General features: G+C 41.7%; 3 protein-coding genes and 1 pseudogene across 10 annotated transcripts; 2 read left to right on the forward strand and 2 right to left on the reverse strand.

Moving 5' to 3' along the window:
- Positions 1-8,719: 8,719 nt before the first annotated feature.
- FARSB (phenylalanyl-tRNA synthetase subunit beta) lies at positions 8,720-87,391 on the reverse strand. Of its 3 annotated transcripts, XM_064587141.1 has the most exons (18): positions 87,164-87,322; positions 79,424-79,479; positions 72,258-72,412; positions 70,200-70,269; positions 69,506-69,621; positions 64,858-65,008; positions 63,970-64,078; positions 62,959-63,029; positions 61,244-61,305; positions 60,015-60,066; positions 56,179-56,240; positions 55,493-55,700; positions 54,922-55,002; positions 51,375-51,467; positions 47,194-47,311; positions 34,660-34,815; positions 28,193-28,343; positions 8,877-9,012 (listed from the first exon to the last, which is right to left on the reverse strand). In XM_064587141.1, the coding sequence occupies exons 1-17, from the start codon at positions 87,219-87,221 to the stop codon at positions 28,228-28,230; spliced, it is 1,734 nt and encodes a 577-aa protein (XP_064443211.1). In that variant the 5' UTR covers positions 87,222-87,322; the 3' UTR covers positions 8,877-9,012; positions 28,193-28,227. The 3 variants fall into 3 exon arrangements, with proteins under 3 accessions (XP_045723845.1, XP_045723846.1, XP_064443211.1); XM_045867889.3 differs by lacking the exon at positions 28,193-28,343 and having other exon boundaries at positions 8,720-9,012; positions 87,164-87,391; XM_045867890.3 differs by lacking the exons at positions 28,193-28,343; positions 79,424-79,479 and having other exon boundaries at positions 8,720-9,012; positions 87,164-87,315.
- A 14,981-nt stretch (positions 87,392-102,372) lies between these two features.
- On the forward strand, positions 102,373-203,593 carry MOGAT1 (monoacylglycerol O-acyltransferase 1). Of its 6 annotated transcripts, none has more exons than XM_045867882.3 (8): positions 102,373-102,812; positions 118,495-118,673; positions 119,220-119,424; positions 123,450-123,624; positions 124,987-125,186; positions 137,323-137,437; positions 203,160-203,330; positions 203,456-203,593. In XM_045867882.3, the coding sequence occupies exons 1-7, from the start codon at positions 102,719-102,721 to the stop codon at positions 203,323-203,325; spliced, it is 1,134 nt and encodes a 377-aa protein (XP_045723838.1). In that variant the 5' UTR covers positions 102,373-102,718; the 3' UTR covers positions 203,326-203,330; positions 203,456-203,593. The 6 variants fall into 6 exon arrangements, with proteins under 6 accessions (XP_045723838.1, XP_054361969.1, XP_045723843.1 ...); XM_054505994.2 differs by having other exon boundaries at positions 102,374-102,812; positions 118,500-118,673; XM_045867888.3 differs by having other exon boundaries at positions 102,801-102,940.
- Positions 203,594-204,170: 577 nt separating this feature from the next.
- LOC123838304 (large ribosomal subunit protein eL39-like) lies at positions 204,171-208,074 on the forward strand. The gene has a single exon (XM_045867332.3). It carries the CDS (start codon positions 207,562-207,564, stop codon positions 207,712-207,714), a length of 153 nt encoding a protein of 50 aa, XP_045723288.1. The 5' UTR covers positions 204,171-207,561; the 3' UTR covers positions 207,715-208,074.
- A 9,350-nt stretch (positions 208,075-217,424) lies between these two features.
- On the reverse strand, positions 217,425-219,097 carry LOC123838303 (tRNA-splicing endonuclease subunit Sen15-like; annotated as a pseudogene).
- Between the last annotated feature and the right edge of the window lie 37,265 nt (positions 219,098-256,362).

Genomic DNA, 256,362 nt, shown 5'->3' on the forward strand with positions numbered 1-256,362 from the left:
GGAAACACAGAAGGGACCCTGAACTAAAAGCCCTTAAATGGCGGTGGCCGAAATCACTCTACAACATGCCTGGAGGTTGCACGGTAACATGGGATTTTTCTCCCCCCAAGTAGGCAACTCGTGCTTCCCGGGTGTAATCAAAGCATGTGCTGTTTCAGGGCCATATGCTCTGGGTTTCTATTTTGGAAGCTTTCAGCTGTCTTGCTTATGTACTGTATGTAAATTTATTCTTTTTAAAATAAAATCATTTTGTGTTTGATTATGACTCCTTTTTAAATGTTTCAAAGGCCAGTGTTGTGCTCCTTTGGATAACCACCCCCTCCCGAGACCTTTCAGGGTTCATTGGACCTGAGTTGAAAAGAGGTGGCAAGGGCGCCTGGGTGGCTCAGTTGGTTAAGCGACTGCCTTCGGCTCAGGTCATGATCCTGGAGTCCCGGGATCCAGTCCCGCATCGGGCTCCCTGCTCGGCAGGGAGCCTGCTTCTCCCTCTGACCCTCCCCCCTCTCATGCTCTCTCTATCTCATTCTCTCTCTCAAATAAATAAATAAAATCTTTAAAAAAATAAAAAAAGATTCCTCTCTTACTGATCCATTCACTGCAATATTCTTTTAAGAAGTGACTTATCCTTGGACGCCTGGGTGGCTCAGTTGGTTAAGCGACTGCCTTCGGCTCAGGTCATGATCCTGGAGTCCCTGGATCGAGTCCCGCATCGGGCTCCCTGCTCGGCGGGGAGTCTGCTTCTCCCTCTGACCCTCCTCCCTCTCGTGCTCTCTCTATCTCATTCTCTCTCTCAAATAAATAAATAAAATCTTAAAAAAAAAAAAAGAGGTGGCAAAAAGAAAGGACAGGCTATCGAATTCTCTGTTGCTGTCCCTACTTCAGTTGCGTACGGGTGTTGGTGACTGTCGTGGCCGCCATAGATGTGCTGAACAGGAAGTGGTACGTGTGCCTCCCCTAACTCCTTGATACTAAAAAGAATCATCTCACCCTAGTCAGAGACAAATGGTACTGTGTCGGAAAGTAAATGTTACTGGTGTTGCTGGTTAAGGTAACTAAAAGGTTTTCGTGAATGAGTCCACTGCTGAGCCAAATGAACATGACCCTATTTCATATTCACATGGTTACAATGCTATGCTCTATATTTAAGCATTCCAAATTTGCTATTTGAAATGGTACAGAGAGCTGACACTCATTGGCAAGGTCATAGCTAGGACCCTATTTGTATTTTTAATACCTGCTATGCTGGGTACCATGGACATGTGACGTTGGATGGGATCTAATCTGCCCTGTGGAGTTCTCCCGGGAGAGAGGAGACTCTGGCTTAGAGAAATGGAGAAGAGGAGAGGAAGGGGAGATTAATTCCTGCTTGAGGCCCACAGCAACTCAAGGCTCCGGGGAGAAGCAGTCCATGAGCCAGGCTTACAGAACAGATGGGGTTTGCACAGGGATGTGATGGGAAGTAGGAGATGATCCTCCAAGGTGAGGCACAGCTTGCCAGAGATACTTCCCCCAAACACCTGCAGCTCTTAGGAGAATCCAAACCAAACCCAGGTTGGCGACTGTGTGTAGGAAAACAGTGCTGGGACAAAGGATGAGCAAGGGGCTTTGACCCTGCAGAACCCAATCACAAGAACAGGAAGGAAGGGTGAGAAAGCCCCTTAGTCCATTTTGTTACGTCCACGTGGGACCATTCCAGAGGAGGTGACACGCAGAGGGGATTTCCTAGTCTCCTCCATCATCTATCATTCCCTATTCAAATATTAAGCAGTCCGCAGTGGGCACCTTCCCCTTCCACCATTTGGGACCTGGCCCCTCATGCACAGCTTCATTCCCGGGGCCACTTGTTCAGTGTTCAGCAGAGGTGACAGCTGCTAGGACCTCTGTCTGTGTCCTTGGTGCCCATTTCCCCTCTTCTCTTGGTTCAGTTCCCTGAACTTCTCCAGTGGAACTTGATTTTTTTTTTTTAAAGATTTTATTTATTTATTTATTTAACAGAGAGATACAGCAAGAGAGGGAACACAAGCAGGGGGAGTGGGAGAGGGAGAAGCAGGCTTCCCGCCAAGCAGGGAGCCCGATGAGGGGCTCGATCCCAGGACCCTGGGAACATGACCTGTGCCGAAGGCAGACGCTTAACCGACTGAGCCACCCAGGCGCCCTCCAGTGGAACTTGATTTAAAAGTATTTGACCTTGATCCTGGCTCTTTGAGAGACCTGTACCTGTGCTCACTCCCCCTCCCTCTACTATTGCAGAATGAAGCCCCTGTTCTCTAATAAGAGGCTAACCAGAACCAAGTGGTGTAGATGTATCTAGTTTTAGAGGATAGATGTTTTCCTAAAAGCTGCCTGTTTTGATTTTTCTTTTTAACTTGAATTTTAAGTGCACCCAGGGGTTTGCTGTTCATAAATAGCATTTTTAATCATATGGCAATTCTTCATTTCTGTAAACATAAGGCTCTTCAATGGATTCCTTGGGATACGCCATGTGTCCATTGTTTTCTTAAAGTGGGGCACACCTGTAGTACAGACTTGACTATTTACAGGATGCATATGAAGAAGAATGAGAGTTGAATGTGGACCATGAATAGAATGTTAAATTCTTAAAACTGTAGCCACATGAGACAGGGAGCTCTATGAAGCCAAAAATCCTTTTTCCTTTTCCACGCCTGTCTATATGGCATGCAAAAACAAACAAGAAAAGCAAGGATGCAGCTAGGAGTTCCGGCTGTGACGCTCCTTTCATGCCCACACTCAACACATCTGCTGGCCTTGCTCTTCCCTGCTATGACAGCGGGGTCCCCTTGCTGGGATCACGAGCCAGACTCTTCCCCAGTGGAGGTGTTCAAAGACTGTCCGTGCCTCTTGACAAAGCTAGCCTCAAATGGCTGAGGCCAGGACAGGGGGCCGGCGGCGGCTGCCTTCGGGCCCTGGGCCTGCATCTGCGATCCGAAGGGGCTGAGGCCTCCTGGGATTCGGGTCTGCAGTGTCTCTCGGTCACTTGGCTGGAAAGCTATTTTTGTGGTGGGGGGGAAAACCATAGCTTAATGTCAATTTTTCATGAAGTCAATTCTGCTGTTACTACATAGGCGTTGGTACTATTTTTTCACTTTATTCCTTTATCTCCTAGGTTTTGTCTCTAGAAGGTGAAAATCTGTATCTTCTATCAACGTGTTCATCTGTCCTCTAGCATTTTGGACAAATGGACTACAGTTACAGTAATATCCTCCCTAGTAATTTTATCATCTCTGCCCTGTCAGTTTCTGATTCATTGTTTTTTTTCCCTTCCACAATATTGGTTGTATTTCCCAGCTTCTTGGCTTGCCTGGTCATTTTTGATTGGATGCCAAATACTGTGAATTTTACATTGTTGGGTGGTGGATATTCAGTAATACTATATTCTTAAGCTTTGTTCTGGGATGCAGTTCATTCCTTGCAAATAGTTTCTTCGGGTCTTTAAGCTTTATGAGGCAGAACTAGAGCGGTGCTTAGTCTAGAGTTGGTTTTCTCCACTACTGAGGCAAAATCTTTCCGGGGCTTCTCCCCATTGCCTTATGATTTCTGAGGTTTTCTAGCTCTGGCTGGCCTCAGTGAGCTCCAGGCATGGTTCCTTCAGTTCCTTCCGTTCTCTGTGGATGGTTAGAGGCGGTCTCCTCTGTCACAGACGGTGCCCTCACGTGCACAAGCTGACCGGTACTCACCTCAAGCCTCGGGGGTCTTTGCAGACAGGGGTTATGTCCAGTGACTTCCTGAAGGCATCTCTCCTACGGGGACCCTCTTTTCCCTACCGTGCAATGTGTTCATAGGGTACCTTTCCATCTGGCTGATCGTGTTTCATCCGCCTTGGGGGCCCGCCCAAACTCTGTTTAGATGTTCTGCCTACCACAGCTGAGAAATGCCTACTCCCATCCATCTCTGGTTGGTCTTCTTTTTTTTTTTTTTAAGATTTTATTTATTTATTTGAGACAGAGAATGAGATAGAGCATGAAAGGGTCAGAGGGAGAAGCAGACTCCCCGCCGAGCAGGGAGCCCGATGCGGGACTCGATCCAGGGACTCCAGGATCATGACGTGAGCCGAAGGCAGTCGCTCAACCGACTGAGCCACCCAGGTGCCCCTCTGGTTGGTCTTCTACTCTGTATGTATCCAGCATCCATGTGGGTGTTTATCACATTTGCACCCTTTACAACTGCTTTCCAGCCCTAAGCAGGTTTGTTTTTTTTAGACATATTTTCATGCCTCATGACCAGAAGTTGTGACTTGTGGAATGCAGGAAATTTCTTTTGATAACAGGTTTGGTATCAAACAAGTGCCTTTCCTCAACATCTTCACTTTTCTGTCTTAAGGACAGATTTGCTCTGTGTGGCTGGTAAGTCCTATAATTTGAACGTTGTAGCAGTTATCTCTTGCAAGTGCCTCCTACCACAGGGGCTGGGGGGGGGGGGGGGGTTCAAAATACTTTCTAATGTAGAATCACATCCTGTTCCTTAAACAGAGACGATCGAGGCCAGACCTTATGGATGAGTGTAAAACTTGAATGGAGAACTTGAGCATATTCTTACCACGCTGCATCAGTCACACGGGGGGTGGGGGGAGAGTTCATACCGGGCTTTGGCATAATTCCATTGAACCCATTGCTGGAGATACTTGTTCCACCCACAGTGGAGCTACAATGTCTCCAGTCATCCCTTCTGTTTACTAGTGGTGGAAACTAAAATCACTCTGGGTCTGCTTTGCCCTTCTTGTGGCCCCACTTATTTGTCAAGGATTGGCTGTCTGGTTCCTCCACCTTTATCCAAGGAGGCCGATTTCCTAGAGCTGACTTTGCTCGGGGGCCTTAGGGAGCTGCTCGCAGCTTGTCCCAGAGGTGCAGGGCTGCAGCGAATTTCATTATGTGTACCAGCCTCTACCTTTTTTTTTTTTAAGTAATGTTATTCAAGCTCCTTTTAATAAGCCACAACCTGGAAAATAGCAGATGTGTCCAATGCTTCTGTTGTGTAGAGGCATATTTCACTGACGGCACTTGTGTCCCTTTAAGGCCACCTGTCTGCCAATTTTGATAAAATGGACCAAAGAGCCAACTCAGGACCCAAGCATTGGGGTTTGTGATATTTACAGAAAACATCAAGCACAAATAGAAGCTAAGACTGAGACACAAGATCGTAAGCAGTGCTCTTCTACCAACCTGATAAGCTCCTTAACTGCTGAGGGCAAGAGGGGCAGCTGGGCTACCTGGTTCCTAGTTTAAACTCAGCTAATAGTAAATGAGCATCCTCTACACCCAGGACTCTAACCTACTGGGATAAGACACTGCTCGAGTGCAGAAGTCCCATCTAAGAACTATCCAGGTAGCCCCATGCCTCTCAGAATGTGTCTGTCAAACACCAAATGTGGAGGTTTACACAGCCAGTGGGACTGGGTTTTCATGGACTCCATGCTAGTGCTATTTTAGGGGGAGGCATATGGAAGTGCATTGGTCACTGTAATTGCAGAGTTGGAAACAACAGAATGTCAACAGAGGAAAAGCTGACAGCCATAAGCAGGTTTGTTTTTTTTAGCCCCGTGTTGGGTTCCGTGCTGGGCATGGAGCCTGCTTAAGATTCTCCTCTGCCCCCCCCGCCCCTGAAAAAAAAAGGCGGGGTTGTTCAAAAACAAACCTGCTTACAGCCACACAGTATTGCATTCATTTTAAAAGAGGAGCTAGGTCTATAGGTACTGACCTAGAAAAATAGGACACGTTAAGTGAAATATCATGAGATGTACTATGTAAAATAGAAATCAAAACGTGTTGCAAATCAGTGAGTATGACCCAAAAACTGTGAGCCTGTGTGTGTGTGTGTGGCTGATAGTCTAAACTAAGAAAAATGCCAGAGCACATGCTAAATTATTAACAGGGGTTAGTCACTTTAGTAGGAGATTAGGCGAAGAAGGGGAGATTAGCGTGGGAAGGTTTTACTTTGTACAATTTCCTAAAGTAGGTAAGATTTTTAACCTTTTATGTTTTTCAGTATTTTATATTACATAAGAAAACTCAAACTTCAACATTTTGGAAAAGTAGGTAAATGACACAAAACACTGAGTAATCTATGGAATCCTTGTCACTCATTGTCACAAACCCATTTATTACCCATGGGACTTTTGGGCACATAATTAATCTCTGAGGGCTGAATGTTCTTATAAATCAGCGAGAATTCCTATTTCTACCTCCTATGATTGTTAAAAAAAATTTAAATGTTGAAACAAGATCACATGTGAAAATACTTTGTAAACCGGAGAGCAATGCAGGAGTATCAGGCTTCAGTAGAAGTTATCTGTAAGCTAGAACAAGAAATCAATTATATCTAATTTCCCTTTTAATACTAGGGCTCCCAGTTTTCCCTATGAACCTATGTGTCTTCTCCAACAAAGGTTTTGGCAGTGCCCACGGACTGCCCTGTCTCCCGTTCAGATGCCTCAGTCGGGACAAGGGTAACCTGATCTGCCTGTGGAGCCTCAAGTCCTGAACTGGAGGTTCATTTCTTCTCATGTACCCGATGTTGTTTTTCTTCCTACGCTTTCCTGTTTCAGAGGGCAGAAACTTCCCCATGATGGATGGAGTTGATCTTTCCCCTTTCATGCTGGGATCTGCAATCAGGTATCAGTGGGTTTTTTATTACAAGCAGTTTCTGACCAACCAAAAAACACCCAGGTGGCTGGCTGCTAACAGAGCAAATGGCTCCACTCACTCCAACAACGGCGATCATGTGGCCCACGAACCAGGACTTGAACCACAGCGAACCTGAAACTGGGGAGAGTATCTGCTTAGTAGAGGTGGACCAGTAAGCCACTTGGAGCAGACATACCAATTCTAAAATTCATGCTTTTACCCTATGCATAGATCCGTCGTGTAAAATTATTAGGGAATAGATTGTTTCCGTCATCCCCAAGAGCTTCCTCTTTACCCTTTGCAGTCCCTTCCCTTCCATGAGCTCTAGCCAACTAAACTGCGTCTGACTTTTCTAGAATTTCATATATGTGGAATCACAGGTAGTCTTGGGTCCGGTTTCTTTTGCTGCGCATGCTTTGGGATTCATTCATATTCTTCAGTAATTCATTCGTCCCCGCCTTTTTTTTTCAGGGGCGGGGGGGAGGGCAGGAGAATCTTAAGCAGGCTCCAGGCCCAGCACGGAACCCAACACGGGGCTCAATCTCACCACCCTAAGATCATGACCTGAGCCAAAATCAAGAGTCAGCCACTTAACTGACGGCCACCCAGGCGCCCAGTAGCTCATTCCTTTTTATTGCTGAGAAATACTCGTCATATAGATGTACTAGAATTTATCCACTCAGCTGCTGACGAACATTTTTGGGTGGTAGTTACTATAAATAATACTGTTTCTTCTGTTCCCACCAGCAGAGCAGAGGTCCCACAGTTCTGGTCTCACCAATACTTGGTATGAACCAGTCTCTCAAATTGTAGCCATTTCAATTTGTATTGTGGTTTCTATGTGCATGTCCCTGATGACTAATGACTTGAGCGTCTTTTCAAATGCTTATTTCTTGTATCTTCTTTGGGGAAATATCTTTAAGTATGCTGAATACAAACCTTTTGATATCTTTTTGTGAGCATATCTCACTTCATTTAAATGCTATTAGGATCTGCCTACAACAGAATTGGGAAGGAACAGGACAGTCTGAATGTTCAAAGATCTTGCTAGGTTGGACCTTGCTGCCCTGATTCAAGGCAGTAACAGGGTGGGGTTTCTTCATAGCAGGCTCAGCAAAGCTCCATAAACAAACATAATTCTCACTTTGTTAGCTATTTCTACTAGCACTTAAAGTTTTACATTTTGTGTTTCATGTCATCTTAACAGTAACTGAGAACTTATCTCAAACATTAGACCTAGCTTTTTTCACTCTCGATATCTATTGGAGGAGTCTAGATCAAAGTAGAAAAGTAAATTAGGAGGCAAGACAAGGCAAATTGACAGAAACTTAGCTTCAGAGGAGATCCAATACTTCCCTATAAAGTAAGACAGAACCTAGTTGCTCAATTAAATATTTAAAACCATGATTTTATAATATTGATTACATAAAATGTACGGCCTAGGGCAAAAATAATTTTTTCACAGTTTCCCAATGTTCACGCTGTACTGCTATCATCATGTTTAACTTGGCTGGCAGAACACGGCTGTGTTGCATGTAGTCTTAGGATATCATGGAATGCAAACACCTCCGCACCTTCAAATATTTCAAATACTTGTGACAGATTTTTCTTCCATTTTAAAATGACTTCAGGGGCGCCTAGGTGGCTCAGTCGGTTAAGCGGCTGCCTTCGGCTCAGGTCATGATCCCGGGGTCCTGGGATCAAGTCCCACATCCGGCTCCTTGCTCAGCAGGGAGCCTGCTTCTCCCTCTCCCTCTGCCTGCTGATCCCTCTGCTTGTGCTCTGTCAAATAAATAAAATCTTTAAAAAAAAAATGACTTCAAAGGCTGTAACTGCTAGACCGTCATTGCTTTCTAATGGTCTCCTAAAAATACCTTTTCCCAATGCTGAATGCATGTCTAATGTGAGCACTAACTAACTGGAAATCTTCCATCCTCTCGTACTCGTGTGCCCGGCCTCTGAATCCACTCCCCTGTTTCATCAGCAGGCTCCGATCCTGCGCTCCTCTGGGCTTTTCCTAACCATGCAGCTTCACGGACACCATGTTCCACAAGCTGGCCTGATGCAGGGAGCAGGCAGCATTGACCCACGGAGCCAGCCATCGCTTTCTACTTTATTAAACATTAAAGCGCAAACGGGCGGTCCCTGTGGAGATGTCTACAGGACTCCAGGGAAGGAGAAGGGGACACTCGGGGAGAGAGTCACACAGCAGAGACCCATCTTCACAAAAAGGGCTCGATATTGATTTCCAGGGAGGAGCAGGGCATAGTCAGCTCAAATTTGGTGATGACATCAGGATGAAGGACCCCAAGCTTCCCGATGCTCTGACCCCTGGCAAAGATCTCTGCGCATCTCCCAGGGAAGAAAGCAGGGCCTGAAAAAGAGGAGAGAAATCAACGTTTCTTCTGGCAAAAGTGTCAACAGACATTTAACACCTAAGGCTCACTAGGATGCTGGAAAAATAATGTCTTTAAACCATTGGCTAGGAAATGAGAGTGCTGTCCTCATACTTTCTAACCTTAAAACGAAATATTTGATATTACAGCAAGGAACTCTTACAAGGAAAAGGTTAAGCGCAAATATGAAAATCAGGGCCCTGCATGGGTTTTTGTTTTTGTGGGTTTTTTTCCGTTTGTTTGTTTTAATCCCAGGGCTTCAGGCAGGCAGGATCAAGAAAAGGAGGCTTGGAGGAGCACAGCTGGAGAAGTCCTCGGTGAGCTCCACAGGGAGGAAGGACAAAGGGGAGAAATGAAATGTAAAACTGATGACGTTGCAAGAGAAGAACCTGTTTGAAACAGGTTTTTCCATAGTCCTACCTGCTGGATAAAAAGTCCACCCTTGAATTCATTTACTATTCAAAACTCACTTTTCTACCTTATTACACAGAGAAGCAGAAGCTGCACGGTCACCGGCAGGCTCAGGCCTTGCTACCAGAACGCAACCCGCATTCCTTTTGGAGAAAGAACTTTCTCAGCAGTTTTAGAGCATCTTCTGTAAAAGGCCAGCACAAACCAGCCTGGGATGACCCCTGAGTTACTTCAAGACAGGCAGAAAGTGCTCTCTTCATTTGGGTATCAATACACAGAGCTAGGGCTCACCAAACCAGGAACTGTTGTGGAGGATCAAACAGCTAAAAACAAGCAACGACCAGGCCCACTCCATATTCACTATGACGAGAGCCACAAGAGTTCATCAGTGCTCATTCCCCCACTAAGTTTAAAACAAACAAACAAACAAAAAGCTGACTCATTTCACTTGCCACCAACTTGAAAAGGGATCAGGCCCACAGCTCCTGCCTGATTCAACCAAAATGGTTACTGGCATGAACTATAAACACCCAGCAGGGCTGGGCCACAAGCCTGCAGCCTGCCACTTCAGAGTGCATTATTTATGAAAGAATAAACTGCTGAGTCTACTAATGGCTCCAAGGTCAGCATGATGAAGAAATACAGCCCTGGGGGGAGGGGCTGCTAACAAGTCAGTACCAGCTACACCATAAAGACACAGGACAATTCCACGTACTTCCCAGTCAGTCTGGGAGGATGGGTGTTTACATTCCTGAAAAACATTTTTAACTGTCCTTCTTAACCCCCAAAGCACCCTGGGCTGGAACAGAAGGTGGCCTGTTCCTCACATCCCCCCAAACTAAACTGTCTTATTAAAGCAAGACTTTCACTGAACTGCATTTGAAGTGTTGGGCTATGCATATTAATCCACACTTGGGGACAGGGGCAGAGAAGAGACTCAAAAAACACAGAAACCATACCAGATTGATAATGTAGAGCCTTAGTGAGATATGAATAGCACTAAATCTAATAAGGATGGTGTATTTTAACACTATCAAAACAAAAACCCAATTTACAAAACTATCCCCCTCCCCCCACTGCCCAAATCTTCAAATGACAAAAAGTGAAGCTTGTATAAAGTGCTGATGCTAAGCAGTGTAACCAAGAATCGGGGAACCTTCATTCCACTATGCGTCACCCCTTTTTACAGAATTATAGCTGGACACCCTATGCTAACTCGGGGGAAAAAAAAAAAAAAAACAAAAAACCACCAGCCTATTTTTAAAGGCCATCCAGAAAGGAAGCTTAAGACCTTCACTGGTAACTTTGCCATGTTTAAGAATCCTCACTGTGTATCAAAATCCTTCCTTTTTATCTACAAATTCCAATTTGACTGGATTCATTTTAACTGAAGCATAAAACCAGACTATTTTATTTTTATTTTTTTATTTTTTTAAAGATTTTATTTATTTATTTGACAGAAAGAGAGAGTGAGAGCAGGAACACAAGCAGGGGGAGTGGGAGAGGGAGAAGCAGGCTTCCCGCGGAGCAGGGACCCCGATGTGGGAACTCGATCCCAGGACCCTGGGATCATGACCTGAGCTGAAGGCAGACGCTTAACTGACTGAGCCACCCAGGTGCCCAAAACCAGAATATTTTAGAATCTAAGCCAGATGTGCTAGTTCTAACAATGTTAGCAAAATAAAGCTCAGGAGATAAGAACTTAGGATTTTTACTTCGTAAAACAACTTTTTGAATCAGCACTTTTTAGCAAAATTCAGTTACATTCTTCTTCAATGAGCAAGCACGATAATGCCATCCTGTCCTTTTCCCCAGAAGTCTGGACCATACTTGGCTTTAGCTCATTAACCAGTCAGGTACTCAAACAAAAACGTTCCTTTCACTAAATACAATTTTTCCTCTTTCCAAAGAAAAGCAAAGAAAACAAATTCATATTATATGTTATTTAAAACGTAAGTATGAGAGTATTCTAACAAACGTAAGTATCAAAAGCTCTCAGCCCAGCACACAGATCCATATGAGGCGCGACCACACACCCTACATCACCCCTGGCCACAGGGCCTTCGCTGCCGAGGAGGAGCTGCTTCCGAAGGGAGCGGGCACCAAAGGGGTCCTCTGGCCTCTCATCCACAGTGCTAACCCTCTCCTCCCGACCTACATGTAACAATGACGTTCACGAACGGATTTCCGTATAAACCTTGCTGAAAACCGCACACGTTAGCCTGTGACAGCCATGATCAATTTCTTGCCACTTTTCATTTCTCACAAGGTCAGATTATGATCGGAAGCACTTAGGATTTGCTTCCTCTTCTGTTCAGTTAGAGCAAGGCTACAAGTTTGTTCTTCACATACACAAGTTGAGAGGCACACAAAAGGGACTTCAATGGGTACAGAGAGAACCTAAAGAATGGACCTCTTGATTGATGGGTATGGACTAGAAATCCTGAAAGAAAATATAAAGACTGTGTGGTTGTAAGCAAACTTCGCAGCAGAAACAAACCGCTCCAAAGAAGGCAGCCAGGAGCGCATTGCTTCGCCACCGAAACAATGGGCATGCACCCAGCTAAGGCAGCAATTCCGCCCGAGTTCAAAGATAAGGGCATCTCCCATCAGCAGCAGGGTGGTTGAGCTCAGTGACTCAGGCGGATGAATGGATCCTAACACTCTAGTTGGGACTGGATGCAACTTAAACCAGAGGAAGTCACAGCCAAACAGAGCCGCAATCTGGGTCTGGGCTTGTGAAAAACCAGCCCCGGATGGCAGTCAGAGGCCACTCTAACCTCCTCAACAGAAACCAAACAGGTGCCTCTGGAGAAAGAGCAGCCTGCTGGCCTAGAGACAAAGTTGCCAATTCAAAGAAAATCCTACTGCCCTATTAATAACGGGAATTCTAAAATTCAAATTCTAAAAAATACAGCCGCCTATTCTTCAGGTCTCTAAGCCCAGAGTTCCTGGTTTGCTGTAAACACTCCAATTTTCAACCTGTGCCCCAAATGCTCCCTGGCACAAAGCCCCTCAGCCCCCTTTTTCACCTGGCTCCTGACACGGATTAAGCGCCCCGCTTTGCTGGTATCCATCACAGCGAAACGGCCTCCAACATGAAACAGACCCGGGGGGAAAATAGTGCTCTCTTGCTGAAATCCATGTGGAAGCCCAGACAAAAGAAACATCAGTTAAGCACAAGCAAGAATTTAATTTCCAAAACTTAGTGGGGTGTAAGTAAGTCCCTTAATTAAAGCTTTTGTAGCATCTCCTCCAGGTCTGTAATTGTCTCTGCGCTCAAGCGGCAGGACCACTTTGAGGACCTTGGGGGTAATTCTCGGCCATAACGCAGCACAGCACCCAGTCTTTAGCACATTTTCTGGCTAATTGACCTTCAAAGAGTTTGTGAGCTCCCGCGCTTGCTCGTTGCCAAACACCTTTCACAGTTTCTTTTTGCCCCTGTCTTTCTTTTAGAGTCATATTATAGGCCCAAAATCTGGTAAGCTTTCCACATCGAGTCATTCCCATAATTTTATGAAGAATCGGAAATAGAGGTTTAAGGCGGTAACTGAGCAGGCCCCTAATCCGAACGCAGGACAATGTTATCAAGCATGAGGCCCTTAATGCCTTAATCTTCAACCCCCTGCCACTGGCCATGTTCAACTAATTCATCTGGTGCTGATGTTTACCATCTCTAATAACCATCTACTCATAATTTTATTTTTCCCTCTCTTCACATCACTAAGACATGCTGCAGGGTTCAAATCTACATACTGTTTGTTAACTGCCTGCAATCTGGTACTTCATCACCCCAATTTTCTCCAATAAAAAGGTAAGAACAAAATAAAAAGGGGCAAGGAACTCTGAGAAAGGCCTGAGTGTATATCTCATGTGTCATAGCAAATAACAGAACCCATCACTGTCAGCTTAAACACAAATAACCCATATACACTCTCCTAAATTCAGGGACAAAATACAAACTGCATAATCATAGATACAGTAGACCACTGGGCCAACTGAGTGTGCTTTAAATCTGTTCTAAATGGCCGATTATGTAATATGGGTAACAGAATAGGAATAATCATTTAACAGTCTGATCCTAGGGCTGGCACTACCAAACCCTACCCCTTCCTCTTCTAAGTCCCTAGTTCCAAATACCATTAGATATATATAAAATAATCCATTCCATGGTGCAACAGTCCATCCTAGGAAAAACACAAAGGACAAAAAAGTCCCCAGCGTTCCATTCTGAAGCGAAACGGGCAGAGTGGGGCGCAGGGCAGAGTGGAAGGGCTGAAACCCTGTCTCCCTATGCAGGACTCCTCTCCTGCTTTCCCACCAGCTCTCCGATCATGGAGTAACCATGATGGTCTAACTCTGGCTGCCAGCACCTCAACCTCCCTTTCCTTTTCTGAGTTGTGTCAGTTTAAAGGAAGAGGAAGGACAAAATAAAGGGCCTCTTTTCAAAAACTGGGCACACACTTAAACCGAACATGGGAGCATGGTAGTTGTTCTCCAAGTTTTCAAGGCAGGAGTTTTTGAGCGTACCAGCAGTTATACAAAGTGGGGAGAACCGAAGGGGCAGGGGGAGGCATGATGTAGGCAACACATTTCGAAAAAAGGAAGAAAAAGGTATAAGAATAGAAGGGAAAACAATCAGTATAAGTCTGAGATAGACACCCACACATTTTCTTCCGATCTCAGTCCACTACAGGCTGGGAGAAAATATCTCTACAAAGATCACTTAATTTGTAAGAAGAGACTGAATAATTTCCAACTGGTAATATAAAACACCCATTTTCCCCCAGATGTATACAATTCTTCACCTTACATCTGAAGTGAAATATTTATGGTACCTAAAGTCTTTAAAGAGAGGGGACCTAATCCCTTGAGTTTAATGGCTATCTTTCATCCCTTTCGGGAGATCAAAAGAAAGAAAAAGCCCTTACACAACTTTACAGTGCTAATCCCAACACACCTGCAGACATCATTAACTCTTAAAGCGAAGGCAACCGGACGTGAGGAGACCGGGTACGTACTTAACCCCAAAGCACGGGACTGGGGAGGACTCCAGTGCTCACGGCAACATCCTATCGAGACATGGCAGACAAAACCCCTACTGCAAATAAGGACTGGATCCTGGAGACTTTATCCTTAAAAAGTAATCAGCAGAGCCCAGACTTTCTAGTCTTCTAATAAAAAGGAGAAATGTCTTCAGTAAAGAACCTTTTAAAAATAAATCGCCACTGGGGCACCTGGGTGGGTCAGACGGTTAAGCGTCTGCCTTCAGCTCAGGTCATGATCCCAGGGTCCTGGGATCGAGCCCCGCATCGGGCTCCCTGCTCGGTGGGGGGCCTGCTTCTCCCCCTCCCTCTGCTTCTCCCCCTACTCATGTTCTGTCTCTCTCTGTATCTCTGTGTCTGGAATGAATAAATTAAAAAATCTTAAAAAAATAAATAAATAAATAAAAAATTAAAAAAAATCACCACAATCAACCTTATGGTAAGTTTTTAGAATCAGAACCCCAAAGTTTCCCAGTTTTACTTTGTATAGACGAATTTGTAATTTATTTCCATGGATATCACTTAACATTTCTAAAGATCTACTTCAAAGTCTAATCTTATGTGCCTCTCATACACACTCATATTTAAAACCTGAAGGTCAGCAATGTTAGAAGAATTTAAGTGCAAACCATCCAATTCCAATTTTATTTTATTTTAAAGATTTTATTTATTTATTTGACAGAGAGAGACATAGCAAGAGAGGGAACACAAGCAGGGGGAGTGGGAGAGGGAGAAGCAGGCTTCCCGCCAAGCAGGGAGCCCCATGCAGGGCTCCATCCCAGGACCCTGGGATCATGACCTGAGCCGAAGGCAGATGCTTAACGACTGAGCCACCCAGGTGCCCCTAATTCCAATTTTAAATCAGTCTCAACATTTACTTGTATAAGACCAAAGTATTTTTAACTCTAGTTTAAAAAGTGCCCTCACTGTCTCTACTGGCTTTGAAAATTCCTATTCTATAATAATGCCATTGTCTTGATTTGTCTGACATGTAAATCATTTCCCCCAAATTGTCACATTTCTTAAACATTCATAGGACGGTTTTAGAATAACAACTTCAGAAATAAAAGGTACGGATCACCTGCCTTCCTGGGCCAATAGTTTTCACCTATAAAATCCTTTAAGGAGACAATTTCTCAAACCAAATATGAACAACTTTATTACTTTCTCCACAATTATAATGAAATAATAATAATAATAATAATAATAAAGAGACTACTGTAGGGCTAATTGGGGAAAGAATAGGAATACGGAGTAAATAAGATTGTATCTATAATTTCACAATTAGTTAACTTACTATTCAAATTCAGACCTTTGGCCAATGTGGAGTAAAAAGAACTTCCAATGTGTAATTATGATGGGTGGGCTTTAGTTGCAGAATTTGATTACTGCTGACAAGTAGGGGATGCAGGAGAAAAAGGAAAGAACACGGAGACTGTTCGTTTTTTTTTTATTTTTATTATGTGATGTTACATCATTAATTTTTGATGTAGTGTTCCTGTTAAAGCCAGAGTCCTCTGCCTTCTACTCCTCTCCTTCCATCCCCCGGAGAGGCAGTGCCTCAGTCCCAGCACAGCCCTGTCCGAGCCCCTGAGGACAGGCAAGTTACAGATGGGAAAAAGTGAAGCACAAGGAGATTAGGGGACTTGCCCAAGGCAAGCAATACTATAGGCCACAGAGCGCGCTGAAGGTGCCGGCGGCCACTGACATGGGCGGCCCTTTGTGTGTGGCCCAGAGGCGCAGATGGCCTACAGGATAATGATTTTAAACTTTTGGTCAAGCTGTCCATTCATGTTTGCAAACTTCTGGTTTAAAATAAAATAAATAAACGAAACTTGAGAGGAAAAAAAAACAAAACACCAAACCTGACAACCTCTAACCTTAGGACATACCCAGGTATGCTCTGTAAAACTGTGAATACAACATAATACTGACAAAATGGTACAAAACCTAGAGCCTTCCAGGGAAAACAGAACTATGTTTTTTTGATCTCACACAACACAGGCACACTTAAAAAAATAAATTCCAGAGGAAAGTCGGAAAGAACTCAAATACATGGAAGCTGAAGAGCATCCTACTAGGGGTGCCTGGGTGGCTCAGACGGTCAAGCGTCTGCCTTCAGCTCAGGTCATGATCTCAGGGTCCTGGGATCGAGCCCCGCATCGGGCTCCCTGTTTCAGCAGGGAGTCTGCTTCTCCCTCTCTCTCTGCTGTTCCCCCTGCTTGTGCTCTCTCTCTCTCTGTCAAAAATAAATAAAATCTTTAAAAAAAAAAAAAAAAAGAGCATCCTACTAAAGAACGAATGGGTCAACCAGGAAATTAAAGAAGAATTTAAAAAATTCATGGAAACCAATGAAAATGAAAACACAACTGTTCAAAATCTTTGGGATACAGCAAAGGCAGTCCTAAGAGGAAACTATATAGCAATACAAGTCTTTCTCAAGAAACAAGAAGGGTCTCAAATATACAACCTAACTCTACGCCTAAAGGAGCTGGAGAAAGAACAGCAAATAAAGCCTAAACCCAGCAGGAGAAGAGAAATAATAAAGATCAGAGCAGAAATCAATGAAATAGGAACCCAAAGAACAGTAGAACAAATCAATGAAACTAGGAGCTGGTTCTTTGAAAGAATTAACAAGATTGATAAACCCCTGGCCAGACTTATCCAAAAGAAAAGAGAAATAACCCAAATCAACAAAATCATGAATGAAAGAGGAGAGATCACAACCAACACCAAAGAAATACAAACAATTATAAGAATATATTATGAGCAACTATATGCCAGCAAATTAGATAACCTGGAAGAAATGGATGCATTCCTAGAAATGTATCAACTACCAAAACTGAACCAGGAAGAAATAGAAAACCTGAACAGACCTATAACCACTAAGGAAAGTGAAGCAGTCATCAAAAATCTCCCAACAAACAAAAGCCAAGGGCCAGATGGCTTCCCAGGGGAATTCTACCAAACATTTAAGGAAAAATTAATACCTATTCTTCTGAAACTGTTCCAAAAAATAGAAATGGAAGAAAAACTTCCAAACTCGTTTTATGAGGCCACCATGACCTTGATCCCCAAACCAGACAAAGACCCCATCAAAAAGTTCTCAGAATTACAGACCAATATCCTTGATGAACATGGATGCAAAAATTCTCACCAAAATACTAGCCAATAGGATACAACAGTACATTAAAAGGATTACTCACCACGACCAAGTGGGATTTATCCCTGGGCTGCAAGGTTGGTTCAACATCCGCAAATCAATCAACGTGATACAATACATTAACAAAAGAAAGAACAAGAATCATATAATCCTCTCAATAGATGCAGAAAAAGCATTTGACAAGTACAGCATCCTTTCTTGATCATAACTCTTCAGATATAGGGATAGAGGGTACGTACCTCAATATCATAAAAGCCATCTATGAAAAACCCACAGCGAATATCATTCTCAATGGGGAAAAACTGAGAGCTTTCCCACTAAGGTCAGGAACGCGGCAGGGATGTCCACTATCACCACTGCTATTCAACATAGTATGAGAAGTCCTAGCCACAGCAATCAGACAACAAAAAGAAATAAAAGGCATCCAAACTGGCAAAGAAGAAGTCAAACTCTCACTCTTTGCAGATGATACTTTATGTGGAAAACCCAAAAGACTCCATCCCAAAACTGCTAGAACTCATACAGGAATTCAGTAAAGTGGCAGGATATAAAATCAATGAACAGAAATCAGGGCGCCTGGGTGGCTCAGTTGGTTGAGCGACTGCCTTCGGCTCAGGTCATGATCCTGGAGTCCCTAGATCGAGTCCCGCATCGGGCTCCCTGCTCTGCAGGGAGTCTGCTTCTCCCTCCGACCCTCCCCTTCTCATGTGCTCTCTCTCATTCTCTCTCTCTCAAATAAATAAATAAAATCTTTAAAAAAAAAAAAAATCAATGAACAGAAATCAGTAGCATTCCTATACACCAACAACAAGACAGAAGAAAGAGAAATTAAGGAGTCGATCCCATTTACAACTGCACCCAAAACCATCAGATACCTAGGAATAAATCTAACCAAAGAGACAAAGGATCTGTACTCAGAAAACTATAAAATACTCATGAAAGAAATTGAGGAAGACACAAAGAAATGGAAAAACGTTCCATGCTCATGGATTGGAAGAACAAATATTGTGAAGATGTCAATGCTACCTAGAGCAATCTACACATTCAGTGCAATCCCCATCAAAATACCATCCACTTTTTTCAAAGAAATGGAACAAATAATCCTAAAATTTGTATGGAACCAGAAAAGACCCCGAATAGCCAGAGGAATGTTAAAAAAGAAAAGCAAAGCTGGCAGCATCACAATTCTGGACTTCCAGCTCTATTACAAAGCTGCCATCATCAAGACAGTATGGTACTGGCACAAAAACAGACACATTGATCAATGAACAGAATAGAGAGCCCAGAAATGGACCCTCAACTCTATGGTCAACTAATCTTCGACAAAGCGGGACAGAATGTCCAATGGAAAAAAGACAGTCTCTTCAACAAATGGTGTTGGGAAAATTGGACAGCCACATGCAGAAGAATCAAACTGGACCATTTCCTTACACCACACACAAAAATAGACTCCAAATGGTTGAAAGACCTCAATGTAGACAGGAGTCCATCGAAATCCTAAAGGAGATCACAGCCAGCAACCTCTTCGACCTCAGCCACAGCAACATCCTAGAAACATCGCCAAAGGCAAGGGAAGCAAGGGCAAAATGAACTACTGGGACTTCATCAAGATAAAAAGCTTTTGCACAGCAAAAGAAACAGTCAACAAAACCAAAAGACAACCAACAGATTGGAAGAAGATATTTGCAAATGACATATCAGATAAAGGGCTAGTATCCAAAATCTATGAAGAACTTCTTAAACTCAACACCCAAAGAACAAATGATCCAATCAAGAAATGGGCAGAAGACATGAACAGACATTTTTCCAAAGAAGACATCCAAATGGCCAACAGACACATGAAAAAGTGCTCAACATCGCTTGGCATCAGGGAAATCCAATTCAAAACCTCAATGAGATATCACCTCGCACCAGTCAGAATGGCTAAAATTAACAAGTCAGGAAACGACAGATGTTGGCGGGGATGCGGAGAAAGGGGAACCCTCCTACACTGTTGGTGGGAATGCAAGCTGGTGCAGCCACTCTGGAAAACAGTATGGAGGGTCCTCAAAAAGTTGAAAATAGAGCTACCACACGATCCAGCAATTGCACTACTGGGTATTTACCCCAAAGATACAAATATAGGGATCCGAAGGGGTACGTGCACCCCGATGTTTATAGCAGCAATGTCCACAATAGCCAAACTGTGGAAAGAGCCAAGATGTCCATCGACAGATGAATGGAAGAAGAAGAAGTGGTGTGTACACACACACACACACACACACACACACACACACACACACACACGGAATATTATGCAGCCATCAAAAGGAATGAGATCTTGCCATTTGCCACGACGTGGATGGACCTGGAGGGTGTTATGCTGAGCAAAATAAGTCAATCAGAGAAAGACATGTATCATATGACCTCACTGATATGAGGAATTCTTAATCTCAGGAAACAAACTGAGGGTTGCTGGAGTGGTGGGGAGTGGGAGGGATGGGGTGGCTGGGTGATAGACATTGGGGAGGGTATGTGCTATGGTGAGTGCTGTGAATTGTGTAAGACTGTTGAATCACAGATCTGTACCTCTGAAAGAAATAATATATGTTAAAAAAAAAAAAAAAGGAAGTAGACAGCAGGAGGGGAAGAATGAAGGGGGGGAAATCAGAGGAGGAGATGAACCATGAGAGACGATGGACTCTGAAAAACAAACTGAGGGTTCTAGTGGGGAGGGGGGTGGGAGAAGGGGTTAGCCTGGTGATGGGTATTAAAGAGGGCAGGTATTGCATGGAGCACTGGGTGTTATACACAAACAATGAATCATGGAACACTACATCAAAAACTAATGATGTCATGTATGGTGATTAACATAACATAATAAAATTAAAAAAAAATAAATTCCAGATTGAGACAAAGCTAGAATAACATGAGCAGATAAATCAGCACCACAGTGACACCATCTATAAAGGCGAGGTAAAAAAGCACGTATGTTAGAACTTGTGGCAGAGCCTGCTTCTGAAGCACTGAAACTCCTGCAGAATCTGACACTGGAAATGACTCTGGAGAAGATCCTGTCTGTGCCTTTGTTTTAGAGATGAGAAAATGGATACCAAAGAGGTTAAGAAAACCAGAGAGCCAGGTAACAGCAGAGCGGAGACTTTTTTATCCAGTGCCAATTTTCTGAAGGGTAGAGTTGAAAGAGACTATCCCAAAATGCTTTCCCAAACTTACCTGCCTCTCAACAACTCTGTGGTACAGATGGACAGATCCCACCATTCCCACGTGAGAGATGAAGAAGTTGGCATGAAGGGAGGAAGTCCTAAATCACTGGAAGCAACATCCAGTATTGTTTTTACTGCACCACAGCTGACCACGCAACCCAGGGTCTAACAAAATGAACTCTTTCCTATCATTTTAAATGGTTTCTATACCATCTTGGGATCTGCACTTCAACTTAGTTTATATTCATATGTCTAAAGACATTTTTAACATTTCTATTATATGCGTCATCGTTTGCCAAACTGTTCTTAAAGTATTTTATGTTGGAGTTGTTTCCAATTATCCACTGTTATACAGAGGGCTTCTATAATATATATTGCTTTTTGCTCTTTCCTGGTTTCTTTCCCTTTGCCAAAAGTAATGCCACGCAAGTAAAAAATTACGAATCCTTGTCTACCTCATTATATATCAAAGTGTTAAACAACAGACTTCTAGCAATGGTAGTAGCAACAAGCCACACTTACACTAATAAGGATTATGCTGATCCCATCTTGTATGACAGCAATTAAGAAATACTTTCCCTTGCATGGTACCAACTACTACCTTTTTTAGTTCTACTGGTGGGTGAAAAAAAAATGCTTCAAAGCAGCCAAGGAAAATAATTCCAAGAGAAAGTCTCTGTCCAGAGAATATAATTCAAACAAGCTAGGAGCCTTTAGGAATTAAGAGAATAATCAGAAACTTTTCTCTTCTGGAAGGTGAGTGCCAAAGTACAGTGGCTGAGGTAATAGCATTGATAAAATACCTACCAGCTACTGATGAATATTAGACAATTCAAAACAGGTCTTACCATAGAAACAGGAAGTTCTGGAGCCGTTTAGAGCAAAGCATTTTATCTATTTTTCCTCCAGTGCTTACTCTTTATGGTCTTCAGTATCAACTCAGAAGAAATAAAAATCCTGTAACTGCAGTCACACGGTTTTCGCTTACCGTAAGGCAGTAAATAACAGCCTGTATTTGCTATTATACTGGGCAGTGTTGCTATTCCCCACATTTCTCCTCCCACCTCTTCCTGAATATGCGTTTTTCACGTAACAGCATGGCTGTCACCATGGCATGGTTTCAGAGAGCGGGGAGATTTTTCTATTCCACTGAATTAGCCCCCATTCTTTGTGTTAATACCTGAAATTGTTATAAAGGGACCACATTTCTCTTCCTTCATAATTAGAAAGGCAGCTAAAAATCAAAGCATCTCTTAAGTTCACACTGATATGCATCAACTGAACTGAAGTCAGATCCTTTCCTGAGAAGAAAATGTTTTTCAGGGAACAGAAGGAGACAAGAGCAGGAGGCTGGGTGGGAAGAACACCTGAGACACAGAAGGGCTGCAGGGGCTGCAGCATGGCAAGGGCCAGGGGTCCCGAACACAAGCTGCCCACCTCACCTCTGGCCCGTCGTGCCTAGAGTAACCCCCAGCAGGGAGATTCTGTTCCTGACCCCCAACCCACCTGAGCCTGCAGTTCTCAGAGGTGTTTCCAGGAGGGAGGAGAGGATACCTATGTCACCCTCGTGACCGTTAGCATTGCTTTCTCAAACAGGGCAAGATTAGACCAGAGCTTTTCAACACCAGTGTAAAGCAAAATAACTCCTCAAGATCCAAGCTCTCAACTGGGACCTCGATGAAGTTAATCTATCCTTCCATCGTTTATATAAGCATTGGGAACACGCTGAATGTCGATCTGTGGGGTTCCTGCCACGATGTAATAAAGACTAAAGCTAAATGGCAGAAAGGAGTCTCTCTAAACAAAATATGGGAAGGAGAGAGAAAAGGTGCTGGCAGATAACAGCTATCTAATGAACATATGATTATGGTTCTGCTTCCCCACTGCCCCAAAGTGACAGTCAAATATGCATTTCTCATCTTTAATCAAAGGAGATTATGGATTAATATTTTTTTAAAAATCAGCAAGCATGGGGCGCCTGGGTGGCTCAGTTGGTTAAGCGACTGCCTTCGGCTCAGGTCATGATCCTGGAGTCCCTGGATCGAGTCCCGCATCGGGCTCCCTGCACAGCAGGGAGTCTGCTTCTCCCTCTGACCCTCCCCCCTCTCATGTGCTCTCTCTCAAATAAATAAATAAGATCTTTAAAAAAAAAAAAATCAGCAAGCATTAGTTATTAAGGATCCCAGAGGCTTGCTTGCTTAAAAAAAAAAAAAAGGAAAGAAAGAAAAGGAAGATGTTGGTGATTTTTAACAACCTTCTAATTTCCTAAACCATAATAGATGGTAAGCTATTAGCTACCAAGCAGTGGGAGTTACTACATCAAACTATACCTTTGGTTCAACTAAGCAAGAAGGGAGCAAAACCAAGATCGCGAAAAAGGTATTGGCATCCAGTGGAATGACTTTGTTATTCTAAAAGAACAGAAGCAAAAAACCCAAACCAAACCAAACCAAAAACCAACAACCCCACAAATACATCACTCTAAATAAAATCCTTGGATGGGAAACCTGGTTAAGTTGCAAAGTGCTCTGAAAGGATGATGGATATCAACATATGCTCCAGCTCCTAGGTAAATGGGACCATATACAGAGTCCTCAACTTTGATACATAATGTATTCTTTTTTTTTTTTTTTTTTTAAATATTTTATTTATTTATTTGACAGAGATAGAGAGTACAGGTAGGCCGAGAGGCAGGCAGAGGGAGAAGGAGAAACAGGCTCTCCGCCGAGCAGGGAGCCCGATGCGGGGCTCGATCCCAGGACCCCGGGATCATGACCTGAGCCGAAGGCAGACGCTTAACCGACTGAGCCACCCAGGCGCCCCGATACATAATGTATTCTTGAAACAGTTACAAAATAAACCCAACTTATAAATACACAATCAGCTAAAGGTTTGATAAACTCCCCAGTTATGGCATAGATGTTTCCTTTTGGAATCTCTCTGAATCTTATCAATATTACATGATTAAGGTCTCACCTCAATTTCTAATTACCTACCTTTACATATAAATAAGACATTTATTTTAATGTTGGGAAAGACTGCTAATGGACTAAGGGGGCTGGGCTGATTAAGGAGACTATCATGCCAACTCTGATTGCACTTGCAAATTTCCTGAAATAGTTCCCAAGAGTTGAACAATAGAAGTTTTCTTTTCTTCAAAGAGTCTGACCCATTCAGATATCCTGTTTTCTTCCGCACCTGTTCAATCTAACTAAAGGATTTCCAAAAATCATTCCATCTTTTAAAGATAGCAAAGATAAAAGTTTAGATCTCTTCTATTCCTTTATGGATTCCAAAAAGCATTTACCTTAAATTTAGGAAGTTAAACAGTACCATTATATATATTTAAAAAAAGAGGGGGGGTGCGCCTGGGTGGCTCAGTTGGTTAAGCGACTGCCTTCGGCTCAGGTCATGATCCTGGAGTCCCTGGATCGAGTCCCACATCGGGCTCCCTGCTCAGCAGGGAGTCTGCTTTGCCCTCTGACCCTATCCCCTCTCATGTGTTCTCTCTCTCTCATTCTCTCTCTCTAAAATAAATAAAATCTTTAAAAAAAAAAAAAAAAGGAAGTAACTGGAAAATAGCATGTTATCAGAATCTCCAAAGCATAGGGAAAAAGAAAAAAACTGGATCTATTCCTCAAATGTACTCAGGATAAATTACAAACAGGTAAGAGGTGTAAATGTAAAATAATGAAACACTTAAGCACTAGAGGAAGCACGGGGAATTCCTCCCTCATCATGGAGTGGAAGAAACTTTAGGACTCAAAATCCAGAAGTAATAAGGAAAAAGATTAGCAAGTTTTACTATATAAAAGTCTACATGGCAAAAACCAAAAGAAAAAAAAAGATAATTTAAAAACTTATAAAGAATGGTGGATGTACATCACAAAGGGTTAATATCCCTAAATGCATAAAAAATTTTTAAAAAGAAGAAAACGACCAACATACCTGAAGAAAAATAAGCAAGACACATGAACAGGCAATTCACAGAAAAGGAAATAAAAATGTCCTAAAACATGAAACTATGTTTACCTGCTCATAAGAGAGCGCCAATTAAAACTACAGTAGACACCATTTTCCTCCTGAAAGACTGCCCCCCACTTAGAGAAGTCTGACAAGTCTGTGAACAAGGTTCAGAAAAAAAAAGGTCCTCTCATCTGGTGCTGCTGGGTTTGTACAATGTTAGAACACAAGTCCTCTAGAGGGGTGTTTGGCAGTATCGAACAAACATATGAATTTACCCTTTGTCCCAACAATCCCATTCTTCTAGGAATCTGTCCCAAAGAAACACTAGCAAAAATACCAGATCACATATGCGCAGGTCTGGTCATTGTGACATTATTTGCAGCAGCAACAACTGGAAAGAGCCTAATTATGTCCATCGCTAGGGAATTAGTTGAATCAACTGTGGCACTCCAGAGCAGTGCTCTGCAAAAAGAAAGCGGCAGATCTCCCTATGGGGCTGCAGTGAGCTCCAATGTAGATTAAGTGAAAAAAACAAGGTAGAGAACAGTATGCAAAGTATCAACTCCCCAGCTAAGAAGGTGGAAAATACACACACACATTAAAAAAAAACTATATAAGGATAACTGAAAACTAATAAAAATCATAACCTATCCAAACAGTGAGGGAACAGTGTGATCGGAATAGAAATGGAAGCTGGAATTCTTAAAATACACTTCATTTTGTAAGCTGTATCTTAAGTACAAACAGAACTGCAGATAACACTTAAATTGTTGTAATAATCACACTGATGTCATTTTGAAAAACACATAGAGAACACCCAAAAAACAAATAATCAAGTCAAAAAATGGGCAGAAGACATGAACAGACACTTCTCCAAACAAGACATATGAGTGGTGGGGCACCTGGGTGGCTCAGTCAGTTAAGCGTCTGCCTTCGGCTCAGGTCACGATCCCAGGGTCCTGGGATCGAGCCCCACATCGGGCTCCCTGCTCGGCAGTAAGCCTGCTTCTCCCTCTCCTGCTCCCCCTGCTTGTATTCCTTCTCTTGCTGTGTCTCTTTCCGTCAAATAAATAAATAAAATCTTTAAAAAAAAAAAAAAGACATATGAGTGGCTAACAGACACATGAAAAAATGTTCAACATCATTAGCCATCAGGGAAACTCAAATCAAAACCACACTGAGATACCACCTTACACCAGTTAGAATGGCAAAAATTAACAGGAAACAAATGTTGGAGAGGATGTGGAGAAAGGGGAACCCTCTTACACTGTTGGTGGGAATGCAAGTTGGTACAGCCACTTTGGAAAACAGTATGGAGGTTCCTCAAAAAGTTGAAAATAGAGCTACCCTATGACCCAGCAATTGCACCACTGGGTATTTACCCCAAAGATACAGATGTAGTGAAAAGAAGGGGCACATGCACCCCAATGTTCATAGCAGCAATGTCCACAATAGCCAAACTGTGGAAGGAGCCGAGATGCCCTTCAATAGACAAATGGATAAAGAAGATGTGGTCCATATATACAATGGACTATTACCCAGCCATCAGAAAGGATGAATACCCACCATGTGCATCAACATGGATGGAACTGGAGGGGATTATGCTAAGTGAAATAAGTGAAGCAGAGAAAGACAATTATCATATGGTTTCACTTGTATGTGGAACATAAGGAATAGCATGGAGGATATTAGGAGAAGGGAAAAATGGGGGGGGGAATTGGGGGAGATGAACCATGAGAAACTATGGACTCTGGGAAACAAACTGAGGGTTTAAGAGGGGAGGGGGGTGGGGGGCTGGGTTAGCCTGGTGATGGGTATTAAGGAGGGCACGAGTTATAATGAGCACTGGGTGTTACACGCAAACAATGAATCATGGAACACTACATCAAAAATTAGTGAAGTACTGTATGGTGACTAACATAATAAAAAAAAGAAAAAAAGAAAAACATGTAGAGTGAGCAAATAACGTAAGCTCATTAGGAACCAAGATTTTCAATGTAAAGAAAAGAGCTATAAATATATAGCCAAGCATATTAAGTAAATATCCTCTAATCCTAAATATAAATTAGAAATATCCATATGAACTCAATGTTTTCTCGTTTAAAAGAGAAAACAAAACAAAACAATTTCCCCAGCTCTATACACAAAAGTCCTACAAACAACTTCTTCAGTAGCAGTGAGCAATCTCAACACCCAGACTGCAATCTAAATTAGATTTCTCACTAAAAGGAACCAGGGCCACTTGGAGATACACTTGCTTCCAGGTGTGCCACAGAAAATATATATGAAGTCTTTTCCCTTATCTTCCAGAACTCTTCAGCCCTCAAGAGGCCGAGGAAGGCAGAAATCCCCACCCCAGAGATGTGTGCCCCCCAGATCAAGAAAGAGAAAGTTCAGCAAGGAGGTCAGAGCCTAAGAGGGTGGGAAGGGCATCCACAGGTGAGCAGGGGACAACCTCAGGGAGGCAGAGTGATGAGCAGAGCAAACATGCAGAGGAAAGACGGAGTCAGGTTACAAACAGGGGCACTGATCAAGTAAATAAAGAAGCTAGGAATAATGGGAGCCAGGTTTTTCTCTGTTGAAGAGAAACATTGTATGTTCCACATACAAATATGGAACAAGAGAAAACTGAAATGGAAGCACTGTCATGGACTTACAGTCTTCACGATATACATATAGGGAAGAAAATATGTGTGTGCGCACACATACACATGCAAATAAATCCTACCCCCAATAGCAATAAACACACCCTAAATCTTGGCTTTTACTCACCATTCCCTAACAAATAGAACCAGGATGGAGAAATGGGGCACTGGAAAGTTCCAGATAAGACTGAGAATATCTTCTTGTGCCCAAAGCAAGGGAAGGGTAATAAGAAATAGGAACATGTTAAAAGGACACAGAAGCCAGCCTGAAGCAACAGCCACTTGCCAAACTGGGGACAATGTGAGCATCACAAGAAATGGTTATAATGGATTAAAATATTGAATAAGAAATAATGAGTCCATACTGATATAAGTTAGGAAGACACATTCAGAACAGGACTTAAATAATTTCAAAGTTCTTCCCACAAAATGTGTATAATAATGGAGGAAGGAGTAACTTTGCAGGAAAGCTTAGTACACACCACCTTTTTTTTTTTTTTTTTTTTTAAAGATTTTATTTAGGGCGCCTGGATGGCTCAGTTGGTTAAGCGACTGCCTTCGGCTCAGGTCATGATCCTGGAGTCCCGGGATCGAGTCCCGCATCGGGCTCCCTGCTCAGCGGGAGGCCTGCTTCTCCCTCTCCCACTCCCCCTGCTTGTGTTCCTGCTCTCGCTATCTGTCAAATAAATAAAATCTTAAAAAAAAAAGGAAACAACTTGGGGCACCTGGATGGTTCAGTCGTTAAGCATCTGCCTTCGGCTCAGGTCAGGGTCCCAGGGGCCTGGGATCGAGTCCCACATCGGGCTCCCTGCTCCATGGGAAGCCGCTTCTCCCTCTCCCACTCCCTCTGCTTGTGTTCCCTCTCTCGCTGTGTCTCTGTCAAATAAATAAATAAAATCTTAAAAAAAAAAAAAAAGAAGGAAACAACCTATCTAAATACATGCATACATGGGGTACCTGGGTGGCTCTGTCGGTTAAGTGTCTGCCTTCGGCTCAGGTCATGATCCCAGGGTCCTGGGATCGAGCCCCGCATTGGGCTCCCTGCTCAGCAAGGAGTCTGCTTCTCCCTCTCCCTCTGCCCCTCCCCTGCTTGTGCACTCTCTGTCAGATAAATAAAATCTTAAAAAAAAAAAAAAAAAAACGCACACTGGAAAGAAATGCCAGTGGTGAGCAACAACAGCCTTCAAGGCAACAAGACACAAGTGTGTCCACAAGACGAATATCCAGGAAGGTGGCGGAAATGAAACCACTCCATATGTGGACAGGAGAGTGAGTCATCAAAATTGTGCTCAAAAGTCTAAAGTAAAGGGATACAACAACTGAGAGAAAGAAAAAATGATCTTACTAGGAGTTAATTTTAAAATGACTTAGAAGTTAGCTTGAAACTTGGTTCCATAATCTTAAAGCTGGACAGCACTCAATTCTGCCGAGGAGTTCAGGCAGGTAGAAATTAAAATATAACTTGTAAGTTAGGATTGGTTTTATCTTTGAGAAAAGAAAACTCCAAATACCAATGGCTTAAAGAACACAGAAGTTTGTATCAAAGGCAGAGTTAAGTGCTCCAGGGAAATAGGCCTTTATTCTGAATGGCCATGTGTTCAGCTAACTACTCCACATTAGCCCCACCTAGGGATTTATTCATTATGTTCACCTCTTTTCTATGCACCTACCCCCACCTATCCATCCATCCATTGTTTTAATCTTCTGGATTGGCCACTGAGAGGGCTGAAATTTAGTTTACCAGAATACATCATTCCCTAGGAATTTACCGGACAGTGTTCTTAACCAACACGCCACAGCACACCCATGTGCCAAAACCAGGTGCCACCCAAGTTTGACCAATGTGTAAACGTGCTACTACCCGAGGAAAGCAGAACCGTCTTATATATAAGATGAAAATGGAATAGTAAAAGTCACCCTAAAAATCCTCTAAATTTTCGGCATCTGGGCACTTGAAAGCTAAAAATGAATTTCTTTGTATTTGGGCCATGACCTTTTCTATAGAAGCCAGGTTCTAGTTGGGAAGCAGGAAGGAGAGGAGTACAGGGTGACAAAGTCTTTTTGCCCACTATAAATAGCTGAATTTAAGTAACTCCAAAGACTGCAGGCATTTACAGCCTCCATGCTCAATACCAGTTCTTGGGGGCAGAAAAGGTGTGAAAAAAACCTTGTAAATTACAATTGTTTGTGGCCCTCCAAAGCCGAGCCCAATGTGACCATCTCGCTCCTCGGTACTCAGTTCCCCTCACTAGGCTGTCTTGGGCGTCACAGGGGCAGCACGGACATGGAGGAGAAAGCAAGTGTACGCAAGGCCAGCGAGTACAAAACCACGGCAACGGACGGCTGGGACTCTGACTGAAGACGCTACAGCTCACGAAGCCGTGCGGACGGCTGGCCCGCACATGTGCAGAGGCTGCTGTCCGCTGCCCCGGGGATGCCGTTCACGTTGGACTCCAAGAGCTTCTGTGATGGCTCAGGCTTTGAGAAAAAGAAAGTTTCTAATTCGAAAAGTTATTCAGCACACCATTAATTACATCATGTGCCAAAAAGAAGAAACCATGACAATATCTGACTACCAGCTATTTTCTCTCAAGAAAAAGGTAAATTCACTAATGATTAAGAAATTTATTTCAGTTGTTTTACTTTTGCTGAAAAAAGGTTTTAAATGACAAAATGTGATTAATTGGCATATATAATTTGACACACTATAATTTGTATAAGTAAATAAACATGAAAAGTTATTCAGTAGATACGATTTAACTTTTAAGTTAGAACTTTATTTTTTTAAATTTGTTTTTAAAGATTTTATTTATTTATTTGACAGAGACAGAGACAGCGAGAGCAGGAACACAAGCAGCAGGAGTGGGAGACGGAGAGCAGGCTTCCCGCCGAGGAGGGAGCCCAATGTGGGACTCGATCCCAGGACCCGGGGATCATGACCTGAGCCGAAGGCAGATGCTTAACGACTGAGCCACCCAGGCGCCCTAGAACTTTATTTTTAACCTTCAATTTTAAGAAGGTTCATACTTACTCTTTTTATGTATGAAGCACAGCTATACATAAAGTACATAATATGTAGGGGCAATCAGAAAAAGTCTAAAAAGGTTCCCCAGAGGAGAGACAATAAAAGCAAGTTGAGAAACAGTTACTACAACATGTATCAGATGGGAAATGGAGCGGAGTCATCCACGTGGAGGGTCACTGCAATCTGCTGAGTACTGGAACATCAAGTAAGTACCCCCCCCGCCCCCCCCCCCCCACACACAAAGTGAAACGCACAGGAGTCAGAAGAGAAGGAGGCAAAAACAAACAAAACCACAGGGCTAAGTGAACCGCATATTAGCGGCTCGAGCGTCAAACACCGTGGCGCCCGGTACAGGGCTGCTCCCTGCGTGGGGATCACGGCTGCTGCAAAACTGGTTTGAGTTGTTTAATCCCTTCCAAGAAGGTAACAAAAACTGTATCTGAAGGCTTGCCTGAAACACGAAAAAGCAGAGAAGCAGAGGAATAAGTACTGTTTTTACGCAGGGTAGTAAAGTCTGGAAGCTTAAAAACATGTAAACCTTTTTTCTTTTAAACTCGATGCCTTAGGAGAGTGATGCCTTTGTTGGTGGTAACTAAGTGTGGACACATCATATGGATCTCCCCCGCCTCTATTCGAGTCCAGAACATTTGTGTAAGTCAAACCATAAATGGAACACCTTTACTTCAACAAGTTGTTCAACAGATCTTCTCATATATTTCCAAGCTCAAGTTACACTAAAAACCAGTGTGAAGACTAGGAAAACCCTCACAGTTTCACCCGTATTTTTTTAGCATCTGAAAGCCTTCACAGGTGTCCTAAAAGAGGAAAAGGTCATGACCTACAGGTCAAGTCAATGATCATTAGGTGTTGCTGTAACAGAAGGTATCTAAATAACCACTAGGGGTACATATGGTGCAGGATAAAATGTGCATATTACTTACATGGTTATTGTTCATTTCACAAGATGAATTCTGAGCAGCATGAAAACTAGAATGGTCAAAACTAAAAGCTGTAAAACCTGTCTCTCTCTCAGGGATCTTGTCTCAAGTTAAACTGAAGTTTTCTGGAGAATTGTAAATAAAACAAAACTGAACTCGGTAAAAAAAATTTAAAAAGGGGAAAAATTACAAACTAAAGTCAATGCAGCCAACTGCACACAAAGCCTACCACCTCCTACAAGAAATTATTTTTGCCACTGATATGCCCAGCAACCACATAACTGTCCTAAACACAAAAACGTTGAGATTTTTTTCTTGCCCAAAAGTGGTTTCTGAAAAGGATAAATGCATTCTGACATACATAATTTAGTTTGCAACAAACCACAAAAGGGAGAAGCTTGGGGGAGGGGGGAAGGCATATATATGCTGCAATAATCTGACCAAATGCCATTAAAACACTGAGCTGAACCCTTCTGAAACCCTCAAAGGCTCTACAGTCTGCTAAAACGTTAAAGGTTTTTTTCCTCCCTCCCACTTAACTGCCCTTATTCGATCATCAACTCCATGTTCTAGCTCACGCTACGTTAAATGCAAAGGTGCTCAGCGAGTGAAAACTCTAAGACTAAGCGACTGTGGCTTCTAAGTCTGGCCGCAATTGTGAGCCAAGCATGCTCCAGCACAGACTCCTCAAGGCTGCAGAGAGCTGCTGCCTTCATCTAAACAAGGTTACATCCAATGTCAATAGAACGCCTTGGGATCGATGCAATGATGGATCAAATGAGCTTCCAGATTTCTCTCACAATGGACAGAGCCACATTTCTCAAAGGGGAATCAAATTCTGTTCCACTCATCACTACCACCAAACAGCACAGCACAAAAGGAAGTCGGTGGTGTTCATTAGAAAAGACAGAAGAAATTAGGTATAACTGCCAATGAACTGACATTAGCAGGAATCTCTGGTGAACAGACTTAGCTCAATTATAAATGCAAAGCCACCAGGGATTTTTAATTATTAAAAAGTAAACCATATGCCAGAGTAACAGAAGACAACTCAGTAATCAAGAATGGTAGGAAATGGTAGCTCTTAATCTGCTTCTATTCTTTTTGATACTCTCAAGACCTTCTCTTTGCAGAAAAAGCTATATGCAGAATAACAGTAAATCGGTAGAAATGATGTAGCTAAACACGCTCCAACTACCAAATCCTGTGTTTACACATATTTACCTAGGAGATATCTATGTATACCTATATGATCTATGTAATATATATGTGAAATTTTAGATGAATACCAGCTTTGCTACTGACTTACTTTGACAAACCACTTACTTTAAGTGTTGATTTCTTTAACCATAAAAGAAGACCATGTTTGTCATTAATCAAAATAGACTTAGACATGCCTACGAGAAATGAGGAACTATTATTTAAAATGACAGTAATTCTCTTTGGCTTGATGGCTCTTATAGAAAGCACTTAAAAAAAAAAAAGATGTGGCTCATGCTGGTGATAGGGACACTAGAAGTAAATACCCTGTTTTATTTTCCCAAAATAGCCAGTTTAGATATACTGAAATATGTACTGGTCCAGGCCACCCATATACATAAAGAGGTTGTATCAAAGCCTTTCAAATTCATAAATCTAGGATATTTCATAGGCGTCAAAACTTTAAAACATTAGAATATTTTACTATGAAAGCCTAAATAAATTCAAAAGGGAACAGAATATTGACTCTGTCCTCATACTAAATCAAAATATAGTAACAACTTGGTCTAAAACACTGAACATAAAGATTTACAACCACATGAGAAGGTTACAATTTATGAATGCATTTTCTAATTAAAAAAAAAAAACAACTCCAAACCAAAACAGATACCTACATATCAGAGAAATTAAGTACGAAGCACTACATATTTTAGCACCAAAATAATAAAGGATTTAAATACTGCCACAGGTTTAGAATTATAAAAATCTGACTTTTAAAAAGATCAACACATACTAGCTGTTATTATAAAAGTTCCAAGCGGCACATACCATGAAATGTTCCAAATGCTAAGTGCTGTAGCTCCTACCTTTCAGAAGTTTCTTAAATCAGTCTTCTTGGAATAGCTACGCCCAACACTGAAGTTCAAGTTTCAAGTCCACAACCTCACTACTATAGTTTAGTGTATACTCTATCACAGTGTACACACCCCAATACCTTCCAATCATCCTCTTTACCTCTACTCTCTATGCTACCCAACCTCCATACTGCTGCCAGATTAATCCCTTGAACTCACAGATCTAAGTTATTTCACTTACTTGCTTTAAAAAAAAAAAAAAAAAACCCACTTCAGTATTTTTCTATTAGCTAAAATCCCTTATTCTAGCATCCAGGATGCTAAATATAGTCCTAAGCTTCCTCCTCACCATATAGTCAAACCAAACTGCACTAGGCCACATATGCCGTCATATTCGTCTTTGCTCATGTGGCCTGCCTTGCTTCCTTCCACTATATGTAACTGCCAAATAACACTTTTTAAAAAAATGAATGTTCTGTTAGAAATTTAAGAGGCCAAATAATGATAAAAAATTGTCAGGCAAGCAGTAGGAACAAGTGGTCAAATATTTCAAGTTCCTTCTCGATCTCTAGTCTAATAAAACAAACTCAGATTCAAACTACAGGGATACTCCAGAATGCCTCCCATCAGGAGAACCCAGGCGCATCAGTAGTATATAGACTCCATCTGGTTAGCCTAACTGAAACTCCCCAACGCATTTTACTGCCCTTGGGCTTTCATACAGGAGGAATCTCACTCTTCCTCAGTCAACCTTAGGACTTGATTAACATGTGAAGTCTCTCAGGATAACTTGTCAGGTTTTTCTTTTGCCGTAAAGGCTTCAGACGGGCAGCTTCTGAGTGCACATCATCAGGTTAGATTCTCCCAGCTTCCAGTTTGGACTCCTGAGTTCAGAAGTCTCACCATGGGGCTAGGGGCTTGATGGTGCCAATAACTAGGGGCTACCACACTCAGCTGAAACAGAAGTATTTTGTGTAAAACTAGAAGACTCTACAAGCATTTTCCTAAGATGCTGCAGGGAAAAGGAATGTTTTCTGGAAAATACTAACAATTAAATGAAATGAAGTTCTATTTCCCACCTCCCCACCCCAATCAAACCGAAAAAACTATCAAAAATAGGGCCTGGACTCTTCATGACATTATCACTAACTCTGGATTTGGCTGATCAGTCTTACCTTCTGATGCTTTGATCACATATCCGCCCTTCTTTTCACCAGGAGGCACATTAAGCAACTGCATGATTCTGTCCAGTAGCCCATGGATTATCTCGAACCCAGGATTCTTGTTGTAATAAACAGCACAGAGATGCCTGTAGTTTCTTGCACCTACATCTGAAAAAATAAAAGAATTGGCCACAAGACCACGGTGACCATTACTTAAGAAAGTACTATGGGCCTAAAATGCATCTTTATGAAACTTAAGAGCTAGAGCAAATACTTATAGTAAATTGGAAAAAAAGAGAGAGAGAGACCATTAAGTTCAAAAAAAGTCAAAATTAAATTATATCGTTTAAAGAACACACACAGGTTGGGAAACCATGAAGTGAAGAAGGGAATAACTATCACAAAAGTTAGGACAGTGATTACTCTAAGAGAAGTGATATGATGGGGAAGAGCCTTACAAGAAGTTTAAGATACTGGCAATATTCTATTAGTTTGGATGGCCGCAGTAGTATTTGCTTTACAATCTTCTTAAACCATATACACAGATACTCCTTGCAATTACAATACAATTACAATAGGAAGGTAAGAATCACACCAATGTAAAAATAAGCTAAAAAAAACCCCAAAAAACAAAAAAAACCCTCTACAAACAGGAAAAAGACTGAAGAGAAATATACCTAAATGTCAACAGAGGTTATATTTGAGCAGAGATCATTTTTTTCTAAGTCTCATCTATTTTCCAATTGTTCCTTGATTATTATGTATTATTCTACTTTGAAAATCAGAACTTACAAAATGTACTTTTTTTTTTTTTTAAAGATTTTATTTATTTATCTGAGAGAGAGAGTGAGAGAGAGAAAGAGCACAAGAGGGGGGAGCGGGAGAGGGAGAAGCAGACTCCCCGCCGAGCAGGGAGCCCGTTGCAGGACTCGATCCCGGGACTCCAGGATCATGACCCAAGCCAAAGGCAGTCGCTCAACCAACTGAGACACCCAGGCACCCCAAAATGTACTATTTTAAGACAGACATGCAGCAATCCAAAAGAACCCTGCCGGTGATTGGATAAACAAACTGTGGTTCATCCACACAGTGGAATGAATACTACTCAGCAACAAAAAGGAACAAACTATTAACAGACTTGACATCTTGAATGAATCTCAAGGGCATTCTACTGAATGAAAGAAGCCAGTCTCAAAAGATTACATATAAGTGCATTTTTTGGACATTCTGGAAAAAGCAAAACAATAGCAACAGAGAACAGACGGTGGTTGCCTGGGGTTAGATGTGGGGGAAAAATGTGACAGGAGGGTTTTGGTCATGACAGAGCTATTTTGTATTTTGTAGTTATGGTTACAAAGATCTGAAACTTTATTAAAACTCCTTTTCAAAAAAAAGTGTAGGGCGCCTGGGTGGCTCAGTTGGTTAAGCGACTGCCTTCGGCTCAGGTCATGATCCTGGAGTCCCGGGATCTAGTCCCGCATCAGGCTCCCTGCTGGGCAGGGAGTCTGCTTCTCCCTCTGACCTTCCTCCCTCTCATGCTCTCTGTCTCTCATTCTCTCTCTCAAATAAATAAAATCTTTAGAAAAAAAAAAAAGTGACCTGCCTCCTTAGCGCAGTAGGCAGCGCGTGAGTCTCATAAAAAAAAAAAAAAGTGTATAGCGTATAAAGGTAAACTTAAACTCAACAGTGAGCATTTAATCTTAACAGATATATACACTTGTGACCCTTTAATTCCAAAGGAGACAACTGCTCTGACACAAATACTGAATGAATATGGACTTCATTTTGCTGTTCAAATTACAGAAAGAATTACAAAATAATATCTGGGGGGAACTAAAAATAATCTACTTTATATTAGCATGTGCTGAGCAAAAGTTCTCCCTCAGATTTATTCCCATAGCCATTTCCATTGACAAAATATAAAATGTCTTTTACCTTCCAGATATCCAAATAAAACACGGGTATTTTAAGACACCATACTACTAAAGTAATATAAAAGGGAGCACATAAATGGGGCAAAAAGTGAAACTAACAACTGATTATCTACTATGTGCTAGGTACTTAGCACCTATCATTCTATCTATAATCTTATTTAATTTTCAAGACAATCATGTAAAGTGAGTTTTATCATCCCTATAAAATAGGATAGGAAAAGTAAGATGGAGAAACAAAGGCTCAGAAAGATTTTGCCCAGGGTCAAGCCAACTAGCTAGAGCTAACTGTAATTAATTACATAGCTAATAAGTTATAAAAGCAGAAATGGACCAGTATCATCTGGCTCTAGAACACATGTTCTTTTACTAAACACTGGAAATCCCTAAGTCTCTAAAGGATTTTTTTTTTTTTTAAGATTTTATTTATTCATTTGAGACACAGAGATAGAGATAGAGAGAGAGAGAGAGAGAGAGAGCATGAGCAGGGGGAGAGGGAGAAGCAAGCTCCCCGCTGAGCCAGGAGCCCGATGTGGGGCTCGATCCCAGGGACCCTGGGATCATGACCTGAGCTGAAGGCAGACGCTCAACCATCCGAGCCACCCAGGTGCCCCTCTCTAAAGGATTTAGAGGAGAAAATCCCTGAAGGACTTAGATGAAAACAAATAAGAGCAAACTTATGGATAGATATACACCTACTTAATATAGTCAAAGATGTACATTCTTGAAATGGTTTTGATAGGACACATATTTTAGTATTCTCAAGTGTTTTATTTTTGAAGTCCTTAAACTAAAGTTTCTAGCATTCAACAATATTGTAATTCGTGGAAAGTGTGTTCGGAGTGAAACTTCTGACTGAACACATGTAGAGAAATAAGCCTTGTAACATTTCTTAGTGCCTTCTACATTCAAGGCCCTTGGCTCTAGGTATTCCTGGAGGGGTACGGTCAAAGCCAGCTCCGGGCCTGCACAGACTAAGCCCTCAACAATTAATTTCTGAATAAATGAACAAAGCCTGGAGAGGGAGGTAAACACACACATAAAGCTATTACACAAGACCAGGCCCAGCCAGTGGGCCACATTCTAAGTCAGCACAAGAGCCCGCTGATGTAGGAAAGGGAGTTCTGTACCACTGTCACTCTCTCTCTCGTTTCCACTTGCAAGAATAAGGAAATCTGGTGTCTAAATGCTCTAATGGAAGGTGTAAGAATAAAGATTAATATTAAAACCAGGCAGGCATAAAACCTCACTAAACCAACCACATGCATAAACTCAAATGAGGGGCTTGATTTCTCCGCAGGAACACACACACATGCTCTCATATACACGCACACTCCCTGAAGGGAAAAAATGAAATGAAACAGAACTAAATTATCCCTTTCATATTACTGACTTGCTCCTGGGTATCTTTGCCATATGGTACCCATTTGTTGGGGTCACATGCTTCCACTTTAATATACAAACATGTATTCAAACTACTTTGTTGTTCCATTTTTGCTGGGAGAGAAGAGACCAACAGTAATGCCAACATTCAGACAGCTTAGCAACATAAACTGGAAGCTTTATTTTGGTAACCTTTGTGCCTTGGAATACTTCTTTCCTGATCTCCAAACTACATAAAACTTACCTTTCTGATAAGAGGAGCAACATCTGGTTTAAAGACTTAGAATTTAGAACAAGTTGAGTGATTCTGATAATTACAATGATGAACTTACAATAAAAAATACAGGACTTAAATTGTACTCTATTCAAGAAAGGTTTCAGGATGTTTGCATAACACACATACACAAATGAGCTATGTATTCCTGGATTCGATTCCGCAATATTTTTAAGAAAAGCCGCAGATTTGTAGGGCCTTGTACTAAACCCACGTAAGAATTAAGCTATTTAGGCAGCCCCTCCAACTCCCATCACTGATTGGCCATTTTTTTCCACATTTCCCAAGCGTTACCACTCCCTCTAGACTTGCTTCCTCCCATCTCGCTAAGATATTCCCTTTGCTGTACCCGAACTGAATTAAAGGAGGAAATAACCACATATGCAGTTCCACCCATTCGTCCTTGGAGAAACTGCTAGATATAGTAAAATTCTCATTTCCTCATATTTTGCACTGAGGGACCACATTACATCACAGGAAGTTCACTCACTGCATGCCACAAAGTAAGAACTATTTAAATTTCATGCCAAAAACAAGGGTTTGTTGGAAATGCCTTAGTTCTTTATAACTCAGTTAACAGACCTCTTGTGTCATGCCATCAAACAATTCTGCTTTTTAAATGGGCCTGCCAAGTATGTCAGCCTAAATTACCAGTGTATTTCGCAGACTTCAAAGTACTGCCCGGAGAGGCTGATCTAAACCACCCAAGGGGGGCGGGGGGGTGGGGTGGCTACAATTCCATAAGCTGAAAAAAAAATGCAAAATGATTTTTTTTTTAAAGAGGAGGGAAAAAAAGAATGGTACATGATGTCCCTCAGTAAAGTAAAACTACTGCCTACAACTCAAATTTTTCAAACAGGCTCCTGCTTGGTGTAGGGCCTCTTTCACCAAAGCACCAATGATAAGAAGCAAATTACGGTGTTAGGTTATGTTATTATATATGGGCCGCCTGGAAGAGGGCAGAGTCTTCGAGAAAATGACTCCATCTCTATTCTCATATTCACCTGAAGGCCCAAATATAGATGCTAGGAGAAAGCCTACTGAAAAACCAAGAAGGCTTCCAAAGTAATCAGTGGCTGATATGGAGCATGAGATTAGTAGTCTGGCCAAGACTGAGAAAATAAAATGAATCACCCTAATTTTTAATCCATTCCATCCAATACATTTCTTTAATATTAGTACTCAAGAGACTATATAGCTAATGTGGCAAATTTTAAGTATCTCCTGAAGAATTTCAATGTAGTATTAAATGATTCACAAAAGCTACAAGAATCCTGTGAAGACCTATACCTTAAAAACTATCTAATGTGTGAAACAGGAACCTTTACACACTGGTGGTAGGGCTGCAAGTTTGTTAAAAAAAAAAAAAAATCCTTTTTGGAAGAGAATTTAAGACAGCAAGCATTTAATATGCTTACCTATGGACTGACCAATTCTATTTCTACAAATACAAATTAGTGTAAGTGTACAAGGATATTCATTACAACAGACATATTAGCAAAAACCTGGTAGCAATCTAAATATTCATCATAATAGTCTGAATTATAATGCAGCCATACGATGGAATATTACACAGCCACTAAAAAGAATGAGATGGACAGACTGTGTTCACAGGGAAAAGATAAAGCATAGGACAGCTAAAGCATAATCCCATTTGTGTAAACACTAGAAAGTATTTTTTGTAAAGATTTTATTTATTAGAGAGAGCAAGTACAGAAGTGGGGGGAGGGGCAGAGGGTGAGGTAGAAGCAGGGAGCACGACACAGGGCTTGATCCCAGGATCCTGGGATCATGACCTGAGCCGAAGGCAGATGCTTAACCAACTGAGCCACTCAGACACCCCAACATTAGAAAGTATTTTTCTGGGGCGCCTGGGTGGCTCAGTTGGTTAAGCGACTGCCTTCGGCTCAGGTCATGATCCTGGAGTCCCGGGATCGAGTCCCCCATCAGACTCCCTGCTTAGCAGGGAGTCTGCTTCTCCCTCTGACCCTCCTCCCTCTCATGCTCTCTCTCATTGTCTCTCTCGCAAATAAATAAAATCTTAAAAAAAAAAAAAAAATTTAGAAAGTATTTTTCTGTATCTACGGCTATACAGAGAAATGTAAAACATATGGTTGCATATGCATAGAAAATATCTGGCAACTAACTGTAAGAGTAGGATTAGGGAGAAATTGGATATGTGATTCTTTTAATGTGAAAAGAATAGAACTGCTCTTAATATATATCTATAAAGTCCTTAAAGGTAGTACAAATAAATTTTATGAACATGAAACTTAAGAAAAATTTTCCTTAAAATTTCTGTACTGTAACACCAAAGTACAGATTTTTTTTTTTTTAAGGTAATGCTGAAAGCCAAGAAATTAATGTGAGGGGGGAAAAAAAAATCTATGACCTTCTCAATGCATGAAGGAAAAAGTTATAACCTTATGGGTTGGCTTTTAGTTAACATAAACCTGGAATAGATTTTTATCTATTAAAAAAATACGGTATGCAATGCATGACAGAGCATATTATACTCACATTTGCAGATTTTAACTGTGTGAAACCAAATGTACTAAAATAACTTTCCATATTAAAAATGATGTTATTTACAGTTAAGATGCCATTATATAGGAGAATGATGATACTTCAAATATTGTTAATGTCAATGTTCCTTACACCCATATTTTTTGAATTATTAATTGGAAATTCTACATGCCAAAAATATGAAGTAGTAAAATTAAATTAATCCAGACTGATGACATAAGCTCTCTTCAGAAAACTGCATTCCACATGTGGATGCTAGATAATCTCCCATTATTTGATGGCTACAGAATTAATGGACAATTTCTCAGAGCTTAAGTATTTCACAAGCTCATAATGAAAACACTATTACTGAGCTCTTTATCAAGCAAAGAATTATAGAAAAAACTATAAAGATCTGGCCCCTAAATTCAGTAGTTTACAAAACAAGACAGATCCATGAATGGTACAGAGAGCAAATTGGAAGAACAAATCAAATCATAGAGCAGTGACTTATTTATGTTCTACACAGCTATGGTGGCTGCCCAAGGAAGAAAAAGGAACAAGAATCTTACATATTGTGATTAACATTAAAAGAGGTTCTGAATTTCCGCATTTAAATAAGTCAGGGTAAAAAGTAGATCCTTCTGATTTAGAAAAGCTACAGGAAGGGGAGCCCGGGTGACTCAGTCGGTTAAGCATCTGACTCTTGATTTAGGCTCAGGTCATGATCTCAGGCTTGTGGGATCAGCCCCACACTGGGCTCTGGGCTTAGTGGGGAGTCTGCTAGATATTCTCTCCCTCTCCTTCTGCCCTTCCCCTTGCTCATATTTGTGGGCCCTCTCTCTCTCTCTCAAATAAATAAATCTTTAAAAAAAGAAAAACTTCAGGAAGTATGTGAAATTTTAGAAACTAGTAGAACTCTTTGGGGGTGGGGGGCAGAGAAAATGCAGCTTGTACCAGGCCTGTAGCAATGCTCTGGAGAAAGTAGGAATGGTCTGAGCAAGAAGTGAAGGCTTGAAGTGAGCTACGGCAAGTGAGGTAGCTGGAGCCCTCCAAGTGGTCAAGGGCCTGTAACCTACTCCATCTACTATAGTATTAAAACCCAAAAGTCTCTAAGTGCCTAGTTCAAACTAAAGTGCATGATGATTTGATTTTTCAAGATTCTCTACAGATATATGTCAAACTGACAACTGGATGACTGCATCATGCTAAATCTAAGTACCCTTTACAAAGCCAAACTAAGTCATCTTCCTTAAGCTCTGGTTCCTTTTAAACTTTTAAGACTCAACCCGGTGATGTGTTTTCTCCTGCCATCTCAGTGAGCTTCTAGGCATGCTGGCAGCCTCAGGGACCATCATGGAATAAACTGTGATGGCAGAATTCAATGTGCTTTTAATAAAAAGCCCGAATGTTGGCCTTTGCAAAATACAGTTGCTTTTCTGGGCACAAAGATTAGCAATTTACAAGTACGGTCCTTTGCTCCTCTACAGTAATTTACTATTTTGTTTACAGTTTAGTTATTCTTGACATTGAACAAAAGTAGGAACAACTGAAACCAATCAAGAACTCACACAGCAGCCTGATTTGATAGCTCCAGGGCCGCTTCTACTGACTTCCGCCATAAAGCTGAAAATGTGCCCCACAGCAGAGTCTGCATTTAACTTCTCGTTCCAAAGACACATGCCACTCTGCCCAAAAGGGACAAATCAGCTTAGATGCTGGACTCATGACTAATTTGTAACAGTGCGGCAGCAACTTTGGATCTTACAGCTCAATAAATGCAGTGATTGGCTCAGCCTTAAAGAACCGGAATGTGCTGGACTCCGAGTGGAAGTCTTACTATCTGAGAAGTGTGCCTGACTTAGTCACTAAACAGGCAGTGGGCCTGACGGTCTCACAACATGGACAGCCAGTCAAAAGGTCCACAAGAGCATAAAAACTGTCCAATGAGGTCAAGCATAAAAACAGGGGCTAGTAGGCTTTCATTTACTCTTACAGGAATGTAAGTCAAACAAAATTTGTGGGAGGCATACTGAAATCCAGCAGAGATTCCTTTTTCATTTCCATTGTGGAAGATACGCTTGCCTACACAAAACTGACAGGAGGCCGAGTCGAGGTGTTCCTTAATGTTAGAAAACAAGTCAGTGGCAATTGTCACTCCTTCTCTGTGCTATCAGGGCCCCTTGCGCGCTCCCTTGGAGTATTACCTATAAAAATCTGCTCACCAGTGAGTCTCCCTCAAGACTGGAAACTGTCTCTCTCATATTACAAGCAGACCCTAGCAAAGGAAAGGAACTCAAAAAGACTTTTCTACCAATGCAATGAATGAGACTGTCTTGCTCACTCTTGCACACATCTCTGCCCCTTCTGAACCAGTACTTTGGGTATGGCCCCCACTAATGAAAATCTAGGATGCTACACATGACTGGAAAACTCCTCTACCATTTCACTTTTAATGGTCTAGATTTTTCTTTTTCAAAAACAGTTTGAATATTTAGGAGGAAATGGCTAATATAAATCCAATAGAAAAATGCTTACTGGCTTAAAAGGCAGTAAAACCATTTGTGCTCAATTCATTGAAGAAAAGGGGGTGATGAATTACTGAAAACACAACATTCCTGAAAAACAAAATAAAACAACAACAACAAAAACCACATTCCTGTTTTTCAGTGTATTTCCCCATCAGTACTTTTTGGTTTTCATACCCTAAAAGAGATAGTGCACAACAAAAGAAAAGCCAATTAAATCAAGTTAGGATAAAAATGAGCCCCAAGTGCCTCATCTTTAGTGTCAGCAAGGTGACATTAACCCTTTAATAGCCAAAAGTTTCCAAGTCATTCTCACAGAAAATTACCATAGACTGGGATGTTACACATCTGGCCTTAGGAACTACTAATACTCTAACGGTAAGAGCAGACACCAAACAGTGATTACGTGGCTCGAACTTTTCAAAATGCAATTTCATTTAATCCTTACCAAAAATCTAGTAAGTGCTATGGTCATCCCCATTGCAACAGATGAGAAAACAGGCACAGAGAGATTACATAAATTGCCCAAAGTTCAGCAGCTCATAAGTGGCAGAACCATGACTCAAAACTACTCTGGCTATACAGTCTTGAATCCACGGTGCTACACTGCCTTTCCCATAGAACCCTCTATGTATACAAAACGCCAAGTAGGGAGTCCGCTTGAACATATGTAGAATAATCCATCAGAAAAGCTACTTGTTAGGACATAAAATCCAGGCCTAACTAAAGAGAAAACCCACTCCGAAGCAAACTTAGATTTTCAAGATGGTAAACTTATTGAGCACACTCACCTCTTCTCATTCCTCAAATCCCATTGATGGGACAGAAAATTTGGAAGAAAATAAACCATAAGTGCAAGACAACAGGCAAAAGTAGGGTCAGATAAAAATGTTCCCATAGGGAAAACAGCAAAATAATCACAACTAAACACCCAAATAAGAGAGGTCTGCTACTGCTACAGAGATGAAAACTATTCTTTCTGATGAAACAAAGTGCAGCAGAAATCCATATGTGAATTAAAAAGTATAGGACTGGCTTTCTGGGGTTATCACCAGGGTGACTTATTAAATGATGGTCTATAGCCTAGTACTGCACAAGAGCTTGCTCTCAACAGGCAAGGCTATCTCCAAGTATGGGCCTTGGGGCAGAGTGGAGTCTATGTCTGGGCCTTTTCAAAAGACACATGAAAGAAAAAATAGTGGAAGATATCCCTAACAAGGACTGCAATACAGTCAAGTGCTCCGTGCTTACAGTGAAAATTTCCTGTGGCAATTGTGGGGAACCCCACAGCTCCTCACCCATTGTGAAGATATCCCTAACAAGGACTGCAATACAGTCAAGTGCTCCGTGCTTACAGTGAAAATTTCCTGTGGCAATTGTGGGGAACCCCACAGCTCCTCACCCTCCAGACTCTGAGCTGCTTGCTTGCAAGCATGCCCAGCCCTACAGAGCCCTGCAGGGAGTCCTTACCATTAGGGAGGAGGCCTACTGCTGAAATAGTATTATAAAACTTTTGAGGAAACTTAGCCTCATTTTATACCTAAAAAAACAGATTCAAAGTGAGGGGATGAAGAACGATTTAACATGCTAATGGACATCACAAAAGCAAGCCGGAGTAGCCACACTTACTTACACCAAACTGGATTTTATTTTATTTTTTTAATTTTTTTAATTTTTTTTTTAAGATTTTATTTATTTGCAAGAGAGACAATGAGAGACAGAGAGCATGAGAGGGGATAGGGTCAGAGGGAGAAGCAGACTCCCCGCCGAGCAAGGAGTCCGATGGTGGGACTCGATACCAGGACTCCGGGATCATGACCTGAGCCGACGGCAGACACTTAACGACTGAGCCACCCAGGCGCCCCAACACCAAACTAGATTTTAAGCCACAGAGTGTAAACAAGAGCTGAAGAAGGTGCCATATCATAGTATAGGTGTTTATCCAACAAGAAGATCTAAAAATTGTAAATCTTTATGCCCCCAACTCAGGAACACCCAAATATATAAAACTTTTGAGGAAACTTGGTATAATTAACCTAATCCTGTATTTGTAAATGTTTGGATCACCAAGGATCAAAACCTACAATTCAAAGAGCTAAGATGAAAGGAAAGGAGTCAAAGTTAACAGCAAAAATCTGACATTGGGTGCCTGGGTGGCTCAGTCGTTAAGCGTCTGCCTTCGGCTCAGGTCATGATCCCAGGGTCCTGGGATCGAGACCCACATCGGGCTCCCTGCTCTGCGGGAAGCCTGCTTCTCCCACTCCCACTCCCCCTGCTTGTGTTCCTGCTCTCGCTATGTCTCTCTCTGTCAAAAAAATAAATAAAATCTTTAAAAAAAAAAAAAAAAATCTGACATTAAAATCGTAACAAATTCTTAGGTATCTGTACCAATGGAGGATTTGAGGCACAAGAACCCTCAGAACTACTTATAGCTGGCAGTGAAAATGCTTTCTGATTCCTACCACAGATTGACCACCCAAAGAAAATTCTACATAGACTGGTATTAAACTAAACTTTTATTCTCTAAGGATGTATGCACAGAGACCAAATTCTGGCCCTAGTTCTAAGTCCAAAATTTATGCAGCCTTGGGCAAATTACTACTTTTCTGTCTTAGTTTTCCTACATATTAAGTGGGGACAATATTTTTGGTCCCATCTGCCTCAAAGTCATAGATTAACAATCACAAAAGAAAAGGTATATTTTTTTAAAAATTTCAAAAGTATAAAGTACTATACAAATGCAAGCTGATGCTGTTAATTGAACACAAGGCTGCACAGTGGAGAGCAGATGGAATCCAGCTTTGGCTGCAAAGCTTGCTATGGAAGTCCATATACAGTCAAGTGGACATGCCTCTATAATATCTATTTCCTAAGACAGGTTGACTTACAGTCAATAGTTCTTGACTACTCTGGATAGTCAGAATAATGCCATATTATCCTCTTCAGGAGTAACTGAGGAAAAGGCCTTTGCTGTTGTCAAGTGATTCAGAAGAACACACTCTGAGTTTCACAGTCTGGAGTAAAACTCCTGAATAAACATCGTTAGGACTGGAATTGTCAAATTCAGAGAACCAGAGAAATACCACCAGGAATTCAGTCATTTGATGGCCCTGCTACCGAGAAGTGACCTCATATGCAGCTCCAAACAGACTTGTTGTCTAAGTCTGAAGACAGAAGTTTGAATAAGACAGACATCCTTGGCAATCAGGTTTAAGTACTATCTAAATATATGTTTATTAAATAACCTCTGAGTTCCAAATGGTGGACCAGGCAACTTACTATACTAACAAGTCCAGCCTATTCTCGAGGCAAAAACTGGTCAAACACATTTATAATGACTAATACAAGAGTGATGAATAGCTAAATGCTAAACTAGAATGACAAGACATCAAAGTACCTTAAAATGATATGCACATATATCACAAGATTTAAAAAAAAATGTTCCACAGTACTTTTCAAGCTGAGGTTTTAACAGGGTTCTTCATAAATGTTAAGTTCTTTACGATTTGCCTTCTACTAAAAGAAATAAGAGAGAGCAACCAAATATCTGAATATATTGCTTGGATGGATTCATATCAATCAATCATGAAAACTAAATTTATAAAACAATTAGGAAAATGTAAACACTAGCTGGATGTTTGATGATAAAATAGTGTTAGGTTATTTTTACAAAAACAAAAGTGGTATCTTTTATCTTTTAGATATATATATATCTTTTAGAAATACATACTAAAGTGTTTGCTGGTCAAATGGTAGGATGTCTCAGAATTACATCAAACTAACAAGGGGGAGTGCCATGTGCTGATAACTGCTGAAGGCAGGTGCTGGATACACAGGGGTGGTCATAGTGTCCACTTTTATACAGAGCTGAGATTCTCATAATAAAATGCTGTAAGTGTACAAATCAAAGATGACTTGTTCTTACCTCTGCTAGAATCTTTTACTACGATGTCAGAGATTTCAAACAGTTTCAGAGGAAGGGGCATCTTCCGATTTGCAGCTATGGTCTTTAGGAGGCCAGGAAGAAGGGTAGTGCGTGCCACCTACAGGAGAAAACATGAAATTGCACTGACCAAATAAGAACCCAAACAGACTTGGTTATAAGACAAGGCCAAAAGAACTCAACAGCTTCACAGTAGTAAGACTCTTCTGGAAAATGCAAAATGTCCAAATCATCTTTAATTATCAATTCCAAAACAAAAAACTGAAAATATTCTGGCTCCCAAACTTAGAAAGTGAAAAATCATAAAATCTGATCAAAAATTGAGAAACAAATATAAATACAATGCCTGTATCTAGGATTAGTTATTCTATTATTTTTAAAATTAAAATTAGCTTCTAAGATTGCAAATATGTAAATTTTAATATCCTGTTTTATTTTATAAAGTAAATGAAGGAGATTACAAGAAATGCAAATATTTAAATAGATTAAATATGAACTAATCGAATTCTTAAAAACCAAGACTAGGGAAAATGTAAATGCAATTAAAATATCACAACAATGAGAAAACAGAACACAAATATGTAAGCACTAAAAAAATTATGAAGCTGCTACGGGCAAGCTGTGACTATAGTTTTCAGCTTAGTGGCCAAAGAAATACAAACATACATCCTAGTTCTAAAAACAAACAACAGGGGCGCCTGGGTGGCTCAGTCGTTAAGCGTCTGCCTTCGGCTCGGGTCCTGATCCCAGGGTGTTGGGATCGAGCCCCGCGTTGGGCTCCCTGCTCAACGGGGAGCTTGCTTCTCCCTCTCCCATCCCCCTGCTTGTGTTCCCTCTCTCACTGTATGTCTCTCTCTGTCAAATAAATAAATAAAATCTTTAGGAAAAGAAAAAAATAAATAAAAATAAAAACAACTAAAAACAACTTCCCTACGTCTGTCTCAAATCTCTCATTCCAAGCTGTATGAGATAGGTTAGGTTTCAACACAGCATGTTTCCAGAAGAGTTTTATGAGCAGTGGTAGGGCATCATCGTTAAGATCCAGGGCTCGCAGCAGATACCAGCACCACTACCTTTGACCCAGACTACTTAAGCTGGTTTCTCTGCTTCCTCTCCTGCTGCCTACAGCCTGTTCTCCACACAATGTGATGATTTAAGGCCTACATCATGAAATTCCTCTGCTCAAAAATCTAACAGGTTTCCATCAAATTTTGAATAAACTCCATGACTTGCATGGGGTCCTATCTGAATCTGGCCCTGGCCTCCTCTCTACCCTCCATGCCTGCTGCTCCCCAGGCTTCCTGGGTTTCAGGACACCCCCCAGCAGCATTCTGGCTCAGGCCTCTGAGCCACCTCTCTTCCTCTACCGCATATATTCTTCCTCTGGATTCACATGTGGCTGTCTTACTTTCTTCAGCTCTATGCTCTGGCCCACAGAGGCCTGCGCTGACCATCCTGGCTAAAATGGCAGCCCCTCCAAGATCCTACGGGCATTAACAGGAAGCCCCTATGAAGACTTGCTGGTAGAATGTGTGTTGAGGGAAAGAGAAAACCTTTCCAGTCACGTTCACTCTGCCACCTGCTGCTAGTAGCCTTCAATTCCGTGCTTTTGTAAATATCGCTCATTTCACACTGGAGAGAAAGTGCCCAATCCATTCATAGAAATGAAAGTACAATGTTAAAAGAAAGCTTAACTTACCAGAATATAAACAACCTACCTTTGTAAATAGCTTTTCCCAGTGGGTTTTTTTTCTTCCCCATTTTATAGATCAGCCTTATTTGCTTAATAATTCACAGCAATACAAAAAATTAAACCTGACTCCAAATCAAGCTTCTAGATCTACCTACCAATTTACTAGAAATATAGGGGACTACTGGAATGTATTTAACAAAATCCTAACTGTGAGAACTCTATAGAACAAAGGACACAGTTTCTTCAATGAAAAAAGCGAAGGAAGAGAGACAGAGATGGACAGAGGGGCAATCTGTAGATTAAAAGAGACGTAAGAAGCACATCGACTTTGACATGAAGTTCATACAAACTATTAAAAAAATTGAGACAAATGAGAAAATTTCAACAATGACTGGACATTTAAAAATATTAAGGAATGCTATTGCTAATCTGGGGAAATGTGGTAGTATTCTGTAATTTTGTTTATAATTATAAAATTTACATGTTTTAACTAACATTTTTCTTCTTTTATCCATTCTCTAACACATCTACAGTTAGAAAATAGTCCAAAATTAAGAATTATCCAAGAAAAAGAATGGGCTTAAACAATAAACTGAGTTACAAGACCATAAATAACTTTACATTTAACCATAAATAAACAAAAACCTGTTAGCCACGTTAGTGTTGGTAGGACATTTCTACTGGTAAAGCAGGAGTAAAATATAGAATCTGTCCTGTCTAAAAGATGGACTCATCTAATGTATTTCATGCAGAAATATTGATTCTGAAAGTGTGCTAAACCACAGCTATATACAGTGATATTTAATGTGTTTCTGATTTTCCTCCCACTTAGATAGAATAGAGAAAACAGGATGCAAACCCTACAGAACATTACCACATCTTAAGAAATCTATCAAGCTTGATAAATGAAACTGGGAGAAAAAGGAAAATTTAGAATAAACTCAAATAAAAGTCCAGTAAGATTTACTGAAAAATCCCTCTACCCAAATGAATTTGAGTGTCTCTCATTGAAAAGAACACCATGGGCATCTTTTAAGAACAGCAGAAAAGCTAGTGGAACTTATCACAATCCTTCCAATTGGCATAAGAATTCTTCAAAGTTCTGACACTGAATAGAGAGAAACAATTTATGTACTTGATGAATATTATTACCAGTTAGTTCTTTAAATAGCAGTCTGGCCCTAATCTACCACATTAGTGGTACAGATTAAATCTAACTTTAAAAAAATCCAAAATTTTTTAACATTTTTAGAACTTCAAAAATTTTTAGAATTTAAGACTCCCTCCCATAGTTTTACAGATAATGAAAATCAAGATTCACAGAAACAATCTCAAGTCACAGAGTTCACATATTATAATAGCATTAATTTTCTTGAAAGCATTTCCTCCCAATTCTAAGATTCCAGGGTTGATTCTAAGCCAGGGTTGAAGAAAATCATAAAGAATTGCATGTGCAAGAAAAACAGAATGAGAATGAGAACTGACCAGTAAGAAAGAGAGGAGATGGTCTGAAGTCATTAATAAACGAAGATAACATTTACTAAGATAGTATTCTCACTGAAATATTCCTGAACTCTATGTGAAACTGCCATTGAACTAGAGGATTACCATGAAAAAAATGAAGGCAGCATAGTCAAGAACTGATGTAACAACTACTTTCAGAGTCAGTGACTTAATGGAGGTACTGGGAACAGTTGCTGACTCATTTATTACAAAATGGGTAGAAAAGATGAAATCTGAAAATAGTATTAAAGTCAACTGATTTGAAGTGAATGAAACGGAAAGTTCAGACAAGCCTGGGAAAGCAAAGCAAGCAAAACACAACTGTAGGCCAATCAAGAAAAGACTAAAAAGTGTTAAGAATTCGTCAACAAGGGGCACCTGGGTGGCGCAGTCAGTTAAACATCCAACTCTTGGTTTCAGCTCAGGTCATGATCCGGGGTCCTGGGATCAAGCCCTAGTCAGGCTCCCTGTTCAGCATGGACTCTGCTTGTCCTTCTCCCTCTGCCCCGCCCCAATTCTTGCTCTTTCTCGCTTGCGCACGCGTGCTCTGTAATAAAATTTCTGCCCCTTCCCCTGCACGGTCTAATGAATCTTATATCTAATAAAAAAAATTCATCAACAAAGTTATGTAAGAACCAACTATAATCTTTTTTTTTTTAAGTTTTTTTGGTGTTTTTTTTAAGTTTTTTGAGAGAGTACAAGCAGGGAGAGCAGCAGGCAGCGGGAGAAGCAGGCTCCCTGCTGATCAGGGAGCCTGATGCTGGACTCGGATCCCAGGACCCCTGGATCATGACCTGAGCCGAAGGCAAACCCTTAACTGACTGAGCCACCCAGGCATCCCAGAACCAACTATAATCTTATCCAAGAAGAGATTTTTTAAAAAGTGCTAAGATTTTGTCATCTTAAGTATAACTTATGTACTGCCTCTCAGTATTTATCTAAATTCTAACCTACTTAAAAATCTCACCTGAAATTCAGCTGTTTTAGGATTACTTATGTGGACTGCTTCTGTTGCAGAGATGTCCAAACCAAGTTTATCAGCAATATCTTCTTGGGAGCACTAAGAAGTACATGCAAAATAAAGAAAGAAAAACAATGACTAAACTTAATATACAAAGTATTTAATGTTGTAAGTCAACTTATGGTCTCATAGCAATGTAGGTTCTCTATATAAATAAGTTAAAAATAATAAATATATCAACTAACTCAGGGCCAAAGCAGATACAGTTTAACGTTAACAATTCTCTTACAAGGAATTCTATCCATGATACAGAGGCAAAGTAAGTTTTTCACATGTTGATGGTGGTACTGTATTTGGGCCCTTCCTAAGCTAGTCTCCCATTTACCTTACCAGTCTAGTCTCTTACAATTAGCTGCCCATTCCCTGAATCTTACACTCTTCCTTTCTTTTACGAAATGCCTTCCCCACCCTACCTGCTCCCATCCCTCAAGGCTCTACTTTAATGACAGTTCTACCGCTTCCTTAAAAATATTCCTAATGACTCCTGTCAAATTTGCTCTCCCCGCTAAGTGTGCCTATGGCTTTGATTACCGTTATAATCCCTGCTAAATCCATACTGACTTGTGGTAGAATGGTAAGACTAAGAGCAGAATTCAAGTGGCCTGAATTCTGCCCAATGTTATTTCTACTTGATCATTTAACTTCTGTGCATAGGTGCTTGATAAAGCTCCGAGCAATAAACTTCTAAGCACTCACCCTCCAAAGAGAGAAAGATACCTGTCATACTCAAAAACCAGGATGACCAACAGAAGTTATGATAATAAAACTATTAGATGCACCACATCTAATAAATGAGTTAACAAGATAATGCAAATAAAGTACCTGCCACAAACTAAGTGCTCAAAAAAATATTAACAATGATGATTAATAAGTACTAAAACTTATCATGTATATTAATGCTAACTGTTGCAAAGGAGTTTAAAACTTAACATGAAAACTGATGGGCCAGCAGGTTACTGAACGATTTTCCAACATTAGGTGACGCTGCTTACTACACTATTTTACAAAGTGGTCTTCAAGGACTAGTCTGTATTTCTTAGAGTAACACACACACACACGCACACACAAATGGGTTTAGGTTTTATGTCAATGCCAGCTCTAATGATTCTTGCCATGCTCTCCTGGGAAGGATACCAAAGCCACATTCAAGCAGAGCACAAAAGAGCTCCCTGATCTGTGATGTCTGCAGAGGCAGAGAATGGTGGCAGGCACACTGGAAATAACCAGAATTTCTTCTCAGCACGAGAAGTTTTTATAACAAGATATAATGTGATTAATTAGGAAATACAATTTAAATAATGCAATCAACTGTCAAACAGAACTAGTACTGTGTGTGTGTGTATGTGTAAGAAAGGTTGTTCCACAAACACACGGCAGCGGAGGTATCTAAGTGGCCTTGTACTTCATCATGACAATGGAGGATACGGGACAGAAATTAGAAGCAGTTTTAAATCAAGGCAACCTGAAGTGGCAGTAGCTAAAATTTTTTTAAATATCTTTTTCAATGTTAATGTGTTTAAAGTGTTAGAAAAATATAAGTAAATGAAGCTCATGATTTTTATGAATATTCTTGTAATATTTTAAATTAACTCACTTTTAAAACTATCTACTTTAACCTTAGTACAACTAGTATGCAGACATAGTAAAAATCATAATGATGAGATAACAATTACTTGTATTCGGAAAAACAAGAGCTAGGTTTTAGAAAAGGCTCTGTTTCTCTCATGCAAAACTAGATATAAGGCACAGAGATACTTAGGTTTGCTAATTATGTCACATAAATACCTCTGACGCTGAAATTCCTATTAGAAAACTGTCATTACATATTTGAAACTCTAGCACCTCACTCCTTCCCCTCCCCCAGTGATAATGTGTTGAAGTGACTTGGGACAGCTGAACAGACTGTTTCTGGCACTCCTGGTGGACAGTTCCGTCACAGGCCTGGGCTGGAATCCCTGGCCGACAGCCGACCGGCTGTATGGAATGGGACAAGTTACTGCCACGTAAGACTGGAACACCTACTTCAGAGCGTGGCACGGAGCGGGAATCACAGGCAGAAAGGCCTAGACCAACAGGATAAACTCTCCCTGCAGAGCAGCCCTGGTCGGGCAGAGTATGTGCTCCCCTGAGACACATGGGGCTACACAGTTACAAGAGCAAAACTCATTACTTCTATAAAAGGGCAGGGAAATTCACAGGCCAAAGTCTGAACCTCGGTTAATTCTGGGGAGGAAAATAGGGTTGAAATCTGAAGGGAAACAGGGGAACGGTTTACTCTACATGGTTCTGTACAGGTTGAATCGTTTCAGATCAATCCCATGCCACTTAATTTTTAAAAATGAAATACGTTTCTCAATGCTACTTTTTGCATTTCGTTAATGTTCACAACTGTGTAAGTGTATATGCATATATGAATGACCTGTACTACAAACCGAGCATACACGGGCCGAGACAACAGAAAAGCACTGCTCTAAAAGCCAAAAGGCTAGGATTCTGGTCCTGGTTCTCCTGTCTGTATACACTTCGTTAGGTACTTGTCCTGTTGACCTCAGGCCTCTTCATTCTTACAGTGCCTGGCATACAACAGATGTTCTGTAAATGCGGAATAAAGGACTCCTGAATCAGAAACAGTGACAATGCTGAACTAGAAAATCTGTAAAGTCCCTTCCCAGGTTAGCATCCTATGAATGACAAATGCTCAATAAAGGGAGAGGGGCTGCATCTCCTTTCCGACCACCCTCTCCCCACAAACTGGTAGTAATGTAACCCCACTACTGCACTCTCTGTAAACATAAGATGGAGAAGTCTGTCTGGAGTTGAGTTGGGGGGAGAAAATGAAGTCGTTTGTTTTTGTTTGGTTTTGGTTTTTGCCCTCCATCATTAAGCTGATATCTACGTGAAGACTCCAGAACTACACACTGTAGGCATCACACAAATGCTCAACAAGAGAAGAGGAAACTATGAACGGCATAGATGTTTTATTCTTTTCAATCTGGTGGGGGAAGGGCATTTCCTTCTATTTTGTAATAAAATTCATTTCCTGATTCAGGCCTTTTATGTCAGCTTTCCAACTCAAAGCAAATGTTGTGAACATGTTCAAAGACAACAAAGTTTAATGTGGAACAGTCCACAAATCCTTAACTAGGGCGGCATCTAGTGGGCACAGACATAACCAAATTAAGACTAAAAATTCTAACTTAATCAATTTGGTTATGAAATACGTTGTGAATTCAACCCTCAACACTTCCATAAAAGTACAAAATACATTGTTATCTGTCATTTAAGACTTTTGTCCTTCATGATTTTCTGTGACAAAAAAGAAACATTTTTTTACTAGAAATTATACAATCTCAAGTAAAAAAAGTTATTCTTCTAGAACCTGGAAATTTTAGCAGCCTAGATTTTATAAATTCATGTAAGGAATTGGAGTACAAAACTTCAGAGATTCAGTGTCAACCATCAGCTGCACAGAAAGCACAGGAGAGAGACATACCAGAGCAAAGGTAAGCACTTCCGTGAATCCAGCGGCTGCCATGTCATGTCTTAGGAGTTCTGTGAGCTTATTAAGAGGAAACTGAAAAAAAGATACTTAACTTTAGTCCACCTCAATAAAATTTCCTACAACAAAAGTTTTACACAGGTCATGAAAAGGCAAACCCCCTTCCATCCTTACTAATACTGCCATACCACCACTTCACTCCCTGCCCCCTCCCCACTGCCTCACTACCCCAATACTCCTACACAGATGAACAAACCTCCCACTTCACCTCTCCCACACTGAACTTCTTCTGCCTTCAGGCCAGGCTGAAAAAATGAATCTCCCAGTTCAAGATTCAAAAGGGCTCCAAACTCAAAACCTGTCTTTCTTCAACTACTAGTCATCACAGGTTTTGAACTTACTCTAATCCACTGGGCATCTGTTTTGCATCCTCTCCATAGCGAATGCCTCCCATAGCACAGCATGTCCAAATACTACTTAACTCCTATGTGCTGTTTTTCTCGAATGCCTTCCTGGCATTCAATAATCAGTTTCTAACAACAAGTATTTAAGGGTGCAATCTTACTTGATTAGCTATGGTGTAGGTTTTCGGGAGAGTCATCTGAATGTTGTTATATCCATAGGCAATAGCTGCATCTTCTACAATATCACATGCATGGATAATGTCAGCTCTGGTCGGTGGGATTTCAATCTCAATCTGATTCCCATCACCTATTACTTCTGACTTTAAACACATCCTCGTTAGAAGCTTGGCAATATTTTCTGGAGTTTCTCTGAAACAGGAGTGTACAATCCATAAACTTCACTGGAGTACTTAAAACATGCTTATATTTTAAGATATCCTATCTGAAATATCACCTTCCTTTCTGAGTTCCATGAGACACCAGACATCATAACAGATGATTTACAATCACTTACTTACTCTGAAAGATATCAAAACCCTCTCTAAGCATAAGCATTCTTTCAGGAAAAATTAAAGTCTTGTGGGTACTTCATTCTTTTTTTTTTTTTAAAGATTTTATTTATTTGACAGAGAGAGACACAGCGAGAGAGGGAACACAGGCAGGGGGAGTGGGAAAGGGAGACGCAGGCTTCCCACCGAGCAGGGAGTCCAATGTGGGGTTCGATCCCAGGACCCTGGGATCATGACCTGAGCCCAAGGCAGACGCTTAACAACTGAGCCACCCAGGCGCCCCTGGGTATTTCATTCTTGAATTCTCTCCAACAGCAAAAAATGTTTTCAAAGCATACCTGATTCCAACTTTTTTGTTAATTAGATCAGCTCTCACTATCTCCTTTCTGTAAGCCAGTTCCTTTAAAGAGAAAAAGTTTGAGAAGCTGGAGTGAGTGCCTGTCAGCTATAGCGTTAGACTCTAACTTTACCTCGTCTTGTTCGGTAGTTTCACTGCCCTCCCAAAAAAACTATGGTTAGAGCGAGACCCTCAAAATAAACGTACTGTTTCAAAACATTACGGAGGAATAAATCTGCTACACAGGTTCATAACTGAACATTCTACTTGCTAGACAACTGGACCTGCTCAGAGATAGAAAATGCCAAACTCTTTTCTCTCAGATGGCCAATCACCATTCTCTGCAGTAAAAAACCCTGATGCATTACATCATTTCTAAGATGCTTATAAATGCTAAGGATTTTCAGTCTCCTCGCAAGCCAGCAGGTGTTTATGACCAAGAAAGAATAATTCAAATATCACCATGTACTATCAAATATCACTATTATACTAAGTGCAGGTGTTTCGAAGAAATTCCTTTCTTATCATTTATCCAGGTGGGGGAATGCAACCAGGCCCCCAGGCAGTCCTAGCTATCATCAATCTGCTCCAAAAAGACGGTAAAACTGGGAGCATCTCATAAATTGGTCCTCTCCTTCAAAGAATATATAACTTTACCATGTTAGGTAGGAACAAACATGTATAAAACCCAGGCTTTTGCTAAAAAACCTCTGCAGACATAATCTATGAATATTTATCATTAAATTACTGTCAAAAGTATAACTACCACTGGCAAAAAGGCTATAAACCTAAAACTCTGGCTGGACTCAAGTAAGTACAATGGACCAGAGCCTTGCCATTTAAAATGCAATTCTCAGGCAGGAGTATCATCATCACACAAGTGCCTCTTAGAAATGCAGGCTCTAGGGCCTTTATAGCTGGTAGCAGTGACATTGGACCTACTGAATCCAGATCTGCAGGTTATCAAGATCCTGAGGTGATGTGACTGCACATAGGGTTTAAGAAGCACAAAACTAGAAAGCTAATGACTGCAACAGAAACAAACCTTTACTGAGTAGTTAATATGAACTAAACAGTACAGACACATTCAGGATAATCTTAACCCTCACTACAGATAACTATTAGATTCCTTATCAGTGAAATGAGAACAGTTAAGTTGTAGATAAATAACTCTTCCCGGATCACAACAATAGTTAGCTGCTGGGCCCTGGTGCTGCTACATTCCCAGTGCTTACAACAATGTTTGTCAGATCCTAAGCACTTGGTATGTAGTTAATGAGTAAATGCGTAAAGTAACAAATGAACAAATTAATGAATTAACAAGTTCAGGCAGCCTAATTCCAGAGCTCACACCATTAACCATTGGTCTGACTACCTTCCACTTCTCTCCTCTGGTCCTCTTATTCCAAATGCCATTCTTTTATATGAAAAAACAGACTAGGAAAGAACTATCAAAGTACTTAGAAAAATAAGCTATTTCATGTGAGGAAGAATCAGTTCCTCAGAGGATCATTCTCCTTTGGGAGGACAACCTGAGGAGAGCTGTTCTATGTTCAGCAGGAAACAGATTAACAAATGACAACACAGATACAGTACTCCTTTTCAGAAATCCCACCATTTCAAATTTATGAAAGTTCCTTATAAGGCAAGTGATTTCAAGGATTTATCTACATGAGAAAAGTGAACCAAATTTTAAGATATCTTTTTCCTCCCCAAAGTACATATTTCACTTTTGTTAATATTTGACAATTCTTCATACTAAAAAGAAAAAGAAATTTCCTCAAATCAGACATCACTTTAAAACAGACTAAAAAGCGATCTCTGGCTAATCCCAATTACTACTGTGGTAAATCATATAGATGGCTACATTCTTGCCTTCTCTGCTGCATCCATGGCCTCACAATGGGGCACTTCAGGCCCTCGCACTGGGAAATGGGAGTCTATTTTACCCTTCCTTGAATCTAGCAAAATGACTGGCCAAGGCCAACAGGACACCATGCTTAAAAATACTTAAGCACTGGACTTGCTCTCGTGCTGTTGGGAATCCTGCAACCACCACCATGTAACGAAGACCAAGCTAGCCTGCTGGATGATGATAGACACTTGACCTGGTGACTCTAAGACTTGTGAGTGCAGCTATCCCAGGTCATCTAGATGCTAGTCTACCAACTGGCTGATTACAGAGGAGCAAGCCCAGGAGAGGTCAGCCAAGCCAGACCAGACCAGAACTACCCAGCTGATGAACAGAATCATGATAAACAATCACTGTTGTTTCAAGTCACTAAGTTTTGTGATATCAGTTTGTTACATAACAAAGCTAACAGGCACTAGAAATTTTTTTAAAACTGAGACTGCCCATAATTTCAATTAAGTTTTCTACAGCTATACGTTTATTTTGAATTATAATCAATATTCTAAAGTATGATGCTAAATGCTCATGTTTTCAGGAAGGGGAAGGTTTTGATCTTGGCAGGTTTTATCTACTTTAAAAACTAAATAGTAGAAACTATTCCAGGCTATGATTCACTTAAGTGACAGAAGAATAGTATAAAGAAGAAGTGCTTAAAAATGGCCTCACTGAATCATAACCACAACTAAATGACTAATACAGTAATGTGTTGGAACAGCCATATTTATATTAATAAAATCATCTTAGGGGAAGAAAGAAACCCGACTAAGAATAATGCTGGGTTTTTTTCTTGTTTTTTTTTTTTTACCAAGATTTTATGTTTTGACAATACTTGTGCTTACTACTTAGTCCTATTAATACATCTGGAATTATTAGTACAGTGATGGCTCTTCAGTGACTGTTAATTCAAGTGTGAACAGACTAATCAGGTTTGGAGGGCTGAGTAATCTTAAAATGGGTGAGACTATAAATCACCCAGTAAACTAGTTAATAAGAATAAATAAGAACTTGCACCCCAATGTTTATAGCAGCAATGTCCACAATAGCCAAACTATGGAAAGAGTCCAGATGTCCATCGACAGATGAATGGATTAAGAAGATGTGGTGTGTGTGTATATATACGTGTGTGTGTGTGTGTGTATATATATAGTAATATATACAAACCATATATAGTATACATATACAGTATACATATACAGTATACATTTTTTTAACCAAAAAAATGAAATCTTGCCATATGTAACAACGTGGATGGAACTAGAGGGTATTATGCTAAGCAAAATAAGTCAACCAGAGAAAGACAATTATTGTATGATCTCACTCATGTGGAACTGAAGAAACAAAACAGAGGATCATAGGGGAAGGGAGGGGAAAAATAAAACAAGACAAAATCAGAGAGGGAGACAAACCATAAGGGACTCTTAATCACAGGAAACTGAGGGTTGCTGGAGGGGAGGTGTATGGAGGGATGGGGTAACTAGGTGATGGACATTAAGGAGGGCATGTGATAGAATGAACACTGGGTGTTATAGAAGACTGATGAATCACTGAACTCTACCTCTGAAACTAATAATACACTATATGTTAATTGAATTTAAATAAAAAATAAAATAAAAAGAACAAATCAGAGGAATTCTGGCCATCTAATGCAGTGGTATAATGGAACATGTTGGGAGCTGAAGCCAGACTATCACCTAGCTCCACCACTTAATAGTAACAGGCAAGCTATTTAACATCGCAAGATCTCTCCATCTGGGAAAGGGCCGAACAGCACCCACCCTCATAGGGTTACTGTGAGGATTAAATCCATGTAATGCACATAGTATAATGCCTGGCATGTGGGTGGATGATGGACAGACATACAACGAGCACTCTGTAACCATTATTATTACTAGTATTATCATCAAATCCATTTCTTAAATACTTACTGGAAAGGTATAGGATTTTCCATTAGGAAAAACTACCTCAGCTGCTTCAACCCTTAAAAGAAAACAAAAAGCCAGAAATATTAAAAACAAAAAGGGCCATAAATTCTAAAAATGTGTATGGTTAACAAGTCTCTCACTTGTTCTACAACAGTAACCTCAACACATTCAATCTGTTCACGTTCCAACACTGCTGTCTGGATTAATGCTCCTAAACACAACACCACCCTACTGTTCCATCCCCTGTGGCTCCCACATCTCTTCAGGCAGCACACATTTGATGTTTACTTCTCAGTGCTGCAAAGCATGCATCCTCTATTACTCCTTGCCAACATGGATATACACATTCCAAGCTTTACCAGGGTGCTATGTTACACCATGAAAGCTTGACTATGCAATCACTAATAGGCAAATCAATTTAAAAAACAGACCCTGCCATACAATTTCAGTCCTGTGCCCTGCAGTGATACGGCTATTGTGAATTACAATTAACATTCTAGAATAAACTATGATGCCAATACATGGCAAAGACCATTTAGTTAAATCTTTTTAATTAAAAAATAAGCTTCAGAAAAAAATACAGTAATCCTATTGATACATAAGGGATATATGGGAATATATCCTATTGATACATATCAATATCCTATTGATACATAAGGGAAGCATATATCCCTTCCCTACTTGCTGGTCCTTGTCTGTCCTTCCATGTTTACATCCTCAAATCCAAATATCTTTAAACACAGCTTAAATTTCATTGCCTCCACAATGTCTGCGCAACTGCAATAACTAATGCAGCTAGCAATAACTTGCCCTTACAGCCCAAACATTACTGAAACTTTTTAAAAGTAATTCTCACTTTTTATTTTATCTATTTTATTTTTATTATTTTTTTAAAGATTTTATTTATTTATTTGACAGAGAGAGACACAGCAAGAGAGGGAACACAAGCAGGGGGAGTGGGAGAGGGAGAAGCAGGCTTCCCGCTGAGCAGGGAGCCCGATGTGGGACAGGGAGCCCGATCCCAGGACCCTGGGATCATGACCTGAGCCAAAGGCAGACACTTAACGACTGAGCCACCCAGGCGCCCCTCACATTTTATTTTAAACAGTTATGCATAGGTCTTAGCCCCCCAAAGAAAGGATATGCTCTAGTCACAGAAGCCACATTTTTCAAGGCCCTAGAGCTTTGCCTTCAGAGCAACAGGCTTCAATAAAGTTGTCAAATAAACTCACATAAATTGATTCTCACAATATTCACTGAACATGGTGACAATAACATCAAGAACTATTTTTGCCTGCAAAAAAGAAAAAAGACAAATATTGTAGTCTAAAAATATATTCTCTTCACTCAGATGGAAGTGAAAACTTTAGTCTTCAAACATCTAAAAATGAAACTGTATATATACCTTCTAAAAAAAGGGAGTGTGGAATAAAAACTTGTGAGCTAAAGTAGGCCTAGCCTTATCTTCAGGTGGTCTGCATTTATTCGATTCTCTGAGAGTTAACAATCCATGACTGAAACAAATCATTTGCTTCCCCTGGCCCTCTCCCTTGAGTTCACGAAGTTTTAAGAGAGACAAATGGCTAACTATGGGAGTAAACTTTATCAATCTCCTAGATCTCTGCAGCCAGTTGCCGGACTCCTGGCTCAACCACTTACTAGTAATCTGACTTTGGGCAAGTTACTTACCATCTTTGTACTTTAGCATCTTCATCTGTTAAGTAGAGGTTATAAATATTTCTATATCTCATTTGGTTATTATAAGGATAAAATGTATTAATATATGAGCAATGCCTCGCACATTGTAAGGACCATACAGATTTGTTCAAGTTTTTAATTGAAAAAAATATTCTTAGGAAAAAATACAGTAACCTTATTGGGATATATATAGGCTTTGCTTTTATATATACTTCACTGTTTAAATATAAGCTTCAGCAAAGATATCTAAGGCCTGTTAACATATGAATTTTTTAAAAATTTGTAAATATTGTAAGCTATATTACTCTAGTATTTCTGAAGGCAAATATAGCCCATAAAAGTTATAAATGAAATACCTTACAGTGGTGTCCAATCCTGTAAGATGTACTGAATGCCATTTATGGCCCTATTCCTATTTTTTTTTTTTAAGATTTTATTTATTTATTTGAGAGAGAGAATGAGATAGAGACAGAGAGAGCATGAGATGGGGGAGCGTCAGAGGGAGAAGCAGACTTCCTGCTGAGCAGGGAGCCTGATGCGGGACTCGATCCCGGGACTCCAGGATCATGACCTGAGCTGAAGGCAGTCGCTTAACCAACTGAGCCACTCAGGCACCCTATGGCCCTATTTCTATAGGCCAGCCTTCTCCTGCCATTCAAGCTTATCTTATTAATTTGCTTAATTGCCACATTACCATATGCCTTAACACGTATAAAGAAATTTATGCTGTAAAAAAAAAGTTTCATAGCAATCCAATCCAATACACGCAGTTACTAAAAGTGAATGAACTAGTATTCTACATATTCTAGATATCGTGTGCACAAACCCTTTATCAATTTGCTAAATAACACCTCTTTATAAGCCACTTCATTTTCAAACACTTATTACCAAGTACACACAGGTACCAAATTACTCAGCATTTAAATTAAGCCAACTAAGATAAACAATTTATACAGCATTTACTCCATTCAGGTATATGGCTAATTCTCCCACTAGAATGAGTTCCTTCAAGTCAAGAAACATGAAACTCATTAAATGCACAGCACTGGAAAGACAGGAGGTGCTCGTTAAAGATTTGTTGATTAAATGAACACACCATAACTGAAGTACAGAATATCTGTATCGTTCTAATTTTCTAAGTTTCTGAAATATGTTCCCACCTACAAAATAAGTACTTTAAAGTTCAGCCATCTAGTCTTGGCCCAGAACTAAAATGTCCTGTCTGACCATACAAAAATGGAAATATTACCTTAGTGAAGTCAGTTCCTGTGCATTCAATAAATACATTTTTAGTATTTACGGTTATTTTGGAATGATTTCCTACAAAAAACACAAAATAATAGAACAATCAGTTTCAGAAACATAGGTGCATTAAAAAGTTCTCTAAAATCTGTTTCTACATTTCACTTAAAGTACAATATAAACAGACATCTCAGTGGTAAGATGATAATGCAACATTTATTTTAAGCCCCCACTACAAGCAGGAGAACAGAGATAAAATAATAACAAGTCTTTACTGCATTCAGTGTGTCAGAGCTGCAGTGCCCAGCACTAAACAGAGGTTGTCTCTTCTCCTCTCCACCACAACCCTATGACAGAGCTGCAGGCAGATCGAAGATTCAGAGCTTCCGCTCGCTGACCCTGATCACAGTCTATTAAGCAGCAAGGCTACAACCTGGGTCTGGATCTGGCTACTCTGAAGCTCAGGTTCTGAACCACTGTAACAGCTACAGTTCAACACCTCAAGGAGGAAGAGACTCTTCCCATCGTGAATCAACTAAACCCCCTCCTCACCTCCAGAAGGGTCAACATGTATGGCTATGACATCATTAAATTTTGTAAATACATCCAAGCTGCCTCTTCAAAAGAGTCTTCAGAAATGAAATTCAGTTTAAAAGTTTTAACTATAAAACAGCAGGCAAGGCAGAATTTGAGCTTCACCAAGTTGAGCCACGGGCTAAAACCAAAATATCAATGCTCTTCAGAGGAAAATAAAAGAATCCAGAGACTGGCACCAGTAAATATCTATGTACTTATAAATATCTATACATTTAAAAGTTATATAAAAATCACCAGTAAAAAAAAAAAAAATCACCAGTAAAATGTTAATAAAAAGAACTATTACAATAAAATCTACAAAAACCGGAGATTCCTGATTAAGATTTATTTTATTTGATTGCACCAAGTCTAGAGTTCAATTCTTACAGAAATGTTGAAGGATAAGAGAAAAAAAAAATCTGATGCTTAAGAAATAACTCACCATTGATAATCGGAGGCATTGAAAGGATGACACCATTGCTATCATAGATAACTGGGTACAGGGGTTTATTTTCAACGATATGTAAATAATGTTTAAGGTGGTTGTCAGTCTGAAAAAATTAAAATTTATTTTGTATTTCTAATGCTAATTAGTTTATATACCTATCTAGTATAAAAAAAGGGGAAAAGTTAGAAAAACAATAAAACAGCCCCGTATTACAGAAAGTCCTACATTTGTCAGATTTTCTAAATATCTTAATATCCTTATATACCTCATCTCCTACTGGAGAGAGATGAGAACACAGCCAAGTCATTTTCCAAGAGTGAAAACAGATTTGCACTGGTAAGCCTAACTTGTCTCAAGCAAAACACAAACCATCACAAAACTGTTTACATAAATAGGAAGAAAACACTGGCAAATCAGGCCAAGGATAAAAGCTTTATTTTTTCTGAATGATACTACTTTTTTTTTAAGCACCATTAAGTGACTATAGAATCATTTTAACTGCTGGAATCTAAAATGCTAAACAGTAGGAGATACGACACATTGTAATACTATTTCCCACAAAAAAAAACCCTACCTAAATCTTATTCTTTATAAGGTGCATGAGTTATAATTATACCCAAATATGAATATTATAATGTGCTTATGTTCTACTTCAGTGGTTCTCAATTCTAGCTGTACATTAAAAGCATCCAAAAGGTTAAAAAAAAGTAATAAAACTATGCCCAGGCCCCACTCTACATCAAATGCATCAGTAGCTCTTGATTAGAGCATAGACAGTTTTTAAAAAGTACTCACTTACATCTCCCTAATTTCAAGACTTGACTCTGAAGAAATTTTCTTGATTTATGGAGAACTATTTGCATAATATAAAAAAAAATTTACCTTGTATATATTCATCAGTTCACAGGCTGTATACTCCTTGGTCTTATTTAGAGGCTTGAATTTGATATCTGAAGGTCGCTTTGCTGTATATGTAAAAGGGCCTGACAAAGTGTCCAAATCATGAGTACCAATAGCAACCAAGGCTCTTTTCCTAAATGTTGAGGGAGAGAGAAAAAGAGACCAAAAAAAAAAAAAAGTTTTGAATATTCCAAAGCAGAAATTCTAGAACTAACAGACCTTATGTTTAAAAAAAAAAAAAGATTTTTGACAATTCCCTAAAATAGCCTGTTACTATAAGGCAACTTCAGAAGAGATTAATGAACAACTTCTCACAGCACTGAAAGTAATGAGAAATTCTAAAGCTACTCAAAACACATTATTTCAGTAGCTACAGTTAAATTCCTTGCCACTATGCTCTCCCAAGTACTGTGTTAACTAGGACATTTTCCAAGTGAACATTCCCCGCCCCCCTGCTTTTTTTAACCCATTTCCTCTCAGAGTCCTCAAGTAAACAGATGTTTTATTAGAATAAACTACCAAATTGTTGTGGCTTTTGTATATTTTCCTAAATTTTCTGTCACAAAGCTGTATTACTTTAATCATGGAAAAAAATTAAGAACAGTGAATTACACTTAAAATTTAATGTGTAAGGGAAGTTCAAAAGCTATTAATTTCATTTGTTCTACAGTTTCTGTGCAAAGGATTTAAGGTAATTTTAGGAACTTACAGCAAGTTAAGATTAGGAGAGAAAGAAAAAGTAGGGATATAATACAGAACCAGGAACAATGTTAATACTAAATTAGAATCTAAAGGCCTACAGTCTTAGCACAGTGGGTCACAAATTTGGCTCTAAGCTTTCTAAAAGACAATTCAAAAAGAAACTTGGTCAGAATTTATGGCATTCTTAAGATTTCTTAGAATAGGGGAAGAATGAAGCGGGGGAAATCGGAGGGGTAGACAAACCATGAGAGACGATGGACTCTGAAAAACAAACTGAGGGTTCTAGAGGGGAGGAGGGTGGGAGGATGGGTTAGCCTGGTGGTGGGTATTGAGGAGGGCACATTCTGCATGGAGCACTGGGTGTTATGCACAAACAATGAATCATGGAACACTTCATCTAAAACTAATGATGTAATGTATGGGGATTAATATAAGAATTAAAAAAAAGAAAAAAAAAGATTTCTTAGAATTAGTTTTAAATGTATGTACAAATATATTTGAGTATTTATGCTTAAGTGCATATATACACCAAACAGATAAAATGCATTAGTAATCAAGGATTTTATTGAAGTCCATGTTACATGAATTATGAAATATTTTCAAAATTTGTAAGAAATAATTCTTAGTCATCCCTCAAGACTGATAACAAGAACTTTAAGAAATAGGATTAACTCAAAAGAACTGTTAACAAGCACAAAAGAAGTGTTACATTACTCAATGATTTATGTGCTTACAGAAGATAACTCCAGAAATACCAGAGGTTGAAATATACAGTTGTGTAGATAAATTAACAATCGACAAATCCACAAGTAAGAAGGTCCATGTTTTGTTTTGTTTTAAGATAGTAATGGTCCCTTAATCCTAAAACAGTACTCCCACAAAAGGTCACTGAATTTCAACTTCAAACCAATCACAAAAATAAATTCCAGATGAATTAAAGAGCTATGCATTTTGAAAAATAAGACACAAATGTACACATACTCACAGAAGAAACCACAAAAATTATTCAAAGAAAATATAGGACAACAATGTGTAAAACTGGAGGACACCTCTTGACACAAAATAAAAGAGTCCTAGGAAGACTGATAAATGGGACTATCCAAATCTGAAACTTTATACATCCAAAGACCCCGAAAGTCAAGACAAACTGAGAAAAGGCTTATAATTTACATACAGAAAAGGACTAATATCCCAGACATATGAAGATACACAAACTAAAAATTAGAAATCAAGATTTAAGCTATCGTACTGGCAAAAAATTTTAAAGTCTTGCTGTGAAAAAGCAGGAGAAAGCTGAAAGAACTGAGAACACTCTGCTATTGCCAACTGCAGAGATCTTGCCTAGCCTAGTGTTTCAAGTTTGAGTCTAGCTAAGTATTCAAGAGTCTTTGCCTTAAGACAAAACCAGTCCTCAGAAAATAAAGAGCCTTATCCATAACGTAACATTCTATGTGCAATCAAAAAGCAGTGGGCATGAGGGGCACCCAGCTGGCTCAGTCAGGAGAGTATGCAACTTTTGGTCTCAGAGTCCTAAGTTCGAGCCCCGTAGAAATTGCTTAAAAAAGCTTTTTTTTTTTTTTTAAAAAAAAGCACTGGACATGAGAACAGGGAAATGTGATTTCTACTCCAGACAAAACCAGTCCCTAAAATCCAATGCTAAGATGACCCAGATTTTCAAATCATCACACAAATTTTAAAGTTCCTACCATAAAAAATAATCAAAACTTATGGGGAAAATATGCACATAATGAACAGATGAGGAAATAACAGCAAAAAAAGAAACTTGTAAAAAGAAACCAAATGGATTCTAAGATGCAAAGCAAAATAACTGAAGTAAAAAATTCATTGGACACTTCTAGCCAAGATGGAGTAAGAGACTAGATTTACACTCTTGCCCGAAACCACCACAAAGGGACAAAATACAGGAAAGTTTCATGGGTGGCACTAGACATCAGGCAATGAAAGGTAGCAATCCCTGACAGGAAATAAATGAAGTGAGCCCCACGTCTGCTCCAGCTTACTGCCTGGAGGGGTTTCCACATTTTAAGTTAGGAAAGAGGGACAAGGTTGGAGATCGGCAGACTCCCTGAGTTGAGAGAAGTAACTGAGAGTCTAGGGAGACCAAGACAGCTGGGGTTCACTGGAAACGATACTGAAGTGCAGAGAGCTATGAGAATTCTGGAGATCTGCAGAGGGTACCCCTCAAGTGTTTGGCTGAGTACTGATCAGTGCATGCATGTGAGGAAATTACCTGCGGCCAGGGAAAGACTCAACAGAGGAACGATGTTCACACAGACTGAAAACCTCACTACTTCATGTGGGAATGGATCAAGTAGGCAGAAGGGTCTTGCCTCAATACTAGCAATTAGCCCTACACAGAATAGTGCTCAGAACAGTGCTTAATCAATGGAGGGAAAAAAAAGTCAATAAAACCAAAAGTTGGTTCTTTGAAAAGATCAATATACTGATAAAACTCCAGCCACCCTCCCTTGATCAAGGGGAAAAAAGTGAAAAAAGTGGTATCACTACTAATACTAGATATTAAAAGGATTAATAAGAGAACATCGTGAACAACTTTATGCCAATACATTTGCTAATGTAGACAAAATGAATATATTCCTTGAAAAACACAAGTTTCCAAAGCTCATGCAAGAGATTAATTAGGATTTACTGGCAGGTAAGGACTCTGGCACACCACAGTGTTAGGCAGGGATTTATTTCTCCCCTTTCAAAAAGCTCATGATTTCCACAAATACCATATAAACAGACCTTAAAGCTGAATTAAGTGAGGAAATGCCTTCCAATTTAGATAAAAATAGATTCTTCAAATTAACAAAGTCCAGAACAGATAATCGGCCTCAACCACTTATTAGCTTGTCAGAAATCTATTTTGTTCATTTGAGGTATTTAAATTCTTATTGTTTTGCTTATTAGCAAGCTAACAAATAGACTATTTTTATAAAAGAACAGGAATAAATATTATTTAGATTCTGAAAAAGTTTCTTTTACCACATAAAGATGTTTCTGGAAATGGAGGCCTACTGATGTTTTATTTTTAAAACATTCCACCCCAGAAGAAAACGTCCAGGGTCCCCTCCAACCCTGTCCCTAGGCCATCACTTACATAGAAGCCTCTTCAATCTCCAGTATACCAAACTGCAATTACTACAATAAAAACTCTATTTTTATTCAAGATACTGATAAAAGTTAATCATACTTCTTGATCAGCATGAGATATGCTGATGTATTTCAGGACCAATACAAAAAAAACTTGATATGTTAGCTAAAAGCTTAATGTTTATCAGTAAATCTATAATTTCCTTCAGGATTTCTTAAATAATGAGGTTAGTTCAAAGACTCCCATTGTTACCTTCCTTGACCTTTAGGAGTTCAGGAATTATATGTTTGAAGATCAGTGCATCAAAGGAGCCCATGGGAAACGATGGATAGTAATGTTGAATAGGAGTAAGAAAACTGAGTTATTTAAAAATCTCAAGTTTCATCTGTAAATTTATATTTACTCAAAAAGTGACAACAAGCCAAAAATTTTTCCATTTTAAAATGACAGGTCATACTTCAAACTACCATCATTTAACATTTAGTAGTATAATCCACTACTAATAATTTGAACCAAACAACAAAAGCACAAACATAAAAACCAAGAAAATCTCTAGGAATAGCTATTTCTTGTCTATGCAGTATTCCAAATAGAGCTCTTATTTCTCCATGCATTCACTGTTAGTAATAGTAACAAATAGCTATCTGGTAAAATGTAAACTTATTTAAATTTAGTTAAGCAAATTAAACTCTTGTTACATATTAATTTAGAAATGCTCTGAAAAAATCTGCAGAGAAAGAAAGGAAGAAGGGAGGGAAAAAAGAGGGGAAGGGACAGAGGAAGGCAAGGAGGAAAAATGCAACCACAAACCTGCAAATGTTCTGATGTAATTTCTCCTGGAGTTCCATGAAGCTGTCATATCGATCTTTAGTGAACTTTATATTTCGGAGAACTGCTGCCACAGCATAAGGACGTATTTTAGCTGTCTGAAGTTCATTGTATCATTAGAGATTGTCCACACCTGGGCTTTTCTCATAACATCTTGTGAAAGAAAGTTAGCTGCACTCTTGATACTATTGCAAATTTGCAAAAAAGCATATATATTTCATTTAATCAGATAGTGGTGACAAGAGACAAAGTCACCCTTCTCATGGAATGTACATTTCAGTAAAATTTCTGAAAATTTACTAACCAGAAAAAATTAACCTGTAAGTAGTTTGCTCATAGTTGATATTTTACCAAAATAATGTTCCCCCAAAGTTTCTTTAAACTTTATTAATATACCACCACTTAATTCTATCTCAAAGTTTTTTAAATAAACACCTGGTGTTATTTTCCAAAATTATCCAGGAAAACAAATGCTTTGCTTTCACCAATAAATGAAAGGGAACAAATTGACAGTTTTTAAGAGCTAGAGGCTAAATATATGTCCATTTTTCGCAAATGGTCAAAGAAAATTGTATTTGGCAGAAGGATCAGGTTTGTACCTGTTCCCTACCCACCTTACAAATATATACACAAAGGAAACTTTCTAAAAAGGAAAATAAGAATTTAGTCTTATTACCTCTTCAGTGATGATCAATTTCTGGATTTCTCCATTAGGCATTACCCGTTTATACACTGGAGCCTTTATCCTAAAAGGAAATTAAACTTGATTTTTAACCAAAACATTTAATAAGCTCCATTCTGTGTAAAAGTACAAAAAATGAATAGAGCTAAGACAATAAATAGGCTGAAGTTACAGCAAATCAGATTTAGGCTGAATATTAAAACAAAATGCAAACTTTCTAACACTTAAGGTAGTCCAAAAATGGTATAGGATGCCTCATGGTAAGAAGTGTCCGGTCACTTGAGGATCAGCAGAGGCTAGAAAACCACTAAGCAACCATATAGGGGGTATTTAATTCAGCTGAGGGGCTGGATTTGTTAACTTTTTTTTTTTTAGATTCGATCACCTTTAAAGCTTTATTCCAACCATGAGATTCTGAGCTTCTAAGAAAAATAGGGTTTATTAAAAATACAGATTGCCTGGTCCCATCTGGACCTACTGAATCAGGATGTTCAAATGAAAGGCCAAGGAAAGGTACATTTTGAAGGCATAGTCCAGGTAATTCTTATCAGGAGAGATTGGGAACTACTGTTTCAATTCAGTGCTTCTCAAAAACCTTAATGTGCTCACAGTCAAGTGGGGAATTTGTTAAACCATAGACTCATTCAATAGGTCTTGAGTAGAGGCTGAGATTCTGCATTTCTAACAAGCTCTCAGGTGATAAAGAGGATGCTGATCCACAGACCATACTTTGAGTAGCAAAAGGGTTAAGTCACTTTCCTAATCCTGTCTGATCATTTTTAAAAATGAGGAGTAGAAAACTCTAATGAAGCAGGTTTGGAACATGCACTCTAAGGGATCATCCCTGGCCCTAAAATATGAGGATCTGATTGTCACAGAACCAACTGAGTCACCTTCCAATTTTTTTTTTTTTTAATTTTATTTATTTGACAGAGAGAGACACAGCGAGAGAGGGGAACACAAGCAGGGGGAGTGGGAGAGGGAGAAGCAGGCTCCCAGCCGAGCAGGGAGCCCGATGTGGGGCTCGATCCCAGGATCCTGGAATCATGACCCGAGCTGAAGGCAGGTGCTTAACGATGAGCCACCCAGGCGCCCCCTTCCAAATTTTAACCACCTCAACCAAATGCCTAATTATCACCCTTTCACCCATACCCATCAGTCACCTGCAACCTCACAGGTTCAGTCTAGCCCATTGGCCAGAGGCTCTCATTCTTTTGCAACTGACCAGATGATGTGTCATCGAAAGCAAAAATAATTATTTTTGATAGGTGTTATGTTTCACCTCTTTTCACTTCATATATTCATTACTTTCTGTATTCATGAATAGCTGGAAGGGGACTTAAAAATATTCATTATAAATTAGGAGACTGAGGGATGCCTGGGTACCTCAGTCGGCTAAGCATCTGACTCTTGATTTGGGCTCAGGTCATGATCTCAGAGTTGTGAGACTGAGCCCCATGTCGGGTTCCACACAGGGTCATGGAGTCTCCTTAAGATTCTCTCTCTCCCTCTGCCCTCCTCTACCCCTACCCAGCACTAGCAGGTGCATGCTCTCTCTCAAAAAAAAAAAAATTAGAAGATTGAAACTAGAGGCCAATTAACTTCTCCAAGATCAGAGAGCCATCATAAGATTTTCAGTTTTCCAGCTAGGAAGCTCCATTCCTGAGCTTCCTTAGAGTTCTTAAGCAAACAGCATACAAAGTTTTGCCACCTCTACTTTCCTCCCAACCTTTAACAAATCCAACTAGTCATCTATTTCTATTGGATTACTGAGGATGTTCACATGAACGCACTAAAAAATTTTATAAGCCATAAAATCCTTAACCACTCCTGTTTTAAAAAGTTCCCCAGATGGAAGGCTAGGACTCAGTATGCAAATTTTTAAATGGCTAAAATATGCATGAATCTTACTCTCCAACCCTCCCTCTAAGCAAAGCTAAAGCTGTGTACCTGCCCAACAAGTTCTTTTCTAAGGACTTAAAGAGGACTGCTGATAATAAAAGGCAAAAGAAATCTAACTGAGCAAAGTATTTAATAAACATATTCTCTTACCTTTCTTTGAAGACTTGAAATCCTCGAACCAATCCTTCCAAACACAGGAGATCATATCTATTGGCAGGGACGTCAATTTTGTAAAGAACAACATCAGAGGCTCCCTCTGCCTTTTCATTACCTTGTTCCTTACTTATGATTTCTTTCTCAGAAGTCTAAAACAAGTCCAAAAAAATAAAGCGAAATAAATCTAAATTCTTTGGAAAAAGTTGTTGACAGGGCTATAAAGTAGTAACTACAGGGGCTCCTGGGTGGCCCAGTTGGTTGAGCATCAGGGTCTTGGTTTCAGCTAAGGTCAGGATTGATCTTTTTCTGTCTCAAGTAAAATAAATAGATCTTTTTTAAAGAAAGGAGTAACTACATTATACATGTTCTTTTCTGCAATAAAACATGTTTATTATATCTGCAACAAAAACATTAAATGTTATAATCACAGCAACAAAAAATACTCAATGTTCTGCTGAGTTCAGACATCTAGCATACTCAGTCATTTCAGAACAGCACTAACTCCTCTAAAGCAAGGGTCAGCAAACTATGGTCCACTGGCCAAAATCATACCTGCCACCTATTTTTGTTAAGTTTTAATGGAACATCACCAGGCCCATTTGTTTACATGTTATCTACTGTGACTTACATACTATAACAGCTGAGTTGTGATAGAGAGTACACCACCTACAAGGCTTACGATCTGGACCTCTACAAAGAGTTTACCCATCCCAGATTTAAAAGAAAATACCACCACCAAGTACAAAGAGCAACAAGGAAAAGTGTCAAAGAGGCAAAGTAAAGATGATTCACCAAATAAATATGACTTCTTATAATGACTCTAAAACTTAAATCCAGTAGGCACCCAAGCCTAGAAGCAACATGAGAATGAGAGGAACACTAAATAAAAAAGAAGAGAAAAAAAAAAAACTGAAGAGATCAGAACTGTGGTGTAAATTGGGAGAGATTATAGGCACAATGGGAAGCGACCTAATGACAGTAAAGGTATAGAGAGCAGTAAGAATAAAGGCAACCAAAAAGAGAGAAGAAACACTAGAATAATTTTAATGCAGTAGCCAAAAGCTTAGAATATCTCAATCACCACGTTATAGCAGAGAATAAGATTTTTTTTATATTTTTACTTTTTGTCTTTTTTTAATTTTATTTTATTATGTTATGTTAATCACCATACATCATTAGTTTTTGATGTAGTGTTCCATGATTCATTGTTTGCGTAGAACACCCAGTGCTCCATGCAGAGCGTGCCCTCCTTAATACCCGCACCAGGCTAACCCATCCTCCCACCCCCTCCCCTCTAGAACCCTCAGTTTGTTTCTCAGAGTCCATAGTCTCTCATGGTTCGTCTCCCCCTCTGATTCTCCCTCTTCATTCTTCCCCTCCTGCTATCTTTTTTTTTTTTTTAACATGATGTATTATCTGTTTCAGAGGTACAGGTCTGTGATTCATCAGTCTTACACAATTCACAGCGCTCACCATAGCACATACCCTCCCCAATGTCTATCACCCAGCCACCCCATCCCCCACTCCCCACCACTCCAACAACCCTGTTTGTTTCCTGAGATTAAGAATTTCTCGTATCAGTGAGATTATATGATACATGTCTTCCTCTGATTGACTTATTTCGCTTAGCATAATACCCTCTAGTTCCATCCACATCGCTGCAAATGGCAAGATTTCGTGGGTTTTTTTGATGGCTGCATAATATTCCATTGTGTGTGTGTGTGTACATATATATATATATATATATATATATATACCACATCTTCTTTATCCAGTCATCTATTGATGGACATCTTGGCTCTTTCCACAGTTTGGCGATTGTGGACATTGCTGCTATAAACACTAGGGTACACATACCCCTTTGGATCACATTTGTATCTTTGGGGTGAACACCCAGTAGTGCAATTGCTGGGTCATAGGGTAGCTCTACTTTCAACTTTCTGAGAAACCTCCATACTGTTTTCCAGAGTGGCTGCACCAGCTTGCATTCCCACCAACAGTGTAGGAGGGTTCCCCTTTCTCCGCATCCCTGCCAACATCTGTCATTTCCGGACTTGTTAATTTTAGCCATTCTGACTGGTGTGAGGTTGTATCTCATTGAGGTTTTGAATTGGATTTCCCTGATGCCGAGCAATGTTGAGCACTTTTTCATGTGTCTGTTGGCCATTTGGATGTCTTCTTTGGAAAAATGTTCATGTCTTCTGCCCATTTCTTCATTGGATCATTTGTTCTTTGGGTGTTGAGTTCGATAAGTTCTTTATAGATTTTGAATACTAGCCCTTTATCTGATATGTCATTTGCAAATATCTTCTCCCATTCTGTCGGTTGTCTTTTGGTTTTGTTGACTGTTTCCTTTGCTGTGCAAAAGCTTTTTATCTTGATGAAGTCCCCATAGTTCATTTTTGCCCTTGCTTCCCTTGCCTTTGGCAATGTTTCTAGGAAGAAGTTGCTGCGGCTGAGGTCGAAGAGGTTGCTGCCCATGTTCTCCTCTAGGATTTTGATGGACTCCTGTCTCACATTTAGGTCTTTCCACCATTTGGAGTCTATTTTTGTGTGTGGTGTAAGGAAATGGTCCAGTTTCATTCTTCCGCATGTGGCTGTCCAATTTCCCCAACACCATTTGTTGAAGAGACTATCTTTTTTCCATTGGACATTCTTTCCTGCTTTGTCGAAGATGAGTTGACCATAGAGTTGAGGGTCCATTTCTGGGCTCTCTATTCTGTTCCATTGATCTATGTGTCTGTTTTTGTGCCAGTACCATACTGTCTTGATGATTACGGCTTTGTAATAGAGCTTGAAGTCCAGAATTGTGATGCCGCCAGCTTTGCTTTTCTTTTTCAACATTCCTCTGGCTATTCGGGGTCTTTTCTGGTTCCATACAAATTTTAGGATTATTTGTTCCATTTCTTTGAAAAAAGTGGATGGTATTTTGATAGGGATTGCATTAAATGTGTAGATTGCTCTAGGTAGCATTGACATCTTCACAATATTTGTTCTTCCAATCTATGAGCATGGAACGTTTCTCCATTTCTTTGGAAATGGAAGTACTCCTTCATGAGTACTTTATAGTTTTCTCAGTACAGATTCTTTGCCTCTTTGGTTAGATTTAGTCCTAGGTATGTTATGGTTTTGGGTGTAATTTTAAGTGGATCGACTCCTTAATTTCTCTTTCTTCTCTCTTGTTGTTGGTGTATAGAAATGCCACTGATTTCTGTGCACTGATTTTATATCCTGCCACTTTATGAATTCCTGTATGAGTTTTGGGGTGGGGTCTTTTGGGTTTTCCACATAAAGTATCATATCATCTGCAAAGAGTGAGAGTTTGGCTTCTTTGCCGATTTGGATGCCTTTTATTTATTTTTGTTGTCTGATTGCTGGGGCTAGGACTTCTAGTACTATGTTGAATAGCAGTGGTGATAGTGGACATCCTGCTGTTTTCCTGACCTTAGGGGGAAAGCTCTCAGTTTTTCCCCATTGAGAATGATATTCACTGTTGGTTTTTCATAGATGGCTTTTATGATATTGAGGTATGTACCCTCTATGCCTATACTCTGAAGAGTTTTGATCAAGAAAGGATGCTGTACTTTGTCAAATGCTTTTTCTGCATCTATTGAGAGGATCATATGATTCTTGTTCTTTTATTAATGTATTGTATCACACTGATTTGCAGATGTTGAACCAACCTTGCAGCCCAGGAATAAATCCCACTTGGTCGTGGTGAATAATCCTTTTAATGTACTGTTGGATCCTACTGGCTAGTATTTTGGTGAGAATTTTTGCATCCATGTTCATCAGGGATATTGGTCTGTAATTCTCCTTTTTGATGGTTTCTTTGTCTGGTTTGGGGATCAAGGTAATGGTGGCCTCATAAAACGAGTTTGGAAGTTTTCCTTCTATTTCTATTTTTTGGAACAGTTTCAGAAGAATAGGTATTCTTCTTCTTTAAGTGTTTGGTAGAATTCCCCTGGGAAGCCATCTGGCCCTGGGCTCCTGTTTGTTGGGAGATTTTTTGATTACTGCTTCACTTTCCTTAGTGGTTATAGGTTCAGGTTTTCTATTTCTTCCTGGTTCAGTTTTGGTAGTTGATACATTTCTAGGAATGCATCCATTTCTTCCAGATTATCTAATTTGCTGGCATATACTTGCTCATAATATGTTCTTATAACTGTATTTCTTTGGTGTTGGTTGTGATCTCTCCTCTTTCATTCATGATTTTATGTATTTGGGTCATTTCTCTTTTCTTTTGGGTAAATCTGGCCAGGGGTTTATCAATCTTGTTAATTCTTTCAAAGAACCAGCTCCTAGTTTCGTTGATCTGTTCTACTGTTCTTTGGGTTTCGATTTCATTGATTTCTGCTCTGATCTTTATTATTTCTCTTCTCCTGCCGGGTTTAGGCTTTATTTGCTATTCTTTCTCCAGCTCCTTTAGGTGTAGGGTTAGGCTGTGTATTTGAGACCTTTCTTGTTTCTTGAGAAAGACTTGTATTGCTATATACTTTCCTCTTAGGACTGCCTTTGCTGCATCCCAAAGATTTTGAACAGTTGTGTTTTCATTTTCATTTGTTTCCATGAATTTTTTTAATTCGTCTTTAATTTCCTGGTTGACCCATTCATTCTTTAGTAGGATGTTCTTTAGCCTCCATGTATTTGAGTTCTTTCCGACTTTCCTCTTGTGATTGAGTTCTAGTTTCAAAGCACTGTGGTCCGAAAATATGCAGGGAATGATCCCAATCTTTTCGTACCGGTTGAGACCTCATTTGTGACCCAGGATGTGATCTATTCTGGAGAATGTTCCATGGGCACTAGAGAAGAATGTGTATTCTGTTGCTTTGGGATGGAATGTTCTGAATATATCTGTGAAGTCCATTTGGTCCAGTGTGTCATTTAAAGTCTTTATTTCCTTGCTGATCTTTTGCTTAGATGATCTGTCCATTTCATTGGGGGGGGGGGGTGTTGTTAAAGTCCCCTACTATTATTGTATTGTTGTAGATGTGTTTCTTTGATTTTGTTATTAATTGGCTGCTCCCATGTTAGGGGCACAGATATTTACAATTGTTAGATCTTCTTGTTGGATAGCCCCTTTAGGTATGATATAGTGTCCTTCCTCATCTCTTATTATAGTCTTTGGTTTAAAATCTAATTTGTCTGATATAAGGATTGCCACCCCAGCTTTCTTTTGGTTCCATTAGCATGGTAAATGGTTTTCCACCCCCTCACTTTCAATCAGAGTAACAGATTTTCTTAAAGATAACCATTTGGCAAGAAAGAATCACTATGATATACACCTGAGATAAGATACTGTAGGTCACTTATACTTCAACTTAAAAAAGCAGCAATTCTATTGACCTCTTTGATTGAGCTCTATTTAAATTCTAATTTTTCCTCCTCCTCCTGCCTCCTTTCATGTCATGCTTTCATCTCCCCCATCATAGAGGGACCCATATGAAGAAGGGGAGAAAATGTGGTAAGTAGAGAAATTAAGACATCTGAATTTAAAAAAGAAAAAATGCCTACTCCCTTTGCAAAAAGACACACCAGCTTAAATCTTTCAGTATCTCAATTCATAAAAAGACTGTATCTGAAGGCTGGGTTTGTGAGGGCTAACAAAATCCTTATAGAAATAAAAGCTAACAGAAATTTCAGAGCTGGAAGGGATCTACAGGGATCATTTAATCCACAGCCCCCATTTCATAGATGAAAAGGAGGCCCAGAGAAGCGATGTAGTTGTCCATGGTTACACAGCTAGTGAATGTGGGAGCTTGAACTATTACTCAGATTTTCTGATACCCAGTCCAAGGTTCTTAGATATCATACAGCCTCATACATTATTGAAGTCTAATTATTAATAGCAACTTGGAGAAATCTTAGCCAATTTCAAGCATAAAGATGCTCATTAACAACAACAAAAAAAACTGCCTGTAACATCAGTAAAACGGCAGGAAAAACAAGGCAAGTCAATGTACATTTTTGTCAGCCTAAACCTCCTAGTGTTGTAATACCGAATAGATCAAGGAAAAAGACTTAAAAAAAAAAAATAACACTAATTACAAGAAAAATGTGAAATCATCATTTTAGTGATAAATACAAGGTCTTAAGTGATCATTAGTAATATATTTTGCAAATGAACTTTTTAAAGGTATTTTAATTATACAATTAAAAGACTAGGAAGATGCTCCATAACAATTTTTGTAAGCAACTCTTCAAAAACTAGATCATCGGTGCGCCTGGGTGGCTCATGTGGTTAAGCAACTGTCTTCGGCTCAGGTCATGATCCCAGGGTCCTGGGATCAGCCCCGCATGGGGCTCCCTGCTCGGTGGGGGGCCTGCTTCTCCCTCTCCCTCTGCTGTTCCCATTGCTTGTGCTCTCCTGCTCTGTCAAATGGATAAATAAAATCTTAAAAAAAAAAAACAAAAACACCAAAACTAGATCATCGCTTCTCGGTCTTTTGGCTAAGATCAAATGCAAAAACTAAAAGATCATTTTACAAGGTCAATGTAAACAGTAATGATTAGGAATGAATTAACACTGGTGAAATAGGAATAGTGGAAACAGGAAGTGAAGGAGGAGAAGCCACAGGCCACATGAACTCTGGCTAAAGTAACATTTCCATTGCTCCCCAGGCCCCTTTCCATAATTGATTTGTAAAAAGGCACCTCACTGCCAGGGAGCACACACTCATTCTGGGTTACTCAAGATGGTCTATCCATCTCCACAGCATTAGCCCGGTAACTTGAGGTGACTGCATACAACTTAACACATGAACCCTTTGAGATTTTTTTTTTTTTTTTAAAGATTTTATTTATTTATTTGACAGAGACACAGTGAGAGAAGGAACACAAGCAGGGGGAGAGGGAGGGGGAGAAGCAGGCTTCCCGCGGAGCAGGGAGCCCGATGTAGGGCTCGATCCCAGGACCCTGGGATCATGACCTGAGCCAAAGGCAGACGCTTAACGACTGAGCCACCCAGGCGCCCCGCCCTTTGAGATTTTAAAGAAAGCAACAGATACTCTTAGAACTGGAGCTTAGCCCCTTAACACCAAGAACACAGAAATCACCAGAGCCCACAAATGTTCCATCTTAGTCTAACTATAAGGTAACAAAATATAGTAAACCTCTGAAAAATGCGCTTATACATGATTTAAAAAATATTCAATACATACAATTTCATCAAGTTCCAGACCAAATTCAAAACATAGTTCATCAAATTCTTCGTCAGCTGGAAAAAAAAAAAAAAAGGAGATTGCTAATTTTAATCTGCTCAGCTTAAATGATGGTATGTAAACTGCATTTTTTTTTAAAGATTTTATTTATTTATTTGAGAGAGAGAGAATGAGAGAGAGCACATGAGAGGGGGGAGGGTCAGAGGGAGAAGCAGACTCCCTGCCGAGCAGGGAGCCCGATGCGGGACTCAATCCAGGGATTCCAGGATCATGACCTGAGCCGAAGGCAGTCGCTTAACCAACTGAGCCACCCAGGCGCCCCTGTAAACTGCATTTTCTTAATAACTGCCCTACACCAAGCTAGTATCAGGCAACAGATTGCACCATTTTAAAACCAACAAAAGGGACCAAAAAAAAAAAAAAAAAGCCCTCAAAAGAAACAACTATCTAAGGGCTGATTCATTTTATATCAACTACAGAATTAGGTTACCTGCAGTGGGAAGCTCACATTTACTTAGAAAAACAACCTATTAGGTAAGAATCAAATGTAAAGTAGGCTCCAAAACACAGATCCTGCACAATGGGAGAATGTCATGTAAGTCCTATCATTTAAAATTCTGAGGCCTGATAGCGGGCTTTGGAGGCAGGCCAAACAGAGTTTGAACTCTTGACTATTCCATTTACTAGTTCTGAGAGCTTGGCACCTTATGTAAACTTCCTGATACCTAGGTCTCATCCATTAAGTAGCATTTTACAGCTATTTATTTTTAGCATGGAACTCTGGGAAAGATTCCAATGATATTATGCAGGTAATGGACTTGGCATAGCACCCCAAAACACAGTAGGTCTCCAATAATTAACAATTCTCTTCCTTGAAGTTATATTCTAATTTGCTACCTCATACAGCATTTGGGGGATTCTGTCATTATCAAAAATTGAACACAAACCATCACTACTGGTATATTCTAGTGAAAAGCTGGTCTTAAGATTCTGACCCTGACAATGAACTTCAACTCAACACTTAAGAGTTATCTACTATATGCCAGGTGCTATACTAGGTGCCAAGGCTACAAAAATAATTCCTACTCTAATAAGGAAATCAGATGTGTAAATATAGTTATGTTAAGTGCAAGGTACAGAGGTGGCACAAAGAAAGTAATTAGCTTCACTTAGAGTCAGCTAAGGCTTCACACAAAGGCCAAGTTCTTTAGGCAGAGACTGTGGGGAATGGGACAACAGCATGGGAAATTTGCAAAGGTCAATACGGATGAAGCATAAGGATAAAGTCAGGAAGAGATACAATGCAGCAAGCAGAAAAAACCCACATGCCAAGGGCCTTGCTCTGTCCTGCCTGCAGGCAGTGGGGGTTACACTGAAGGATTTTCTGCTGGGCAAAAGCGGGATTAGCTCTGCACTTTAAAGAATGGTGGCAGAGGGGGCGCCTGGGTGGCTCAGATGGTTAAGCGTCTGCCTTCGGCTCAGGTCATGATCCCAGGGTCCTGGGATCGAGTCCCACATCAGGCTCCCAGCTCAGTGGGGGGCCTGCTTCTCCCTCTGACCCTCTCCCCTTTCATGCTGTTTCTCACTCGCTCGCTCTCTAAAAAATAAATAAATAAAATCTTAAAAAAAAAAAAAAGAATGGTGGCAGAGTGGTAGATGGACCGGAGCAGGGAGGCTTCTGCAACAGTACAGATGAAGCACAGTGAGGACCTGACTGAAGGAGCAGCACTGGGTACAGGGAGGAAGAATGTGAGGAATGTCAAAGAGAATCTGTAAGGCTTAATGACGGGATGGGAGGTGGGAATGGTGGGAGCAGAAAGAGTCTAGGTCTCCCAGGTCTCCAGCGTAGGTACCATTAACTAGGGCCAGGAACAACAGATGTGCCCAGTAATCCCTGCTCTTGGTATTCACATCCTTGTGTAAACGGAGTTCTGAAGCAACCACAGGAGTGATCCTTGAAGCATATTCTTCAGCCAGCCAAGCCTCGAGATGACTGCAGGCCCAGCTGACAGCTTGCCTACAACCTGGTCAGAGACCCACAGCCAGAACCACCCAGCAAGCTACTCCTCTATTCCTCTCTCAGAAACTGTGAAATAATCACTTATTTTACACTCCTATGTACTGGGGTAATTCGTAATGCAGCAATAGAGAATACAGACTTTAGTCCCTGGAAGTGGAGTGCTGCCCTAACAAAATATGGGGAAAACATGGGAATGGCTTTAGAATCAGGAGGTGGGCTTTGAGCAAAGTGTAAATCAAAACCTCAAATGCCTTGGAAAAGCTGATACAAGAAGCCTCATAGTCTTTAATAAGGATGCAGGTGAGGACATGGAGGAAACTGAGGGAGTGTTACTGGAAACTGGAAAAGGAGAATCCTTTATATATAAAGGCAGAAGTTTAGCAAGCAAGGCTATTGCCAAGTCATGCAGACTGTAGAAAATGTACCTATTCAACTGGGCGATGTAACTAAGATTCCCATCGAGTGCTGTGTCGCCTGGTTTTATTCTTGCCGTTTATAATGTAAGAGAAGAGAAACGAAAGGCCATTAAAAAGGAGCCACGACTTGATGGTTTTAAAAATTCTCAGCCTCCTAAGATGTAAAACAGTGCTAAAATTAAGAAATGACTTCTGAGCAGAGCAAATCCACGGCAATGCCAGGAAAGCATGGTCCAAAGATGAAATTAAGGATATGATTGTAAAATCTTAAGACTCAGAAAGATTAAAGGTACTATTCATTCACATAAAAGGCACTCTAAGGGTGTGCCTCACAAATTCAGTCACACAACTGAGTTTAATCAAGGGCACTGTATCAGAAAAAGCCCAAGGTACAAAACACCTTATTTGAGAGATTTGTGAGTGGTGTGGCCGTCCACTAATGAAATGGAAACTAGCAAAATTCAAGGAAGACCTGCAATGTTTTTAAAAGAAATAAATATGCAGAAACATTGTTAAGCCTGAGCTGAAAGGGACAGAGACAGGACAAAATGAAGTCTTCAAACCGCCAAAATTCTATTAGCAAGTAATAGACTGAAAAAAACTAATCAGATGTAAAGCACCTGCTTTCTTTCACACACACACAAAAACATAATAAGGATCACTCAGAGTGCAGCCAAGAGCCTAGAGGCTAGGGCTAAAAGCCATGGAGAATGATCCCAGGCCTTGAGACCTAATCAAGAAGGTCCAACATGTGCCAGCTCCATTTCAGATCTGCCATGAACCAAGGACTCCTTTGTGTCTCCCATTTTCCCTTCTGAATAGGAATATGTATAGCAGTTACCCTATGTCTGTCTCCCCAATGGATGTTAGCTGTCGGTGGGGCAGATCATGTATCTCTTTAGTCTCTGAGACCAAGAGTAACTATATTCAAGTAGCTGTACTTAAGAAACTACACTTCCACACCAGGACCTGATTTAGAGGGGATTCTGGATTTTGAGCTGCTGCTCTAATGGGATGACACTTCTGGAATCCTTGGGAAGGGGTGAGTAGATTTTACATGCAGGAGGAACATGAATCATTGAGGGCCAAAGGGGCAGACTACCTGCCTCCTGGTATTCACATCCTTGTGCAGTCCCCCTCCACACTGTGCTGAATTGGTCTGTGTGACCTAAAGATGATGGGAAGGGATGGCATGTCACTTCTGAGATACTACTGAAAATTGTGCTTCTGTAACTCTGAACACTCAATTACCTGCTCTCTTGGGTCCTCTCACTCTGGGACAAACAAGCCACCATACTGCAAGCAGTCCTAGGTGGGAGGCACTGAAGTCTGACCAAAAATGTGCAAGGAGCAGAGGCCTGCCAACAACCACTTGAGTGAATTTGGAATTAGATTCTCCAACCCCACTTAGGCTTTGAGATGACTACAGACCTGGCACCTTTATGACAAGGTAGTAAGAGATCCAGAGCCAGAACTACCCAACTAAGCCACTCCCCAATCCTGGACCCTCAGAAGCCATTTAACAAATGACTGTTTTAAGGGGCTAAATTTTGGGGTAATTCATGATGCAGTAATAGATTACAATCTGGTAACCATTTAGTTATTAAATATTAGTTATTAAAATATTGAATCTGGGGGCACCTGGGTGGCTCAGTTGGTTAAGCGACTGCCTTCGGCTCAGGTCATGATCCTGGAGTCCCGGGATCGAGTCCCGCATCGGGCTCCCTGCTCGGCGGGGAGTCTGCTTCTCCCTCTGACCCTCCCCCCTCTCATGTGCGCTCTCTCTCATTCTCTCTGTCTCAAATAAATAAATAAAATCTTTAAAAAATAAATAAATAAATAAATAAATAAATAAAATATTGAATCTGTCAATGAATCCTAATTATACAATTTGTTTTATTCCTTTTAGCTGTATTTCATGTGCTTAGAAACAAGGAAGAACCAACAAAATCAGGATTAATAATCCTAACAAAATGACACACCTGACTATATCCTAGGGGTTTGTAGGACATACCCAGGTGCCTCTGACAGTACTGTCAGCAATCACACCGAGGCAGAGCAGGACCAGAACTCAACAGTGATAATAAATCAGTTAACAAGAAAATGAACGACAAGAAGGAAAACACCTGAGAAAGGGGATTAAAAAGGTAGACTGAGAGGGACACCTGGGTGGCTCAGTTGGTTAAGCGTCTGCCTTGGGCTCAGGTCATGGTCCCAGGGTCCTGGGATCGAGCCCCGCATCTCCTCGGCCTCCTTGCTCACCAGGGAGCCTGCTTCTCCCTCTGCCTGACACTCCCCCTGCTCACTTACTCTGACAAAAAAATCTTTAAAAAAAAAAAAAAGATAATGCCAGATTCTTTGGGGGGTAAAAAATTAAAAAAGGTAGACGGAGATAAAACTGCCCCAGAGAAGCAAAATGACTAAAACAATAGAAGAATAGATATTGAGTAGAATAGATATTGAGAAATATCCCTGGTAAGCAAAGAGATGAAGGGGAAGGCAGTAACCGGTAGAAACAATGGAATTTAGGACAAAAAGCAAACCTTGGAGGGACTGAAGAGGGAATGGAGATCCAAAAGAGTGAATGAGATATTATCTGAAAATAGAGAGGAAGGCTGGGGCGCCTGGGTGGCTCAGTCATTAAGCGTCTGCCTTCAGCTCAGTTCATGAGCCCAGGGTCCTGAGATCAAGCCCCACATCGGGCTCCCTGCTTGGTAGGAAGCCTGCTTCTCCCTCTCCCACTCCCCCCTGTTTATGTTCCCTCTCTCACTGTCTCTCTCTGTCAAATAAAATCTTCAAAAAAAAAAAAAAATAGGGGGTGCCTGCGTGGCTCAGTCGTTAAGCGTCTGCCTTCGGCTCAGGTCATGATCCCAGGGTCCTGGGATCGAGTCCCGCGTCGGGCTCCCTGCTCCACGGGAAGCCTGCTTCTCCCTCTTCCACTCCCCCTGCTTGTGTTCCCTCTCTCGCTGTCTCTCTCTCTCGCTATCAAGTAAATAAATAAAATCTTTAAAAAAATAGGAGGAAGACTGATTAAAAGAGAGAGGGTAAGAAACGAGATGGACTCATACTACTTGGAAACTGGATACTTTGCTAAACATGTTTTTCCAACTTTGACCTCAACCCAGTTAAGTTTCAACAACATATGAAATATAAACTAATGATGAATATTATTTCTGACCTGTCTTAAGTACATCTCAATAACATCAATCTTTCTGATGTTTTAGAGTCAGTACCTGATGGATACTTGGGGGGGTGGGCAATCAAGCTTGCCTGATCGCTTTCAATAAAAAAGGGGGGGGCAGCCAGAGAATATATTAAAACACCAAATGACAGTAAATATATAAATCTCACCATTTTAAAAACCTAGAATAGGGGCGCCTGGGTGGCTCAGCCAGTTAAATGACCGACTCTGGATTTCAGCTCAGGTCATGATCTCAGGATGGTAGGATCCAGTCCTACGATGGGCTCCACACTCAGTGGGGAGTCTGCTTGAGTTTCTCTCCTTCTCCCTCTCCCTCTGCCCCCCCCCAACACTTGTGCACGTGCTCTCTCAAATAAATCTTTAAAAAAATAAAAATTTTTAAAAAGGAAATACAAACCTAATTTCTTACTTTCCCAGAAATGTATACTTGGGTGGTAACTAATCACAGATATCTTGAACAAATATTTGCCACATACCATCTTTTGCAATTCAGGCATATCATATACCATTAGTGAGAATATGGTTTAGAAGAATGGGTGAAGAAATATAAATACGCCAAAAAAAAAGAAAGAAAGAAAATAAGCATGTTATAAAAAGTATAAAGAAAAAAGGTGTAGAAAATTAGAGCTGAGGGGCGCCTGGGTGGCTCAGTTGGTTAAGCGACTGCCTTCGGCTCAGGTCGTGATCCTGGAGTCCCGGGATCAAGTCCCGCATCAGGCTCCCTGCTCAGCGGGGAGTCTGCTTCTCCCTCTGACCCTATCCCCTCTCATGCTGTTTCTCTCTCTCTCTCTCAAATAAATAAATAAATAATTAAAAAAAAAAAAAAGACCTCTGTTTTAAAAAAAAAAAAAAAGAAAATTAGAGCTGAATTCAGAGGTCAAGAGTATTACCTCTATTTTCAAGGTCTTAAAGGCAGAACCCTACAAAGAATACTTAAAAGAATATGTAGTACCTAAAATGTTTCTGAAGGTGTAAAATTTTTTTTTTTAAGATTTTATTTATTTGGCAGAGAAAGAGAGAGAAAGCAAGCACAGCAGGGGGAGCAGCAGAGGGAGAGGGAGAAGCAGACTCTCCGCTGAGCAGGGAGCACCGTGCCAGGCTCGATCCCAGGACCCTGGAATCATGACCTGAGCCCAAGGCAGACGCTTAACCAACTGAGCCACCTCGGTGCCCCTCAGGAACATTTTAAAAGCTAACTATTTTCAGGTAATATCTTATTCTAGGAAGCAGTACCTTTTAAACAGACTAGGGCTCTGTTATCGTCCTGAGCCCTAAAAGCCAAAAACAGCTCACAAACCAGCTGCCACAGCTTTTATATAAGCTGATAACTACGAAAGGCAGATACCATTTCAACTGTTACATCCATATGGTCCCAGATGATTGTACTTAATATTTCCTCTTCTCCAAATGGGGATGTTTTTAGAACAGAAGAGATGAAGACTGAGCCCACCCAGTAAAGACTCCTCATTGTCATTCGGGTCTGAGCTCAGATGTTACTACTGCATCTAATGTTGTCCTTAGAACAGTATTTTCGTTCCCCTGATAGCCTTTAACTTAATCCAGAATCATTTTATTAATGTGCTGGTTACTTATTGTCTGCCTCCCTCATTAGAATGTGACCGTGGACCTTGTGTCATGTGCACCGCTGTATTCCCAAAGCGCTTAGAGCAGTGCCTGGCACGTAACACCTAATACATTATACCACCCCTTCCCGCTCAAACTTCTCCCTCCACTCCCTCTTAAATGGAGTTTCTATAGAGCTCTTCTTGTTGCACTCCACTAGCTGCACTCGGGATGCAACCTAGAGCTTCATTCCTACTCTATCCCCTGGCACCAGGCACGCAGAAGACGCTCCATGGGAGATTGCTGAATGAATGACACAGCGAGCTGGACAGGCGCGGATGCAAAGACCGCCCTGGCACGACTGGTTGCGAGAGGCTACTTCAGCCCCGCCGCTTAGACAGCCAGCCATCCCGGTCTATACCCGGGGCACCCGAGGCCAAAACCTGCCGGGCAGAATGAACGTTACCACGGAGCCCTTTTGAACGGGGTCCCGGCCTCTGAGGAGAGGCACAAAGCCAGGCTATGGGGCCGGCACTTACTGTAGGTCCATCCCAGGGCTTTGAAGAGCAGATCCCGCTTCACGCTGACAGTCGGCATGGCGAGTCAGACCCCACCGCGCCTGCGCCGTAAACCGGCCGGCGCTCAGCTCACGAGGCACGTAGGACCCGGCCCGCTCTTGCATGGGCTCTCTTAAATATTGCCAGTCTTCTTCCAATAGTTTCTGCCTCGTTTTTCATCTAAAGGCAAGTAAATTGTCACAATTAAACTCTGTAAATCCACCTGCGTTGTACGAATGACGCGCAGGCTGAGAAAGGAGCCAAAATTGGATAGAATGTGCTACGATTTGATAGGCAGTAGAAAGGACAGACTGCAAAGGCCCTCACGCTTCTAACCCGCTAAGGGCGGAGGACACCAAACTAGTGGGCGGGGACAAGTGACGACATGTGGTGGGGCGGGGCCTGGAGGTGGAGCATCCTCTCCAGGAGGTGGGGAGAAGGTGAGCGGACAGGAGGGGTCTGAGGCATCCTACTGGAGGAAAATGTGCACATCTGAGCTGTGAGAGCAGCTCAGGGAAACCAAGGGACCGCAGTTTGGGCTTCATTCTTCGTGCTTACATAGTCTCCCTTGTACCCTTGTAAGTCTTATACCTGGATTGGAGCCTTGCAGCAGCCCCTTTTTAAGGGAGGCTTCCTTAGAGACTTGAGAAGAAAGAAACTGATATTTAGACAGTGCTATCTGCTGGCAGAGGCTGAGCTCAGGCCTCTGCCGGCATTAGCAAATTTCCTCTTTCTGACAACCCTGAATGTAATGGGCTGAATGGGGCCCCCTAAGATATCAGGTCCTAAGCCCTGGCCCCTGTAAATGTTACCTCATGTGGAAACAGTCTTTGCAGGTTAATTTAAGGATCTGGAGATGGGGGGGATTATCCTGGATTATCAGATGGACCCTAAATGCGATCACAGGCATCCTTTGAAGAGGGAGGCAGAGGGACATTTTACAAACAGAAGAGGGGCAGGCAGTATAACCAAAAGGGCAGAGACTGTAATGATGTAGCCACAAGTCAAGGAATGCCAAAAGCCACCTGAAAATGAAGAGGCAATGAAGGGTTCTCCCCCTGGCCTCTGGAGCAGACCTACAGTGTCTAGAGACACTGATTTTGGCCAAGTGAAATGGATTTGGGACTTAAACTTGTTTTAACCCACCAAGTTTGTGATTATTTGTTACAGGAAATACACCAACATAGGTGATCATTATTCCCATTTTACAGATGGTGAGACCAAGGCACAAGCTGAGTCACTCAACTCTCAAGGCTGAGCTGAGGCAGTTTCATGGGGGAGACTTGCCCTTATCCTTTCTAGTATACAGTGACTGAGGGCCTCCAAAGCCATTCAGGTGTGGGGCAGTAGGTGGGTGGAACTTAGGCCTTTCGACTACCATTCAAGCAGGTTTGCACTATATTAACTTCCCTCCATGACTGCAGGCAATCCCTTCCCAGTACCCAATATAACAGATTGGCAGAGGCCCCATCAATGGCAAACCTCTCCAATGCCCAATAAAATCTTTTGCCAAATTGGTACTCACATCTCGGTTACTGAATAAAGGACTTCTTAAATTTCTGCATGCTGACCTGCTCTCCTCTGGGTACTCCAAAGTATTCCTTATCTATAAAACAGGTAATATACACCTTAGAGAATTATCCTAAGGATCACAAATCCTCATAAATGATTAATATAGTTTTTATGTCCTAGGTCCTCAAAATCAGGCAGCTGTCAGTCATCTATCCTAGTCGGTTTCCTGCTGGTCTCAAACTAGCAGGGACATTCTGTTCTCCTCTCCTCATATCCCCCAATGCATCCATCCTGCTTTTCATCTTTGTACCTGCTCTAGTACTGAAGAATTAGAGGATTCGAAAGGAAAAGAGAAAACTAGACCACAAGTACTCATCACAAGTGCTCAGCTGACTGATAGGAATGATAGTCAGAAAACGTTGAGATAGTATATCACACAATGAAGGTAGGTGCTACTTTTGTCTAATATTAGGGCCAGCTAGAGAGCAAGAAGGAAATGGGAGCATTTCCTAGAAATGAAAGATGGGCTGAAGTTCTCCTTGCATTAGGAGTTAGGGAAAGTCAAGTTAAAATCATAATGAAATACCTTTTCATACCTACCAGACTGGTAAAAATGTGAAAGTCCGACCCAACCAAATGTTGGCAAGAATCAGGAGTATAGGGCGCCTGGGTGGCTCAGTCGTTGAGCGTCTGCCTTCGGCTCAGGTCATGATCCCAGGGTCCTGGGATCGAGCCCCACATCGGGCTCCCTGCTCAGCGGGAAGCCTGCTTCTCTCTCTCCCACTCCCCCTGCTTGTGTTCCTGCTCTCGCTGTGTCTCTCTCTGTCAAATAAATAAATAAAAAATCTTAAAAAAAAAAAAAAAGAATCAGGAGTATAAATTGATACAACCACTTTGGAAAATAGGGCCTTACTTAGAAAGGCAGAACACGTGCATACCTGACTACTGTTACACTCCCGGCAATATTCCCCAGAGAAACTTACCCGTGTGCCCTGGAAGAGCAAATAAAAATGTTCATTATTAAAAAAAACAAAAAACACCACACAACCCAAACTGGAAACAACCCAATGTCCATCAATACTAGAATGCATGAGGATAAAGCCATACAACGAAACACCATGCAGCTGTGAAAGTTAATGAACTACAGCTGATGTATAAACTTGGCTAAGTCATAAAAATAGAATATTGAGAGAAAAAGTGAATCACAGAAGCATCTACACAGTATGGTGTCATGTAGATAAAAACGAAAAACAGGCTAACCTAGAGAGTGTATTGTTTAGGCATATATAAATAGACGGTAAAACTAAAGAAAATGGATGATAAAATATGGGAGTAGTTAGTTCAGAGTGGAATAGAACAGATGTAGCCTGGGAGCATTTCAAAAGCATTTCAGAAATATTGGTAATGTTCTGGGGGCACCCAGGTGGCTCAGACGGTTAGGCAGCTGCCTTTGGTTCAGGTCATGATGCAGGGGTCCTGGGATTGAGCCCCCCTGCTCATCAGGGAGCCTGTTTCTCCCTCTGCCCTTCCCCCTCCCTGCTCATGCTCACTCTCGAATGAGTTCTCTCTCTAATAAATAAGAGCTTTAAAAAGTATATTGGTTATGTTCTGTTTTACCTAGCATACCTTCATGGGCATATTTTAAGAAATTAAAGATGAAGGTAAGAAACAGATAACTGTGGCACTTTTTTGGGGGTGAGGGGGACAAATGCTTGGTGGCCTTTAAGTAAACAATAGGAATAGTTGATGTTTTATTTTTTTTCATAAAGCACTTTAAAAAAAAGTTTTAGTCTCATTTATAATTCTCTTGCCTTATAGATTCTGGGCTTTAGGTTACATTTTATACAGTCTTTCACCACCTCAAGATTGTTTTATAAAGGGCGCCTGGGTGGCTCAGTTGGTTAAGCGACTGCCTTCGGCTCAGGTCATGATCCTGGAGTGCCGGGATCGAGTCCCACGTTGGGCTCCCTGCTCGGCAGGGAGTCTGCTTCGTCCTCTGACCCTATCCCCTCTCATGTGTTCTCTCTCTCATTCTCTCTCTCTCAAATAAATAAATAAAATCTTTAAAAAAAAAAGATTGTTTTATAAAAATCACGTATGCTTCTTAAAGGGCTTGGAATTTTTTTTAAATCTTGTATCTTTTTGAAATTTATTTAGGTTTTAGAGCGAGTAAACCAGCTTTATTTTGTTTTCAAACAGCAATCTAGTTAGCCCAACAGAATTTGTTAAATAAGATTGTTTTTCCCCCCACAGATTTGAAATAACTTCTTTAGCATATTACATTTATTTTTTTAATTTTAATTCAATTAGCCAACACATAGTACATCATTAGTTTCAGATGTAGAGTTCAGTTATTCATCAGGTGCAAAAAACACCCCCTGCTCATCAGCGTATATTATATTTCCATACATATTTAGGTCTACTGCTGAATTTTCTAGTTCATTACCAGTACCAAAGTTTTAGTTATTATAGCTTTATAATGCATTTTAATATTTGGAAGAGTTAATGTATCATCAATATTAGAAGGTGAAGGAGGGTCAGTATTCTCCAGACTGAGAAGGCACTTTGAGATGGAAAAACAAAGCTATCCATACCATTCCCGCAGGATTTTAATCAGGTTACCTTGCTGGGAAGCAGGGAATAGAGCAAGCAGTCCCAGCGCAAAGCAGTCTTCCCCCTCCCCTCCCCTCCCCTCCCCCACCCCTCCCCTCCCCCACCCCTCCCCTCCCCCCTCCCCCCTCCCCCCTCCCCCCCCTCCCCTCCTCCCCTCCTCCCCTCCTCCCCCTCTTCCCCCACCTCGCGCCTTCAGCCACAGCTTTTATAGAGCAAGGGGCATGATGGCAGGGTCAGAGGGTAGTTATCCAAAATGATACCATCTGTGCGCCAGGGACTCTCTACTAGTTACCTCAAGTGGGACCGCCTCTGTCATCTCTGCCGGTTATTTCCAGTGATGCCTTCTGAAGATCAGAACAAGCCCGCCCGCCTTCGGGTCAGGGCATACGTTAACTTCCAAGGGAGGTCTTGTGAGGACATGAACAAAACAAAGGGCCAAAGATGGAGTTAGTGTTATCAACATTCCTACATCCATTGCTTTTTTTCACAACAATTTTCTATCTCTCATGTTCATTTTTCTAGATAAACTTTAGAATTCTGTCAAGTTCTGAAAAACTTTTTTTTCTGCTCTTTTATTAGGAATCAACTGTAATTTACGGATTAATTTAAGGAACTTTCTATCCAAGAACAGACTCCATGTGTGTTTGAACTTGCCAGTCAGTGACCCACCTTAGAGCCTCTGAACCAGCAGTGCCCTCTGCCAGAAGGTTCTTGACCCCAGGCTCCTGCAGAGGTAGCTTCCTCTGCTCTTTCAAGTCTTCTCAGAAGGATCTACCCCTGACTATACTATATATTATGCTTATTAGATATAAACATCTCTCCCTGCTAAAACATAACTTATATAGGACAGAGATGTTTGTGTTTTGTTCACTGATATATGCCAGGAGCCTCAGTGACTGGCACAGAGCAGACAATAAATATTTGAAGGATTTTTCTTAAAGATTTTATTTTTAAGTAATCTCTACACCCAACATGGGGCTCAACTCACAACCCTGAGATCAAGAGTCACACGCTCCACCAACTGAGCCAGCCAGGTGCCCCTGAAGTTTTCTTTTAGTGATAGAAATGCATGGTGTATTTTCTTTTTTTTTTGTTTTTATTTCAATTCCAGTTAGTTAACAGTGTAATACTAGTTTCAGGTGTACAATATAGTGATTCAACACTTCCCCACAAGGGCTCTCCATAATCCCCGTCACCTATTTAACCCATGCCCCCACCTACCTCCCCTCCAGTGACCATCTGTTTTTTTCTCTATACTTAAGCATCTGTTTCTTGGTTTGCCTCTTTTTCCCCCTTCGCTCATTTGTTTTGTTTCTTAAATTCCACCTTTGAGTGACATCATATGGTATTTGTCTTTCTCTGACTGACTTATTTCGCTTAGCATGATACTCTCTAGCTCCATCCACGTCATTACAAATGGCAAGATTTCATTCTTTGTGGCTGAGTAATATTCCATCATGTATATGTATATGTATATGTATGTATATGGAATATGTATATGGAATGTGTATATGTTATATACATTCCACATGTCTATACACTGTGTATGTGTATATATATGACTTCCCGACTGTCAATATATATACACATACCTACACAATGGAATATTATTCGTGTGTGTGTATATACAATATATACATATATAACATATATACTATATACACTATATATAGTTATATATACACAATATATATAATGTATATATATATTATATATGTACACACACACATACATATACCGCATCTTCTCTATCCATTCATCAGCCAACAGACACTTGGGCTGTTTCCTTAAGGTATATTTAAAAAAAAAATAGATACCGCAATAGGAAAAAATGGGCAAAGGAAATGAACAACCAATTCATTAATACAAACAAACAAACAAAAAAACAACAAAAAGTGGGGAAGGGGACAGAAACCAAATTAAAACAGTAATGAAAGCAAAGATATTTTCTCCAAAGACACTGGCAGAGGTTAAAGAAATAAACGACACCAACTTGTGTTGGCAACAATGTAGGAAGCGGCCAGTATTAAACACACCTGTCAGGAATATAAATAGTAGTTTGGCACTAGGAATCAGAATATTAAATATGCATTCTCTTTGATCCTGAAATTCCACTCTTGGAATTATTTTAAGGAAGTAAGCGAGTATTCTTCTGTTTGTAATATAAAAAGTCTTGAAACAACCTAAATGTCCAACTATATGGGCTTGATTTAATAAAGTCTGATACCACCATACAATAGAATAGTGTGGAGGCATTAAAAATGATATTGGAGGGGCCCCTGGGTGGCTCAGTCGTTGAGCGTCTGCCTTTGGCTCAGGTCATGATCTCAGGGTCCTGGGATCGAGCCCCGAATCGGGCTCCCTGCTCATCCGGGAGCCTGCTTCTCCCTCTCCCACTCCCCCTGCTTGTGTTCCCTCTCTCGCTGTGTCTCTCTGTGTCAAATAAATAACTAAAATCTTAAAAAAAAAAAAAAATGATATTGGAGGGGTGGAGGACTACCCTGCCCCTGTGGGTGTCTTTATGATAATCACCTGAGACCAACAAAGACTAACGAGCCCCTAAAAAGGAAGTAAGCCATTGAAGGTGTTATCAATGGAGATGTTAAAAGGATTTAAGTTCCTGTTAGCCTTCTATAAAAGGACAACCCTAAAGACCCTCTTTGGCAACCCTGTTGGGATCCCTCTCTTGAGAGCTTTCTCTGTAACTTCACTTAATAAATTTCTATCGCTTTACTCGAAAAAAAAAATGATATTGGAGAACTATATTTTTTAACATGGAAAAAAGTCTTCATTAGATGAAATCAAGTTACTAAACAATAGACTGAACAAAAGACCTAGAGTGATCAGTTTGGTTTTTTTAAAATGCATGTGAGTGTGAATAAAAACGAAACAGCTGGTATGATATACACCAAAGTGTTGGTATTTTATTCATTTATTTGAGAGAGAGAGAGGCAGAGGGAGAGGGAGAAGCAGGCTCCCGGCTGAGCAGGGAGCCGGATGCAGGGCTCGATCCCAAGACCCTGGGATCATGACCTGAGCCGAAGGCAGATGCTCCACGACCGGGCCACCCAGGCACCCCTACACCAAAGTGTTAACAAGTGATATCTTCGTCCTTTGTAGTTTTCTTCTTTTTCTTTAAAAGTTTTCTTCTTAATTCCTTAATATTTTTCTTAACAGCGGTTATCTTTAGATGGTGAGATTATTTCTTTCATTGTACCTTTTGTATTTAACAGAATTGTAATTAGCAAGACTACTTGTGTTATGAGGGAAAAAAACCAAGGTTGTTATAAAACAGTCATGTGCCATTCCCTACCTAATCAGACAGGTGTAAACTATTCACCTATTTCATGACTACGTGAAATGAGATCCTGTGTAGACCTGTGGGAGCTCGATCGTTTTTGCCTCTAAAATGTGTAGTGCGCATAGTGAAAGTTTCTGAAATGACTGTACCACCTTCTGTTGCTTTGGGGTTGGGCAGCAACTGGATAAGAGATGTTATGACGTCGGAAATCCTTCCAACACAGATCCTAAAGATGCAGTATTGTGTCTAATGAACTTTCACACTCCAACAGCAGAGAGTTGAAAGTGGTACGCCAGAAACAAACATTGTCCATCCGCATCCTCAGGTTCTTCATCCATAGAATGGAAACAGAACCTCAGCGGATGGCTGAGTGAGGATAAAGTACTTGGAAACAATTTGAAACCAGCAAAGCACCCTGCGAATTTTAGATATCGATATTCAGGGTACCAACCCAGTGATCTGAGACTATAAATTTGCTCTGGTATTAAGCTTAGTAAAATGTGGGCTGATGCCTCCAGGAGGATGAGAGGGCTGTAAGCTCAGGTAATAGATGATACAGTTTACCATAACTGGTCTAGTTTTAATTGCAGTATATCCAAAACTGGTTCTGTTCTGGCTAAAACCTTGTGTGTCTTTCCTATAAATTTCTAGCACACTCTAACCCCTTTGTAGATTACCCTGAAACTTTTTTTTTTTATTTGACAGAGAGAGACACAGCGAGAGAGGGAACATAAGCAGGGGGAGTGGGAGAGGGAGAAGCAGGCCTCCCGCTGAGCAGAGGGCCCGATGTGGGGCTCGATCCCAGGACCCTGGGATCATGACTTGAGCCGAAGGCAGACGCTTAACGACGGAGCCACCCAGGCTCCCACCCAGAAACTTTTAGGACACAGCCAAAGTCCATATTTCTTCTTAGGTTTCTACTGATGGATCTACCTGGAACCAAGGTTTGCTAGACCTGCCAAGAGTCAGGTTGATCTGTATTGACTTCCCAATTGTCAAACCAATGGCTGTTTTAAACTGTATTTTAAAAATAAACTTGATAGACACTTTATATTATTAGCCATCCCCTCATTCTTGAAATTCTCTTTTCTTAGTTTTCCTGACTCCAGACTCCTCCATATAGCTCCCTGGATTTTTTCTACTATTGCTATGTGAGAGACAATATACTGTAGTGGAAAGAGTTCTGTAAGTTAGTAACAGATTAAAACCTTGTCTTTAGGGGCACCTGGGTGGCTCAGTTGTTAAGCGTCTGCCTTCAGCTCAGGTCATGATCCCAGGTCATGATCCCAGGGTCCTGGGATCACACCCTGCATCTGGCTCAGCGGGAAGCCTGCTTCTCCCTCTCCCACTCCCCCTGCTTGTGTTCCTTCTCTCGCCGTGACTCTCTATCAAATAAATAAATAAATAAAATCTTAAAAAAAAAAAAACCCTTGTATTTACTGCTCACTGAGACTTTGGACCAATCACTGATTACTGATAGAGCTCAGTTCCTTGTAAAATGAAGGTAATAATAATACACACACCATAGGTATGCCATAGGATGGTTATTTAAATTTTAAGAGTAGTTCATGGGCGCCTGGGTGGCTCAGTTGGTTAAGTGACTGCCTTCAGCTCAGGTCATGATCCTGGAGTCCCAGGATCGAGTCCCGCATCAGGCTCCCTGTTCAGCAGGGAGTCTGCTTCTCCCTCTGACCCTCCCCCCCCCTCATGTGCTCTCTCTCTCTCTCAAATAAATAAATAAAATCTTAAAAAAAAAAAAAGAGTAGTTCATGTTAGATTTTGGCACTTGATACATACTAACTCTCACAGCCTCTTCTGCCCCCTACACTACCTTGCCCTACCTTCAGTGTAGGATACCCTCTGGAATTATGTCTGGTGATCTTCTCCCCCAACAGTCTCAGCTTCTACCACTCCCTAAATGCAGACGGTGCCCATTCTAAACTCCAGCCCATCTCTCTCTTCTGTGCACCTTTCTTACCAACTTCTGAATATCTGCACATGGATGTCCAACAGGCCGGCACGTTCAACTCAAAAACTGAACTTTCCGCTTCCCCTAAACTTACTCTTCCTTGTGTGCTTCCTATCCTTTTCAAAGTCACCACCATCTGCCAAGTCACCCAGGCCAGAAATACTTCACTTGACCTAACTCCTCCTTCATCTCTCTCTTCTAGCTGGTTATGATTGAGTTAACTTGAGACAACCTGCCCAGCATGCCTTATTTCTCTCTGCATGAGGTAAACCTTTGAGTCACCATGCTAAAGCAATGGAACCCTGTATCCCACGCCAGTGTACCAGGGGTAAACACCTGATCCAAGCTGGATCTTGGACCTGGGACCATAGGGAACTTGAGTTCCATTTTATTCAATGGTGGAAGCAGTAAGGTACAAGTCTGGAGTCATTGGTGGCCATGTTTCCCACCACTTAGAGAAACCAATTTGCAAAGAGATAAAATGATACTAACACCAAGAAAAAAGCTAGTGGAGAGAAACCTGGAAGCATTTCAATGGCTGTTCTTAAGCCCCAGATGTCTCCTTCTTCCTGAAATTTGGTTGCTCAACTGAATGAAGTTCAGATGGCTTAAAGCTTAAAGTGTGAGAGGTGGAGAGCTACACTTGAGACTCAAGAGGTAAGCAGATGCTCTGTAATGCGGGGCCCAAAACTACATTAAAGAGTTTTGACTTTATTTTAAGAACAATGAGAAGAAATTCAAAGACTTTAAGCAAAGAAATAACATTATCAATGAAGTAATTTGGAAAGATCACTTTGGGACATTATGGAGAGGAATTAGGGGTGTTAGTTCAGAGGGCAAAATTCAAGGCAAGGAGACCAGTTAGGAGGCTGCAACAATCCAGGGGAGCAATGATAGCAGCCAGGACTGGGGAAATGGCATGTGTTTAAAGAAAAAAAAGTAATAATAATAGACCAGAAGAATCAACAGGTCATATACCAAGTAGCTATAAACAACCAGAAAGTTACAAACATGAGTGCAAGCGAACCCATTGGATTGGACCTTCTTGGAAACTGGAAGTGGTGGAGCCTTGTGCCATACCTCCAAGGACACTGCTGTTGGATACTGTTGACTGCCTCTTTCAAGAGCGGGCCCAGGCCCCAGCTCGGTAGCCATAGACCTTTCCAGTCTCTTTCTCCTCATTCCTCCCTCGCTTGGGTTGCTGGAACCTCAAGTAGGTTTCCAGACCAAGTACAAATGAAAGTGTGGGTGAGGGTCATGAGAAGAGGAATCATGGTGGCTACAAAGCCTCATGAGAAGAGAAATCATGGTGGCTATCTTGGGCAAGACTCCTGCAACTCTGCCCAGAGCAAGCATACTCAAGCCCTGTCAGATTGATAAAATAAGTTAATTGAAAGGACAATAAGAAAACAGAGGGGCCAGAGCAAATTTCTTGAACTTAGTTCAAAAGAGTGTTGAAAACAGGACTTCTTAAAGGGCATTCCATTGAAACTACCATTATGATGGCCTTCCATTGACTTTAACCAGATCTGGTCACTCTCAGTGAATTATGGTAACCATGATGTTTGAGTTTCATGAATGTGTGGGTGGGTGTGTCCAAGAGAGAAGGAGAATATTTGCCTTTATGATGAATGCACCTTATGAAAACTGGCACGGTGACCTTTGTCCTAAACTATCCCCTCTGAGAACTCTCAATCTGGGAAGAATACTATTTCCTTTTCAACTTGAAGATGGGAACATAAAAAAAAAAAAAAAAGACGGGAACATATTAGCTTAGGCTGCAATAAAATGTCATGTTATGGCAAAACATTCTCTTCCTGTTAGTTGAAATTACCTGATGTGAAATGCACAGGAAAAAAACTAAAACAAAGAAGTAGGGGCGCCTGGGTGGCTCAGTTGGTTAAGCGACTGCCTTCAGCTCAGGTCATGATCCCGGGGTCCTAGGATCGAGTCCCGCATCGGGCTCCCGGCTCAGCAGGGAGCCTGCTTCTCCCTCTGACCCTCTCCCCTCTCATGCTGTTTCTCTCCTGCTCACTCTCTAATAAATAAATAAATAAATAATCTTTTTTTAAAAAATAAATAAATAAATAAAACAAAGAAGTGATTTTATTTATTATTTTTTTAAAGATTTTTATTTATTTATTTGACAGAGAGAGACACAGCGAGAGAGGGAACACAAGCAAGAGAGAGTGGGAGAGGGAGAAGCAAGCCTCCCGCAGAGCAGGGAGCCCAATGAGAGCCTCGATCCCAGGACCCTGGGATCATGACCTGAGCCGAAGGCAGAGGCTTAACGACTGAGCCACCCAGGCGCCCCAAGGAAGCGACTTTGAAGTAGTCATTTCCACGGGTAGGGTTTGTAACCTATGAGGCAATCTGAACTGTCATCTTCTTATTCCTTAACTAGAACCAAGAGTTAGAAAGAGGAACCACCCTAGTCATTTCCACGGGTAGGGTTTGTAACCTATGAGGCAATCTGAACTGTCATCTTCTTATTCCTTAACTAGAGCCGAGACTTAGAAAGAGGAACCACCCTAGGTTGGCGGAATCTCAGATCTCCAAGCAGGACAGCGATGATTTCCTATCCTCATGATTGCATCAGGACTTGCCACAGCACAGGTATTTGATATATTGTGGTTGAATTTTTGAAAATTTATGTATGTTTTATTCACTCACATATACCCACTGCCCAAGCACACAGTATGTGGTTGGTAAATATTTGTGGATTGAATGAATAATCCCAGCCCAAACTATGACACATTTGGTCCTCTGCATTCTTCTGCTCACTGTTCCATGACTTCCCCATTTTGATGATGTTCTCTTCCTTCCTTGTGCTATCATTTAAGAAACAGCAGTTATGTGCTCAGGCTCTGGAAACAGACAAACCTATTTTCAAAACACAGACACTTAGTTCTACTACTTAATAGGTGAACAATTCGTTTCACCTGTGGTCTCGATCTCTTCACTGGTCAAGAATAACAGTACCTAGACTGGAGAGCAGTTGTGGGCGGGGGTGGGGGGAGGTTTACATCAGACACAGCACCATAAAGCATAAGTACAGTACTTGCTAGGTGGTAAGCACTAAGTAATATTGACATATATGATGGGGTTTTTTTTAACTGCAACCCCATTCAGACCTTGGACTTCTCCAAATATTAGGATGCCCCCACACACAAAAAAGCCAAATAAGCTTCCAAACTGGGTTTTGCCAAACCGTCCGAGCTTCTGAAACTGTTTAATGTCAATTTCATTTTGCTACAAATATAGTCGCTATGGGAAGGGGGGAAATGCGGAGAAAGTGGGTTCCCCACCTTCTTTTCCAATAAGAGCAGGCTCACTTGGATTTCTTTTTATCAGTCGGAGATCTTTTGAAGATTGAAAAAAATTCCCTTGCTAGAGTCAAAGTTTGAAACCATGATCCCATACCATGTTGCTTCTCCTCATCCATTTTAGTAGGCTAGGAAGAGAGCTAGGTCTATTCCTTGCCAGTAACTGGCTGGGTTATCTTGGGCAAATCACTGAACTTCTCTGCTCTCAGCTCCCCATTCCATGAAATGTGTAGTTTGGAAAGATAGTGTTTACGGTTCATGTTTTCATGTAAGTTTTAGTTCTGGAAATATGAGAAGAGTTGGTTTTGAATAGCTTGATAAATTAAAGCTTTCTCACCATTTAATTTCAGTAATCATTTAGCGGCAATAACCTGGGGCACGATACATACACAGAGACATGCTGAATATTAAATGAGTGATCTAATTGTTGCTTAAGATGGTGATTGGCTGCACCCTGGAGGGGCCATGCTTTGCTTCCGTGTGCTGTGCTAGGGTCTAACAGCGTTTTCTACTAGCTGAGGGCCTGGAAAAGTGACAAGAGCATGATTCAGTACAGTAAACGTCACATGATTAGGAGAAGTCTGGATGGCTTATTTACCAAGAAACTGTGAATCCAATCAGCCAATCCTACCATTTATATTTCCCTTACATATCCCAAATCCATCTCTATCCTCCTTTACTACCACAGTAGACCACACCACCATCTCCTACTTTCACCCTAGGGTGGCTTCCTTAGGGTCTGCCTACTTCCACTCTTATTTCCAATCTGTTCTAAATAGATGCTCATTATTCCCCATCACTGGAACGAGCATGTTTCTTTCAGGCACTATCATACATTTGGTTCTATACCCATGTGGTTATTTTGTTTCTTCCAGGAGACTGTGAGCCCCATGAGGACAGAGACCTTTCTTGTTCACTATTATAGCCCATACCCACGCCCCAGCTCGTGCCTAGCACAAGAAGCCTTTTCATAATCAATGAATGAATGCTCAAAGGCTCAGAGACCATGTCTTAACTTACTTTTGTGTTATCAACACCACGGGCAATGCCGATGCAAAGCGAGCACTCAGTCGTTTGTTCCATGTGAGATTCATTTAATGAAGGAATGACTCTCCTCTCTGGGTTTTAGACAAAACTGTATTTGAATCTTTCCCACTTTGCCAGCTGTGTGACTTTGAGACTGGATTTAACTGCAAAATGAGCTAATGCTTATTTCACAGGGTTGCTCTAGGATGAGCAAAGGGCTTTGCATGACATCTGAAATAATGTGTACTCATAGTATCCCTACTAGCACTGGGGGAAGGCTCAGGGAAGAAGTCTAAAAGAAGAAAGTGAATCCTCAACTAGGAAAAACAAACAAGAAACACAAACCAGCAAGTTTTGCATATAAAAAGTCACAACTTCCCTAAACTACCTTGCCTTAAGTGTTCATTTGTATCCAACTTTCTATTAGAATTGTTGGAGAAAGGAGCATGGTGGTGGGATGGCTAGTCAACTTTGTTTTGCCCTGTTGCAGATCCCTTCTAGCAATGACTTAACAGCCACCTGCCACTTGGAGTTGTTCAACTATACAGTAGGTAGTATTAAAAAATGTAGCGGTGCTCACAAGGACTAGGCAACTATTCAGAATCTATCCATTTAATACATCATAACTGAAACCCTTCAGTGACAGGTGTTAGGGTAAATAGTTGAACCCCAAACAGCCTGCAAGGATCTGGCCTTTGGCCACCATTTTTGCCTCATTCCACCCCAATCTCCTCCTTGTTCCCTGAACTCCCAATAGATTTTCTTTGAATTTCAGCCACAGGACCTTTGCACATGTGCTCCTCGCTGTCTGGATGACTCCCTCAGTTAACTAGATTCACCTTTATAGCTGTTATAAGCTGTTATATACTGCTATACATATATATAGCTGTTATATACTTATTCAGAGACTTCCCTGACCTCCAGCCTAAGTCCTAGAACCTTCCTTCACTCTTTCAGAGTAGGATTTCACTTTGCAATTATACACCTAATTGTGTGGTTATTTTGCTTAATGTTTGTCTCCGCCCATAATTTGTACTGCGTGACTAGGTTACCAGGTATATACTCAGGGCCCAGAATAGTTCCTGGCCTGCGGTAGGTATTCAGTCAGTATCTGCTGAATGAATGAATAAATGAAAAGTTTCCAGGACTAGTGTAGGGATCTGAGTACCCAAGAGAGGAGGCCAGATCCCTGCCTCCCCTCTCCCCCTGCAGTTAAAGAGTGGTGTTGGGGACACAGACCAATAAACACAAGAGTACCCTGCGTGCAAAGAAGCTACGTCCCGTGCCTCCTTCTAGCTGGTGGGCGATTCCTTGAACTAAACCTTCCCCAGAGTGTTCGGAGGAAGGGGTGGGTTTAAGGGCGGATACTGAAGGTGATCGATCCCCTGAGCAGTGGTCAGATCCCGGTGGAGATCCCGGTGGAGCAAGGCTGGGGAAGCCCACGCTGCCGACCTCGGGCAGGCCACCAGCTGACCTCTCTCGCCGTCCCTAGTACCCACAGTGGCGCGCCCTCACCAGCGCCCCGGCGCTCGGGCCAATGCGCCCGGGCGCGCCAGCTGCACGCGGGCCCGGGCGCGCGCGATTGGCAGCCCCCAGCCTCAGCCCTCCCGCCCCACCCCCTCCGACAAAGTCCGGCCCCCGCCCGCTGCGCGGCGGCCGCCGCTTCCCCCTCGCTGCCCCGGGGTTGTCCCGCGCGGGGCCCGATTCCGGCCGCGCGTTCCTCCCCGGCGCCGCGGAGCCACCGCGTTCGAGACGCCCGCAGTCGGCGCAGTCGTCTCCCGGGCCGGAGCATGAAGGTCGAGTTTGCGCCGCTCAACATCCCGCTGGCGCGGCGGCTGCAGACGGCCGCGGTGCTGCAGTGGGTCCTGTCCTTCCTGCTGCTCGGTAAGGGCCCCGCGCGCTTCCGGGCGCTCAAGATCCAGGCCAGACCCCGCGGTGCAGGGGGCCTCCGTCTCCCTCGCGGACAGTCCTTGTCCAAGGACATGCGTAGATCCTCCAGCCCTTCTTCCCGTGTAAGTCGGAACACGCAGGTCAAAGAGGGAGTTCGAACTAACTTGGGACTCTTTTGGTTTCTCTCCGCACGTGCACCTCGTAGCGAGCAACTCTTTGGCAGCTGTTTCCCCTGTGCTTTTTTTTTTTTTTTAAGATTTTATTTATTTATTTGAGAGAGAGAATGAGAGAGAGCACATGAGAGGGGGGAGGGTCAGAGGGAGAAGCAGACCCCCTGCCGAGCAGGGAGCCCGATGCGGGACTCGATCCAGGGACTCCAGGATCATGACCTGAGCCGAAGGCAGTCGCTTAACCAACTGAGCCACCCAGGCGCCCCGAAATCAAATTTTATTTTAGAAAACAGATTAGAAATATAAGAAAAAGTGGGCTGATGAATATAGACATCCGTAAATCAAAAAACTGCCTTGAGAAGAAGACGTGATTTCTTTTTTTTTTTTTTTAATATTTATTTATTTATTTGAGAAAGCGAGAAAGTACATGAGAAAGGGGAGGGTCAGAGGGAGAAGCAGACTCCCTGCCGAGCAGGGAGCCCAGTGCGGGACTCGATCCCGGGACTCCAGGATCATGACCTGAGCCGAAGGCAGTCGCCCAACCAACTGAGCCACCCAGGCGCCCCCATCCCCTGTGCTTTTTTTTAATTGATGCGTACCTTACCTACCGTAAAAGGCACAGATGATAATTATACAACTTCATGACTTTTGGCAAATGAATACACCCAAATGTAACCACAATCCAATCAAGCCATGGAACATTGCACTATATGGCCCCGCAAATGTTAGTAAACTTGTTTCCTGAATTCATAGAAAACCAATGCCCGAGTATTTACAGCCTGATTCCTTCCTCATCCCACCCTTGTGACAAATAGCCGTATTAGCTTTTCCGTGTTTAAGATCATCCGGGTGCAGAAAGGCACCTTTGTACGAGGAAGGCTGCAGCAAACATCCGTTTGGGTTGGGTGGCTTCTATATGTAAGTAACTCGACCCACAGGTGTGTTCTAGCTTGTTCCCAAGTTAATCCTATCGAGAAAGGCACCTTGAGGCAGTCTCTAGATGGAGCAGGGTGGTTTACCTGAGCGCTTTTTTCCCTGGATGTTTGTTCAGCTCTTGGAATAAATGGGGGATGATGGTATGAAAAGAGGGAGGAATTACTGAGAACTTGCACTCTTCTGAAGGCTAACATCATTTGTATGCTATACTAAGATCATGGGTTGTACGCTGTGGAAGCCACAATAACAGTAATAATAAACTCATTGCACTGTAGAGGTCTACGCTTTTTTGAAATGGTTTCACATTTTGAATGCTTAGGTCAGTGGTTCTCAACCCTGGTTGGTTGCACATTAGAATCACTAGGGGAACTTCTAAAAAAATACAGATGCCCAGGCTCTACCCCTGGAATCTCTAATTCATTCGTTACAGAATGGAGCCCCATACATATTTTGTATGTATGTAACCATATAAATGTGTGTGTATATACACAAACTCTCCAAGTGACTCTACGGTACAGCTAGGGTTTACTGAAAAAGGAACTTCAAACCGTGAACTCATTAAGTCCTCACAGGACAAACCGTGAGACAGGTGTGGTAGCGTTACACTCCAAGGAGCAAAGGACCATTGACATCATAACAAACACGATTATTGAGGGCTTAGTGTGTGCCAAGTCCTATTCTAAGCACCATATACTATTAACCCGGCAATCTTCACAACAACCCTATGAGACAAGTAGTGTTCATCCCTGCACTCATTGGACAGATGAGGAAACTAAGAGGTGAAGTAAATTGTTCAAGGTCACAGTTGGAGGAACTGGCCGCAAACCCAAGTATTCTGCCCAGGGTCCCTGCTTTCACTGCTGGGCCGCCCACTCCAATGGCTTGAACTTGGAGACTGTCTTCCTTGCCGATCAGTCGCACATCTCTGGTGGCCCACGGTCGGTCCTTTTCTTTCACGGCACTCATCATCGCTTGTATTTACTCATGCCTGCGGTTACTTGAGAGAGTTCTGTATGACCAGCCTTGTCCACCAGCTCAGTGAAGGAGTACTCAGCCCATGCCTGGCCCCTGGAAGGCAAAAATAAATACTTGGTTGAATGACTCTCTCCACTCTGTCACCCGGAAGGGAGGCTCTCCACCCCGTGTGTCTCTAGTTGTATTAACCTGCGTCATCCTCACGGCAACACTGTGATATAGGAACTACCCCGGTACGCATTTACAAATGAGGGAGCTCAGAGGTGAAGTCCATTGCTCAAGGTCACATGGCTCTAAGTAGGTGGGAGAGCCACAGGTGTCAAATGTGAGTGAACTAGTGACTTAGGTCTGACTAATGATTTTTTTTCTTTTCTTTCTTTCTTTTTTTTTTTTTAAAGATTTTATTTATTTATTTGAGAGAGAGAGAATGAGAGACAGATAGCAAGAGAGGGAAGAGGGTCAGAGGGAGAAGCAGACCCCCCCGCTGAGCAGGGAGCCCGATGTGGGACTTGATCCCGGGACTCCAGGATCATGACCTGAGCTGAAGGCAGTCGCTTAACCAACTGAGCCACCCAGGCGCCCCTGACTAATGATTCTTAATTTGAGTCAGACTAGAGTGGCTTGCAGACCTTTTAAATGCTTTTATTGCATGCATTTGACATTTGTGTTGCTGGAAGCATATTATTTTGTACTATATATAGCAGTAATTTTATTTTGAAAACTTTGCAAATGCAAAAAGTAGAGAGAAGTGTATGAACTCTCATATACCCATTACCTGTGTTTATAATTATTTTAACAATTTGCCATATTAGTTTTATCTATTGTTTTTGCAAACATTTTAAAACAAGTCACAGTAGGGCGCCTGGGTGGCTCAGTCGTTAAGCGTCTGCCTTTGGCTCAGGTCATGATCTCAGGGTCCCGGGATCGAGCCCCGCATCGGGCTCCCTGCTCATTGGGGAGCCTGCTCCCTCTCCCAATCCCCCTGCTTGTGTTCCTTCTTTCTGTGTCTCTCTGTGTCAAGTAGGAAAAAAATAATAAATAAAAAACAAGTCACAGTATATTTTAATCCTAAATACTTTGGTATACATATATAAAATTAAGTATTTTTTTACATACTCATAGTACACATGTAGCATAATTAACAATCATTGCTTAAAATCATTTAAACTAAGTTGATATTTCCTAAACTGTGTCAAAAATACACTTTTCTTGGTGATTTATTTGAACCAGGTTCCAAACAAGACCCTTGTGTTGCATTTGGTCTTTACATGTCTTTTATTTATTTTTATTTTTATTTTTTAAAGATTTTATTTATTTATTTGATAGAGAAAGACACAGCGAGAGAGGGGACACAAGCAGGGGGAGTGGGAGAGGGAGAAGCAGACTCCCTGCCGAGCAGGGAGCCCGATGTGGGACTCGATGTGGGACTCGATGCGGGACTCGATCCAGGGACTCCAGGATCATGACCTGAGCCGAAGGCAGTCGCTTAACCAACTGAGCCACCCAGGCGCCCGGTCTTTACATGTCTTTTAATTTAGAACAGTGTTCCCTGTTTGTCAGTGAAGCACTAAAGAAATCAGGTTATCTATCCTGCAAAGATTCTCCCTTTCAGGGTTTTCCTGATTGCTTCTTTGTAATGTTAACTTGTTCTTCAACCCCCTGTATTTCTTCTACAGTGGAAGTTAGGTCTAAGTCTTGATTAGATTTATTTATTTATATTTAATATTTTATTTATTTGAGAGACAGCACAAGTAGGGGGAGTGGCAGAGGGAGAGAGAGAAGCAGGCTTAGCAGGGAGCCCAATGCAGGGCTCGATCCCAGGACTCTGGGATCGTGACCTGAGCCAAAGGCAGATGCTTAACTGACTAAGCCACCCGGGTGCCCCAAGGCTTGATTAGATTCAGATGAAACCTTTGTGGCAAGGCCTCTTCCCAGGCACTGCTGTGTGCTTCACATTGCATCATGTCAGGATGTACACAGTGTCGAGTTGTCCCATTAGTAGTGTCTAAGCATGATTGGTGGGTGCAGATAGGAAGTAATCTGAGGGCTGGTAATTGGCATGTGCAAACAGAAGTTCTCCACTGACCATTGCCCTTTCACCTAGTGGTCTCCGTTAATGATCCTTGCCTGAATCAACTGCTGTTTGGGACTGCAAACTGGTAGTTTTCTTTTCTGTCATTCGTTCTTCGCATACTAGCTAGAATTTCTGCAAAGAGTAATTTTCCATCATCTAGGGCCATTTGATTACCCTACAATTCAATTCTTACTGGAAAGGTAGGATAAGAGCTTACTTATTTCTTTCCATTCAATTATCAATCTTGAAGGAAGGAATTGATGTAATAGCTACTTTCAATGGCGTCAAGAGAGTTTTTATTACTGTGTATTTTAAGATTTCTAAATCAAAATCTTGGAATGCATTTTTCTTTCCAGGAAATGAGTTTAAGCTATTAGCCTTTGAAATTTTAAAAATCGCAAAATGTTTCATTTAGTCATGAAATCAAACACTCTTTCCTTGAGATAAATGTTAAATACCTGTCATCCAGTCTTATTGTATTAGTTTTAGGGGGATGACATAATGATTTGATACGTGTGTTTATGACAAAATGATTGCTACAATAAATTTAGTTAATGTCTATCACCACACATAGTTACAAATATTTTTCTTTGTGATGAGAACTTTTAAGACTTACTCTCTTAGCAACTTTCAAATACAGTATAGTATTGTTGGGAAGCCTAGGTGGCTCAGTCAGTTAAGCAGCTGCCTTCGGCTCAGGTCATGATCCCAGGGTCCTGGGATGGAGCCCGCATTGGGCTCCTTGCTCAGCGGGAGCCTGCTTCTCCCTCTCCCTCTCCCTCTGCATGCTGCTCCCTCTGCTTGTGCGCGCTCGCTCTCTCTCTCAAATAAATAAATAAAATCTTAAAAAAAAAAAAAAAACCAATATAGTATTGTTGACTATAGTCACCATGCTGTGCATTCCATCCCCAGGACTTACTTATAACTGGAAGTTTGTACCTTTTGACCCCCTTCATTCATTTTGCCCACCCTTCCACCCCCCTGCTTCTGGCAACCACTAATCTGTTCTCTGTATCTATGAATTAGTTTTTTGTTTTTGTTTTGTGTTTGTGTTTTTTGGGGGGGAGGGGCAGAGGGAGAGAGAGAATCTTAAGCAGGCTCCACGCTGGGCATGGAGCCTGATGTAGGGCTCAACTTCCCAACCCTGAGATCATGACCTGAGCTGAAACCAAGAATCTGACGCTGAACCGACTGAGCCACCCAGGCACACCTATGAATTAGTTTTGTTTTCTTTTTAAGATTTCACACACAAGTGAGATCATACAGTGTTTATCTTTCTCTGTCTCACTTATTACACTTAGCATAATGTCCTCAAGGTCTATCCAGTAGTATCACACATGGCAGGATTTCTGTCTTTTTTTTATGGCTGAATAATATATATGTATTATTATAGAAAATCACATTTCTTTATCCATGGACAGTTACATTGTTTCCATGTCTTGACAACTGTAAGCAATCCTTAAGTGAACATGGAGGGGGGCAGATTTCTTTTTGAGATGTTCATTTCATTTCCTTTGGATAAATTCCCAGAAGTGGGATTGCTGGATCACCTGCCATCTGATCTTAATATTCAAGAAACTGAAACATTACATCCTAGCTTGTGGGCCTCCAGACTGCTAACTGGAAAGTAGGAAGCTGACAAAGAGAGCGCCAGCATTTGTTGACCATCTTCTACCTATAACTGCTTGTGACAAAGATGACTACATTTCCTTTTTTAGATGAGAAAACTGGAGCTCAAGAGGTTGTATCTTGCCTAGGATGGCATTGGATTGGACCATGATCTTTTATTGTATGGGTTTATTTATTTACTTGAGCAGTGTTCTTGAAGCATGATTGACATACAGTAAACTACACATACACAAAGTATACAGTTTGATAAGTTGACATATATATCCCCAAGAAATCATCACAATTAAGATAATGAACATAGCCATCATCCCAAAATTTTGTCATATCCCTTTTGTAATTCCTTCATCCCCACTGCTCTTCATCTCTAACACTGTGCTCTCTGTCCTACAGATTAGGTTGCATTTTGCAGTGTTTTATATAAATGGAGGCATACCATAGGTACTCTTTTTTTTTTTTTTTTAAAGATTTTATTTATTTATTTGACAGAGACAGAGATAGCGAGAGCAGGAACACAAGCAGCGGGACGGGGAGAGGGAGAAGCAGGCTTCCCCCCAAGGAGGGAGCCTGTTGTGGGACTCGATCCCAGGACCCTGGGATCATGACCTGAGCTGAAGGCAGACACTTAACGACTGAGCCACCCAGGCGCCCAGTACTCTTTTTTGTCTGGTTTCTTTAACCCAACATCATTATTTGATTGGATCTTGTGTATATAAATAGTTCACTGTCTTTTTTGTTTTGAAGGGGTATTCTAGTGAATGGATACATTGCAATTTGTTCATCTGTTGACGAATGTTTGGGTTGTAGCTATTATGTATGATGCTGCTGTGAATTTCTGCCTATAAGTCTTTGTATGAACATGTGCTTTCTTTATTCTTTATTTCCAAACCTGGGAACAGAATGGCTGATCATGGTGTGGCAGTTGCAGGTTTAACTTTCTTTCTTTTTTTTTTTTTTAAGATTTTATTTATTTATTTGAGATAGAGACAGAGAGCATGAGTTGGGGGGAGGAGGTAGAGGGGCAGGAGGAGAGGGAGAAGCAGGGAGCCTGAGACAGGGCTCAATCCCAGGACCCTGAGATCATGACCTGAGCCCAAGGCAGACGCTTAACCGACTGAGCCACCCCAGGTTTAACTTTTTAAGAAGCTGACAAACTTTCTTCCTGGGTGGTTGTACCATTTTCTATTCCCACCAGCAGTGCATGGTTGCTCCATATCCTTGCCATCACTTGATATAGCCATTTTTTAAAAAATTTTGCAATTTAATAAGTGCGTAGTAGTGTTTCATTGTGGTTTTAGCTTGCATTTCCCTGGTGACTAATGATGTTGAGCATCTTTTCATATGCTTATTTGCTATCTGCGTATCTTACCTTTTGAAGTACCTGCTTAAATCTTTTGCCCATTTTTAATTGGGTTGCTTGTTTTCTTTCTATTGGGTTTAGAAAGTTGGTTGTGTTCTTCTGGATACAAGTCTTTCATCAGCTATGTACTTTGTATAGATTTTTCTTCCACTCTAGGGTTTATCTTTTCATTCTCTGAACAGTGTCATTTAAAGAGCAGAAGTTTTTAATTTTGATGGAGTCCAATTTATCCATATTTTCTTTGTGGATTGTGTTTTTGGTGTTTTATGTAGGAATTTTTTGCTTAATCCAAGGCCAGAAAGATTTTTTATATTTTCTTCTACATGTTTTATAGTTTTATGTTTTATATATAGGTTTGTGATCCATTTGGGGTTAATTTTTGTATATGCTACAAGGTCTAAGTTCATTTTTTCCACGTATTGTATAATCCAGTTGTTCCAGCCCCATGTCTTAAAAAACAGAACAAAAACAAAATCTATCCCTTCTCTACTGTAGTGCCCTGTGTCTTTGTCAAAAGTTAGGTATTTGTATAGGGGTGGGTTTACTTCTGGACTCTCTATTCTGTTCCATTCATCTGTTTGTCTATCTTGATGCCAGTACAATGTTGTTGTGATTGCTGTAGCTTTATAATAATTTCTGGAATCAGATCTCATTAGTCCTCAGACCTTGGTGCTTTTTTTTCAAAGTTGTTTTGATTATCATATAGATTCTTTGTGTTTCCATTTGCACTTTAGGTTCAGCTTGTCTATTTCCACACACACACAAAAAAGCCTGCTGGGATTTTCATTGAAAATGATTTTTTATTGAGATTAGTCTATAGATGAATTTGGAGAAAATTGATATCTCAAAAATATTGAGTCTTCCACTGTGTGTGGGATTTTTTTTGTATTTTTTATATCAAAAGTTTTTAAACTTTAGAGCCTATTTAAGAATCACTTGGGGATTTTTGTTAAAATATAAATTCCCCAGAGACTGATTCTGTAGGTCTCAGGGAGGGCCATTACATTTTATTTTTTTAACTCTTTATTTTGAAATAATTTCAGAAATACTCATTGTAGAAAATAAAAATTCTGGGCACCTGGGTACCTCTGTTGGTTAAGTGTCTGCCTTTAGCTCAGGTCATGATCCCAGAGCCTGCTTCTCCCTCTGCCCCCTTGCCCCCACCCTGCTCGTGCTCCCTCACTCTCACAAAAATAAATAAATAAAATCTTTAAAAAAAAAAAAAAGAAAAGGTCTAGAAAATTACAAAAATTCCAATATCCCTTCATCAGATTCCCCAAATGTTAACATTTTACCATATTTTCTTTCTTTCTTTCTCTGTCCGTCTCTCTCCCCACACACACGCACACAGTTACTATTTTTTTTTAAGTTTTTAAGGATAAGTTACAGACATGGTTTCTCTTTATCCTTACGTACTTTAGTGCATATTTCCTAAAACCAAGGATACTCGCTTACATGACCACAGTACAATTATCCAAATGAGAAAAGTAACTGATACAGTTCAGCAATCTAATCCATACATAGAATCCATACATAGACCGTATTCACATTTTGGTAACTGCCCCACAAATGTCCTTTATAGCAAAGGAACCCACATGTTGTATTTAGTTATGTCTCTCTTTAATTATGGTTTTCAGTTTGTAGCTATACCAAATAGCTGTGCTTATTTTGTCCTTCAGATTGGAAACATTTAGAAATATTAAGAACATGGGATTAGTTTCAACTGGATCCTGGTAATTTATGTGCATTCATTAGGTGAAGAAGTGGGTCCAATAATGACTTGCTTTTAGACAAGAAAAATGCAGTTCCCTCTCCCTAAAACTTTTTAAAAGCAGTGTGGAACAGACCCACCCACGAGGAGTACTGAGCTGCAAAATTCTGCAGAGGGGTCTGAGATTTATCTTTTAGCACCATCCTAAGAAACTCTGGGAGGTAAGTTCCCTTAAAACAGGAATTTTAAAAATCAGAAGAATGTTACGCTTACATTCTTATAATCAACAGATGGCTCTGATTGTGTTTTGAAATACAATGCCTCAGGAACAGGAAAGAAAAGAATGTGATGTGCTAAACTCTGAATTCCATTTTCTTCCTGTGTGTGCACTTTGTTGCATGGTTAAAATAAGTATAGAAACAATTTTCATAGGGGAGAAATGAAAACTTCTTTGATAGAAGTGGGAAGGATACACATACAAATTAAATATTTTCAATTATTTCTTAATATTGGTCGCTATTTAATCCAAATGAATAAAACTTAAGTAGTCTTTGCAATATTCTTCTGATGCTGTTTGCTCATGGAAATTTAATAGAATCATGTTCAAGACGAGAATATTCTTACCTAAGTAGATTTGTTCTCCAGTTTTGTTTCTTATTTCTTTCTGGTGGAGTCATTTTATTTCTTTTCTAAAAATAATCTTTTGATTATACGATAATTCAGATTAGTAATTAGAAAAACTGAGCAGGGTAGAAGGGCTTTTAAAGACCCTTGAGAAATTCCATATTCTTATCCAGAGGTAATTATTAGTATTTTGGCATATTTTTCCTCCTGTTTACCTGTTTTTAAAACTTATTTTTACTAAAGTAGTATTTGCACTGGAGAACAAATCAAATAACATTTTGGACTGAACCGTGTGCCATTGGTTTTTTAAAGGTCTCAAGCAGTCAGTAGGGGCTAATAACATTTACGGAGAGTTTCCCGTACACCGTCTCTATTCCAAAGGCTTTCTGTGTGTTATCTAAGTTTCATTAACCAATTATTTTTCCATGTTATAAATATTACTGTCTTAAATTTTGAAAAACTGTTAAACCTAGAACTTAAAGGAATTTATCAATTTATGTACATCAGGTCTTTGAAGTGAGCATAGGTAAAACACGTTATTAGGATTCATGGCCTTTTCCAATTCTGCTAACACTGATGGGGCATTTGTCCTGGATTAGACACTGTACTATGCCTTTGCATTTGTACTTTCTTGTTCAGTGCCCTTGAACTGATATTCAGCATCCAGGTGAGAGCACTGGAGTCAGAAAGAGTGAGGGCAGCAGAGGAAGATCATTACTTAATGCTGCAGGAACGGCATGTGTCCACGGAAGCACTGAAGGACCCTTCCCCACCCCAAATCGTAGACCTTGCCACCACTCCTTGCCAAAAGTCTTCAGTTCATGGAAAAAATGTAATCTTCATCCCCGATTTTGCTAGAACACTTCTTTTCTATAAAGCTAGGGAAACCTACAGGCAGCTTTGAAGCTGGAAGTGGGTCATCGAATCAGTCTCATTCCCTTTATATGTGAGAGGTTGGAAGTCAAGATTTTTTTGCAGATGCAGGACAGGCTCTATGAGGTTCCAGCTCATTCCCAGCCAGGCAGCAGTGCTTAACCTGCTATGATCAGTTATATGTGTGGTTCATACATTTCCTTCCATTTTTTAATTTTGGAAAATTTCAAACCTACAGAAGTACTGAAAGAATAGTTCAGTAAACATTTTTTTTTTTAACATGGATTCACCAGCTCTTAGCGTTTTTCCACATTTGCATGTGTGAGCACATTCTCTCTCCCTCTCTCCCTCCACACACACTTTGTTATTATAATTGCTGTTGAACCATTTGAAAGTAAGAAAAGAAATTAAGTTGTAGACATCATGGCACTTCATGCTAAATACTATAGATGTGTCTCTTGAAAACTTTCTACATAATCACAGTCCCATTATCATACCCAAGAAATTTGTTAGTGATATAATAATCTTATTTAATATATGGTTCATATTCAAATTTCCTTAATTGTCCTCATATTTTCCTTTAAAGCTAGACCAGCTTCTACACCTTTTTTTTTTTTTAAGATTTTATTTACTTATTAGAGAGAGAGAGAGTGAGCATGAGCAGGGGCAGAGGCAGAGGGAGAAGCAGGCACCCTGCTGAGCAGGGAGCCCGACGTGGGGCCCGATCCCAGGGCCTTGGGATCATGACCTGAGGCGAAGGCAGCCGCTTAACCAACTGAGCCACCCAGGCGTCCCACCTTTTATTTGTTTTTTAATCTCTTATACCACTGATATTTTCTGAACAGCCCCAGTTACTTATAGAATGTCCCGCAGTCTGGACTTGCCTAATTATGTTGTCATGATTAGAGTCAGGTTGAGCATTTTTGGCAAAAAGACCACAAAAGTGATGGGGTTTATTTTCCATTAGATCATATCAAGAGGCATCATGTCATTTTGTCACTTTATTGGTGATGCTAAATTTAATGACAATGCCATGCATTTTGGCTGAGCCTTATTTGTTTCTGACTTTTAGTACTGTTGAAGTGCGTGGAGCATCGCAGCACTATTCACAGTAGCCAAAAGGTGGAAACAACCCAAATGTTGAATGGTGAATGTCGAACAGATATGATACAGCCATAGAGGGGAATATTATTCAGCCCTAAACAGGAATGAAGTACTGATACATGCTTCAAGATGGATGAACCTCAAACACCTGATATTAAGTGAAAGTCTACAGAAGCTTACATATTGGATTATTCCATTTATATGAAGTATCTAGAGTAGGTAAATCCATAGATATCATGCAGAGTGGTGGTTGCCAGGGGCAAAGAAGAAGGGAATGGGGAGTAACTGCTTGATGGGTACAGGGTTTCATTTTTTTAATTTATTTTTTATTATGTTATGTTAATCACCATACATTACATCATTAGTTTTTGATGTAGTGTTCCATGATTCATTATTTGTGTATAACACAAGGTTTTATTTTTGAGTGATGTAAGTATTTTGCAACTAGGTAGAAGTGGTAGTTGTACAACATTGTGAATGTATTAAGCACCACTGGATTGATTTCTTTAAAATGGTTCATTTGTGTTATGTAAGTTTCACTTCAATAAAAAAAAGGGGGGGAGGCAGCTTCCTAATGATGTAGAGGAAGTAGAATCTGTGGGCATGAAGTTATAATAGAGTATGAATGATAAAGGCTGGCTTGTGGTTTTCTTTCTTTTTTTTTTTAATTTTAATTTTTTTTTTGACTTGTGATTTTTTATTCAACATATACCTCGGTCGAAGCAACTAAAATTCAGGCCTTCCGGGCAACTTGGTTTGTGGATCAAGACAATTTTAAAAAAGTATCAGCATCAGTTTTGAGAACTGCGCAGTATGTTGGAGTAGACTTTTGTATCTTTTCTCTTTGACCTCCAATTCAGAAGAATCATGTTACCTTGGATTGCTTAGTGGGATAAAAATAGAAAAGAGAGGTGATCCGGTCACCTAGTTTTTTTAGTGTTTTCTTCTTTCAATCTAATTTAGGATCACGGGATTTAAAAAGCTATTTTGGTGCTGCTTATGATATGAAATAGTAAAGAATGTATGCAATGTATGAAGTGGGAGTTTAAATTAGACCAACTCCTTTGGATCGTAAGGAATCAAAGTGTATCAAGTGACAAAGGTGTTTCTGCTTGGTGATCCAGGGTTTTACTGACTGTCCTCTAGAAGTAAATTAAAATGCAGGGGAAATGTTATGCAGGATTATGTTTATAGAGAAAATTTGTTAGAAGCCCACATTTTCAAAAAGAAAAGGATGGTTGAATTAGTATTGCCATTCAATGGAATGTGAATCAGTCATCAAAAATACCATTTTTGAAGAGGTTGTAATACGAAATTTATAATATAAAACAGCTAGTGTGAGATCATCATAAGAGATACAATACAGAAATTTAAAAAAAAAATGTGATCAACCATGTTAAGGAAACATAACCTGTTCATAGGGGAAAAAAAAAAGACCACAAAGAAAATTTTATCAATACTTTTGTTGAGTGACAAGAATGTGGGTGCTATTTTATCTGCTTTTACTTTTTGCATTTTCTAAACGTTTAATAGTAAATACAATTGCTCTAACAATGGCTTCCATTTGTCAAGTGCTTTCTGTGTGCCAGGCACGATGGCATGTCTACATTTATTTCCCCACGGTCCTTGGAGGCGGCTGCTTTCCTTAGCTCATCTCACAGGTAAAGGCATTAAGGTTCAAGAGGTAAAAGAACTCGCCCCAGGTTAGGCAGCTAGCTGGTGGCAGATTCCTAACATAAGCAGTCCAATTCCAGATCCATGTTTTAACCATCATCCATGCAGAACGCTTAGTGGCTGTTAAACATAGATGCAGTATGTATTCAATTAGTGCGTGTGTGGTTGGGTTAGTGGAATACCGAATTAGTAGTCTGGGGACTTTATTTCTGGATCTGCTCTTGACTCCTTCTGTGGTTCAAATTAAGTTACTGTGCTTTTTTTCTCAGTTTCTCCATCATTATAATAAGGAAAACAGAACCTCCCATTTGCCTGATTTCTTATGCTTATGAGCCTGCCTACGTGCTTGTAATAAATATTTGTAAGTTTATGGTGCTGTTGCCATGAGCTAAGACTAGTTTGGTTTTGTAAGAAAAAGAAAGTGTGTGGGTTTAAGAGTTAGGCAGATCCAGGTTCAAGTCCTTTGGACCCTCAGAATCTTTGCGCCTCAGTTTCCACATCTGCAAAATGGGGACAGTACTATGTACCTTGAGGGTTGTGAGGAGAGAAAATGACATTGCCTGGCAGTTGGTCTCCACTCAGCAACTGTCCTCTCCCGTCTCTGCTCCATCTCAGCTCACCTGACCTAGAGTAGAGTACAGAGTAATGAGACCTACCAAAGTTTCTTGTACATTTTGGACACATTTTAGTAAAATAAAGAGAAAATTAACCAACAGCGGTAAATTGTCAGCACTCAGACCTGGGTAGAGGGAAGCAGGTGAAGCAAAATGAAATGATCCTGGTAGGAATGAGGGCAGAGGACACTCTTTTTGGCCGTGCTTCTGGAATCATGCTGGCTTTTCCAGAAAGCAACAAAACACTCCACGAAGGGGTAGAGGGCACATACTTCCTTCACCTTTCATGTGCTTTTCTTTAACAAACTTTAACCTACCCTGGAGAGAGCAGGTCATTCCTCTTATGGGGGTCAATTTTATATTTAGGTTAAATCTATACTGGGATATTTACTGATTTACATGTCTCCAGAAATATAAATATATGTTCTGTTTTCGGCCAAAAAAAAAAAAAAAATTGTATCTACAAAACTGTGATAGATCAAGGTGCTGTTAATCAGATACCATAATGGATGATTTGGGGACAAAACTCTTTGTAATAAAGTTGATAGGGAGTAGACAGGACTTTGGGCGACTGAAGTCAGCTCTAAAACCAAGACTGCAGCACCTAACAGAAGAGGAAGACCCAGTGGCACTCCTTGAAGTCATGGGTGGCATTTACTGAGCGCTTACTGTGTGCCAAGCTTTATGACTTTATGCTCCCCTCCTCCTTTCTCATTAATATTTCTCTCCCTCTCTTTTTATTTTTTATTTTTTTTTAAGATTTTATTTATTTATTTGACAGAGAGATAGCGAGAGCAGGAACACAAGCAGGGGGAGTGGGAGAGCGAGAAGCAGGCTTCCCGCTGAGCAGGGAGCCCAATGCGGGGCTCGATCCCAGGTCCCTGAGATCATGACCTGAGCCGAAAGCAGACGCTTAATGACTGAGCCACACAGGCGCCCCTCCCTCTCTTTTATTTATTTATTTGAGAGAGAGCATGTGAGTGGGGGTGGGAGAGGCAGAGGGAGAGGGAGAGAATCTTAAGCAGGCTCCCCACAAAGCGTGGAGCCCAAGACCCAGGGCTCAATCTCAGGAACCTGAGATCAGAACCTGAGCCGAAATCAAGAATTGGATGCTTAACCGACTGAGCCACCCAGGCGCCCCATATTTCTCTTCTTATAAATATTTTTTAGTATCATAGCACAGACATAAAAAAAAAATGTCTAGCTTAGCTTAATGTGTTACTTTAAGGCAAACATTCTCGTCACTACTACCCAGGTCAAGTGTTCTCCATTCTTGCTTCATGTATTTTGAAGCTATGTCATTCGGTGCATAAACAATTTGGATTTTGCTTTGTCATAATGAAATGTTGCAAGTAGTGAAAGATGAACTAAGGCTCCTACGCTATTTCTGTTTCTGGCAACAGAGTTCCTGAAAACGGAGTTTGTTGCTAGAATGTTCCCTCTTTGTGGGCACATAAATAATGACTGCTCAGCAAGGTAAATACCTGTAGTAGGAACTCCTCTGCATCCCTTCTTTCAGCAGTGATTCCTCCACATATCATGTCAGGGAGGCGCTGTACGCCAGGGACTTTGAGAGTGGACTATGGATTTAGATCAACCACTTCCTTTCTGTGGGGCTTGGTCAGTTCATTTAACCTCTCTATGCCATTTTCTCTTCTACGAAAAGGACCATGGCTGCTTCATTAATACTGTAGCTATATAAGGATTACATGAAAATATTTTGGCAGAGTACATAATACAGTACTTGGCATATAGTCAATATTCAATAAATGTTAAATAATACTGTATCATTGCTGTCTTGTCATATTGGACTGAGGCTCAGTTTAACGCACTTTTTGTATTAATTAAATCCCCCTGCCATGGACCACTGATTATATAGTACAGTGAGCAGATGCTAACTAACTCTGATTCCTGAGGTCTCTCCCTTTCTTACAGCACAGGTGTGCATTGGAATCATCGTGATACTGATCATATACAACTGTTGGTTCCTCTATGTCCCTTATATGACATGGCTTTACTTTGACTGGAGTACCCCAGAGCAAGGAGGCAGGAGATCCAAGTGGGTCAGAAGCTGGACCATTTGGAAGTATTTTAAGGACTATTTTCCAATTCACGTGAGTAGAATTGTTTTATGTTGTAGTATCTGGAGCTGGGAGAAGAATGGAAATTTGTTTTCATCACAGGTAATTCAAGCTTTTTTCTTTTCAGAGAGAGAAAGCCTGCAAATCAGCCCAAATTACTAAATAGGATCTAAGCTAAATTGACACCATTTCGAAGGCTATGTGTGGGGGGCTCTGGGCTCAGGAAATAGTTTGAAAATTTGGAAAAAGCTCTAATGCAGAGAACTAAACAAGTCATGTTTCCCATTTCCTTTTTTTTAAAAAAATATTTTATTTGAGAGAGAGAGATAGCGAGAGAGAGCATGAGCAGAGGGGAGAGGGAGAAACAGGCTCCCTGCCAAGCAGGGAACCCAATGTGGGGCTCGATTCCAGGACCCTGAGATCATGACCTGAGCCAAAGGCAGATGCTTAACTGACTGAGCCACCCAGGCGCCCCTCTATTTCCTTGTGACATAAAAACTAATCATGAGTTTCTTGGTTTCTTACTGGAATCTAATCTGGACCATTTTATTATTTTTTTAATCCCACTATATACTGTAGCTCATCAAAACTTGGGATTTGGATCCAAGTCACAACTATATATTTGGGTTTCACCCCCATGGAGTGCTTGTTGCTGGAGCCTTTGGAAATTTTTGTACAAATTATTCGGACTTCGAGGAGCTGTTTCCTGGCTTCACCGCATATCTTCATGTGCTCCCATTTTGGTTCCGCTGTCCTCTCTTTCGAGAATACCTGATGACCAGTGGTAAGTGAAGGCAAATCGTTATTTCTCCAGTGTTCTAGGGTGGCAGGACCACACCTCCCAAACACAGGTTTACAGTTTCTTAGTACAACCCTGTGTCTGTATCCCTGTCTGATACTTCCCATGCTGCTTGGATGATTCTTGCCTCCCCGACTGGACTGGAAGTTCCAGGACGACACAGACCATGTCTTTTTCTTTTTTTTTTTTCCCACCCCTTTCTAGCATAGGGCCTGGGATATAGGAATATTCAATAGATGTTAATTCAATGAAAGAATAAATTGATGAATGAATTTTGTGTATCCAGATGTGGAAGAAAGAATCTTGGGTCAAACAAGTGATAGATTGCACCTTTGGAAAAGCACTTTGCCTGCGTTTGTGAGCATTAGAGATGGAAAATGTCCTCCAATATGTCTTGAAGTGATGGCCGTATATAAATGAAGCATACTTAATCTGTCTCTTTCTTCCCAGATTAAATAGAACTTGACTCAGAAATGAGTTCATTCTACTCTGCTCCTCTGAGCTAGTGGAAGACTCTTTGGTTAATGAAACCATAATTCTACCAATTCCAAGAACAAAATTTAGCTGAAATGCTATAAAGACACTATATGAGTGTCCACAGAGGCTAAGCTTGTGTTAACAATTCTCACATCAATTTGAGGGGTTCAGCTTATTTGGTTTTCTAACTTGACCTACTTACTGACTCAGCGTGAACTGCAGTACCTTACAAAGTGCTTTATGTTTATTGTCTACATTAACTATTGTTGTCTTGCATTTCTTGGATATAAAGAAAAGTGGATAGTCTCTTTTTGAAAATTTGTAATTTCAAAAAAAAATTTACAATTTCAGGATGAGTAAGTAGATATTCAGAGATAGAATTTTCCAGGCTCTTCCAGGTTTTCATTACTTCCTGTTAATTTCTCAATTATTGTCATTGAGAATGACATAATGTTGTCATTATATACCTGATAGGAAATCACTAAGCACCAGAGGACCAGGATCCCTGGCTGGGTTTTCAAGGTTCTGTGTATGGACCTTCACCCATATGGCCCTCGGCTCTTGGTCCAGTCTGGCTGTCACTGCGTCTGACCTCTAGAGGGAGCACCAAACCTCCAAACTACTATAGAGGCAAAAACAAAAACAAAAAAACCAAAAAACCCTTCCTTGTTTTGCCGACATCGATTGGGTTAGTTTTATAAAAGGAAAAAAATTAAAGGGAAATTTTTTAAATTTCAGAAAAGCACAGAAATACATTTACAATATACTGTTTGCTGATTCCAGCCACAAGTGAGGTTGGGTAGTGGTAACTGAGAGTAGGTGTGGCAAATTTATGGTACAAGAGATGTAGGTACACCCCTCTCCGTGGCCACGTCAGATACATATAATCAACCTTAAGAGTCTTTCTCTCTATATATAGTGCCCTCAGAGTCATTGCCATTTGCTTGAGCTGGCATTTGAGATTAAACTTGTCTGTTCTTTCTGGCTTTTGATATCATGAGATCTTTTCCTTTTCACTATAACCTGAGATATCCTAGAAGCTAAATAAAAATATCCACATTTGTAGCTGGTAGAGTTTCAGGGCATCCTTATCTCAAAATTTGGAGAGTTCTCAATTTTTTCCTAGAACCAGCTTCCAGGACAGGCGCTGGCCCAAGGCTGCCCTTTTACTCTGTGCCTTCCTTGGTGGTTGCCTCTCTGGGTATGAAAGACAGACAGACATGTGTACCAAACCTCATGTAGTAAAGAAGCAATAGAGTTTCAGAGGTCCTTTGCTGACCAGTGCCTGTTTTGCTCTTACCCATGGGATTTCCGTCACTCTAAGTCCCTGTAAGTCCCCCCTCCAGACTTTTTCTCTTGGTCCATTTTGGCGACTCTCTACTCATCAGCTGTCAGCCAGGGCACATTCTGTGTTTTGAGGCTCACGTTCCTTCCCATGTGCCCAGTAAGGCTCTGCAGGTAGCAGAGATCAGATCACAACAGCCACGTAGAGCCCAGAGGAGGTCGATATGAAGAACAGCTGATGGATTCGACAAGACATAGTGATTGTTGCGGCCTCAGGAAGGTAGCAACTGTGTATGTCGTATGATCAGCATCTAGCCCAGTGCCTTGCCTGGAGCAGGTGCTCAACAAGTGTTTTGAATGAAGGAATGAGTGGAGTCAACATGGTTGCTAAGAAGACGGGAATATGTTTGGGAGGAACCTACACCTCTGACTTGCGTGCCAAGGTAGATGATGGTCCCACTCACCTTGAGGGGTAATGTTGCAGGAAGAATACAGTGCATTGGGTCTGGAAACATGGAGTTTGAGGTGTCTTTGAGTTGGCAAGGTAGACACGTCCATTGGGCCATTGGGAAGTGTGGGTGTAGAGCCTCAGGAAGAAGAGGTCCCAGGAGATAGATTTGGGAGAACTCAGCACACATAAGTGGTATTTGAATCCATGTATGTAGATAACATTAGAAGGTGTTAGAGACTATGAAGGAGCCTGTCTTAGTACAGCCTGCTATAACAGAATGCTACTGACTGGGTGACTTAAATAATAGACATTTATTTCTCGCTGTTCTGGAGGCTGGATGTCCAAGATCAAGGCGCTGGCAGATCTGGTGTCTGGTTCGAGCTCCTTTCCTGGCTTGCGGGCAGCCATCTTGTTATGTCCTCACATGACGGAGAGACAGCACCCTCCCCCTCTTCCTCTTTTTATAAGGACACTGATCCCATCTTGGGGGCTACGTTCTCATGACCTAATTACTTTCCAAAGGCCCTACCTCTTAATACCATCCTACTGGGGATTAGGGTTTCAACATAGACATTTTAGAGGAATACAAATATGTAGTTCTTAGAGCCCTAAGACATAGTAGCAGTTAGTAAAGGGAGCTCAGAGAAGGAACTGAGAAGTGGCCAGAGGAGGGCCGGTGTCTGGAAACTCAGAAGGCCCTCTTTCCAATGGAAGTTATGCCTCCAGCTCCCACTCAGGGCATGCAGAGTAGAATGGCCATGCCTTGAACCCAGTAGAAGTTCAAACCCGTTGAGACTCAGGTACTCTACCCTCTAACCCACCACCCTCTGCCTCTTTAGTAGGTGGTTGCTCACTCAGAATCCTGCATTATTTTATATTCCCCCAGTAATAGGCACTTACAGTAAAATGAGCATATAATTGTCCTTTGAGAAATGAGGTATGTTGTGTCTTAATAAAGCCTGTCTGACACATTCTCTTATGACTCAAAAAATGGATAAAGCCATGAATGAAAGGAAACAATAAAACTTTAAAAAGCAATTATCTCTTTAATACAGGTCACGAGTGGCTTGTATTTTCATATTTTTTTCCCTGTAAGAGTTCATGGCCTTTTCCTCCAAGAGTACATAGTACATTCAAAATCTGAAAAGGAATCTTTAAAGTTATTTTTATGTGGGAAAGCCTGGTACAAAGACCAAACAATTATATAACTATCTTAAATAAACAATTTATCAAAGTCAGACTAGACATTTTGGAACCATGTAAAGATCTGGTTATTTGTCAAATGTCTGAATTTTTGAAATAAATCATTTACATTATAAATCTAGGTTTGGGAAACAAGAATCCACACAAAATATCTGAAAACAGGCCCTTGTGTGTTCAGAAGATCCAGTGAAACCTCCTCTAAAGGATATGCTTTTTGGTTCTGAGCCAGGATTCACCAGGGTAGTGATCAAGGTCACCACGTACAGCTATGCAGGTTGTGCACTGAACAAGTGCAGAGGGCACCTTTCACTTATAGTGCAATATGAATAGAATCCATAGAGTTGAGCAGCGTACAACTTACCCAAATAAGTGGTAGATCTAATAACAAATGACATTTTAAAGACCTAACCCAATCACCTGACAAAATGTTATATTTTATGAATGGAATATATTACCAAAGATCCGGCTGTGACAAAATTTTAAGCAAGATGTTCTAGGGAGTTTTGTTAAATGTTCACTGATGCCATTGAATATTAGGAGAGAAATATTTTAATTTTTAAGATAAATACTTAGCCCTTTTGTTTTATTCATTAAGGGTCAGTCTCAGTTTCTAAGAAAAGTGTGTCCCATGTGCTGAGCAAGGAGGAAGGTGGAAACATTTCAGTCATTGTTCTTGGGGGTGCAGAGGAATCACTGGATGCCCATCCTGGAAAATTCACTCTGTTCATCCGCCAACGGAAAGGATTTGTTAAAATTGCTTTGACCCATGGGTAAGTAGCTTCTCATTTCAGGTACCTGGGTCAGAGAAGTTAAGATGTTATTAAATGAACACAAAAAAATAAAGTAATTTCTCCAGTCCTTAAACACAGACTTCCTCTTAGCTGACCTTCAAATAAAAGCAGATGTGGATGTTCATGGGAAATGGCATACAGCGTTCCCCCTAAGGTAGTGCAGTGCCATGGCATCCAGAAGTTAAACTCACCTTTAAAAACAAAGCAAACAGGAGCAATTGGGTGGCTCAGTCTGTTGGGCATCTGCCTTCAGCTCAGGTCATGATCCTAGGGTCCTGGGATTGAGCCCCACATTGGGCTCCCTGCTCAGCAGGGAGTCTGCTTTTCCCTTTCTCTCTGCCTTTCCCCCTCCTATGCATTTTCTCTCTCTCTCAAGTAAATAAATAAAATATTTTTTTAAAAAAGCAAACAGGGGCATCTGGGTGACTCAGTCGTCAAGCGTCTGCCTTTGGCTCGGGTCATGATGGGATCAAGCCCCGCATCGGGCTCCCTGCTCAGTGGGAGGCCTGCTTCTCCCTCTCCTACTCCCCCTGCTTGTGTTCCCTCTCTCGCTGTCTGTCTCTCTGTCAAATAAATAAATAAAATCTTAAAAATAAATAAAAATTTTAAAAAGCAAACAAATAAAAAGTACAAAATTTTATATACAGAGTATAAATTTCCAGCCAAATGAACAAACAAATCATGGTCTGGACTCTAGGTGGAAAGGAAGCTTCCCGGAGCCTTGATTTTTCTATGGAATAAAATACCACGAATTGCTAAGCTGCTGAAGTACTGCCCCAAAGGATTTCTTTCTTTCTTTTTTTTTTTTTTTTAAGATTTTATTTATTTTTTGACAGAGACACAGCAAGAGAGGGAACACAAGCAGGGCGAGTGGGAGAGGGAGAAGCAGGCTTCCCGTGGAGCGAGGAGCCCGATGCAGGGCTCGATCCTAGGACTCTGGGATCATGACCTGAGCTAAAGGCAGATGCTTAACGACTGAACCACCCAGGCGCCCTGCCCCAAAGGATTTCAAGTATAAGTCAGCTTCATTGATTGGAACATGAAATTAGCAGTATAGGGAGACATGGGAACATTGAAAAATTCTTGGCTCAGTGATTCATCAGTACCGTACAACACCCAGTGCCCATCACAACGCATGCCCAATCGTTGAACACTGCATCAAAAACTAATGATGTACTATATGCTGCCTATTTGAACATAATAATTAAAATAAATGAATGAATAAAAAGATTGAAAGAAAAAAAGAAAAATTGTTGGGATATGTTGCAAAAGTCATCTGAACAGAATAAAATACTTAAATCATTTTCCTTAAAAATTTGTATTCTTCCGCTTTGTTTGTAGTGCCTCCTTGGTCCCAGTGTTTTCTTTTGGAGAAAATGAGCTATTTAAACAAGTTAACAACCCTCAAGGCTCATGGCTTCGAACTGTGCAAGAGAAGCTACAGAAGGTCATGGGGTTTGCTTTGCCGCTGTTCCACGCCAGAGGAATTTTTCAATACAATTTTGGCCTGATGCCCTATAGGAAACCTATCCACACTGTTGGTATGTATATCGAAGACTAAAGACTTCTTAGAATAAGTAAAAGTATTACCTTACTTTGAGCAATGTTATTGTTATTGATTGCAGGGCTAATGCAAGGGAAGGGGCTTTGAGTAAGAACTTCCTAAAATAAGAATCCTGTAGATGTGACTTGAGCTTCATTTATGGCATGCCTTTTAGCTAGAAATGACTGTATTTTCCACTTGGAAATTGATTACTTTCAAGAATACTACTATTGAACTACAACAGGGAGAATCCAATTTAGACATAAAGTTCCTAGTATTCTATATGAATCTATTTCTCTGTACCAGCAGATTGTAACGTAGCAATTCTTTGATGAACACATTACATCAGTCTATTAATCGACGCAGATTTCTGTGTAATAGAAATCTTCATTGTGTGCAATTCACCTAGGCACTAGTTTCTGTAGCAAAAGCATTTTGGGGGGCCTCTCGCTGTTTTTATATGTATTCTAACATGAACTGATTTTATTTTAAAAAGTGGTACATTGGGGGGAATTGAGATGGGGGAGGAAGGTGACAGATTGTCGATGGAAGGACTGAGGGGCAGAGTAATTAGCTCTTCACACAGAAAGTGACCTGGATTGCTGAGCAGAAGAAAGTGCAGAGCCAGATCCTAATAGCACAGTTAACCAAACTGTATACTTCATCTGAAACTGGACGTAAAAGTTTCACCATGGTAGTCCATTAAATGACATTCAAAATGTTTTTAGATCTGTTTCATTAGAATGGGATTTTACTGTTTACTGTCAGTTTCTGAGAGCTTTGCATGTCACGTGCAGTCACATGACACTTTTTTTTTTTTAAGATTTTATTTATTTATTTGAGACAGAATGAGAGAGAGAGAGAGCACATAAGAGGGGGGAGGGTCAGAGGGAGAAGCAGACTCCCTGCCGAGCAGGGAGCCCGATGCCGGACTCGATCCAGGGATTCCAGGATCATGACCTGAGCCGAAGGCAGTCGCTTAACCAACTGAGCCACCCAGGCACCCCACGTGACACTATTTTTAAATGAGGTATTTAATTCAAATGGAATGTTAACAGACTGTTGATTAGTTAGTGTAATGGGAACCCAGAGATGAGTTTGCAATTGTGTTTTTCCAAGATAAGCTGATTATATTTCTTTGGCATAATATATATATATATATATATATATTTTTTTTTTTTAAAGATTTTATTTATTTATTTGAGAGAGAGAATGAGATAGAGAGCATGAGAGGGGGGAGGGTCAGAGAGAAGCAGACTCCCTGCTGAGCAGGGAGCCCGACATGGGACTCGATCCCGGGACTCCAGGATCATGACCTGAGCCGAAGGCAGTCGCTTAACCAACTGAGCCACCCAGGCGCCCCTGGCATAATATATATTTTTTAACCAGATAATCCACATGGGTTAGACCATGATTTTTCTTTGTTGTAATATTAAGTAGTAATTTTTGGTCCCTTATGTGCAAAGTACTGTAGTTGGCCTTTTTGGGGATATGAGGAGAATTGAAAGACATGATTTTTAGGAGCTAAAAGTTTAATTAAGTATAACTCATACACACATGAAGTAAGTTGCCGATGTTGAAAGCCAAGTGTATTTTGTTGATTTAAATGATTATAGTTATCGCCTGGTGGGGGTAAACTGTAGTTTTAAGTAAAGTGGTCATCATATGATACAGCCTAATTATAACTCTACTGACAATTAATTGGTCAAGGGTCAAATGGAAATGACCGAATCGGAATTTGTTGTTGCGACTAGAAAACCTAGAACTCTGGTCTTCACTTGTGCCTGTCTAACTCGTTTTTCTTCAAGACTTAGAATAAGAGAAAATTGCTTCAGTCCGCTCTTCGGCCTACCTCCCAAATGATCACATCAGAAATAGCATATCTAGTCTCTAGCATCCTCAGTATCCTGCTGTTATTTGAAGCCTTTTAAAAACCAAGCTGAGAGGGCGCCTGGGTGGCTCAGTTGGTTAAGTGACTGCCTTCGGCTCAGGTCATGATCCCAGGGTCCTGGGATCAAGTCCCGCATCGGGCTCCCCCTTCTCTGCGGGGAGCCTGCTTCTCCCTCTGCCTGCCACTCCCCTTGCTTGTGCTGTCTCTCTCTGTCAAATAAATAAATAAAATCTTTAAAAAAAAAAACAAAAACAAAAAAAGCAACCTGAGAATCACAGACCTGTACCTCTGAAACAAATAATACATGATGTTAAAAAAAAAGATAGTAGGAAGGGAAAAATGAAGGGGGAGAAATCGGAGGGGAAGATAATCCATGAGAGACTATGGACTCTGAGAAACAAACTGAGGGTTTTAGAGGGGAGGGGGGTGGGGGGGATGGGTTAGCCCAGTGATGGGTATTAAGGAGGGCACGTATTGCATGGAGCACTGGGTGTTATACACAAACAATGAATCATGGAACACTACATCAAAAACTAGTGATGTAATGTATGGTGACTCACATAACATAATAAAATAAAATTAACAACCCCCCCCACACAAATTCTCAATATAATAATATTTGTAATAGTGAAAAATTATATCCTACATCTCTAATAAGGAAGTTGATAAATAAATGGTGGTTTATCAATAAAAAAAAAAACCAATCTGAGAATATGAACATTTATATAAAATCTCAGCTACCATGAGTTTGATTTTATGGTGGCAGAGTGGGAGTCAGACGGATTAAGAGCAACCTGATTTGGGTGAACCAGACCCTCACAGACTATGTGCATCTAAAGACTTTTATTTGGGGAATGCCTGGCTGGTTAGTTGGTAGAGCACACGACTCTTGATCTATGGGTCAGGAGTTCAAGCCCCACGTTGGGTGTGGAGCCTCCTTAAAAAATAAATAAATAAAATGAAGACTTTTATTTGAATAACACACGTGAGGATAGAATATAGACAATTCCATAAACAGAAGCAAAGCTACATATCAATCCAGTGCAATGCGATATGGTGACAGTGATCTAAGTTACTATGTTCAGTTCTGTTTTAAATCAGTGCACTTCAAACTCAGAGTTCTTTGCTGACTTGCTGACACGGCCCAGGCAGATCAGGTGGAGTCGAGACCAGCGAGTTATTTTGTGGTCCTTCTGCTCCCCTCCCATTTAATTAAGAGTTTGTGAACTTAACTCTACCTCATAAGAACTCAGTTAATATTAGTTCAGTTAGTTAAATCATCATTTCACCTATAATCCTTGCACCCACAGCTGTCTGGAGATGCTCAGGTTCTCCATCGTACAGCTTCCCCCCACAGCTGTGAGACCTCCCTTCCTCAGTGACCTCAGAGCATTCATTTCAGTGTTAGTGATTCTCAAATACAGTGAGAATCACTAACACTGTAAGGGTTTTGTCTGTTAATACCCTACTAATTAAATCCTCTTAAAAATGTGTTCTCATTGAATCCAAAGTGCCATCATCAGGTCACACTTAACCCTCTCTTCATATTTCTTATACTACACCTGGCCAAACCATCAGGTTTCTCTGCATCCTCCATCAAAACCATCTTTCCTATTTTTTTTTTTTTTAAGATTTTATTTATTTGAGAGAGAGCGTGCATACACAAGTAGGGTGAAGGGCAGAGGGAACGGGACGGGCAGACTCCTCACTAGCGTGGAGCCTGGGGCTTGATCCCAGGACCCTGAGATCATGACCTGAGCTGAAGTCAGATGCTTAACTGACTGACCACCCATCTTTCCCCTTAGCTGGGGGTCACTCACTGGAAATAATTTGTAAAGAAGATACCATATATTAGCATCTGCACAGCAAAGGAAACAATCAGCAAAACTAAAAGCCTCTGGAATGGAAGAAGATATTTCCAAATGACATCTCTGATAAAGGGTTAGTTCCAAAATATATAAAGAAGTTATACAATTTAACTCCCAAAAAACAATCCAATGAAAAAATGGGCAGAAGACATGAAAAAAATGTTTCTCCAAAGAGGAAATACAACTGGCCAACAGACACATGAAAAGGTGCTCGACATCACTCATCATCAGGGAAATGCAAATCAAAACTACAAAGAGATATCACCTCACGCCCTTCAGAATGGCTAAAATAAAAAACACAAAAAACAACAAGTGTTGGTGAGGATGTAGAGAAAGGGGAACCCTTTGTGCTGTTGGTAGGAATGCAGACTGGTGTAGCCCCTGGGGAAAACAGTATGGAGGTTCTTCAAAAAGTTGAAAATGGAACTACCTTATGGCTCAGTAATTGCACTACTGGGTATTTACCCCAAAAAATACAAAAACACTAGTTAAAAGGGATACAAGCACCCCTGGGTTTATTGCAGCATTATTTACAACAGCCAAGTTATGGAAGCAGCCCACATATCCATCTATAGATGAATGGATAAAGAAGATGTGGTGTATATATATTGTGGAATGTTATTCAGCTGTAAAAAAGAATGAAATCTTGCCGTTTCCAACAACATGGATGGAGCTAGAGAGTATAATGCTAAGCAAAATAAGCCAAAGGAAGACAAATACCATATGATCTCACCATATGTGGAGTTTAAGAAACAAAACAAGCAAAGAAAAAAAAGAAACCAAGAAACAGTCTCTTAGCTATAGAGAATGGACAGAGGAGAGGTCAGTGGGGGGGAATGGAGAAATAAGTGATAGGGATTAAGAGGACACTTGTGATGAGCACTGAGTAATGTATAGAAGTGCTGAATATTGTACAACTGAAACTAATATAACACTATGTTAACTATACTGGAATTAAAGTAAAAAATTTAATAAAAAAGTAAAAAAAGAAGATACCATATATTTTCTTTACACATTTCACAAATAGTATGTAATTTATATATTTTGTTATTGTCAGTTTATCAAAATATAATAAAATGTTCACATATATTGTGTTTCATTACATAAATAATAGAGAGAAACTGATTTAAATATCACATCCATCATGATACCCAGGATGGGTAATTGAAAGAAGTTTAGACTCTAAGAACAATGTGTAAAGAATTGCAGTTCCTTGGAATTGCTTTGTTTGTTTCTACAATACAGAGCTCCGGGAGAGCAAGGATTTTGTCTTACTGTTCTCTGCTCTATTCCCAGTGCCCACAGGATAGGGACTCAAGACACATTTGTAAACAATTCATTCTTTAGTTATGCCTTTCTGATTGTAAGTTGTAAGTTTTCAAATATCTAACAAGTACCCATTAAAAATTTTAAGGGAAGCTAATGTTAAATTCAAGTTGTAGAGTCAGTATGGTAGTATGATGGGAAGCTCCATAAAGTAAGAGACAAGGGAATTTGCCGTTGAAAGGGGGAGGTTTCATGTGTCATGGTATGTGTGGATTTTAATTTTTAAAAGTTTATGTTGAAAAATTTCAAAGTTCAGGGGCGCCTGGGTGGCTCAGTGGTTGGGCGTCTGCCTTCGGCTCAGGTCATGATCCCAGGGTCCTGGGATCGAGCCCTGCATCGGGCTCCCTGCTCCGCGGGAAGCCTGTTTCTCCCTCTCCCACTCCCCCTGCTTGTGTTCCCTCTCTCGCTGTGTCTCTGTCAAATAAATAAATAAAATCTTTAAAAAAAGAAAAAGAAAAATTTCAAAGTTCAGAAAAGTTTCATGAGTAGAAAATGAACTCCTGTGTGCCTTTCTCCCACACTCACCAGTTGGTAATATTTCGCTACAGTTTTTCCTCTCTCTCTAATGGTGTAATAAATACTCTTTTTACTATTGTTATAAGTAAACTGTTTGAGTGTGTGCAGGCATCATGACTTTTGCTCCTTTGTATCTCTCTTAAGAGCAAGATGATTCTCCTCGATAATGTCAGTGCAGTTTAGGAAATTGAACATTGATAAAGTACTGTTAACCAGGGTACAGTGTAAATTTCACCAATTGCCACAATAATTTCCTTGTTAGCTGTGCTTTTGGAGGGTATTGGGGGTAGGGGTCGAGTGTTTTTTCCCTCAACAGGATCATACATTGCATTTAATTTTCACATCTCTTCAACCTGCTTCAAACTGGATTCGTTTTTCAACTTGCTTTTGTCTTTATGACATGAGCAGTTTGGAGGAGTATAGGTCAGTGGTTTGTAGGTCAACTTGGGTTGGTCTGTTTCATCATGATTATATTCCAGTTATGCATTTGTGGCAAGAATTCCACAGAAATGATGTGTCTTCCTCAGTACATCATATCAAGAGGCTTTTGATGTCAGTTCGTCCCATCGTTGGCTATACTCATTTTGATCACTTGAGTGGGGTGTTGACCAGGTTTCTCTACTATAAAGTTAAATCACAAAGATTTATCTACAGAAATCTTTATATGTTTATATACATAAGTATATATTATATGCATTATATTTATAAAGGCTTTTTCCTTTTCATTAACAAGTAACCTGGGGATAGTGTTACTTAGACACTGTGTAATTATTCTGTTCATCAGACTTGACTCGATGGCTTTAATATCCATTGATAATTCTTGCCTGAATCGATTAAGGCAGTCACGGCTGCAAACTGATGGTTTCCTAGCTCTAGTATTCCTTCTGTATTAATTAGTTGTCTCTCCCTCCTCGCGCAGTGTTAGATTATTTGAATTCTGGATAATCCAGAGAGGCTTATCAGCTGTGTTTGCATGTGGCCTGGGGAAGGGCTCCCATCCCATTCTGTCCAGCCTCACAACTTCGGCTGACTTCGTAACTCCTTGGCCTGCCTTTTGATTATGAATGAGGTAGAAGTGTTTGTTTCATTTTTACATTTATGACAAAACTGAAAAATAGAATCACTGCCATTAAGAAATTGGTTCTTTGCATTGTAGGCCCAACATGATGGTAGCATCTACCCCTCAGGCGCCAGCCACACAAACCAAGATTGACATCCAGAAGCTGTTTATATCATGCATCGACTAAATTTACAGAAGGAAGTAATGTGGACTTGGGGTCTGATTCTGAGTGACTTGGGTGGTTTCATTTCTCGTCCCTGAGCCTCAGATTTTATGACTCTGAATTAGAAACTATTACAATTGTCCTGTCTTGTCTTAGGGTTATGCTGGGGATCAAATGACATGGTACGTGGGAAAGTGCTCCCTAGGCCCCAGGTGCTAGGAGACTTCCTGGCCAGATTGTTGAGAGCTATTAAATGTGTTTCCATCTCCCTGTATAAGTATTCTTGCCAAAGTGTTCATCTGAATCAAATCATGAGGAGACAAATTCAGATTGTGAGACATTGTATTAAACAACTGGCCTGGATTCTTCAAAAATATTAATGTCGTGAAAGACCAAAAGGACAAGAGAACTCAAAGACACAACAGCTGTCATGGTGGGGGGAGGGGGGTGAAGCAACTGTAAGGATATCATTGAGACAACTCATCAAGTTTGAATGTGGATTCAGTACAAAATAATATCATATAGAGGTTAAGTTCCTTGGGTATGATAGTGGTGTTGTTAAAAAGGACAGTGTTTTTGTTCTCAGGTACTTTGTGCCGAAATATTTAGGGATGGTAACGCGATTGAACCATTGATGTCTACAACTTATTTTCAAACGGGTCTACAAAAATAAAAATAGGGGCGCCTGGGTGGCTTAGTTGGTTAAGCGACTGCCTTCAGCTCAGGTCATGATCCTGGAGTCCCGGGATCGAGTCCCGCATCGGGCTCCCTGCTCGGCGGGGAGTCTGCTTCTCCCTCTCCTGTTCCCCTCTCTTGTGCTCTCTCTCTCATTCTCTCTCTTAATTAAATAAATAAAATCTTAAAAAAAAAAAAAACATATGTAAATACACACGGGGGTATGCACAAAATGTTCAAAACTGGTGAATCTAAGGAAGCGTATGCAAGTGCTTATTCTTTCTATAATTTTGAATTTTTTTTTTTAAAGATTTTATTTATTTATTTTGAGAGAAACAATGAGAGACAGAGAGCACGAGAGGGAAGAGGGTCAGAGGGAGAAGCAGACTCCCTGCCGAGCAGGGAGCCCGACGCGGGACTCGATCCCGGGACTCCAGGATCATGACCTGAGCCGAAGGCAGTCGCTTAACCAACTGAGCCACCCAGGCGCCCTAATTTTGAATTTTTTAACATAAAGATAGGGAAAGGAATGTACTTTAATAAAATAAAACTGGTTTGAAAGCACTTGAGGACAAAGTGGTCCATTGTATTTCAAGTCATTATTATATCCTGATGGGGGGTGGGGAAGGCAGGCTAAGGGATTCTCTGAAATACAAAGAAAGGAAGGGAACCTAATTTAAATTTAAATGTAAAGTAGCGATTTAAGGAGATAAAAACGTTAAGGGGATTAACATCGTGCCCAATACAACCCATTAAGTGTTCAATAAATGTATGGAAGCACACACACACTCTCTCTCTTTCCTCACATCCGGCATATTTGAGCCTCCACCATAAGTCACAGGTTCAGTAAACCCAGGTTTCATTGGCACCCACATTTTGACTCTTCCCAACCGCCTCTGCCAACAGGCTGGCCTTTCTCTCGTGTGGCATCCAGAGGAAGGCTAATTCCTGTGTGAGACTGTTAGAGCGATAAACTCTGTGGAATTTTCATAATTAAAGAAAAATAGAGTAAAGACTTCTTATTGCAAAAGATCTACTCTTTGCCTCAACGAGAAGAAAATGATGCCCATTTCCAAATTCCTCTCCAGTCATGTATGCAGTGCCCTATGAAGCTGCTCATTCTTCATCTTGGTTAACTACAACACAGCACCATAGAAAAAGGGCGAGACTGCTGTGTGAGCCCATAAGTGCATAACTAATCTTGAATTGCTGGATGGAATTGGAAAATGGAACAAACATGCACGCCAGCTATAAAAAGCCCCGAAACATAAACAGGAGCACTATGATTCCTGACTTTGCCACAAGGAGATGATGATTGATTTTTCCAGGGCAAGGAGTTCTATTTGCAAGAGCAGCCTGATGCAGCTGGTTTTTTCTTTTGTGTTGTAAAAAGAGAGTTACAGGGCAGTTTGCAACTAACTAGTCTTAGCTTTGTTTTCTTCTCCTTAGTAGTAAAAAATCTTTTTGGGGAGAGAGAGAGAGAGAGAGAGAGAATGAATTTTGGTCTTCTAGGGCTCTGGGGACCCTTCTCAGATTTGCAAGTTTTTGTTTTGTGACCTCTGTCTTTATCCCTAACAAGTAATTGAGAACGATTTCTTACTCTCGAATCCAATTTTGGGTTCGTAGGAGGGGCAGGAGAACTGGCTTTACATCCTAAATTCCCGTTCTTTTTGTATAGTTTGGGAATTTCCAGCATCTCTGTTTCTGTACAGGTAAACAAGAAAAAGGCAAGGATGAAGCTGCCCATCTCCCACTTTAAAGGGAGAAGTCACGGGCATGTTTGAGCTCTCCAGAAGAACCATGTGAAATAGAGTGAGCCCGTGAATAAGAACAGCATTGAAGTTAGCTGTAGTGTAGCTGATAGGAAGTAAGACTTAATAATTCAGATTTCACGAGTCTTAATTTAAGCTGGGAACAACACACTTCAGCTTCTCAGACCACTAAGTCTCTTTCTGAGTCCCCCCCACCCACCTTGAATGGTTGCACTTGACCTTTCTTTTTAGTCAATTTCACTTACCAGGAGCTAGTTCTGTAAAACTGAATTTGCTAGCCTGTTGTCATTGCCTAATAGAGTCTCAATTCACATGTAGATTTCTTCAGTGTGTTTTTTTCCCTTGAAACAAAAAGGTCAGAGTTAGGAGGAGGTTTCAAGATCATGGAGTTCTACTTTTTTATCCTATGGATGTCAGAATTAAGGCCAGCGAGGAAAGTACTTACTAGCTCAGTGTACTGGTCTAGTCTAGCGCCCTTTGTCGAGCACCAGCTCCTATTCTATACCATCACCCCGTTAGCCTCTCCTCATCTGTATTTCCAACTACAACTGACAGCAAGACAGTTCCTGTGCTTTCTTTTGAGTTACAAAGGCCTGATGTCCGCTCTATGTAAATTTGACATCCAGGCTATCAAAAGAGAACTGTATGTGAGATTCTTGAGGCTGTATCTGATGAAAAATTTAGCAATTGGAGAATATTAATACTGCAGTAAGGTGGTATGTATCTACTATGTATGTCTGTATTTATCTCCTTACTGCAGCGTTAGATAGATAGATAATCTTCTTAATAATACATTCTGTTAGGGTGCCTGGGTGGCTCAGATGGTTGAGCGTCTGCCTTCGGCTCAGGTCATGATCCCAGGGTGCTGGGATCGAGTCCTGCATCAGGCTCCCTCCTCGGCGGGGAGCCTGCTTCTCCCTCTCCCACCCCCCCTGCTCGTGCTTTCTCTCTCTGTCAAATAAATAAATAAAATCTTTAAAAAAAAAAATACACTCTGTTACATATGTGTGTTTGTGTGTTTCCCTCTCTTCTCCGTGCCACCTTACCTCCCATGCTGATTTCATTTATTACTTCCTTCTTTCTCTCTGCATTAACATTTGCTTGGTTTTCCCTTAACTCAACACCTTCTGTTACTGACATGGATTTGAACCTTGGATGTAGCATGGAACAACCTAGAGTAGGCCAGAGGAAACCTCCTCTCTGCCCTCTGAGTTCCATTCCATTATCTATGGCCCCACTTGACCTCATACCCAAGTTAATAGAGGGTAATAAGAAGCTGTTTGCTGCCCAGCATGTCACCGAATATCCTGTAGGTTCTCAACTCTTGGCATCAGGAAGCAGCAGGGGGCGCGGTGAGCTGGGAAGACCCAGGAAAGCAGGTGCCAAAGCTACGTGTATCTTGTAACAAGGTTTCAAACAGTCTGAGACACAATCTAAACACCTTTTTAAATATGTATAGAAGTTGCCAGGTTACATAATAATTAGCTCATTTTTTTTTTAAAGATTTTATTTATTTATTTGACAGAGAGAGAGATCGTGAAAGCAGGAACACAAGCAGGGGGAGTGGGAGAGGGAGAAGCAGGCTTCCCACCGAGCAGGGAGCCCGATGTGGGACTCGATCCCAGGACCCTGGGATCATGACCTGAGCTGAAGGCAGACGCTTAACAACTGAGCCACCCAGGTGCCCAATTAGCTCATTTTTAATTACAGGTAAAACACAAATGCATTCTCATTGTAGAAAACTCCTACCATACAGATAAATTGAAAAGTCCCCCATCTCTACCTTCCTTCCTTCCTAGAGGTAATGGTTAAAAAGTCTCTAGACTTGGGGTGCCTAGGTGGCTCAGTTGGTTGAGTGACTGCCTTCGGCTCAGGTTATGATCCTGGAGTCCCTGGATCGAGTCCTGCATCGAGTCCTGCATCGAGTCCTGCATCGAGTCCCGCATCGAGTCCCACATCGGGCTCCCTGCTCAGCAGGGGGTCTGCTTCTCCCTCTGATCCTCCCCCCTCTCATGTGCTCTCTCATTCTCTCTCTCTCAAATAAATAAATAAAGTCTTAAAAAAAATAAAAAAATAAAATACAGTGTTAAAAAAAAAGTCTCTAGACTTTTTAAATGCACTAAAGCTTATTACGCACTTAGGAATATAAATATCTTTTCACAAATGGGATCATACTGTATTATTTCACAACTTGCCCCCCCTTCATACCTTTTAGACCTCGCTGTGTGTGTGTGTGTGTGTGTACACATACAATTTCATTTTTCAAAAAAATTGCTGCCTAGGATTCTGTTGCATGAGTGTTCCGCGGTTTATTTAATAAATTTTCTACTGAGACTTCTGGTTAGTTTTGTTTTCCACTCTTAACAGTGGGATTCTTGTGATTGTGTGTGTTTTCTAATACAGATTCTTAGCTGTGAAGATAAACATTCCTTAAATTTTTAGAAGGAAATTTTAAGAGTCAGAGGAGAGGGCTGATGCCTCACGACTTGAGACTTCGGAGTGGGTCACAATAGGGTACTGTGGCCGGGCCATCAGCTGTACGAGAGGGACAGGGCTGGTGATGTTCGCACACAGCTATGTCCTCTTACCTCACAGCTGTGGTCAGCCCAGTAGTTCGCTTGACTCAAGTCAAAACCACCAGCGGCCTTCCACTCCAGCAACTGTAGAGAAGGAAAGTTCTTTATTGGTTCTCAAATGGGATGGTGTGACTGTTGGAGACAGCCAGTAAAATGAGCAAGGGATTGGAGCAGGCAGGCCTGACAGAGTCTGATTGGCAGATCTTTCCAGAGCCGTCCGTGAGAGGTAGCCGTTTGTGGTGGAGTGGTTTCGTTTTCTTACGTCGGCTGTGTTCTCTTTTTTGCAGTTGGCCGCCCAATCCCTGTTCATCAGACTCTGCACCCAAGCCCGGAGCAGATTGAGGAGTTGCATCAGACCTACATGGAAGAGCTAAGGAAACTATATGAGGCACACAAAAGGAAGTACGGTATTCCCGAGCACGAAACTCTCATTTTTAAGTAACTATACTCTTAGAAGGCATTCGAGAGGATGAGAGAACATCCCATTGGAGGATACATATTTTAACTAAGGACTTTTTTCTTTGACTCTGGAATCAAAGTGGCAAATGAAAAGTATTATTTATGGTGACAGATGTTGATGTGTATCCGTGGGAAATAAAAATACAGTGGGTGACTGTAGGAGAAGGTTGGCGATGACTATAACCCTTCTAATAATCCTCCTCACTTGGGAAGGTGCAAGCATTTCTCGGGGTAAGAAAAGGTTTAGGATTATTTGCTCAAAAAAAAAATGACAGTTTCAAAAAATAATTAGACCCTTTTACCAAAATCACAAGAATTTAAGGTGGTGTCTTCACTAAATATGATAGCTCTTATTTAGCACAGCTGGAACAGTTAGGAGACGGTGTGTAAACTAATTTTCCATACCGAGCTAGAGGAGATCATTTTTTTTTTTCTGCTTGAACGTTCAGACCATTTTTTGGTGAATAATGTTACTTTTCAGAGTTAGATAATTTGATCCTTTAGGTCACATCAACCAATGCATTTTTATACAATAGTGCAGAATTTTCATGCAGGTTTTGAAATAGGATGAATCTACCATCTGGAAACCCATGTGGAGGAGAGTATGTCTCCTCATTTCTATTCATGCTTAGAAATATTCATGCTTGTCATTTGCTCAGAAGTATGTTCATTTGCTATATAGACAAGGAGGTCTTTTGGGAGACATGCTTTAGAACATTAAAATCCCTCAAGGTTTTCATGGTAATAGAAATGGTTTTAATTTTCTTCCCAAATGGCCTCTTTGAGTAAGACCAGCTATGAGAGGAAGTGCACTCTCTGGTTGTGAGGTGCCCGTTACAGCGGTCTGGTCCACGAGAGTGGGAACCCTGTTCCTCCTCTGCATTGATCTCTCCCCAGTGCCTGGGCCAGGCACAAGATAAGTACTTGTTTAGTGAATGTATTTATAGATGAACCCACAAACCACCTTTGCCTTAAGATGAAGAATTTTTATGAACCTATTATAAGAAAAGACCTTCTTTCAGAAGGAGAGAATGTGCTGGGTCTGTTTGTCTCAGGACAGTAATCGACAAGACTTACTTGTCAATTACCATAACGAAGAAGAATGTGTAGTTTCTAGATGATCTCCATTGCTGCTTGTTGCTTCTCTCCCTCCTCCACTCTAGGTATTTGGGGGCATCTTCCCTGAGTTGTCCTAACTTACTAGTAATATATCTTCAGACCTCTGATTTTTAAAAGATCAAGCCTTGGGCTAGAGCCTGGACTGAGTTCAGCATCAGCCAGACAAAACCATGCTGGGGAATGCCTTGAGTAGGAGAGCATTTCACACAGGAAAAAGCAAACCTCCTCCATGCTTCCATTTGAGGTTGTTTTGGCCGGCATCACTTTGGCTTCACGCTGGTTGAGCAATCCAGGAGTCCACTGACCCATGGCCTTGAAATTAGATCAATTTTGTAATCGAAGCAGGGAATAGGGCACAACCTATTTTTCATAGATGGAGAAAATTTGACTATAAATCCTTTTTTGGTATTACTCGACACCAGCCAGGCATCCAGGAGCACTATTTATGGAAAATGACGCACCCCCGCTGGTCAGGGGTCAGTCTTCAGAATAGAGCTGTGAAGGCCACATAACCACAACAGTAAAGACCTTTAAGTTATTATAAAACCCATGAATTTCATTCCTTTAGGGAAACTTATTAAGAACTCACAACACATAGTCTCTTGTGATTTCATGAAGGTATGATTTTTAATCTCGTACTTGGTAGTGGGGGCCAAGCTGAGCCCCCCAACATCAGCTGGGTCATCTAGGAAGCAGTTAAAGCCCACATGTAGTAAAACAGAGGCACTGAAAAATGAAAAAAGTTTTGCTCTGATGAATTTATCTCAAATTTTGCCATTTCAGAAATCCAGACATCAGCAACTTTAATTTTGGCATCTGTAAAGATCTTATTTTTAGGTACAAATTAGGGATTTTATCTCTTTTTCTTTCTCTGGGTCTCCAGAGGTCTTAATCCAGCCAGAAGTCCCTTCATAAAGTCAGAGTGTACAAGGAAGCTCCTTATAGTCCTACAGATTGCAGATGAAGATGTGGACATGAATTTTTGCTACAGCACAAATGTGAGCCATATATTGTATTCACTAATATAGTGTGACAGAAATCGCCTCTGTTTTAAAGATTCTCATCTACTCTGTAATTGCACATAAAATTTAAATAGCAAAGCCTAACAATAACAGCAAGAAAAATAACCCCAGGACACAGTAAGAGAAACTGAGCTAATTGCCTTGAGAAAATGTGCACTTATGATTTAATTTGGACATTTCTGTCTCCTGTTTCTCTTGCATACTGGGCACAAGCTGAGTCATTTCCTTTGTCTCGCAGCTAGAAGGATTGAAATTATCCATATCCAGCTAAGTCGATTATGCTCACATTGAAGGTTGCAGCTTTGGTCCTTAGGAGGGCCAGCCAGTTTTGCTGTGTCCCAACGGGAACCAGGGCAAGAGATGCTGCATGATTTATGAAAACCTTTCACTGGGACTAGGGAGACAATCAAAGTATATATACTGCAGGGACGATGAGTAAGCCTTTATTGTGTGCATAGCATTAAAAGTACAATCCCTGCCTTCAGGAGAAGGTACGCTTCTGTCCTGGGAAGCACAGAAGGTAGAATCGAGATGCAATGTCCACACTTCTGTAACTTGGCAATTCTTCCAAACCACCGCACCCACAATGCAAATTACCAAGGTTTGTGACAAATATGAAAACACGTTTTGGGTGCATTTACTCTGTCTTCTTTTCCTCGGACAAGAGACAACGTGGATGGGATTTGTTGATTGGTGGTGGGTTTTTGTTTTTTGGGTTTTTTTCCCCAGTAGCCAAGATGGCCAGTTCTCATACTGTATTTGTCTTTTTTAAACTAAGTGATAGAATGCCTATTTCTGGGGCTGGGAGAGTTACTTTCAAATAGAATTTGTATATCTTTTCAAAGGAAAAAAGAAACAAGGCAACTTCCATATAACCACCTAGTTGTGCCAGTTTCTCTAGGATGGCAAATACAGAAGCAGCTTTTTATATTTAAAACCAAGGAATTTGTCAAATACCTTATATATCAGTTATTTGATTTAATCCTTCCCAGATACAGCCTAGTGCCATATCTTATATGGGAAGGCGAAGAAGGTCTAACTCCATCCATTGTTTGCTCATGGGATGATGGATCCTGAGGTAGTAGAATCTGCATCTTGTGTGCCTTTGATCCTGCCCCCAATGGAGTGTGGGCCTTCAACGCTCTCTGGGGGTTGGGAGGGTGAACGCTTATGGCGCTAAGCTGGAAGTGCAATAGACTGTGTCAATAGAAGCCAAGTTCTGGAGCTAGAAGGGGCTTCGTGTCTGGCATTAGTCCTTCTGCAGATGAAGCAGTTGAACCGCAGCAGCTTATGTGGATTGGCACCCACTCCACATTCGTATTCCTCTGCCCTGATGGAACAGGAGGAGGGAGATATGGCTCTTCCATAATTATTGATTAATCAACCTGTGAATCCTTCTATAAAACTCAAGTGTCCAAACACAGAGCATGATTAAAAATACTCCTGAAATGTAAGGGATTTAACAGCTCTGAAGCGAGCTCTGTCTTCTTGGGACCTAGAACATTTTTCTTTTTTGAGACCGGTACACCGCATTGTTGATTTTTTCCTTCTGCAAGAGCTATTTTGGTGATGTGCACTGGGGGACGTCCAAGTTGTTCAACAACAAGCTAAGCCACTAGAGCCTATATATTATTGAGCAGCAGGATAAGGCAAAGTGCTTTATGCCCAGGGTGAGTGAAAGATCTTCCCTCTCTGTCACGTTGTGACCATTAATACAGGTCCAGGCAGTCCCATTACTCAGAAGTGGAAGCAAATCTGTCACCATACTGACAGCCCTAAGCCCATTCTGGCTCTAGCTTCATCCAGCTGGGTTGTTACAGCTGCTTTTTTTTTTTAACAGCTCTTAGATTCTGGTTAAGAATTATCTTAGGCTGGGGCGCCTGGGTGGCTCCGTCATTAAGCGTCTGCCTTCAGCTCGGGTCATGATTCCAGGGTCCTGGGATCGAGCCCCGCATCGGGCTCCCTGCTCAGCGGGAAGCCTGCTTCTCCCTCTTCCACTTCCCCTGCTTGTTTTCCCTCTCTCGCTGTGTCTCTCTCTGTCAAATAAATAAATAAAAATTAAAAAAAAAAAAAGAATTATCTTAGGCTCTCTTGAGAATAAAGATAAATCTGATCTTGTATTCCTAAGGGCTGTCTAATCCTCCCCTGCTCCGTTTCCAGACCCACTTGGAGCCTTCGGTCTGGTTGGTTTCCAATTGTCCCATGTGGGGTACAGTCATGCGGAGACAACCAGAAAACACAGCTGTGCTATTCTTTTCTACCTTCCATGGGCTTCTGTTTCAAATAATCCTTTAGCCTCTGGTCCTCCACTAACTGGCTGGGTGCCCTGGGCTCTTTCCTTCCTCTTAGGAGTGAATGATCTTTATGAGGTCCCCTCTGGCTCTATCTCTATGGTCTGTGCCTGGCCCTTGTTCTCTCATGGTAATGACATTTAGTGGGAGATGGAGCTTTATCTGCAGACTGCTTTTTCCTCTGCCACCGTCCCTTGTCTTCCTCTGGGCATGCGGAGTGTTCAAATGACTGTCTCCCTTTCTTAGTATATGGAAAACAAATTGCTAGAGATTTCTCCAGCTGCACAGTGACCTTTAGGCATGGTGTTCCTAAGAAACCGTTTCATTCTCTAAATAAAAACTGGAGACATTTATCGAAGCGGTTTCCTTCCTTTTTTCTATTATGCTATGTTAATCACCATACATGACATCGTTAGTTTTTGATGTAGTGTTCCATGATTCATTGTTTGCATATAACACCCAGTGCTCCATGCAGAACGTGCCCTCTTTAATACCCGTCACCAGGGGTTTCCTTCTTTATATGGCTCAAAACTGTGAAATAACAGTTTATTTCTTGTTAAAATCTTTATAGGAGATGGCGAATTTTTGTACTTTCTGTATTGGACTTGTTGCTGTGTGCTTTTTAAATGCTCTCGGTTTATAACGTTTTGACCAATAAATGTGTTTTATGCCCAAGTCGTAACCATGTGGGCATGGTGTTGTAGCTGAGTGGGATGTCTTTCCTGACCACGCCTTGCCAAGGCTGGAGCCCCTTGGACCTGGGGATGGACTCAGGCAAGGGGATTGCGGTGGTACTGTGAGCACTGAAGATTCTCTACTGAAGAGCCAGGCCTGGAGATTGCTCTCAACGGGAGAAAAGACGAAACAGAAAGCAGGCGCAGGGCTAACCGAGAAGTGCAGATGTGCTAAATGAAAGGAGCAGAGGGCAGGAAGAGGAAACAAGCCAGGGAGGGGCTGCGGTTGAAATAGGCGTGAAACTTGTCAGATATGGAAATGTTCAAACACCGGTAGAAAAATGGATGGATTCCAAAGCAAGTAAATGGCTGCTAATAGGTTCAGGGTTTCTTTTCAGGTGATGAAAAAAAAGGTTTTTTTTGTTATGTCAGTCACCGTACAGTACCTCATTAGTTTTTGATACAGTGTTCTGTAACTCGGTTGTGGCTGGTTACACACGCTGCGAATATACTAAGAACTCCCAAATTCTTTCTCTTCAAATGGGAGGATTTTACGATACCGTGAATTATACCTCAATAAAGCAGCTTTCCACACGAGTCAGTCATACACTTGGCAAAATAACAGAAAAAGCTAAAAACTAAATTTCTTTTTTTTTTTTTTTTAAAGATTTTACTTACCCATCTGAGACAGAGAGAATGAGAGAGACAGAGAGCACATGAGAGGGGGCAGGGTCAGAGGGAGAAGCAGACTCCCTGCCGAGCAGGGAGCCTGATGCAGGACTCGATCCAGGGACTCCAGGATCATGACCTGAGCCGAAGGCAGTCGCCCAACCAACTGAGCCACCCAGGCGCCCAATTTCTTTTTTTTTTATGTGTCAAAAGTGGAATCACCTCCCTTGGATGCAGGCATTTTGGACAACAGTTTATGCTTTGATTTTTGAGACCTGTTGGTGTTTCTGGTGTCCGTTATCAAAATAGGTGTTTTCAATACTCATTTATTTATTTATTTATTTATTCAATCCTGAGCATGCCATTTATTAGCTCTGTGAATTTGGAAATACTCAGAACATCCTTGAAACCTACTGTCTTCAGAGAGAACAGAAATAAATACCTTCACATATTATTTTGAATATGAAGTTAATTGTTTTTTTTCCACTGCAAATTTTTATTTTATTTTATTTTATTATTTTTAAAGTTTTATTTAATTATGTTATGTTAGTCAATACTCTTTAAAAATATTTTATTGGCTAAAGAACATGCTGAGTTGTTATTGTGTAAAAATACTGCTTGGCTTTAATTTTTCCCAGTATCTTCTTAATACTGTAGTTAGAATAAATAAATAAATATAAATAAATAAAACTGGTTAATATTAAGTAAATATTATCCTATAAAAACCATTAATATTTATTGACCACCTACAATGTGCCAGATACAGGACTAGGAACTTTACATACATTATGACATTTAACTCTTAAAATAGCCCTGTGAGGTCAGTAATATTTTTATCCCATAAAGAATTGGGGTTCAGAGGGGTGAAGAACTTTGCTCAAGACAACCCTCATGGTGGGGTGGTGGAGCTCAGATGTGATACCAGGTCCTCTGGCCAGAGCCCATGCTTTGGGTGTAGGGCTCAGGAGACCTAGGGTATCTACCATCTCTGTCACTAACTTGGGTAGGTGACCTTGACTATGGAATGAGAAGGTGGGACATGACTGCAAAGGTTCTTTATGGGTCCATCTACTGGTGATTCTGTTCTGAAGCCATCTACATTTCCGAACACTGCTCCCCCCCCGACCCCCTCCACACGTACCCCCATAGACCCAATAGGCACAGGAGCCTTCCTGAGCACTGAGAACAACCTTGAGAACCAGTTGTGAGATGGCAAGGTGTTGTGGCCGCCGTTAGAAGGACGGAGTAAGAAAGTTTCATAAGTGGGCTAATATTTGTTGTCAAAGTTAAACATTTAAAATGTTAGCTTAAGAACTTCTGTTTAGGGCGCCTGGGTGGCTCAGATGGTTAAGCATCTGCCTTCGGCTCAGGTCATGATCTCAGGGTCCTAGGATCGAGTCCCTCATCGGGCTCCCTGCCCCTTGGGAGCTTGCTTCTCTCTCTCTCTGTCTGTCATGAATAAATAAATAAAATCTTTAAAAAAAAAAAAAAAAGAACTTCTGTTTAGCTAAAAGTCTTTGTTTGTTTGTTTGTTTATTTTGGTAGGTGTGACTGCATGAAGCATTAGCTGGGGTAAGGTCGGTTCTCCAAACCGTATTTTTAAATTCATTTTATTTCAGGCGCCTGGGTGGCTCAGTCGGTTAAGCGTCTGCCTTCGGCTCAGGTCATGATCCCGGGGTCCTGGGATCGAGTCCTGCATCAGGCTCCCTGCTCAGCGGGAAGCCAGTTTCTCTCTCTGCCACTCCCCACCCCCTGCCCGTGCACGCACACACATGCACACGCGTTCTCTCGCTCTCTCAAAAATAAATTAGAAAAAATCTAAAAACTATCCTTGTTAAAAAATTTCATTTTATTTCTCACACGTGTATATGTATGTGTCTGTTTCCAAGTACCCCTTAAAAGCTTTCTTCATACCACAGTTGCCTCATGTTTCGGATTTAAGAAGAAACGTCTTCGGTTTGACCTTTCCTTACCTGCCTCTTCCAGTTCATCGACAACTCTTTAAAAACTCTAGATGGGGGGGCGCCTGGGTGGCTCAGTCGTTAAGCGTCTGCCTTCAGCTCAGGTCATGATCCCAGAGTCCTGGGATCGAGCCCCGCATCGGGGCTCCCTGCTCTGCGGGGAGCCTGCTTCTCCCTCTCCCACTCCCCCTGCTTGTGTTCCCCGTCTCCTGTCTCTCTCTCTGTCAAAAAAAAAAAAAAAAAAAAAATCTTTAAAAACTCTAGATGGACAGGAAATGTGATCTTTAGTTTGACCTGGCATGACATCTTACGTGTAATGCTGAAGTAAAGGAATATTGTGATGGCTCTTCCATGGCTTGAATTCATGAGAGCAGGATCATATAATTTGTCATTTCAAATTCACTTAACTTTAAAATAACATTGAACCTGTAAATATAGAATGTTAAGTCCTATTAAATAATTTTAGTGGGATTTGCAGAGGGTTTATATAGTCCATCTGTAGAGACGTTGATATGTGGATAGATCTGCATTGCTGTTATTGAAATAATAGTACCCAAATAAAGGAAAATTTAAATCGTGGGGAAGAAAAGCAAATGTGATTCATTTGGGAACTAGCCATACTTTTAAAGATGAATTTGATTTATATTTTGAATAATATATAGGCCGTTGAACTTAGTGCCATTATTGCAAAGAAACTCAGAAGATGTGACACAGTGACAGTCCACGACGTTTCCACCGGAAGCAACACAGTTTCAAAGCGGGACACAAGCCTATCCAGGCCTTGACTTAGTTCTCTTGGAAATGGTATTCTGCCGGAGGGAGGCTATGTCCTCTGTGGGCCCCTTCTTGGTAATGAGGGAGTGAGTCCCGAATTAGGAGTCCACACTTTTCTTAGCCCAACCAGGCCACTATGATTAGGATCTTTGCTGATGCCTGATTACTGTCGTGACTCCATCTTACATAGACAGCTAGACTGTCAAAGACCTTAGCTGAAAGTTCGCGGAAAGAAAGCCCTTTCTGCCCCCATTACTGTGCCAAGTTGACAGATGACATTATAGCAACGCTCCACAGATCAAATAGGCAAATGAAAACAGACTGGTAGAATCGTGTTTGTCCAAATCTGCGTAGGCATCGTGACCTTTACACCTGTCTCTTCCCACTGTTCCTGTTGAGAGTTCTGTGAAACATACCATTAGGATGATTGGCTACAAAGCTGAGTTTCCATGTTTAAGATGACAGAGTGTATGCCAAGCAGCATGCCCTGCTGACCACCTCTGGCCAGAGAAGACGCTTTTCAGAAGGAGCTCTGGGGATTGAACTTTGGAATCGCTCAGAAGCTCTTACCACATCCTTCTGGCCTAACTTCATTGTGAGGGTTATTTCCTTTTCCACATCTTGATAGGCTTAGACACTGCCCCAGGGCCATTATTTCAAAGGAGAAATTTCTCTCTCTTCCATCCTGCCTGTAATTTCTCTTTGCTCTGGGCTCTCGTTTCTGTGAAACAGGGATGCAGAGGCTTCGGTCTGATCCTCTGTCTGGGGCATGTAATGTGTTTTCTGCTCATTCACAGAGTTCCATCAGGGATAGTCTCTGCCAGGATTCTTTGGCAAGAATCCACTGAAGAATTACTTTCAGCTTTGTTTGTGGTTACTAGATTCAATTGGAATTTCCTGCATCTCTTGGCGATTCAAAGATTCTCATGGAGGGGGTGGAGGCCGGGGCTGCAAGGTGTGTTTCTGCCAGTAAATCCAAGAAGTCTGGGGACTGTGAGGAGGAAGATGCTCAGGGCCTAGTCATTCTGAACATCTTCCCAGTCAGTTGGACAATCTTTTTTTTTTTTTTAGATTTATTTATTTGTTTGAGAGTGAGAGAGAGTGAGAGCACTAGCAGGGGGAAGAGCAGAGGCAGAGGAAGAAGCAGACTCCCCACTGAGCAGGGAGCCTGACGTGGGGCTCGTTCTCAGGACCCCGGATCATGACCCGAGCCGAAGGTAGACGCTTAACTAAGCCACACAGGTGCCCCTCAGTTGGATGATCGTGATCAAGCACTGACTTGGTGAAAAGAACCAAGGTGCAGGCCCCGTGTGCTGGCCCCCTCCCCCCCCCCCCCGCCGGGCCCATAATTAGAAAACTATCTCATTGGAGAGAGAGGGAAATGAGTATCACAGGAAGAGCATCAGCCCAGAGCTTTGGCCCTGTGAAGAGATGCGTTCCAGCTGGGAATCCGGGGGGAGCTCTGTTGGGAACAGAATCCACTGAGGCTTGCACGATAAGGAAGACTTAGGTGAGCACCAAGGGAAAGCTCAGGCAGAGGAGTCAGGATAAGGGTGACCACCTGGTCTCAGTTGGCCCCGGACTTTCCTGCCGTTAGCAGTGAAAGCTCCCATCCTGGGAAGCCCCCTACGTCTAGGCCAAGTGGGACCCCCCAGGCAGGAAGGCAGAATGCCACATGGCCCTGGTGTGGAGGGCACAGCGAGGCACTCTGTCTACCTCTGGGAGAGATGACAGGGAAGCATTTTTTTTTTTTTTTTTAATGTTCCAGAGAGCAGCTTTTTTATTTTATTTTATTTTTTTAAAGATTTTATTTTTTTATTCATGAGAGACAGAGAGAGAGAGAGGCAGAGGGAGAAGCAGGCTCCCAAGGAGCAGGAAGCCCGATGCGGGACTCGATCCCAGGACCCTGGGATCATGACCTGAGCCGAAGGCAGACTCTTAACCATCTGAGCCACCCAGGCGCCCCCAGAGAGCAGCTTTTAAACGAATTTATAGAAAATGGATATCCAACTCGGCTCTCTAATCCTATGATACTCTGAAATGTCTGTTTCTGTGAGTTCCATGTGAATGATAGTCTTAAGGCTCTGGGAGGTCTCCATACATTTGAGGGAGGTTTTGTCATGAATTCTCCTTCATGCACTGTCTTGTTTGAGTGGCCTCGAACTAATGACAGTGACTATTCCCTAAGAGTCTGGGTCCTATGGAGAGGGTTGTGTGTATGTGTGACTGTCTCTTCTGGGCTTCAGTTTGTTTCTCTTCAAGGAGAAGTTATTTTCTCCTGTAACGGATTTCTAAAATATTTTTAACAAAGGGGTGCTTAGACACTAGAACTTCTGAAACTGGAGATAAACTTTGAAATCTGAAATGTTAGGAAATGCCCTAATCTTTACATAAACTTTAAGTTTTTATTTGTTTTTTTTTTCCCTACCTTTTACTTGTTAAAAACATACATATATATTTAGATCTTATTTATTTTTTATGCCTTGTTCCCGGAAGGACCATAGATGGAATAGTTCTGTTAGAGATTTGAGAATCTTATTCATCACATGAAACTTAATAAAAATGAGAAGTGAATATCAGAGCATAAAATTTTGAGTATTCACTTACAATAATAAAATTATCTCCTACATGGAAGAGCCGTTGAGTAGTAGAAACTAGCAATCTTTGGGGCTCCTGGGTGGCTCCGTCAGTTAAGCATCTGACTCTTGATCTCAGCTCAGGTCTTGACCTCAGGGTTGTGAACTTGAGCCCCACGTTGGGCTCCACACTGGGCATGGAGCCTGCTTAAAAGCAAACAAACAGGGGCGCCTGGGTGGCTCAGTCGTTAAGCGTCTGCCTTCAGCTCAGGTCATGATCCCAGGGTCCTGGGATCGAGCCCCTCATCGGGCTCTCTGCTCAGCGGGGAGCCTGCTTCTGCCTCTGCCTGCCACTCCCCCTGCTTGTGTTCCCTCTCTCACTGTCTCTCTCTGTCAAATAAATAAATAAAATCTTAAAAAAAAAAAAAAAGCAAACAAAAAGAAACTAGCAATCATTGATACTTTTACATCTTTGCCACAGTTAAATGAGCACATTTAATCTTGAAACACAGGGTTTTTTTTTAATGTAAAAGGATTTTTAGAAATTTTATTTATTTACTTGAGAGAGAGAGGGGAAAAGCATGAGCAGGTGGAGAGACAGAGGCAGAGGGAAAAGCAGACTCCCCACTGAGCAGGGAGCCTGATGCGGGACTCGATCACAGGATCGTGACCCGAGCCGAAGGCAGACGCTCAACCGACTGAGCCACCCAGGCACCCCTTTAAACACAGTTTTAAAACTTGTTTTTATATCTTTCCCACTCCAAGTACCTTGGCAGACTTAGCTTAGACTAAAGTTGAACTCCCCTCAATTGGGGTCCAGGGTTACGTGACCACAATCAAATTCCTAAAGACACAGAAAGTTTCCCATGGGAAGCATCTGTCAAAATTATTCTTTCCACAGTAACTATTCTTGAGACTAGGTTTAGAAAAACTCTAGATTGCTTCAAATCAATTCCAACTCCAAAGACTCAAGAAAGCATTAGATCTTCGACCAATGTAGCCAGTTAAAGAGCAGATAGAAATGTCAACTTCATGCTTCTTTTATCATGGAGGCAAAAAATACCACCACACCTCCAGCTACCACATGTAGTTTAAGGCAGGAAGGAGAAAGGTGTCCACTCTCTTCTTTGACTTTATTAAAAACCTTGCTATCTTTCCCAGAATCCCTCGGGCAAACTCTGCTCGATATCTCATTGGTCAGAAATGGGTCCCATGGGTCACACCCAGCTACAAATAGGGCTGGGAAAGTGACTACTGACTTTCCATTCTCTTTAACAGGGGTTAGCAAACTTTTTCAGTCAAGACTAGGACAAGAAATATCTTACCCAATAACTACTCAACTCCATCATTATAGTGCAAAAGTACGCGCCCGGCTAGCTCAGTCGGTAGAGCATTAGACTCTTATAGTGCAAAAGTAGCTGTAGATAATTGTAAATGAATGAACGTGGCAGAGCTCCAATAAAACTCTTATTTATGGACATGGAGTTTTGAATGTCATGTAATTTTCATGAAATAGTCTTCTTTTGATCTTTCTTTAACCAGTTAAAGCTAAAACCACTCTTAGTTCACAGGCTATATAAAAACAGGAGGCTGACCTGATTCAGTTTGTGGACCCCAGAGGAGGGTGAGAATGGTTTTGGGGGTGGGGGGCACACCCTAGTGCTACTGCAAATAGGCTCTGTACCTTGAATATAGAACATTGGAAAGTGATGACAAGCTCAACCCATCCAGCCAACTTTAATTTTCCTGAGATCAGCAAGCAGATTCTGCTTCCAACTCATGTTCTTTGTCATGAATACATTAAATCTACCAGGTGCTTTTAACTCAGAAAATCTGATCCAAGAGATCTTTCTATTTTTTACATATTTTCTTTTAAATTGCCCTATAATGACTGCGAAACTGGATCAGATCTACATGAACAAACTCTAGAATGGAGTCTAGAACTGTAACCAGAAAATTATTGACTCCATAACACAGACATTTGCACAATTGCTCAAAGGTCTGTTTGTATGAGCTTCGGAATGAAAATTTAGAGATAATATTACCTTAGATACTAGTTAAAACAGAAGAGCAATATCTTAGGTATGTTGATCTAATGATTATTCTTTTTGAAACTATTTCTAAAACATTACCTTTTCATCCCCTTAGAAATGTTTTGTATGTTTTCTTTTGAACTTCACAGTTAATTTTATAATTATGCTGTATGTATGTGTATGTAAATATAAAAGTATTATATGTGTACATATGTATACCTATAATACAACTAAAGCATATATATCATTTATACTACATATAATATATGCATATAATTATACATATGTACTGTATACATATATATACATATTAGTCAGCACTCCCTCCTAATAAAAGAAATTTGAGTCGTGCAGCTAAAGAGTCTAGGGATTCAGGCATCAATCCAGATGCTCAAATGAAATCATCAGAACTCAGTCCTGCTCCACCTCTCTTCTCTCCACTGTGTTGACTCCACTGTCCGACTCCCTTCATGGTCGTAAGATGGGCACCAGCAGCTGCAGACATACATCCTACCAGGTCAGCACTCCCAAAGGAAAAAAAACTCTTTTCCCTAGAATTGGGTCTCATTGTACTGACTTGGATCATCTGTCCATCCCTGAACACATCATTGTGGTCAAGAAGTTGGAAATACGCTGACTCGCCTGGGCTTCGTGGTTGAGTGCCCCTCCCCTAGACGTGGGGAGGTTGTGGGGCCCGCTGGCTTTCTGAACCACATGGACAGAGAATAAAGGATAAGTGGTTCCCCAAAGGAAATCAGGGTGAATGGATTCCGGGAAGAAAAAAATAATTGTCTACTACGATAACACTAACATTTGACTTTCAACAAAGGAATCAGGAAGAGAATATGGAGACTCAGAGGAAATGGATGAGAAATGAGAAAACCATGGGAATGTGATGGAAGTGTTTTATAGTAAACTGGGCAAGGTCAGTGGTTCATAATCTTGGCAATGTATCAGAAAAATCGAAGTGGTTAAAAACAAAACAGAACAAAACAACGAAACAGATTTCTGCACCTTACGCCAGACAGACTGAAGCAGAATCTGGGAAAACGTGGTCTGGGATTCTGTTCTCTCTTTTTTTTTTTTTTTTTTAAAGATTTTATTTATTTATTTGAGAGAGAGAATGAGAGAGAACACGAGAGGGAAGAGGGTCAGAGGGAGAAGCAGACCCCCCGCTGAGCAGGGAGCCCGATGCGGGACTCGATCCCGGGACTCCGATGCGGGACTCGATCCCGGGACTCCAGGATCATGACCTGAGCCGAAGGCAGTCGCTTAACCAACTGAGCCACCCAGGCGCCCTGGGATTCTGTTCTCTTTGTAAACCACCACAGGCAGTAGATGTGCAGCTTTATTCATAGACTTGCTTTGGGAATTACTGAACAAGGTTGCATTAGAGCACAGGCTGAGCTGCCGTAGCAGAAAGACCACAAAGTACAGAGGCGGGAAGAAGTTAATTTCAGTCTCACATAATAGTCTGGAGGTGAACAGTCCAGGATGGTGGCCATGTTTATTCAAATGCAAAGGTCCGGGGTGCCTGGGTGGCTCAGTCATTAAGCATCTGCCTTCAGCTCAGGTCATGATCGCAGGGTCGTGGGATCTAGCCCCACATCGGGCTCCCTGCTCCGCGGGAAGCCTGCTTCTCCCTCTCCTACTCCCGCTGCTTCTGTTCCCTCTCTTGCTGTGTCTCTCTCTGTCAAATAAATAAATAAAATCTTTAAAAAAAACAAAAAACAAATACAAAAGCAAAGGTCCTTCCATTTGTTGCTCTGCCATCCCCTCCGGTGCTGTCCTTGTCTGTACAGTGGAAGCTGGCCGCTGCCACGTCCATGCTAGCCCGCGGCGAGAACAAAATGAGGGCAGAGAAGCACAGTTGTGAAGGCCAAGGCTCCAAAGTGCACACATCACCTCCGCTTTCATTATATTGGCCTGAACTTAGTCACATGGCGCAGCAAGTGCAAGGGAAGCTGGAAAGTATGGTCTTTCTCTCACCTAAGATATCAATATATATTTCTTTCTTGTTTCTAAAAACACACCCTCCCATATCTACTTAAGTAGTTAGGTGGGCATATGCCCAGCTAGAATTGGACACCTACAGATGAAATATTCATGACTTTCAGTTAAACGTGACAAGCTGAATTGCATTAATCTTGACTTCTTCGTGAAACTCCTCTGAAGTGAGAATAAAGGAATAAAAGAGGTGAAAACTCAAAGAAAACGGGGGAAGAGTAAGAGGAGAAAGTGATGTCAACACTATTTTGCAAAATGAAAAACAGATGGACAAGTGATAAGTGACTTGGCAGCACAGAAAAAGCAGAAACTGTATGACAGAGAGAGTCGAGGGGGGAGAGTCCAGTCAAAAGCAAGTGATTGGCATTGCAGGATCTCAGGAAGGCCAAGCATGGGGGCCACCACATATCTGAAGTCAGGTGTGGAGGGGATCAAAACCAAGGAGGGTCATCAAAAATCTCTAAGGAGCTCTAGAGGGGAGGGGGGTGGGGGGATGGGTTAGCCTGGTGATGGGTATTAAAGAGGGCACGTTCTGCATGGAGCACTGGGTGTTATATGCAAACAATGAATCATGGATCACTACATCAAAAACTAATGATGTAATGTATGGTGATTAACATAACATAATAAAAAAAAAATCTCTAAGGAGCAGACTCTCAGATTCCCTGCCCTAACTCTAGCAGCTTGTCGATTCCTGAGCAGAGCACAAGAGTTTTGCTCTTGGAAATTCTTGAGAAACTCTAAGCTCTAGAATACCAGGCCCAACAGAGAGAGATGGGGTGGAGAGGTGCCGCTAAAGCAGATTGAGGGACAGCCTCCATTTTGAATGGTAATTCCCATCCCCCCTTCCCACACGAGGTTCCCATGATCCTCAGCAGCCAGCTTTCTATCACCCCAATAGGAGAATGGATGATTTCTCTGCAGGGAAACCCACCAACCCAAGACAGAAGACCACAGATTCCAATTTTTGTGATTCTCCATCTGCCACAATATACTGAGGTCTACCAATGAATAAACTGTCTATTTACACAGAGCTGCTGGTTAGCTTTTTAGTGTCAGTAACGGACATTCAAGAGTCACCAGAACTTTCAAGAAAGGCTTCAACAGGAGACATAACAAATGAGGAACGTGAGAGAGAGGGAACCAGCGGAAGAAAACTTCAGAAAACGGTAATTTATACCTTGAGAGAGATAAGAGAAAATTTTGTAACAATAAACAAGAACAGAATGCTGTGCAAAGAAGAGCGTTTAGAAAAGAAAGTGACATAACTATAGAGCATGATGGGGGGGGAGGACAAAAATAGGCACCAGAATGTGTCAGGGAGCCAAATCCTCACACTGCATAGAAGAGAGCCAACAGATGAAGTCTTAAGGTAACAAATCAAGAAAGAGCAATTTAAGCATGTGGGGCGCCTAGGTGGCTCAGTCACTTAAGCGTCTACCTTCAGCTCAGGTCATGATCCCAGGGTCCTGGGATCGAGCCCCACATCGGGTCTGGACTCTCCTTCTCCCTCTGCCCCTCCCACCCCCCTGCTCATGCTCTCGATCTCACTCTCTCTCTCTCAAATAAATAAAATCTTTTAAAAAAATTTTTAAGGGGCATCTGGGTGGCTCAGTTGGTTAAGCGACTGCCTTCGGCTCAGGTCATGACCCTGGAGTCCCTAGATCGAGTCCCACATCGGGCTCCCTGCCGAGCAGGGAGCTGCTCCCTCTGACTGACCCTCCCCCCTCTCTCATGTGCTCTCTCTCTCTCATTCTCTCTCTCTCAAATAAATAAATAAATAAAATCTTTAAAAAAGTAAATAAATAAAAATAAATTTTTTTTAAAAGCATGTAATTTAGAATGTAGATATAAATACATAAAGGAAAAGGTAAATGAGCTGAAAATGATTGACTCCAGAAGTGGGAATGGAGGGTGGGAGAGGTGAGGCAGGAGACTGCTGCTTTTCGTTATAAGCCAGTACTTGGCTTGCTGATTTGATTTGCGAATCCGTGCATATGACAACAGTAAAATACATTCTAAAATTTTATTAGTTTTTATATTATTCTGGAATGGTTTATATATACCTTAAAATAAATAAAAATGTTAATATCTCATATCGCAAAGATTACTTCTTCACAAGATGTTGACGTATAAATGTATGAGAAGCCTCTATGTGGAATAATTAGTGAGAAGATACACAGATGGGCCAGGGGGAAGAGGCAGTTTATGAGGGAGCTCACCGACTTAAGACATGAAGGCATTTGAAAGAGTCTGGGAACTTTTAGGAGGGAAAGTGAGAATTCCTATTTTAAGAAATCTGAGCAAACCATTATAGTCCAAACTGCCAAATATCTACAGAGAGTTGGCAGATGTTGTAGAAATCATAGATGCTGTTTTTTTTTTTAAATGTTTGTTTATATATTTTAATAATAGGAAGTCATTTTGTTTGGATAATATTGGGAAATGAAGACGTGTTTTTCCCTTTAAGCTATAACCAGAAATGCTTTGCAGAGCAATAAGTCAGACACATACTAATTGACTTCTCAAAACTCTGTCTCGCTGACGAGCACTCGCTGACTGGCACTGCTAAATGGGTCAGAGACTTGCTTTCTCAGTCTTACTCTGAGCTAAGAGTGCCCACGTGTTCCAGTTCTGGCCAACGAACTCTAAGGGTGTCTGGTCAGGGGCCTCTGGCAAGTGCTTTTCACCCTCATAAGGAGTTGGTGCAGTGAAAGAGAGATTCCACGTGATGCCTTTGGACAACGGGATGATGTCATTTTGGAGTTCTCATGCATCTTGAAACCATAAGGGCAAAGCCAAAGGAATTTCCAAGGGCACGGATCCAAAGCCAGGGCAGCAACAAATGTTGTGAACCAATACCAGTAATGAACGCCAGCCTCCCTGTTATGCAAGAATAAAAAAGAAAAGTTTTCTGTTTTGTGCGACAGAATCAGTCCTGTTTTCACCATTGGTCCAAGTATGTCATCATATTATATCTATAAATAACACTATGATTTCAGTGTCCCCTATTCAGTGGGGCAGTTCCCTAATTACTATAGGGCAGTGTCCCTTACAGTAATTGAGTGAAGGAAGGTAAAATGACTCACTCACATCAACATGATCATTCCGTGACATTTGTACACTTGTATGAAAGTTTAAAACAGCTTTTCAAGAAGTGCTCCTTGACACACACATATTGTAGGTGTGATGACTTAGGGACTTGCTCATCCCTGGGGGTTGCTTAGAGGGGCCTGGGGTGGTAGGCATCTCTAGGACTGCTGACGCCCCTGGGGCAGTGAGAACTCCTTCTGGGCCACCTTGGCCACTTACCCTCAATGCCCTCTACAAATACAATCCTTAACTCTGAGTGCCATTGAGTATGATGTGCCAGGAAACCATGCTCTAGGATTTACACATAGCGTTTATGTGCATTCTCTCTCTCGGTCTTTGCAGGAACATTGTGAAGTTATTCTGAATCTCATCCTCCAAATCCTCATCCTCGGTATAAACTGAGTCCCTGGATAAGTTAGATATTTGGGGATTAAAAAAGTCAGACATTGTACCACTACAAAAAGAACTTTACCCTATAAAACCTGATTTTTAAAATTTAATCTCCCATTCTGGGTTTGGGCCATTTTCACTTAATCAATTGATTCCCTTGACAAATGCTCAGCAAGCACTTGCTGAGTACTTGCTATGCACTTAAAGGCCTAAGAGGAGAACATGCTAACCGAAATTCCCCAAAAAACAGCCCAGAAATAGGCAAAAATGAGAAAAGGGTTAAGCCTATTAGGTTGGCCTCTCAATTCTTACCATATGGGACCCATCTACCTGGCGTGATATCCTGTTGGTTCACATGGGTAAAGGCTGCTTTAAACAGTGAAAGAGAGTGAAGTTCAGGGGTGGTGAATGGCCAGAAAGACGTAAACCTCCTCCCCAGATCTTTCAGCATTAGCGCCCCCAAAAACTATCATTATACAGGAAATAAAATTTACTTCTTGACTTCAGTCCCAATTAAAAAGAAACAGAAAACAGTAGAATGTCCCAATGCACACGGCCATATTCATTATCCCCAGCTCTCCAGTCGTATTTCACACTTCCCTCCGAGTCTACTGGACAATAATGAACTTTGCTCAGAGGGGGTGGTGGGAGGAGGGAGCGAATGGGGTGATGTGATGGAAGGATGCTTTGGCGACCACAGAGCTGAAAGCTGACAGAATGAGGGTGGTTCGGCCAGCTCAAATCTTTATTTGTGGTCCGTGGAGATGTGACGAGACCAGAAAAGCCAGAACAGAAGACAGTGGGCACATTGTTCTGCCGGACTGAGGGCCCGTGTGCTTCTGCACCATTTGTTTCTTTGGCCTCCTGAACTCCACTAGATGGCATCGTACTTGTCCGCTGTGCCAGCCGCTTATGGCAAGAAAACGGGGAAGAGTCTGTGTGGGGAGCAGGCTGGGCTCCATCCAAACGTGTGTGGCATTTCTATTTGTTTCTTTAACTTCTGGGGCTGTTTGTCTGAGACCCTCAGCTCTGGGGCCACGGCTAGCCAGACGTTTTATTTCCACTTGTGAACCAAGATGGTGGGGCTCTGGTAGGGAATGGGGCTTGGGGACCAGAAGGCCGGTCTAAACTTCTCTTTATACATATGAGAAAAACAAAGCCCTAACGGGCCAAAGGAATTTCCGCAAATCCCTAAACTACTGAACGACAGAGGCCAGAAGTTGTCCCTGCTGGGGAGCCTGCTACTCCTGGGTCTGTGACCCTGGCCAAGAAACCTGACTTCTCCATACTGAAGCGTTCTCATCTGTAGAGATTATAAAAGAACGTTTTCTATAGGGATAGGAGACGTAGTTGAGATTATGCACATAAAGAGCATGCTGGCAATGTTTGCTATACATTCATACTGCTTCCTAGCCTGTGTCTTTCCATTCAGTTCTGCACCTCTTTAGTGTGCTAATCTAACTGTGGGAATCACAATAAAAAGCATCCCATTTGCCAAAAATCATGGAACTATACCCAACAAAGTGTGATTTTTACTACACCGAAATTATAACTTAATACATGTGAGGTTTTTTTTTAAAAAAAAGGCATTTATTCCATTTTAAACTATCAAGTCCCATTAAAATCATATAACCCTATCATTTATTTTTTTTTAAGATTTTATTTATTTATTTGACAGAGAGAGACACAGCGAGAGAGGGAACACAAGCAGGGGGAGTGGGAGAGGGAGAAGCAGGCTTCTCGCCAAGCAGGGAGCCCGATTTGGGGCTCAATCCCAGGACCCTGGGATCATGACCTGAGCCGAAGGCAGATGCATTAACAACTGATCCACCCAGGTGCCCCTAACCCTATCATTTGGCCTTTACACAGTTACGGGGGCCAACTTAAAACATGAAGGATAAAGATATCAACTTAGAACAGAATTTAAGTACTTTCATCTTATTGTAAGTAGGAACCAACTGAGGTCAATGTGGGTGCAGTTATATATATTTGCCCAGAGGATGGGTTAAGTATTCAAAAAGCCTCAGCAGCCAATTAAAAAAAAAAAAAAAAAAAAGTGTCCTGTGGTTAGAGACAGTTTGTTTGGGTGGTTTTAAGGAAACTGCTGATTTTCTGTTATAGTTTATGTTTTTTTAATAAACAGAAAACTTGCATTTCAAGACTTGAACAAATTCCATGAACTCCAGAAGTTCTTTCTCTGAAGCTTTGTGAAGTCAGAATATATTTTCCTGCTTTCCTTTCTCCCAAGCAGACGTAACTTCACTCTGGAAGCTCATGACATGTAATGGTGTCACCAAGATCTACCCCACATCATAATTATTTGTTACTCTGTCTTATTTCCTCGTCTAGATTTTTAGCTTTTTGAGGTCAGGACTCTCTGAATAATGGTGCCATTCCTCATGGTGCCTAAGATTGTGCTTGCTGAGTGAATGAAAAAATCAATCATTGTTAACTGATAAGACAGAATTAAGAAGGAATGCATTGTTTCATTGAGAACTGAAGGAATGAAATAAGATCAACAAACAAAATGGTGTTTCATTATTGTTAACTGGTAGGGACAGCATAAAGAACAATATATTGTGTCGGAGGGAACTATAGGTCCTTGATTGAGTAAATAGACAATCTTCCATTAACACATCCATTATTTTTAAGTGAATGCTCCTGACTGAACCTGGAATCAGGACGTCGGGACTATAATCTCAGCTCTGTGACTACAAACTGGGGGAACTTGGCCAAGTTACTTGAGCCTCTGCTTATCAGTTTCCTCCGCCATACGATGAAGGGATTGAAATCAACATTAGGGGGCGCCTGGGTGGTTCAGTTGGTTAAGCAGCTGCCTTCAGCTCAGGTCATGATCCCAGGGTTCTGAGATCAAGTCCAGCGTCGGGCTCCCTGCTCAGCAGGGAGTCTGCTTCTCCCTCTCCCTCTGCCTGCCTCTCTGCGTACTTGTGCTCTCTCTCTCTCTGTCAAATAAATAAATAAAATCTTTTTTTTTTTTTAAGATTTTTATTTATTTATTTGAGAGAGAGACAGAGAGAGAGAGAGCATGAGAGGGGGGAGGGTCGGGAGGGTCAGAGGGAGAAGCAGACTCCCTGCCGAGCAGGGAGCCCGATGCGGGACTCGATCCCGGGACTCCAGGATCATGACCTGAGCCGAAGGCAGTCGCTTAACCAACTGAGCCACCCAGGCGCCCAAATAAATAAAATCTTAAAAAAAAAAAAGAAATCAACATTAGGTCATCACCAAAGTTCCTTCCAGTTTCAGCATCCAGCAAGTGTGGGGCTGTCTGTGTCTGTCTCAGTGTTTGACTTCAACATTGTTTATTTTGCAAACTCTTTAATGATACTATAAACTAGATCTCCACATTATATTGAATTTGGAGGTCTTATCACTTTTATATCTCTCATACCTGTTCCATGAATTATAGTTTTGTTTTGTTTTTAGATAAAAGGGACATCTAGAGATTATCATAGCCAGGGATTCTGAATCTGAGGTGTCTAAACCCATGGGCTTTAAGGGCTCTATGAACCCCTAAAATCCTGCCACTCTTTATTGCTTTTCTCTACCTTCTTTTACTGAAAGCACTATCATTCTTGAAATTATTAGACATTTTAATTTTTTTATCAAGTCTGTGCCTGAGCTGCACACATGCGCACACACACACCCCCCTAGACTATAAGCTCCAGGAGGAGACCACCTCATTCTGTCTTGTTCACCAGTGCACCCCAGTGTCCCCAGAATGGGGCCTGGCACTCAGCAGTTGCTCAATAAACATTTGTTGACTGAATAAATGTGTAAACCAAAACTAAGCTGATTATTTTGGAACCAATCTCATTCACTATCCCATCCCCAAACCCACAAATCCAATTCCAAATTCTTTAAAAATGTGTAATTTCTGAAGATTGTAACAAAAGAGAGTGGGATATATCCCAAATACACATCAAACGTCCCCAAAACCCTCTTTACCCATTCATCTGTCCCACATTTTATACAAGGCAGGGGTCTTGAACTTCCTTTTCTCTTTCTTCCCCAATCTCTGACCCATACTGCCTCCCTCGTCTTCCTCATTTCTTCTCTCCCCTCTCTATACCCCGGCCTATTCTTTAAAAAAAAACCTGAGATATAATTCTCACACAATAAAATTCACTATTTTAAGGGGTACAATTCAGTGGGTTCTGTATACTAACAAGGTTGTACAATGATCACCACAAATGCCAGAACATTCTCATCACCCTATAAAGAAACTGGTACCCATAAGCGGTCGTTCCCCATTATCCCTTTCCTCAGCCCCCTGGCAGCCAGTTATCTCTTGACTCTATCTGGGTTTACCCCTTCTGGACATTTCACACAAATAGAATCATACGGTATGTGGCCTTTTGTGGCTTCTTTCAGTCAGTGTGACGTCTTCAAGGTTCATGTGTATTGTAGCGTGTGTCTATCCCTCATTCCTTTTTATGGCTGAAGAATATTCCATTGTATGGATTTACCACACTTTGTTTATCTGTTCATGAGAATATGGCCATTTGGGTTGTTTCTTCTCCTTGGCTATTAGAAATAATGTTGTTATGAATATTCATGCACAAGCTTTTCTGTGAACAGGTTTTTCTGTGTTTTCAATTGTCTTGGGGACTATACCTAAGAGTGGAATTGCTGAGCATAAGAAAACTCCTCCCAAATTGTTTTCCATAGCTGCTGAAACACATTTACATTTTCACCATCAGTTAGAGGCCTTCAGATTTCTCCACATCTGTGCCAACAGTGACTATTGTCCACCTTTTTTTTTTTTTTATCATGGCCATCCTCCTGGGTGTCAAGTGGTATCTCATGGTGGTTTTGATTTGCATTTCCTTAGTGACTAATGATACTGAGCATCTTCTCATGAGCTCATTGGCAATTTGTATACCTTTGTTAGGGCTATTTCTAGTCAAGTCTTCTGCCCATTTTTAAATCGGGTTATTTGACTTTTTGTTGTTAAATTGTAAGAGTTCTTCATATACTCTAGATACAAGTCCTTTGTCAGAGATATGATTTGCAAATATTTTCTCCCATTCTGTAGGTTGTTTTTCACTTTCTTGATGATGTCCTTGGAAGCAAAAAAGTTTGTAATTTTGGTGAAATACATTTTATCCACCCAGATCTATTCTTACTTACCTTCCACATTAGCACCCTGACCCTTAGGTAAGTCAACCTAGCCTCTCTTGTTACTTCCAATTCTTCTTTCTACACTTTAGCCTGATCTGTATAACAAAGGCCCCAAGAGAAGTAGAACAAACACACTGTCTTCTTCAGAGTGTGAAATGAGGAGGAAAGTCTGTGACCTCCTATTTTGTCATATTATTGTCCCTTTGGGATATTCAAAAATACGTAGGCACCATGTTTACCTTTCTGAGGATATGGCCTATATATTTATTTTATCAATTTTCAAAGCTACCTTAAATGCCAAGAATATTTTTTTAAAAATGCATCTAGCTTCATTCCCTTGTTTTACAGGAAAATGAGACTTAGAGCAGTTGAGTGATGTGGCCAAGGCCACCCAGCTTATTGGTGACAGTTCTGTAGACATTCAGGTTTCCTTATCGTCACCACCCTTCCCCCCTCAGCACTATCTCAGGGTATCATGCTATCTATAGAATTTCCATATGGCAGATGGATTCCTCATGGAGCAGCATGTTAATCCAGCACCAACATTTTATCACATATTTATTCATCAGAGGCAGAGGCTAGGCCAGACTGACCTGGAAGGGTGTGTGGGAGCTGGGGAACAGGACGGGTCTAGGTGGGGTGCAGAAGCATCCATCCTGAGACTTCCCTAAGAAGGTGGTATGCCTGGATGGAGTTCATACTGGAAAGTCACAGAACAAAAAAGATGGGGGAGCGATGGTGAAGGTGAACCACTTTCCCTGGGCTCTGCTGGAAACAAACTGAAGATTGAAATCATGAAAGCACATGTACCAAGGAGTGGACAAGAAATCAGAGAAGTTGGACGACTAAGCAAAGTGGGGGAACAAAAAAGTATAATTGATAACCGTAATGCTCCCTTCTCCCACCTAGACAATTACAGAAATTTCTTTGAATGCTACAGTGGAAAAAAAAAAAAGAAAGAGAAACTTTTAGAAACTTTCTGGTTGATTTTTTTACTTCTGGACTTTTTTTTGCCATCAGCAAAGAAATTTCTAAATGCTTAGAGGGGCATCAAGGTTAATACTTTGGCTAAAAGTTTTAGTTAATGATACTGTATCAAGGGGCACCTGGGTGGCTCAGTTGGTTAAGCGACTGCCTTCGGCTCAGGTCATGATCCTGGAGTCCTGGGATCGAGTCCCGCATCAGGCTCCCTGCTCGGCAGGGAGTCTGCTTCTCCCTCTGACCCTCCTCCCTCTCACGCTCTCTGTCTCTCATTCTCTCTCTCGCAGATAAATAAAATCTTTAAAAAAAAAAAATGATACTGTATCAATATTAATTTTCTGGCATTGGTAATAGTACTCCATTTACGTACAATGTCAGTGTAAGTGGAGGCTGCATGAAGGGGACATAGGAGTTCTCTATTTTTTTGGTAACTTTTCTGTGTATCTAAAATGATCTCAAAATAAAAAGTTAAAAATTTTTTAAAAATTGGCTTGATTTAGAATTATCAACGATAGCCAAACTATGAAAAGAGCCCAATGTCCATCAACTGATGAATGGATAAAGAAGATGTGGTATATATATACAATGGAATATTAACCATAAAAAAGAATGAGATCTTGCCATTTGCAATGACATAGATTGAGGTAGAGATATCATGCTAAGCAAAATAAGTCAGCCAGAGAAAACACCAGAAACATGACTTCACTCATATGTGGAATTTAAGAAACAAAACAGATGAACATGGGGGGCACGGAAAAAGGCAAACCGGGAAATAGACTCTTAACTATAGAAGACAAACTGAGGGTTACTGGAGGGGATTTGGGTGGGGGAACAGGTTAAATAAGTGATGGGCATTAAGGAGGGCACTTGTAATGAGCACTCCTGAAACTAATATTACACTGTATGTTAAGTAACTGGAATTTAAATAAAAAATTGAAAAATAAAAAAAAATTGGCTTGATTTTTTAGTTTTTTTGTATTTCCAGAAATGCATATTTTAGCAATACATTCTTTATGGGCTTGTAATGCAAAATATTAACTAATAACTGAACATAACAAATTTTATTAAACTTACATGTTTATTTTATATTTTTTTAATATTTTGAGTAGGTGGTATATTTCTAACATTCAAAAATTTTAAATATTAAAGGATATTCAGTGAAAACTTTATCTCTACTTTCAGCCACCCAGCTGGTGTGTGCCCTTCCAGAGAGATTTCATATATATATATATATATATATATATATATATATATATATATATATATATATATATATATATCAGGGTTCTCCAGAGAAACAGAACCAATAGAATATATGGCAGCCCCCCTCATCCCCAGGGTGTATGTTCCAAGACCTGCAGGGATTCCAGAAGCCACGGATAGTACCAAACCCTATATATACACTGTTTTTTCTTATACAGTTTAATTTATAACTTAGGCATAGTAAGAGATTAACCACATAACTAATAATAAAATGGAATAATTATAGCAATATATTGTAATAAAAGTTATGTGATTGTGGTCTCTCTTTCTCTCAGAATGTCTTATTGTCCAGTCCTCACCCTTCTTGTGATGGTGCCAGATGAGAAAAGGCTACCTGATAAGATAAAGTGATGTGAATGATGTAGGCACTTCGACGCACGTAGCGTTAGGCTATTACTAACTTTCTGCCAATATATTCTTTCTGGAGCACCTCTTTTTTTTTTCTTTCTTAAGATTTTTATTTATTTATTTGACAGAGAGAAAGAGAGAACCTGGGGAGGGGCAGCAGGAGAAGCAGGCTCCCCGCTGAACATGGAGCCAGGACTCGATCCCAGGACCCTGGGATCATGATCCGGGCCAAAGGCAGATGCTTAACCGACTGAGCCACCCAGGAACCCCTGGAGTACTTCTTTTTTTTTTTTTTTTTTAAGATTTGATTTATTTATTTGACAGAGAGAGACAACACGAGAGAAGGAACACAAGCAGGGGGAGTGGGAGAGGGAGAAGCAGGTTCCTGCTGAACAGGGACGGGACTCGATCCCAGGACCCTGGGATCATGACCTGAGCTGAAGGCAGATGCTTAACGACTGAGTCACCCAGGCGCCCCACCCCTGGAGTACTTCTTAAAGGACTCAATATCTACCTGACATTTCTGTCCCTTCCAGATCACCTCGACTGACTTCTATGAACTTGCTGAAAGGAGAAGTAACAGCCCAACCACCCATCACTTAACTGAGGGAGTGTTTTACTTTTATTTAAGCAAGAAAAAAAGGTATTTGTGTTTCAAGGGCAGGCATCTCCACTATCCAGGCCCTCAAATTACATATTAAATACATATTCTAGGCCTTTTCTTACCTACTACTATGGCTCCTTCAGTGTCAGAGATCCTCCCAATCTTTTAAAAATCATTTTAAGGGCGCCTGGGTGGCTCAGTTGGTTAAAAATCATTTTATAGGGGTAGAGGGGAGCAGAATAATAAATAAATAAATAAATAAATAAATAAATAAATAAATATCATGTTGTCAGTGATCCACTTTTCGCCAGACATGTTTTCCATCTCTCATTTTGCTGAGTTCTAAAACCTCTTTTTTTTTTTTTAAAGATTTTATTTATTTATTTGAGAGAGAGGATGAGAGGAGAGAGAGAGCACATGAGAGGGGGGAGGGTCAGAGGGAGAGGCAGACTCCCTGCCGAGCAGGGAGCCCGATGCGGGACTCGATCCCGGGACTCCAGGATCATGACCTGAGCTGAAGGCAGTCGCTTAACCAACTGAGCCACCCAGGCGCCCAGTTCTAAAACCTCTTAAATGGTTTATTTCCAGGATTATCTATTACTTTATTAGATGGCATTTTTAAATTTTTATTATTTCTTAACGTAATACTCTTCCTCCAGACCGTGCCCAGGAAAGCATTTCTTTTCTTCATCAGTAGGGCACAAATGATAGATTTTCTAGTGGAAAACACTACCCACTCCCTTTTAGGGAACTCCCCCCCATTGCAATTGTGATGCAGAAGTGACTTGAGTCATTTCCTTTTCCTTTTTTTTTTTTTTTTTTTTTTTTCCCGGTAAGTAACAGTTCCTTCTTGTTCTCATCACATCAGTTCCTTTAATACAGGAAGGCCGCCTCTCCAAGTGGGCTCGTGTGCCCATTGGTCAGGCAAACCATCTGTTGCAACTGCTCCTCCAATTGCCAGTGATGAAGCATTTGGGAGATGAGTCTGCTGAACTTGAGATGACCAGAACAGTATGAAATTCATGCCTTTGTGACACGAGTTGCTGGGTCAAGCTAGCATGGGGGGAAAATGAGACTATCACAGAACAGAGAGTGTTAAAGGAAAAGTTTATTTCTCTTTATTAGCTGTGGTTATTGTGCATTTTCCATCTCTTTGGACCCACACCTGCCATGATTGCCCATGCTAGAAAACTAGGAAACAAAGCTGAGAACACAAGGAAAGTTGTGGTTTCCTGTTTAGCATCCTCTTTTCATAGCTATTTAATTTGTGCATTGAATTCACAGTGACATATTCCAATTCCATATTCTCTGTCAAATTGTAACAACACTTGGAGATCGTTCCTCCAGAGATCACTGATGTTCTCCTCAATCCTTGAAGCATCTGGTTTGGTAGATAACTGAAGACCGCCCAACTTTGGCACAGATAGAAATCTCTGGGCTCAGAAGAGCTAAGGGATTGACTCCAGGTTGGTGTGTTAGTTTCCCAGGGTTGCCATGACAAAGTACCACAAAACTGGGTGCCTTCAAACAACAGATTTCATTGTTTCCCAGTTCTGGAGGTGAGAAGTCCAAAATTGAGGTGCTGGCAGGGCCGTGCTCCCTCTGAAGCCTAGAGGGGAGAGCTTCTTCTGGCTTCTGTTGGTGACCAGCAATCCTCAGTGTTCCTTAGCCTGTGGTAACATCAGTCTGATCTCTGCCTGTCATCACATGCTGATCTCCTTGTATGTCTCTGTCTAGATTTCCTTCCTCTTATAAGGACACCAGTCATATTGGATGAGGGACCACCCTAATGACCTCATCTTAACTTGGGTACATCTGTAAAGGCCCCATGTAACATCACACTCACAGGTACAGGAGTTAGGGTTTCACGATATTTTTGGGTGGGGGGAGTTGGAGGGGAGGGGACATTACTTAACCCCTAACGGTTGGGTAGGAAATCTGGTGCAGCATTGGGAAAATATTGACTGCCAAACCACTATTTCTTTTTTTTTTTTAAAGATTTTATTTATTTATTCATGAGAGACAGAGAGAGAGAGAGAGGCAGAGGGAGAAGCAGGCTCCCAAGGAGCAGGGAGCCTGATGCGGGACTCGATCCCAGGACCCTGGGATCATGACCTGAGCCGAAGGCAGACGCTCAACCATCTGAGCCACCCAGGTGCCCCAAACCACTATTTCTTAAATTGGTTCATATACATGTCCCCTGAACCCCTTGTTAAAACATGGTTTCCCATTCAGTAGGTCTGAGAGGGGGTCCTGAGAATATGCATTTCTAACGTACTACTAAGAATGCCAATGCTAGTCCAAGAGCACATCTAGGAGTAGCAAGAATCTACTCCTGCGCTGTCCAACACCATAGCCCCTTGTCCATGTGGATATTTAAGTTTAAAATTGAATGAAGATTCGATTATATAAACAAATTCAATCCCTTAGTCTCATTGGCCATGTTTCAAGTGCTCAATAGACACATGTGACTAGTGGCTACCATACTGGATGGCGTGGATATAACACATTTCCAGCATCACAGAATGTTCTACTGGATAGTGCTACTCTAGATCAGTGGTTCTCCAAGGAGATCCGAGGGCCACTTGGGAAATTGCTACTCATGAATATTCTCAGGTCCCACCCCAGACCCACTGAATTGGCAAGTCTGGAATTGGAGCCTGTAGCATGTGTGAATAAGCCCTCAAGTTGACTCTGTAGGCACGTGCTCAAGTTTAAGAACCAGTTCTCTTTGGGTGATTTTTTTTTCTTTTTATAGGGACATAATAAGGATCTAAAACACTTGATTGTGACTGTAAAAAGTTCAGTGACTCAGGTTATCAAGAGGCACAATTACCCTCTTTTAATATCAGCTGTGAAGAAGTACCTTAATTGGTCCTCTTTTGGCCCAATCTGCCCCCAACAGAGCTTGAGACAAGAACTTTCATGCAGATAGTTTATTTGGGGATTTGGCCCCAGGGAAGAGGAGCATGAAGAAGATGAAAGTTAACGTAAGGGTGCATCATTGAGTTGGTTGCTGCTCATCCCACTGAGAACCCTCTGGGGAACCTTGCAGGCTGGGTCACCATGTTGCCCAACTGAAAAAGGGGAAATTACCAACATCCTCCATTGGTCAAGGACCATACTGGAAAGTGTTAATTTTCTCACACTTTCAGTTTTGTTCATGCACCAAAATTGGCAAGTGGACTCCAGGAGGAGTCCCATAGGCACAAGTGGAGCAGAGAAGTTGGGACAGAAAGCCGGAAAGGCATGATGCGACTGAGGCTAGGTATCAGGTGGTTGCAGCAACAGTAAGGCAAAGATGCAGACCAAGTTGAGATGAGGCATAAAAAGCATCCAACGCATTCCCTGAAATGGGATCCTTACAGCAATTTGAAAAAGAGGTGAGGGGCGCCTGGGTGGCTCAGTTGGTTAAGCATCCCACTCTAGGTTTCAGCTCATGTCATGGGATTGAGCCCCATGGTGGGTTCTGTGTTCAGCGGGGAGTCAGCTTCAGATTCTCTCTCCCTCTGCCCCTCACCCCACTCTCTCTCTCTGAAATAAATAAATCTTAAGAAAAAAAAAATAAAGCACAGGGAAGGAGAATCAAAAAAGCCTTTTCTTTTATTCAAGGATAGTTTATAAAAATCTCTGCCACCGAAATGTTCACCAAGTCTGTAAAGATGCCTGCCACGGAGCAGGCACTCAGTGTAGTTACTCACGTCCTTCCATCTCCTTCCTCCGCCTCTCATTCTGAGACTTCTAACATTAAGGAATCTGAAAACTCACTCTTTGTCCCACATCAATATTATGAGCCATTCCCAGTATGTCTCTTAGCAGAAGAGAAGAATAGCGACTCTTGATGTTCATTTGTCATGGAGAGTGCCTTCAGAGGACCATGATTGTCACGCCATCCTGGGGCCGAATCCTGAAGAGCTGCGTGAAACCCAGCACACTGCCCACGCCCTTTGAGGTTTTGACTGTGTAATTTAACCTTAAGAGTCTCTGAAACAATGTTTTGCTGTATGATCCAACCAATGGCATCAAGACCTTCATAATAAGGAAGCTGAGCTGGTGGTGGAGCCTTCATAGGGGCTAATCATTATACTACAGGAATTTGGTCAATAGCCCTTTGCCCTTTAGGCTCTGAAAGCAGTGGTTGGTGGCAGGCTCCCAGCTTCCAACAAACATGTACTTTCTTTTCTGCCTTTCCAGCCTCAGATTTTCTTTCTCTCTTACTCATACATGTACTATGGGGCATGCACCTGGTGCCCCTACTGTTCACCGACTAAGTACTGGGCCATAGAGGCAACTTCCAGGAGCTTCTCTTTCTCCATCTGCAAACTGAAGATGAGTTCTGCCTTCCAAGCCTTTGTAACAGCTGAGACCATATATGTGAAAGGTCTTTATCCGGGAGCTATATTCACACTCTACTCCAGATTCTTCTAGTTCTTTCCCTTTTTGTCTTTTTCCATCCCTCCTTTTCCCCCTTCTCTTCTTTCTCTTCCTCCACCTCCCTCTCCGTGTTCCCCTTTTCAGTTTTCCTCCTGACTGGCCTCTCCTATGGGCTGCATGGCAGACTTTCCTTCATGTCACTTGTGAAACATGGTTGTAGATTTCTCATCAGAAAAGATGGTGGAAATGGAGCAGGACCCTTCTTGACCATTTCATCTGCAAAGCCTAAGAGGAAATAAGAATGAGGGCTGTTAAAAAAATATAAGGAGCTTCCTGTCATCCAGTTTGGTAACTTTGATACATCCCGTTCAGAAAAATACACTTTCCCGACTCAGATGATCCTCTAATGTGGGCACCAGCTGCCCACTGAGGGTCAGGTCAGTAGGCAGAAGAGCAGGAGTAGGAAACAGGCAGCCTCCATCTAAACCTGCCCCACAAGTTGTACGCCGCCCAAGGATTTTAAATGGAAACTTGCTCATATAAATCCCAGTTCCTACTGTCTCTTGAAAAATGAGAAAACCTGGCAATACTGGGTCCATATTTCTTCATGGCAATGATTGTCAGGAGATGGGTTGTAGGTGTACTTACTAGAAAGGGCACTCACGTTCTCTACTTTACCCCCATCCCTGCTACTTCCTGTTGTAAACACTTGGCTGACGTCACTTATTTATGTTACCTGTCTGGTCCCCTGAAAGCATTTGGGTTCAGGAGATCTGTGTTCTCCTTTCCCTAAAGGCTGTTCTGCAGGACTATGAAGGTAGGGGGTGTAGAGGAAAGTAGGACCAGAGAGAAGACACTCTAGGCTTCTTTTTTTTTTTTTTTTAAGATTTTATTTATTTATTTGAGAGTGTGCAAGCGCACGTGAGGGGGGTGCAGAGGGAGAGGGAGAAGAAGACGCCCCGCTGAGCAGGGAGCCGGAAGTGGGGCTCGATCCCAGGACTCCAGGGAACATGACCTGAGCCGAAGTCAGAGGCTTAACCAGCTGAGCCACCCAGGCGCCCCTCTAGGCTTCTTTTTAATTGCAGTAAAATATACACAACACAAAAATTGTTATTTAACCATTTTTAAGTGCCCAATTCAGTGGCATTAATTACATTCCCAGTGTTGTGCAACCATCATCACTATATTTCCAAAACTTTTCACTACCCTAAATAGAAACTCTGTGCCCGTTAAGAGGAACTCCCCATTCCTCCCCATTCACTCAGTTTCTGGTAACCTCCAGTCTACTTTCTGTCCCTATGAATTTGCCTATTTTAGGTGCCTCATGCAAGTGTAATCACACAATGTCTGCCCTTCCCTGTCTGGCTTATTTCACTTAGCAAGTTGTTTTCAAGGTTTCTCCGTGTTGTAGCAGGTGTCCATACTTCATTCCTTTTCATGGCTGAATAAAATGCCATCGTACAGATATAGCATGTTTTGTTTATCCATTCATCCATCAGTTGACACTTGGGTTGCTCCCACTTTTTGGCTCTTGTGACTAGTGCGGCTTTGAACATGGGTGCACAAAGATCTGTTCGAGTCTCTTTCCATCCCTTAGGATGTATACCTAGGAATGGACTTGTGATCACCTGGCAATTCTAAGTTTAGCTTTTTAAGGAACCACAAACTGTTTTCCATGGTGACCACATCATTTTACATTCCTACCTCTGAACTTGAAACAACCAATCGTATTCAACTGGAAGAGAGTCGTATTTACTTCATTGTTCTACCCCGTTTTTCTTAAGAAGCACAAGACACTATTGGCTTTTTAGGGCGCCTGGGTGGCTCAGTCAGTTAAATGACTGCCTTCAGCTCAGGTCATGATCCCAGAGTCCCAGGACCGAGTCCCAGGATTGAGTCCTGGATCGGGCTTCCCACTCAGCAGGGAGTCCGCTTCTCCCTCTGACCCTCCCCACTCTCGTGATCTCTCTCTCACTCTCCCTCAAATAAATAAATAAAATCTTAAAAAAAAAAAAAAAAAGAAGTACATGTCCCTGTTGGCTTTTCAAAAGACCACCAGAGAGACCTGTTGACCAATCAAAGCCATTTTACTAAGCCTGTTACAGAAAGATGGATTACTGTATCTTGAAAGGTTTTAACAGAGCCCTGGAAAGGTAAAGTCAGTGGATATGCCTGCTCTTGGCGACTTTAAGGCAGGTCTTGGAAGCTGAGTCACGGGTTGGCATTGGTAACTTTGGATTGGTGGGCACAATGAAGTGAGGGTCTTGAAGCTGGTCTTCCTAAAAAAGCCGTTGGTCTTGATGAGTAAGCTCTTCTAGTTCACTCATAGTCTTATCTTCCAGAAGCAAGTGTTTATTTACTGGAGTTTTTGCCATGGGGACAATATGGCCCATCCCAGTATTGTTTAACACAGGCACAGGAAATCCCATTGGTTTCCATCCTCCCAGGTGAGGAGGGACGAGTCTGTACTTTCATATCACAGACTCACGGAGTGGAAGGCACAACAGGAACAGGAGGGATGTAAGGACCGTCGGTGAAAGAGCTGGGGTGGGCTGTTGGCTGACAGTTGTAACCCTCAGGCCAGTCCTCTAAACCTAGATCAGGATGAATCTCTGGACTCTTTGCTTGAATCCTAACTTGTGAATGCTTTGTTTTAATATTATATAAACTATATGCCCAACGTTCTCAGTCTTGTCAGCCACGGAGGTAACGGGTCTTACCTCCTTTCGTCAGTCAGAAAACTAACACACACACACACACACACAGAGTCCCTTTCTTGCCCACATCCTCCTAACCTCCACTTAGTCAAAAACTGACAAAGAGCAATGAGAAAAACTGGGGCACCTTCACAAGACTCGGCATTGTTTAGAAACACAGGACAAACTAGCGCATTTGTTCACTTTAATCTGATGGGTAGTTGTGTGAGGTGATGTTGTTTTAATCCTTACAATAAGTTTTATGTATTGAAATTCCTACATTTTAAAATAATAAAATCAGAAATTCATAACAGCTTTTTAACAAAAGGTCCACACACAACGATGGGCTAGATTTTGTGTTAAATATGACTTCGAGGTTTACAACAGTCCGTTGGAACAACCAGTGAGAAGTCGAAGAAAATCGTATTCATCAGAATTCCTCCTGGGAAAGCACTTTGTTTATTGGAAAGAAAGATTTTGATAAGCACCTTGGTCTGGGAGGGTGGGATCCCAAGAACACTACTAAATAGCTGTAATAACATTAGTCAACTGCTTCTTACGGCGCCTGAATTCTGTTAACAGGAGGCCAGGGGTGCAGCTGAGTTATGAATGGTTTTGTGTGTGTCAGTTTGAGAGTAGAAACAAGAGGAAAGCAGAATTTCTCCGTGTAATAGAAAGAGAAGACCAGGCGAGGTGGGGCATTGCTAGAGGAAGGAGAGAGAGAAAGACAATTGTCAGCCATGGTACATCAAAGGGCAGATGGAAACGACAGAGTTAATATTTGCTGTAAGGTATATGATTGCAAAATCTAGGCCAAAGTTTCTCACCCTCAGCACTGTTGACATTTTAGGCCACATACTTGTTTGTTGAGGGGGCTGTCCTGTGCGCTGTGGCAGGCTGAGCAGCATCCCTGGCCACTGACCACCAGACGTCAGCAGCATCTTCCCCGTTCCATCTGTTGTGACAACCAAAAATGTCTCTGGGCATCACCACATGTCCCCCTGGAAAGCAAAATCATCCCTGGTCGAGGATCACTGTGTTATATCTTTAGCAAAGTCGACTTTGCTCATGGGGAACGGAAGGCCAGCAAGATGAATGTGCTAGTGGGAAACAGGAAGGGACTGTCGGCTTACGTCACTGGGACGCTTTATTCCTGTTCTAATGTTGTCCACCTGAGCCCAGCCTGCACGCCTTCAAGTTTCTAATCAACAGTCTGACACCTGTTGCAAAGGCAAGATGAAACAGTTAGATCTTATGAGGGTTCCTAAGTCCTCTGTGCCTCTTGCTAACTTCAAACAGTCCTTTATGACAGCATTGTACCTTATTCCTTAACACCTGCATTTCGGTTTCCTTTGTAGGCTGAAAGATTTTCTGTTCCATAACTGCCCCACACAGTGTCTAAAATATCCTAAGCCTAAAGTCGCACACTGCCAGGCCACACACCTTACTTGGCCTGTGGCTATGTCTTATTTAGCTCTTTTAAACGTTGAGGATGTTGACATTAACATAGAGTTTCACAGCTTTTCTGGAAGAATCATAAGATGGTGCAACAGTAGACTAACAGCCACGTTAGCAGGGATCTGTAATTCTTGGAACTGAAAATCAGCTTCCTCGTTAGAAGAGGTACCCACTTGGGCGCCTGGGTGGCTCAGTTGGTTGAGCGACTGCCTTCGGCTCAGGTCATGATCCTGGATTCCTGGGATCGAGTCCCGCATCGGGCTCCCTGCTCAGTGGGGGGTCTGCTTCTCCCTCTGACCCTCTTCCCGCTCGTGCTGTCTCTCATTCTCTCTCTCTCAAATAAATAAATAAAATCTTAAAAAAAAAAAAAAAAAAAAAAAAGAAGAGGTACCCACTTAGCCCTTTGCAGAGTTCCCTCCATCCTCTTGGTATTGCGGCTGCGTCTTGTCTCTGTTAACTGGCCTGGCCCCTGAAGGTATGTGAGTTTTCAACCACTAGTATAAGTGCCCCTAAAATGTTGACAATAGCTGGTCTTTGATTTCACATTAGGTGTCCTGATATTGTATGGTGAGGAAAGAAAGAAACGAAGATCACCATATAACAGTTTGAAACAAAGCTGAATTTATTCATTGACCTGACCAAGGAGAACGGCCTCACTCACGGGCAAAATCAGCAGGTCTTTCTGAACAAAAATGGAAAGGGCTAGATATGTGTCAAATATGTACTGAGTATGAGTCTGATGCCTCCTGAGACAGATTGTAAATTCCTCTTTGCAACTGGACATTGCACAGAACAAGACGAAAGTTCTGGAAGGGAACCATAACAGACTCTGTGAGGTGCAAGTCAGCTTAGAGCCATGTAAATCTGAATGTGCAGGCTGAGGACCGCTAGAGAATTGTTTAACAATGGCGAATAATAGTAATTTTTTTTTTAGAATTTATTTATTTATTTGAGGGGGAGGGGCAGAAGGAGAGGGAGAGAGAATCTCAAGCAGACTCTGCACTGAGCGCAGAGCCGGACACGGGGCTTGATCCCTTGACCCTGAGATCACCACCCAAGTTGAAATCAAGAGGCAAACCCTTAACTGATGGAGCCACCCAGGTGCCCCAATACTCACTATTATTCAGACAGTCAGGTGGTTATCTGAAAGACGGAGACAAAAGGTCTCCCGGGGTCTCGTTTGATCGTCAACACTGGTCCTTTCTTTCTGGATCACTAAGAACATCTTAGTGATGTTAGTCGGAGCCATTCAGTGGGTTGGAGTTGGGCTCCTTGAGTCCTGAGCCCATTCTCTTTTTGCACCTCTGGGGAATTTCCCTGGCCCTGGAATTTCCCAAGCACATCACTAGCGCATTATACCGAGCAGACTCTCCCAGCTCCACAGGGAAATTAGGTCAGGCTGGGTATTTCCTGAAACAGGACTTTCATTTTCTCCAGGCAATGTGATAAATCAGTCAATCTCATGCCCATGGATTTTGGACATTAAAATAAGTTATTGCTCTATCAGTGGACCTGCTTTTAGGCACACACATCAAAACAAGCTTCATTCCCCTTGATCAGTAGTTGACAGGATGATTAATAACCACTTGACATTTTAAAAGTGAATTCTCAAGGCATGACAAATAGATGGAAATACTAACCAGTCAGCATGTTTACAAAGTACTTGTCTCCCGTGAATCTAGTAATGTGACAGTCTTTTTGATTTGGTTTACTAGATTATTAAAACATCTTTTCCTGAAGAAAGAGAGAAAAGGAACCCCTCTAAGATGTTATAAGTACAATTGCATTAAAGGAAATGAATTTTGATATGTTTGGATAGCTTATGGCTTCTAGCGACTTGTTAAATGTTTTAAAGTTCCTGTCCTTAATATCCCGTTCCTTTAAATTTTTTTATTGTGGTAAAATATATATAAAATTTTCCATTTTTACTATTTTTAAGTGTATAGTTCAGTACCCTAATTTATTTCTTTTTAAAACCACTATTTTGCTAATAAAAAATTGTGGAAGACAAATTCATTTAGGTCTAGTTTCACCTCTGTAAACGGGGACCCAATCTATGCCAGGAAAACCCTATGCCCCAATTCTTTCCCCCTCAAAAGCCTCTGAAATTAAAGAGGTAAGACCATGGCTAAGTATAGACTTTATAGATTCCACTATTTGTAAGAAACAGAACTCCAGGGGCACCTGGGGGGCGTGGTCTGTTAAGCATCTGACTCTTGGTTTCAGCTCAGGTCATGATCCCAGGGCCGTGAGATCAAGCCCCTGCATTGGGCTCCATGCTCAGTGGGGAGTCTGCTTGAGATTCTCTCTCCCTCTCCCCACTGCCCCTTCCCCCTCTCTAAAATAAATAAGTAAATCTTAAAAAACAACAACAACAACAGAACTTCAGTTACTCTTCTCTTTTCAAATCCAAAATGGGGTGGTTAGATTATGTAGAAAGAGTAAGATATTGAGATCTGGTGAGACGAAAAACGTTAAAGTCAAGTGAAGAAGCCATGCCCAGTTTATCAACTATTGGTTGATAAGTTTTAATCTATCTTATTTGTATGGTTTCTAAAAATCACAAAGAATGAAAAATAAAACATGCAATGCAACAGTAAAATTTGAGTAAACAAGTGTTCTTTATTTACCTTAAAAATGATTACTCTTGGGCGCCTGGGTGGCTCAGTTGGTTAAGCGACTGCCTTCGGCTCAGGTCATGATTCCAGAGTCCTGGGATCAAGTCCCACATCGGGCTCCTGGCTCGGCGGAGAGCCTGCTTCTCCCTCTGACCCTATCCCCTCTCATGCTGTTTCTCTCTCTCAAGTAAATAAATAAATAAAATCTTAAAAAAAAAAAATGATTACTCTTAAAAATATAAGCAGAAATAGGAGTGCTTGGCTGTCTCAGTTGGTAGAGCATGTGACTCTTGATTTCAGGGTCATGAGTTTGAGCCCCAGTTTGGGGGTAGAGCTTACTTTAAAATATATATATATATTTTTTCTGTATATATATATATATGCAGAAATAAGATTAGATGCATATTTTGAACTTCTTTGTCTTCTCATAAAGCAAAGAAAAGTTTTGCTTCAAATGTATTTTAGGTATTATATAGGCCAGGTATTCCCAGATAGTGACATAAAGACCACTGGTAAGGAGTTGTCGACTGACCCCACTACCAATCCTTGGAAACCTGCAGACCAAATCCCCTCCCGGCAAGTTCCCAGTATACATCTAAGTCCCATAATAAAAGAAAAGATTTTTCAATGTTCTCAGTGGGAGTGCTACTATGGCATTTGCTCTGGATCTATAAAATATTTCATTTCACTTCAGTTCCATCTCCTCATGGCCCTCAAAATTAATCTTCATCAATATGGATTATTTTTCATGATGCTGCAATCATTCAATTCATTCACCTTCCTGTGTGGTATCATTTTACAAATTAGGAAACTGGAGCTATTAAAAAGATAGAGGGGCACCTGGGTGGCTCAGTCGTTAAGCGTCTGCCTTCGGCTCAGGTCATGATCCCAGGGTCCTGGGATTGAGCCCCGCGTCGGGCTCCCTGCTCAGCGGGAAGCCTGCTTCTCCCTCTCCCACTCCCCCTGCCTGTGTTCCCTCTCTCACTGTGTCTCTCTCTGTCAAATAAATAAATAAATAAATAAATAAAGTATTTTTTTTAAAGATAGAAAAATTCCTGTAACCACACAAAGTATCATTCCATAACAAAAGCCTTTATTTTCATCTTTCATTTCAGCGGCCTTTTTCTTCAAGGAAATAAATCAGATTTAAATTGATTGTACCCAGGGGCGCCTGGGTGGCTCAGTTGGTTAAGCGACTGCCTTCGCCTCAGGTCATGATCCTGGAGTCCTGGGATCAAGTCCCATATCGGGCTCCTTGCTTAGCAGGGGGTCTGCTTCTCCCTCTGATCCTCCCCCCTCTCAGGTGCTCTCTCTCTCTCATTCTCTCTCTCAAATAAATAAATAAAATCTTTAAAAAAAAATAAAAAATAAAAAAAATAAATTGATTGTACCCAAGCTGTTATTTACCAAAGCTCTTTGCCTGCAATCCCAGAAGCTGCCACCAGGTGGTGGTGAGCCAATTTGGATGCATAGGTTCTTCCCAGCGAGGTGTGAGGGTCTGACAAAGCTTGAGTTGTTTTACTTCAAAAAAAGGAGAGAGAAGAGGAAGAGGAAGAGAAAAAGAAAGAGAAGAAAAAGAGAAAGAGAAAGAGAAGAGAAAGAAAAAGAAAAAGAGAAAGAGAAAGAGAAAGAGAAAGAGAAAGAAAGACTACCAATGCCCCCACTGTTAGAACTGTTTTTATTTATTTTATTTTATTTTTTTTAAAGATTTTATTTATTTGACAGAGAGAGAGAGACAGCGAGAGCAGGAACACAAGCAGGGAGAGTGGGAGAGGGAGAAGCAGGCTTCCCGCGGAGCAGGGAGCCCGATGTGGGGCTTGATCCCAGGACCCTGGGATCATGACCTGAGCTGAAGGCAGACGCTTAACGACTGAGCCCCCCAGGCGCCCTTTATTTTTTATTTTCAAAAGATTTTATTTATTTGACAGAGAGAGAGAAAGCACAAGTAGGGGGAGTGACAGAGGGAGAGGGAGAAGCAGACTCCCCGCTGAACAGGGAGCCCGATGTGGGGCTCGATCCCAGGACCCCAGGATCATGACCTGAGCCGAAGTCAGCTGCTTAACCGACTGAGCCACCCAGGCGCCCAGTACTGTTTTTTTTTTTTTTTTTTTTTTTAAGATTTTATTTATTTATTTGACAGAGAGAGACACAGCGAGAGAGGGAACACAAGCAGGGGGAGTGGGAGAGGGAGAAGCAGGCTTCCCTCTGAGCAGGGAGCCTGACACGGGGCTCAATCCCAGAACCCCGGGATCATGACCTGAGCCGAAGGCAGATGCTTAATGACTGAGCCACCCAGGCGCCCCCCCGTACTGTTTTTAAATTAGATATTTTTTATCTTTTTGAAACTTAAAAACATTTTAACATCATACAGATTTTAAAAGTAGTAATATGGTGATTCACTAACACTGATTCTTTGATCTTTTTCTTCATGTTTTTCCACTCTCTGCCTGCATTCCTTGTAGGAAGGCAGGAGGAAAGAACCTCAGGGCTCAGCGGACTGGCACCCAGAAGGATCAGGGGACTTTTTGCGAATGGAGAGTGGAGGAAGGTTGGTTTTCATCAAGCCTAAGAGATAAGAAAATGACAGCCTTGGGGCGCCTGGGTGGCTCAGTCGTTAAGTGTCTGCCTTCGGCTCAGGTCATGATCCCAGGGTCCTGGGATCGAGTCCCGCATCGGGCTCCCTGCTCAGCGGAAACCCTGCTTCTCCCTCTCCCACTCCCCCTGCTTGTGTTCCCTCTCTCGCTGTCTTTGTGTGTCAAATAAATAAATAAAATCTTAAAAAAAGAAAAGAAAAGAAAATGACAGCCTTCTGGCTTAGTAAAGACAAATCATGGAAAAGCAAAATTGAAGTAAAAATTTAAAGAACAATTCAAGTTTTCACTAAATCTTGGAGCCATGGTAACAACGGATGTGGCAACTTGCTCCAAATAATAGTTCCCGTGTGAAAGGCAGGGAAGTAACAGGAAAGCACGTGGAGATGAACAGAGTTTAGGTTTATTTCCACATATATGTTGAAGGCTCCCGACTTTTCTATTAGTAAGAATCAGCAGGGCGCCTGGGTGGCTCAGCTGGTTAAGCGACTGCCTTCGGCTCAGGTCATGATCCTGGAGTCCCGGGATCGGGTCCCGCATCGGGCTCCCTGCTCGGCGGGGGGTCTGCTTCTCCCTCTGACCCTCCCCCCTCTCATGCTCTCTCTATCTCATTCTCTCTGTCTCAAATAAATAAATAAAATCTTTAAAAAAAAAAAAAAAGAATCAGCAGCTGCTGCTTCTGTTCATGCCCCAATTTTATAGGGAACTCAACAAACCTTTCCTGGTTACGGGCTGGATGCAAGACCCCGAGGGACGCACACTTCATGGAGGGTGGTTGTCCACATTTCAGTGACACATTTGTGAAAGGTGCTCTGCTGGATGTTTTCATGGCTTCTCATAGGAGTCAGATAAGGAGGAATTCCCCCCTTTTACAGTTGAGGAAATCGAGGGCCAGAAAGGCAAACAGCTAGCCTAAAACCATGACTTTAACTTCAACAGGCAGAATTTGAACCTGGATCCATTTGACCCCAAAGCCTTTTTTTTTTTTTTTCATTCCAGCTCACCACACCACCTCTGTAACAAATAAATAACGTTGCCACCATGTTTTTCTGGATACGATCCTATGTCTTTTTTTTTTTTAACTTTTTTTTTTTTTAAGATTTTATTTATTTATTTGAGACAGAGAATGAGAGAGAGAGAGCATGAGAGGGGGGAGGGTCAGAGGGAGAAGCAGACTCCCCGCCGAGCAGGGAGCCCGATGAGGGACTCGATCCCGGGACTCCAGGATCATGACCTGAGCCGAAGGCAGTCGCTTAACCAACTGAGCCACCCAGGCGCCCGAGGATCCTATGTCTTATATTTATTTAAAGAAATATGTACGGGGTGGGGGATGGCTGGCTCTGTCAGAAGAGCTTGCGACTCTTGATCTCAGGGTTGTGAGTTCAAGCCCCAGGTTGGGTGTGGAGCCTACCTAAAAATAAAAAAAAAAAAATGTTTATTGGGCTCTCGCCTGCAACCTGTCTTTCCCCCTTGCCCCTGCTGTAACACATAGGATCCGCCAGGGCCCCGCTGACACTTAAAACCAATCTAGTTTGACTTGAGATGGGCTGTAGAATACACATGGGATTTTGAAAACTTGCTAAGAAAAAGATAACATTTCACTAATGAAGTTGTTCTATCGGTCTTGTGTTGAAATGATATTATGGCCATATGAGGTATTAATATTTTATTTAATTAAAATTAATTCCATCTCTTTCTTCGTACCTGTTTAATGTGGCTACGGGAGAATTTCAATTACCCCCGCAGCTCACATTCTGTTTCTAAAGGACAGCTCAGCAGTCCAGGCTGTACTTAGATCTCTTCTTTGTTGCTTTCTTCGTAGATTAAGCTGCTATTACTGGAAGTTTAAGGAGGATTTGTGGAAGGAGGGCCGACAGCTTCTCAGCGGGCCCGGGTGTTAGAGGGGACCCTAATACCTCACACTTAACGCGGCTAATCTGCTTTAGCAGGGAAATTAGCGGCCTCGGTCATTAACAGACTTAAGCCCTTGAGGAAGCTTGGCCTTTGAAAACACTACCTGTCTTTTCGGATTATATCTTACGGAATTTTTAAAAAGGACTGGGACGAAATAGTCAAGGAACAAAACAGACCTATTCTCACTCGGTTTTATCAAATGACAGGCCAAGTTTGAGGTTTCTAAATTTGTCCCGAGTTTACCTGAGTAGTGAGCTGAGAGCTCTTGCATTGTTTGCTTCCACGTACAAAGAAAATGCCTGTAATGACTGTAGTCCCCTTTTCATGCAAGAGCTGAAAGGGATGGAAAAGTACGTTTACTCTGGAGAAGCGAAGAAATAGAAAGAAACCCTACAGGGAATATCACATTACCCCCTCCAGCTGGGAAAAAGACAGGCTGGCCCAAGATGGGATTTCAGCCCTGTGGTTAAGTAAGCAAACAATCTAACCGTGTCATAGAATAATAATAACACGAAAGGGGAGAGAGAAATCCAGGTCAACTGCCCACATTCAGCAGCTGGAGGCACAGAGGCCCAGGGAGTCGGGGCTGGTTGCGGTCACTTAACATCACCATGGATCGGTCCTATATCTGCAGGTGGTGGTGGGTGGGATGGAACTTCACCTGTAATCGGTTCAGGGCCCTCCAGCTACCGTGTACGTTAGAATCACCTGGGGATTGTTGACAGTCCCTATGCATAAGGCCCCTTGACTTCTTCTGCCTCTTGACTTTGCACTTGACTCTTCCTGAATTCCCAGTTCACTGTTCTTACATCTGGCTTTGCCTCCCTCCGGATCTCTGCAGGGCCGTCTCCCTCTCGTGTGACCCTCCCCTGCCATGCAGCGCTTCCCGAGAGAGAGGCCTGCCTGGCCGCCTGCGCCACCCCCATGTCATCATCACATCGCTGTTTTTCTTCCAGGAATCTGCTGAACCATTCCCACCAGCTCCTGCAATTGTCTGGCCCCTACGTAGGTATCTGTGGGCTGGAGGAATGGGGAACAGATTCTTAGCAGTGACACTCTCTGGGACATTGTCTTCTAAGGGTATAATTTCAAGGGAAATATACTTCCAGTTATGTACATTGGGGAAAATATGATTTAATTTTGAGAAATCTATTTTCCAGTTCAACTCTTACAAATCACATCTGTTCCATCATGTGAGGCTCATCTGGGTGGACAATTTGCAGATACATCAGCTCTAAGATAGACTCCTAGGCTATTTAAAGGGACATTTTACCCATGATCCAAAAAGGAACTTCGCCTGGATAATAGAGAGTGATCAGCATAAGAGTATTACATGATCGAATGGAAACATTGGCTTCCAATGAAGATCAAATTACAATTGCACTTCTTGCAATGAAGGAATAACAGGGCGCCTGGGTGGCTCAGTCGTTAAGCATCTGTCTTCGGCTCAGTTCACGATCCCAGCCTCCTGGGATCGAGTCCAACATCGGGCTCCCTGCTCGGCAGGAAGCCTGCTTTCCCTCTCCCACTCTCCCTGCTTGTGTTCCTGCTCTCGCTGTCTCTGTCTCTGTCAAATAAACAAATAAAATCTTAAAAAAAAAAAAAAGAAAGGAACAACAATGTGGCAATTAAAGGAAAAGCTTTCCAGATGAATCGTACTGCCACATCAAGTAACAGAGGTAGCAGGCTACAGGGTCATGGCATTCGATATATTTGTGTATCCCCATATTCATGAATTCTATAAAACAGTACAAAGTGATGCTGTAAATATGCAGAGGTCCCAGCCAATTCTCAAATGCATTAGTGGGAAGCTGCCATTTCCCACTGAAATCAGCACTTACTTTAGCACGTGCTCCTTGCAGGGTGCAAACCCTGGTTTCTCAAAAGCGTTGTTCCTAGAGCAGCAGGAACACTAAAACTGGTTACAAATGCAAAATGTCAGGCTCTGTATCCCAGTCCCACAGAATCCGAACCTGCATTTTAACAAGATTCCCAGGGAATTCACATGTGGGCGCACGCGCACGCGCACACACACACACACACACACAGAATTTGAGAAGAATTGGTCTAGAATCAGACTCTAGACTAGTGGTTCGCACCTGGGGGTGGGGTGTGGGGTGCAACTTTACTTCCCAAGGGACATTGGCAAAGACTACAGACATTTTTGATTGTCACGCCTGGGGATGGTGAGGAGGCGGGATGTTACTGGCAGCTAGTGGGTAGAGGCTAGGGATGCTGTCCAGCATCCTTAGAATTCACAGGATGGTCCTCCACACTGAAAAAGAATGATCCAGCACAGGGGCGCCTGGGTGGCTCAGTCGTTAAGTGTCTGCCTTCGGCTCAGGTCATGATCCCAGGGTCCTGGGATCGAGTCCCGCATCGGGCTCCCTGCTCCGCGGGAAGCCTGCTTCTCCCTCTCCCACTCCCCCTGCTTGTGTTCCTTCTCTCACTGTTGTCTCTGTCAAATAAATAAATAAAATCTTTAAAAATATATATTTTAAAAAAATAAATAAAAATCAGTAATTCAATAGTCATGCACATAACAGTTTGTGGCCCAAACAAACAAAAAATCACCACCTATTGCATAAGAAACCAAGGGTTTCATGGGAAAGATATTTTAAAATAAGTTAAACCCACCATCATCAACCTCCCCATTCCTGTCTCCCTTCTGCACCTTGTTCTCATTGCAAGTTTGCTTCCTCCTTCCTCCAGATGCTCCAGGCTCTCAGGCAATGCTCTTTCCCCTCTCCTTCTTCTGCCATAGTCCCCTGCCAACCCTAAAATGTCAGTAGGCACTGCGTCCTCGGGGCTCCCCCTCTCCCACTCCTCTCCCAGCCTCCAGGATCTACCCCCCACCCCCACTGGCACACTCAGTCTAGACTGTCTACATCTGGCTGTATCTCCCCCAGTTTACTGGGGCCCGAGTCCCATCCCCAGACAATTTCTGTGCGTTGCTCTGGGTGTGGCCTGGACAGGGGTGATTTCCAAGCTCCTCAGCCAGGGTTTAGAACCACGGCTCTCAGATATAGGTCAATCTCCTTAACTCAGGGGGAGTCTGAGGCCATCCTGCCCAAGCATCCTTTTCAGGCTTACTGCTCCTCCTCCGCATCTTGCCCTCTTCACTTTCTATCCATGTTCCCCCAAATGCCATGCACTGTTTAAAAAGTGGCTTTTCCTTATTAAAAAACGTAGCAGTCTCTTTATATAGTTTGGAAAAGACAGAGCATGATGAAGATGAAATTGATTTACCTCTAATTCCAGAGCTAAGTGGTAATCAGTGTCATATATCTGTATTTCCTACCAGTATTGCCCTGGGCAGAGGCACACATAAGGCCAGCCCTGTCCTGCACCCGAGCCTCAGTTCATACAGGTCCTCCTGCCTGGAAGACCCTCCCTCCCCTTCCCTACCTTAGCCTCCCAGAAAACTACTACAAAGCCCCTCAGTGCCCATCACATACAAGTGCCTCTCTTTGGCACACCTGGGTGGCACACCTGGGTGACTCAGCTGGTTAAGCGTCTGCCTTCGGTTCAAGTCATGATTCCAGGGTCCTGAGTTCGAGTCCTGCATTGAGCTCCCTGTTCAGCAGGGAGCCTGCTTCTCCCTCTCCCTCTGCCTGCCACTCCCCCGCTTGTGCTCTCTCTGTCTGACAAATAAATAAATAAAATCTTAAAAAAAAAAAAAAAACAAGTGCTTCTCTTCTGCAAAATCTTTCCTGATCAACCAATCTCAGGGTGGATGGAATGTCTTGTCCCATATCTCCGTTCCCACAGCACCGTACTTCCTTCATGGCGTTTATCCGGGGTGGGGTGGGGCTGGATCATTGACTGCTCCTTACTTTCCCCTGCGAGACTATGAGATCTCTGAGTGTGGGAAGTCAAGACTTTCTTTTATGTATTACTTTTGCTTGTTTGTATTTTAATCTCTGATGCCTAGCACACAGGAAGAGGGATTTACTAAATGTTTATGGAATTGATGAATTTGCTTCCGTAACTGAATTAGAGAACAAGGTGTATCTATCCCTTGGTGGAGCCATTCTGGACCGTAGCATTTTAACAATTGGTGATGACCAGTTTTTGTTGTCTCTTTAAAATTTGGCTTCATTCCTTTCTGTGCTTAACACTATTCACTGTTCTTTGATCCTGGGTGACTAGACAATCCTACTATTTTAATTGAAGTCAAAACGATGGAGAACAACCATATTGAGTTTTTCTCTTTTATTCATGTTTTGTAGAATTGGGCTATGTGGGAAAGGGGTGGATGGAGTAAAATGGCATAAAAGTAGCTGCTTTGACCTTATCAACAAGGAGAACATATAGCCATGGACTTCCCAAGCCCCCAAGGTGACGTTTGAACTGATAATGTTGTAATAAGTGTATTTGGTTTTACCTGGGAGGGATGCTGGACTGTGCTTTAGTTTTAAAGATACTCCAAAATTCACAGCAGGAGCACTGCAGAGGAGGGATGGGAAGACTTCCGAGCCTTAATACTAATAGTTTGGTCAAGAGAACTACAGCTATACATGCATTTTCCCATTTCTTATCTGGAGCATAAGGATGCTGAATAAAAATAGCAAAAATCAGCAATTCTACATATAAAATAATTAATATTTTATTTTTAAAAAATTTTTTAAAAGATTTTATTTATTTATTTGATATAGAGAGAGAGACAGCAAGAGAGGGAACACAAGCAGGGGGAGCGGGAGAGGGAGAAGCAGGCTTTCCGCTGAGCAGAGAGCCCAACTCAGGGCTCGACCCCAGCACTCTGGGATCATGACCTGAGCCGAAGGCAGATGTCCAACGACTGAGCCACCCAGGCGCCCCAAAATAATAAACATTTTAAAGAAAATATTTAATCTACTGAAATTATAGTCTTTTTTTTTTAAGGAAATGGTAAAATACCAGGAAGTAAAATAGGTAATTGAGTGATTCAGAAGAGAAAACAAATGCTGAATTCTGAGCAAGGCGATGTCCTTATATGAACTCATTATCATTATTGACAATTAAGATTGCAAGACTGCCCTTTAAGTCCTTCCTACCAGCTACCATTCCATCTTATTATCATACAAACTCCTCAGTCCTTGCATTAGTAGTGCTTTCAATTGTGAACTAGTAATTTGTTGGCTCCTAGGGGGACTTGGATGTAAAAAAAACCAATGAGCCGGTTCAATTACATTTCAACAAAAATGGGACAAATTACTGTTTGTTTCTCCTTCCCAGCCAAATCCGAAGGGGCAATTTGAGGCTGGGATTTGAGTTTGGGCAGAAGCTGATTTCCTTGTCCTACTTGGCCAGGCCTTTGGATTCTATTCTAGGCCCAGGTGGCTTCTAGAACTTTTTAGGAACACAGCTTTGGAGGCAGACTCCTTCAGTACGACCCTGAGTCAGTGATTTCACTTATCTGAGCCTCAGTTTTTTTCAGTAAAAAAACAAGCCCATTCCCAAGGATGTTTTGGGGTTAAATGAGGTATTACATAAAAACATTTAGCACAACGTTTGTACATAGTATGGTCTCAATAAATGGTAGCAATTACGATAGTTCACATCACAATCACCATAATATATTAGTAAAAGTCCTGCATATCCTGAGTCAGGTCTGAATCTTTCCAGAGTTCATTGGATCCCCTGGAGAAGCCACAGGCTTGCCCACAGTCGACCTGGTTGACCATCCTCATGTCTGAACTTGGGGTTCTAGAGAAATTCAATAATGGAAAACAAAAGATTTAAGGAAACTTATTTTTTTTTTTATCAGATCTCTGGGACTAAGTAATGGGATGTCACTCTCTATCAACAATAACCTTCCTTAAGAATATAGATGATATTCTGAAATTCCTTGGAATGAATTCTCCTAGATCTTTAACTCTGAGGACCTTCAATTAATACATGTCCTTGTTTTCAATTGAGTCTGATTGACTGAACGTTTGGTTGGGAATATTGGCTCTAATGCTGTACCAGAGACTCTCAAAACAGTGGTGACTAAATAAGATGAAATGTCATTTCTCGCTCACGTAAGAGTCAGGATATATAGTCCATGACTGGCATGGTGGCTCCATAATCATCAGGAACCGGGCTCCTTCGACCTTGTTGCTCTGCTGTTTGTACTGTGAGACTTCAAGTCCATGGCCATGCTCCAACTCCGGCAATCCCAGCCAGCGGGAGAGAAATAGAAAACACAGCAACAACTCTTTCCTTTACGGGAAAAACTGGAAAGCTTCTCAGGTCACTTTTACTGTATCTCACTGTTCTGAAATTAATCACAACTCCATACCTACCTAAGAATAATGGATGATATCATCTTGATTTGGGATGGCCATGTGCCCAAGTGAAAAATGGAGCTTCAGTTAGTATGTGAGAAAAGAGGACAAGCCAGGGAAGATAACCAATAATCTTCATTACATTCACTGTCTATACCAGCCTGCTGCTTTCAGAGACAAATGGGGATTGTCCCAGCTGAATGGGAAGCAGAACTGGCTCAAATGCCTTCAGCTACCCTTTCCTGATTGTATTTCCCATATTCAGAAAATTTTCTTCTGATTGAAAATCACAAGCCATGCCAGTTACTAAAACTTCTGTCTATGTTACTAAGGGAATTCTTCTGCACTGAACTTTAAAAAAGAAACAATAGGGGCTCCTGGGTGGCTCAGTCAGTTAAGCGTCTGCCTTCAGCTCAGGTCATGATCTCCGGGTCCTGGGATCCAGCCCCAAGTTGCGGAGGGGGGTAGGTGGGGGGGGTCCTTGCTCAGCGGGAAGTCTGTTTCTCCCTCTCCCTCTGCTGCTCCCCTAACTCGTGCTCTCTCTCTTTCTCAAATAAATAAATAAAATCTTAAAAAAATAAAAAGAAAAAAAGAAAAAAGTGATTATAGGGGCGCCTGGGTGGCTCAGTCATTAAGCGTCTGCCTTCGGCTCGGGTCATGATCCCGGGGTCCTGGGATCGAGCCCCGTGTCAGGCTCTCTGCTCAGAGGAAAGCCTGCTTCTCCCTCTCCTACTCCCCCTACTTGTGTTCCCTCTCTCGCTGTGTCTCTCTCTGTCAAATAAATAAATAAAATCTTAAAAAAAAAAAGTGATTATAAAAGTAAAATATAGAAAAAAAATTTAAGATAAAAAACTAAACAAATAATACATAATACATCATATGTTAATTTAAAAATAAAAGAAAGAAAGAAAGAACGAAGATAAAGAAAACTCTATAGTTTCATCCATTTAGCAGTAATAACTGTTTAGCATTTTGGTGGACACTTTTCATATTATTCATATTATTTCTTTTTATATATGAGAATTTTAACATAAAAGTGAAATCATGCCATACAAATTGGTTTAAAACTTAATTTTTCAGACTTAATAGGTTACTGATATCTTTTCTTTCCATTAGCTATTCTATAGCATCATTTTCCCTCTGTTTTATTTTTTTAAGGTACTATTGACTTAAAATAAAATTGGCCAACTGTAAGTGTGAAGTTTGATGACTTTGGGTAATTGTGTACAGTCTTATAACTATCACCATGCACAAGATAGAGGACAGTTCCTCACCTTAAAAAGTTTTCTGCTCTGGTTCCTAAGCATTCATTCCCTCTCCTTACACCAGGTCCTAGGCATCCTGTGGGACATGATGCTGATGTGATGGTTTTAGCATCATTTAAATGTCTTTTATTCTTTTATATTGCTATGCCATAATTTATTTATTGAATACCTTGTTTGGGGAAATTAAGTTGTTTTTAGATTTAAAAAAATTCTTTTTAATTTTTGTAATACAGACATTTAGAGGTACATTTTTGCCTTCATCACTAATACATTTCCTATAAATTTCTACACAAGGAACTACCTAAACAATAAAATGATATGCAGACTTTTAAGGCTTTTGGAAAGGTGAACAATCCAAATTGCTCCCCACAGGATTATGGCACCACTAATGCATGTGAAGGGTCATTTCCCTACATTCTGGCTGGATCAATTTGGTTGCTGAACTAAGCATCTCATCTTGATTTGCATTTTTAAAATATTAGTAAGTAATCTTTTCTTTCTGTGTGTATTGATCATACCATTTACCTATTTCATTTTTTTTTTCATTTGAGGCAGAAATATAGAGAGAGAGAGAGCATGAGCAGGGGGAGAGGCAGTGGGAGAGGGAGAGGCAGGCTCCCCGCCAAGCCAGAAGCCAGACGTGGGGCTCGATTCCAGGACCCTGGGATCATGACTTGAGCTGAAGGCAGACATTTAACCATCTGAGCCACCCAGGCGCCCCTTTATTTATTTATTTATTAGATTTAAACCATTTACCTACTTCAGCTAAAGGTTCTCTGTGGTCAGGCTCTGTGCAGATTCACATTAAAAGAACCATTCATGGGGTGCCTGGGCAGCTCAGTTGGTTAAACGGCTGCCTTTGGCTCAGGTCATGATCCCAGGGTCCTGGGATTGAGCACCGAGTTGAGCTCCTTGCTCAGCAGGGAGCCTGCTTCTCCCTCTCCTGCTCGCCCTTCCCCCTGCTGGTATTTTCTCTCTGTGTCAAATAAATAAATAAAGGGGCGCCTGGGTGGCTCAGTCGTTAAGCTTCTGCCTTCGGCTCAGGTCATGATCCCGGGGTCCTGGGATCGAGCCCCACATCGGGCTCCCTGCTCAGCGGGAGGCCTGCTTCTCCCTTTCCCACTCCCTCTGCTTGTGTTCCCTCTCTCGCTGTGTCTCTCTGTGTCAAATAAATAAAATCTTTAAAAAATAAATAAATAAATAAATAAAATCGTTTAAAAAATAAAAAGATAAAAAATAAATAGAAAATAAATAAAAAATAAAAAGAATCATTCACATTACTGAAGCCAGGTCAGGATCCAAAAGTAACAAAAGATAAATATCATTATCTTATCTCATCTTGTTAAGAACATGGGAGGAAATCCGATCTACCATCATGTTCCCATGCCTCACGGCCTTTCCTCCACTCCTCAGTTCTCTTGCTCTACATCTTTCAATATCCCAGGCTGCTAAGACTCGGCCCTGAGGATGTTCTCTCTACCCGCCTCTCTCCCTCCCTGCCCTGGCTTATCCTGTGGAGGTGGACTTGGCCTCTCTTTCAGCCTCCCAAACCTCTCCCAACCACTTGGCTAGAGGAGCAAGGGAACAAGCAAAGATGAGATCTCCCTATGGGCAGAGTCCCAAATGGGGTGCTCCTCCTCCCAAATGGACCCGCACCCTTTGGGTTACTTGCCCCCCCACCAACCCCACCATGCTTACTGAAGGACAGTTGCTTCCCCAGAGAAGACATTGTAGCTGAGAAGTATCTGTGCTTTACTTTTCCCTTCTCTTCCTACCCACCGCCTGTCTCTCATTCTATCCCCAAGAGCATGCTCATCGCCTACCTACCCTCCGCCCCTTTTAGCTTTCCCCTTCTTTAAAAAAAAAAAAAAAAAAAAATCTCTGGTGGACCGGATGTGCCAGATTTGGAAAGGTGGGCTTTTGAAGTCCCCTACCAGAGCAGACACAGGTTTGCCCCACCTGTGAGAAAAATGAAACAAACGTTGGCATTTTCACTTAGGCCACCATCAGGATGGACGTGAAGTCCCACGCCAGCCCAGGCAAACACTTGAATCCCATTTATGATCCAGTTATTTCTGTGAGTCCCAAATCTGCATCCAAACACGTACCCCTAGGCCACACTCTGGGTGGCAGTCACTGGAACGTCCCTGCGCTGTGTCTCTTCTCCATCTTCTCAATGCCCGCTGCCCAAGAACGTGCCGAAAAGAGCCTTGCCCCCTGCTCTGACCTGGACCCCTGCAGAGGTCCTTGTCATGCCCAGGGCCATGCGGATGTGGGAAGAGCAGTTTTCTCCCCAAAACTGTGTCCCTGGCTCCTACCTGTGAGGCAAAGCAGGCCAGGCCACGCTCAGAATCTCAAAGAGTCTTTTCTAAGACTCTCGTCTGTTCTCACTTCTCCGACCAGAGGCCTCAGGCCCAGGCCAGTTGGCTGGGAGAGAAACGGAGTCAGGCTTTACATTTTTCTACCCTGCCTTTAATCTCAGGTGTGTAAGCCATCATCTGCATCAGCATCAGTCATCGGCATCGACACTTCTTTGAGGTTACCTCAGTGGGTAATTTTACCATCCTTTTTATGGACTGAGAAGCTACAGCAAAAGCATAGTGAGATGCCCAGGGTCACACGACAAATCAGAGACAAAACCCAAGACTCCTAAATCATTCTGTCAGGCTTGCAGGCATTCATCCTCCTGCTAATTAATATTAGGGACATTCGGTCATGGGGAGCATATTTTATTAGGTTAGCATTTATGCACCCTCATAAACATTTTTTGGGGGGGTAAGAGAATGGGTTCATTCTTAAAAGGTCCTATCTCCATAAACCCAGTATTTGTATTTTGAGGGACTAGGGTATGGGACTTCAACGTATGAGTTGGGGTGAGGGGACACAATTTAGCCCATACTCATGAGGATTATGATACTTGATTTCCTGTCTCTAGGTGTTGTTCAGAGTATAGACATTGGGAATACTGTAAAGAACTAAGCTATACAATTGTAAAGGTCAAAACATTAGGAACTGAGGATATACAGCTGTGAAGTCACTGTTCTTTCCTCCTGTGACCGGAGGTCTTCACAAGCAATAATTTGCTCTCCATCATAGCTATGTGATGATTGGCTGGCTACCTGATTGGCTGTCAGCCTCCCCAGTATAGATAGACTTGAGAGAGAACACCCGGCCAAATATGCCCAACCAGTTGTCCCTCCTCCTGCCCACTTCATTTGGACACCATGTTTCCTCTTAAGTCATTCTATCATCCTTGAAATCACAAAAAGAGTTCATCTTGTCATTCCCACCCAATGACTTTTGATCCTGTGTTCTGGCTACGCTATAAGTTAGGGAAGAGACTTCACTGACTCAAAAAATGGAAATCTGTGATTAGCTAACGCAGAGAGGCAGGAAGTGCTGCCTGAAACACTTAGAGAGTGATCTGCACACAGGTCCTGAGAGTAGCTGAGATGGTCACCTCCCAAACCCTCTACAGTTGTTGAGGCAAGGCAGGGTTAAGGAAGGTAGGAGGCAAGGGCAGAATAAGCACTGGGTTTTTTAGGTAAAAGTCTAACCCATTGGTATTAACAATTCATAAACAAAGGCTCACAGGCCAATAGAGATTTGACTTGACCTACCTTTAGACAAACAGGTGTGTACCCCTTCTATGCAGATTCTGCCACTCGTTCTTGCTCAAGCCAGAGGAACGTTGTGAGTGTGTGAGCAAGCACATGCGTATGTGTGTGCGTGTGCATGCGCATGCACACCTGGGAGTGGGGTGGCGACAAGAACCTGACTTTGAGAATAAGAGAAAAATGGACATATAACAGATGGCATTAACCACCTGCAAAGTGACCCAGTTCACAGATGGCTTGAAAATTCATTCCTAGTCTCCATTAAGAGGCTCATTATTTCCTTTAACAAGCGTTGCTGTGTTCCTTCCCTGTTTCCGGCCCCTGATTCTGGGGATGCCAAGATGGATGAATTACAGCCCCAGGTCCCAGGAGCCTCAACATCTAGGATAGACACGTGAACTGACACATCATGCCCAATTCCTGTGGGCAGCTGAGCTATCCTTCCGCACACATTCCATGCCTGAAATTTAAGTGGGATCCTGACGCTGGCTCGCCATAAACAGCAGAGCCCATTATTCTCCGACCTCTTCTTGCCCTAGACCCTGCCTGGGCTTCTCAGGATTGTCCTAGCCACATGCTTCACTGCTCAGTGCCCCCTTGCCCTTTACCTCTCCCTGTGTGTTTCATGCAGAAACTGGTCTTCCCCATTACAACATCTTGCCTTGGGCTCTGTTGCAGAAAGACGTATGACCCCTCCCCAAATCCTCATGTTGAAATCCCAACCCCCAGGACCTCAGAATGTTACCATATTTGTAAAAGGCGAAAGATTTATGCGATCTGAAGAGAAACCAGAGTATAAGAATGTTACCATATTTGAACATTAAGCTTTAATGATGTGATTACTTGAAAAGGAAGCTTTTGGGGATGCTCTTCAAGAGACTTCCGTAAAGCTGGGAGGCAATGTTACTGCAGTTCTCTCAAGAGAGACTTTGGTTTTCTTTGGTCTTTATTCTTAGTCTCAGTGGCAACAAAATATTAGACCAAAATACACTCCCCTGCTAGAAATTTTCCAGTGGAATATAACTCTTCTCAAAACAAAAACCAGGAATGATGTTTATGTCATCAAAGTAGTGATTGCTATTGCAGAAAATACGACAGTGTGATTTGAAGAAATGCTGATCTGCCATCAGGGGGAAAGTTGCAGTTTCAGCATCATCTGTTTATTTAGAGAAAAGTTCCCTAAGTTGGCAGCTTCACACCTGTCTTTTAGCCCTGCTTCCCACATACTTCAATTTTGATATCCAGGACTGATAATGGAGATTTCTTTCAATGCAATCATATTAGTATTTCCGAACTCAGTTGACCTACACGGTCTACAGTAAACCTTGACAACAGATGAGAAATATATGGGCGTTTTGGCCAATATGCTGAGCTCTTAAGAAATAGAAAAAGCTTCTTTGGAAGGCTGTATGTTTTGAACTCTGTTTATAGTTATGGAGATAGATTTTCCTCATCCAGTAATTCTTTTGTCTCTTACATTTGTTGTCTCTTACGATTAATGGCATTCATAATGAATGGGGGTTATAGCTATAATGAGAATCATAAAACAGCAAAAGGTTCCCTGGCCTGCCCAGCTATGACCATGATGCCCTTAGCACCATGTACTGGCCACATGATTGTGCCTCTTCTAGGAAGCCTAAAGGTATGTCTGTGGTCTTTCTATCACAAAAAGAGGCAGTTTCTCTCCCCTACTGAAAATAGTTCTCTAAAGAATACTAATCAGGGGCGCCTGGGTGGCTCAGATGGTTAAGCGTCTGCCTTCAGCTCAGGTCATGATCCCGGGGTCCTGGGATCGAGCCCCGAATTGGTCAGTCGGGGAGTCTGCTTCTCCCTCTCCCTCTGCCCCTCTTCCCCCATCCCCCACACTGGTGTTCTCGCTTGTAGGCATGTGTCTCTCTCTCTCTCAAATAAATAAATAAAATCTTAAAAAAACAGAATACTAATCATTTTGCTTCTTAAAGATTACTGAATTTAAGTTCCACAACTATGATAGTTTGAGGGTTGTGTCCAAGAATATGAGGGAGGAGAGAGGAGGCTCCCCTCCATGTTAACATGTTTTGGAAATTATTGCACCGGAAGATAAGTAAGTGTAGACCAGTAAATAATTTAACTATTTGCTTCAGGAGATTCCTACAAACTGATTTATCCAAGAAAATAGTTTGCTTATTTGGGGAAACAGCTCTCTTATCAGGAAACAGATTGCTTACCTGTGAAAAAGAGCATACCTATCAGGCAACAACTTACTCAGCAAAACCCTGACCTTGCGGTGTCCACCAATCCTAAACTATCATGTCATAAACTATGCCCACTGTAAATTGGTTCCCTGTACTCTCTATACCATCTCTATACCATCTCTATACCATCTGAGCCCCAACTCAAACCCAAATCCTATAAATAGCCTTCCTTGGTATCCTCCTTCTGAGACACTGTGTATTCTATTAAGGTGGTGTTTTTCTTTGCTATGCTAAATCTGATAAAATTAGCTTTTGAGGAGTTAACAGTCAACAGAAGGGAGAAAAATAATATTCATTGAGTATTGGTGTAGGTGCTCATTATGTGTCCAACTGTTATATGTTAAAATCCACTTCCTTAGCTAATTTGTGTAGAACAGATATCCATCAGCGCTTGGCTATGTTGTGACTTGGGCTAGAAAAGATATAAAAAGTCTTTTTAAAAAAGATTTTATTTATTTATTTGACAGAGAGAGATACAGCGAGAGAGGGAACACAAGCAGGGGGAGTGGGAGAAGGAGACGCAGGCTTCCCGCAGAGCAGGGAGCCCGATGCGGGACTCGATCCCAGGACCCTGGGACCATGACCTGGGCTGAAGGCAGATGCTTAACGACTGAGCCACCCAGGCGCCCCAAGATATAAAAAGTCTTATTTCTTGTTATTTATTGTAAACACTGAGATTCATAATAAAAAGCAATGCATACTTGAAGCCTTCTTTACTATGAAAGGGGTAAAATATGGCAAGACCGTAAGGCCTTAAACAAGCTGCCACTTCTCAGCCTCCATGAGGGTCTCCATGTTCCCCTACAAATATCGTGTGAGCCGAAGTGGGCATGGAAAATTCTTCCTTTCCACCCTCCCCGTCTGCCCAATGCCCACCTCCTGAAGGCAGCTTCTGTGGCCGTTATCCGTGTTCATGCAGCCAATATAATGCCACAATTCTTCACTAAGTCCAATGCAATGGGTTGGATTTTGTCCCCCAAAAAAGATGTGTTGAAGTTCTAGCCCCCTTGCCCCTCCCCCAAGCCATACCTCAGAACATGACCTTCACTGGAAATAGGATCTTTACAAAGGTAATTAATTATAAGGATAACTTATTCAATATGACCAATGTCCTTATAAGAATGGGAGATTTGGATGCAGAGACAGACACACAGAGAGGGAAGAGAGGTGAGGACACACAGAAAGAAGACAGCCATGTGCCTGGAGTGATGTGTCTACAAGTTGAGGGAGGCCAAAGATCACTGGCAAACACCAGAATCTGGAAAAGGTAAAGGAGGATCCTCTTCTAGAGGTCGGGAGAGCATGGCCCTGCCTATTTTGTGATTTCAGACTTCTAATCTCCAGAACTATAAGACAACACATTTCTGTTGTTTTCAACCACCCAGTTTTTGGTACTTTGTTACGGCAGCCCTTGGAAACGATTGCACCCCAAGTCAGCATTTTATTTATTTATTTTTAAGATCTTATTTATTTATTTGACAGAGAGATACACAGCGAGAGAGGGAACACAAGCAGGGGGAGTGGGAGAGGGAGAAGCAGGCTCCCCGCAGAGCAGGGAGCCCGATGCGGGACTCGATCCCAGGACCCTAGGATCATGACCTGAGCCAAAGGCAGTCGCTTAACCAACGAGCCACCCAGGCGCCCCCAAGTCAGCATTTTAAAGGAAAGGATGATTACACAGAACATTTCATTACTTTTTATTATATATGTAATTTATTTTATTTTATTTTCTTAAAGATTTTTTTTTTATTATTCATTTGAGACACAGAGATACAGAGAGAGAGAGAGCATGAGCAGGGGGAAAGGCAGAGGGAGAGGGAGAAGCAGGCTCCCCACCGAGCCAGGAGCCCGATGCGGGGCTCAATGCGGGGCTCGATCCCAGGACCCCAGGATCATGACCTGAGCTGAAGGCAGACGCTTAACCATCTGAGCCACCCAGGCGCCCTTATATGTAATTCATTTTAAACTGTTGCTTGTTTAAACTGTTACTTAGGGACAATGTTAATGGATACGAAGAACTAAATGCTGGGTTTCTGGTTATCTATATGGACTTAAAAAAAAATTTTTTTTTTAATTTTTATTTATTTGTCAGAGAGAGAAAGAGAGAGAGAGAGAGCAAGAGCATAAGCAAGGGGAGCAGCAGGCTCCCTGCTGAACAAGGATCCTGATGCGGGACTCAGTCCCAGGACCCTGGGATCATGACCTGAGCTGGGCAGAGACTTAACCTCTGGATCTTTCCTCCTGCCTTCGAACGAGCAATGTGGGCTGAAAATGGAAAAAAAAACATGAAGAAAAAGATCAAAGACAGAATCGGTGTTATTGAACCACCATATTACTACTTTTAAAATCTGTATGATAAAAAGTTTTTAAGTTTCAAAAGACAAAAAATATCGGGGCGCCTGGGTGGCTCAGTCGTTAAGCGTCTGCCTTCGGCTCAGGTCATGATCCCAGGGTCCTGGGATCGAGTCCCGCATCGGGCTCCCTGCTCTGCGGGAGGCTTGCTTCTCCCTCTCCCACTCCCCCTGCCTGTCTTCCCTCTCTCGCTGTGTCTCTCTCTGTCAAATAAATAAATAAAATCTTTAAAAAAAAAAGACAAAAAATATCTAATTTAAAAACAGTACTGGGCACCTGGTGGCTCAGTCGGTTAAGCATGATTAGTTAGTGTGGCTCAGTCGGTTAAGCCACTGGGTGGCTCAGTCCCTGTATGGACTTTTTATATTAATCCTGATAGAGTAATTTCCCTTTATAACTCTTTGAAATAAACTATCTCTTCCTGAAACATGACTTCAACGTATAACATAAACACCAGGGTACTTTACACATAGGACTTAAATTGTTGACACAGTTATCAATAACCTTTTCTGAGGATAGGCAAATAAGTCCACAGGGTCATTTAACTAATAAATGATGAAGTTAGTCATGCCAACTAACTCTCATTTTATTTATTTATTTATTTATTTATTTATTTATTTATTAGAGAGGGGGAGGGGCAGAGGGAGAGGGAGAGAGAATCTTTTTTTTTTTTTTGAAAGATTTTATTTATTTATTTGAGAGAGAGAGCAGAAAGCACAAGTAGGGAGTTGGGGGAGAGGGGCAGAGGGAGAGGAAGAAGCAGACTCCCCGCTGAGCGGAGAGTCCAATGCAGGGCTCTATCCCAGGACCCCAAGATCATGACCCCAGCTGAAGGAGGATGCTTAATCAACTGAGCCACCCAGGTGCCCCAAGAGAAAGAATCTTAAGCAGGCTCCATGCCTAACATGGAGCCTGACTCGGGGCTCAATCTTACAACCTTGAGATCATGACCTGAGCTGAAATCAAGAGTCACGTGCTTAGCTGACTAAGCCACCCAGGCACCCCCCACTTTATTTTATTTTATTTTTTTTCTTTTTTAAAAATTTTTAAATTTTTAAATTTTTTAAAAGATTTTATTTATTTGAGAGAGAGAGAGAGAGCACATGAGAGGGGGAGGGCCAGAGGGAGAAGCAGACTCCCCGCTGAGCAGGGAGCCCGATGTGGGACTCGATCCTGGGACTCCAGGATCATGACCTGAGCCGAAGGCAGTCGCTTAACCAACTGAGCCACCCAGGCGCCCAATTCCCCCACTTTTTTTTAGAGGGGGGGGAGCTAACTGCCATTTTAAAATAAAGTCCACCTTTCAGCTCCACAAATTCATTACTATAAGCATTAATTACATGGATCAACTTATAGTAAGGGGTCATCATAGGATCAATGCCCACGGTCATGGAAGAGAAGAACCACTTCAGAAAAATAAATGTCAGTGGCCAAGATCTTTTCTCCAACCTTTCAAAGAATAGTGTATTTAATATTTAATCTAGAAAGATTTAAATTCAAATCTACTAGGTGTCAGAACCTGTACTAGATAATTTCATGGATAATGACTTTAGATAATTTCATAATTACTTTAATCCTCATACCAACAAAAAAAATTTATAACTATGCATTAAGATTATAAAGGGTTTATATGAAAATAGCACAAATTAAACCTTGCTCATAAGCAGGGTGCTTCAGATTCTTCTAATCTTCATTCACTGCTAGAGATGGATTTGCTAAAATGTTATTTTATGGATTTGTTAAAATGTTTGATGATGGGCTTCCTTTAGCACCTTTCATTAGTTGAACTCAGTGGTGCTCAAGCTTTGATGCAGGGAAGGATTACTACAAGGCACACCATGCACACTAGTCTTTGTGAGTCACATAAGAGATTTTCAAAGATTAATGACACATACTTTTTGCCTTTGTGCTAACCCCTTGTTTAATGTGAAATTTCATAGCTTGTGCTATGATTCAGCTCCAAATTTTGCATCGAATTACCCAGTATAAGGAAGGCAACATGGTCATAAAATGTTCTGGACTAGAGTATATAAAGGTTAACCTGAGGAACTCAGAAAGGAAGCTAGTGCTCTCTAGGACCTAGTATGGATTCATTGGTAAAAGTCCTTGCTTATAAACTTCACTAAGTTTCTAAGTTATTTGATCGGGAGACTGCTTTCGTAGATCAGAATTTTTGCAAAGTAGTTAAAAGAGGATCTCATAATATCTTTAAGACAAAAGGTGATGTGTGGACAGAATGATCACGAGGTGAATTCACCATGTGCTGAAGGGCCCCAACTAAATGGCAGTCAGCTCCACTTTAGAAAGAATTCAGTGGTAAAAAAAAAAAAGAAAGAAAGAAAGAAAGAATTCAGTGGTGGCAGGTTGAAAGAGTCTATCCTGACTTTCTTGTTGAAAATACCTAATGGAGATATATATGGAGTTCAGAACAGCATAAATTTGTCTCATTTGCAGATAGTAAGATTCTGAGAGGGATACCTGATGCCCTGGATCATAGCATTGAAATCTGAAGAGGACCCAATAAACTAGAAATACAAGTCAGATCAAATGCCATAAAATACTATTAATAAATATAAATCCTGTTCTATGATCCCTAGAGCACATGCATAAGGAAAGGAAGTAGAAAGACGGAAAAAACTTATGATCTTTAGTTGGCTGAATCATCAGCAGGAAGTGCACAGAAGAGATTGCAAACTTGAGCTGACTTAGCAATAACCCAGAACAATGGAGGTAATCATGGGACTTCTCTGGCTTGGCTCAGGCCACCCCTTTACCAATGATGTCATTTGGGGCAACAAAGTCTAATAAGCAACATCGATAAACTGAAACAGAATCAGAGAAGAGCACACCAAAAAGTGAGAACAGTTGCAGTCATCATGTCACATAATGGAGATGTTTCATGTGGATAAGAGGAAAATCTGAGGAGATATGACAGCTGTCTTCAAATATTTGTATGGCTGTCACCAAGAAGAAATACTCAAATTTGTCTGCAGAGGTCCTCGGGGCAGAACCAGAGGCCATAGGACAAGTTACAAGGAAGCAGATTCTGGTTAAAACAAAAAGAACATTCTGGAACTACCAAAAATGGTACAAAGATGTTCAAGCAAGGATGAGGGGCCCCCGGTTGAAGAAATCTGGCCATCATTCCCAATCGCTTACTGAATCTCCACACTTGAAATTCCTCCTTTCTAACCACAACTCAGCTGTACGTGGAGGTGAACAGGTGACCCAGTTCTAACCTTACAGTACCTTAGACCTTGGAGAAATTCCTGCTGGGGCATTTGGGTTAGATTTGATCTCCCAGTAAGAAGGAACAGATAAGGCTGGTGGCCGCCTCCACCCTTTATTCTGTCTTGAATACGGATGTGATGCTAAGAGCTGCAGAAGCTGTCTTGAAACCATAAGGAAAAGGCCAAGAGAGTCAGGGAGGATCAGTCTGACCGCAACTGCTTACCTCCAGATACCTTGCTGCGTGAGAAAGATGCATCCTTATTTGTTCAAGCCACAGCAGTCAGATTTTCTGTTACTTGCAGCCAAATGTACTCCTAACTAATCTAGGAACATGGAATGCAAATAGCAATGGAAGCAAATTAGATTAACTCTAGAGTCACTCCAACCTTAAGATTTTTTAGTCCAGGGGCGCCTGGGTGGCTCAGTTGGTTGAGCGACTGCCTTCGGCTCAGGTCATGATCCCGGAGTCCCGGGATCGAGTCCCGCATCGGGCTCCCTGCTCGGCGGGGAGCCTGCTTCTCCCTCTGACCCTCCCCCCTCTCATGCGCTCTCTCTCTCAGTCTCTCTCTCTCAAATAAATAAATAAATAAATAAATAAAAGATTTTTTAGTCCAGAAGCTAACTTAATATTTTCAAATTTTTCTATATTTAACCAATAAGTATCCTTCTGAGGACTCACTGTGTAGATGGTGGTATGTTAAAACTAAACACACTATGGGGCGCCTGGGTGGCTCAGTCATTCAGCGTCTGCCTTCGGCTCAGGTCGTGATCTCAGGTCCTGGGATGGAGTCCTGCATCAGGTTCGCTGCTCTGTGGGGAGCCTGCTTCTTCCTCTCCCTCTGCTGCTCCCTCTCCTGCTCGTGCACTCTCCCTCTCTCAAATAAATAAAATCTTTTTAAAAATAAATAAAATGAAATAAAATGAAATCTTAAAAAAACAAAACGACAAAACAAAACAAAAAAACTAAACACACTATGTATATGTATATTACCCAAACCTCTAACTTTGTGACAAGAGTTCAACAGTACCCTAGAATTTCTCAACAATGCCATTGTAAGGAAAGGTGATTTTATTTGTGAATCAATTTTAGGTAGCAATTTTAATACAATTTTGCAACTAATGGTACCCACATTCATATTTGTTCCAAATGCTCACTGCTCATGGCCTACCAGGACTTATGTTCCTTGGTCCAGGACCCGTGAAGAGGGTTTTGGGGATTTCCAATAGATCCCACACACTTCGGTCAACCCATCTCTTTCACCAGGAGGGAGAGGGAATGCCACCCAGAAGCTACTGGGAAGGGTGTCTTGGGCAAGCAGGGATGCCCGGGTCAGCAGTGCAACCAGAGGGAGCAAGTCTGATAGAATGGAACCATGGCTAAGGTCAACTTGGGCCACAAGTGGAAACAGACACCATCCTGGTGTCTTGGTAGTGTCCAAGGGCAGCAACACCAAAGGAAGATGGGTGAAGAGAAGGGACAGTTATCCTGAGGATGCTGTCTTGCTTTGCCAAGAGCACTGGCTTCCCAAGCAATTTGGAGGAGGGACAGGAACCACATCCCCCTAAGAGATGGGAGAAAACCACTGGAAACATAGCTGGGAAGTCTGGCACACATTCCAGGGACTCTGGCTGTGGGTCTGAGCTGGAGAAAGCTGCCTTTGTAAGGCAGGTCTGAGATTCTCTGCAGCCGCAGTCCCAGGTGGTCCTAAGAAACTAGGACATTGCAGATCAGGCCATTTGATAAATACTTTTCAGACTGTGAACTGCAACACATGAGTGAATCATGATATAGACTTAGTGGGCATTTTATTTATTTATTTATTTATTTATTTAATATTTATTTATTTTTAAAGATTTTATTTACTTATTTGACAGAGAGAGACACAGCAAGAGAGGGAACACAAGTGGGGGGAGTGGGAGAGGGAGAAGCAGGCTTCCCGCAGAGCAGAGAGCCCGATGTGGGGCTCGATCCCAGGACCCTGGGATCATGACCTGAGCCGAAGTCAGACGCTTAACGACTGAGCCACCCAGGGGCCCCTCTGACAGCATTTTAAAAACAAGAAATAGAATAAAATAAAATAGACCAGAAAGAAAATATCAGAGCACATTGCCTATAGTAAAGGTAATGTGAAGCTTTTGTGTGTGTGTGAGAGACAGCCTTTGATGTAAAATACATCTCTTACTGTGGCTGAGGGTCAAAAAATGTTTGAAAGCCACTGATTAAGAGGCTCACTGCCTAGATAGATACTTAATTTGAATAATAGAGTCTTCACAACATTTTGTATCCTGTTCATTTCTATGATTAAACTAACAGGAAGCAAAGTGACTCAGGGCATCGACCAATATTAATTAAACAAATGTGTCCTGATTTTGGAATGACATGTTCTGGTTTCCTATTGCTCTTTTGGCTCACACAAATGTTCATACTTTATTCAGTGAAAGAATTGTTTGTTCTTTTGCTGCTCTTATTTCCTTCTTTCTCATCAATAGTAATTTATTTTCTGGAACATTCTTTAGCTCCATTTCCATAGTTTTGATCATTGGTTCCAACATTCCTCCTTTCAATCCGATACAAATTCTCTGTTTTTGTTCTGGTTTTTATCCATTTATTTATTTATTTTTGAGATCATTTATTTATTTATTTATTTATTTTAGAAAAAGAGAGAGCGCAAGCTGGGGCAGGAGCAGAGGAGGAGGAAGAAGGAGGAGAAAAAATTTACCGAAACGGACTGACAGATGCTGGTTCTAGAGGGGAAAGATTCTGATGAAGAGGGGAATAAAGGGACGCCTGGATGGCTTAGTCAGTTGGGCGTCTGCCTTGGCTTGGGTCATGATCCCAGGGTCTTAGGATTGAGCCCTGTGTTGGGCTCCTTGTTCAGCAGGGAGCCTGCTTCTCCCTTAGCCTGCCACTTCCCCTGCTTCTTCTCTCTCTCTCTGACAAATAGATAAGTAAAATCCTAAAAAAAAAAGAGGGGAATGAAGAGTTCTGATTGAATACATATTGTTTTTGGAGTACTCCTACAAAATAGAATCATGCTGCAAAACAAGAGACCTCAAGGACCTCCTAGTTGATCAGACTCTGATTGGAAGCGGCACTGGGTATCCCTGGTTGGGTGATGCCTCCAATGCCAACACAGTCTCGGGTCTTTTAAAACTTACTGTGGCCTGTAGATGGGGCTGATAAGAAGAACTCAAATTATTTCTGATTAAAAAAACATAAGCACTTGGGGTGCCTGGGGCTCAGTCGGTTAAGTGCTTTCAGCTCAGGTCATGATCCCAGGGTCCTGGGATCGAGTCTGCTTCTCGCTCTCCCTCTACCCCTCCCCCCTGCTCATTCTCTCTTTCTCTCTCTTTCTCAAATAAATGAATACTTAAAAATCTTAAAAAAAAAAAAAAGACTCACTGGTCTCTAACCTTCCTGTGGTGTCAGACTCTGAGCCACAGTAAAACTTTCATCTGCTGATTTAGCTCCTACTATGGATGGAAGGCTTGTGTCCCCCCAAAATTCATATGCTGAAACCTAATCCCCAATGTGACAGTATTTGGAAGTGTGTGTTTAGGAGGTGATTAGGACATAAGGGTAGAACCCTCATGAATGGAATTATTGCCCTTAGAGAAGAGACCCTAGAGGAAAAACAGTGTGTCAGTTCCTCAAATGCTTCAACATAGATTTATCATATGACCCAGCAATTCCACACCCAAGTATATATACTCAAGAGAAGAAAACACATGTGTCCACACAAAAACTTGTACACAAATGTTCATAACAGCATTATTCGTAATAGCTCAAAGGTGGAAATAATCCAAATGCCCGTCAACTGATTAATGGATAGACAAAGTGTATTGTACCCATGTAATGGAATATTATCCAGCTATAAAAAGAAATGAAGTACTGATATATTCCATAACACGAACGGATCTTAAAAACATGAGAAGTGAAATAAGGCAAAAGCAAAAGGACAAATACTGTCTGATTCCATTTATATGAAGTATCCCAAATAGGCAAATCTTTACATTAGTAGTGGCCGAGAGCTTGGCTTGACTTGGGTCCCTCACCCCCCCAATGTCACATCCCCCTGACACTCCCATAATACATTTCCATATTCTGTCCCCACAGGTTTGCATCTTGGTTGTTTGGGGTTGGCCTTCACAGTGCCGTACCCTCTTCTGTTCCTTGCTTAGATGATTTTCCTCCATTTGTTCATGCGCTGCCGTCCATCGGCGGAGACAAGCCACCGGTCAAGAAGCCACCGGTCAAGGCAACATTTTCTGAACTTTCCTAGGAAGGGTGAGCCTGAGTCGCTGTTTTCAGTAATAATAATTCATACCCCATAGGAATCTGGGGCTTCCAAGCATTATTTCAGGGAATCTTTCCAATGGTCTTGTTGGTGTATTATTTTCCTTATTCTACAGGGGAGAACGAAGGCTCAGAGAGCTGAAGTACCTGCCCAAGATCGCCTCACCAGAGCATGTTAGAGCACTGGAGCACAGAATCCTGCAGGGATATGCATGTGGACTTTGTAAACACACGTAAGGTGGATAGAATAGCAGCTCAAGACCTGTTTGGGGACGCCTATGTGGCTCAGTCAGTTAAGCGTCTGCCTTTGGCTCAGGTCACAATCCCAGAGTCCTGGGATCAAGTCCCACATCGGGCTCCTGCTCAGCAGGGAGTCTGCTTCTCCGTCGTCTCCCTCTGCCCCTCCCCCGCTCATGCTCTCTTTCGCGCTCGCTCTCTCTCTTTCTTGCATGCTGTCTCTCTCTCAAATAAAGTCTTTAAGAAAAAAAACCATGTTTGTGTATCACCTCATAACCTATAAACTGTATTTCCTTGTTGGCTTAAAAATTAAATTGGTTAGCACAATTTGTTCCAAATTAATGAGGTATGCCATGTTTTGATTCCAAAGTCAGTCTTACAGAATTCTGTTTTTATTCTATCTCTTGTTCAGTAAAACGAAAGCTCCTATTTTCCCACTTAAAAAAAAAAAAAAAAAGTCACCTGAAATCAACTTTATATTTCCCTACAATGGATATTTCTGTGGATGTTGTTCTTTTGTTCTCTATTTTATGTTCTATTTTTGTGTTAAATTTTCAAAGAGAGACAAGGAGTTTCCTCATGAATATTTCCTAACAGGGGACGTGACTTGGACAGAAAATGGGACGAAAGGGGCCAGTCCTTGGTTAGGACCGCCCTTTCTCTTTGTTCGGCCCCAGGCCATTCCCCTGATCATTGTAAGTAGGACAGTGGGTGCCTTAGCCCTGTCACCGCCTTCAAGCGGAATTGGGCAGCACAGAGCTGCTGTCTTTGACCGGGAACGCGGTGCGTGGACACTGTGTGCTCCCCACTGTGTACATTTGTTGTCCGCGGAAGTTTCTGCCAAATCTTTAACACTTGCAGCCAATTAAACACAAATTCCTAATGTCCGCAACTTCTATTTGCGATCATTTAATTTATCACAGGCCTTTCCTGACAAGTATTAGAATCAGGTCCAAACTCTGTCTTAACCACCAAAAAGGGGGAATTCTGAGCCCTTGCTCCTTCTCCACGGACCACTCTGCCCACCTCTTGCAGCCAATCCTATAGCCAGTGAGCGGGGCTGTGGCCTTGACCGGAGGATTTCTCTCGTCAGTGACAGTCCCTCCTCCTTTTCTGAATAGAGTCTGTCTGTCTTAGGGTGGAGAATGTGTGGATTCAGCACAAGGTTCTCCTGGAGATATGTAAATGTGAAAAAGGAATGACTCTTTGGATGGAACATGTCAAGCCGATGAAGATGGCGTGAGGATGCTTGAAGGATTAGCAGGAGTCTGAGCAGGGGCAGGAAAGCAGGTCATCCATGGAACAGGCAGCCAGCTGCGTTTCCCTTCTTTTTTTTTTTGCTCTTCCAAAAAAGATTCCCTAATAAGGGGGAGGAATCCCCTTATGTGAAAAATGTGCACCCAGAGTAAAAATTGCTGTGTCACTTTTTGGAAGCCCTCCTTTTCCTCTTTATTTCCAAAATAAAGCTTCCCCCCACCTTCTCCTCCCTCTTCTCCTCTTCGTCCTTCTCCTCCTCCTTCTCTTCTTCTCCTCCTCTTCTTCTTTTTCTCCTTCTCCCTCTCTTCTTCCTCCTCTCCCTTTCTTCCTCCTCCCCATTCTTCTTCTTCTTCTTCTCTTCTTCTTCTTCTTCAATAAAATGTTATTTCTGGATATGGTCAATGTTGAATTCAAGAGGTATAAAAAGAAATACTGTAAAACAATATGTTAATAGCATGGTAACTAGGTTTATCATGGTGATCACTTTGCAATATGTTCAAATATCAAATCATTATGTTGTACACCTGAAATGAATACAATGTTGGATGTCAATTAGACTTTAATAAAAAAAACTTACTGAGATTAAAATGCTAAAATACTCTCCTTAAAGCATAAAGTATAGACACATTATGAAAAAAATTTCACCTTGTCTTCAATTCCACCTCTGAAGAAAGTTATTATTTCTAGTTTCTTGTGTATACTTCCAGAGATAGTCTATATATGAGTGTATTCTGACATTATGGATTGAGCCCCGCAAAAATAAAACAAGATTTACAACCCAGAAAAAGACCGTCCTCGTTGTGCCCAAAGAGAAAGAGGTGATCATTATGTGGATTATGTGAGATTGTGAGGCTCCCTCCTAGATTTTCTGATTCACATAGAATTCTCTACAGAAGGATAGTCCTTACGATCCATAGATCAAAAGACAGACTCCAACCCTGCTGAGGTTAGACTCAATAAAATAAAATCCATTCAGAGTATTTCCTGTTCTAAATTGTGGGGCACAAACCAGTCAGGGATTCTGCCAGCAGCATCATCGTGGAGTCTGTCGTTGGTCTACAAATGTAAATCACTCAGCCAGTGCATTAGTCAGCTTGGATTGCCATAACAAAATAGGACAGGCTGGGTGGCTTAAACAATAGAAATGTATTTCTTATTTTTTTTCCAAGGTGCTGGCAGGACTGGTTTCTAGCGAGGCCTCTGTTCCTGGCTTATAGATTTCTGCCTTCTCATTGTGGTCTTTCCCTTGTGTGTGGGCAGACAGAGAGAGAGAGAGAGAGAGAGAGTTCTGTGTCTCTTTCTCTTCTTGTAAGGGCGCCATTCTTATCAGACCTGGGCCCTACCCTTAAAACCTCATTTAACCTTAATCACTTCCTTAAAGACTCTGTCTCCAAACATAGTCACGTTGGAGGTGAGCGCTTCAACATATGAATTTGGGGGGAACACAGTTCAGTCCACGACAATGGTGGACCATTAGCTAATGGTGATAACTATTTTAATGAAATAATAGCAGTGACTATTTAAGTACCTACTCTGTGTTGGGCAATGTACAGCTTGCTCTGTGCATATCATTTATAGTTCTCAAAATAACTCCACAAGGTAGGCATTATTACTCCCAGGGAGTAATACTTAACGATTGATCCGGTTTGAGTGCTGACCAATCAGAATGAACACTGACTATAAACTATGTTCCAGTGCCTGAGGGCTGAGGAGGAGCCCCAAAAGATTCCATTGCTCAGGTGAAAAAGGGGAGATTTGGAGAGATTAGGTGAATTATATACAAGCTCATACAGCTGGCAAATGGTGGATCAGGGACTGGAAACCACGTCTGTCAGACTCAACATTATTTTGTCCCTCCGCCATTTCCACGGGAGCTGTCTGCAGAGGGTCTCCATAGTTCTCCATCTCAGTGAGCCTCGGAGTGTCTTCCATCGTATCCACAACTGACTTAACAGTGCCTGCTTTGGAAGAGGCTGGCTTAGTATCAAGGTCAATGTGCCTGTTGGCTCCTCTCAGAGCTGACCCAGACCTTGATGCAAGGGCCTTCCTCACTGCCCACTCCGGCTCACGTCTGACAGTATTGCAGGGTTTCTGAATCCGGGTCTTTGCAAGGGGCCCCAGCTGTCTTTCCCAAAAGGCATATCTGGGTCTCTGGGGTCCTTTGCCTCCATCCATGAACTTGACCTCCACTGGTTGTCTGGATCAGGTATGTGTACCCATGGTACAGCTTACACGTGTATTTGATCCGATCTTGGGTCTTAGACTCCAGCCTGATTATCCATCATGAAGTACCAAACACCAGAAGTCTAGTACTTCTAGGCTAAATCCATTCTTTGAATTACCTCCCAATAACCTCCTCTTCCTGTTCCACGTGCTCCTCATTCTCTCTACTTTCTTGGTGTTCTTCTTGCTTTCATGTCCCGATTTTTCCTCTTCTCCTTTTTTCTGTTCTCCCTCTGATTTAGGGCTGTGTTAGCATGTACTCAAGAAAGTAGTCTTCACTTTCCACATTTATGGCTTAAGAACATTTCTGTCTCCTGGGCCGTCAGGGGCTCAGTGTATCAGTGGGACAGTGTATGAAACTTTCCATCCATCAGTCAGCGATATCTGTAAGCAAGCTGGAACTGGTCCCAGTTCAAGGCACTTTCATTAAAGATTAAAAAGCAGCCTGGAGCTTTTTTCTCTTTCTCGCCGCCATCCTGCTCTGTGTGGCTGACTGTTTCTCACCATGTCTTCTCACAAGACTTTCAGAATCAAGCGATTCCTGGCCAAGAAACAAAAGCAGAATCACCCCATTCCCCAGTGGATTCGGATGAAAACTGGTAATAAAATCAAGTACAACTCCAAGAGGCACTGGAGAAGAACCAAGCTGGGTCTATAAAACGTCACACATCATGAGATGACACACCTAATTGGCACCACATATTCAATTAAGTTGTGTGAAGATCATGTGTTCTATCCTATCACTCTGTAAACATCCTTCCTACGTGGCCATACACATGCTTTATCATTGAAATGATTTTTCTCTGTTACTATGCCCCTGCACCAGTAGGTTGGTTCAGGAATAAATGTGAGACCTTTCGTCTCTACTACTGCTGTGTTTCTGATTTGTGAAGTACTGAACTCCCCCTCCTGTCAGATCATGCATTGCACTGTCAGATAGAACTTTCTGCAGTGATAGAAATGTCCCTTGACAACCAAGTATGTAAAGTGTGGCTAGGGGGCGCCTGGGTGGCTCAGTGCCTTAGACCCAGGTCATGATCTCGGGGTCCTGGGATCGGGCTCCCCACTGAGCAGGGTGTCTGCTTGTCCCTCTGCCCCTCCCCCTGCTCATGCTCTCTCTTTCTCAAATAAATAAATAAAATCTTAAAAAAAAAAATAAAGTGTGGCTAGTTTGAATTAAAAAAAAAAAAAAAGCAGCCTGGCTTATTCCAACCTCTACCACGCTTCCCCCAATGACACCTTGTCCAGAGGAAAAGGGAAATGTTTTATTATCAGCGAATTTGTTATCACATTTAGACTTTACCTGGATGCATCCTCCATTTCTGCAACAAAGTCTCATGGTGCACAGTATTCTTTGGTCCTCGATCTTGCTGTGCTCATTGTTACTAGAATCAATATTTGTAGTACAAGCAGAACTTGGCTCTGAGGATAAATCCAAAGGATAATTAGTGCTCTGACAAATGAAAAGCCGTTTTTTACATGCCCTTTGTTTGATAGGCACCAAGTGTTGTATTTTCTTTTCTGGGTTTTGTGTAACGGGCAAATTCTAGGCACTCCTTGACCTTGTAATGATAAGCTACCTCGATGATGATGACGCTGGAGAGCCTTCCCTTCCATGGATCCAAAGTTTTCAGTCTAAGGATGAGGTCCCGACCACTTTTTCCCTTCTGCACCATAAATGAAATGACCGTGAAAACATCAGCTTTACCATTTAGGAAAATTGCTTAGGGACAAGAAGGTGTGATGTTCACCTGCCAAAACACCCACAGGGAGGTATGGGTTATGCCATCAGGTGTGAGAATTGCCCTGGGGAAGGACATCTCTCCCACACCGGCACTGCTGTCTTTGACACCTAGACGTTGAGAAACATCTGGAAAAGGTATTGGAGATACTGAACCAGATAGCTCAGAAGGGGCTCCAGGCTGCCCAAGAGCTGATGTTCATTCCCTTGTCTTTCAATAAATATTTACTGAGTACAGCCTCTGTGCTAGACACTCTCCTGGGTGTGAGAGTCCAGCAGTGAGGGAAACAGGCTTAGGTGCTGGCCGCGGGGTCCCCCAGAAGACAGACCCCCAGGAGATGGCAAGGATGCTCTGCTTGTCATCCAGGACCGACAGGCAGTGGCCTGAGCTGCCGAACTGCAAAGCTAGAGCCCTGCTCCTTCAATGCCCAGTAATCAGGCCCCGGGGAGCCTCTGGAAACACTGCAGGTGAACCTCAGCTTTTGAATCTGCTTTTAATTTGTCAAAGGCCTTGGTCTTTTCTGGTTGGGAAAACTTTGACCAAAATGTATTAAAACAGGAATCCGACTGACAAGCAGTTCCTGTACTTAACGTTAAGTCGAGGATCCGGGCTTCAGAGATCATTTTCAAGAATGCTTAATCTTGTTAGGATGGATTCCCGTGACCACCGCTAAGTTCTCTGAATGCTCACCGAGTAAATGCAGATGACATTTACTCCAATTAATACTGCCTCGAACGTAGAGATGGTCATCATCTTTCCCCTAAGCTCCTTCCTCCCCCAAAATAATCTTTCCCAAAGCTTATCTTCTTTGGCTCCAGGAGGCAAAGTTTCCCACTGAAGTGTTTCTTCCTTTTGAACTTAGTGCCATCTGCCTTCTGCAAAGAATTGTCCAAATATTGCTTTTGAAAGGAATTATTTGAAAATTCTAAAAGCTAGGGGTTTTTGGCCTTGTTGAAATACACACACATACGCAAAACTCTAAACTCTAGTGCTTCGGTGACACTCCCCACCTATTTATCTCTGCCATTTATTTGCTTTAAAATAATTATAGTTCTTAAAGACAAGAAGGCTTAGGTTAGAAACAGGATGATTAATGACTTAATTTAGTTCTGGTGACTAAAAGACTGTAAACTTCCTGTTTCTGAATGGCACTTAGGAATGTAATTCCTCCTTTTCTTTTACATTATTCCAACTTTCTAGACAATACGCAAAGAATGGGGGTGGATTGATATTCTATTGGTATGCTGAATGAAAATCGCAGACAGTCTACTGCCCAGCCAGTCCTTTTGAGTTGATACCCTGGGAGGTGACTCAACATGGTGACAGGGGATTTAGTGTTCCATCTATTCCATTTGTCCCTGAGTCACCAGGAGCTTTGGGATCCACAGCGAGTCCGGAGGTGTAGGTTGGTCCAGGGTGTAGCTCATTGGACCAAAGTTCCCCGTCACTTGATGTATCTGCTCCTTTCAGGACCGACCTACCACTTGGTTGAAGAATACTGCAGCAGGAAGGCACTTGGTTCTGTAGTGGGAGTCTCTCGGAGGTGCACAGTTGTATCCAGTCTGAATCCCCATCCAGGAGCCTCTGGTGTGTGGTGGGATTTGGATGTTGGGCAGGATGGGTCCATGGCCTCATGAAGCCTGCTGGCCTTCATTCTAGAGTCAAGGGCTCACAAAAGCCTTTCATATTCAAAGGTAGCAAGCACCATAGAGGAATCCCTATTACCATGTTCCAGAAATGAAGGCTATACACACCCTTTTGAAGTTATTGGCAAATTGCTGTCCATGGAAAAGTTCTTTTCTACCATACAATTCAGACTTTCCCATTTCTAAAGTCAGATAATCATACTGCTGTATGTTCAAGTGATTTAAGGATTAATTTATTAAGATGTGGCTTCATTTTATCGCCTGACAATGTGAATGTAATTTTGGAAATCATAGCACTATATCAGACGATTGCATTTTTTTTTAAAGATTTTATTTATTTATTTGAGAGAGAGAGAATGAGAGAGCACATGAGAGGGGGGAGGGTCAGAGGGAGAAGCAGGTTCCCCGCCGAGCAGGGAGCCCGATGTGGGACTCGATCCTGGGACTCTAGGATCATGACCTGAGCCGAAGGCAGTCGCTTAACCAACTGAGCCACCCAGGCGCCCCAGACGATTGCATTCTTAATAGGGAGGACATTTCTTATAGGTCTTACAGGTGTGCAATTTTGTGATTACTTTCTGGGAGTCTTTGTCGTATTAACAAAGAGAAACTAGTTATTTTCATCACTCAAGAAAGGCTTAAGAAGTTTATTTATGCCATCCCCCCAACCCCCACCCCACCCCGCCCCACCCGGGTGTCTCAGTTGTTTAAGCATCTGCCTTCGGCCCAGCTCATGATCCCAGGGTCCTGGAATTGAGCCCTGCATCGGGCTCCCGGCTCAGCGGGGAGTCTGCTTCTCCCTCTCCCTCTGCCTCTCCCCACTGGCTTGTGGTCTCTCTCTCTCTCTCTCGCTCACTCTCTCTCTCTATCTCTCTCTCTCAAATGAATAAATAAAAAACTTAAAAAGAAGTTTATTTAAGGGGAAATAATAAATTAATATTTTCTTAAGTGTTGTATCTTTAAGGGTACAATAAGCTGGTTATAAAGGATCTAACCTGGAAATTTGGCCTTGTACCGTTTTCTTAGTCCTGCTGGGAGTTGTATGTGTATCTGTGTGTTTGTGTACTGGTGGGGGTGGGAGTGGGGGGAATTATGAGAGAGGCACACAGAGGAGGTCAAGTATAATTCAGTGCTCAAGCAGTCAACTCCAGTAGGATGAAATATAAGTCTCTTTAGACTTATCTGCATGATTCTGACCCTTAACTCATGCAGTTGGCTGATCTTGCCTGACATGTGGCTTTTATCTTTCCAAAAGAAGGCAAATCACACAGACAAACATTCATTGTACCCTTGCTATGTGAAAACCACGTACAAAGTAAGCTCTTTAGGGGAATACAAAGGAATATAAGGCATAGTCTTTGCCCTCTTAAAGCTTTTGATTCGACTGGTATGAAGTTAAACACCATTAAAGACAGTAATGAAGATAATGCCCACAGCAGTTAGGGGATGGGGGTGAGGTTTATCCAAAGATAACCTCAAACCTGTCCCTTCTGAAACTCCTCCTAGGGCTTCCTACATGCCCTTGAATGAATGGGAATAAAATAGCTAGTCAGTTGCGATGGACAAAGAGCCTCTTCTCGCCAGTGCAAAGCTCTTCCCAAAGGCAGTGCTTGGGTTCCAGAAGCCTAAGTGAGGACTCCCTCACCTGGCTCCTTACCCTTGACTGCAAGGCTGGACACATGGAGCCAACTCAGGGTCCATATTCCAGCCAGTGGCCGGAAAAGGAGTTGGACCAGAGAGTCCACGAGGATGGCCTACTTCAAAGATAAGGGACAGGAAGAGTTTTGCTCGCCACTCTATCTCCAAGGCCAGGCATAGAGCAGGTGCTCAACAGCTAACTAGGTGAGTTAATAATTGAATAGTACATTATGAACTGAAGGATTCTTTCTTACTCTTCATCAAGGACAGCATGGCATTGTTGTTTCTCAGACCAAACATAAAGGATTAGACATATAGTCTTGCAGTACATAAATCACAGCCACTAGAAAATTAATTTCAATTTTAGTAAACATTTTCCCCATAAAAAAATCTTCCTTTTAAAAATAGATTTTTGGGGCACCTGGGTGGCTCAGATGGTTAAGCATCTGCCTTCGGCTCAGGTCATGATCCCAGGGTCCTGGGATCGAGCCCCGCATCGGGCTCCCTGCTTGGCGGGGAGCCTGTTTCTCCCTCTCCCTCTACTGTTCCCCCTGCTTGTGCTCTCTCGCTCTATCAAATAAATAAATAAATAATCTTAAAACAAAATAGATTTTTCTAGAACCCTAGGAGGTTAATGTACTTAATGCACATTAACCAAGGAGACGAAACAAAGGTTATCTTTGGATAAACTCTATTTTTTTTTACCTAAGAAAACAATTAAGTATCTCCAATGAAGTGTTTGTAGTCTGGAATACAAAGTATTAAGATTTTAATGTAATTAGGAAATTTAAACCATTAGGAAACTTTGTGGCATTACATAAATGTTAAGAAAAAAGTCCTGGGTGGGGCGCCTGGGTGGCTCAGTTGGTTAAGCGACTGCCTTCGGCTCAGGTCATGATCCCAGGATTCTGAGATGGAGCCCCGCATCGGGCTCCCTGCTCTGCGGGGAGCCTGCTTCTCCCTCTCCCATTCCCCTTGCTTGTGTTCCCTCTCTTGCTGTGTCTCTCTCTGTCAAATAAATAAATAAAATCTTAAAAAAAAAAAAAGTCCTGGGAAATGCTTTCAGATATTTTCATTTATTATTTTTATTCTGAGAATTGCCCAACTGTCAGTTACCTTTGCTGTATATCAGAATGCAATCAATTGATTTCTTGAAACTGCTCTTTAAAAATAATGACAAGAAATCAGTCATCAGCGTGCCACGCCTAGCTCTTAGCTTCACTCATGCATGACTGACTACCCATTCTGACGGAAAGACCTCGAAAGAGAACATTTTGTATTAAGACCATTTGTATTAGAAATCACGTCTTCGGGAGCCTGTGTGGCTCAGTTGGTTGAGCGCCTGCCTTCGGCTCAGGTCATGATCCCGGAGTCCTGGGATCGAGTCCCGCATCGGGCTCCCTGCTCGGCGGGGGGGGGGGGGGGGGGGGGGGGGGGGGGGGGGATCTGCTTCTCCCTCTGACCCTCTTCCCTCTCGTGCTCTCTGTCTCTCATTCTCTCTCTCAAAATAAATAAATAAAATCTTTTAAAAAAATAAAATAAAATTTGATTTCTTTTTTTTAATATTTTATTTTATTTTATTTTTTTAAGATATTTTTATTTATTTGCGAGAGAGAGAATGAGAGACAGAGAGCACGAGAGGGAGGAGGGTCAGAGGGAGAAGCAGACTCCCCGCCGAGCAGGGAGCCCGATGCGGGACTCGATCCAGGGACTCCAGGATCATGACCTGAGCCGAAGGCAGTCGCTTAAACCAACTGAGCCACCCAGGCGCCCCAAAATTTGATTTCTTGAGACTGTAGAAAGAATTATACTAACTATAAAAATGCAGGGCATCTGGGTGGCTCAGATGGTTAAGCGTCTGCCTTCGGCTCAGGTCATGATCTCAGGGTCCTGGGATCGAGTCCCGCATCGGGCTTCCTGCTCCTTGGGAGCCTGCTTCTCCCTCCTGCCTCCCTCTCTCTGTCTCTCATGAATAAATAAATAAAATCTTTAAAAAAAAATGCAGATAAGTGAAATAAAGTTAAATTATCCTATCCCCAAAGGTAATCACTGTTAAGACTTTGATATGTATTTTCCTTCTAGTCTTTTTTCCAAGCATAACAAAAATCATGCTTTTTAAAAATAACATAATGCCTTTTTCTTTTTTTCTTTTAAGATTTTATTTATTTGTCCGAGAGAGAGAGAGAGAGAGAGAGAGAGAGAGAAACAGAGAGAGAGGGAGTACAACAGGGGGAGGGAGAAGCCGGTTCCCCGCTGAGCAAGGAGCCAGATGCGGGGCTCAATCCCAGGACCCTGGGATCATGACCTGAGCCGAAGGCAGACCCTTAACCAACTGAGCCACCCAGGCGTCCCAACATAATGCCTTTTTCATTTGACATTTTTCCATGTCAATTTGTCTGGAATAAATGTATCACTCTAAATTATTTTACGACACTCAGATAATGGGCAATATTTTGACCTTTGAGATGAACATAGGCAGGAAAATGTTTAGACACAGTAACATAAAAAAATATAAAGGCAAAATTAATGTTGATTTTCCCTAATCTAAGAACAGTGCATTTTTCTCAGACCCTGTGGTACAGTTTGGATAAAACAGAATGAATAAATTAAAAATGACAACAGTGTTTTTGTCCTAGAGTTTCCTTTCTTTCCCCTAATAGCATTAGGGTACAAGTGAGTTTTTATATGAGAGTTGATTTTATCTATTTAGTCTTTTGGCACTTACAATGCATTTTTTTTAAATATAAAAGATGTTATTGGGTGCCTGGTTGGCTCAGTTGGTTAAGCGTCTGCCTTCAGCTCAGGTCATGATCCCAGGGTCCTGGGATGGAGTCCTGCATCGGTCTCCTTGCTCAGTGGGAAGCCTGCTTCTCCCCCTGCCCCTCACCCGTGCTCTCTCTCTCATGCTCTTTCTCTCTGTCAAATGAATAAATAAGACATCTTTAAAAAAATAAATAAAATAAAAGGGGCACCTGGGTGGTGTTATTGGGGCACCTGGGTGGTGGTTCAGTCGGTGGAGCATGTGACTCGATCTCAGGTTTATGAGTTCAACCATGCTGGGTATGGAGTCTACTTAAGAAAAAATAAACCATGGGCACCTGGGTGGCTCAGTTGGTTAAGCGACTGCCTTCGGTTCAGGTCATGGTCCTGGAGTCCCGGGATCGGGTCCCGCGTCGGGCTCCCTGCTCGGCAGGGAGTCTGCTTCTCCCTCTGACCCTCCCCCCTCTCATGCTCTCTCTATCTCAGTCTCTCTCTCAAATAAATAAATAAAATCTTAAAAAAAAAAAAAAGAAGAAAAGAAAAAATAAACCACAACAAAAAAAAACAAAAGATGTTATTCCTATTAAAATTGTTTTGAATTTGTTTTTATCGGATCCCAACCTCGTAGAGGAATTGGACAATTTAATGAGTGTGACCAAAGAGGAATGACATGTTTTGGCATACAGAGCTAGTGTTTTTGAAGACAGAGAATCCAGTGGAACACCTAGAGAGACACACACACCAAAAAATAACTCCTGGGTCATAGTTCTAGAATAACCATGCCATGTTAACGATGGAGTTGCCGTCCCTGCCTCTCACCAGCGAGTAGCTGTGGGAGTAGGCAGTGCCAGCTTCTCCTCGTCTGAAAGAGCTGGGATTGGACTAATATTTTGAAATCTGTGACTTGTAACTCTTTCTTAAGTGTGGCAGGAAGCAAAACTCAGAGCTGTTGGTGCTTCAAAGCACTGTCGCCTGGTAGATCTGTTCCCTGTGTCACTGCCCTTGTCTTCCTCCCAGGTCACAGCCAGCAGACATGTGGGTGACAGTGTGTGGGGGCTGAGGATTGCGCTGGGCTCTTGTGAGGCATGGATGGCGTTGCGTCAGATGCAATGGCTAAGACTGATATCCATATACAATGACACCTCTTATGAGTTCCTTGTTTGAACTACATTCTCTTGGCTTCATCAGAGGGATGGTTGGGGTGGCTTCCTACAAAGGTTTGCTTTCCACATATTTTGTATTTTGCCACAAGGATCTGGTCATTTTAGTACTGATGGTTATTATAAAGATATATATATATATATTTTTTTAAGATTTTATTTATTTATTTGACAGAGAGAGAGAGATAGTGAGAGCAGGAACACAAGCAGGGGGAGTGGGAGAAGGAGAAGCAGGCTTCTCCTTCTCCCTGAGCAGGGAGCCCGATGCGGGGCTCGATCCCAGGACCTTGGGATCATGACCTGAGCTGAAGGCAGATGCCCAACGACTGAGCCACCCAGGAGTCCCTAAAGATATATATTTTTAAGCGTAAGTAATTATCTTTACGAGTGTCAAGAGCACAGTAATTTGTTTATTTCCAAATTAGTTTGCCTTTTTTTTTTTTAGATTAATTGAATAAGAAATTATCTTTCACTAGCGATGGTTATTTTGGTTAGCAACATGACTGTCCTTATCATGAAACTGCAACTCACATGAAATAAAAACAAAACATCTATTTATAACCAATAGAATTACTTTATTATATGTTAGATGCCCATCAACAGTCCCATTTGGAATTTCTCTGAAAAATAGATTCTAGTATTTCCTGAGGGGAAAAAAAAAGCTGTTTCTCTGAATATTCTCCCCTTTTCATTAGACATTTTATCAAGTAAATGTTTCCATTTGGAACTAAGATTTCTTTAAAGGGCAACCAAAGGCATATATGTTTTGATTTATTTAACATGTAATGTACTGAAGTTCTGAGACTTGTGCACAAGGTTTATGTATTTTTTTCCTTTTTTAAAATTTAAATTCAATTTAACATATAGTGTATTATTAGTTTCAGGGATAGAATTTAGTGATTCAGGGCGCCTGGGTGGCTCAGATGGTTGAGCGTCTGCCTTGGCTCAGGTCATGATCCCAGAGTCCTGGGATTGAGTCCCGCATCGGGCTCTCTGCTCCTTGGGAGCCTGCTTCTCCCTCTGCCTCTCTCTCTCTCTCTCTGTCTCTCATGAATAAATAAATAAAAATCTAAAAAAAAAAAAAAGAATTTAGTGATTCATCAGTTGCATATAACACCAGTGCTCATCACTTCAAGTACCCTCTTTAATGCCCATCACCCAGTTACCCCATCCTCCCACCCCTCTCCCCTCCAGCAACCCTCAGTTTGTTTCCTAGAGTTAAGAGTCTCAGGGTGCTTGGGTGGTTCAGTCGGTTAAGCATCTGCCTTGCGCTCAGGTCATGATCCCGGAGTCCTGGGAGCGAGTCCCACATCAGGCTCTCTGCTCAGCGGGGAGCCTGTGTCTCCCTCTGCCCCTCCCCCTGCTCGTGCTGTCTCTCTCTTGCTAACTTTCTCTCTCAAATAAATAAATAAAATATTTTTTTATTAAATATTTTCTGTTTTTCATTTATTCATTACTAATTTTTAATGAGTACATAATGTACCATTCATTGACTATCTATATCTGTTTATTAACTATTGCCTTATTCCAGGGATTGGCAAACTATGGCCCTGCATTTGTAAATAAAGTTTTATTAGAACACAGCCATGCCCATTTATTTACATATTGTCTATGGTTATTTTTGTACTACAAACGGCACATTTGAGAAGTTTTAAGAGAGACCGTATGGTTTGTGAAGCCTAAAATATTTCTTTTCTGCCCTTTACAGAAAAAGTTTGATGACCCCTTCCTAAAACTTTTAAGTGATTATTATTTTGGCTATAACAATTAATGTCACTTGGAATCTTTGTGCATATAATTTTTTATACTTTAGGCAACATAATTGAGAGGTATTAACAAAAGTGGAATAACTAGGTCTACTTAATAAAGATGTCTTTAAAGCTGACACCGTTTCTCACTATCTCACATAATATTCTAACTATGATATAATAAGGGTGGTGGTAATAAGAATGGAAAGGAAGGCCCAGTACTTCCTTTACTTAGGTAGGAAGTAACTAATCGGTAGCACTTCTCTGGTCCCTATTAATCTAGACATGTATGTAATTTTATACTCTGGATGAGCGTATCTTTACTTTTGACTTAAAGTCAACAGTAAATGCCACATAAAAACCAATAGAAAGAAAACTGTTACTTTCTATTGGGGATTTAAAAGGAGACCGAGCAAACTCTCCAAGTGTCCAGGTGTCCATGAAACGCCACGGCAGGCTAGCTGCAGTAGCCAAAACGCACTGAGAGGGTTGAATTAGAGAAAGGGGAGTCTCAACAATGTGTTAGCAGGGGCAGCGATGAACAACGAGGCAGCTATGAGTGGTGGACGACAGAAGAAACACACGTGTGCCACCCCTCTGAACACATCCTAAGCATCAACTTGTACTTAACTGTAATTAAACTATCTCCAGGTAAGAAAGTTCTAGAGCAACTACCCTATACTTATCAACAAAAAAATTCTTCTATCTGGGAAAGTTTTAGTCTTCAAAAAGAAAAACTTATGGAATAGGACCAGCTAAGTCAACCCTAACTATCTCTGAGATAAAAGATGAACCAGGCTGACGGATCTCAAATCCACTCTCACAGTAAGCATCAGGAAGTATAGATGTCATCTTCTAAGGGAAATATTCTGAGGGTCTGGCAGCATAAATCCATCAGTAAGTCTATAATAGACTATTGTGGAATCGGACTCCACTATGGCCAAAGTAAAAGACATTGGCAAATCTGGATCACCTTGCAATTTTCGAGATGCCTTCAGATCTCCCTTATCCTGTTATGGCTGAGGGAAGCACTGATGGGTGTAAGCACCACAGTCTGTAATCCTTCTCCTTCTATCTCAGTACCGACAAGGCAGATGAGCTGGAGATCTGGTAATCCAACACAATTTACTTCATGCCAACTTTTACTCTCCAGGAGGTCCAGGTAAACCAAGAATGCTATGCAAACTTGGCTGGCATCTCCTATATCTAATTCCATCATTTCTAAATACTTTGGGTGGGTGCCCATCCAGGCGTCCTCCGGGGCCCATGAGTGGGCGGCACCGAGCCCGGCCCAGACCGCTGCAGCCCGGGGTGGGCTCGGAATCGCCGCGCTCCGCCATGCCCGGCAGGGCGTTGAGTGGGTGGTGCACCATAAAATATATTTTTTTCAAGAGTCTCTTATGATTTGCCTCCCTCCCTGTTTTCATATTATTTTATTTTTCCTTCCCTTCCCCTATGTTCACCTGTTTTGTTTCTTAAATTCCACATATGAGTGAGATCATGTGGTATTTGTCTTTCTTAGACTTACTTCACTTAGCAAGATACCCTCTAGTTCCATCCACATCGTTGGCAGTGGGTCAGCGGTCTCTCAAAGACGACTGTTGGCTTGAGGTCTAACCTGCATATCTGCCTAAGGGACTCCTGTGTAGGTAGACCCTAGATCTCCTGAGAGGAGCAGTGATGAAAGTAGGATCGATGGCCCGGCCCTCAGGGTCCTCACATTAACGCTCTCAAAGCAAAACCAGAAACAAGCCTGCCTTAACTTGTAAGTGGGCTGGCCTGTGCTTCCAGAAGACCAGGCATGAGACAGGGGCGCTTCAGTTAACAGGTGTCAGAGTTTGGAACCATGATTAATTGCTAGCAGGGGCCAGCAGTCCTCTTGAGGGTGCTAAGAGTGGAATGGTAGCTCCCCAGCATCCACAGCAGGAAGAAGTAGAAACTGAAGGTCCGACCCTCCTGTGTAAGGCTAAAAAGTAAGCTGGAATTCTCTGAGAGGCCACAGCATTTATTACTAGGCAATGGCGGCAGTAGCTACAATAGTAATACAGCCGTTTCTACTTACTCATGGTCGTTCTACAAAGTCACTGTAAACTTCGAGTTGGCAAACCCTGGACCATTACGCCCAGGTGTAATCTGTGAGCTTCTGGTAAGATTTTTATCAACCAACCAATATGTGACCAGTTTTATGTGTGAATTCACAGTCAACGGCTCCATAATGCACGGCTGAAGGAACCACACCTAACACAGGAGTCCTCTGTGCGTTAGGGACCCTCGGGAGCTCTTCGGCACCACACTTGGGGGCCATTTTAAACAGCAAAATCGACAAGAAAAGCGCAAAACTTCAAACGATGTGGCACTAAATGGACCACGGAAAGGACACTTGTTTGCAGTCTGAGAGCTGTAATGAGAAAGCAGAGTGTCCCCTTGTCTGAGCTCAGCTGAGAACGTGTGCCAAGAGCATGGCAAGTATTGACTTCGGGGTTAGAATAAATTTTAGCAAGTAGGGCACCTGTGAAGACTGAGGAGTGACTGTGATTGTCATCACTGAGGGGACAAAAAGTCCTCTCTCCCTGTGAGGAACACAGCCGACCACAGAAGCAAGGAGAGAGGCGTGAGGGGCCTTGTGGGGCCTTGTGGGGCCAGCCTGGGCTCTCCGGCTGGTATTCTGCGGTCCCACTAGCCAGGTCATGGGATTTTTGTGGGCCTCAGTTTCCTTATCAGTGAAATGGACATAATTCCTGACCTCCATACGTTCAAGGGGATGCTCTGAAGTTAAACTATAGGAAGCCTTTGAAGAAGTCAGAATAAATGAGAAAGAAAACAAATCCGAGGCCTCCAGTGGTTATTTCTGTGTGAGAATAGTAAAGGCAATTTTTATTTCCTTCTTTGTACGTCTATGAATTATTTCACGCTGCTTTCTATTGAGTGTGCATGTTTCTAATCCAACACAGCTTGAAAAGGAAAAAGCGCCCACGAGAGTGACGTTAATTCATAGGAACCTGCTCCGAAAAAGGACTGTGACAGAGAAGAAGGTGTTGGTTTTCCACGAAATAAATCAATATATGCGCTGGGTTCATAAACCCAAGTGAAATTCCTACGTGCTTGGTCGTGTGAGGAAAAACAAGTCCCACCTGGTTTGGGTAGTTCATCTTGTGTCAGAGCTTCTTTTATAACATTTCGGAAGGACTCCTGCACCTCGCTGACCGTGCCCGGCCTGCCCGCCTCCTGGGGCTGTCAGCGCCGCCCTTGACTTCATTGGTACTGGGAGAAAAACAGAGGGAGGAGGGCTGAGTTATCCTCCCCGTCCTCACAGCAACCCCGGAGAAAGGGAACGCAGAGCAGCGTATGGCGGGAGTCTGCACTGTGTGTCCTCTTGATTTAGTGATGCAGTTTGTAAAATATCAGGCTCGTCTGTTCTCTTGGCTCCAGGAACTAACTCAGTTCACTGTTTTGGAAGCACACATTCCTCTCGGCGCTGTTGAACAAAGAACAGGTTTGTCTCACTCAGAAGTTCACTGCCTTCCCTAAACAATTGTTTACACACTTCTCCCTGTCTGTCCTTTCCACTGGACACGGATGCGTTAGCTTTTTCTGGTCCAGACTGTCCCCGGGTGTAGCGGAGGGCATTTCAATCGTTGTGATGTTTTGTGATAGAGATGGTTGGTTCTCCATGCTAGGTAATATGATCCTAAAAGAGATTAGAGAACAAAGCCTAAGCCCTCCAGCTCTGGCCTCTGGCTTACATAAAACACAAACCTGGTTGATGTATTGGATCTGTTCCCGGACAATTAGGTCTCCTGAAAAATTCAGCAGGAGCATCCCTGTTTACATATTTAAAGGCATGTTAGATATGCCAGATTGGAAACAAAAAAAAAACAAACAAAAAACACCTTGCAGAAATAATAAAAAAGGATTGCATGGTTATTATCTAAGAAGAAGAAATGTCATTAGTGTCTACCCAAGGGAACATTGTTTTAACATTAATTCTGTTTACATAACTAATGGACTGTGTTAGGTGGATTTAGAACATTAACTAAGTATGTCCCATGCAGAAATCCGTACAGATTTCACATAAAAGTCTGTAGTTTCACAATAATCCTTCAAAAGGGCACTTGAAAGGAACTCAGAAATGCTAGCCCGTTTGGTGAGAGAGTAGCAAGCAGCAGGAGTTTGGGGTAATTAACAGGCTGGATGGAATCTTTTTGTACCTCTGCAAATTACTTAGAGCAATGTAGATGAGATCTGTTCCTAGAACTGTCCAAATGCACGAAATTTTATTTAAGCCATTCACAGTTTTGTATCAGGATTAATTACAAAGACGTTGCTTTCTATAGTTCTTTTTTATATTAAAAAAATCCATGATTATACTGCTATTTGAGAATCACTAGAAAGCACTTACAGGAGGGAAGCAGTTAATCCTAATCAGAAAGAAGGAAATTTGGTTGTGGCATTTGTAAGAATACTCTTGGAGGGAAACTCAGTCTGGACCCTGACAAAACTGATGAGGACAGCCCTGGAGGAAACCAGTCTGTTTACCTCTCTATTATTTCACCTAAAAATCCCTATTTGATTATATTTCATATAAACTAGGTACAATGCAGACATCTGAGAAGAGTCCTGATTGTTGCATTCTCAGACTGTTGGAATTCCATGAACAAGGGGAAGAAAGAGATAAACAAGTGAAAATAAAATAAGTCATGGGCCGTCAGACAAAGTTTTGGTTTCAAGGAACATTCAAATGAATATACAGGCAAAGTATCTTTGCTGACATGGATAAAATACACCTTTCTTTTGAAGCATGGCACGTAAGTGGATGTCAAGAAGAGATAAAGGGAGGGTTGGCTGAGCTCAGAGGGACCCCTGACATCATCCCACCAGCCTCGTCATCTTAAAGCTAGAGACACTGATGGGCGCCTGGGTGGCTCAGATGGTTAAGCGTCTGCCTTTGGCTCAGGTCATGATCTCAGGGTCCTGGGATCGAGTCCCACATCGGGTTCCCTGCTCAGTGCAGAGCCTGCTTCTCCCTCTCCCTCTGCCACTCCCTCTGCTTGTGCTCTTCTATCTCTCTGTCAAATAAATAAATAAAATCTTAAAAAAAAAAAAGCTAGAGACACTGAAACCCCCAAGAACTAATGTGACTTACCCAGCTGAGGCTTTTTCCCCGCACGCCTCACCTCTCTTGAAATAAAATACACTAAAGAACCCAGCAGTTCATAGGCTGCATCTTGACTAGAAGGAAGAACAAAACGAAGGAAAGAAGGGAGAGGGGGAGATCCTTGTTCAAGGAGGATGCCATTCTTCCTGTGGCTCAGCCCAAAGCCCCCGAAGGAAATTTTTCTTCAATTTCAGGCTGCCTCTCCATTCGCCCTCTTACTCCTTGTTATCTATGCTGATATCAGTTACTGACGTTCTGTGCCCAATTAAAAATGAAATGAACATGAGGATAGAATGTAAGAAAATGGGGGTGCCTGGGTGGCTCAATTGGTTGAGCGTCTGCCTTCGGCTTGGGTCATGATCCCAGGGTCCTGGGATCGAGCCCCACTTCGGGCTCCCTGCTCCGTGGGAAGCCTGCTTCTCCCTCTGCCCCTCCTCCTCCCCCTGCTCGTGTACTCTCGCTCTCTGACAAATAAATAAAATCTTAAAAAAAAAAGGAAAGGTGGATAGAAAGTAAATTTTTAAAAAAGAATGTAAGAAAATGTTACAGACGGGCACCTGGGTGGCTCAGTCGTTAAGCGTCTGCCTTTGGCTCAGGTCATGATCCCAGGGTCCTAGGATCGAGTCTCATATCGGGCTTCCTGCTCTGTGGGAAGCCTGCTTCTCCCTCTCCCACTCCCCCTGCTTGTGTTCCCTCTCTCACTGTGTCTCTGTCAAGTAAATAAATAAAATCTTTAAAAAAAAAAAAAAAGAAAATGTTACAGACAGCACATGATATATCCATATTGGAGAAGAATACATTGGCTGTTTAAATTTTAATTCTAATGAACCCATTCTCTTACCCCCCCAAAAAATGTTTATGAGGGTGCATAAATGCTAACCTAATAAAATATGCTCCCCATGACCTGAATGTCCCTAATATTAATTAGCAGGAGGATGAATGCCTGCAAGCCTGACAGAATGATTTAGGAGTCTTGGGTTTTGTCTCTGATTTGTCGTGTGACCCTGGGCATCTCACTATGCTTTTGCTGTAGCTTCTCAGTCCATAAAAAGGATGGTAAAATTACCCACTGAGGTAACCTCAAAGAAGTGTCGATGCTGACGACTGATGCTGATGCAGATGATGGCTTACACACCTGAGATTAAAGGCAGGGTAGAAAAATGTAAAGTCATTGCCGTTGTAATCACTGTTGCTGTTCCTGCACCAGAAGCAGCGTTGGTGCATCTGCTGCCACTCAACGCCAGCTCCCTGCAAAGCACCCCCCAAGGATGCAGGGTGGCTTCCCCACGTGCTCCCAGCCACGGCTTGTCTCAGACTTTTCATTCATCCATTGGTTCATTCACCTAGGCACTCATTTATTTTTTTTAAGACTATTTATTTATTTATTTATTTATTTATTTATTTATTTATTTGACAGACTGAGAGCGAAAGAGAGCACACAAGCAAGGGGAGCAGCAGAGGGAGAGGGAGAAGCAGGCTCTCCGCTGAGTGGGGAGCCCGACGCGGGGCTCGATCCCAGGACCCTAGGATCATGACCCCGGCAGAAGGGAGATTCTTAACCGACTGAGCCACCCAGGTGCCCCTAGGCACTCATTTATTTATCTAACAAGTACTTTCTGAGTTCCTGGGATGCTATATATACGGTGCTAGATACCAAGATACAGTTTTGAATAAGACAACCCCCCTAATGACACTAAATTTCTTCTAATACCTCTTCTCTTTTCCTGGACCCTGTTTGCTTGTCTCCTGTTGCAGATGTGGACATTGAGGTGACAAAGCTCCCCAGACCAGTGTTCATTTGGAAAGTGGAGGAGGTACCTCTCTCCCTCTATGTGTTGGCACTAGCTTGAGACCTGTGACAGTGCGTATGATTCTTTTTTTTTTTTTTTTTAAGATTTTATTTATTTGACAGAAAGAGACACAGCGAGAGAGGGAACACAAGCAGGGGGAGTGGGAGAGGGAGAAGCTGGCTTCCCGCTGAGCAGGGAGCCCGATGCGGGGCTCGATTCCGGGACTCCAGGATCATGACCTGAGCCGAAGGCAGTCGCTTAACCAACTGAGCCACCCAGGCGCCCCAGTGCATATGATTCTTAATCATGACCGATACCGCCTCCGGAATGATTTTCTGTGCTTGTTTTTCGTATCTCATTTAATCATACTCAACAAGGTAGGTACAATTACTAACGCTTCTTGGCAGATGAAGAAACTGAGGCATAGGAGGTTTAAAGTAACCTGACCAAGTGCTAAGACTGATTGAACTGGTATTTTGGGGTTTAAAACCAGAATTACCTGGCGCAGTGTTGCCTCTTTGTCTCAAGGAAGTTTTACTGAACTGCCTGTTTTGTATTTAACTTACAGCCCCTCTCTACCCGACCCCTTCCTTCTCGCCTCTATAAGATGGATAGTCACCACGGAGACTGTTCCAGACCGAAATGTGAGCAAGAGGCTTGGTACTCTCCCAGGGAGCATTCCTCTCCTCCTCCCCAGGGTTGAGGACTTTGCTCCTGGGTCAAGCCTCTTGGGCATGGTTCCCTCTTCCCTTAGTAGAGGCTCTTTCTCAGGAGGAGGCTCCCAGCCCTTCATGCATATGGACCTCTGGCAGGCAGTTCTAGTCCTGGATACCACTGCCCTGTGCTGAATTAGGACAGTACATCGGCGATTCCAAGAAGTAGGCAATCCATAGAAGTTTGAGGGATCTAGGTTTTTATTAATTCTAATAAGGATATCAGCAAAACACCTTCATGATTGCTGAGGTGAACAAGCCTCATTAGGTCACACCCCATTCTAGCTGCACACTTTTTTTTTTTTAAGTGTTATATTCTTTGGGCATGACCAATGGATGCATGGATGCAGTTGTTGGGACAGAGAAACAAGGCCATTCACCTTGCCATCCCTAGGTGCCAAAGTAGCAGTTAGCTTGTGTTAAAGCTGCACCACTTTATACGACCTCCTCTTTCCAGTAGCACATGTATAGAGGGGTTACGGAGAGCTGCGTCTGGAGTGGGAGAAGAAACCCTTCCCTATGTTAAGGGGCAGGCTTACTATCCAGGCCAGCTCGCTGTCCCAATGCAGAGGAGTGAGATCCAGAGACAAGCTTCCTTGTATCATAAATGAATGTTGCTATGGTAGATGGTCTTTGCAGATTTATTAAAAAGTCATGTATAACTCAAAATCTAATAGGCATAAAGAGAGAAACCAGGGCACCTGGGTGAGGCTCAGTCGCTTAAGTGTCTGCCTTCAGCTCAGGTCGTGATCCCAGGGTCCTGGGATCGAGTCCCGCATCGGGCTCCCTGCTTAGCGGGGAACCTGCTCGTGATCTCTCTCTCAAATAAATAAATAAAATCTTAAAAAAAGAAACAACTAAGGTTTTTAGAAAATATGGCAAAATGGAAAAGATCAGAAAACAAGTGTTGTTCTATGACACCCTTGTTCGTACATATGTGGATATATGCACCGGGTTGCACACGTCTCTTTCTGTGGGTTATGGGTCAAAAGTTTGCAAGTCACCACTGGTAAAGCCCCAGAATACGAAAGAGCTTTCTATTATAAAATCATGCTCTTATTTCCAAAATGACCATGGGCACAGTCTGGCTGCTGCTGCTGTCCTTTTTTTCTTCTCTTCCTTTTTTTTTTTCTCCTTCAGTTTTAACAAGTATCAATTGCGGATGTTCAACAGTGAGTTAGTGGACTTATACCTTCTTTTATGAGAAGATGGTTTCCTTTGGAAATCTCATTTTTATTTTATTTCTTTTACTGTTTTATTTTTAAAAAGAAAACTGCAAGTTTTAACTGAAAAATGTAAATGATGTAAATAAAGGGAGGGAATGTACCATATCCTCAAAGGCCAACACTAAATAGCATTGCAAGTTTATTGCAAATCAGATTTTCATTCCCTCCTAGATATACTTCACTTTTTAGTTTTGTTTATTCAATCCTTTTGCTAATACTTAGATTATTATTATTTTTTTAAGATTTTATTTATTTGATAGAGACACAGCGAGAAAGGGAACACAAACAGGGGGAGTGGGAGAGGGAGAAGCAGGCTTCCTGTTGAGCAGGGAGCCCGATGCAGGGCTCGATCCCAGGACCCTGGGACCATGACCTGAGCCGAAGGCAGAAGCTTAACGACTGAGCCACCCAGGTACCCCATCCTTTTGCTAATACTTATCTATTACATTTAAAATTTCCAAGATATGTAGTTATTTTTTTCCTATGATATCCTCTCAAATCTTTCTGAGGATGTTAATTTTTTTTTTTTAAAGATTTTATTTATTTATTTGACAGAGAGAGAGACAGCGAGAGAGGGAACACAAGCAGGGGGAGTGGGAGAGGGAGAAGCAGGCTTCCCGCCGAGCAGGGAGCCCGATGTGGGGCTCGATCGCAGGACCCTGGGATCATGACCTGAGCCGAAGGCAGATGCTTAACGACTGAGCCACCCAGGTGCCCCATGAAAATGGATGTTAATTTTTATAACAGAATTTCTTGAGGTATTTATTCTATTTTTATTCAATTTGGTGCCTTTTTATGGTACTGTTTCTTCCTAAAAACTTGGTGATACTTGGTTTCTGTTGATCTTTGTATTGAAATTTTCTGGCCACCTGCCAGTCATATCTCATGTTCTGGGGAGACGTGAGAGTGGAGAGGAGAAACCATATTGGCAAGAGGAGTTTACCGTTAGCTTCTCCTCTGAGTACAGACACTTCCAGTGCCCATGGGGATGTATAATTTTCCGGATCATACCTTTCCAGCACCAGTGTCCACATGCAAGTCTTTGTCCATGGGCAAATCCTCCAGTCAGTTCTCTAAATAGCCCACCTCCTCCCCCTTCGTCTTCCCATTCATCACCCTCTGTGCATGCTGCTCCTTACATCCATTGTCTCTGAGCTGGGTGCTCTTCTGGGATTGCTCCCAACATTCAACTTCGTTTTTCTTTGTTGATTAATCCATACTGCTGATTTCTGTCAGTGATTCTTCAACTTTTCTGGTTCATTGAAGACACTCTTGTTTTCCAAGATTATGTTATAATTTATTGCTGATATTGATCAGGCTTAAAGTTTGCTTCAAAACACAAAGTATGACACCAAGAATGTCTCCTGATCCAGTCTTTTAACTGTCCCTTTGATGTTTGATATTAATTTCTCATATCTTGACTCATACCTCTCCTAAAGTGGATAAATAGTATTTCCATTATGGGTCCTCTTATTTTAGCAAAGCGATATAGGCTTTTTTGTACTCTCCTTTTAGCAAAGCAATTTAGGTTTTTTTGCTTAGAATAAGTAAGAGGAAGAAGTCCCAAGCATATAGAATTATGTTTTTTTGTGTGGAGTTACTTGTATTATTAATATAGGCTGGGTCACAGTTAACACTTAATATATAAAATTAATGCTTAATATGTGTGTGTGTGTGTATATCCCTCTGTTCTTCTTTAGGTAATTTCTGTATCACCAAGTGAAGTAGTGAATTTCAAATCCAGCACATTGGTTTTACCTATAAGGTCGATTTTCATGTCCTTTTATTTTCCACAGGAGTATCAGGGCAGACGCTTTAACCACATCTTCAACAGACTTGCCTTCTATCCCTCAGTAGACAGAAACAAACAAGAAAGACTGCTGTATAAACAGGGTCACAAGCCAAAAAAGCCTATCTTCTGGATGTTCACTTTCCTTGAAGTGGGGCTTGTCGCCTTCATCTATTTCTGCTGTCTCTTTGCAGCTTTGCTTAATTGTGCAATTTACAATCTATAGATCTCACAACTACAAGTGCAGGAGAATTTTCTAGGGAGGTTACCCAAGGAAAGACTGAATCTCTGATAAAATAAACGCTGACCTAGAACCAGACAAAAACTGTGTTTGTAGTAGACCTTTCCCCTCAGGATCGATCAACAGTTGCACGCTTCCCACAACTAAGCAGAAAACACTCTCCATGGCAAAGCCCATCAGAAACAAGTTTCAAGAGGCCTGATTTCAAGAAGCCGGGGAAGACAAAGAGACCAGAGAAACCATCGAGAAATCACCGCAGTAACTACATAGGAATCATTACAGGAAGGATGTGGGGACATTTGCCTTCATTTGGTCTGGCATGGGAGATAAACGGGTCCTGCTTTTCTCTGCAGCCTTATGTAACAGTCACTTTTTCAGGTTGAATGGAGCTCACGGTGGCTCTTAACCTCATTCTCTTCTAGCTGAAATTATGACTCATTTTAGATATGTAATTGCTTTACTCTTTCATTTTTCAGTGGAGTTAAAGGAAGGGAGGGAGGAAGGGGGAGAGGGAGAAGGAGCCCCGGGGAGGGCAAGTCCTTAAGGGGAAGCCCGAAAGACTGGATCGAAGATACTAATACTGGCAAAGAAATACAGGCTTCTGCCTGCTTGGGTTTCTGGGCTCAATCCTCTGCTTGGAGCGTTGCCTCTTTCTCTCTTGGCTTGAAAGTCACCTTCTCTGGGCAGACTGCCCTGCCCCCAGCCCACCCAGGCTAAACCTCTCACTAACTTTCTGTCCTTATCTTTCTTTATATACTCACATGATTATGTCCCCTACTGGGGGACCTTAAGGTCGCAAAGGCAGTGTCTTTGTTTTGCTAATAAGCCACACTGCAGAGAGATTAGAGTGCCTGCGTCTGAGTTGTGGGGGAAAGTGAAGTTTGCCTGGCGCCCAGCAGAATTTTCTCCTTTTCTTCCTGTCTTCCTTGAGTGTCCATTTTCACTCACCTACTCCTCTTCCCAGCTCGGCCTCAAAGTGCTAAATATGACTTTGGTATTTTGCTGGAGGACTTCTGTCTTTTTATCATCTGTCTAAATATCTCCCTAACCCAACATTGGTTTTCTTTTTAAACACAATAGGAACTCAGTTATAAAGCCCCTTGGGTAAATTGGTTATACTTTTTCTGAATTGGAAATGAAATATTAATGACGTGTGAGTTCAGACACTTATATTACTATCCTCGCAGGAAGTCATCTCTTCGGAGATCAAATCTGTGACTGAATCATTTCAAGAAAAGTAATATTTTGACGAAATATGACTAAAAAAATTTTTAAATTATAACAAAAAAGCCCAATTATCATTCAAAATGAATTTGTCACCCTGATAATCTAATGTTATCAAGTGAGGCATCTTTTCACAAAAGTTTAAAATTGAGGGATATGATTTTTTTTTTAAGATTTTATTTATTTAGGGCGCCTGGGTGGCTCAGTTGGTTAAGCGACTGCCTTCGGCTCAGGTCATGATCCTGGAGTCCCTGGATCGAGTCCCGCATCGGGCTCCCTGCTCAGCAGGGAGTCTGCTTCTCCCTCTGACCCTCCTCCTTCTCATGCTCTCTGTCTCTCATTCTCTCTCTCTCAAATAAATAAATAAAATCTTTAAAAAAAAAAGATTTTATTTATTTATTTGAGAGAGAGAGACACAGCAAGAAAGGGAACACAAACGGGGGAGTGGGAGAGGGAGAAGCGAGCCTCCCGCAGAGCAGGGAACCCAATGAGGGGCTCTATCCCAGGACCCCGGGATCATGACCTGAGCCGAAGGCAGACGCTTAACGACTGAGCTACCCAGGCACCCCTAAATGTACGAATTTAATAAGAGGGCATTTAGGGGTACTTGGCTGGCTCAGTGGGGGAGCGTGCAACTCTTGAATCTTGAGGTTGTGAGCTCGAGCCCCACAGTGGTGTAGAGATGGCTTAAAAATAAATTCTAAAAAAGAAAAAGCATTTAAAATTTAAAAAAATTTACTTCAAATGCTGGAAAATATTAGCAACATAACGACTTACAGAATAATAGATATAGGAGACCAGAGGGAAAATTGATTAAAACTATTAAATAAACTAATTTTTGACTTAATAATATGCTGCCATATAGTTACACGAATTTGTTCCATTATTATATCACATTAATAAAGTTTAACTTATCCTTTCTTTGTACTTTTAACTCACTGTGATTAAAAATACATTAGCACTACTTTTTAAGAGAATTAATATATAGTTTTATCCTGCAGGAAGAAAGTTCTAGAAGCTTCTATCCAAGAGGGATAAGAGGTTAAATAAATCACTTTAAAGAAATAGGACATGAAGCAGTTTTATTTTTAAAGTTTGTCTTAGCAAAAACTTAAAACATTTAGTTGAAATATTAAAACATTAAGGGGGGAGAAATATTAAGGTATTTAAATAGTAATATAAAGACAGCACATATCATGTCTTTATTAGAGTTAAAAAGAAACAAACAGAAGTATACTAACTTGGACAAGTCTTTATTTAATTATTTATTTATTTTTGGACAAGTCTATATGTATTTAAAGGTTAACTGCCTTCCATTGTAGTCTGGCCATAAATACAGAGGGGACAGTGGTATTGAAACAAACATACCCATTTGGTCATTTATGGATCTAACATAATGATAGCTGAAGAGTATCCAGCATCCGCTGAGATCATAGCATTGTATTACTTTAATTCGTATGACCTCCTCTATCATGTTCAAGGATCAACTAAGGTCATATCTCCCTTTAATCAATGGGGCCCTATTTGCTCAGTTGTGCAAGGAGTCCGCTTTCTCCCTTGGGGGCCTCTCTCGAGAAGACCAACGGGTTACACAGCCCAGCAGGACCAGTCCTGCTTCCACACATTTTGCCAACAGAATCTGAAGAATATGATTAGTCCACTGATGGATCTCACATTTTCTGTGGTTGTTGCTTCTGCAAATGCCCCTGGTTTATGCTTATATGTTCAGCCATAGTTCCCAAAGCACAGCTTTCTTGCCAGGATAAGCCATTCATTCTGCTGGAATCAACTCTCAATAATTTAGGCCCTGATACTGGGCCTGGGAGTCCAGGCAAGTTTGCCCTTTCCTTCTTGGCAAGATTCCCCTTGCATACCATTTCAATCCCTTAGGGAGAATAGGAACCCCCCAAAGGGTAGGAACTGTAAGCCTTTCCATGTTCCCCAAAGCTCCCAGTTCTTCATGCAAATTTGCCCACCTTCTCCTCAAAATACCATGCGGTACTGGAAGAGCATACTTTAGTAGGCCAAAACCAAAACAACTTCAACCAAAAATAAAAACAAAAATGAAAAAGCAATGCTTCCTTAAATCAAGGAAATATGCTTCAGATTTATTTACTACTACCATCTAGGATGAGAGGGAACCAACATTATTTGAATGGCAATCTCTCTAGGTAAGTTTAAATTCAGCACTGAGCAGTAAAACAATATACAAAGTCCACCAGAGTTCAAGAGCAGCTTATCACTCTACCCTTTCTTGTACTACCATTACTTTCTTCCAAGCGTGTGGGTTTATTATCTGTATCCCTGGATGAAGGAACTTTTTAATATCACTCATTAACTCATGAACAAAGAATGGGGCTACCTTTATGGCTTTAAAATATGTATTTCATGGTATATACAGCCAAGAAATAGCTCTTAACTTTCCATTTCTCATAATTTAACTTCTTGTATTTTTGAAATCCTTTTTCAACTTCAAAGGCTCTCTTCTTGGAAGAAAATTATGAATCAAATCTAAGTTATCTGACTAAAATTCCATAAGAAATAATATGAATTTGTTGCAGATGGGTTACAATTTGATTATTTCCCTCATGCTCTGCAACCCTTGGTAGTCTGACCATAATCAGATGTAGACTTAATCTCTGAATCAAATAAAATCAAATAAACCAAAAACCTCTTTAGTTATCTTCCCACTGAATATGATGTTTTTAGATTCTGCATCTTCATGATAGGGGCTTTTAAATATATTTTCTTAAAAAAACATGTCTAAAAAAAAAACACATGTCTGGTTTTTATTCTCCTCCTAATATTTATGCTTATACTCTATAATCATTGGAGCTGGAAGTTATTTTCTCCTGTAACTTTTAACTTAAAATCTTATTTATGGGAACAAAGACATTCTGTTTCTAGTCACTGATGGAGTCTCCTTTCGGGTTTCAAGAAATTAAACAGTTGTTTGAAATGTACATATTGTTTTTATGTACATGCCTCTAGATTTCGATGTAGTATAAAACACTGGGAAATACCATGTGTGTAGTTCTGAATACTTTATATACAATTTCTAGTGATTTGTTAAGTATTTATTAAGTAATGAACCAATAAAACTGAAAAATTTCCATATGATTTTGCAGGAAGCCCACTCCAGTAGAAATTGTGTCCCTGGTAACTAAGTCTACCTTAACCAAGGTCTTTCAAAATGTTTTTGAAGTTCATTTTCAAGGTCAGAACCCCAAACATATGGTACCCTCAGACATTGACTTCAGTTGGCAGAGTCAGCACATTAGCACCATATCATCTGGCATGGCGGGAAGAAGATTCTTTGCACTCTTTAGAACTTTTTGTAAGTGACAGAAAAACACCTCTAACTAATTTTGACAATGAAAAGGATTTATTGACTCACATAATTAAAAGTCCCAAGACCCATAATCTTCAGACAAGGTTTGAGCTGACAATTCAAACAATGTCACCAGAAGGAGACCATCTTCCTGTTGGTTCTCCAGGGCATCCCACTACCCTCCACCCACCCCAGGAGCTCCAGGTGGCAGCATGGAAGCAGCATTTTAAGATCTCACCTCTTCATGCCTTCCAGGGTAACTGGCTCCTTGATAAGCTGTGGGATGCACAATCTTTGACCAAAATCATGCAGCATGTCCATCCCTGAACCAATCTCTGTGGCCAAGGGTATGAAACACGTGCATAGTCTTAAATTACCCCTCTCCTTCCCAGAGATGAGATTGATCCTTTGGGCAGGGGTGAAATCCCTGATGGTAGGAGATGGTATAATGAATGTAGAAGAGGCAATCATCAGATATTCATGATGCCCTTCCTCTCCACACCCTTCTTTCTCATCGCCTTTTAGTAGGAGACACATAGATGTAGAAAACAGCTTCCCATATCTTGACAGCCAATTTGACTGCTTTCCAATGGGGGGGTCCTCCAAGGTAGCCTGCTGTCTCTGGCCATTTGCACAGGGCAAAAAGGATGTCTGTACTCTTTCTTGTTGATGTCATTTATTCAGCCAACAGTTCATTATTTTATTCATTCCTTTGCTCATTCAATATATATTTACATGCCAGATATTGTGCTTTTTTCCCCATCTTTTCTCTTAGGACCGAATGAAGGTGCTGGGCCTCATTGGAGGAGCTGAACCCATGCACGCAGTGTGCTTAGAGGTTATGGGAGCTGAGGGGAGTGAGAAATTTTCCTTGCTATTATGCAGGCCTGCTAAGGTTGGCTTAATGGGCTTATAACTCCACCCGCTCTTATCTAGAAATGCCTGGGGGTTCCAAGGTTGTTAGTTAGCTATTCAAAGATGATCCTTGGGAGGCTCCAATGTTCAAACCAAGTATCTTTCCATGGTATTTTAAAATTCTCTCATAGATAACAAGGTAATCACTGTCATTTATTGGAACACCTAGCAGACAGTATGTTATTTATTTTACTTACATTATTTTATTAAGTCTTTACAACAAATCTCCAAGGTAGGAATTATGATTTTTACCTATAAAAAAATGAAAGCTTAGAGTGGTCAAGTAAACTTCTCAAGGTATAAAGTGACAGAACCAGTATGTAAACCCAAATCTGCCCAATGCCAAAGCCATGCTTATTCCATGGGCTTCTCTTTTCCATAGGTACACTGCACCCTGTTAGCAAATATCAAGTCTTATTATCATTCTTAGGTCACACTTAACCCAATTCATCATATCAGTGTCTATTCAGTTCAATTAGTTATTCTGAAACTGCTATCGGGACCTGGAATGGGTCTACAAGACCATGCGATGGAATTGCATTTTACTGGGGCCTGGGAGTAGAACTCAGGTTTACCTGATTCCCACCTCAGAGTTCTTTTCTGGATCCCACAAAAGAAAGCGTGACATAGACCCTTCCTGAGTTCACATTTACAGTTGGGGAACAGGATTCATGGAAGACAACTCTCCCTTGGTCATCAAAGCAAATTGTACAAATACAGTTGAAGGTCAAATGGAATGGGGTCAACAGTGAGAACTACAGGAGGAACCTGGAGCTTATGCTGTTCCAGCCAGTCCTTTTTCTTTTCACCATTGTTGGAAGAAATCTTTTTTTTTTTTTTTGCCCTGCCTCCCTGTTCCACATGGAGGAACTCCCATCAGAATAATGTGCCTGCATTAGAAGCGAGTTATCTGATTGGTAAATGACATGGATCCCACAGTAAATGGTGCGCATTCCTTGATGGGGTTTAAAATTTGCCAGGCTTCAAAACATCAAAGATCGACGCTCTTCCCTCTCTGCCAGACCGGAGCAAGGCAGTGATCTGGGAGAGGCGGATCTGCTCAGGTGCTCGGCTCCATAGTTCACACTGTGGTGTGGGCACAGATCGTGAGCCAACCCTGCCCTTTTGGCCGAAAACTGCCGCTTTCACCTCCATCCGTTGGTCTCCTGTGTCTCATTTCTCAGATGCTTCAGATCTCCATAGGGGAAGAAAGAGGTGTTATTATTTACTGACCTCCCTAAATATAAATCATCCATTTCCTTCTTTATTTAAAATTCAGCAACCATCATGGCTTATTACTGAGTCGAAACTCAGCGTAAAACATCTTATTAATATTGCAATTTGCATTGTAAGTGCTCAGCAGTAATTTACCAAGATGTCCTTTTTAAAACATGTGATTGCTTTTTCCAAGGGCCCGTGGCAGCTTATGACTGTGGGGTAGAGGTGCATGGCAGCCTACATCACTGCCCTCCACCCCCTCTGACTTTGGCCACAGCTGAGGTGGATCAAACTCTACCACCTCAGGCAGGTACCCTGTGTTGTTCATTTTCAGCCCCACAGTCCTCTCCCAAGCCAGGAGGCTGCTCACCCAGCCTGCAAGCACAGCGTGCAATTGCGGGGGAGCCAACGCCCACAGGGGCAACCCTCAGGCAATGAAGGAGCTGAGTCTGTGAAGAAATGCTCTGGATGTCTGTCTGTCCTTTGGGTGGCCAATTCTTTTCTTTTCTTTTTTTCAAAGATTTTATTTATTTCTCTGAGGGAGAGACAGAGACAGAGAGAGAGCAGGCATGTGCAGGAGCGGGGTAGTGGGGAGAGGCAAAGGGAGAGGGAGAAGGAGAAGCAGACTCCCCACTGAGCAGGGAGCCCAATGCGGGGCTCAGATCCCAGGACCCTGGGGTCCGAAGGCAGATGCTTAACTGACTGAGCCACCCAGGCACCCATGGTTGGGCAATTCTGGGAGGCATTTAGAACACTGCTCAAGAGGTTCAAGGGGGAACTGACTGCTTTTATCCCACAGAAATAATAGATAGTACACCCTTTTACTGGCATTTCCTCTTTTCCTGTATCTGCCCTTCACTCCTGCTTCCAGGGATCACCTCTCAATCAAACTACCTGCCCTCGAATCCTGCTTCTGTCTTTGGAGAGACCCAAACCAAGGTAATGACAAAAGAGGATATACTCCATCCAGAAGGGGCAGGCTCCTCCTTCCTTGTGGTAGGTGATTCCATCCCAGCCTATGCCCATACACAAGACATATTACGTACACCCACACCCACATACACATGTGTGCCCACGCAGATACACAGACACACATATACTCACACAGACACATACAGATACATATACACAACCACACATGTAGACATACATACACATGCATGTACATATAGATACATACACACAATCGCGCACATACGTCAGGCTCCTGGTCATTGCCTCGGACCAGGTTTCACTGTCACCACCTAAGGGTGTAAAGAAAGACCACGTCTCCATCAAAGCCATGTCCCTGATTGCTGGCCTTTTCTTACCCCCTGGGCTTATTCAGCTATATTCTGAACTTGTCCTGTTTACTACACTCAACAACTGGTTCAAGTGCAAGACGACATCTCCTAACCCTGGGAGAAAATGTGAAGGTCTTTGTTGAGCTGAATTACAAATACAGTTCCAAGTTCCTTGGTTGGCTTATCCCAACCTTGAGCAGTTAAACAATACTTTCTGACACTTACTGCTATCCTTTCTCCATTTTAGCCAATGCCTTTATTTGTGCATCCTGACCCATAAGTTTTTCCTGGATCACCTTCCTCATCTTTCTTTTGTTCGGGATATTGCTATCGAGTTCCTTTTGTGTTTTTGGAGGAATATTTTTTTTCCCATTTACATTCCAGAACTATTCCTTGAGGTGCTGGATTAGACAATCCCTTTGGAAGCAGCTTCCCACACAGCCTTTCCTTTAGTCTCACTGAAGCCCAGGCCTGGAATCCGGCTCCCTTTTTATTCCCACGGTTGCCTCTTTTCCTGAGAGTCTGGATATTCGGGGCCCTGGGGCAGGCTGAGTTCCCCAGAAGCAGACATTGAGATTATTACACAATAAGTTTTTTAGGGAACGTCCTTGAGATCAACACCTGGGGTTGCGGGGAGGAACGGAAGCGGGCAGAGGGAGAAGGCGGGCTGTCACACAGATGCAACAAGGCCTTGGCCCACAGAGAGTCCTGAAGCAGAGAAAGCTCCTCGGAGTCGTCCTGAGTTGAGTTGGCCCTGATTATCTCCTTGCAGGCCAGTCACTGGATGCTGGCTGCCCTGGAAGAGATAGTAACTGGGCTTTGACTCAGTCCAGCCGATTCCTAAAGATGGCTGACAGCTGAGGGCTGTCGGCTGCCAACATTCCCAGCAGCTGTGGAAACAAATCCTTCATCCCTAAGGGAGTGCGGGGTGGGGGAGGATCTGGGGAGCAGAGTGCATCCCCCACAATCCCTCATTCTTCCACCAGCCATCCTGCAAGTCCTCAGCCCTAGCCTCCGTCTACAGATCTTCCAGGTGAAAATCAAAGACTCAGCTACATCTTAAAAAACAAGCAGAAAAACCTACAAAAACTGTGGCACAAGATAGTCCTATTCTCTTACAAAACAAAAACTGAAATGTCAAATCTTTTTTGTTTTGGGTAAATGAAATGAATGTCTATGTTCCAAAATATATTTCTGAAACCTAAGACGTTCTTTTCCAGATACACTAAATTTGTGAATTCTGTAGGAAATAGAAACTTTTTTCCCAAAATAAACCTTGAAGCAATTTGAAAATAAAGAGGACCTTCCTTTTGAACGGATGCTAAAAGTTAAGCAGACCCACAGGCACTGTGAACCAAACTTCTTAAGAGTTCAGAATTTGAAAAGATTGTAACGACAGATGTCCTAGAGTATATGGCCGGGTTTTTAAGTAACTAAGAGAATACTGTGCAGACTCCCAGTTACAAACTTATACATTTTTTTTCCCGAACTTAAAAATACATTCAGGGGCGCCTGGGTGGCTCAGTCGTTAAGCATCTGCCTTCGGCTCAGGTCATGATCCCAGGGTCCTGGGATCGAGCCCCACATCGGGCTCCCTGCTCAGCGGAAACCCTGCTTCTCCCTCTCCCACTCCCCCTGCTTGTGTTCCCTCTCTCGCTGTGTCTCTCTCTGTCAAATAAATAAATAAAATCTTAAAAAAAATTCATACTTTTTTTTTTTTAAAGATTTAATTTATTTATTTGACAGAGAGAGCGCGAGAGAGCACAAGCAGGAGAAGCGGCAGGCAGAGGGAGAAGCAGGCTCCCCGCTGAGCAAGGAGCCCAATGTGGGACTCCATCCCAGGACCCCGGGATCATGACCCAAGTTGAAGGCAGACGCTTAACCGACTGAGCCACCCAGGCGTCCCTACATTCATACATTTTATAACTTAAAATACATTAACACGTCCTTCAGACATTATAAACTTACATGAAGACAGGTCTGCAAGCCCATTTGGAGGTATGAACAACTCAATATTAAGTCATTGTTAAGGGTTGAGTTGTGTAACCTCCCTAACTCCCCAAAGAAGATATACTGAAGTCCTAACCACCAGTACCTCAGAGTGTGACTTTAGTTGGAGATAGAATCTTTCCAGAGGTAATCAAGTAAAAATGAGGTCATTAGGGTGGGCCATAATCCAATAGGGTGTTCTCATAAAAAGGAGAGTTAGGGTCATAGAGAAAAACAGACATAGAGGGAAATCTATGTGAAGGCACAAGGAGAACGCCATCTACAAGCCAAGGAATGCCCAAGGCCACCAGAAGTTGGGAGAGAAGACACAGAACAGATTCTCCTTTATAGCTCTTGAGAGAACCAACCATACTGACACCTTGATTTTGGACTTCTAGTCTCCAGAACTAAGAGATAATGAATTTCTGTTGTTTTAGCCATATAGTTGGTGGTACCTTGTCACTGGGGCCCCAGGAAACCAACACAGCTACTCCAACAGCACCTTCTCCATTCAGCTCATGTTTCCTTCTTCCGTGAAGGCAACTCAGAAGTCAAATGAACTTGATTTTGGTTCAATCATTTGGGCAAGTTACTTAATTTCTCTAAGACTATTTTCTCATCATGTAAAATAAGGACATTAATATTACCTACTGTAGAGTTCTTTTGACTATGAAATGAGCTAAAATAGATAAGATCCTTCCTTTCTAGGTGTTATAAATTCAAGAGCATCATATAAGTCCAACTGGCTATCTTCCCAAAAAATGCTTATAAATCGATTAATGGTCAGTCTGATCCTTGTAATTTTTATGCCCCTTAGAGTTTCAAGTTCAGCATCACTTCCTCTGTTCATTACTGCCTGTTATTAATATTGCTGCTATTATTTTTCAAGTCTCAATGATTGAAACTGTTAAGTCTCTTGAAACAAAATAATTATCTTTATGTACTGAAGAAGTCATAAACCAGAAAGACAACAACCTTAGAGCAAGCACCCAACCTTTCTTGACATGCCATAGTGGATCAGTCTGGGGCCACCGTAAATTAATTAGCAGTGTGGGTCACCGCCAGGGACCGACTTCCAACCTCTTTTGAGCCAGATATGTACACAGAGTTTATTTTATTTTATTTTATTTTATTTTATTTTATTTTATTTTTTCTATTCTATTCTATTCTATTCTATTCTATTCTATTCTATTTATTTTTTCAGCTGGAAGGTCTCACATTTATTATTGAACCAACCTACTGGTATAGAAGCATAGTAACACAGAAAAATCATTTCCCTGATAAAACATGCCTATTGGCCAGGTAGGAGGGATGTTTACAAAGTGACAGGATAGGAACATATGATCTTTGTGCAGCTTGAATATGTGTGCCAATTAGGTGTGTCATCTCATGATGTGTGATGCCTTGTAGACCCAGCTTGGTTCTTCTCCAGTGCCTCCTCTTGGAGTTGTACCTGATTTTTTTTTTTTAAGATTTTATTTATTTATTTGACAGAGAGAGACACAGCGAGAGAGGGAACACAAGCAAGGGGAGTGTGAGAGGGGAAGCAGGCTTTCCGCTGAGCAGGGAGCCCGATGAGGGGCTCGATCCCAGGACCCTGGGATCATGACCCAAGGCAAAGGCAGACGCTTAACAACTGAGCCACCCAGGCGCCCCTGTACCTGATTTTATTACCAGTTTTCATCTGAATCCATTGGGGAATGGGACAATTCTGCTTTTGTTTCTTGGCCAGGAATTGCTTGATTCTGAAAGTCTTGTGAGAAGACATGGCGAGGAGCAGTCAGCCACACATAGCAGGATGGCGGTGAAAAGGAGAAGGGGGCTTTATTATTTTAAATGTATTTTTAAAACCAGATAATTATCCTTGGTTTGTGTGACACAGACTCTTTCAAATAATACCCAAGTGCTACAACACTTTATATAGATGGTCTTTGGACCATTGGTTTGATGTTATTATTTGAACTCTTTTCATTCATATTCAATCAATATTATTTATATTGATTTTATTATTTGAACTCTTTTCATTCATTGACAGAGATAATTAAATCCTGATTAAACCACAGTGAGATACCACTTCACACTTCCTAGGATGGCTATAATTAAAAAAAAAAAAAAGGAAAATGGCAAGTGTTGGTATGGATACGGAGAAACTGGAATCCTTGTACATTGCTGGTGGAAATGTAAAGGTACAATGCTGTGAAAAACAGTTCGGTGTTTCCTCAAAAAAGTTTAACATGAAATTCTTATAAGACCCAGTAATTCCAGTCCTAAGTATATACCCCAAAGAACTGGAAACAAGGACTCAAACATTGTGCACCAATGCTCATAGCAGCATCATTTACAATAGCCACAAGGTGGAAACAACCCCTGTGTCCATCAACAGATGAATGGATGAACAAAATGCTCTATGTACACACAGTGGACTATTACTCAGCCATAAAAAGGAATGAAGTTCTGACATGTTACAACATGGATCAACCTTGAAAGCATTGTACTAACTGAAATAAGCCAGACACAAAAGGACACACATGTATGATTCCACTTACATGAAATATCTGTAATAGGCAAATTTATAGGCTCAAGAAGTAGATTTTAGGTTGCCAGGGGCTAAGGGTAGAGGAGAATGGGAGTTAATTGTTTGATGGGTACAGAGTTTCTATTTGGGGTGAAGGAAAATGTCTGGAAATGGACAGTGGTGATGGTTGTACAACATTATGCATGTAATTAACACCACTGAATTGTACACCTAACAGCGGCAGATCTTACGTTATCTATATTTTACTACAATAAAATAAAAAGAAAGAAGAATCAATTTTATAATTATTCTCTTCTTTTCACGCGGAACCTGGGACATGAAACAAGGAGCTCTACACCCATTGGATGATCTCATGTCGTCTTCATCTTTGCACAGTGTTATGAGGGAAAAATTATTGTCTCCATTTGACAACTAAGGAAAGTAAGGCTCAGAGAGGTGCTCATGGCCAATAGCTACTAACTGACAGAGCTGGGTTGGGATTCAAGTCCTAGTCCTTCCCCAGAGCTAAGTAGACAATACATAGATTTCTCTATCTATGATCTACCAAGATAACCCAAACACCAATATCCATCCTTTCTTTATAACAACAGATCCAGGTGAGTAGGGAAGAAGGGCCTGTGGGTCCCATAAAGGTGAATTTCCTGGTTCTGAAGGGAAACTGAGCAGAGTTTTCTCCAGTCCAGTTGACTATTGGTAAAGATAAGTTATGCCTTGAAAGTGTCACTGGAATGCTTCATATATTTGCGACCTCAGTCATCTGGAAGACAGTCAAAAATCCAGAAGTGAGCAAAAATTACCTGTTAACACGTGGGAGGACAGAAACGAGTAAAATGATGTCACAGTACAAGCTGGCTATTGTGTTGGGGCTGCAGCATTTCTGCATATGCTTCAAAGCCTTTTAAAAATTTTTTTAAGATTTTATTTTTAAGTAATCTCTACACTTAACATGGGGCTTGAACTCACAACCCCGAGATCAAGAGCTGTACGCTGTACTGACTGAGCCAGCCAGGTACCCCAAAGCCTTTCCTTATCCTGAGTCCCAATCTGCAGCTTCAGCGGTGAAGAGGTGGAGTGGGAGGAGATGGGGCGGTTTTCCTAAAGAGAATTGCAAATGGCTATCAAAAAGAGAACCTGCCCCTCCTGGTGAGCAGCATCCTTATTGCATCCTCTAGTCCCTTCCCCTTTGTCTTCTTTTTGACTCCTCTTTATCTACTGGACTTTTAAATGTTGGTGATACCCGGGGTTCTGTCCTTCCCACTTCCCTTTTCATATTATACATCCCCTTGACTGACCCATCCACAAACATGGCTTCAGCTACCCCCAGTCCCTGATGACATCTACATTTCCAGTCCTGACAGCTCTTAGACCCATTATACCTCTCCACCTGGATGTCCCCAACTGTATCCATCATCTTCTTCTGAAACCTTCATTTCTGCTGGAATGACAGCATCGACCAACCGGTCACCCAAGCTAGAAACCTGGGAACCCTCCTGGACTCTCCCCTTTTCTCCTCTCTCTTCCCCCCCACCCTAGTTTTTCTGTCCTGTCAACTCTATCTCCTGCATGTTGCTAATCATTCCCCATTTTCTTTATCTCACTGTGCTTTGTTTAATTAATTCCTCCTTATCAAAACCTACCAGGACCACTGAAGTAGACTGTATTTGTCTTCCTGCCTCCAGGCTTATTCCTCTGCAATCTGTTCTCCAGAAAGTGGACAAACAAAACCACATTTAGTCATATTTTTCTTCTGCCTTAAAGTCTTCAGTGGCTAATGCTTGCTTGCAAGATCTCTCTCAAACATCCAGCCTTGACATGGGTGACGAGTTCATTTGTGTTTTTTACCGCCTTGTCTCAGGCCACTTTGCTACACACCCCCTGAGCTGTGGTTATCCTGGCCAGCTCATAATTCCAAAAATACACCATGGCCCAGTTTGCTTTTGTGCTTTGACGCGTACTGTTCTCTCCACTCGGAAGGTCCATGTACCCCCTCATCTTCCACCCCTCTGCTGAATGCTTATGGGTCCTTAGGGACATAGTTTGCATATCTTCTTTTAGAAGCATGTCTTGATGGCCGTGGGCTGATTTTGAAGCTTCTCCTTCATAAAGTTCCTTTATCAGCCTTATCAGTAGGGTGCAGAACTCTACTGCTTATCATGCTGTCTTAATACTGATTTTCTTGGATAGCACCATCACGAGGCTACTTATTGTAGGTAGGATCTGGGTCAAACAATTTGATACCTAGAAGGAATGAAAGACATGTTGAATGAATGTTCCTCGCCTGGAAAATTATTCTTTCTCAGTCCAGATCATAGGGGACTGGTAAGCAATCCCTCCCGGCATTAACAACAATGCCCTGAGAGCTCCTTGAGACTCCAAGTTTGGAAAGAAAAGATGAATTGGTTGAGAACCAAAAATCAGAGCATGTTAGAGAGACATTAGAGTCATAAGAAAGAGAGTAATGATAATGAAACTGGATTACTCTGTGTGACTACATATCAGGGAAACTGGTAGACATTTCTCGTTTTTGCTTTCCAGCACAGTTTTTCCCTTTGTATCTTGGTATGTCCTTTGGGACACCAACCCTTCTCCACCAACTCAATCCCTGTGGTTCAGGTGGGGCTGATCCCAGGCTTCCACACCATTAGTAGACACATGCCCTTGGCCTGTCCAATCAGAGCATTCCATTCCTTTCCCTCGCCAATTGGTTCAGATCAATGACACTAAACACCAGGACCTTCTCTGGAGCTAAACTGAGATTTTCTGTATTTACTGAGGTTACTTGGTGCAAATACAAGGCAGAATTATAAACCTGCTGTGGCTGGTTACCAGCTTGGTCTCCATGTGGGAAAAGACTTGAGAATGAAGCCCAGGCAAAAGGAGGAAGAGCTGCAAGGCAGAAAATCAAATTGCTGATGATAATGTGCCAAATCCAACTTTGCATGAAGCCGAACCTGTTTTGTTTTGTTTCTCATGATAAAATAAATTCTCCTTTTTGAACAAGGTAATTCAATTTGGTTGTCTGTCACTTGCAACCCAAAAAGGCTTTATTAGTACTGAAATCAGGGTAGTTAGTAAATCCAGCGGGGGAAAAGTGAGTAGACAGGCCCCTCCCGTTCTGTGGTCCTGCGACAAGGATGTGTTTCCTTCCATCCAAATCATTTCACCCAGTGACCCTCTGGGCTTAAGGTCACTGACCCTCTAGGCATGTAGCAGAGGAAAGAGTACCCTAGAGGGAGGGGTGGATCTCAAACTATGGCGCACTTAGATGGGGCACATCTAGTCCCCATCCCATTCTCACTTGCCAAAAAATGTTTCACAATGGACTTTGTTTTATACTAATTTTAATTACTAATACATTCTTCATGTAAAAATGGAAATATAGAAAAGGCAAAAAGTCCCCTTGACTTTACTTGACCATTCCCCTCCAGAGGCTACCCTTTATTCAGCTTGCATTCTTTAAACACTTACTATAACTCACTATGAACTCGCAGAAGAACATCAAGGATTGTTTTACTTGGTGGCTATATGATGTGACTGTGATTACAAAGGTCTGCCCACATCCATGCTAAAGGTAAAGTTCCAACTGCAGAAACACCTCTCCTCTCACTCTGTCACCCAATCCTAGGGATATCTGAAATGGCACTTTCCTTCAATCCCTTCTATGTGTTTAGCAATCTTCTCTGAAAGGTCACTATTGATGGGGCATCTGGGTGGCTCATCCAGTTAAGCATCTGACTCTTGATTTTGGCTCAGGTCATGATCTCATGGCTGTGGGATCAAGCCCCACACTGAGCCTGAGTCAGGCTCTGCTGCTCAGTGAAGAGTCTACTTGTCCCTCTTCCTCTGCACCGCACCCCCCCCCAAAATTGTGTGTGTTCTCTCTCTCTCAAATAAATAAATAAAATCTTAAAAAAAAAAAGAAAAAAGGTTGCTATTGAACAGCATCCTGGGAAAAGAAGGATGAGCAAGGGTGCCTGGGTGGCTCAGTTGGTTAAGTGACTGCCTTCAGCTCAGGTCATGATCCCGGGGTCCTGGGATCGAGTCCCGCATCGGGCTTCCTGCTCAGCGGGGAGTCTGCTTCTCCCTCTGACCCTACCCCCTCTTGTGCTCTCTCTCTCTCAAATAAATAAAATTAAAAAAAACCCCCACAAAACTCAGCATTTTAAAAAAAAAAGGATGAGCAAAACTATGGCTTTTCTCATGTTTTTCCTCACTCATTTTTTTTAAAAGTTATGTATCTAATGTACAAATATGGGCTTCATGTAAAAGATTCCAAAAATACAGAAATACAAGGAACAAAAGGTGAAAATCCACCCTCATCCCACAATCTCCCCTCGCCATTCCCTCCCCCTCATTATGTTGTATACATTCCCAGTCCTTTTCTCTGCATTTTCATTATGTATCTTGCCAAACAGCAATATATTTTAGAAACTTTTCCATGTCAGGGTCATAAGATTAAAGGATTAAGTTATGACACAAACAGAGAATATGCCTCCAGGTAATGAGATGCAGGATAAGCAAGTTTCAAAGGGTGAGGATGGGCAGGAAATCTTTGTGCACAAGCCTGAATAGGGAGGGTTGGGCTGCCAGGGTATTGAAAGTACGTGTGAGACAAAGCACTCAGTGGGGCCACGTCACAAGCACACCTCACTGACTTCCCGGTTTTTCCATCCCTGCTGCTCAAATCCTGGTGACTGGGAGGATGGTTGTGTTAGTGTCATCGGGGTATTTATTTTAATAATTAACAAAATATGTATGTAAAACACTGATTCAATACATGAATGTGATTTTTCCATCTTAACATTTTGGTTTAAAGAGTAGACAATGGAAATTTCACACCATTCATCCAGTTAATCAGGATAAAGGAGGAGAGAGCAATTCAGGCAGATCTGTCTAAAAGGAAACATTGCTTTCCACTTCTTTTTTGCTGTGTTGACTCAGAAACCTGAGCTTGCCTGACCTAGTGCAGGGAGAAAAGGAGCACTGGAAATAAGATTCCTACTTTACAGAGATGGGGAGATAGAAGGTATGCAGACTCCTGGTAAAGGCTAAATGATTCTGTTGACAAAAGATATAACCTCAATTTCACAGTAGTAACAAGCTACCTTCTTAAGCTTCAATGAATTTCATTTTGAAGTCCTCCTTTCATTTTCTTGTTTGTATACTAGGACGTTTAGGTTGTGAATGATCCAAAACTAGCTTAGGCAAACACACACACACACACACACAAACACTGACTCATTTTACCAGTCAAAATAGTGGTGGGCAGGAGTTGACCTCAAGAACCACCAGATTTGGGGTTTCTCACTCCCATCTCTTCCCTAAGCTGTGTTAGCCTGAGGGCTTCTGAGAGAAACTTGACTTGGACTTGGTAAACTCTAGGCTCAACCCATCCCAATTCAGCCTCTTTCTCTGGATAAAGATGGAAAAAATGCTAGGGATGGACTCTGATTGGTCCCGGATCACGTGACTGCCTTGAGCCAATACCTATGGCTTGAGGGACACATTGTTCTGATTGGCAGGTTGGGTTTTGTAGTCCCTGCGAGGCCAGTGTGGGGAAGGTTCGGTGACAAGCCCTGTGGCCAGAAACACAGAGTGAGGCGGGGCCCTTCCCCAAAGGGAAGTGATGGCTTTTAATAGAAAGGAAGGGCTGCTGGAAAGACAATATGACAAATGTTTATGCTAGAGGTAATCTTTTATAAATGATCTAGCTAGAATTTTACTGCGATCGTGTGGATTAAAATAGAGCTTTGACATTCTATGTATCAAGGTCTTTATCCCCTGTGAGAGTATGTTTGTCACATCATTACCTTTAGTAAACATATCCTAAACTATTGAAGGAAACTATTCTTTTTCAGAGATTCTTTGATAGTGGCAGTAAGAGCTACATTGGATGGAGCGCCTGGCTGGCTCAGTCAGTAGAGCATGTGACTCTTGATCTTGCAGTCACGAGTTCAAGCCCCACATTGGGCATAGAGATTATTAAAAAAAAAAAAAAAAAGGAAGGGCTATATCAGGATAGCTCATCAAAAGCAACACATTCTCACTAATTGTCCATGTGGTGCTTTACTTCTTTCTGCCCTTGCTAGAAGTAGCTGATTAAAAAGTGGGTAAATGCCAATTTGTAATTTTTGTAGTTAAAACACAGGTGCAGTGGATCACTTTGAGTTTCTTGAATTAATAACACTGGTATAAAACGAGGTGGGGAAGCATGTTCGGACAATGTGGGTATTTGCTTGGGTCACTCAGGGCCATGTCGGCATGGGAATCAGGAAGGCTGTCTTTAAGACAGCTGTGGGTCACTTTTGGAGAAACATGGTTCTTTAAAACATTTACACCCACACAGTTTTTTTTCTTAGTGCAGCTCAGGGGGTTTGGGAGCTTCTGGTTTTTCGATGAGTAGCAAACAACCATGATAAACTTGAGGTCTGTCCTTCCATTACCTTTATGCCTGCTTTCCTCCATCTGTGGACAGCTCCGTTATGTCCCTGTTTGGTGGGCCAAGGCACTAGAAATCAGGAGATGCTCTGTTTGTTCTCTGGGCCAGTGGTTTTCTTCTTTCGGTGCCCGGCTCTCAGCTCAGTGACAAGCACATCTACAACTGGTGGTGGATGAGCTGACACCAATGGTGAATCAGTGTTTCTCAAACTCACAGGAATCACCTAGGGATCTTGTTAAAATGCAGATTCTGGATTCAGTAGATCTGGGAGGGGACGGGAGAGTCTGCATTTCCACTAAACTCCCAGATGAAGTTGATGTTGCCAGTCCATGGAAACATATTTTAAGTAACAAGGTATTAAAGTCACAGGTAGGCTTTCCTAAATAAATTAGGTACTCTCACTATACTTCCAGTTAACTTTTGATACTTCCACAAATTATATTAGATTAAGAAATAAGCTTTTAGGGGGCGCCTGGGTGGCTCAGTTGGTTAAGCGACTGCCTTCGGCTCAGGTCATGGTCCTGGAGTCCCGGGATCGAGTCCCGCATCGGGCTCCCTGCTCGGCGGGGAGTCTGCTTCTCTTCCCTCTGACCCTCCTCCCTCTCCTGCTCTCTGTCTCTCGTTCTCTCTCTCTCAAATAAATAAATAAAATCTTAAAAAAAAAAAAAAGAAATAAGCTTTTAAGCAAGGTGTGATGTTATAATCAATACTAGAGTTTTGTGGCTTAGAAATTACATAGAAAGTATATAAAACAGATAAAATATAAAACATATAAAATGTTTTCATATTTGTTTATGGAGCCTAGAAAAGTATACAAGATCATTAGAGATCTGGTATAAACAGGAATATAAACTAGCAAGATGCAAATAAACAATCTTTACCTGTAGTTTTTTGTTGTTGTTTTTTTTTCTTTTAAGTCAGATGGATGGCATGGTCTTATTTCATGAAAAATTTCTGGACTAAAACTCCCTATTATAGTAAGACAAATACAAATAATAAAGGTTTTCAGGTCAAGATATGAAGGAGGAAAATAGAAACACTAAAATGACTTCTCTGTTTTGATTTTGACCGTAGCTCTCAATTCTGTCTGCCTGGTGTTTCCATCTTTAAGAGAATGAAAGAGGGATACCTGGGTGGCTCAGTCGGTTAAGCGTCCGACTCTTGATTTTGGCGTGGGTCATGATTTCAGAGTCATGAGATCAAGCCCCGCGTCAGGCTCCACGCTTGGTGGGGAGTCTGCTTGAGATTCTCTCTCTCCCTCTGCCCCTCCCTCTACTCTCTCTTTCTTTCTCTCTCTCTCTCTCACAAATAAATAAGTAAGGGACACCTGGGTGGCTCAGTCGGTTAAGTGTTGGCCTTTGGCTCAGGTCATGACCCCAGTAGTAAGACAAATACAAATAATAAATGTTTTCAAGTCAAGATAAGAAGGAGGAAAATAGAAACACTAAGAGTTTCCAGAAGGAAACTCTACCTTCAGGGTTTCAATTACAGGACTGAATAAATGCCTTTTTAAATTTAAATAAGCTTGACTTGAAGTTTCTGGCCCCCTGAAGATGAAAATGATCTTAGTTGGCTGGGTGTTCTTGGAAGCACATGAATATCATTCTTTTTATGCTTCTTCTCCTACTGGGCCCAACATGGTGCTTTTGCACACAGTAGGTGCTTACAAATGAATGAATATCACAGAAGCCTTTCTGGGTTGGAAGTTGAGACCTGATTGTCTAATCCTAGTTTTTGCCATAAAGAATGTGTGACTGTGCAGAAATCACTTAACCTGTTTGGACTCTGTTCTCATTTGAGATAGGAAGGGTTTGGACCAGGTCACGTACAATCTTGGCTGATAGTATATCAGTTTCCACCAATGTAGCAGTACTGATTGCTGACAGTCTTTCTCATTTTTGATTGGTCCAGAGACCTACACTGTTCGGTCAGTGCTTTTGCTGTGCTATTAAATATTTTAAATATTTCTCCTGTCAATTTATTAATTCAACAAACCTTGGGTATCTCCTACCTGTCTGGCACCGGGCTAGGCCCTGGGATACAGTGGAGAGTGAAAGAGACATGGTGTATTGTTTTCATGCATCTTACTCTCCAGGGCTCTGCTGATCAATACGGTAGCCACTAACCAACCATATGTGGCTGTTGAGCACCTGAAAGGTGGCTAATCCAAATTGAGGTAGACTCTAAGTATAAAATGAACATCTGATTTAAAAGAGCACCCCCTGAAAGTATTTCATTAATAATTTTTATATTGATTATAAGTTAAATGATATTGTGGGATATATTGAGTTATATAAAATATGTTACTAAAATTAATTTGGCTGTTTTCTTGGTAATTTTTAAGTGTGGTTACCAGAAAATATAAAATCACATATGTGGCTTCCATTAGATCTCTAATGGAAGGCACTAGTTAAGAGTAGGAGACCAGTGACTCCCAATTTTTAATGTGTCTATGAATCTCCTGAAAAATCTTGTTAAAATACAGCTCTGGTTCTAGTAGGTCAGGGCTGGGGCTTGAGTTCTGCATTTCTTTTTTTTTTTTTTTTTAAGATTTTATTTATTTATTTGAGAGAGAGAGTGAGAGAGAGAAAGAGCACAAGAGGGGGGAGCGGGAGAGGGAGAAGCAGACTCCCTGCCGAGCAGGGAGCCCGATGCGGGACTCGATCCCGGGACTCCAGGATCATGACCTGAGCCGAAGGCAGTCGCTTAACCAACTGAGCCACCCAGGCGCCCGAGACGCTGCATTTCTTATGAGCTCCCAGGTGATGCTACCTTTGCACACAGCATCCTTTGAAGCAGACTGGAAGGGATTAAAAGGCTTATGAAATGGTCAATCAAATGTGGATTGAAATGTGGGGGGAAAATGTGTAGGTATGAATTCATTATGGAAGGAATGAATATTAAGATAAACTCAAGCTATCACAGACGAAATAATGGAAATAAATGTAGTGTGAAGACAGCCTTTCTGTCAAACTGCTAAGAAACAGTTTGATGTCTTGTGAGAAATTTAAAGGTACTATAAAAACTAGCATTTGTGTATGGAGCCCTCCAAACTTACCCACATGTGTACGGTATTCAGTAGTTGAATTCAACAAATATTTACTAACGTGGTACAGGTGTATCTACCAACACATTGTGTGTATTTTCGGGATGAAAAGCTGAAGATGTGCTTCTTCTGAAACAGCTCATCGTGGAGTCAGAGAAAGAGGAAGACACAACTGACCATACTATGGCCCAAGAGGCGCTAAGCTCCTGGTGGTGTTCTTGGTTTCCTTTCATTTTTACTAGTAACTGCACTCTGATTTCCCTGTGGAGAATCTCCGTCTGTCTCCCCGTCACACTTCCTCAGCGCTTTTGAGGTGTGGACTCCTGAACTCCACTTGAGGATCTCAGGGTGGAGCAAGTCAGGCAGGTCAGGCCAGAGCAGAGTGTTCTGGGCACGGAGATTGGGCAGGGAAGGACATGTAGTATCTCAGGAGGAAATGAGATTTTTGAGAAGAGATAGAATTTCCAGTGAGCCAGGAGCCTGCAAGGGCCTCTAGCCGTCTTGCTGCCCCAGGGTCCTCAAACACCTACACCAACGCCAATAGAAGCCGACCTGTGGAATGGAGAGAGTCAAATTTGCTCTTTCTGATTTCTTTATAGCTCCTTATCAAGCTGTCCCTGAGGGCAGATAAACTCCCTTTAATTTTGTAAGCCAATGAGTTCCATTTGCTTAAGCAAGTTTAATTTCCATTTCCTATTCTTCGGAACCTTAAGAAGCCTAACCGACAAACCAATGGCACAAACAAAACACAGAAAATGGGACAAGTAATTTCGCTTGGGAGCTTCACAGAGCACTTGACATTTAAGTTAAATGCCTTAAATGACAAAGCAAGATCTAATGAACCTTTAGATGATAGGACTGTGTTCCTTGTTATATTTATTGATTCTGCAAACTGGACAGAATTTCTAAAAAGGCCAGGTCAAGTCCACGGGATACAAGAATGTGTTCCTAGTCTCTGGTAGCAGTGCTCTAGAGTGGAAAGACGATTTTCCTGCCAAAAATATCAGCTGTTTCCTCCTTAGGGCTTAAGTGTCACCTCCCAAGAGTTGTCTTCCCTGACCTCTCCATCCAAAAGTGTCTGTTCCTCCTTTCTTCCAGTTATCCCGCAAAGCTCTGAAGAGCACCTTTGACTCTGTAATTATTTTGTTTACTATTTTTATTTATTTATGGTAATGATCCTATCTTAGAATATAAGCTCCTTAAAGGTCAGGATGTTTTCTGTCTTGGTAAGTGCTATCTTTGCAGCATCTGGCACAGTACCTGTCATCTGGTGGCACGTAAATATCTGTTGAACAATTGTTCAATTAATTAGAGCATTGAATCCCAGCCTTGCTTCCAAATATTTTATAATGATATAAAAAAACTATAGTAGGGCCAGAGAAGAGAAGCCAAAAGGATGAAAGGAACGAGAAGTAAGTTCAGTAAGGAACTGCAAAAAAAAATTAAGACAGATGGTTCCCAAGAAGAGAAGGCTCAGGGATTATTTATTCATTTCACAATTGTATGAAAGCTCTTTATCAGAAAAATGTAGAACCATTGCTCTTGATTGTCACAAACTTCTAAATCAAAGGTGGAAACAAACAGAAGCACTTTTGTTGGTCCTAGGAAGAACTTGAGCAACATCAGGTTAAAGGTGTGTATTTCAGTGCTCACCATATTGTGCTTTCCATCAGTTGCCCCACCCCTATCAAGGGGGCTGACTGTAAGTTGCTTACCCAATAACTGTTCTTCCCTTCATGGTTAGTAAAAGAATCATGATTTCATATAGATGGTAATGTGTGCTTCTAGGAAATTTCATATTCCAGTCTTTCTGGTCAATGGGATGTAAGGTGAGATGTGTGGGAAAAACAATTTCACAATTCTTTTAATTGCCTAAAGAGAATTACTGGGAGTTGCGTGCCTTTTACATTCTTCTTTTCTTCCTTCCTGATGCTTAGAAGGTAGATGTGATGGCTGGAACTCCAGCAGCTATTTTGTATTTTATGAACTTGAGCATGGAAGTCACACATGAAAAAGCCACACATGAGGAATAGCAGAAAGAGAGAAATATCTTGGGTCCCTGATGATTTCATGGAGTTGCCATTCTCCTTTTATGTGGAATTAAAGTCCTTGTATGCTTCAGCCACTATTATTTTGCATTCTCAGTTACATGTAGCCAAACTTAATTCTAACTGCTATTTCTCAGTTATCTCTTTTTAATCAAATACATCAAGTCTCTATTCCAAAATACCTTTAAAAAATAATAGAAAACCAACTGTTCTGGAAAGTTTACTATAACTGCCTGAATTCAGAGTTCTTTACATCTATAAAATGGAAAGGAGATTCAAGAGAATTGACAAATTACAGAAAAAGTTTAATAAAGATAATATAGAAGACTATCTATGCAGAGACATCCACATAGAGCGCAGTCAAGCCCAACAATGTATTTGAAGAGACTTTTAGACATATACAAATGTGTAGCTAATAAATGTTCACTGCCTTAACCGGAACTTATCATTAATCAAAATGAGCTAGGAATGAGAAAGTATGTGTTGTTACTTTAAAAAGCTAATTAATTTTAGCCTATTTTAATGGAATTCTGGTGAGTAAGGGCTGGGAATAGATTCTTTCAGTGTATTTTACAATTGTCAGGCCCCCATTAAAGTTTAGGTATTATGTTTTGTCCCCCAAAAGATGAAGAATGGAGAAAAACCATAAAAATGGTAAAAGGGATAGAAGATAGGGCATTTGGAAAAAAAAAAGATTGTTTGGCCTGGAAAAGAAAAAGTAAAAGAGGGCTTTAAAGTATCTCATGAATATGAAGGGTTATTACAAGGAAAGTAGTAGGTTCTTAATCACTAAAGTGAAACAAAATTAAATTAGCTTACACTGAAGAAAGAATGTACTGATAGTGTTGATGCAGTCCAGTGTCATTGAGGACACAGACATTAAAAATCTCAATCCCTAGAGATCTTTACAGGCTAGAGTGGGTATGAGGGTATCCCACTGTGATACCTCACCCCATGATTACCATGCATATTCCTCCTGCATCTGATGTCTGTGTTGCAAAGAAGTGCTTCTAGAAAGACAGGACCACAGGATTTGGACACACAGGACCTTTTAGAATTTTCTTGATTCTTTCCTTAAAATTCAGTAACTGGAAAATTCCTTGAAATACATTCCAGTTTTTTTTTTTAACAAAAGGATAAATGGCAGACAATTGATTGCCCACCTGTAGCAGATGCTGTTGGTGCTCTGCACATATCATATTCATATGTTCAGTGTATGCTGATGACACCGTGAATCTCCACCCCAGGGCTTTCTCCTTACCAGTGTGTAAGGCAGTTATTTGTCTTTACTGGGGCTAATACAAAATCTGGGTATGGATTTGCCAATCTTGCCCACTGAGTCTTGGCAGTACCACAGTCTCAGAGCTCAGAGAGTGTCTGATTTGCCATCGTGGAATCTTGCATAACATCGTTCTGCCATCAAGGGACTCATTTTATGGCAGAGTAGCAATGATGGGCCTGTGACTATAGGATCCATGGGTCCTGTCATAATACTTCATTCCCAATAAGTACTGCCTGATCAAACTCTTTTTTTTTTTTTAAGTAAACTTTACACTAAATGTGGGTCTTGAACTCATGACCCTGAGATCAAGAGTTGTATGCTCGGACGCCTGGGTGGCTCAGTCAGTTAAGCGTCTGCCTTCGGCTCAGGTCATGATCCCAGGGTCCTGGGATCCAGTCCCGCATCGGGCTCCCTGCTCCGAGGGGAGCCTGCTTCTCCCTCTGCCTCTGTCTCTCATGAATAAAAAAAAAAAAAAAAAAAAAAAAAAAAGAGTTGTATGCTCTACCCACTGAGCCAGCCAGGTACCCCCTGCCTGATAAAACTCTTAAAGGTCTCAGCGGTGCTTAAGAGCCAGCTTGAGGATGATCCTCTTTTGGAGTGGGGCCCTGTCCTTCAAAATGCCCTTCATATAGTTTGAACGAGAGGACAAACAATGTTGTGTTTCCAGTTGCTAGACGAGCCTCTCCCAGCCCTAGTAGACGATGTATGAGTGAGCTAAGTTTATCAGGGCAATTTCATTTGTTAGTGACTGGTTTAGGGGAAGTGGGCTGAATGCATCTTAGAAAGATGGGGCTCCCCGAGAAACGCATACTGACACGTAGGGGAAGCTGCCGTTCCCTTCTGGGTTTGGAAGTATTGTGTAAACATAATGCTCGGAACCGTGCAGCCATCTTGTAACCACGAAGGGAGAGAACATAAACGCTGAGCATGGCTGGGCGAAGAGACAGAAGGAGCTAGTTCCTCACGATAACACCAGTGAGCCTTCGAAGCAACCCTGGAATTGCCTTTCTCTGGGCATTTTAAGAGAGATTAACAGATGGTTTTATTGTTTGAGCACTTTTAGTCAGAGATGGGTACTTTCAGGTGATAGCTGTAGCAGACACTGCTGATAAGGCTTTCTTTCTCATATTTATTCCTTCCCCTGACTGCTTCCGTGTTGACGGTGCCTGCCTTCCATTAGAGAGGTAGGCCAAAACTGCAAACACTTTCCCAGCATCCCTTGCAGCTAGGATGTGAACATGTGACCCAACTCCGACCAATAGGACTTCAGGATCAGTCTGTAGCCAGTCATCTGAGAAAGGATTTCCTCCTTAATAAGAACTGGCGGGGCACCTGGGTGGCTCAGTTGGTTAAGCGACTGCCTTCGGCTCAGGTCATGATCCTGGAGTCCTGGGATCGAGTCCCGCATCGGGCTCCCTGCTCGGCAGGGAGTCTGCTTCTCCCTCTGACCCTCCTCCCTCTCCTGCTCTCTGTCTCTCATTCTCTCTCTCAAATAAATAAATAAAATCTTTAAAAAAAAAAAGAACTGGCATTAGGAAACATGCCCCTAGTTTCTGGCCAGATGCTGTTGTGTCTTCATGTGACACCTGAAACCACGACTGCCATCTGTGACTAAGATGGCTTAAGGATGAAGCCGATATGCTGAGATGGAGTGAAAGATGGTCAAAGCTCAGATCCTCAGTCACATGGCAGTCTCTGGATCCATCTTGGACTTGCCCTGCCTCTTGAGTTATCTTTATGTGAGGCAAATAAATGCCATGGTTTTCTGTTGAGTGTTTTGCTCTTTGAAGTCAGAACCATTTTGACTCAAGCATAGAGTAACTTCTGCTACCTCAGCTCCCCCACTCCTCAATTCCCAGAAATGAAAGAACAAAAAGGTTTCTGTTAAACTTTTGAACACTGGCTGGCCCTGGTTTTACATTATAATGATTATGGAAAATGTTAGCAGTAGTTTGCCACACGGTCACAGACTATTTCTGCGACCCTTCACATAAAACAGATCATTAAGTGTTCTTGAGAATTACAAAGACATCTCCCTGAATTCCCCTGTAATTTGGTAAAATAACAAAACTATAAAAGGTACTGTTGGATGTTTTTGAGTTGGCCGTTATAGTTTCTGAACTGAGTTTTTCTAAAAAGAGGGAAAGTGAAGCCAAATTCCATAACTCTCAAACGCTCTAAATAAAAATAAAAATAAACTGAAAACTTTTCTAAAAGAAAAGCAACTGTGCATGTACTATTTTTTTAAAAAGCAAAACTTCTAGAGACTAGAAAAATTATATTTCTGTTTAGCCTAAGCTAACAAGATGAGAATTTAGAATTTTAATTGCAAGGAATATTTTCTTTTAAAAATGTCATATATATGTATGTATATACGCACATATTTT

The sequence above is a fragment of the Mirounga angustirostris genome, unplaced genomic scaffold (assembly GCF_029215605.1).
Source record: "Mirounga angustirostris isolate CCGP_5_RB_7025 unplaced genomic scaffold, mMirAng1.0.hap1 SCAF_3, whole genome shotgun sequence".
In the NCBI taxonomy this organism is placed as follows: domain Eukaryota; kingdom Metazoa; phylum Chordata; class Mammalia; order Carnivora; family Phocidae; genus Mirounga; species Mirounga angustirostris.

Excerpts from the sequence above, each read along its gene's own strand:
- FARSB (XM_045867889.3), bottom strand. The coding sequence starts at position 87,221 with ATGCCGACTGTCAGCGTGAAGCGGGATCTGCTCTTCAAAGCCCTGGGA. Across the intron at positions 47,312-51,374 it reads CTAAAACAGCTGAATTTCAG|GTGGCACGCACTACCCTTCT; the intron begins GTGAGATTTTTA and ends TTTCTCCTGTAG. Across the intron at positions 9,013-34,659 it reads TGTGATCAAAGCATCAGAAG|GCCCTGCTTTCTTCCCTGGG; the intron begins GTAAGACTGATC and ends CCTCTTTTTCAG.
- LOC123838304 (XM_045867332.3), top strand. The coding sequence starts at position 207,562 with ATGTCTTCTCACAAGACTTTCAGAATCAAGCGATTCCTGGCCAAGAAA.
- MOGAT1 (XM_045867882.3), top strand. The coding sequence starts at position 102,719 with ATGAAGGTCGAGTTTGCGCCGCTCAACATCCCGCTGGCGCGGCGGCTG. Across the intron at positions 125,187-137,322 it reads GAAACCTATCCACACTGTTG|TTGGCCGCCCAATCCCTGTT; the intron begins GTATGTATATCG and ends TCTTTTTTGCAG. Across the intron at positions 137,438-203,159 it reads TATGAGGCACACAAAAGGAA|GTTTGCATCTTGGTTGTTTG; the intron begins GTACGGTATTCC and ends CTGTCCCCACAG.